Source organism: Pseudorasbora parva, chromosome 7, assembly GCF_024679245.1.
Source record: "Pseudorasbora parva isolate DD20220531a chromosome 7, ASM2467924v1, whole genome shotgun sequence".
In the NCBI taxonomy this organism is placed as follows: Eukaryota; Metazoa; Chordata; class Actinopteri; order Cypriniformes; family Gobionidae; genus Pseudorasbora; species Pseudorasbora parva.
Genome location: NC_090178.1, coordinates 39,392,702 through 39,681,059, shown reverse-complemented (window position 1 = coordinate 39,681,059; position 288,358 = coordinate 39,392,702). Strand labels below are relative to the sequence as shown.

At 42.4% G+C, this 288,358-nt stretch overlaps 1 protein-coding gene, 1 long non-coding RNA gene, 1 other non-coding gene and 2 pseudogenes across 6 annotated transcripts; 2 read left to right on the top strand and 3 right to left on the bottom strand.

Moving 5' to 3' along the window:
* Nucleotides 1-40,434: 40,434 nt before the first annotated feature.
* LOC137083943 (E3 SUMO-protein ligase ZBED1-like) lies at nucleotides 40,435-43,149 on the bottom strand (annotated as a pseudogene).
* An 8,003-nt stretch (nucleotides 43,150-51,152) lies between these two features.
* On the bottom strand, nucleotides 51,153-216,546 carry LOC137083874 (secretagogin). 2 transcript variants are annotated; one of them, XM_067449823.1, is made up of 11 exons: nucleotides 216,391-216,546; nucleotides 216,183-216,253; nucleotides 215,157-215,249; nucleotides 129,537-129,626; nucleotides 129,404-129,460; nucleotides 128,854-128,931; nucleotides 84,845-84,900; nucleotides 81,066-81,111; nucleotides 80,901-80,960; nucleotides 80,691-80,759; nucleotides 51,153-51,484 (listed from the first exon to the last, which is right to left on the bottom strand). In XM_067449823.1, the coding sequence occupies exons 1-11, from the start codon at nucleotides 216,458-216,460 to the stop codon at nucleotides 51,356-51,358; spliced, it is 819 nt and encodes a 272-aa protein (XP_067305924.1). In that variant the 5' UTR covers nucleotides 216,461-216,546; the 3' UTR covers nucleotides 51,153-51,355. The 2 variants fall into 2 exon arrangements, with proteins under 2 accessions (XP_067305924.1, XP_067305925.1); XM_067449824.1 differs by lacking the exon at nucleotides 216,183-216,253.
* LOC137083984 (5S ribosomal RNA) lies at nucleotides 148,406-148,522 on the top strand (annotated as a pseudogene).
* Nucleotides 165,033-168,840, bottom strand: LOC137083873 (uncharacterized). Of its 3 annotated transcripts, none has more exons than XR_010906637.1 (5): nucleotides 168,672-168,838; nucleotides 168,124-168,191; nucleotides 167,852-167,953; nucleotides 167,640-167,716; nucleotides 165,033-167,352 (listed from the first exon to the last, which is right to left on the bottom strand). It is a non-coding gene; the product is annotated as an uncharacterized lncRNA (long non-coding RNA). The 3 variants fall into 3 exon arrangements; XR_010906636.1 differs by having other exon boundaries at nucleotides 167,871-167,953; nucleotides 168,672-168,836; XR_010906635.1 differs by having other exon boundaries at nucleotides 167,871-168,191; nucleotides 168,672-168,840.
* Nucleotides 216,547-241,311: 24,765 nt separating the features above from the next.
* Nucleotides 241,312-241,386, top strand: trnaa-agc (transfer RNA alanine (anticodon AGC)). The gene has a single exon. It is a non-coding gene; the product is annotated as a tRNA-Ala (tRNA).
* The last annotated feature ends 46,972 nt before the right edge of the window (nucleotides 241,387-288,358 follow it).

Here is a 288,358-nt window from a genome sequence, read left to right as displayed (position 1 = left end):
TGAGCAGTTTCAGTTGGATTTTTAAGTAAGTTTGTGTTTTTTGTTACAGTGTAAACAAAACACATAATTGCTGAAAACAAAAGAAGCAAAAAAAACATCAGAAAGAATAATGTTTGAATAAACTCATCACTACATAATAAATAATATTCACCAACAATACTTGCTTGTCACAGATCAGACATTTTAAATATTGATACAATTTTGTACTCTTTTTTTGACAGTGCACTATCGCTTCCCTGCTGGTAGCTTACAGATGAGATTGTTGGTCCTTAAAAAAAGAGGGACCTAACGTTTCATTTGGGGCTCTAGCAGAGGACATATGTCTATCGATGCATCAGAGAGAGAGGGCTGTTATGTGTTGAAAATGAAAATGATGCTGAGATTCTATAATAGTGGGTGTTCATGCTGAATCAAATTTATACAGTGCCTTGCGAAAGTATTCGGCCCCCTTGAACTTTGCGACCTTTTGCCACATTTCAGGCTTCAAAAATAAATATATAAAATTGTAATTTTTTGTGAAGAATAAACAACAAGTGGGACACAATCATGAAGTGGAATGAAATTTATTGGATATTTCAAACTTTTTTAACAAATCAAAAACTGAAAAATTGGGCGTGCAAAATTATTCGGCCCCTTTACTTTCAGTGCAGCAAACTCTCTCCAGAAGTTCAGTGAGGATCTCTGAATGATCCAATGTTGACCTAAATGACTAATGATGATAAATAGAATCTTCCTGTGTGTAATCAAGTCTCCGTATAAATGCACCTGCACTGTGATAGTCTCAGAAGTCCGATTAATGCGCACAGAGCATCACGAAGAACAAGGAAAACACCAGGCAGGTCGAGATACTGTTGTGGAGAAGTTTAAAGCCGGATTTGGATACAAAAAGATTTTCCAAGCTTTAAACATCCCAAAGAGCACCGTAAAAGCGATAATATTGAAATGGAAGGAGTATCAGACCACTGCAAATCTACCAAGTCCTGGCCATCCCTCTTGTTGTGGCAAAATGCAAATCTTGGTATAGCCATATGTTTACCTTCCCATGGTGTGAGATATGCAGTACATGACATACATGTACTATGAGCTATACATGGGCTACGTGGCATCCTGACTTAAACAACGGCCTGTATGGAAATGTACTGAGAGGGGAGGATGCTGCCAACAGTATAAGAGATTATGATTTCTTTTATGACTACAGTGTACGCTTGGTGTGGCCTTGTGGTTGCATCAACCGTGCCTCTTTCTTACAAGAAACTTTTTTTAGTAAATAAACCTTTATAATTATAATTGGCTAATGTTTGTCTCTTATTCAGTGAAGCGACAGAGTTAATTATTTTGCCATTACAATTTGGTGTCAGAAGTGGGATTCCTTGGATGTGCCGTCTGGACCCCGTGAGCGGACGGTGACTGATCATCCTGGACGTTAGAGTCACAGCCTTACCCCGACAGGATTGAGGGAGAAGGACCGACCGCTCAGGGGGGTCCGGAGGGTCCGACCACTGGAATCAGAGAAAACGAACCCGAGGTGGCAACGGGACACTTCTGGTAAGAGACAAACTTAAAATTCAGGGGAATTTTAATGTGTTTAAATGGGAGTTTAATTTGAGAACTTGGTTTAATTTGAGAATTTGGGTTAAAAGATTTGATGAAACTTAATGGTAAAAGAGAAAACCATAGTGAGAGCCTGACTCTGTGATCATCGTGACTAAGATATTCTGGGAAAACTGAGATCATGGAACGTGATCAAGAAGTTTTGGGAGAATTGAGGTTACGTGGGTGATTGAAATAATATGGGAGAATTGAGACCACGCAAGTGGTTAAGAAATTTGGGAGAAATTTAAATCATGCCAGTGGTTAAGATATTTCCATGAGGATTGAGACTACGTTAGTTGGGGAGGATTGATATTTGAGGATTTAAACTTGGAACGAGTTTTGGAGAATTCATTTCTGAGGAAGATACTAAGGGGTTAAGACATCCGGAAGAAATTGAGATCACATAGAGGGCGCTTGGAAAAGCGTCCGACCCGTCTGTCCTGGGTGAAGGATCAGATCTGTGAGAGACGTTCTACAGATTAGTAGCGTGCACGTGAAAGATCACAGAGACAGACTATCAATATGGGGAAATCTTAAAGCAAGCTAGCAGAATATACACCGGTATTTTGACAAATGAGAAATAATATGGGAAAAAAATGCATGCAAGGTATAAGGAAGTAAAATAATTTGATTATGATTCCCAGAAGAGGGAATGCTGTGTTTCACCAGACTGAGAGTCTGTTGAAGAGGGGAGATAAATCGAAGAGCTGTTGTGGGAAATGTGTGTGAGAAACGTGAAATGTGCTATGTGAAGCAGATAACAGGGAAAGCGAAAGCGTTGTCTCGACACACAGAAGCCACAGCTGTTTAACGATTGCTGGTGAGTATGAACTTTGATTAAGCTATGGATAACAATTTGTGTTAACTAAATTAGAGCGAACAATTTGAATGACATGATCAGTAAATCAGTAATGTGATCAGTCCGGTAAAAGATTGAGACTAGAGAGAGCAAATGCTGTAAGCAGCTCTGCTCTGAAGCCCACAATTTAAAGAGATAAGCAACGTATTAAGGAAATGGGCAGCAATGTTTTAATTCTGTTTAAAGAAAAGTAAACAGCAACCTAACAGGCTATAAAAAAATTGAGAACAAAATATATTCACATTTCTAGATGTTAAAGCTTATTCGTGGATTTTAAAATGGCTGGGGTGTCATTTAACCCTGGAGGCAAAATCCCAGTAACTGAAGGATTGTATATTTGGAAAACCAAATGTGATATTTGTTTTTGGGAAAAGCAGATGTAAGATACAATTAATTACAAGGCATTGCATGTTTAATTGGACCAGAGCTCTCTTCTCCGACTGTCCGAGCAATCGCCGCTTTAGGCACCGCCTTAAAAACCAGAAACCAGACCGAAAAATTCAAGGTTCCTGAAGTACAGAGAGGGTTTTATTGTGGTCAGCAGGGCCATTTTACAGGTAACTGTGTACATGCACCCATAAGGTGTTGAAAATGTGGCAAATGAAGCCACCAGACTAAAATCTGTAATGAAACTCGTAAAAAGCGAAAGAAACAGAGATGAGATTTACACTCTGTCTAAGAGAAAATAATAAGAAAATAATTAAATAACAATAAGGTTAATAAATGTAATTATTTATGGGAAGGAAGGAGCTGTCATCATTTTAATTTTAATCATGAGGTAAAATTAAAGATGATAAAACATATTGTAAGAATATGATTTTGTAGAGAGTTTAAATGACAAACAAAAACAATGATAATAAATATGTTCTTGCTTTTCTCACTTTTGCAAAACTCTGATAATGCTTATTGGAATACTGGTTGTTGTTGAAATAACTATAGGTAGGTTAATATGTTGGAAACCAGAGAAGCTAAAGTTTTGGTTTCAAAAGATAAGCTTGTGCTGAGCTAATAAAACAATTCGCTTATCTGAATTTGCCCCCACCATTTCATTTCTGACTGGTGCTGTGGCCTAACTTGAGGAACAGAGACTCAATCTGGCGTGGAAATTGATAGATTCATGTAAAAATAAAAATTATGATTATTTGAAAATTAGATTTTAGTCTAAGGATAAGATTAAAAGGAAAAGGTTGTTTTAATTTGAAAACAGTTTTTAATTCCTAGCCAGATCTTACACTGAGCTAGTGTGAAGAGTGAAGCCTTTATGAGAATGCAGTGTGCCAGCCCTGAAGGCCTCGGAGTCTCTCTCTCTCTCTGATTCCAAATCAGCTCAAAGCTGATATTTGGGCCAGTGTCACAAGATAAAGGCACAGGGCAGCAGTTTAAAAATAAAATAAAATAAAAAATTCATAGAGACAATGATTTGGTAAAAATGAACGATTGCCATTGAGAGGGCAATGGTGAATATTCATGATGAAACAATGTGATGTTTTTCAAATATAGACTTTAAATGAACTGAAATTTGAGACTAATGTGTTATATGACCAGTAACTTCTGTGTCTACTCTTAACCACCACCATGTACAGAACTGATGGCCTTGGTCACAGAACATTAAATTGTTATGGCTAGATGCACTGAGTATAATCTATGCACTATGTTGCGGTTTGGAAGATGTAATTGGTATCAGTGATTAAGTGTTATGATTAACCTGTCTCCATGTTTTACCTATAGTCAGCAGACTAAATGGCTCTGGTGACTCTTGAATGCACTTTCCCCAAGGCTCCAGAAAAACATCTGATCCATTTTAAGGGTCAAAGATCTCAAGCGATGACCAATGTGAATGAGGATGATTCGCCGAAGACGGGTAAGATCCTCTTTTGGCCAGCAGGGGGACAACCTAAGACATGGGGGTCACGGGCATTGGGCACTTCCAAGAAGGGAGGTGTTTTTATGTGAGGTGTGTATTAGAGTTGAACCGATGTCTGTGAGGCCAGCAGCATCAGTAAGGGGGGACGCTGTGGTTGTAGGGGCCGAGAGTCCAGACAAGACACAGCACGGCCTGCCCTAATAATGGTTCCTCTATACCGCTCACTCAAGTACCGCACTGTTTGTGAATGCCAGGGAAGACCCTGAGTGAAAGTTATGATGGTAAAGGTCATTCAAGAGCCAGCTGAGACCATGAGGTGATTGTCATTAACTTTTGTGGAGACCAGAACAAAGATGTATTAATCAGATCAGTAAAACTGTGTGATATTGAACTAATATGTCTATCATAGTTTTAAATCCTGCAGGTCATTAGATATGCAGAGGATAATTTGGAGACATGGTGATGGCTTTGAGATGAGGACGCCTTTTGACGTTTAGAGAGAAGGTCTGGAAAACAAAAGGTATTTAAACTAAATATAACTTGAAAGAATATTTCATAGAATTTAATATTATCGTTTGTTCTGAGTAAAAGTCTCAGAGGCTGTTGAAAAGATTATCTGTGTAAGAGACAGAGAGTGAGAGAGAGGCTGGGTGTGGAGGCAGAGATGGCACAGTGACTGTTAAAACCTGAGACAAAACAAAAACAACTCGGCTGACCTTTCTAAAGACAACTTAATAGTGAATTTGAAACTGGTTAAGAGACCAAGTAAAAGCAAATTTTGAGAGTGAGCAGTTCATATTTATGTGTCCTGATTAAGTGTAGTGTTTTAGCACTACAGATAATTAAGTTAAACGAAAAACTTTAAAAGAAGCTAATTATTCTGAGTGAGTCGGATAAAAAGATGATCCAGACGAACACTGGGACGAGCTTTAAGTAGATTTAGATATCCAGCTCTGTCTGTTAAGGGTAGTTATGACTACTTTTGTCATTTATGATGTTGAATTATATCCTGGATTAGTAAAAGTTATAGACTTGAAGCAGAGACAAAGGGACAGATTGGCTGAAGTCACTATTGAAATTATCCAGAGACTCCATCACAATTCTGAAATAATGGAGGGCGAACGAGAGAATAGAACCGCTAAAAAGTTTTATTTGTATGCTTCCTCAGAAGGGAAGAAAGACATTTGATTAATATAGAGAATTACAATTAATGTAAAAGAAAATAGGGCTGTTAGGCTTTCTGTGTGACTGGGATTTTAATATGAGGACAATAATATTTTGGTTTGTGCAGAGCAGAAGAGATAAGTGATACCTAAATAAGAATGATCATAAGGTGCAGTCACAGACTGAGCATTTGATAGAGGAATAATGGGACAAGAGAAATAGCCCCAAAGATTAATAATGACAAATTTGAATACTTTATAAAGACAATAGAAATGTATAAGTTCTTGGTAAAATTATTTATAAAAAAAAATGGTTTAAGTGCTAAGTTGGACTAGTGAGGATTTAATGATAAGTATCACTGTCAGATGACAGGAATCAAGAGGTTTAAGATTTTGGTCATTTGGAGCATACACCTAAAGAGTTTTAACGGATGAGCCGTTGAAAGATAAAGGGTACTTTAAAGGAAATCTAAATTAATAGATTTTGAACGTTTTGCTAATAACATGGGGTTGAAAAGTGATTTGAAAAATAATTGGGTAAAGAGCTAATTGAATGTAATGAATGTTTTGATGAAAAGTTTTTCAACATTAACAAATTTAGATCAAATGTTTGAGGATGTATATCAAGTGCAAATTAAATTTGGAAATGATAGCAGACCCTTCTTGTGTGCTGGTAAGAGAGGGTGAACACATTTTTCTGAAAACAGAACCAAAATGGGTTTACAAATGGCACATAACTGAACCTGAGTGGGCTAAAACTATTTGTGAATTGGGGAAAAATAAAATGCAGTCTGATGAGATTTGATTTACAGCCATGATTTACATTGCACATCACATATCGTAACAGAGAGGGATCAATTTTATGAAAACAAATGGTTTGAGGTAGAAAAAGACCTTTTGAAAGTTGATCAAATTTATTGGAATGAGAAAGTGTGTGCGGTTTCAGTGAGCTTGTCAGAAATGCAGCTTCCTCTCTATTTGATAGCAGGGGAATGTGTGACTGGAGGAAGGTCAATGACACTTTGAGAAACAGTGAGAAATTGGGGGGCTTTTAATTCTGACTATGAGCATGAAATTGAAGTAAAGCGAATTGTAACCTGAAGGATATTTTCATTTATTTCAAGGATATGTTCATTATTTTCATGTAGTCGCATATTAGGATATGAAGTATTAGTCATGTGGCATATTATGATTCACAGTATAAAGTATTGAGTATACAGAATAAATTATGTTTTTCACCATGAAGTATTAATGATTGAGTGATGTTCATTATGAATTGAGTTGTTCTTCAATTTGCTTATGATGATTTAACTTGCAAATGTACAGAAGATTAGGGAATGTGCTGAGATTTTTGCAGGACGCTATAAAGAGTGTGAAACGAAACTAAGGATAAGGATAGGTGGTACGACGTGGTACGAGGTCAAGCAAGGGTTAGACAGAGGGGGTAGGGGATCTCCAAGATGGAAAAATACCAGAGCTGTACTTTCTTTGTGTGTATGTGTGTGTGTGCGTGTTAACCTATGTTCATAGAAATGCTGCCAGGAGACTGATGACGCAGGACACCCCAATTGGAGGAGACGGTACAGAAGGAGAAGGGGATGAAGAACAAGAATATAAAATATGCATGATAAAGTTGTGAAATTCATTCAAGAGCAGCCATAGAAGTCATCAGGATTTTCCTGATGCTGGTCTTTGCTGGTCTGGATCCTGAGTTCAGAAACCTTTTTTACTCGCTGTTACTTTAATAAATGTATACTTTTGATTGATAACTCGACTCCTGGCCGATCATTGAACTTGGGGAGGACTTTGGGGAAAAAAGTCCAACAATTTGGAGGGGGCACCCGGATCGGTCCATTGGAGATCGATCCAACAGGAGGACGCCTGAAAAGGACTTCAACCCTCTTCGGTTCAACACAAGCTGCGCAGCAACAAAACAAAGGTAAGCAGACACCTGTTTTAATACAAAGATCTGCTATTGGCTATATCCAAATTATTGTGTTGAATACGAAAAAGTGTTGATGGAGTAAAATAGTAATACTTAAGCGAGTCAAAAAGGTTATTCTACCCTGGGGCACTGGTGTGTAGTATACGGCGGCCGGTATACTTGGGTAGAAAAGGTTAAAAAGCATTCAGTAGACCTGCGTGAGGGAATCCAGGCTTTAAGGTTTTTTATTTTAGTTTATTATTTTAGTTTATTTTTTTAGAGTACTTGGTTGTACTCAAGGTTAAAGGTTTAAGGTTTTAGAGTACTTGGTTGTACTCAAGGTTAAAGATTTAAGGTTAAAAGCTATAGTATACTTGGCTGTATGCAGGCTAAAAGGTTTTATTTTTTTTAGAGTGCTTGGTTGTGCTCAAGGTTAAAGGATAAGTATTCTTGGGTGAATACAGTATTATTTTGCAATATATATATATATATATATATATATATATATATATATATATATATATATATATATATATATATATATATATATATATCGTCCCCGGTTACGACTGTAACCTTAGTTCCCTGAGAACAGGGAACGAGACGCTGCGTCAGCTGACGCTATGGGGAACGCCTCCAGCGTGACCGGTGTCTGAGCTACTATCAAACCACAGCAATCCTATTGACCGGCGACAGCCTATGATGTCATCAAGGTGCGACCAGGAAGTATATAAGGGCGCCTTGCAAACATGACACCAGCTTCTTCGTCTGAAGGGACTGTTCGCAGGCAGGCCCCGAGGCATGGCAAAAGTGACGCAGCGTCTCGTTCCCTGTTCTCAGGGAACTAAGGTTACAGTCGTAACCGGGGACGTTCCCTTTCGAAAGGGAACTCGAGCTGCGTCAGCTGACGCTATGGGGAACGATATACCCACGCCGCCATGCCGAGGGGAGTGCATGCCTACTGGCAGTGACAACTGTCAGGACAAGCAAATTCAACTGAAATGCCTGAACCACTCCCCCTCTGGTCACATTAGGCTGTCAGTGACAGCATTCCCTACGGTCATAGCCCAAGCTGTGGACTTGGGGCACCTTCATGTACCCTACCCCAGCCGCTCAAAGGCCTGGAACCAACCTGTTCGACAGAAGGGGTTCCTTTAAGGGAATGTGGCTAGGGGACCCGAGGGCGCCCCAGCCAGTCACTATTCGGGAAGAACTTCACCGAATGCCACCAGGGAGGCTTGACCTGGCGTCACTATGCGGGACGCTTCAGTCTGCCAGCCCAGTCTGTTAACAACAGAGCCTCTGGAAACTCGCCTCTGGAGAGGCATCAAGCTGAGGGACTGCAAACTGGCAGTGTCCGCCTCAGGCCGGAACTCAGAGACGGGCTATCCTGGAGAACAGCGCTCAGCGTAGTGCTTTCCCACCCTTGCTAGCGAGGGGAGTCAGCTGCTCGATCCTAGGATCTACCGAGCACATACATTACAGGGGTGCTCAGGAGGCCTGAGAAGGCCTACAGGCTGATCTCACAGGGAGGCCCCGAGGGGCCTACGACCAACTGACCAGGCTCAGGCGGCCGTAAGCTCACAGACAACCCTCATAAGAGGGGAGCTCTTAAGCCTGCCTGGTAGGTACCATGCTGTAGGCAACCTATGCAGGTCCCTGTCCTGTAGGGACCGCATAGCAGCAGTGTAAACTCGTCGTGCTAGAGTATGCGCCCGCCATCAGGTGCCGAAGCCTGATGGCAGGAACCACTAGCTGTCAGCTTGAGCCAGTTATGTGTCTCCGTCCAAGGAACTCATTCCCCCTGGGAGGCCCCGCAGGGCCTACTACTTGCCAGGCTACTCGTAGCCGGCACTGAGACCAGGGAACGACCTCAGGGAGGCCTGGTGAGGCCTGCTACCTGATAGCAGATCATGCTAGCCGCCCTGGCTAGCAACCATGCTCACTGTCATAGGAACCGGGAACCGGGGCTCACCCTCCGGGAGGCCTAGCGAGGCCTAATCCCTGTCACCCAGTGGCCGAGGCCCTGGACCACCCCCTCAGGGGAAGCCAGATGAGGCCTGCTGCAACCCAGCAGGCCCTCCGGGAGGCCTGGTGAGGCCTGCTACCTGCCATCTGGTGACTGGAGCCCAGGAACTGTTATCCAGCGCTAGTTCCCTGGAGTACCCCCTCAGGGGAAGCCAGATGAGGCCTGCTGCATCCCAGCAGGCCCTCAGGGAGGCCCCGCGAGGCCTACTACCTATCATCCAGTGACTGAAGCCCAGGAACGACCCCTTGGGGGAAGCCAGACGAGGCTTACTGCTACCACAGCAGGCCCTCAGGGAGGCCTGGTGAGGCCTACTACCTGCCTTCTAACACCTGAAGCACGGGAATACCCCCTCAAGGGAAGCCCGGCAAGGCCTGCTGCACCCCAGCAGGCCCTCAGGGAGGCCTAGGGAGGCCTACTAACTGGGCTTGTAGCCATGCCAGCGACGAATGCTCGCTGGCAGGTCGGATGAATGCTGGCCGCTCCAAGTCGGGCTGACAGTGGCTGTCTGCTTGGCTGACGAAGACCTAGACATCCAGTTACCACCTGGGGAATCACCCCAGGGAGGCCATGATGGTCCTGCTTGTTGACGAGGTACTGCTGAAGCCGACATCGTCGGGGATATTCCTCCCAGGCGCACATTGGCCCGATGTCGCGACTCACCCGCAAGGAGGCCTGCTGAGGCCTCCTGCTCAGAGTCCACTGCCAGGACTGCCCAAGCTGGCTGCTCACAGCCAGCTGGTAGCCCATGCCCCTCCCGGGGCTGGCTTCATCCCGGAGGCTCACGGGGTCCTCCATGCGATGACGCAGTCCCATCCGGCAGTGCCTACAGACATAGCCTAAACACATTGCCAAAAGCAGTGTACTCAGCAGAAAGTACCTGGACCCTCAAAGCGAGGGGAGTACAACTTACGTCACCTGCGTCAGGGCGGCCGCTCTTCCTTCATGCAGCGGCCTATCGTTCACGCTAGGGCGTCAGCCATGGCAATGCTTCGGCTTCCAGGGGAGCATCCGACCGAACCATTACGAAGCACGCAGGTTGCGAGTGCAGCTCAACCCGAGCCCTAAAAGGTGGAGCAGAAGACACAGAGCAGAGGGCAAAAAATATTCACAAATATGCTACCCACCGGCCCAACATCCTCCAGGATGGGGCCAGGGGCCGCCAGAAGGTGGCAGCCACAACAAGCTCTGGAAAGCGGGGTTTCGCAAAACTAGCCCACCTGCGTACAAGCGTGGGACGCCAAACCCCGCCCCACGACCACTGGCTAAGTCGCTGTTCATTCTGCTTCACACCAACCTGCATTACTAAAAACCCCAAAACGCAGAGAAGGGGGCGGGCCTTGGCCGGACGACTCTAATGTAAGAGGAGGCTGACTAGGGATGAGAAAGAAAATGCCCTGCAATATTCAAACCGAGGGCCTCGGTCGATAATTACTTTCCTTCTTTGGAAAGAAATGCCCCCCATCCCGCAAAAGCCTAGGCCAACTGATGCAGTGGCCCGGAGAGGGCCAGCCTACATAAGAGTATTATACGCGGCTCGGGGGAGCGAAAAAACCTCAATAATACTCCGTCCAAGTCCTGCGAGGCTAGACATAAATCTGTAGTTCGTGCGTAAGCCTAAACTCACCCTCCCGTCTATGAAATTCCACGAGGGGCAACGTTGACCGCTTTACCCTGGGGTGGCTAAGAGCTTCCTGTTTGACTAGGAGAGCACACTCGCCTAAAACAACAGCCCATTCCTACAAGAATGAGCGGTTGCCTCAATACTGCTTCATCACACAGAGAGAAGGCAAAAAAAACTGTTCGCACAGCTGTACATACAATGGCGGCTATTCTCTCCTAGCAAAGCTAGCTCTAGACATACCACATAACGGCATCTAAAAAATCGTTCTAGCCACCGGACAGGGGAACTACAGGGCCCTATGGTGTCCTCCATCGATACCGTGATCCCCAAACCCTCGGCGGGGAGCATGAAGTCTCACACAACATAAATAATAAATGTTTCCCTCGCAAGGGGGACTTACCAGCTCGCCTCCTGCGCGACGATATCCACACATAAGTTTTACTCACAGTATGCATGTTTAGGAGCGCAACCGCCTGAGGGTGCGCTTCTCACAGCCCAGCCAGGCGGGGTCTAGAGTATCATCGTCATGGCCCCCCTCAGGGCCGGATGTAAGAAGCGCCTGGGAAGAAAATGAAGAAGAGCAGTAAATGAGATGTAATTCTTAACTCACCCACCTAAGGGAGGGATATTTCATTCACGCCAACAGCGTTGTGATACTATTCCTCTTATGTGGGAGTCCGCCTCTTTGCGCCCCGCCCTTAACCACGGGGAGCATGAGAGGCGATGTTGGCACTCAGGCCCCGTCACTGGTCCGTATACCGTGACGCCTCCCGCCTGCCTGGGACCCGGATCTCAGCGGTGTGCGGGTCCTCGGACACCACCACCCGCGCTTCTGTGACACTGGCCCTCAGGCCCTGCTATCGCTGATATGGCGCACAGCTGCGCCGCGGGTCAGGGTATTTTCCCTGATTGAGATCCCTCAGCAGGTCTTCCCAGTACACTTGCAACACCGACACGGCGTAAAAGTAGCACCAGGCTGACCCACTGCCGTGTATGCCCCGCCATCTAAACTTCTTGAACATAGTTGAAAGAAGCTCAGATGGCAGGGTTGGAGCTAGAACACATACCCATATCCACCCATCCTCCAAACATCAGCATTTAACACCCGCTGATGTCCGTGAATACACTGAACATGGGTTCTTCCATACCCTCACGATCTCAGTCAGGAGATCAGGAAGGAATGGAAAAGCTCAACTGAGCCGACGGTTTTTTGGCCGGGGAGAAATCGATCGTTCCGTTTAAACGAGCGATCTCTCCTTTAACGCGCCCACATGACGGCCGCAGCCTGCATGCAGCGCGCTCATAACAGCCATCGGCTCAGCATACACAGTCAGGATGGCTGAGAAATCAATTTCCCTTCTCACCAGCCATCCCTACGAGCATTCGTGATTAGTCTCGTCAGTCGCTAGATCGCCGGAGGGAAACATCCCCTCGCGGCGATCGGCGACCCCATCCGAGGGACTGTGACGTGCACCCGCGCTCAGCCTCAGCATGAGCGGGGATCACATCACTAATCTCAGATGCAAAAACGCTCTTCCCTCAGGAAGAGCGCTAGACGAGAACGGAGCGATCTCAGATTGAAAACTTCGCTCACATTACACACAATCGAACAAATGACTCCACAAGAGCTTGACTGTGCATGCTCTTAATCCCAGGCAGAAAATAAATGAATCTGGATTACCTTTGACTTGAAGCATTCAGACAAAAACAGTCCCTGAAGACGAAGATGCTGGTGTCATGTTTGCAAGGCGCCCTTATATACTTCCTGGTCGCACCTTGATGACATCATAGGCTGTCGCCGGTCAATAGGATTGCTGTGGTTTGATAGTAGCTCAGACACCGGTCACGCTGGAGGCGTTCCCCATAGCGTCAGCTGACGCAGCTCGAGTTCCCTTTCGAAAGGGAAATATATATATATACATATATATATATATATATATATATATATATATATATATATATATATACTTATACGAAGAAGTAACAAAGTTAGACATAACTATTTTAATTAACTAACTTGTATTAACTAGATAATAGCATAAGTATATAGAAGGGAAGAAAATGGAAGGAAAAAAAAAGGAAAAATTATAAAGGATGATTGGGATAAAATTAAGGGAATGGTGTTGGCTCAGACTGAGCCGAGAGATAAAAAGAAAAGGGACAAGGAGCTGAGGGATTGTTGGAATAAGTTGAAAATTCAGTATAATTGGACAGATGAGACAATTGGGAAAGGTGATGTAGCTGAAAACATTAGAAGGATGGAAATGAGGACTCATAGAAAGCTGTTGCTAGAGAAAAATAATTAATTAATTAAAATAAATAAATAAATAAATTTGAGTGAGGCGAAGAAATGGAACAAAGGAAAAGCAAAAAAAGAGATAGATAGAATTCATGGAGAGATGAGAAAATAGTCCAGGTCAGGACCAATTAAAGAAAGAAAGGGAGGAGAGGGGGAAAGAAACTGAACTGCTGATAAGCTTGGAAAGGGAGAAGTTGAAAGAGATAAGGCAGAGCATCAGTGACGAAAGAAAGAGGTCTAGTGAAGGCAGGCAGAGGAGAGTAAGTGAAGGAAGTGATGAGAGCAGGAGCAAGATGGGGGATGAGCCGGAAGAAGAAAGTTGTTATGATGAACAAGCAGAGAGAGGAGGAGGAGAAGAGACAGAGGAGGATAACTAAATTGACTGCATTGACTGTTGGAGTGGAATTGGCTATGGGTGATGCCAGGATGCTGCTTGGGAGATGCAGGAACTGTGAATGTGAATACTGAAGAATCACTAGTCAAACATTTATCTGATTTGAGTATGGCATTAAAAACACATTAACCAACACCTGCAACAACCTACCAAAATGTTAAGTTCAAGATCAAGCCAGGGGAGTCGGCCTCTGCATACCTGCACAGGTATGAGGCTGAATGGGAGTCAGAGGAGAGGAGAGGAGGTGGAGGAGAATCAGATTGCTACACAGCTTACCAAAAAAATGTTTAGGGCAGCTGTATTAGGAGGAGTTCCCACAGCCATACAACAGGCTATGAATAATAACCCAGATATAGCAGTGGCCATGGAAGAAGTTTGGGTGAGGCATTTTGTGCATTACACAGATAGAGTGATGGAAAAGGAAGAGAATGAAAGTGGGGAAGTGGAAAAATTGAAACTCCAGCTATTGAAAAAAAAAGAAGCAAAAAAGAAGAAAAATCCAAAAGATATTCAGATGAATCAACAGATAGTACAGGAACAACTGGTCCGTCATCTGCAATGACAGACAGGTCAATTGACCACCCCACAATATTTAATACAGTTGAGGGGAGGAAGATTTGGATACAATAGGGGCCGGGGACAATGGGGCAGAGGAGGTGGTTATGCTGCAATCAACCCTATGGGGTGCTTTGTGTGTGGAGATATGAATCATTGGAGAAATGAATGTGCAATGCAAGGGGCTGCACCTGCAGGGGGATGGGGTCCTCTTAGAGGTGGCAGTAATGGTCAAGGCAGACGACCAGGCCCTAATGGTTTCCTTTCCTCCCCAGCTCAATACCCAGTTGAGAATCAGATGCCCACACAATTCCCGGTGTGGGATCTGGGGGAGAATGCGGAAACTTATTGACAAGGCCCACAGAGAACCTGCAGGGGGGCAAAGGCAGAGGCCCTACTGCAAATGATGGTCAATGGAAGGCCACTGAGGGCCCTGGTGGACACTGGGGCCACATACTCAACTGTCATTGGAGGGGGCAGTGACAGCTGACATGTTGACTGACAAAATAATTGAAGTCATGGGGTTCTCTGGGGAGGCAGAAACTTGGCCTATAAAAAAAAAAAGGCTTCGTCATAACTTTCTTTACTCCACAAAGGCCCCTGTGCCATTGTTGGGCAGAGATTTGTTAATCAAATTAGGAGCCAGCATTTTGTGTTCACCCGATGGTATAATCATCTCCTTCCCAAACGGTCATAATTGTTCGAAAGAAGGAGGGTTGGCGGCAAGCCAAAATGGTCAATGGCTACTGACCCCAGCAAAAGAAAGGGAGGGGGCTGATATATACTGGGTGGAGCTGGACGTGGGGGTTAAGCCTGATAGTTTGATTGCAGCGTACAACCTCTGGAAAGCCTGGATTTCAACTTACATACCACCGCCAGACCCTTTTATTGCACCCTAAATTATGACAGGGTGGGACATCATTTATGAAGAATCTTTTAGTCTAATAGAGGGACAGAAATGGGAAGTAAAAGGACAAGGGTTATTGATAGGGAAAAGGGGGTAGTTGGCTCAGTTTTACTAACTTCAGAACAGGAAAATTGGTACAATAACAGAAACAGCAGATGACCTGTTATTAGCTGCCACAAAGAAAAAAGATTGTTTAGGGGAAAAAAATAATTTGATATTAAAACAGCTGTTGGACTCTCGCTTTAAGGTCAGTAAGGATAAGGTACAGGTTTGCAGATGCCAGGTTACCTTCCTGGGATGAACAATTGCGGCTGGGGGTAGTGGACTTTCGGCAAATCACAGAAAATAAATTTTGAATCACCCAAAGCAGGCACTATGTCCCCATGTATGCACTCCTGACTGAACCGCTAAGGCATATGATTAATGATGAGGGCATGGGAAATCCAAAGGCACGATTGAAATGGACTACAGAAGGGGAAAAATCATTCATAGAATTGAAGCAAAAGCTATCCATGGCAGCAAATCTACAGAGTGCTGATACCTCAAAGAAGTTCTACCTAGACATGTCAGAATCGGGTCACAGTGCACATAGTGTCTTATTCCAGAAAGCACAGGGTAGCAGGAGGGTTTTGAAATACATAACTGTGCTGCTTGATCCAGTAGAACAGAGACAACCACCATGTTCTAGGTTTGTCGCAGGATTGGCCAAGATAGTTGAAAAAGTTCCAACATTGTCATGGGTAACCAATTGACAATATTGACCAGTCATTCTGTGGTGTCGTTCATCAGCTCTGCATTCTCACCATTGAGACAATGGTGAATATGGAGAATATGGTGAATATGGAGTTGATGTGTAAAGGGAAGTCAAATGACTGCTCACCAATTACTGAAGTGGTTTCAAAAATTAGACCAGACTTAAAGGCAGACAAGTTGACAGGAGAAGGGGTGATGGAGCTATTTACTGACGGCTGTTGTTACAGACATACCTCAGGGTCTTTATGTGCAGGGTATGCTGTAGTTGAGGCTGTGACTGGTCAATACAATACGAGAAAATATCTGCGTCCACAGGCCTGAACTGGCTAAATGTCTTATCAATTGAACTAATGACTATTTGTTCCTCTGTTAACAGATGTACAAGGTTCACACCATAAGAGTTATTGACTGGCCGACAATTTCCGGGTCCAGCAGCAGGACTTCCGTGTGAAGATACACTAGCACTGGCTGCCAAACCATTTTTTTTGACAAACTAACTTCTCTGATAAGTGTTTTTTCCCCTCAGATTTCTGACAAGCTCCCTGACCCACCGCCCTGCAGCTCAGAGTGGGTCTGCCGAGACAATTTCGGAGGAAGTGGTCTGCCCCGCGGCGGTCTGCCCCACTGCGTGTTAAAGCCAGGACATCCCAGTGTGTCCAGTTGGAGGGCCGTTGTAACACTTGGTATCATATTTCTTCTTGTGTTGTGTGTGATCCACCCAGCAGGTCATTGACTGAGACCAGGTTGGACCTGGCTGCGCAGGTCCAAGAGGGGGACGAACAAGAAGAAGAACAAACAGAGAAACAGATAAATGGTGGAGTACAAACTCCTGGGAATTCTGGGGACACAGGTTTGGCACCACAACTGACAGACAGAGTAACTAAATTGAACATCACACCAACTCACTCTAACATACAATTCAAAAAAGGGGACATTTTTGAAACAACTGAATCAGAGCCAATTGCTCATTGTATAAGTGTAGACTGTGCATTGGGGGCAGGGATAGCAAAACAAATTTGTGAGAGATACGGGGTGTTCAAAATAAAACAGCAGAGAAAACAACCTGGACAGTGTGCAGTAACAAGAGAGGGCAATTATACATGTTTCAATTTCACTAAAACTGAAAAATCTAAAATCTATGATAGGAGAGATGTGCTGTACCTTCATTCCAAACAATACTGCTCCTGATGGTAGTGTGACTAAGGCCTTAGCAGGATTGAGGGCTATGTCAAGTGAAATGAAGAAACTCTCTGGTATAGATAACCCAGTGGACAAACGGATGACTAACATGTTTGGAAATTGGAAGGGGGTAATTATTTCGGTAATTTCTTCCCTGGGAATATTTTTGGGAATAATTGTAACATGTGGATGTTGTTGTATACCATGCATAAGGTCTCTTTGAAACAGGATGATTGTGGCTGCAATTGAAAGGAAGGATGACCGACCTCCAGCCTATGCAATGCCCCTTCTGGGAGCAGAGGTGGGATGTGATGATATGGAGAGTGAAGTGGAGATGATGTGATCTCTTTGATAAGAGATCAAGAGAGGGAATTGAAGGATATTTTCATTTATTTCAAGGATATGTTCATTATTTTCATGTAGTCGCATATTAGGATATGAAGTATTAGTCATGTGGCATATTATGATTCACAGTATAAAGTATTGAGTATACAGAATAAATTATGTTTTTCACCATGAAGTATTAATGATTGAGTGATGTTCATTATGAATTGAGTTGTTCTTCAATTTGCTTATGATGATTTAACTTGCAAATGTACAGAAGATTAGGGAATGTGCTGAGATTTTTGCAGGACGCTATAAAGAGTGTGAAACGAAACTAAGGATAAGGATAGGTGGTACGACGTGGTACGAGGTCAAGCAAGGGTTAGACAGAGGGGGTAGGGGATCTCCAAGATGGAAAAATACCAGAGCTGTACTTTCTTTGTGTGTATGTGTGTGTGTGTGTGTGTTAACCTATGTTCATAGAAATGCTGCCAGGAGACTGATGATGCAGGACACCCCAATTGGAGGAGACGGTACAGAAGGAGAAGGGGATGAAGAACAAGAATATAAAATATGCATGATAAAGTTGTGAAATTCATTCAAGAGCAGCCATAGTGAAGTCATCAGGATTTTCCTGATGCTGGTCTTTGCTGGTCTGGATCCTGAGCTCAGAAACCTTTTTTACTCGCTGTTACTTTAATAAATGTATACTTTTGATTGATAACTCGACTCCTGGCCGATCATTGAACTTGGGGAGGACTTTGGGGAAAAAAGTCCAACAAACCACAATTGACAAACACACACGTGAAAAAGACAAATTGACTAATGTTTGTGCTTTGGACATACACCCTGCACTGGCGGCCGTGCCAGAGATGGGTTGTAGGCAAAACACAAATATGATGTTGAAAATTGAGGCAATTTTGGGTATTGAACCAGTGTTTAAATCACTGTTGAAAGAAGGCATTATTGTGCCATGTGACACCTCACCGGGGCGAACTCCTATCTTTCTTGGGGAAAAGATTAGGGACACAGGTCAGCCAACTGAATGACGGTTTGTACAAGACTTGAAGGCAGTTAATTCAGCGGTCAGAGCATGAGCAGCTACAGTTCCAAACCCCTACACAATCTTGTCACAAATTCGACAGAGCGCCACCTACTTTTCAGTGGTAGATTTGGCAAATGCTTTCTTTAGCGTGCCAGTGGACAAAGACAGTGCATATTGGTTTGCATTTAATTTTAAGGGGAAAGGTTACATGTAAGATTGTGTCAGGGTTACTGTGAGTCACCAACAATCTACAACAAAGCGCTCAGAAGGAGCCTTGAAAGTTTAACTCTGCCGCCTGGATCTGCTCTGCTTCATGTTGATGATATTTTGATTTGTGCAAAAGACGAAACAACATGTGTGAGAGACACTGTGGCCTTACTGTAGCACTTGGCGCAGGAAGGCCACAAGGTCAGTAAAACTAAGCTACAGTTTGTGAAGAAGCAAGTGACATTTTTGGGTCTGCCTGTACCAACTAAACCGTTTGTCCAGATGGTTGATGAGAAAAATGGTTACATGTCTTCTGTTCTTTTACAGCAGCATGGGGACAGACAGCGTCCAGTGGGGTATTTCTCAGGCAAATTAGATCCAGTTGCAGCGGGACTGCCACGCTGTCTGAGGGCGGTGGCAGCAGCTGAGCAGGCCGTGATGGCCTCTAGAGAATTTGTGGGGTACTCTGACGTAATGGTTCGACATTCAGTGACTTTGATACTGCAAGAACAGAAGATATCCCACTTGTCAGCAACACGATGGTTGAGGTATCATACGATAATGCTTGACATGGCAAACATCACCGTAAAACGTTGCACAGTGCTGAACCTCGCCACACTCCTGCCAATGAAGGAGAATGGCGAGGAGCACCATAACAGTGCTTGAGCAGGTGTGTACCCTGCGTCCAGACCTTTTGGACACACCTCTCGAAAATTGTGAAAATGTCCTCTTTGTGGATAGCTCTGCTTACAGAGATGCACAAACAGGTTTAAACAAAGTGGGTTACGCGGTAACAACCGACTTTGACACTTTGCGTTCGGGCAGCTTGCCACACAATTATTCGGCTCAAGCGGCAGAGCTCGTCGCGAGGCATCGCGAAGGCCGCGGCGGCAACAAAGCCAAAAGAACCAGAGTGTTTTTTGTTATCTGAAATAAACACAAATGCTTTGTCCTCCTTACAGAGTATGCCGATTTTCGCCACGACAGCGGAAAAACAACTGTGGGGCGGTGCGGATGCACCGTCCAAAATGATGTGTGGTTGAGTGAAGATGGCAAGCCTTGTTTACCTCGACATTTCTTTCATCATTATGCTAAGTGGCTACATGGGAAAGACCATGCAGCTAAAGGGGGGATGATATTGCAAATGAAAGACATGTGGTTCACAAAGAGGTTTACAACGTACGCTGCAAATTTTTGTAACAGACGCGTGATTTGTTACGCACACAATGTGGCAAGGGGAGTAAAAATGCCTTTGGCATCACACCAACCGGTAGAAGAGCCATTCGAGTACCTCATGATGGATTTCATTGAGTTGAGTCCGTCTGATGGTAAGAAATACTGCCTGGTGATGGTTGACATGTGGTCAAAATGGGTAGAGGTATTCCCAAACAAGACGCAGCAGCAGTGGCAAAGGCTTTGCTGACTGAAATCATTCCCAGGTGGGGAATTTTAAAAAAAAGATCAGTTCAGATAACGGAAAACTGACCCACTTGTTTGATTGCCTCATTCACGAAATGTGAATGAGGCAATCAAACAAGTGGGTCAGTTTTTAGGAATAGACATTAGAACACACTGCAGTTACCATTCGGCCTAAGGAGGAGCCGTACAGTGAGAAAGCGCAAAAATAAAAAACAAATTGGCAAAATGCTGTGAGGACACTGGACTCACATGGGTTAAGGCCCTACCAATTGTGTTAATGTACATGAGAATGAGAAAAAGACCAAAGCAAATTTAAGTCCGTTTGAAATAGTCTTTGGAGAACCACTTTTTATGGGCATGAAAGGGGGTAAACAACAGCTTCCATCCACAGATCTGTGTGAGAGTGTGTTTGTTGAACTATTGAAAGGAAATGTGTTGTGTCTGTGTCTGTGTTATCTAACAACTGTGTGCAGGTAAAGGCGACTCAGGGAAAGCCAGCAGAAGGAGGAGCAGGAAGGTGAAAAGGTGGCTAGGACCTTTCGTGGTGCTGTTGACGACACACACCACCGTCAAGGTCGCAGAGAGAGCGACGTGGGTACATGCAAGCCATTGCAGAAAGGTCCCAGCGGTGACCGAGGAGGAGGAGCCGAGAGGAGAGCAACAGGAAGCACATGTCGGTGCGGGCAGAGGTCAAACATAAACATCACCTGCCATGATCGATACAGGAGCAGGAACATCTGCCAAGAGTGGTATTGAGAGAGCCAACATTGAAGTTAGAGCCTATTGAAAGATCCCATATGGAAAAGTCTTGCTAAAAACATATGTGATTCTTATATGTTCCAACAGAAAACTATAAGGATCATATATGCTGCAAAAACCACATATACAAATTGTACAATATTCATGTATTTTCAATCATATATGTCCTACACTGTAAAAAAAAAAAAAAATGCTGGATTGTGTTAAATACAACCCCTGCAAATCAGTGAGATTTTACTTTAGTAAATTAATTAGCAAGTAAAACGAATAAAAATGGGTAACCCTAATGCAAAGAAAATATGTCCTTATATATGTGAATGATAAATATATTAAATTATTTAACTGCATATTAAAAATATACAGGATAAATATATTACAATATTTAATAATACATGAGGAATTGCTGCTTTCAATTAGAAAAATATGTGACAATATATTTACTTATATATCATAATGTATGTCATTTTATTTGATGTGCATGTGATGATATACCCAAAAATATATTGAACAAAATAATATATATTACAAAATAAAAGGAACTGTAGTCCGTTACAGTTACTGAGAAAGTGCTATTATATTACAGTTACTTATGAAAATGTTAACAATTACAAAGGGTTATATATATACCCTTCAGAAAGTAAAGCATGATGGGAAGTAGAAATTTGTTGTAACTCATTCTGTAAAAGTGTTTATGTGTGTACATGCATTCACATTAATATGGGAAATTCAATCTACAGTAAGGCTACACAATAAAGGATACAACTTAATGGATATTACATGTAATACTATTTATATCTTAATTACTAAATATTGTATGTGTTAAAATATAGCCATATTTTATAAATATAGTCAATATGCATACATTGCAGTAGCTATATTAAAAAAGGCTTTAGTTTCCTTTATTCCTTTATATTTCCTTTATTATAGGCTATTTTGCATATAATTGCAGTATATTCCCATATATTTGTTTCGTAATGTTCTACCCATACAAACTATTTGTTAACAGCAATATCAGCAATATTTAAAAAATATTAATTAAACACTCTAAGCGTTAGGCTTAGACGATGAAGATTTCTGTAACAAAAATAGCCTTAGTTCTGTCATCGCAAACTGCGCATGCGTCAACGCGCCGCGGCCAGGAGGAAATCAATCGCGGGTTCTTGTTGTCTCCATGATATGATTGCCTCCTGTCACTACTCGATCCGTACCGGAAACACGATTTGTTCTGCCCATGCGCGAAAATGTTTCTACTTCCTGTTTGACATGGCAAAGCAATTTACGGCAGTTATTTGAATTACTACCACTCGATCCGTACCGCGATAGTTTTTTATTTATTGCATAACTATAAATCAATACAAAATAAACAATAAAGAACAATGAATATGTGCTTTTTGAAGAGTTGATAATTGTTAATTGTTGCGTTTGTGTATTTGTCAGGAGATGGCGCTATAGTTCACATGTTGTTACCTATAAAAAGGGTATCGTAAGAATGGAAGAGTTGTTGCACCTGCTGTCAACGTAACCATCTAGTACTGTTGGTTTGTTTGTCCTGCTTGTTGACTGAATACTGTAATGTTTGACAGTTGTATATTTAACTGCATTACCCAAGATGCATGGGGGTTCCCGGAAGGGGAAGTTAAGGAATAATAAAAAGTAGTACGGATGTCGGCTGATGAACGACACGCACTGCAGGTTCAATCTGAGTGGTCTTTATTTATTGCATACATCACCAAAGGGTGAAAAAGGAGAACACTACATGGTGTCAGAGAAATTAACGAACCCACACAGACAATAAGATGGACTCTGCCGGTGTTCCGATGCCCAGGATGGACTGGGATTCCCTTGACTTGCCTGATGCATGGAGGAGATTTCGGCAACACGCCGAGCTGATGTTCAAAGGCCCGCTCCACGAAAAATCGGAGGAGGAACATTGCAGCTATCTCCTGTTGTGGGTAGGGGAGAAAGGCAGAGACATTTACAACACTTGGACACTGACGGATGAAAACGCCAAGGTTTTAAAAACATACTACGACGGATTCGAAGCATATGTGATGCCGAAAAAGAACCACATCTTCGCAAGGTACAAATTCCACGAGAAAGTACAAGCGGAAGGTGAAAGTTTTGACAATTTCGTCACAGAACTAAAATTGTTAGTTAAAGACTGCGGCTATGCCAATACAGACGAGATGGTAAGGGACAGGATTGTCTTCGCCATAAACTCCGCAAAAGTGAAGGAGAAATTGCTAAACTATGGACCAGATTTAACCCTCGATAGGGCCATAGACATTGCACGATCTCACGAGATAGCACAGGGGCAGTTAAAATCTATGGCTGGACCGCACGGTACAACCCACACGCAAGTTGCGCATGCCGTGTTTAAACGAGGAAACAAACAGAACCGTACAAAAACTGCTATCAGAGCCGAACGAGATAGCATGAGATCTGCAACATGCGGAAGATGCGCGCAGGTGCATAGAGACAAGGAGAAATGCCCAGCCATGGGCAAACAGTGTAAGAAGTGCGGGAAACCAAACCATTTCGCAAAGGTTTGCAAAACGCAGCAAACGTGGAAACAAAAAACCGTGCATGCCGTGAATAACGACACTGATGAGATTTACGAACAGCCCCAGGAGTTCTTCATAGACACGATAAATAAAGAGCACAGCAACGTGACAAATGAACAGGCTTTTGCTGAGATCGAAGTAGGTTTAAAGCTACAAAAGATTAAATTTAAACTGGATACTGGGGCGCAAGTGAACATAATTCCGGAAAACAGAATAAGAGATATTATCGGTGTCGGCCAGCTGAACCCAGAAACACGTAGGCTATCCGGATATGGTGGAGAACCCTTATCCGTGAGAGGAAAATGCAGGCTGCAATGCAAGCATAAAGAGACAAAAACCATGCAAGAGTTCTATGTCGTCGACACTCAAGCACCGCCTATTCTAGGACTTCGAGGATGCTTGGAAATGGACCTCATAAAACTGGTCCTGTCCGTGCAAACCGGCAACAAAGAAAGCGACGATCTGCTGAGCGAGTTTGCTGACTTTTTTGAAGGAATTGGGGAATTCCCTGGCGAGTGTAAAATACACATAGACCCCGCTGCAGTCCCTGTAGTATATCCCCCACGTAAAATTCCATTCACTTTACGCGGACGTCTAAAGGAGGAACTAGATAGAATGGAGCGGCAAGGAATCATCAAAAAGGTAACTGAGCCAACGGATTGGGTCAACGCTTTGGTCGTAGTCGAAAAACCTCGCACTGGGGCGCTTCGCATATGCCTCGACCCGCGCGACCTAAACAAGGCGATCAAAAGGCCGCATTACCCACTGCCAACCCTGGACGACGTGATCTCCAGGCTCTCAGGCGCAAGATACTTTAGTGTATTGGACGCCAGATCAGGATACTGGGCCATTAAACTGACCGAAGAGTCCTCTAAGCTCACTACCTTCAACACGGTAGTCGGGCGATACCGGTTCCTCCGTCTGCCATTTGGAATAATCTCGGCACAGGATGAGTTTCAAAGGAAAATCGACGAGACGTATGAAGGACTGCCCGGAGTAGCGGCAATCGTGGACGACATCCTAGTGTACGGTCGCACAAAAGAAGAACACGACAAGAACCTGCGTGCAATGCTGGAACGAACAAGGGCGAGAGGTGTCCGTTTGAATCCTGAAAAAAACACAATTTGCGTGCCTGAGGTCCGTTATTTCGGACACAGACTCACACATGAGGGCATCAAACCTGATCAAGAGAAAATTAAAGCTTTAAATGAAATGGAACCACCACAAAACAAATCCGAACTGGAAACCATACTGGGCATGGTCAATTACCTGTCCAGGTTCGCCCCGAGACTGGCAGAGATAAATGCACCGCTGCGACAGATGCTGAAGCAGGGTAGTGAATTTGCATGGGACAAAACACACAACGCTGTTTTTCAACAAATCAAAGATTTGATCACGAAAGAGCCAGGTCCTGTGTTAGCATACTACAACCCAAACGAGGCACTGCGGCTGCAGGTTGATGCTTCTAAAAATGGTTTGGGTACTCCTACAAAACGAAAAACCAATTGCATATGCATCCAAATCACTCACGGAGACGGAACAGAATTATGCGCAAATCGAAAAAGAACTGTATGCCGTTCTGTTTGGATGCAAGCGATTTCACCAGTATGTATACGGGAGAGCGTTCATCGTGGAATCGGACCACAAACCATTAGAGTCCATACTAAAGAAGCCGCTATCAGCCGCCCCTCCACGTCTACAGCGCATGTGTCTACAGCTGCAGAAGTACGACTTCACGTTGATCCATAGGCCAGGTAAAGAAATACCCGTTGCCGACACATTGTCCCGAAAATCTGTGGCCTATCAGGATACATCACTAAGTGAAGGAATGGAGGCACAGGTTCATACCGTAATCAGCAACTTACCTGTAACGGACGACAAGCTCGCAGAGCTTCGTGAGGCGACAAAACAAGACTCACAGCTCACAGCTTTAAGGCACATAGTGCACACAGGATGGCCGGAGACGTGACGGAGCTGTCCACCGCTGGTGCTGGAATACTGGAATCACAGAGATGAGATCTCCTTTGCCGACGGCATTTTACTAAAAGGGGAAAAGATCATCGTGCCGAAAAGCTTAAGACACAGTATGCTGCAAAAGATACACACAGGACATATGGGGGTGGAAAAAAGTAAACAGCGAGCAAGAGATGTCCTTTTCTGGCCGGGCATGAGTAAGCAAATAGAAGAAACTGTGCAAAATTGCTCTATTTGCCTAGCGCACCGTACTTCCAACCAGCGAGAGCCAATGATCGCGCACCCGATTCCAAAGAGTCCATGGCAAGCAGTCGCAACTGACCTTTTCACGTGGCAAAATTAAAACTATATTATAGCCGTCGACTACTACAGTCGTTTTTTCGAGCTAGAAAAACTACACTCAACATCCGCGGCTGCGGTGATCCAAAAGCTCAAAGGAATGTTCGCGCGCCACGGAGTGCCCGAGAATATCGTGTCAGATAACGGTCCGCAATACAGTTCACGGGAGTTTAGCGTTTTTGCGAAGCAGTGGGATTTTGTGCACACAACAACAAGCCCATACTATGCCCAAAGTAATGGCCTCGCAGAAAAAACAGTCCAAACCGCAAAGCATATACTCACAAAAGCGCGTGCAGAAGGAAAAGATCCGTACCTGAGCATTCTGGAGCATAGAAATGCACCTGTGGACGGGTTTAAATCACCAGCACAGCTTCTCATGAGCAGACGGCTTCGCTCAATCATTTCTATCACTGGCAAGCTTCTGCAACCACAAACATGCAAACCTTCGGCGGTTCAATTTAAAAGGGAACAATGTCAGGCCAAACAGAAATCATATTATGACCGAGCTGCGAAATCACTCACCACACTGGACCAAGGAACCAGCATATATTCCCAGCAAAGAAACGGACAGTGGACACCTGCTGTTGTATCGAGCGCTTTGGAGGACGGACGCTCGTACATCATCCGAAACACCGAAGGCCAGGAATATCGCCGGAATCGCAAGCACCTGATGGATGTTAAGGACCCAAGTGTGACGGTTTCTAAACCCGCCTCTGATGAGAACCCGAGTTCCCAGGAAGCTACGAAAGGCAACCTTAACATGGACTCAAATGCATCCACACCTACACCCACTGATCATTGCGTGATTACCAGGTCAGGTCGCAGAGTTAAACAAAGACAGATACTTGATCTATAAGTTGTCATGAGCTAATAACACGTAAGTGCATGTTCTGAATGGTCATTGAATATTTCCATTTCCAATGTGAAATTTTTTTTTTTGAAATAACGTTGTATTTCGTACATGTTTACGTTTACTGATATTTCATTCTTGAAAAGCAGTAGTTAGGCCTATACTGGACGTTCAACTAGAGTATACCAGTTCATCGGTTACAGCTATCCTATATAAATGCCTATATGCATGAGTATACCTCACCTGAAGTCAATGTGGCGTGACATTCTGTTATTCATACTTATTGTTAAAAAAAAAAATAAAAAAAATAAATAAGGGAAGATGTAATGTTTGACAGTTGTATATTTAACTGCATTACCCAAGATGCATGGGGGTTCCCGGAAGGGGAAGTTAAGGAATAATAAAAAGTAGTACGGATGTCGGCTGATGAACGACACGCACTGCAGGTTCAATCTGAGTAGTCTTTATTTATTGCATACATCACCAAAGGGTGAAAAAGGAGAACACTACAAATACAACTTTGAGAATTGGGAACTTTCTTGTCCTCATGCTTACCTGGATTTAAACATAACATTAATCATAAGCAAATACTTTGCAGTTAGCTTTAAATTAAGGTAGGTAGGCCTATCTTGCTTTGTCAATATAATATTTACCCATCATACAAATAAAATTTAAGACATCATCCAGCTCTTTACTTTCCTTAGTGACAGAAATATTACACAGTTGGTGAAATACAAGTGCTAATAATTTCCCATAAACCTTAATTGAAAAATCACTAACAGTAATGAAGTTCCTTAAAAACTGATTTGTAGGCAACATTTAACATCTAGGATATCAAACCCTTGTAAAACTAGTAGAGGGATATTCAAATGCAAACTACAATATGCTTTATAAGCTGTAACCAAAAAACAACAAATTAGCAGCAAATCTGTAAGCTTAAAATAGTTTTTTTGATGCTTTTATACCATATAGCATAGTTAAATAAAATCTTTATAAGAATCTAAGTCACCACATTTACGAGACCTCACTTGGAAAATACAAATGTAGACTATATATTCCAAGGTTATTATAATGTGGCACTAATTAAATTGATTAAATAGTTTAGACTTGCTTGACCCCATTTGGGAAATTCAGATGTGTTTGTTTGCATTCAATATTTCATTTTTTAAATGAAAAATTTCATTTTTTCTACTTCAACATACTTGTCTACAATATAAAGAATACTATATGTCTGCATTTAAGAAACACACGGGACAATTTATTTATATCAAAAAAATGTTTCCTGAGATGGATCCCTTTGCTCCTTTTGTGGAGTGGAAGATGAGTCTGTCCCTCACCTTTTTGGGATTGTTTTCATGCAGTTACTTTTTTTTTTTTTTGGAAGAAATTTAGTTTGTTTGTACATATTTCTCTCTTAGACAATTTTTATTTGGAATTTAAGGATGTCCCATTTGTATTATTATTTTTTTTTGTATAACTCTGACAATAGTCTTAAAGACAAGTTTTTTTTTCCCTCATAGATCTATTTATTTTTCTTGCTACGTTTTTTTTTTATACACAAGTGCAATTTTTTTGTCTGTTAAACCTTTCTTTATTATTTGTTTGTTTGTTTAATTCATTTTGCTGCCTCGGTCTATTATTTATATTTATATTTGTTTTGTTGTTGTTGTTGAATCCTTTTTGAACTGTGGCTGTTTGCTTTGGTATTTGTTCAATAAAAAAATTATAATAATATATTTTTTTAAAAAGTGACACCGTTGTCGCAAAAAACTTTGGAGAAGGGGTTCAGCGAAAAATTGGCAGCTGGCAGCAGGAAGTTGCTGCCAATGGCAGCTGACAGTACCTGCCACTAAAACCGGACGTCGGCTGCCGTTTACTACCAGAAGTAGGCGGTACCTGTCGCTTTTAGCCACCGGAAGCAAGGCAAATATAGACCGAGTGATTTAATGAATAACAGCCTTATCATAATTGTGATTTTAAATGATTAAATCTTACTATAGTAGATAGGCTAGCTGACTTTTTTATAAACAAAATATATGTATATCGTTCATTGCTATATGTTGAATTTGGTAGGTTGTTAGAAAAAAAAACAAAGTGTGATGAGTTTCAAACACATCCCACAAATTGATTCATGATGTAATAAAGAAACACTGAGCTAGTCACAAAATGTTAACTATGTTTTATTGAGAGTGAATTTAAGAGTGGAACTATAAAGACAGAATAAATAAAGAATCACTTCTCCAGCAACTGGCACACGTCACTTCAGAAACCTGGTTGTGTGTGTTTTTCAGATCTAATCACTTTTATTGTCACATTAGCAACAGCACATGGACTGTGGTAAGTGAAAGTCTGAGAGCAGTGCAGAATACAATTGGACATACTTAACAGGTAACAATACACATTATACACAATAAATAATGTACATATTATACACACAATGCATAATAAGATGAATTAATTAATGAATGAGGCACAGTGTTCATATGAACTGATGTACACCCAAAGTGCTTTACAACCATGTCAGGGGTCTCTCCTACCACCACTAGGGTTCAGCATCCAATTATACACATTATACAGTTACAGAGGTACAGCGGGTTGATAAGTAGGTGATGGCAGAATTGATGGTGTTAAAAGTGCAGTGCATAATACATTAGGTTCACGTTTGGTTGAAATTGTGTAAAGTGTGGAGTCTAAAGTGCAGTGTATGGCATAGCATAGAGTGGGGTTGTAAGGCACATCAGTTCGGGTTGTTTAGCAGCCTGATATCCTAAAAGAAAAAGAAGCCATTCCTCAGTCGGCTTGTGTGGGACTGGTGCTGCAGAGAGAGCAGTCCGTGGCTCGGGTGGCAGGGTCACTGATGATCCTCTGAGCTTTATACACCGTCTGGACGGAGGGAAGCTCAACTCCTACAATGTGGCTTGTAGGTCACCTGCAGTGCAGTTTATCTACCAAGTGTTCTTGATGCTCTCCAACAGTGCAGATGCAGAATGGTCTAAGGATGCTGGGGTTCATTCCAAACTTCCTCAGGCACCTGAGGTATAAGAGAGGTGCTGACGTGCTTATGTGTGTGGCTGTGCGCAAACCATGTGAGATCTTTAGTTATGTGAACTTAAAGCTGTTGACCTGCTCCCTACAGGCGTCAAAGGTGACAGGGTGTGTTCTCTGTCCTTTCCCCTGAAATCCATCACCAGCTGATTATGTTGTTGATGTTGAGTTAGAGATGGTTCTCCTGGCACCAGTGTGTTTCTTGAAGCATCTCTCTCCATTTTCCTCTTCCAGTGTAGCCTACAGGATTCATAAGAAAACTGTGACACGAGATTTACATGACCTTATTAACAGTAGTATACATACATGCACATCCATGTGAATACTATTCTTATTGCATTTTGCAATCAAATACCTATTAAACCGTTATCGCCAGATTAGCCGTGTTTAAAGGCTGCATCCTCCGGCAGTCGCATCTGAAGCCTGCATACGTCATAAGGCCGTCTCATTTAAAATAAAAGTGAGTAGGACACTCCAAATGCGACCTTCGAATGAGTCCTTCTTTCACAGGAATTTAAAGTGTGCATGAGCTCTATCCTTCACAGCTGGAATAACCCACAATTCTTCGCGTCGCCGTTAACAACCGTCATTTTTTTTTATTTTATGAAAAGACGGCACCTCGCCAGATATACATGCAAGTGTTGATGTGGTGTTTAAATGCAATTAGTTCAAGCTTGTTTTTGTTTTTTAAGCTCGATTACCTCAAACAGATAGTTGTGGTAAACAGGATTACAACTGTTTAGTGCTTGTTTAGAACAGTACATTGCTGACAAGATAGGAAACATTTCATAGTCATTTTCAAGTTATAAATAATTTTTCATTCATATAACTGGCATGAGAGCGCAAAGAGGCTGAACGTGTTGGCATAGCAGCGTGATACTTCCTGCCTGTGTGTCCTACCTGTAAGGACATCTCAATTCTGATTGAGGACACTCCGTATACTGCATCCTACACAGGACGGAGTGTAGACCTAGACTTTTGTCTCTTTCCCCCGTTGTTTAATTCACGGGACCAGACACCAGTTGTTTTGTCAAGAGATCTCTTTTATTTAATATGTTAGTCAGACATAGGAGAGAACGTTTCTGGAGTGATGTTATACGCAGCTTCTCTGTCGTACTCCAACGTCCATTCTCTGCTCTTCATACAAAGGGCTTGTGGTTTTGTGCACCCCAAAGAACATATGGTTTCCATTAAATGGAATGTATAGCGAATTGTTAAGTCAACATATGCACTGAAACTTACACACACACATCCTGTCCATAACTCCCCTGTGTACATGCACATGCACATGCACCCGGCCCCCACTCTCACACATGGAACCGAACACACATGTGCATACAGTGTCTAGCTCTCTCTCATGTCTTTTCTAACATACATATATTCAAGCATACAATGGTTATAAATGATTATAAAAAATAATAATACAAAATGATAACTGATTATGAATACTAATACAAAGTAATATTGACTAGTAAAATTTGGTCTACAGCCTTCGAAATTAAACGAAATGAGACACAGCTACTGTCTACAGGTCTCTGATTCTTTTTGGTCGACAAATGTAGCCTCGGAAATGAGACAGCTCCTGATAAAAACTCACCTGCCTGTACTAACTAACCCTGAAGACGCTGATCAGCTGGTTCAGGTGTAGTTGATCAGGGTTGGAGCTGAACTCTGCAGGACTGTGACCGAAACTGCACATCTCTGCTCCAAGGCCTGAAATGGAGAGGTCATATAAGGGAGACATTCAAAATGTTTACCTGTTGGTTTGCCTCCAGGAACAGAGTTGGGAAACACTGGTCTAACCAGCAAATGTGTGCTTTCACAAGAATGAGTTCCCACCAGAATTTGTAATGCAAACATACAAGACCCAAGTTTACAAAAGCAGGATCACAGCACCTCAATGAGCACATGAAGTAGCATTTCTCTGGCAACAATGAGGCATACAAAACTAACAAAAATGAATGACATTGTCATTAAACACTATTATTTTCTAAACATCACTACTTACAGTAACTTTCCTTAATACAGAATGCACACCCTATGGGTGCAGTTAGTACTTAAGAAAAACATTTTTTCTGTATTTTATTCAGAAAGATACTGTATACGGGGGAACACTTGAAATTAGCCCGTCACACTGAATGCGCTGTTACCTTGTCTGTTGTTTCGTCTGCATCAAATATGCCCTGTGTCTTCCTAGAAAATAATATTTGGTTATTACTAATATTCCAAAATTTAAGTCAAAAATATCTTGAACTCACATAATCTATTCCTTCACTTCTTTATTACTGACACCAGCAGATTCACTGGTAGGAGTCATGCTGAAGCACAGTAGATAATTTCAAAAAGACATTTAAAACGTCTTCTGTTTTGACAAGTTAATGTTTGAAAGACAATACTGCAGCGGGTGATGCTAATTAAATGTAAAATACAAGACGCAGCTCTTTAAACAATTAACTCAGGTATGTCGTTCTCTGATTTTAAAGTTAACTAACCTACTTTGGCAGGTTGCCTGGCTGCCAACGACTGACTTCCGGCTGCCAATAACTGTCTTCCGGCTGCCATCGGCAGGTACTTCCTGCTGCCAGCTGTCGATTTTTTTTCTGAACCCCTGCTGAAACTTTGGCAATGGCAGGAAGTGACGGCAAAAGTACGTTTTCGCGCATGCGCAGAACAAATACGGATCGAGTAGTGACACCTCCCAGTGGGACAGCGAAGTGTCGAGCTCCAGGTAAGAATTGTGTTTGTCATGTCGTTCTCAATGCAAATGTTAACTTATTTAATGGCAAGATTTGCTAAAAGATTTGTAAATTGTTCATTTCTGTTATCATGTCGGTGCCACAGCCTTAGTGTTAGGTAACGTACACGTAACGTTAAGCCTAATTATGCTGCGCGCACCTGCAAAAATTAAATTACAAGTATTTAATGTGCAAAAACAAATGAAAAATGCTTATATTTGTATTAAAGTTATTAAACTATATGATAATCATGGTTATGCTCATGGTTTGCATAGATAACGTTATACAACGATTGTGTGACACAGTGAAAGCTGTGTGACACTGACAAAAAGCAAAAGTTAGAATAAATGTAATGTGATTTGTTTACCGGTATGTTCCTTTTGTCATCATTAATAGTCTATTTTGTGCCAATTCACTTTAAAAGAGTTAATGTTTTAGTGAACTTGAGTTTGCAAATTGCTCTAATGTAGTTAAAATATAGCTAAAATATAAACTTCTATCATTTGCATTCATGTAACTGCAACATATATGAATCTAAATGATGTACAATATTACAATTTTGTAATAGAAAGTAAGTAACTGTATAAGAATATATTGTTATACTGAAAAAAACATTATATTGAAACGTGTTTCTAATATTCCTGTATGTAAATGGGGTGGTCAAGAAGATTTTCTTTTTCTTCCACAGAAAGATCTTCATGAAAACATTTGAAGACCACGCAAGAAGAACAGGTTCAGCCACAGACTGTTTCATCCCATGAGGACTGGTTCAGTTCTGAAGGGGAAGTGTTGAAGAAGTTTATGTAATGTGAGTTGTAAGACTTGAACTAATGTTAACAAATGAGACTTTATTGTAATGTATTAACTAACATGAACTAACAATGAGCAATACATTATTACAGTATTTATTAAACTTTGTCAATTTTTAACGTTTAGTTCACCCAAAAATGTATGTTGTTAAAATGACCCTCATGTCGTTCCAAACCCATAAGACGTTCATTTATTTTCAGAACACAACAAATAAAGCTTTAATATGTGTACTATAATTACTATGTGAAATATGTTAATATAGTAATTGATATAGATACTGATATAGATATCCATATTTATAACCTTATTGACTAAAATAACCAGCTCATGGCAGACGACTTGCGACCAGAGAGTGACCTGAGTGATGCGATGTAGGAGTAGCGTAAGCTTCAATGTCTCTCTGGGCAACAAAATCAAGCGCTTCTCTTTTATCGATTCCTCTTTAAATTCAAATTTGTGCCCAGTGTTTTGTTTTCCTCTATTCTCTGCATAACCGCATTCATCAATACATCATGCTTCAGGTCAGAGGTCACTCTTTTGGCGTAAGTAGACACGCACGGTTGACTGCCGGAAGATAGATGTTTTAGTCTAAAGTCAAAAATATGGATATTTTTCTAATAAAAAATGCATAGCTTCTCTTCAGAAGGCCTTTATTAAAAGTTTTTTTTTAAATGTCCTGATAATTGGTGGGGCGGCAGTGGCTCAGTGGTTCATGTAGGTTGTTTACAAACCAGAAGGTTGGTGGTTCGATCCCCGGTTCCACTTGACCAAGTGTCGAAGTGTCCATGAGCAAGACACCTAACCCCAGCTGCTCCCGACGAGCTGGATGGTGCCTTACATGGCTGACATTGTCGTCGGTGTATGAATGGGTGAATGTGAGGCAAAAATGTAAAGCGCTTTGGATAAAACCGCTATATAAATGCAGTCCATTTACCAATTTACTCACCCCCATGTCCACATCCAAGATGTTCATGTCTTTATTTCTTCAGTCGAAAAGAAATTCAGTTTTTTGAACAAAATATTCCAGGATTTTTCATCATATAATGGTTTTTAGTTGCAACCAAAATACTGAAGGTCCAAATCAATGCAGTTCCGCCTTCGTGTTTACAAAGCACTTATGTGAAGAACAATACAAATGCCCTCTAGCCAATAAAAAAAAAAATATATAAAACAACGATATTGGAGGATTTTTAAGTAAAAAAAAACTGAGTGTTTTTGCTAAAGGGCGTTTGTATTGGTCTTCACACGAGCGCTTTGTAAACATGAGGGCGGGACTTCTGCCTACGTCTATGTGACCATTTACACGTGATTACGTCATCCTTGGCACCTCGCAGAGCTGAGCAAGTTGAACAATTAAGGTTGAAAAATATATTTATTTTTTTAAATGACTGATCGTTTGACTAGATAAGACCCTATTCCTCATCTGGGATCACGCAGAGGCTATGAAGCCCTTTGAAACGGCGTTGATCTGGACCTTCAACATTTTGGTTGTAACTGAAAAGCATTATATGATAAACAATCCTGGAATGTTTTCTTCAAGAAACTTAATTTATTTTCCACTGAAGAAATAAAGACGTGAACATCTTGGATGAGATGGGGGTGAGTAAATTATCAGTCAATTTTTATTTTGGGGTGAACTAATCCGTTAATTATCTTTGATTGATGGCCATTACACAGTGTTCAGTGTATTTTTGTGTTGTTTTTTGGGTTTTGTTTTTTTCCTGAGCAAAGCTCAGTTTGCTATCAAGTTGGAATTGTAAATTACTCATGTGGAGTATAATTTGATTATTTCATTTTGTGTTGAAATAAGTGTTTCCATCACAAATTTGTGTATGTCATTGATTGAAATCATATATGGTTAGTATATGCAGAGATGTTGTAATATTGACTGAAATCATGTATGATTATTATATGTAGTTTATATGTATATTATATAAACTTGAAGAGCTAACACACCATTTCCCTATTAAAAAAATATGAAATCTGTATAAAAAGCATATAAACAAATGACACAAAATATAAATAAATCCTATATGACTTTAATATGACTAGCATATGATTCAGTATAAGAACTTTATATGATTTGTATATGAATATCATGTATTTTCTACTAATACCATATACCATTGCATACAGTTTACATGTAAAACTCATATAAGATTTTTGCAGGATTCATACATGACCCCAAAGTTTTCTGTGTGCTTTTTAGTATGAAATGGGCCATAAACGGTCTGATTTTGTGTATGACATATATGGGACTTACATTAAACATATAAGATAATTCTGACTGATTTAAGTAAGGAACATATATGGTCGCTATATATGAACCATATAGGTTTTTTTCATATGGGATATCAAGCTACTGTTTCTGTGAAAAACCAGAGACAATTTCAAGAGCTAGTGATAAGACATCAGAGCATCCTTGGTATGCTTAAAAGTGGCCCACACATTCCATAGGGAACAGCAGTGACTATAAACTAAAGGAATGGGTTGGCGTGGACTGTACTAGCAATAGCTAACAGCACTAAATATGTTTCAACAATGGTGATTAAGGAAGTGAATTAGTTTAGATATGTGAACATCAAAAAAAAAAAAAAAAAGTGGGAGTTTGAAAAATGTTGGGACTGTCATGTTGTTTTCACATTCCAGATTACAGCAGCAATGTAACAAGCATCATTGATCACATGAGAATGGCAGTGAAGGAACCTGTGGAAGCTAATGACACATGGTTTGGGTGGATAGCAAGCCTAGAGGGATGTTAGGATACACTGTACTGCCAATCATGGCTGTAATTGTTTGATATTGATGTGTTTACCATGTGCTTTTCAATGTGTAGTAGGACTGGTGAGAAGACTGGTGACATAAATAGTATCACCTCAAATGGCTAAAGTGATGGTAAATGATGAATATGAAAAATGGATGGACGAATTTTATGATATGACTGACGACTTAGATAGGCCTAATGACGGGAACCCTAAGGATTAGGGAATTACTTTTTTAATTTTAATTAAAGTTTAATAAGTTAAGTTTAATTTTCTTTCTGACTTTAGACTATACTATGAAAATAGAGACTATATCTCGCAAAAACAGCCTTTTGCATATTTTCTAACTTCCTTCACAAATTCAAGAGGGTGACCACTTATGAGAAAATCAGAGATGAAGGGTATAAGTGTGATGTGACTTGAATTTGCTTGTATTATTGATTGTATTTTATTTAAATTTTTATATTTTATTTTGTTTTTATTGTCATTTTATTATCATGTTTAATCTTTAATTTTGAATTAGGTTGATTTTAGTTAAATAACATTTAATCTTTAACTTTTTAAGTTTAATACTAATTAGTTTAATACTAGTTTGATTTTAAATACCATTTAATCTTTAACTTTTTTAGTTCAATTCATTTAATCAGTATTAATTTAATAATATAAGAGCAGTTGCTCGAGTCTGAATTTATTTCTACATTTATAAAATTTAGCATTAATCTTTAAGTTTAGATTTAGTTTGATTTTTAACATTTATCTTTTAAAGTGTTTACCATGATTTACATTTTTAATCTTTGTTTATCAACATGTGATAAAATAGGGGGGAGTGTTGTGGCAAAATGCAAATCTTGGTATAGCCATATGTTTACCTTCCCATGGTGTGAGATATGCAGTACATGACATACATGTACTATGAGCTATACATGGGCTACGTGGCATCCTGACTTAAACAACGGCCTGTGTGGAAATGTACTGAGAGGGGAGGATGCTGCCAACAGTTTAAGAGATTGTGATTTCTGTTATGACTTCAGTGTACGCTTGTTGTGGCCTTGTGGTTGCATCAACCGTGCCTCTTTGTCTCTTATTCAGTGAAGCGACGGAGTTAATTATTTTGCCATTACACTCTAAAATGTCAACTCATACAAGGAGAAGACTGATGAGAGATGCAGCCAAGAGGCCTATGATCACTGGATGAACTGCAGAGATCTACAGCTGAGGTGGGAGACTCTGTCCATAGGACAACAATCCTGAACATCACCCTGAATCCAATCCTCATCACCCTGAACACAATCCCCACTGTCAAACATGGTGGTGGCTGCATCATTGTTTGGGCCTGCTTTTCTTCAGCAAGGACAGGGAAGATGGTTAAAATTGATGGGAAGATGGATGGAACCAATTACAGGACCTGCAAAAGCCCTGAGACTGGGACGGAGATTTGTCTTCCAACAAGACGATTCAAAACATAAAGCAAAATCTACAATGGAATTGAATAATGACTGAATACATAAGCTTAATCAACAAAATATTGTTTATTTATTTCAGTCTAGCAGACCAGTGCAATGTTTGCCATTAAGTGTAGCAATAGCATATTTAGAAATACAGTACATTTCAGAAATTCAGGTAGCCTATAGATAGGTAGACCTTCTGTAAACATTTTTAAATGTTTTTTAAGTAAAACACAATACTTTCAAGTACATTCAGAACATTGGAAACCCTGATTATTAGAAAACATCTCTGTTACTTCAGAGGCCATAACAGACTAAGTCAAACTTTCAATAACATTGGACAAAACAATAAATTCATCATTCAAATTCAACATAAAGTGCCAGTTGCATCAGCAACATAATACATAGTTCAACATAAAGTGTACCATTTAAAGTAAAATAAAAAGTGCCAGTGATTGACCTCAGTCCCTATTCTTCCAATATGAAAAATAAATCTCTCTGTTGCTTAGACCACTGTTTGATCAACATTTCAGTAACAACAACCTCATTGGCCTCAGGATACCTCAATGACTATGTCTTATACATCTCTTTCAGCCAGTTGCTGAGACAAACTAGCCTGTTCACATTTTCAGAGCTCAATTAAGGCTGCCCTTTTCTTTTGAACTATGTTACCGGCTAGTGAGAAAAGTCTCTCACAAGGGACAGAAGCGGGCCAGGACAGAAAGCTATGTATGGGCTCCCTCATGAGTGGACCACTACTGCAGTGGGCAGTCTGTTTCACTGTTGGTGGGCTCTGCCATGTAGCGGGCCAGAGCCCCGTTGGGCCCCTCTTCATCCTCTGATTCGGAGTCTGAATTAAACAGCAAGCATAGGCTGGGTCGTCATAGATAGATAGATAGATAGATAGATAGATAGATAGATAGATAGATAGATAGATAGATAGATAGATAGATAGATAGATAGATAGATAGATAGATAGATAGATAGATAGATAGATAGATAGATAGATAGATAGATAGATAGATAGATAGATAGAAGTTTATTTGTCATAACAAATGTACAAGTACACTGCATGAAATGTGTTTTTGGAGCAAGCCTCCGGGCTGCAGCCATTTACCAGCGCTGCCACACGCTCTCCGAAGAAAAAATGCAGATTTTGCAAAGCATAGCATACGTACATACAAGAAACACAACATAACAAAACACAGCACACGTGGTCACGTGATGGAATTTTTAGTTTGGATTTGGTAAGGGAGGAAGTGGGGGAAGAGGCAGACGGATGTAGGGGGGGATGGGATCGGGGTGGGTGTGTATGGTGCGAGTAAAGCCTAGTTCAGACTGCACGATTTTCAAACTCGTCGGGTCACTGCTCTATTCACACTGCATGACTATCTGGGGTATCATTCAGTCACTGCTGTGTTCACACTGCACGATGGTTTGACGACAGAGAAGTTCACACTGCATGACTGAACAAGAGGAAGAATCGCCGACAACTCTCTCTCTCTCCGGTGCGCAAACTACGTTTCCCAAACACACGTGCGATGTGACAAGTAAACAACGCGAGATCACACGTGCGTCAGACCGGAGTTCTCGCGCGTGACTTGGAATTGTTATTAAAAAAGACAAACTGCACAAAGTTTGCTTGAAATTGTATGTGCGCTGATTTGTGGAGAAAAAGAAAAAAGATTATGGCAGAAGAAATTGTTGGAGAGACAGAGGGGGCCTTTGTTTTGTTCTGCAAAAACAGTTTGAGGTAAATAAATAATTTTGTAATGTGCTGCTGTTGTGGCTGGATGTGCAAATGTTTGCCGTTTGTTTCTGTTTGATAGAATTGTAAATATATCTATTAAAATACTGAAATTCTGCTCTATAACTCCTCCCTGAACCTCCTGCTGCCCTTATCTCACTCTCTCATTGGCTGGCGGTGTAATTTTCAGTCAGAACACAGTTCACACAGCAGGAGTTTGAATCGCCGACAGGTCCAGATATTTAGCATGCCAAATATCTCACCGGCGTCGGCGACTCGTCGGCGATTCTCTCTGATCGCGTCTTTGATTATTCACACTGCGTGATTGTCACTCGCGTGCACAAGCACCGATTTGCCTGTGATCTCGGGCATTTGTCGGCGATTTCACAAAACCTGTCGGCGACTCAAAATCGGGGCAAAAATCGGGCAGTGTGAACTAGGCTTAAGAGTCTGAAATTATGTTGTGAGAATGTCAGCCATAACTTAAGATGTTTACAGTTCAGTTCTGTGGCTTGCCCTTGAGGGGAGATAAGGCAGTGCATGGGGAACGATAGCAGACCCAGCTGTCAAGCTGACCTCCCAACCGAGAGAAAGGGAGAAGGTGGGGGTTGCAGGGTGAAATGAAGCAATTTTAATCCATTTTAGTTGATCTTCGGTAATTTGTCCGGATCATAATCAATCAATCAGTCACTGATCCTCAGCGATCCTGGCGCACGTCCGGTCATAATCCGTAGAAGTTCACCAGTCTGTCCTCCGATGGTGTCCACTCTTTTCTGTGTCTCCACAGTCCGAGCTGAGATGTAACGGTTCAGTTCATCGATCTAATCGGTTCAGTTCTTTCTGATCTAATACCTTCTGTCGGTCACGCACAGCCCCGAAGCACCCTATAATTTCCACAGACAGCGGCTGGGTGAATTTGCTGGCAGCTGTCTTACAAATCTTCCGATATGTCAGGACAATCCCAAGGCCGAGAAATAGGAACCCCGCTATCAAAAATACAAATATGAATATATCCTCTGCATCCTCCACGGACAGGGCTTCCAGGCACAGGACTTGCCAGTTGTTCCAGGCGTCCCGCATGTAGCCCGCAGTGAAGGTCCCGTCCGGGTAGATGGTTTCTCCCGGAGCACCCTTCCTTTGTGGGAAAATCTTATCAATTGCGCTGAGTGACCAGTTAATCAATTCCATTTTCAGTATTTTCAGGAGTCCAGCAAGCAGGGGGTCAGAGAAAAGAAAAAGTTCAACAAGACAAAAAAACAAGAGCAAATGCTAGAGCGGAGCGGGAGCAGTGGGAAAACACGATCTTGATCTGCTCTGTATGAGATCAGGAAGTAGGAGACCATCTGAGACCTCCATGGTATGGGTCAGGTGAAGGAGAGCATGTAACAACAGAGCACGAGACATAAGTCTCACCCCCAAGGAGCTCAGTCACATATCTGCAGAGGATAGTTTAGGAAAGTGATTAATTATTGTGCCAGTTAATAGTAGATTAAAAACAGTAGCAACTTTATAATAGTCACAGTGATATTGATATTCAGTACAATAAATGTAAAAACAGTTGGTGGGTGTTTACCTGCATGGTTTAAGGAGGGTCTCGAGCTTCTGCAGTCTGTTCCACTCTGCTGTAGTTAACATGGTGAGCTTGTTAGTGATGTTACGTTCATGAACGTATCGTTCTTTTTGAACGAATCTTTTAGGTGAATGAATCGTTCTCATTCATGTAGTCTGTTGACTCATGTTTCTCGTTCACTGAAATTCCTCCCTCCACCGTGGTGCTATTTGCAGCGAGTGCATGCGCAGCTCGGTCGACTGTTTCTTTCTGTCAAAGAATGACAAAACCTCAAGCCAATAGCTTTCGAGTATGAGATGTGACAGAGCATGTGATTTGTTGAATTCAGTGAACGAATACGCCCTTCACTGACCGAGAGGCTTTGAGTCTGACTCTGAACGAGAAATCTCATTCATGAACGAATTGGTACATGTCATTCGTTCATGAACAAAATGAACCAGTGGTTGAAGGAGGATAATGATAGCGAACAGCTCGGCTTGTGTAGGTGACATATTTGGCAGCAAAGAAAGAAATGTACACTTTACCACTGTAATGAAAACAGTGTAATAATGCAGGTTAATGGTTAAATGATTACTACAGAGTAAAGTCAAGTATGTTTGTATTTTATGTTTTATGTTTTGAACCGTTTTCTTCATTACGTTTGAGTCATGTCATGCACTTCTCTAAAAACTGTAAAACAAATAAAAAATGTGACAGTAGCCTATGGTTAAAAAGATCTTCTGTGTTATGTCAGTTAATAGCATTCTGAGCTGAACAAACTTCACTGACGAATCGCTGTTTTGAGTCTGAACGAGAGAGAGATCTCGTTCGTGAACGAACTGGTACTTCTCGTTCGTGAATGAAATGAACCAGCTCTGAACGAGAGAGAGAGAGAGACCTCATTCGTGAACAAATTGGTAGGCTACCTCGGTCATTTAGCATGCGTGTCAGTCTCGTTCAGCAATCAGCAGAAAGCGGATGCAAAGCACAGTTATAGACAAACCTCATGTTTATAAACCCATGTTTACCATAATCCCAGATATATGAATGTCTAAATGTCTGACCAAACAATTAAATGTTTATGCAAGAAATGCAAGAAAACATGCTTTGGTCATCTAAACCACTTATTTAGACTTATTTTTATTTAATGAGTAGATTATGCACATTTTAATAAAGCCAAATCAGTTTTTTTGTAAGTAAATACGTTTGTTAACTTAAGACATTACACATAAAACACTCTTTTTCATCACCTGCGGTCATTATTACCGGTAATGTTTTATATTTCTTTTTTTTAAATGTTACTGAACGAATCAATGAACGAATCTGAATGAATCATTTTGGTGAACGAACTGAAAATGAACGACTCTCTTAAAAGAATCAAAATTTCCACCACTAGAGCTTGTGCTTCTGTTTGGCTAGAGTAACCTTCACAGCCTCTTGGTTCTTCAGCAGACGAGAGATCATCAACAGTGTCGAATTCCACCTTATGGAAACATCCTGTATCAGTGGCTCTTTGTCTTGTTCTAGTTGTGTTTGCTCCTTGTGCAGTTCCTCTGTGTTTGAGGGGCTATGTTTGAAATGCCCCACTATTATACGGCATCTTGCCAAGGTGGATGTGAACCCGCTGTCAGCAAGGCAAACTGTGATGGTCCTCTGCAACACGTGAGCAACAGACGGCATGTGCTGGAATGTGAGCTGTCTCATTGCAGTGATCATGGTTCGGGCACTGTCTGTTCCGCAAGTGGTAACTTTTTGTGTGATTTCCCAGGCTTCTGCCTCAGACTCAAAATCTCAAAAGTGCCTAGTAGTGGTCTTCTGAATAGTTAAGGCAAATTACTGAAGACACCATTTGACGTCAACAAAGTGTGCCGTCACACCGAAGTAATTTTAATTGCTTACCGAGGTCCAATGATCCCCAGTCAGGGCAACACAATCAGCTTTCTCCAATAAATTCTCGTAATCTTCCTTTTTATTGTCATAAAGCTGCTGTACTCTTTTTGTCACTGTCTTTCTGCATGGCAGCTCGTATGTTGGGTCAGACGATGCAATCTGTAGTACGTTTTGTTGGCCCTTATCTTCTACCACTCCAAGTGGTCTACAGTCGAGTGAAATCCAGTGAGCCATGCCGTTGGCTATTTTTTCAGACGTGGATTTAGTTATCCTGGTCCTGAAACCAGTCATCTGGTGGAGTGTGGGTTGGGTGTAGGTCCTTGCAACTTTACTCCTTGAGTTGGGCTAACGTCCACGCTAACTCCTATGTGTTTTGCGTTGAGGTGATATTTGAGGCTCGATGTGCTGCGGTGATACGCAAATTCTTTGTTGCATAGCTTGCACACAACCATGCTCTTGTCGACGATTCCATCCATTTGTTTTTTAAAACCAAATTTCCCATCCACGGGGACAAGCAAAGCGGTCTCGTCAGCTTCTTCATTCATGTTCACTGTGTTTTGTTGTGGTTGGAAGTCAAGAACGTTAGTTGGTGCTCCAGTATAATCGGTGCGTCGAAACTCATTCATTGAAAACCGTTCCGCGGTGAAAAAATAAGTGTGGTTAAAATTGTTATTTATTTTTGCGTAATTAATCTTAATTAAGGCATTAAAGTCTTGTGATTAATTCATCTTAATTAACGCGATAAAGTCCTGGCCCTAGTATAAAGTTTTCCCCTCTCTCAATACCCTCATCGGTGGGGTGGCAGTGCCACCTGTCTCTGCCCAGCACTCTTAATGCACGAGGGTAGTTCTGAGCCTAGGTTGAACTGCACACAGTGACTGATTTATATTTAAAGTCACAGCACTAGGCCTCAGCCAAACGATGTCCGCCCTGGTCCAGAAACATCATTGGCGACCCCTCAGTCTGCTCATCGTCATGGGCATCAGTCCCACAATGCCACCTGTCTCAGCTGCCAGTCATCTGGATTTGGTCAGGAGCTGCTCTTCTCCGGAGGAGGGCCGGGTGGAGAATCATTGGTAAATTATTTTCTGCCACTGGTGTTTAAAACAGCCTGTGGTACCCACGTTTTTAAGAACAGTTCCAATACCTCTGGGTGCCTAGAGAACGCACTTGGCGGTGTTCGACACTTATCCAAATGCCAGAAGGGGGTGCCATCTGTGTTTGGGACACAAGCGGCCTCCACACACTCGCACATCCCATCGGCGAAAGCAGGTAAGGGTTGCACTGCACACTTAGACTGGTTTGCAGCAATCAACCTGAAGGACGTACTTTCTGTTTAGGAAAAAAATTCTATCTCTAAAGACATTGGCCTCTATCAAGATGCAGGCATTTTCGTTCACAATTCGCCTGGAAATCAGGGCAGGTAACTCTCATGTAATCCCGAGACCAGGTGGTGAACCTGCAAGCGCTGCCTTCAGAGGAGGTAGACCCATCCCTAGCTTTTCTCTGTCCTGTTCGTGTACTGCATACTTACGTGCACAAAAATCTAAGCTTCAGGACCTCAGAGCAGAAGGGAAAGGTTGTCTCCAAGAAGAGGATGGTCCACTGGATAGTGGATGTCATCGTCTTGGTGTATGCATCCCAAGACGTGCCCTGCCAGCTTGGGGTAAGAGCCCACTCCACTAAGGATGTCACTTCTTCCTGGGTGTTGTGATAGATATTTGTAAAGCTGCGGGCTGGGTGACACCTAACACGTTCGCTAGATTCTATATCCTCCGTGTGGAGCTGGTATCTTCCTGTGTGGTCAATTCCCAAAGTCAGTAACACCGAAGTACCCATTCTAAGTGTTTGCTTGCTCCATCATTCCCTTCCTCATGGAACAGATATGTGTGCTTATATGCTCCAGTTGAGTTCCCCAGAACGGTGAACTCTGTGAGTCCTCCACAACCCGCAGTAATTGGACGTGGCGGCACGTCCAACGCCAGGTCTAACATGCATTAGTGGATTAGTATGCATTAGTAGAACTTGTGTTAGGCTGGGTTCCATATGTTGTGACCCCCATGGCGCCGGCGGTCACATATGTGCATTCTTCTACGGTACGGCACCCCGCGGCGAGCTCGTGTCGTTCTAGGGCAACCCCTGGGACTTCTGTATGTTCATACATGTATTCTACACATGGTAACTCCCTCCTGGCAAGATTTGGCAGCCACAGTGGCCCCCCGGGACACGCTTTTCCAGCGTTATCCATTAGCAGTGGTGGAATGTAACGAAGTACAAACACGTCGTTACTTTACTTAAGTACATTTTTCACGTATCTGTTCTTTACTTAAGTAGTATCAATAGTGCATACTTTTTACTTTTACTTCGTTACATTTTGCAGCAAATATTTTACTTTCTACTCCACTACATTTCTACAACGTTTCGTTGCATTTTCGTTACATTTTCTGATCAGTTTCAGGGCTCGAGATTAAGGTTTGTTTGGATAATTAATGGATAATAATAGGCTAATGTATGAACTGACGGTTGCGCTGTGGACAATCGCGCAGCCTCTCGAGGAGAAATGGAAAACAAACCATCGCCTCTCATACAGAGAAACTCAGTAACATACTGCAGTAAATATTCAAAATGTGAAGGTTTTTATATTTTATAACATATAATACAGTTAAAAAACATCACATGACACTACCAAGAGTGCTGTTCCCTATCTCGAGGGAACTTCGAGCTGCGTCGAAATGCTAGGGGAACGCCTCTGCGTGACGCGTCATGAAGCACTCATGGAATCAGTCCAATAACGGGAAGATACGTCATGGGCGGGTGACGTCATCGACCAGGAAGCTATAAAGCACACCTGGACCAAACAGTCATTAGCTTCTGTGCCTTCACAAGTGCTCTGTGTGAATTGTATGTCCATTTATTGTGTGTGTTCAAAAAAAAAAAAAAAGAAATATGGCAAGTCAGTATAGGCGTTGTGTTCCTCCCTGCCCACGTTACATCACGGGTGGGGATACACACGACCTATGTGTGATGTGTTTGGGGCTCGAGCATGCCCAGTCAGCTCTCGAGGGGGTTGGCTGCGAGCATTGCGAGAGACTCCCAATGGGCATATTAAGATCACGCCGGGCACTCTTAGACGAGAGTGCTTTGGCTCGCGGTCCTCAGGGCTCGGGTCCCGCTGTTGCGGAGGCGCAGCGAAGGCTCGCGTCCTGGGGATCGCAGTTGGATCTAGTGACGGGGTTAGAGACGGGTAATCCCCTATCTCTGCCCCTACCCGCTGGATCTCAAGCCTCAGTTAGCGAGTTGGAAGCACGCTCTGCGGTTTTCTTCCGCTCGCGCTGAGGCACAAACGCAGTAGCACTCCGGTTCCGAGGAACTGGATGTTGTTAGTGCTGATGATGATCTGCCAAAAGAAAACGACACACACACGCTCATAAAAAGAGGAGCTATTGGTGTAACTCGCGCTGTGTCCAGGTTAAGTTTAGACTGGCCGGCCGAGTGTCAAGAAGTTCGCCAAAAAATAAATAAATAAATAAATAAAATAAGAAAGAGAAAGAACAATATAATGGCGAGCAGACAGCATGTTTGAGATTACGGGACTGAATCTAGTGGCTCGGATCTCACGTTTGCCGAGGCAATGTGTAGATCATGGGTCTACAATATAGATTCTATGACTCGATCACGGATCTCGCGCTTGCTGAGACAGCGTGTAGATTACGGGGTTGAGTCTAGTGACTCAGTTCGCGTGTTTGCCGAGGCATTGCATGGATTATGGGTCTGCATCTATCATTCAGAGGCGGCGATGTCTCGGGGGGAAGAGACGCTTGCGAGCTATCTCTCCCCCGAGTCAGCATCGTCACAGAGAGCCCCACAGCTGCCCACAGCAAGCCGGTCAAAAAAAAAAAAAGTCGTCTTTTTGGGTAGAGCATATTCGGCAGCAGATCAGGCAGCCGCCGGTTTGTATACGGCGGTTGCCCTGCAAGCCGTAATAAAACGGCAAATAAAACAAGCAGACCTGCTGGGGGATATTGACAATGAGTGTGAAATTTTTAAAAAATAATAATAATAAATAAATAAATCAAAATGTCCCTCTGGGGCTGTTGGGCGGGGCAGCCTCAGGCGAGTACATCCTTTCTCAAACCTACACCGAGCAAAACAAAGAGAGAGCAGGGGTCTGGGCGACGTGCTCAGCCGGGACCTTCCCGTGGTAGGGCGGATCTGAGGGCCGTCCTTACTGCTAGGAAGGCCTCGGCTAAGAAGTCCTGACGTCAGAGGCGCAGGAGTTCCGATGGCAGTCCCCTCCGGGAAAGTGCGGCTCGCTGAGGCGCCCGCTCTCTCCCGGTGCCATCGGGGATGTTCGCGCCTCTCTCGTGAGGGCCCCTGGGCGGTCAGTTCGGTTGCTACCTGCCGGTTATCCGTTACAGGACACCGGGCTGACCACCCAGGAAAATCCAGAGACCAGCCTCGAGAGTTCCCTTAGTCCCCTGGTTCCTTTAGAGGATTCCGATGGCAGTCCCCTCCCGGAAAGTGCGGCTCGCTGAGGCGCCCGCTCTCTCCCAGTGCCATTGGTCTCTCCCAGTGCCAACCCTGCCACCATTGGTGCTTCAGGGCGCGGCGGTCCCCGGCGAACATTTATCTCCATGTCCGCCCGGAAACGTAGTGGCGCGGGGATGTTCGCGCCCTTTCGGGAGGGCCCCTGGGCGGTCAGTTCGGTTGCTACCTGCCGGTTATCCATTACAGGACACCGGGCTGACCACCCAGGAGAATCCAGAGACCAGCCACGAGAGGCTGGTTCCCTTAGTAGATTTTCTGGCAGCGTGGAAACTTCTGCCGAATATCTCAGAATGGGTCCTGCTCACATTATAAAAAGTGTTCGGGTCACACCCACCCGTGTTCAGTGGGGTTACTCCTACGGTAGTAACCCCCGAGCAGGCTCTGGTCATGGAACGAGAGGTACAGACTCTTCTGCGAAAAGAGGCTATACACGGGTCCCTCCCCTCTGCAGAGAGTCGGCTTTTACAGCCGGTACTTCATAATTCCAAAGAAGGATGTTAAGGCCTATTTTAGGCCTATTAAGGGTTAAGGCCTATTTTAGATCTGCGTCAGCTGAACAAAATGCTCACGATAAAACAGATTGTGTGTCACGTCAGGTCCGAGGACTGGTGTGTCACAATAGACCTAAAAAATTGTATACTTCCACATCTCCATCCTTCCGCAGCACAGACACGTCTTCAGGTTTGCTTTCGGGGGCGAAGCTTACCAGTGCTGCCATTTGGCCTAGCTTAATCACCCCACACTTTCACCAAGTGCGTGGATGCAGCTCTGGCTCAGGTGCGACTCCAGGGCATTCGCGTGCTCAACTATATCGATGATTGGCTGGTGTTAGCATAGTCGAAACAGCGGGCATTCAGCATCGAGATGCTGTTCTCGCCCATATGTGTGAGTTGGGGCTAAGGTTGAACGGAAAGAAAAGTGTGCAGGCACCTATAAGCTGCAGAGCACTACTTTTCTGGCAGTAGTCTGGGACACGAAAATAATGTCGGCTCGGCTATCCCCTCCCAGGATAAAAACGATCCTGGATACCGTGAACCAGATAAAGCTAGGTCAGGCACTCACTGTGAAACACTTTCAGAGTGTTAGGGCTGATGAAAGCAGCGTCCAACGGGGTACCTTTTGGCCTGCGGTACATGAGACCCTTACAGTGGTGGCTCAGGACCAAGGGGTTCTCCCCGAGGGGAAACCCTTTTCGCTTGATCAAGGTCACTCGGCGCTGCCTACGTGCCTTAGTGAAGTGAAAAGAGCCTTGGTTCCTGTCCCAAGGTCCAGTTCTGGGGGCTCCTTGTCATCGCGTAACGCTAACGACGGATGCCTCCCTAACTGGCTGGGGAGCGGACATGAGTGGCCGCTCGGCCCAAGGTCTGTGGAGCGGCCGTCAGCTCTCCTGGCACATAAACCAGCTGGAGCTGATGGCTGAGTTTCAATCACTCAAACACTTCCTCCCAGACCTGCGGGACCGCCATGTGTTAATTCGGTCAGACAACACTTCGGTGGTCTCGTACATAAATCACCAGGGGCATGGGCCCAAGGCAGATGCTCTTGGTCAGGGCGATGTACATCCCGGGGGTCGTGAATGTAGCGGCAGACCCCCTGTCGAGGCAGGGAGTGGTGCCGGGAGAATGGAGACTCCACCCCGAGGTGGTGGAGGAGCTGTGGATCCACTTCGGGCGAGCCCAGGTGGACCTGTTTGCGTCTCAGGAGATGACACACTGTCCAGCATTTTTCTCCCTCACACATCCAGCCCCGCTGGGGCTGGACGCAATGGTACAGACGCGGCTGAGGGTCAGTACTGCACCCGCAGTACTTTGGAAACTGTGTCTGGAACTTTGGAAACTGTGGGCTTGGCCCCTGAGGGGGCCCAGCTCATGAACACAGGTCTATCTACTGAGGTGATAGAGACAATGTTGCACTCTAGAGCACCATCCACAAGGAGACTTTACGCACTCAAATGGAGAGTTTTTGTCGCCTGGTGTACGGGCCAGGCTTTGGACCCTGTTAACTGCCCGGTCGGTTCAGTTCTTGAGTTCCGCGCCCACTCCACCAGGAGTATGGCTGCCTCTATGGCTCTTATTTCGGGAGTTTCATTGTCAGAGGTATGTGATGCGGCTGGGTGGTCCTCTCCGCATACATTTGTGAGGTTCTACAATCTAGAAGTGGCCTCTACCCCGAAGTCCCGGGTGTTTCTGGGTTAATTCACACATACAGACATTTGGGACTCTGGCGGCGTGGGTATTGAGTTCCCCTAGCATTTAGACGCAGCTCGAAGTTCCCTCGAGATAGGGAACGTCTCAGGTTACGTATGTAACCATGGTTCCCTGAGAGGGAACGAGACGCTGCGTCGCTATGCCATATTCCCAGGCATGCCTGTGATCGATTTGTTCGGCTTTTCCAGAAGCTAATGACTGTTTGGCCCAGGTGTGCTTTATAGCTTCCTGGTCGATGACGTAACCCGCCCATGACGTATCTTCCCGTTATTGGACTGATTGCACGAGTGCTTCATGACGCGTCATGCAGAGGCGTTCCCCTAGCGTTTCGACGCAGCGTCTCGTTACGTAACATACGTAACCTGAGACGTTTTCCTGAATAGCATCATGACTGAAAATGTGACACTGATTTCATGAAAGTTCCATAAACAATTAATTAAAATTAGTCACTTACATTTTAGATGCAAAATAAACTGCTTTTGTTCTATTACAGCAGCGAAAATAATTCCAAGATCAGATCATATTTCCACATCAGAACCACAACGCATCTCACAGCAATAGTGTGTTAAAATGAATGATTCAGCGTTTGAATGAATCGGTTGAATCAAAGATTCAATGACTTGTTCGTAAACGACTGCCTTATTCATGAACAAATCAGCCATTTGAACGAACCGACTCAATGACTCACTCATTAAGACCTGCCGCCACCTACTGGTAGTTTAGTTTCATGTTTAAACATTCTTTCCAATGTTTCTTATTGTATTAAAAATATATATTTAAAACAATCTCATAACATTATTTAATGCAGTTGTAATTTGTCAGTGTAAATTATTTAATTTAACAACCATATAGCGTTATTCTAATTTAATTTATTGATCAAATTTAAGAATATAAAATGAAAGCTGAAGCATATCCTATATTTAAGATTAATCCTCATAAATATGAAGATTTAAATACATCAAAGCTGATGAAAATGATACTTCTGAATATTGATATTTAACTCTGCAGATCACCCTGATATTGTGAGTCAGAATGTAATCTGAGCAACAGATGATAAGCACAATTATCCTACATTTACCCAAAAGTAACTTAATTAAAACGGCACAGCCCATACTGTTTTCTTCTTTTTAATTATTAGAATATAGATATTAAGAGAATAAATTATTATACAAGTACTTTTACTTTCAATACTAAAAGTACATTTAAAATCAAGTACTTTTTTTACTTTTACTTAAGTAGGATTGTCGTTGTAGTACTTATACTTTTACTTAAGTAAATATGGCTCTGTTTATTTGTACTTTTACTTAAGTACTGAGATTCAGTACTTCATCCACCACTGTCCATTAGTCTGCTAAGTGTATCATCACTGATGACATTAAGAGTCATTAAACTCCTCATTAAAAAACAACAGTGCATTGCAATCGCTTCCGCTTTGGCTCATTCTCTATATCTCAAAGCTGATAGTGGCTCCCTGAAGCAATCAAAATTTGTAGGTGATATTCAACGTACGTCTCCGTTCCCTCCTTGAGGGAACAAAGGTTATCATATGTAACAGAAACATTTTTCAGTGAGGTCTTTCTGCTTCTTTAGAGCATTGTCCATTTAGTATATTTTGTTTTGACTCATTAGAATATAAGTTCAATAAAATAAAATAAAACTTCCAGGCTCAAATCATCCACTGGAAGTACCTATTTTCAGAGAAATGAACTAAAGAGGTAAATAATAAAACTGTTTTTATCCTTTCATTCGCACAAGGAACATATTTAAGTCACCACTACTGTCTGCATGCTTAACAGATATTACCTTTATTGTTGCAAAAGTGGATGGTTTTAAAAGCAAAGTTATAACATTTCCTTAAATTAAATTTCACAATAACATTTTACAAACTGAGAAACAAGTGATACACAAGTTATACAGAATGCTTTCACCTTCCAAATACAGTTTTAAAATCCAGTGATCTATACCAAAAATTAGAACTTCAGTCTGCATGGGAGGATTATGGCTTAAGCTTCACTCCTAAACACAGGGCCAGCTCACTCTTCTGAATCTTTCCGTCTTTATTCACATCACAGTGATGCAGCAGAACCTCACGGAATTTATCCAGATCCACTCCACTGATACTGGGCTGAAAAAAAGAAGTGTTGGAATAAAGATAGAGAGAAATGTAAAGAGAAAGAGACAAAATGACAAACAGCTGCCACTAGTGCCAGAGTTGCCCATATGAAAAAAACCTATAAGGTTCATATATAGCGGCCATACAGGTCCTTCTCAAAAAATTAGCATATGTGATAAAAGTTCATTATTTTCCATAATGTAATGATAAAAGTTAAACTTTCATATATTTTAAATTCATGGCACACCAACTGAAATATTTTAGGTCTTTTATTGTTTTTATACTGATGATTTTGGCATACAGCTCATTAAAAACAAAACAAAAAATCTCAAAAAATTAGCATTTCATGAAAAGGTTCTCTAAACGAGCTATTTACCTAATCATCTGAATCGACTAATTATCTCTTTGGCATTTGGAAATGCCAAAATGCCTGAAGTCCAGTGTCAAGTACCCACAGTCAGTGATGGTCTGGGGTGCCATGTCAGCTGCTGGTGTTGGTCCACTGTGTTTTATTAAGGGCAGGGTCAATACAGCTAGCTATCAGGAGATTTTGGAGCACTTCATGCTTCCATCTGCTGAAAAGCTTTATGGAGATGAAGATTTTGTTTTTCAGCATGACCTGACACCTGCTCACAGTGCCAAAACCACTGGTAAATGGTTTACTGACCATGGTATTACTGTGCTCAATTGGCCTGCCAACTCTCCTGACCTAAACCCCATAGAGAATCTGTGGGATATTGTGAAGAGAAAGTTGAGAGACGCAAAACCCAACACTCTGGATGAGCTTAAGGCCGCTATCGAAGCATCCTGGGCCTCCATAACACCTCAGCAGTGCCACAGGCTGATTGCCTCCATGCCATGTTGCATTGAAGCAGTCATTTCTGCAAAAGGATTCCTGACCAAGCATTGAGTGCATAACTGAACATAATTATTTAAAGGTTGACTTTTTTTGCATTAAAAGCACTTTTCTTATATTGGTTGGATGAAATATGCTAATTTTTTAGATAGGAATTTTGGGTTTTCATGAGCTGTATGCCAAAATCATCAGTATTAAAACAATAAAAGACCTGAAATATTTCATTTGGTGTGCAATGAATCTAAAATATATGAACGTTTAATTTTTTATCATTACATTATGGAAAATAATGAACTTTATCACATATGCTAATCTTTTGAGAAGGACATCTATATCTTCCTTACTTAAATCAGTCAGAATTATCTTATATGTTTAATGTAAGTCCCATATATGTCATACCCAAAATCAGATTTATGGCCCATTTCATACTAAAAAACACAGAAAACTTGTAGGGGATTTTTGGGTCATGTATGAATACTGCAAAAATCTTATATGAGTTTTACATATAAACAGTATGCAATGGTATATGGTATTTGTAGAAAATACCTGATATTCATATACAAATCATATAAAGTTCTTATACTGAATCATATGCTAGTCAAATTAAAATCATATAGGATTTATTTACAGTTTGTGTCATTTGTTTATATGCTTTTTATACAGATTTCATTTTTTTTTTCAATAGGGAAATGGTGTGTTAGCTCTTCAAGTTTATATAATATACATTTTCTTGTATATTGATTTCAGTCAATATTACAACATCTCTGCATATACTAACCATTTATGATTTCAATCAATGACATGCACAAATTTGTGATGGAAACACTTTTATTTCAACAAGAAATGAAACATTCATATTATGCTCCACATGAGTAATTTACAATTCCAACTTGATTGCAAACTGAACTTTGCTCAGGAAAAAAACAAAACCCAAAAAACAACAACAAAATACATTGAACACAGTGTAATGGCCATCAATCAAAGAAAATTAATGGATTAGTTCACCCCAAAATGACCGACTGATAATTTACTCACCCCCATCTCATCCAAGATGTTCACGTCTTTATTTATTCAGTGGAAAATAAATTAAGTTTCTTGAAGAAAACATTCCAGGATTGTTCATCATATAATGATTTTCAGTTGCAACCAAAATGTTGAAGGTCCAAATCAATGCAGTTTCAAAGGGCTTCATAGCCTCTGCGTGATTCCAGATAAGGAATAGGGTCTTATGTAGTCAAACGATCAGTCATTTAAAAAAAATGAATATTCTTTTCAACCTTAATTGTTCAACTTGCTCAGCTCTGCGAGGTGCCAAGGATGACATGATCACGTGTAAATGGTCACATAGACGTAGGCAGAAGTCCCGCCCTCGTGTTTACAAAGCCCTCGTGTGAAAACTAATACAAACGCCCTTTAGCAAAAACACTCCGTTTTCAAATTCAAAATCATTCAATATCGTTGTTTTACCTTTTTTGTGCTAAAGGGCATTTGTATTAGTCTTCACATTTTCACTTTGTAAACACGGAGGCGGAACTGCATTGATTTGGACCTTCAGTATTTTGGTTGCAACTGAAAACCATTATATGATGAAATTTTTTTATTTTCTTCAAAAAACTTCATTTCTTTTCGACTGAAGAAAGAAAGACATGAACATCTTGGATGACATGGGGGTGAGTAAATTATCAGGGCATTCTTTTTAATACAATCTTTTAATAAAGGCCTTCTGAAGAGAAGCTATGCATTTTTTATTAGAAAAATATCCATATTTTTTGACTTTATAGACTAAAACATCTATCTTCTGGCAGTCAACCGTGCACATCTACTTACGGCAAAAGAGTGACCTCTGACCTGAAGCATGATGTATTGATGAATGCGGATATGCAGAGAATAGAGGAAAACAAAACACTGGTCACGAATTTGAATTCAAAGAGGTTTCGATATAAGAGAAGAGCTTGATTTTGTTGCCCAGAGAGACATCGAAGCTTACGCTACTCCAACATCACATCACTCAGGTCACAAGTCGTCTGCCATTAGCTGGTTATTTTAGTCAATAAAGTTATAAATATAAAAAGTAATAAATCTATATCAGTATCTATATCAATTACTATATTAACCCATGTGTATTCATTTAAAAAAGTTACACATAGGTTCATAGAGGACAAAAATGTCCATGTCGAAAAACTCTTGGGAGCACAGACTTCAGTTTGGTCTCATTTTAAAGAAGACCCTTGGCAGAATATTATTGAAGTCAAACAAGTTTAAAAAGTGAAAACAAAAAAAGTTATAGAAGTTTAAGTTTATGAAAATGATTTATAAATAATATTTTATAAAACAATACAGGTCCTTCTCAAAAAATTAGCATATGTGATAAAAGTTCATTATTTTCCATAATGAAATGATAAAAATTAAAAGTTCATATATTTTAGATTCATTGCACACCAAATGAAATATTTCAGGTCTTTTATTGTTTTAATACTTATGATTTTGGCATACAGCTCATGAAATCTCAAAGAATTAGCATATTTCATCCAACCAATAAAAGAAAAGTGTTTTTAATACAAAAAAAGTCAACCTTCAAATAATTATGTTCAGTTATGCACTCAATACTTGGTCAGGAATCCTTTTGCAGAAATGACTGCTTCAGTGCAGCGTGGCATGGAGGCAATCAGCCTGTGGCACTGCTGAGGTGTTATGGAGGCCCAGGATGCTTCGATAGCGGCCTTAAGCTCATCCAGAGTGTTGGGTCTTGCGTCTCTCAACTTTCTCTTCACAATATCCCACAGATTCTCTAAGGGGTTCAGGTCAGGAGAGTTGGCAGGCCAAATGAGCACAGTAATACCATGGTCAGTAAACCATTTACCAGTGGTTTTGGCACTGTGAGCAGGTGCCAGGTCATGCTGAAAAACAAAATCTTCATCTCCATAAAGCTTTTCAGCAGATGGAAGCATGAAGTGCTCCAAAATCTCCTGATAGCTAGCTGCATTGACCCTGCCCTTGATAAAACACAGTGGACCAACACCAGCAGCTGGCATGGCACCCCAGAAAGGCATTTTGGCATTTCCTTCTCCCCAGTCTTCCTCCAGACTCTGGCAACTTGATTTCCGAATGACATGCAAAATTTGCTTTCATCCGAAAAAAGATGTATTTACTGTATTTATGTAATTAAGTATTTATTTGTATTTATGTTATTAAGACATATATTCAAGAAATGTATTAAAACTAGGGCCGGGACTTTAACAAGTTAATTAAGAGGAATTAATTACGGGACTTTAACGCGTTAATTAATATTAATTACGCAAAAAATAAATAACATTATTTTAACCACACTTATTTTTGCATCGCTGAATGTTTTTCAATGAATGAGTTTCGACGGACCGATTATACTGGAACACCAACTTAGCGTTCACCTCACGAGTCACGACAACAACAAACCATAGTGAACATGAACGAAGAAGCTGATGAGACCGCTTTGCTTGGCCCCGTGGATGGGAAATTTTGTTTTAAAAAAAATGAAAGGATGGAAGCGTTGACAAGAGCATGGTTGTGTGCAAGCTATACCACAAGGAATTTGCATATCACCGCATCGAGCCTAAAATATCACAAATATGCTATTGCTAACGTTAATGGCAAACAATGCACTGGTCTGCTGGACTGAAATAAATTTATAATAACTGAATTATTCAGTCATTATTTAATGGTATACTAAAAATCCATGTGAAAAAATACTTCTCACTGTTCTCAGGTCAAATATTTATATGCAATTAAAATGTGATTAATTTCGATTAATTAATTACAAAGTCTCTAATTAATCAGATTAATTTTTTTAATCGAGTCCCGGCCCTAATTAAAACAGAAAGAGCTATAGCTTCAGCCTTACTCAAAGGCCGAGGAAACAGGCCAGCAAAGCACAATATTCCAGACGATCTTGGTTTGTTTCTTATTTAATATTTAATATACAGGCAATTAATTGATGAAATATCGTTTAAAATAAAAATACAATTTATACAAAAATATTTTTTTTTATTTTTAAGAAAGACTTTATAGAAAATAAAACTCGAAGTGGTCAAAATCATGTGACTCCCCATCTCAAACATATTGTGAATCTTATATCTTACTCATGCTGCTCACTTTTCATAATCAACATATATTAAAATTATAATATTACAAGCTAATGTCTAGCCCTGAACGTAGCCTATTTAGTTTCATAGTTACGCTGTTTTCTTTAACCCACCGCCGATAAAAGCGCCGACGTTTTCTTATTTTTCCTTCTTCCTTTAAGATAGTGGAAACAACTCGCAATACTCTTTCATTTTTAGCTATAAAGATAAGTTCAAGACATAATCATAAACTATAAACTGTCTACTTTTATTTGTGGACTCAGGGAACTAATTATTTTGCATGCACTCACTCCAAATGCTGTGTTCATTAAAAAAAAAAAAATTGCTTAATTTTTTTTGCCATTTTCAACAAAAATATTTGTTTAATTATAATTGCCAATTTTTTCTTTTCCAAAGCATTTCTAAATTCAGTTAATATGTCCAACAAACGAAATGTCTAGCCAAAATAACGAAAATATTTTAAAACAAAAAACAAAAAAACATTTGAGTTACCATGCAAATTTAAACATTTCGCTCTTCTCTATATGCGTCAACCTAGTGTGCATAAAGGTCAATAATTCTTTACAGATGACGGTTTGTTTGGAGAGAAGACGGGAAAGAATTCTCTATTAAACTCAAATGACAGAATAGAATTACAGGAATACTGGATTCTAAACACAGAAATGCCACATTATTAAAAAGACCTTGAAGCAGATCTGACACACACACACACACACACCTCCGTGCCGCTTAAGTAAAAATTTTTGCCATTAATGCTTGGAAAACACACGTCTCCTTCCAATAAAAATAATGGCTAGTGGGGTGGATGGGATATACAAACCTACCATGTGCCAACATTTTGGAATGACATTTCGCAAGAGGAAAAAAATATGTTTCAGTCACATAACTGCAGCTATGGAAACGCTGTCAATGATGGACTTCTGAACAGGGTCAGGTCGGCAGTCTTACCCATGATTGTGGTTTTGAGTAATGAACCAGGCTGGGAGTTTTTAAAAGCCTCAGGAACCTTTTGCAGGTGTTTAGAGTTAATTAGCTGATACAGATGATTAGGTTAATAGCTCATTTAGAGAACCTTTTCATGATATGCAATTTTTTTGAGAACTTTGGGTTTTCATGAGCTGTATGCCAAAATCATCAGAATTAAAACAATAAAAGACCTGAAATATTTCAGTTGGTGTGCAATGAATCTAAAATATATGAAAGTTTAATTTTTATCATTACATTATGGAAAATAATGAACTTTTATCACATGCTAATTTTTTGAGAAGGACCTGTATATTACAAGCACACACCTGTTACGAACTGCTCTGAGACAGAGCAGACAGTATTTATTGAAGGGTAATCCAAAGTCGTAGTCCATAAAACACGCAAAAGGTCATACACAGGCAAGCAGCCCGAAAAGGCACCAAAACAGAAGGAACAGGCAAAAGGGTAATCCACGGAGAAGGCAAAAAATCAAAGACCAAGATACATGAAACAAGGGAAACGCTCAGAAATGCAGTTGTGACACTAAACAAGACTTTGCACTGAATGACTGAGTGAACAAGGTATATATAGGCAGAGGTACAGAGGAGACACAGGTGTAAACAGTGAGTGCTAATGAGTCCTAGGCCAAGGATTATGGGTAATGTAGTTTGTGATGGAGTGACAGTCCGGAGTGGAGTGCCCTCTGGTGGTGATCATGGGCACTCACACTGGTGACATAGTGACATAGCCCCCCTCAAAGGAGCAGCTTCCAGACGCTCCTAAAATTATCCAGGAAGGAGGTGGAGCGGATGCGAACCCGGGGGCGGGATGGAGGGCCAGGGCCATGTAGTGGAAGAGGGCCTGGAGATTCAGGCAGAGCAGGAGGCCAGGATGGAGCAGGCCGGGCAGATGACCAGGGTGGCGCAGACTGCACAGATGACCAGACTGGTGCAGGCGACCAGGGCGAAGCCGGCGGTCTTGAAGACCCCCACGGCAGAGCAGACGACCACCACAGCAGAGCAGACGGTCTTGAAGACCCCCACGGCGGAGCGGACAACCACCACAGCAGTGGAGACAGACTTGTAGACCCCCACGGCGGAGCAGACGACCACCACAGCAGCGCAAGTGTTCTTGAAGACCCCAACAGTGAAGCAGGCTACCACCACAGCAGCGCAGGCAGTCTTGAAAACCCCCAAGGTGGGACAGACAACCACCACAGCAGCGCAAGCGTTCTTGAAGACCCCCACGGCGGAGCAGACAACGACCACAGCAGCGCAGGGGGTCCAGCCAGGGTCCTCTCTGGACTCGGGGCAGGAGGCGGAGCCCTCTCTGGACTCGGCACACGGGCCGGAGCCCTCTCGGGACTCTGGTCAGTGGCTGGAGGCTCTGGAAGGTCTGCTGAGACGACACGAGGCTCTGAATGGTCTGCTGAGACGACACGAGGCTCTGGAAGTTCTGCTGAGACGGCACGAGGCTCTGGGAGGTCTGCTGAGACGGCACGAGGCTCTGGGAGGTCTGCTGAGACGGCACGAGGCTCTGGGAGGTCTGCTGAGACGGCACGAGGCTCTGGGAGGTCTGCTGAGACGGCACGAGGCTCTGGGAGGTCTGCTGAGACGGCACGAGGCTCTGGGAGGTCTGCTGAGACGGCACGAGGCTCTGGGAGGTCTGCTGAGACGGCACGAGGCTCTGGGAGGTCTGCTGAGACGGCACGAGGCTCTGGGAGGTCTGCTGAGACGGCACGAGGCTCTGGGAGGTCTGCTGAGACGGCACGAGGCTCTGGGAGGTCTGCTGAGACGGCACGAGGCTCTGCAAGGTCTGCTGTCTTGTGCAAAGACACAGGCTCAGCAGCCATCTTGTCAGAGGACACCAGCTCGGCGGTCATCTTGTCCCATGATACCGGTTCGACAGCCATCATGTTCAAAGACACAGGCTCGGTGGCCATCTTGTCCGAGGACACAGGCTCAGCGGCCATCTTGTCCAAAGACACAGGTTAAGCAGCCATTTTGTCAGAGGACACTGGCTCAGCGGCCATCTTGTCAGAGGACATCGGCTCGGTGGCCATCTTGTCCCATGACACCGGTTCGACGGCCCTCTTGTCCGAAGATGGCTCAGCGGCCATCTTGTCCAAAGACACAGGTCCAGTGGCCATTTTGTCAGAGGACACTGGCTCGGCGGCCATCTTGCCCGAGGCCACAGGCTCGGCAGATGCAGTGAAAATGTCACGATCCTCCTCCATGACACCCACTGTGAAAGCAGAGCTGCTTACCTGAAGGGCATAATCAAGGAACTCACTCAGGGACCCTCGAGGACCATCACGGACAAGATTGCTTTGTAACTGTTTGTTGAGTCCATGGCAAAAAAAGTCAATCAACATAAAGTCCGGGAGGTTGGTGAAGTTTGCAGTGTTCAAAAAGTCTATGATGTGGTCCTGGAGTGAGTGAGCTCCCTGGCATAGACGGACGAGACATACTGCTAAATCCATTTTGGCAAAGTCTTCTGTTACAAACTATTCTGAGACAGAAGGTTGGGTTGATGATCCAAATGCAATATTTATTGAAGGATAATCCAAAGTCGTAGTCCATAAAACATGCTCAGAAATGCAGTTGTGACACTAAACAAGACTTTGCACTGAATGTCTGAGTGAACAAGGTATATATAGGCAGAGGTAATGAGGTGATGAGACACAGGTGTAAACAGTGAGTGCTAATGAGTCCTAGGCCAAGGATTATGGGTAATGTAGTTTTTGATGGAGTGACAGTCCGGAGTGGAGTGCCCTCTGGTGGTGATCATGGGCACTCACACTGGTGAATTGTGACAACACCTGCACACTTACACACATTAGCTGTGTCCCAAAGTGAAGTGCGCGCACTTCGAAGGCCGCATTTGAAGTGAGATTACGTCATACCTGCACTACGAAGACTGTCCCAATGTGAAGGCTGCACCCTCTGAAGGCCGCATTTGTAGTGCGATTACGTCACAGCGGCACTACGTAGGCTGTCCCAAAGGGAGAGCTGCACCTCTGAAGGCCGCATTTGAAGTGCGATTGCGTCACAGCGGTGCGACGAAGGCTGCCGCAATTCATGAGCGACTTCAAAATGCGCCCTTCGGTTCTCAGGCAAAGGAAGGGTACAGCAGATGGGACCTTCCCATAACTTCGCAGCCTTCCCTATCCCAGAATTCATAGCACACTGGTGACTACAGGATTTGACTGGTCCGCATTCCCGCAGCACTCGATCAGATTCCAGTTAAAGACGGTAGCGGTCGGTAACTCAAGTGTAGCCTGGGTACTATTGAACACAACAGCGTAAGCGCTAGAAGTAAATAAAACGTCCAACGTTAGTGCATTCACACAGTTTCCAGTTCCCTGCCCTGAGCAAGATAAACTTTAATTTCCCCAATTTTTAAATGCTATTTATTTCTCAACCATTATCTCAAGAAGAGGAATCAGTCCATTATCACCCTTTTCGCTGTTTCTTTTTTTCCCATACACTTTCTTTAAATAGCCTTCAAAATATAATCTGCGCGGCGCTGTATTTTCGTCCTGCTCCCGCTATTCCGCACCGCACGATCCGCTCGCGCAAAATTCACTCCGAGCTCACCCGCAATAAATTATTTTATTCCCGACCCGACTGATCCAGCTAAATTTAGATTTTGTTTCCAGAATCTATCTTTTAAATTTCCCTTACAGAAAGAGAGACACTGGATAGGAATTGTCCGTGCAATCATTTATTTTTCTCAGAATTATAAGAAAAAATACAAACAAACGAAAACTGCTGACTTAGATGCTAAAATAAAGTTTATATAGCCTATATATATATATATATATATATATATATATATATATATATATATATATATATATATATATATATATATATATATATATATATATATATATATATATATGAATGAATGAATGAATGAATGTTCACTGACGATGGTCAACGAAACATCGATCCTCCAAAGGCTGAATGCGTGGCCGACACAGAACAATTTAACTGGCTAGCTTATTATTTGTTATGCAAGTTATTTGTAAATTAAATGAACTGCTGTCTATTGTTCATTTTCGTTAACTTCAAACTTAGGCTAAATTAAAGAGAAGTGGTTTTTCTATAGCCTAGCTATTGTTTATTTTTGTAATGCACGTTATAATTTGTAGCTACAAAACACATTTATGTTTATACATATATTTTCTTGTCATGTAATTTAAAATGTGTAAATGAAAATAAATTGGTCTATTAGCCTACGTAGGCTTTTTACAACTACAGCCTATTTATAGACCAATAAAATAACTTAAGTTTAACATTAGAAACAACAAATTTTTATTATCAGCCAAACCAGAAGAAAACACTTTTCAACATTTTCATTGCGCTGAGCGGGAGAAGCTGGAGCTGGACCGGGATGGGGAATAATGCACAATAGAGACTCTGCTAAGGCCTGAGCGGGACATCATCTTCTGGGATGAGTGCATATTTCCACTGTCCGTAGCTTTGCGGGGCCGAATCGGTCGACGGCTGCATGGCATGCCATAAAAAATGCATCTGAGATGATGAGTTGAATAAAAATAAGTAGGCCTACTTAAAAAATAAAAATAAAAAACTTGGACGTATATAGGCTAAATGTTTAAAATATATTGTAACAGTTACATTTAACATAAGAAATAAACTGTTAACTAATATTTGCAATTTGACAATATTTAACCGGCTACATATTTACATGCTTATGGTCTAGCCCATCGTCGCAGGCTTTGAAGCATGTCAAAACCCAATAGAAAGCTCAAAAAAAGTATATAGTAGTATATGCTCCATTTCTCTTTTTAAAATCTCCTCACGAACGTCCGCTGTCAGTTGTCAGAACCTGCTAGTCCATTAACGACGCTTGGTTCATTGTTGCCAAGTCTGGAATGGGGTTGCATTTAGGCTACTGTTGCTTTGGGGTGTTTGTAGCCTATAGTCCACAGGTTAAGTTGTCTTTACTTAAGCAATATTTCTACTGCCCGCGCCCCGCATTTTGGGATATTTTGGCCCATTCTGGCTGTGATTCCGATACTTTTGAATAACAATTGGAGGGGTTTTATTATTCAGACCTGGCAACCCTGTCCCTCGGTTCGCCCTTCGTGCACTTCGTGCACTTTGAAGGCGTGGCCTGGTCTGGCCTTCGAAGTGCATGGCCTTGGAAGTGCGCACCCTTCACTTCGGGACACAGCTATTGTTTTTATTACATACATATATACCACACTCTGACATCCATACCAACACACCCACACAGTTATAGCTGCATAATTTATCAAATTAGCTTTATAATATGCATAAACAAAAAACAGGAATAAAGTTAGTATTTGCTTTATACACCAAACCTGAAAAAAAATGGCAGCATCTAGTAAAAAATAGTCAACATTTTAATTTTGAAGCCTTGGCAACAAAATAAAAGCCTTTTAACAAAGATTGCATCATTTTATAGTTAAATGGAAACGGGATTAAAAATAGCAGTTTTAATGGTTTGAATCATCATTACCAGTAGGGTATGTAGCCTAGTGTGAAATAAACACTGCGTCTCTAACCACATGCTACTATAAAGACACATTACATTTAATGCATTAAATTAAATAATAATAAATCATTTAAAAAAATAAAACAGTTGGAAATTTCGTTTTTGGTGATTGTTTTCGTGAAATTAGACATGGAGTTATTCAGGTTTTTTAGGCCTGGAGGTGAAATTATGTTTCGCTTGCTTGTTGAGATTCTAGATCTCAGTAGCCTATGTTGTAGGGCTGTCACACATCAGTATGTCACGCAAAAATAAAGTTTTACAGTAACGGGACTGTTAATGCTTTATTTGTAGTCGTATGACCCGATTTGGTGTTTTTCCTAGAATGGGTGACGCAGGCTATTACAAAACATTCAGTGGTACATGCTAATCAAATACAGACGTTACACAAATAACATGATTAAAAAGAATATTACTGACTTTAATGCGTTTTATTGACATCTAAAATACAACAAAAAAAGGCAATTTATTTAGGATTTTGTGTCATGTCAGTATAGGTGCTTCATGAGTCAAGGTCAAGGTCAAGGTCAAGTTTATTTATATAGCCCTTTAAAATAACATAAATGCTGACCAAAGTGCTGCACAATATACCAAACAAAGCATCCTCAAGCACTAATAATAAAATATTAAAAGAAACCAAACAAAAGTAATAAAATTAAGACAAGAACATCATGCAATAATAAAACAAGAAGATTTAAATGTAGACAGAGTAGGGGAAAGTCTAATAGACACAGGTAAGGAAATCCAGAGCTTAGGACCATGAATGGAGAAAACTCTGTCACCTTTAGATTTAAGTCATAATTTTGGAACATTTAATATCATCTGGGTGGAAGATCTGAGCGTTCTCACTGAGGTATATGAATTGATAAGTTCAGAGATATAAGAAGGGGCAAGGCCATCAATTGATTTAAATACAAACACTAAAACCTTAAAATCAACTCTGAACTGAACGGGTAGCCAATGAAGTGATGACAGCACAGGTGTAATATGTTCTCTCTTTTTTGTCCCTGTTAAAAAACAAGCCGCAGCATTTTGTACCAGTTGTAATCGCGAAAGTGAGGACTGATTTATTCCAGCATATAGGGCATTACAATAATCCAGCCTGGTTGAAATAAACGCATGAATAACAGTCTCCAAATCACTAAAGCTCAGAATATTTTTCAGCTTGCGAAGTCCCGTAAACTGAAAAAAAAACTGTTTCTAACTACAGAGTTGATGTGTTTATCAAACTTTAACTCAAGGTCAAGGGTAACTCCCAAATTTGTATAGCCTGGAGGCCAGCCAAATTTAGCCCCGCCCACAACATTTTTAGGTTGAGCAGTTCGGTCAAGCCTCGCACCATAGAGAAGTAATTATCTCCGAACAGAAACTGTTCGGACCAATGAGATCATCAGGGAGTGCTTTAGACGATGACGGACAGATGATCAACAGTAACGTAATCATGCACGTAATCAAAGGAGCTTGGATTATATTTACTCGAATCCTAAACGGAGAGCTTGTTTGTATATGCATTCACCTTCATAATTTCTCTCAAAGATGATGATCATGTTGGGTAAGTACTCTGTGTATCATTAAATTCTTTTATTTTTTTACAACACCGGCAAAGATTGTTTATTCCAGCACGTGTATTCAATAACGTGTTTATTCCAGCACGTTATTCCAGACAGGGTTGCCAAGTTTTCAAAATCCAACTACTAGCCCTAAACAATAGCTTCTTGGGGGTTTCTCCAGGCGAAAAATTGTGTTTGGGGGGTAAAATGTTATTTTGGCAAGGTAGCCTGCTAAAATTCGCACTCATGGGTCTATATATCACATAATAGTCGCTTCAACCCTTGGACATAGAGAACAACCGCGGAAAAAAACGAGGACTTGGCAACACAGTGCAGTTGGGCTCTGTCTGTTGACATTTGACAATGCTTTGCTTAGTTGCTCCTACAAAGGTCTATCCAATTGATGTCTTTCCTGGTTCGGTTGAAACACACCTCATAATCACAGCCCAATAGAGCGGTTTCAGACTCATATTCTGACTAGAATTGAGTATGACCATGTCAGGCTAAGATTTTAAACTTTGTCACAAATGTTATCTTGAAGGGGGCCTAGGGTAGAACGTATGTTATTTAAAATGCGTGAAGGGCCAAACAACATAACATCAGTCTTCTTCTGATTTAATTGAAGGAAATTTGTGTCCATCCAAACCTTAATGTCCTCTAAACAAGCTAGCAGAGAGGAAACTGAATCAGTACCTGATTTTAATGGAAAATAGAGCTGAATGTCATCGGCATAAATGTGATATGAAACCCTATGGGACTCAGAAACGAAGAGGGAGTATGTAAAAGGAAAATAAGACTGGACCAAGAATTGAGCCCTGGGGCACCCCACAAGTGACAGGAACTGAGCTTGATGAAAATTCTCCAATTTCCACCAAGAAATTCCTGTCAGCGAGATATTATGCAAACCAGTCTAATGCAGCATCACGAATGCCAACTTCAAGGTCTAGTCTCTTTAACAGGATACGATGATCCACAGTATCAAAAGCCGCACTTAAGTCCAATAATAGGAGAATAGTACAGTTGCCAGAATCTGCAGATAGTAAAAGATCATTTACAAAAGCAGACACGTGCAGGGGGGGGGGGGATATGTAGGCTAATACATATATGCGCATAGACCATTTCAGAATGTTTGTAAACAGTCAAACATTCTGAAACAGTAATATTAGTAAACGCCTCGGTTATGACTGTAACCTCGGTTCCCTGAAGGGGGAACGAGCGTTGCATCGAAAAGACGCTTATGGGAACGCTTGTGTGATGAAGTCATGAAGCACATGTGAAATCAGTCCAATAGTGTGAGGGCACGTCAGAGGCGGGTGACGTCACTAACCAGGACGTATAAAGCCTGCCCAAAACACAACCGCGCTAGCTTCGGAGTCTGAAGTAGTGCTTTGACAGGCATGTAGGAGATATGGCAGTACGATGCAACACTCGTTCCCCCTTCAGGGAACCGAGGTTACAGTCGTAACCGAGGCGTTCCCTTTCAGGGGAACTCCCGTTGCATCGAAAAGACGCTTATGGGAACTTCATACCAACATCCCCCATAGCGAGACGTGCCTGTCCAGTGTGCAGAAAACAGCACTAGAGTGACAAGACCCCAGACCCTGGAGTAGAGTCTAGGTTCAGAGAGTAAAACCTAACGAATGTGTGCGGTGAGGACCAGCCCGCCGCATCACAAAGGTCCTGCAGGGCCACTCCTGAAATAAGAGCCTTAGAGGCTGCCATACTCCTCGTAGAGTGAGACCGGACGGCCAAGGGGGAAGGCCGTACGACCGACTCATAAGCCAGTGAGATAGTCTCAACTACCCACTTGCTAATTCTTTGCATACAGGGTGCTCCCCTGTTTGGGGGTCCAAAGCACACAAACAGTTGGTCAGTCTTACGCCACTGGGCAGCTCTGTGGACGTAAGCATCCAAAGCCCTAACTGGGCAGAGCAAAATACTGTTCTCCTGGTCCGGATTGAGGAAAGGTAGAGGGCAGAAGGCCTGCAGTACAATAGATCTAGCTACATAAGTAGGGACCTTAGGAACATAACCTGGCCTAGGATGAAGGAAAGCCTTGACATGCCAGGTGCAAATTCCAAGCATGAGGGTGCCACTGAAAGAGCTTGAAGATCTCCTATCCTTTTAAGAGAAGAAATAGCGAGAAGGAATAAGGCCTTTAACGTCACAAACTTGGCCTGAACCTCCTCTAAAGGCTCAAAGGCAGCCTGGGACAGGCCCTGGAGGACCGTTCCCAGGTCCCAAGCCGGCACCCTAGTGCGAACTACAGGCCTCAGCCTAAGAGTACCACGGAGGAAACGAGACACCAATGGATCTTTACCCACAGACATACCACCCAGAGGAGTGTGGTAAGCACCAATAGCCGCCACATACACCTTTAAGGTGGAGGGGGAAAGACCTGCATCAAACCGTTCCTGCAGGAACTCCAACACTACAACAGACGCAAACAGATCCACTTGAGCCTGGCCAAACTCCCTCCAAATCTGCTCCACCACCTCGGGGTGGAGCCTCCATTCCCCGGGCCTCAAGCCCTGTCTCGACAGCGTGTCTGCTCCTATATTCTGGACCCCAGGAATATAAGCCGCTCTGAGAGAGAGAAACTTACCCTGAGACCACAGGAGGATCTGGCGTGCCAGCTTGCATAGCGGACGTGAACGCAAACCCCCCTGGTGATTTATATAGGCGACCACTGATGTGTTGTCCGTGCAAACTAGCACATGCAGGCCCCTGAGGTCTGTGAGGAAATTCCTGAGGGCAAGAAAGACCGCCAACATCTCCAGGCGATTGATGTGCCATGAGAGATGACGGTCCCCCCACAGACCCTGAGTCGAGCGACCCTCCAGGACCGCTCCCCACCCCGTGAGAGAGGCATCTGTCGTTAGCATTCTGCGACGACCAGAAGCCCCTAACACCGGACCTAGGGACAGAAACCAAGGTTTCTTCCACATAGACAGGGCCCGTAAGCTGTAGGGGTGTCAACAATAATCGATTCGGCGATGCATCGCGATGCGGGGCATGAACGATTCAGCATCGATGTGGCAAAGTGCCATAATCGATTATGTCACTGTTTATTTTCTGGCGGACGATAAAGTTGTGAAGTTTCAAATACTTCCGGTTCCGAGAGAATAACAACAACAACAAGGAAGATGGCTGAGGCGGAGGAAGATGACCGCGATAGACGGGTTATTAAAAACGCGCTAACGACCCGAGGTGTGTAGGATTGTACGTATATTTTTTTTGCACAACAATCAATGAATCTATAATGACGAAAAACGCCGCAATTCACCTTTATTCCACAAGGTGGCTGATACGCAATGATGAAGTGACGTTTCACTCATAGTTACCTCTGACAGAAAACGAAACAATAATTATAATCTGCAAAACTTGAAATGGCTCAGTGATTTACTTCAGAGAGCAAGTACTAAACACAATCATATGTTAGTGTCACTGTCTCTTGATGATGGATGTGGTCAAGAAGCTGTCAGTGATCAAAATATTGATTTTTGAAGACATTGAAAATGAGTTTGGAGAATATGCTGGAGAACGCAAATATGAGGCAGATGCTGAATATACTGGTAAACGAGCTCTGACGAGGACAGATGATGATGGTATTAAACATCTGCTCAAACTGAATCCTTCCAAGCTCCAAAAGGTAACGAAATAGGTTTTATTTTATTCTTCTGTAGCTGTTACTCTAAAATCAGGAGTTTTATATATTATCACGACAGGTAGAGGTCTATCCATGTTAAATATAGATCTGGGTCGCTAACGACCTGAATATGTAAGAATGTTTGGTGAAACAGTCATGCATTTAAGGGCTAATTGCATTTTATTTCATTACATTTTATTTTATTTAATAACTTTTATGTCAAAGATACAGGAGACACATAGCAGCCAATACAATCTGTTGTTTAATATCTGCTTGTATTGCCTCATGACTGATGAAAAATTTGCTTTGTGTGCAGTAGAATTTTGATGCATCACAATGCATCGTAGAATTGAATCGAATCGAATCGAATCGTTACCTGGTGAATCGTAATCGAATCGAATCATGAAGGAAGTGCCAATGCACACCCCTAGTAAGCAGCGCCGCGTGACCAACCATGATCATTCAAACAGCAACAGTCCTATAGGACAATTCACCATGACGTCACAACAGTAATAAACGTTCTTCCGGGTGGCAAAAGCCGAAGCGTTCCTATGGCAACGCAAGTAAATTGCTTGGGATTCAGACATAGTTAACATGATTATTGAGGGACTGATTCATTAATTCAGGAGATAGCAATACATGAAATGCCTAACCTTGGTCTAGTAGATGTAGCGATAGTCTACTACCATCATTTTTGAATGAGCTTCAGCCTACCATTGAATAGTTATTTTAGTGACTGTTGCTGTTTGAATTACAATATGTTAGGCTATCGTAGATGGTCTAATTCCCTGTTATCTAACTAAAAAAGGCTATCATGGTTTTCTGTTGCTCGGTCGGGGTCGGATCAGATGGCACAGACGTGAGCTTCTGACGGTCAAAAGGATAGCGTGCTGTAGACTAGCGCTACTCCGCTAACGTTAGGCATTCACTCAAACTAAACTCGCGGTGATGATGAAGCCAATGTGGTACTCGCATCAATCATCCATCAGCCTACAACTATGTTTTGCTTTTCCTATTTCTTCCATTGACATTCGATCAGTAGCCTACATGACACTAGAAGTTCGGTCTCTTCCTACTTTTACTTCAGGCAGTGACTGGCAATGAGTTCGATCTTTAAAAGAGATCTAAAGTTTACTAATATTAGTCTTGAATTTCCCCAGCTGAAGATAATTATGCTCAGCTGTGATTTTGTAGATGGACCGTTTTGAGATCGATACAATCCTACACCTTTTGCTGAATATCTGATGGCGCAACCCCAAACACAACACGTTTTCATCATGGTTTCAACTTTGATCAACAACAATGTTCTTAACTCATATAGTAGCCGGCTGATCTCTTCAGTTTGTCAGTAGAAGCCGCTCGTGTTCTGCCACCCGGAAGTATCTTGGTGCCGATTGTTTGCAAACATTCTGAAATGCCGTATAGTGGCCCATAGAAACAGTCGCTAATGCGGTATCTACGTATACATATCTGTGACTGGAACTAACTGTGCATTAAACGGTTTTACTGCACACCTTCCAGCCAATCAGAATCGAGTATTTAAACAGACCATGGTATAAATGTTCTAATTTAAGAATATTCTCAGATAAATTCACATTGAATGTTGAAATTCCTAAAAGGAGTTTACATGCAACACAGTTTTGACAATAAAGAGTTTTCAAGACAATAAATTATAATATACATATTTGAAATGAAAGATAATCATGTTTTCCACCATGTCTTAATTACAATTTTTAAACTGGTGTACTGTTAACTGACCTATAGCCTAGATTTTTTGTATATAATCAGCTACCATGGATTCCAAAAGAAAACCAAACTGGCAGGAGGAAGAAGAGATTGCTACTGCTTTATGAATTAGTCGAACAGCATTTATTTATTTATTATAAAGCCCAACATTAATCACAGCTGAAAAAGATGATGCCTGCTCTGTCCAAATGGTACCGTTTGACGAACTGATTGTCGTCAAACATTTCGAACACATTCTCCCTCTCCTGAAAGTTTTGCTCACGTATCTGTCTCCTCAGTGCCATCACAAGCCCCTACTGGCAACTCCTAACAACTTGAAATACCTCTCAAGCTGTCTTAAATAAATGGGAGAGTAAGAGTGATTCTTAGCTTTAAGAAATTTGATAACTTGCTTTTATACTTTAGTTTGAAAGTAGGAGTACATTTCATGAATTCTCAGCACTTAAGACTAAAATAGCACTTTGAGAAGCTTGATAAATACGGGCCCTGAACAATGCAGGAGGAGTTCACATGCAGGTGTTCTGCTTGCGTCGCGTGTGAAATGTCTTCATCCCAGGTACAGTGGCATATGTTTCAGCATGTCATATGAATATAATTTCATAGGTTTTATTTTTTTCAAACGCCATCACGATGATCACGATGCTCAGGTTTACAAGCCAAGTCATTATAGTAGCCTAGTCTATTGGTTACTGTTTTAAAGAATCTATATGAAACTTCAATTCAATGTTTGAGTGGTTGGTAATAACCATATATTGTCAATTTATTCTTTTTACTTGAAATTATAATATCAACCTACCATAGATGAATCTACAAATTTGAAAAATAGATTTGTATTATAGCTTGAGGCAAGAAAAATAAGACAATAATAAGCAAAAATAGACAGCATCGGTCGGACACCCCTCCTCCTCCTTCAGCTAACGCCAACGAGTAAATTCTGGCTCAATGTTGATCCTCCTGCTGCCTTTAATCTAATCACTTTCTCGTTTCCTCTTTTTGCTTTCCTCCGACAAAACCTTTGCTTTCTTATTTTTCTGTGCTGCTTCGGTCATGACTATAAAATCCGGCAAACAAACGATAGTTGGGCTCGCAAGTCCGAATTTAAGGAAGTTGTTGTGGTGTTGGAAGTGTAAAGCAGTCGAATTTTGTAGCTTTTTTTTGTTCTCGGGTTTCTACCTGAAACGGTGAGGGAAAAAGAGAGCGGTGAGAGAAAGGTTTTGATGCGTCGAGGAAGAATCCGTTTGTCTTCGGGTAGTTTAAGGTATTAAAGCTCAGTTTATGCCTGTGTTAGACATCGGAGACGCATGGTGTTTTCAAGATTCTGATCGCGCTAGTGTGTTGTTTATTCAAAGTGACAGAACGAGTTTGACGCCGTGTCTGTGTGTGTGCGTACAGTTCTGCAAAAGGCCTGCTAGCGGTAAGCAAGTGATTCGCCGTAGGAGTGGAACACTCCCGTGTTTTCTTTGTTTTCAGACACAGTTTTTGTTTTATTTGTTCAAACGAACTTAAAACAGAGAATTCAGCTACTGATCGTGTGAATAGGGTCTGCTGAATCATCGGATAGGGCCGTGTGTTGTTCGTCTTCTCAATACGTCTTCATCAGCTGAGATTGCGGCCTCGTTGGATCAAGCTGTCGTCGTCAGGATCGCGGGGACAAACGCTGAAGGTTATTGAGTGAAGAGACATACCCTGCCATCCGTTGGGCATCATTCAGCACCTCGTCCACAGACTAAGAGTGGTGAAGTACACTATATTTCTCTCCTTCTGCTGAATACTGGTAAGCATACTGTTTTCTGTCAGTGAGTGATCGGAATTGAACTGTTAAATCATACAGTTGTCATTCATGGAACTGTGACTCGTGAATTTTCCTGCAAAAGGGATTCATAAACTTCCGTGCGCATTGCTGGACCTTTTTGGATTTTTCCGTGAACATATGCTGGACAGAGTTTAACTTTTCCACTTATTTTTCTGGATTTTTTTTAAATTGGACTAAGCTTTTTGACCCAAATCAAAAGTGAATTGTATTTGGGAGCTTGAGATAACTTGAATATATGTGATATATATGTGAATTATTTCAGTGTTGTGAAAAGAGTACACTGGTTTTTGTATTGTGTTAATTGAACTGAAACCAAGACAAATTTGTTGATTTTCACTCTTTATTATTTTTCACATTTTCATTTAATTTTGACCTGACCGGACTTGAATTTGATCTGTTCCTGTTAAAACAGGGGAACAAAAATGATCTCCATTCATTCCACAAAAGTAAATATTTTTGTTAAGCGGAAACTGTTTATTCTAATTTTGAGTCACTTATATTAAGGAGTGGGGGCGTCTTACCTATCTTGTTAGACACAGGGATGGTGGGTCTTGCAGACAACAACACTTACCCCTGAGTTTTCTGCACACACATACACTTCAGGTGGCTGCCGTGTATTGAGTAAATCCTGAAGCCCACCTCGCCACCTCTTGAGCATTTACACATTGCAACACTATAGGCACAACACACAATTAGCAGTTATACAAAGACTAAAAGCATTGGGTGGGAGGACTAAGATCCTGTTGCTCACTCAGTCTTCCTTAGTTAAGTGCTGAACACCCCCCCCCCCAAGGTGGTGACAAATTTCCCTCCGCCCCATATGGCGTCACGAACAGGATAAACTAGCGAGTATTCTAATTAAGTGTAAGTTCCTGGACTTTGATTCTACGCTATTGGTGAACTGGAGGAATTAAAGAGACAGTTTGCAGATATGCAACAGAGGTTTGGTGAACAAGCAGGCATGTTGGAACAGGCCAGAGCTGAACAGAGAGAAGCGCTTTCGCTTGCCAAAGCTGTGATTGAACAATAGGCTGCCACCCAAAGAGCGCCATCTACCATTTACTTACCAAGAGACCGTAAACTTCCAGAGTTCAGTGGATGTCGATCCAGGCCTGGTGAATTGAGTATATAGGAATGGATAAACTCAATGAAGTCCGCCTTTAAGGTGATGAAAATTCCAGTAGAAGACAAAATTGAGTTTGTTAAGCAGTATTTAAAAGATGAGGCTAAGATGAAAGTCAAGTTTATGCTCAATGGAAATGAGAGGTCAGTGGATGATATTTTTGATGTGTTGGAACAAACTTATGGGGACAAACTTCCCATTGGCGGCAGATTGAAAGAGTTTTATGACCGCAAACAAATGCCTGGTGAAACCATCCGCTCATATGCTTACGATTTGCAGGAGAAACTGAGTATCATCCAGAGTCGTGAGCCGTACAGGGTTCCTGATGCTGATGGTGTGCTGAAAGAGCAGCTTGTGTTAGGCCTCACGGATGACTCGCTACGACGTAAAATGAAGAGGAGAGTCAAAGTTGAGAAGATACTGACGTTTATCCAGCTTATGCAGGAAGACATAACTTGGAATGTCTGGAAGTAGACATAGAGTGTATGGGGAAGATGTTGCATGGAAAGTGTGTGTTTGTGTTTGCAATTCCAAGGGGACCAAGCTGAAAGGATTACCTGGCATTGTTGGGATGAATGTGTTGAGTGACCTCAAAGATCTATTCATTGCCACTGAAGGTATGAGGAAGATGGACCGGTATAGCCAGGGTTCTAGGGAGGCAAAAGTCCAGCGAGTGTTGGCTAACATTAAGATGCAGACTGAGGCATTAAGCTGTGAAGACAAGATTGGTTTTGTGAAAGTAGCTGGGAAGCAAGCAATCACTATTCCCCCATTCAGTGAGCGTGTTCTGGAAGGGCGCTGTAGAATACCGCCAAGAGTGAGCTGCCAAATGTTGGTCGAGGCCTCATCAGAAGTCAGTTTGCCCAAGAGTGTTCTGATTGGTAATGTTCTAGCCAAAACGGCTGATGGTAAAGTCCCAGTAAGAGTGTTGAATTCAAGTGAGAAGGCTGTAAAGCTCATGCCGCGATGTAGGATAGCAGCACTGTGCAAGCCACAGGAGGTTGTCCCAAAAGTGCTTGTTGAGTTTGAGGAAAAGGAAGGTGCTCTGCATGTCAAGGCTGTGCAGCAACATCAGGTAAAAGTTGAGGAAAGCGCCACAGAGCAGTTGCCTGTTGCAGTGCAAACAAATGTTGCAGATCTCACTGAAACTCAGCGTGAAAAACTCAGGGACCTCCTGACAAAGCACATTGACGTTTTTTCCAAAAACGAATGTGACTTTGGTTATACAACATCTGTCACGCACAACATCCCTACAGGAGATGCTCCTCCCAGGCTCCTCCCTTTGGTCTGTATGAGTGGACCAGGATGCCGTTTGGACTTTGCAACGCTCCTGCAACTTTTCAAAGGCTAATGGGTGTAGTGCTTGGTGATCTGACATTTGATATACTGCTCATCTACCTTGATGACATTATTGTCTTTTCAAAGGACTTTGATAGCCACTGTCAAAGACTGGAAATAGTGTTCAACCGATTGAGGCAGCATGGTTTGAAACTTAAACCCAACAAGTGCTTCCTGTTAAAGCCTGAGGTGAAATTTTTGGGTCATCTGATTTCCTGCGAAGGAATACAGGTGGATGGAGAGAAAACTCAGGCATTGAAAACATGGCCTGTACCCAAGAATGTCAAGGAGTTGAGGCAGGTCCTTGGGGTCATGAAGTATTACAGGAGGTTTGTTCCTGGTTTTGCTCAGTTGGCTCAGCCACTTCATGCCTTAGTTGGAAAAGCAGACAAAAGGAAAATGATGGAATCCTTTAACTGGATGACTGAGTGCCAAACTGCACTTGACAAACTCAAGCAGTGCTTAATGTGTCCGCCAGTCCTCGCATACCCAGACTTTAGCCAGCCTTTCATACTCACAACAGACGGGAGCCTGCATGATCTCGGGGCTGTATTGAGTCAAAGACAAGGAGACGTTGAGCGTGTGATTGCATATGCGAGCCGTGGTCTTCGTGGGTCAGAAAAGAACGATCAAATTACAGTGCTTTTAAGCTAGAGCTGCTTGCCCTGAAATGGGCTGTGACCGAAAAGTTTAAAGAATATTTGATCTACTCCAAATTCTCTGTGGTCACTGATCATAACCCTTTGCGCTACCTCGAGACGGCGAATCTAGGGGCTGTTGAGCAAAGATGGATGGCTCAGCTAGCTGAGTTTGACTTTGAGGTCTACTACAAGCCAGGACGACAAAGCACAAATGCAGATGTGTTATCAAGGATCCCATCTAGCATGGAACCTGAGCAAGAGGACTCTGCTAAAGACTTCATTAAAATGAATTCAGAAGAGGTGCGCACATGCTCATGGCCAGTTAATGAAACGCAGCAGAAAGTACAAGCATTGGTCCAGGTGTCGGTGACAAGGAAAGTTCCTGGATATAGCTGGAGTGATAAAGAAGAGCAACAAAAGATCGACCCTAATATAGCACTTGTCTACCGTGCTGTACTGACCAACAAGAATTTGACTCCATTTGAGCAGTGAGACCTGGATGTAAAGTTAAAAAAGCTTGTTAGACAATTAATTCGACTCAAGCTTAAAAAAGGGGTGCTGTTCCGAACTATTCTTGATCCACGAGACGGGGAAGAAATATGTCAGTTGGTGGTTCCAGAACCCTTATGTTTTAAGGTGTATGAGAGTCAGCACGATCATTGTGGTCATTTTGGAGAAAGAAGCACGCTGGAGCGCATGAGGAGAAGCTATTACTGGCCAACAATGACCAAGGACGTTCAAAGTTGGATTCATGAATGTAAGCGATGCTCTCTTGCGAAGGATGTTTTCCCTAAAATTCGAGCCCGATGACGTCCACTAATGTGTCTGCACCACTTGAAGTCCTCGCTATGGATTATTCTCTCTTGGAGGAATCTGTGGGAGGGTATGAGAATGTCCTTGTCTTAACTGACATGTTCACTCGTTTCACGGTGGCAGTGCCAACCAGAAATCAGACTGCTCACACCACAGCTAAAGCCCTAGTGCAGCATTGGTTCATCCACTACGGTTGTCCTGCACGACTGCATTCCGACCAAGGCCGATGTTTCGAAGCCAATGTCATCAAAGAACTATGTAAAGTCTACGGAATCGGAAAAAGTCGCACAACTCCATATCACCCACAGGGAAACTCCCAGTGCGAAAGATTTAACAGAACTATGCACGACATGTTAAGGACATTACCCCCAGAAAAGAAAAACAACTGGAAACAGTATCTACCTGAGCTGGTCATAGCGTATAATAGCAGAATCCATGCTTCGACTGGCTATTCGTCATTCTACTTATTGTTCGGGAGAGATGCCAGAATGCCGATGGATATCCTTAACGGGAGAGACTTGGAGGACAGTGAAGTTGACAATCTTGATGACTGGGTGAAAAAACATCACAACAGATTAAAGACAGCTGTTGAAGTGGCCAACCATGCAGCACAAGAGGCCTCAAAACAAAGGAAAAGAGCTTATGATCGCAGATCACATGGAGCACTTATGAGACCTGGTGACCGTGTTCTGTTGCAAAACCATTCACATAGGGGAAGGAAGAAGATACAAGATCACTGGGAACCCCTACCTTACATTGTGGTGAAACAGAATCACGCAGACACTCCAGTCTACACAATTCGTCCAAAGAAAGGGGGGCCATGTAAAGTTGTACATAGGGATCAACTCAAGCAATGCACTTTTCAGACATCGCCACTACCTTGCACATCTAAACGTAATTCTAGAGAACATACAAGGCAGGAACACACTGACTCAGAAGAACTTGATGTTCTTGCCATCCCTGTTGATACACTTGCACCTGCACCAAACATAAACACAGGGGGTAGAGGGGCAGACGAATTAGACAGGGACATAAGGGATCATGATAGTGAGCTATCAGCTGATGATTCAGTTAATCAGTCTGTACTTGAGTCAGTAAATTCAGGTGGATCTGATGCAGAAGGTGAAAATGAGAGTATTCCTGAACCTAGACGTTCTCAACGTCAGAACAAAGGTACTTTACCCGTTAGATATAGGACTGACTTTGTCTTGAAATAATTCTATGCTAACCTGAGTGTTGAAAGTTTTAATGTGAATCTATGTCAAACTTCCTAGCTGAGTAACTTTGAACCTTTTCTTTGTTATACTGATATATTTTCCACTTTGAAAAATGTTTACCTGTTATTCTCTGTTCATTGTTTTCCAGGGACTGAGTGTCAGGATCCCAGTGTGATTGGTTGCTCTTTTTGTGTGTTTACCTTTTGTGTTCCTGTGTGCACTCTCTGTCTCCTCCCTTCTTGTTATCCCTGATTGTTTTCCACAGCTGTTGTGTGTTTCCCAGAGGGGTGCCCGGTGGGTCGTCTGCGGGTTCCCGAGGCATTGCGTTCTGATGTCATCCGGTGGTGTCATGAATCTAAGTTTGTCGGCCATCCTGGTGTTCGGAGAACGTTGGCAGCCGTCCGTCAATGGCCCGCTATGGGTCCTGACGTCGGACAGTTTGTATTAGCCTGTCAGGTTTGTGCTTGTAATAAGGCCTCTCATCAACCACCCGTTGGTCTGCTTAAACCTTTGCCCGTGCCCTCCCGCCCCTGGTCACATATAGCTCTTGATTTTGTCACTGGCTTACCGGCGTCTGATGGTAACACTGTTATACTGACGGTGGTGGATCACTTTTCTAAAGCGGTCCATTTCATTCCCCTGCCCAAACTCCCTTCTGCCAAAGAGATGGCTCAGGTTCTGATTAACCACGTTTTTAGGTTACATGGTCTTCCTACTGACGTGGTTTCAGATAGGGGTCCTCAGTTCATCTCCCGTTTCTGGCAGGAGTTTTGTAGACAGATCGGCGCCACCGCCAGCTTGTCTTCTGGTTATCATCCGCAGACCAACGGTCAATGTGAACGGGCTAATCAGGATCTCGGTCGTACGCTCCGCTGTCTGTCGTCTCGCTATCCGAACTCCTGGTGCCAACAGCTCCCCTGGGTCGAGTACTCCCATAATTCTCTTCCCGTTTCCTCGACCAATCTGTCTCCGTTTGAAGCCTCTACCGGTTTTCAACCTCCCTTATTTCCATTACAAGAACCCGATGCAGCGGTTCCGTCTGCTTTAGCTTTTGTCCGAAGGTGCAAACGCACTTGGAAAAGAGCTAGAACCCTATTATTACAAAGCTCCAGACGAACCAAGGCTGCGGCTGACCGGCGACCTCCTCCTCGTTATATCTGTGGACAAAAGGTTTGGCTTTCTTCCAGGGATCTGCCTCTTCGCGAGTCATCTCGTAAGCTGGCTCCGAGATTCCTTGGGCCATTCAGTATTGTCAAGGTCGTCAGCCCAGTGACAGTTAAGCTTAAGTTACCTCTTTCTCTTGGTCAAGTTCACCCTGTTTTTCATGTATCAAGGGTTAAACCAGTGATTTTTGCCTCCATTAATCCCCCTGTCTCTACCCCCAAACCCCCCGCCCCCCAACTAGTGGATGGTTCTCCTGCCTACTCAGTCAGGAGATTACTAGATGTTCGCCGCAGGGGTAGAGGTTTTCAGTATCTTGTGGACTGGGAGGGGTACGGTCCGGAGGAGAGGTGTTGGGTACCGGCTCGGGACATTCTGGACCCCGGTTTGATCGAGGATCTCCGTCGACGACAGGGTGAGTCCCTCCCTGGCCCGTCCAGTGCCGGCCGTGGGGAGGGGGGTACTGTCAGGATCCCAGTGTGATTGGTTGCTCTTTTTGTGATCCTGTGTGCACTCTCTGTCTCCTCCCTTCTTGTTATCCCTGATTGTTTTCCACAGCTGTTGTGTGTTTCCCTCTATTTAAGGTCCAGGTGTGCTGTGTTCTGTGCGCGTTCGTTGTGTTTCTCCTGGGTGTTTGCTGCCATGCTGTGTGTGACTATTGTTGGTCTTTGATCGGGTTTTCTTGTTTCCCACTGTGTTTTTCCTCCAGGACTCGGTGGGAATTTGTTAATTCCTTTGGCTTCTGCTCCCTCTCCCGGTATTTTTGTGAGTACACTGTGCACCGCTTTCTTGTGGATTATTTCCTTGTGGACTAGTCGGATTCTTCTACTGTCAACGAGTCTCGTTTTTAGACTGGGGCTGACTACACCTTGAACTTGGTACTGTACACATCTGTGAACTATTGATGTTTTTCCTCTGCTCTTCGGTGTGTCTCGTTTTTAGACAAGATCCGTTTGGGCGATTACGGTGCTCCTCACCGTTCTGGAATGTTCATCAACATCTGAATTCCTGAGACCTGTTCTGGATTATGTATCAACATCTCAGTTCCTGAGATTTGTTCTTACTGAGCATAAACATCTGAGATCCGTTCTGGATTGAGCATCAACATCTGAGTTCCTGAGATCTGTCTGGATTGAGCATCTACATCACAGTTCCTGAGACCCATTGTGGATTTTGACTCTTTCTCTCTCTTTCTCACTATTTATTTTAATAAACTTTTACTTGCATAAGATTCCCTCCGTCTCTGTCCTCACACTGAACCTCTTTTCGTCGGACCAAATTTCGTCTGTTTGGTCCGGACCATGGTCCGGGGGAGGTTTCACACCTGTAATTTTGGTTCGTACCAAACTGAAAAGTCCGAAAATCCGGACCAAACAAGGTAGGTGTGAAAGCACCCTGAGTTGCTGAATGGAAGTCCAATTGGGCGCGGCCATTACTTGCGCGCGTGGAGTAAATGGAGAACGGTGAGGGAAAAAGAGAGCGGTGAGAGAAAAGTTTCGATGCATCGAGGAAGAATCTGTTGGTCTTCGGGTAGTTTAAGGTATTAAAGCTCAGTTTATGCCTGTGTTAAACATCGGAGACCCATGGTGTTTTCAAGATTCTGATCGCGCTAGTGTGTTGTTTATTCAACGTGACAGAACGAGTTTGACGCCGTGTCTGTGTGTGTGCGTACAGTTCTGCAAAAGGCCTGCTAGCGGTAAGCAAGTGATTCGCCATAGGAGTGGAACACTCCCGTGTTTTCTTTGTTTTCAGACACAGGAATAACATACCGCTGGAATGCGCGATTGACCAATCAGAATCAAGTATTTCACAGAGCCGTGTAATAATAAGTAATAACACTCAGTTAAATGTGGTAGTTCACTATTAGATCATCAATAACTACTTTTTTAATAGCTCACAGAGGACTACAAATAACTATCATCATTTATAGGATTTAGTCTGTGATTTTATTGCCGTCTGAATCCAGAATGTCAGTGTTTTTCTCCAACCTTCCGCATAAAAATCCCCAGCCGAATTACCTACTTTTTTTTGACAAACACCAAAGCTGTGATAATTTAATTGCTGTCTGAATCCACTGTCTGAATTTTCTAGCCTACACTTTTATTAGTGAAATGCTGCAAAGTATTTACAAGGATAAGCTTGCATCACTGCTCAAAAGAGAAAGAAACAAAAAAACATGTAAACATTTGAGTCATTATAATAGCAGTAATTAATGTTATACGTTGAATTTGCAGCATTGTATTAACTTATTTCTGCTCATTTCCACATTTTTAAAATTACATCTTCCTAACCTATTATTAAATTAAATATAATTGTATTCTTATTATTCCAAGCATATGACATTTTTACAGCAGAAAATCATTCGACTGACCAAATGAGCAGTGTTCCCAGGTGTGCAGGATCACAAAACTTGCTCCTCCACCGTGAACGAATCAACCATCCAAATGCACGAGTTTTATCACTGAGGTGGCATGCAAATATATTTTTACGGACGTACACATGAGAAAAAATGACTGTCGGAATAGGGTTAATGATGTAGTTACTATTTTTCACTTTAGAATACTGATCTAAATAATTAGTAGTTCCTTTTGAAGTATTTAGTAACATTTGAGTCATTATTAGTGGGTTACCACTATAAAAGTTATAGAAGTTGCATTCCAACTTATAATTGATTACTTACCTTGACAAGCTCCATCATGTCTTTGACAAACCCGTCCACCTCTGGACCTTCAAGTGCTCCAGTCTTACTCTAGAATCAGAGCCAAGTAACAAGTGACTCATACATAACAATAAATAAGTTGTATTGTTACTGAAGTAGTAATAAATCATCAGTCTACACAGATCGATGCAAAGTAAATTAAATATTAAAAAAAATAAAAATAAATCTTACAACATCATAATGCGCAAAGATCTTCTCAAAGTCTCTTTTTCTCTCCATTTGACTACTGGCCTGTGGAGGGCAAGAAATCAAGTTTTGTAGCAAATTATTAAATTAGAATAAATAAATTAGAGATAAAGTACTCTACATAAATTAGGGGGACGGGAAAGTACTAACATCCATTTTGAACTGCAACAAGAAGTTCTCTTGTAGAGCCAGAATTCTGGGGAGGAGATACAGTTACTATAATCAGGCAATAACGTAAAACCAGCTACTCAAGACAAGTACAGATGGGTGATGTAAGCCCAAAGTGGTAATTTTGTAACCATGTATGCTCTTTGCTATTTTTTAACACACTGCTGGAATCAAAAAATGTGTGTGACACTGACTTCACTGCCATTAGCACTTGTTTCTAAAAGTTATTGCTTATTTCCATAAAGTTGTGTCTTCGTTGTTGTCGTTAAGTTTCTCATTATCGTTGTGTTTTTAGACATGCTCACATTGTGTCGTCAATAGTTGCTGTCGCTCATGTAAGATGCCAGCTGTAATTGTATTTAAAGGTGCCCTAGAATGAGTTGAAACAATATGTTAAATTGTTCTCTGATATCTACATAGAGGGTATGTGGCTAATTTAAGGGCAAACATTGTCCAGATACAGTTTTACAGGTCCATTTACAACCCTATAAATTGTCCCTAGGATGTAATGCTCTGTTTTTGCCTTATTTGCAAGGGTCATGAATATTAATGTTGACCTCTGCTCTGATTGGCTTATTTTAGCAGCACATAGCAGTTAAGCGAAGTGGCTCGTGAGTTCTGACCGTCCTGACAGAACACAGACCGACTGAATGACACTTTAAGCAAAACATCTCAAATGGAGATTGCTAAAATCCAGCCTACTTGTTTATTGGTGTTTTCAGATCATCTGCGTGTGCGAGAGAGAGAGCATTCGTGCTCGCTTGGTTGCCAGATTTCAGTAATTTAAACCCCCCAAACAGAGCTTTTCTGTGAAAAGAACACGTATACTATCCGGCGTTTTACATAAACATATCCAATCTGGCAACCATATGCACGCAAGTGGATGATCTGAAAATACCAATAAACAAGTAGGCTGCATTTAAGCAATCTCCATTTGACATGTTCTGCTTAAAGTGTCATTCAATCTACATTTTAGACTTGTCTTTTTTGTCAACAATATTGCATGTTGATATTACGTAGTCACAATGTAGGCTACGCAGTAACTGTGATGTACTCTGAAATACAAGCATGCAAAAACATAATAGGCCTACATCAGTTCTCAAAAAGAAATATATATAATCAAGTGAGGAGATGGGGTGGTGGAGAGATGCTAAAATGAAAAGGGTCAACAAAAGAAGGTAAATCTGCTGTATATACAGTATACACACCTCTTATCGTTGATAAGGTTGATGTGCTCCACTTGTGTTTAATTAGGTTTAATTATCTGAGCATGCTCCACTTGTGTTTAATTATCTGCACGTGCTCCTCCCGAAATTTTGTTAATAAAAACTTCACTATTATTAACCTTTGTCATCTGACACACTGTTTAGTTTTGTATGGTACTTAGAGTTTCCTATTGTTACTGTACTAGCATCTTGAATTATCTAGACAATGTGGTCTCTCTAAGAAACTTTCAATTTAATCAGAAATGGTTTAAACGCCTAGTCAATTAGTGGATAAATCACTACTAACTGCTTGCAGGAATATAGTTGCCCCTTTCTTCAGTTTAAGATGCTGAGTGAAGCTTGCTTGAAATGGGCTGAACAAACGAACAATTTTGAATTAAATTGTTGTGGTATCTGATTATAATAAACCTCCACCATGACTGTTGACATATGAAAAGTCCCCACGTCTGCTGCACAGCCTGGAACATGATGTGTGTCCATGAGAGTTGCCGTTTTTGCTATCCTCAAATGTCATTTGTTTACCTGCAGTCCCGATGATTCGGCTCCGTCAGTTCCGCCTGACAATGAACATGTTTGGACATATGCAAATGTTGGGGGCATGCATATAAATGATCCCCAACGCTTACATCACGGTTGGCCTTATGTTGACATAACTTAAGACTTAAGATGTTTTTTAAAAATGGCTACAGACTCAGCAGGATGAATTTAGATCGGCAGGTCATTCCACCAGATGGGAACGGTCCAGGAAAATGTCTGTGAGAGCGATTTCATGCCCCTTTGGGATGGAACCACGAAGTGCCATTCACTCGCAGAACGCAAGCTTCTGGAGGGTGTGTAAGTCTGAACAAGCGAGTCTAGGTTTACTGGTGCAGAGCCAGTGGTTGCTTTGTGGACGAGAACCAGTGCCTTGAATTTGATGCAAGCAGCCATTGGCAACTAGTGCAGTCTGATGAAGAGAGGCGTGACATGAGCTCTCTTCTGCTCGTTAAAGACTACTCTCACCTCTGCATTCTGGATTAGTTGCAAGTGTTTGATAGTGCATGCTGGAAGGCCAGCTAGAAGAGCATTACAATAGTCCAGTCTGGAGAGAACAAGAGCTTGGATCAGGAGTTGTTCTGATTGGAAGGGTCTAATCTTTCTAATGTTGTATAAGGCAAATCTGCAAGACTGTTGCAGTAATGTGGTCAGTGAAGTTTAAATGGTTGCAGTAATGTGGTCAGTTAAGTTTAAAAGGTTAATTCATGTTGAGAATCACTTATTTTTCCGTGGTGTTTTTCATTCACAAGATTTACATAAAAGTAGGAGGCAGTGGTGTTTGAGACTCACAGTATGATATATTTCAATTTTAATTATTGAAGGTTAATTCATTGGCAAGGTTAATTCAATTTTTCATTCTAGGGCACCTTTAAATTCGATTATGCCGCTTTTTTGTTACGAGTCCCGGTCAGTGTGAACAGGGCTTTAGCGCTTTTTTATCTTTTGGGATAAATCTAACTTTGTCATGCTGTTAAACATGTCAGCAGTGGTTTATCCTTGTGTTTCCTGAAGTTGCCAACTGTCATTCAAAATTATAGAATTCATGTTGCTTTTTCGCTGCAAGTTGCTGACAGTGTGATCTATTAAGATTAAGTTTTAATCTCCACAATGTACTTTACAAGATTTACAAGGTCTTTAGGAGCACAGGTTTAGTTTCTTTGTTAAATTTATCTGTCTTTTATTTTAAAAAAAAAAAACGTTTAATGAAAGTTATCTGACTCAACTAAGAAGAACAGCACTTTTTTCAAACATTTTGGGGTAGGGCCTTAGAGCAAATCAGGCAGTGATGATGTAATCAGATGTAATCAAGTATCAGAATTCAATGAGAAGTCCAAATCAACAACTATCACTTTCAACTATCATGACTTAAGGGTGATCACCTTTTAAGAAAGATAGCTAAAACATGCAGGACTTACATCCTTTTCAAACCACTTTTTAAATGGCACAGAAACCTTTAAATATCAAAATTTATCAGACTATTTCTAAACGATGCACTAACAGAATGCATGGGGGAATGGGGATGGTCCTCAAGGGAACTTCTGTGATTCTGTGACCCCTTTTCTGTCAGGCTGTCAGCCCTCAAGCTGCTTCCTGAGACCATCCTCACACCCGCTACACGCAGCGGATCAGTGCACCCGCCTGCCACAGACCCTCATTCAACTCTTACTGACCTGTCCATTGAATAACTTGTTATAATTAATTACAAATATGTGGATCAGTTAATATAATTAAAGCGATCCAAGCCTCTATAGAGGGCTCACACAACGTAACTTTACCAGTGAAAAGTTTCAAGAGTTTTTGAGCATGTAAAATGCCCAAAGTTTGAATAAACCTTTAGGGCCTAATTACACTTATGGTGATTTATGCAACTGGCACTGAGCCTTTGCCTCTCTCTTTCAACAACACAAACACACAAACACCCATACTTACTCGTAATACCAATGCCTAAACAGCTTTCACATGTACAGTACAAAAGTGCTATAATTAAACACTCATCACCTAGCCAGGTCATTAAGATCCAATCTGCCATCTTTGTTTTTGTCAAAAATTTTCATCTGCAAAACACAAAAACAAACAAAGTGCTCATGATTAGAAAAGTGTTGAACATTTTTTTCTAGACAAAAATAAGGAAAATTTAGAAACAAATAAACTGAAATAACTGCATTTGTGGCCATTTTACACAAATTGTCATTTGTAGATACCTAAATGTGCACTTATGGTAAATGGACTGCATTTATATAGCGCTTTTAACAGACCCTATGGCCATCCAAAGCGCTTTACATTTTTGCCTCACATTCACCCATTCATACACCGACGGCGATGTCAATCATGTAAGGCACTATCCAGCTCGTCGGGAGCAGCTGGGGTTAGGTGTCTTGCTCAAGGACACCTCGACACTTGGTCAGGTGGAACCAGGGATCCAACCACCAACCTTTCGGTTTGCAGACAATCTACATGAGCCACTGCCTCCCGATCACTATTATCACTACAGTCTGACATAATGAACTAACATAACATGCTTATAATAACTACATGAGTCAGACACTACTCATTTTAGGAGAGACTTGGGTGAATTTTATCATTCATTTTGGAGTTGGATAATAAACTGACCTTTAGGTACTGACACAGAGGTGGTGTATATAATTAACAAAAATATATTTGTTTAATGGCAAAGGCCCAGGCTGCAGGGATCAGAAAGTAGAAGATATCTACATAAAGGATTGTAAAATGGTTAAAATCTAGTGCGGGCGATTTAACATGATAATTTAGTGTAATTATAAAAATAATTAAAGCTGCAAGCAGCATTTAACGGGGTTCAAGCATTTAAGGCCTTTAAACAGTTTAGATCTTTTGAATTTACAACCTTTAAGCAGTAAAATAATTAAAACAGCTCAGATGAAATTGTGATAAATTGACAAAATATGATTTTAAAAGTTATAATAGTGTTAATAGGGATTAGCATGTTGTTAACATGATGTTAACATGATTAGCATGTTGTTACCATAATGCTAACATGATTAACATGTTGTTAGCATGATGTTAACACAATTGGAATAATACTAGTAATATTATTAGCATGTTGTTAGCATGATGTTAACACAATTAGCATTATGCTATAATTATTAGCATTACGTTAACATGATTAACATGTTTGCTAGCATTAAGCTAACTCTGTTAACATGTTGCTAGCATCATGGTAACTCAATTAGCATAATATTAACATGATGCTAACACAATTAGAGATAGACATTGTATTGAAGTGAAGAAATTACAATAGGGAACGTTCTGCACTAATAGCTATATGCACACGACACATCTGTAATGTACGGGGAAAATTAGCTTTATTTGTCATTCAAATATGACTATGAGAACCCCAACGATTGGCCTTCCTTCCCTTCTCAAACAAACTGCATCTTTAACAGCCCAAGTTTCACAATTTCCTCGTTTGTATATTAACATGCTTTTAGAAATATTGTATTTGTTATTTATACTAATAGCATATTGTGATGATTTTTTCACGACCCAGATTTTTTGGTGCCCCCCCAAGCACTTGGTGCCCTACGCGCAGTGCGTGATGTGCGTGTGCGGAGCGCCGGCCCTGCTTATTCCTTTATATTCCTTTATTACACGGCTCTGTGAAATACTTGATTCTGATTGGTCAATCGCGCATTCCAGCGGTACGTTATTTCCAGATAACACCCGCTCATACGGGTACTGCGAGTTATCTTGACCGGTACTACTTCTATGCTTAACGCTGGCGCCATCTTGTGGCTTAAACATCCGTGGGTTACAATGGAAGACTTCAAGGCAGGTTTCCTTTATAACGTTTTTAATATAGATATTTTTCTTACACAAACACATCTATTTGAATCAGAAGGCTCTATTAACCCATCGGAGTCGTGTGGAGCACGTTATTTGACGGACAGCTGCATTTTTTATGGACTTCAAACACAACTACAACAACTGCTTGGATTAACGTTAGGCTGGACTTTTTAAATATAACTCCGATTGTATTTGTCTGAAAGAAGAATGTCATATACACCTACGATAACTTGAGGGTGAGTAAATCATAGGCTTGGTTTCATTTTTGGGTGAACTAACCCTTTCAGCATTAATTTTCAACATTTAGCAAGGGCATATGGCAAATCTTCAGCAATAAGTTAGATAAAGGCTTACGTTGGAACTGTTTTCCTTCGCGGAAGCTTTGCGTGAGAGCCAATAAAATATTTAATCTTGAGACAATATTTTGTGTCTAATAATTATTTGTTTGAGACTAGTAGCCGTGTAATAAGCGGGATAATGTACACCCAGCCGGTTTTTATCGCAGAATAAACCCTTTCAGAGTGATGCAAGACCTGATCACTCTGTCGGGGTTTATACTGCGATAACAACCGGCTGGGTGTACATTATCCCTTACGTATCAGAGGGCTTCAGTCTTTTTGACACATTGGCCATCCGTCATAAATAATTAGTTTAATTAATACATTCCTGTCTGTTAGATGCTCGAGAGGCGACGCAACAACAAATTCCCAACATTAAACTGATCGCGCGTTCAATATCGGACACACTAAAGCACTTGCTTGGCAGGAGGAGATTGATGCGGTGGTCTGGGAAGAGTCTGGGGATTTGTTTACGTTTTTTTTTTTTTGGTAATATTTCGAATTAATATTAATAAAAAGTAGCAGTAATAAAACCGGAAAAATCACTCATTTTGGCGCCCCTATGGACAAGTGGCACCCCTAGCATTTGCCTATTCCGCCTATGCCATTCATCCATTGCTACTCCTGCAACACTCGCTCCGACTGTGCTAGAGGCATCAACAAAAGTTGCACTTTCGCAGTGGTGGTGACGTAATGGTTCAAATGGCATATCATTGTTGCGTGTAAGTGTAATGGTAATTTGGACATAGAAATTGTAAAACATTATGTTCGAGGGGGAAGAAGGAGGCGGGAACCGGCGAACATTTAAAAGACTTTAACCAAACAAAACGAAAGTAGCGTGGGCAGCCCCTCACGGACAACTGCCACGCACGCACACATAATAAAACGTAAACACAACTCAATGTTAAATCCAGGTCTGGTGATCTCTCGTCCTTATATGCCTCAAGCTCCCTCAGAGGACTCGGTGTGGCATGCAGGTGATCCTCATTCACAATCAGGCCACGGTCTCGCTCGCTCTCTGGCTCGTCCACCTCGCCACAGAAATATTGCACATATTTTTTCATCCGCGCTACTACCCGCCCGCACAGAGTTAATTATCTGCCTGCATGCCCACCCATGATTTTTATAAATGTCACAATTTGCCACTTTTATGTCGTTGCAGGACTCTACGTCGCGTATAGGCTAGTTACAAAATGGAGACGAACAGCCAGCTGATTTTATTAATTTATTATATCGATTCTTGGATATTTCAGATCGATTCTGAATCGTTGCAAATGAGAATCTAGATTCTTCTGTGAATCGATTTTTTTGGCACACCCCTACTCTGTAAGCTTCGCAACACACTGTGGTACATTCCATGTTTTACATTTCTCCCAGCGCTAGCTCTTTTGCCACATTCCCAATTCGGCAGTGTCCTGATGATGTTGTCAAGGCATGCTGAACAGCTGAAGACCAGATGATGGGTCTTCATGACGATTCAGATGATGGGGATCGCTGCAGCACCATGCAGGAGGCAGATCAAGTTTTCCGGACACTTCTGTGGACACACTGTCGACGCAGAAGTCCAAGCCGCTCCAAGGCTGCAATGCAAGATGGAACAGCGCAGCCGAGAAGCGGAACGGCCCAACATCACGCCGGATGCTGATGACGCTGGCCCGGTGCAAACTTCAGCCACCATGCAGCTCAAGCCCGAGGGAGACCACCAGTGAGCAGCCGACACCCAGAAGAGAGAGCAGCCGCAGCGAGCAACATGAAATTCAAACATAAACATCAGAGAATGGGTGGAAATCGGCAAAACGATGAACAACGTCCTCTCAGGACGTTGCCAGCAATCAGCAACAGTCCCAATTGTAGCTCTGTCTGTTAGACTAGTCACAAACATAATAAAATAAAATAAAATCTAAATCTAATAGTACAGTAACATTATTTGTGGGTGGAGAAGCGGCGAACAGACAACATCAGCGTCCTTTCCCCCACGTTGCCTCAAACTACAACAACGAGTTTGATATATTTTTGATATGTATGATTAACATGATGCTAGCATGATGATAACATGATTAACATGTTGTTTGCATTATGTTAACACGATTAACATGTTGCTAAGTGGTTGCTAGGGTGTTCTTGATGGTTGTTAGGGTATTCTGGTTGGTTGCTATGGTGTTGCTAGGCAGTTGTTAGTTGTTACAGATGGTTACTATAGTGTTTATAGAGTTCTTACTATGTTTTTTGCCTGATTTAGCACTTAGCTAATCACTTTTAATATGTAGCTATTCACTGCTAACATGTGTAGCATGTTGGAAGTGCTGTTTTCTAGCATAATTCAAAAGACCCAACCCCTATGTCTCTATGATGTTCTGAAGCAGTGTTCTAGGTGGTTGCTAGAGCATTGCTACGCGGGTGCTAGGGTATTCTGGGTGGTTGTTATGGTGTTGCTAGGCAGTTGCTTAGGTATTCTGAGGGGTTGCTAGGCAGTTGCTTAGGTATTCTGAGGGGTTGCTAAGCGGTTGCTATGGTATTCTGGATGGTCGATAGGCGCTTGATAGGGTGCTCTAGGTGGTTGATAGAGCGTTGCAAGGTGGTTGCTCAGGTATTTTGGGTGGTTGCAAGGCAGTTGCTAAGGTGTTCTGGGCAGTTGTTAGGGCTTTGCTAGGCGGTTGCTTAGGTGTTTTGGGTGGTTGCTAGGCAGTTGCTAAGTTATTCTAGGTGGTTGCTATGGTGTTTCTAGGCAGTTGGTAGTTGTCACAGTTGGTTACTATGGAGTGTTTATAGAGTTCTTAATATGTTTTTAGCCTGATTTGAACGTAATTAATCACTATTGGCATGTAGCTATTCACTGCTAGCATTTGCAGCATGTTGGACAGGCTGTTTGCTAGCATGACAGACAGAGAGACAGACAGAAAGACAGACACACACTTCTGTTTTACATATGAATATTTTAAATAATGCTTATATAGATATTTGAAATAAATGATAGGTAACAAATTGCTTATTCATTGTTTTCCCCTTTAATTGCAGGTGTTATTTTAATTGTTATGTAATATTATTGTAAAAAAAATACATTAAACTGTTTTTAAAAATTTGCAATGTTATTTTAATGATTTTGAAAATTTATATATATATGCTTTGTGAGCAGAATGAACCAATGAGTGGTCTTCTGCTGCCCTCTGGTAGTTTAGTAATTGTAATTGTAAGGGATATGTAATTGACTCTCTTTGTAAAAGAACAAAGCAGATAATTTATTTTCTTCGTCGTCTTAGGTCATTTGGAGTAAGAAAACAGATTCTTCTGCTGTTCTTTAGGTCTGTGATAATGAGTATATTGCAATACTACAACTCTATCTGGTATAGGAGTCTGTCAGTTAGAGGTGGGCAGATCGATACTAATATCGATAATATCGATACCAACGTTGGTATCGGTATTGATCGATACCAACGTGAAAATATCGATACTTAAGTTTCAGTTTCTCTCGTTTTGCGACCTGGCCGTGTTTGTCAAAATGCTGCTGCTGTCACAGAGCAGAGGATGGAAGCTCTCAAGAGAGAGTGCTGCTCGTGCTCGACACTGCTCTCCTCCCCCTCTCCTGTTTTGTACTATCACGTGACTCACCACTAGCGCTACCACCAGCAGTCAGGCGCGCGCGCCGCTCAGCCGCGCATTTTAATTTTCAGCATAATATCGTATTACAGGGAGAATTTGTTTTACAGTTTTTATATTTATTGTGAAGTAAAACTTTGTGACTTTGTTTATTTTAGAAAAAAATCCTGAAAAGAAGTGCACTAAAGAGGAGAAACATTTTTTGTTAACATGCTACTTGAAAAGAGAATTTGTTTTTACATTTTTTATATTTGTGAAGTAATCATTTTGTAACTTTGTTTATTTAAATAAAGCAGAAGTAACCAAAAGTTGTTTCTGAACAAAAGCTTTTGTAGCACTGATTAATAACTCAAAATGCTAATCACAAAAACAAATTAAAAGTCATGAAAATTCATTTTGATTTAGGTTGAAGACGCATCCACCTTAATTATTAAAAAGTATCGGTATTGGTATCGGTATCGGCGATACTGGCCCTGTATTTACTTGGTATCGGATCGATACCAGATCTAGCGGTATCGCACACCTCTACTGTCAGTTAAGTCAAAAACAAATTTGTTTAATCAGATAAAAATCTGTTCAAAAATTGTAGGTCAGCCCCTTGAGAAGCTTTATGATTCAGCTTATTATAAAAACTTGTTAAGGCTGGCTAATAATATGGTTTCTGGGTTAGTTCACCCAAAAATGAAACCAAGCCTATGATTTACTCACCCTCAAGTTATCGTAGGTGTATATGACATTCTTCTTTCAGACAAATACAATCGGAGTTATATTTAAAAAGTCCAGCCTAACGTTAATCCAAGCAGTTGTTGTAGTTGTGTTTGAAGTCCATAAAAAATGCAGCTGTCCGTCAAATAACGTGCTCCACACGACTCCGATGGGTTAATAAACACTCTTTTGTGTATCAGGCTACCTTAGAGTTGAATAAATCACTTAGGTAAAAATTCACAGTATGGAGAAGGTGGATTAAGTGTATGTCGATGTTTAATGTATGTGGGTTGCTGTAAACATAGATACTGTTGTGCAAGAAAAATTTCAGACTTGTCTGACAATAAAGTGTATATCATCATCATCAGGCACATTTTCCATGTTAACTAATTTAAACTTCAATTGTGTTGCAGATATATTTGAAATAAATTATTTTGACAAAATGTGATTGTAAATATTGTATTAGTGACTTTATAATGTCTAAAAAGGAATTATAGAACATGATAAGTAAATAGCATGACAAAATGACTATTAGCCAGCAGGTGGCAGCAGAGCACCACCCATTGGCTCATTCTCATTTTAAATGTCTGTTTTTCATTTAATGGGCACATTTTCCAAGTTAATGCCATCAAACATGCTTTACTCACATGCACATGTTGTTGAAGATATATAAATGATAGGTAACAAATAGCGGTAACACTTTAGAATACTATTTCTTACTTAATGCATAACTAATAAAGAGTTACTGCAGTACTAATGAATAATTCTTCATTAACACTCAAGTCACTAATATTAACTACTAAGGAATGAGTGTTAACTAATCAATATGTAATAGCATTTTTGAATTGTGTTAAGTATCAATTAGTTAATCAGTAACTATTCAATTCAGTTATGCCTCCTTAAGAACTACTATTAAGTAACTATTAATTCAGCTTCACAAGGAATAACTATTAAGTAACTACTAATTAACAGTGATGCACAGTATCAGATCGAGGCCCTTTCTTCTTCTTTAGTACTAATGTAGTTAGATAAATGTACTACTGTTATGTGTACTATATGTAAATATTCATTTACATTCACTCGCAAATGTGCCGATTAATGTTTCTGTCTGTGTGTCCCCACGCTATAATGTTGCAGTTCTTGCAGCATTAAATCAGAGAAAACAATTCTAGTGAAAGAGTACACAGATTCATGAGTGCACATGCAGAGTGCACAAAATGTGAGCGCACACGCAATTTCTGTGAGTCCAGTTTTGTGCGAGAGAATGGATTGAGATTCCGCTTGTAAGCAGAGATTCATTGCTTGTAAACTTGATGTGCTCTCGCGGTACAGTATTAATACTACATTAATGAGGATGTTGATGATTTCTTTTTTTTTTTAAATGTAAGTATTGTCTGCAACCAGAAGTTCAGGACGGAACCCCATCCCCAATCTAAGTGCCGTGCCAACATGGCTCAGGCATTTTATGTTTATGTGATACCAAATGATTTCTGTATTTAAGGCAATGACTGAGGGGAAAATGAGAATACAGGGAACCTATGAGTCATTAAAAAAGAATTACCAAATAGTTCTCAAGTAGTTACTTAGAACCTGGAACAGTATTCTAAAGTGAAAACAAACCCATTCGTAATTATTGAAGAATTACCAAATAGTTCTCAAGGAGTTACTTAGAACCTGGAACAGTATTCTAAAGTGAAAACAAACCCATTCATAATTATTGAAGAATTACCAAATAGTTAATAGTTAAATAATTAAGCATAACTACCATTAATACAGTACTAATAAAGGAAATTTGACGCTCTATTCTAAAGTGAAAGTTTTATCCTCATTAATTATGACACTTATTGAATGATATTTAAGTTTATTGACCAGAATAAGTCAATAATTAAGCCTAACTACCATTAATACAGTACTAATAAAGAAAATTTGACCCTCTATTCTAAAGTGAAAGTTTTATCCTCAATTATGGTAGTAATTTATATAAGTTAATAAGCAGCTTCTACAGACACAAAACATATTTTTTGTCTATTTGGATAAATAGTGAAAGGTACAACATAAACGTATTGGCAACATTTAAACAAAGGTGTTTTTACCTCAAAATACATACAATTTATTTTATATCATATACACATTTACAATTTTCCTTTTACCATTTTATAGATACATGTTTCTTCCCTAAACACAAACATAGCAATTTAACAGAGACTAAAAATGGCAATACAACTTAATGGGTTAATGGGCAATCTAGCATTACAATTATATTTTGAGCCCCTAATCTCACTCAAACCTCTAAACATACACATAATGATTTTTTTTAAGTGAAAATATATAAAGAAAAACATAACTAACAAAAGTGTAATCACAATCATTTCTTTATTGTGAAAATGTCAAAAGCTGTACCAATAGTAGTCCGAGTGACGATGTGTTGCAGTCGAAGTCATCTCTGGTGATATAGTTTTGTATGAGGTAACGTTACCGAGAATTTAAGTTATTTAATTTAAACTTAATCCCACTATTTGAAGGCACGCGCGTTTCTCATTCACCACAGACTAAAAACTAAAACACAGCTTGTCGCAATCTGTGACGAAGCAGGCGATAGCCAATGAGCGTTTGATATCACTGCCGTAAAACGAAATGTTTGAATTCCCCACCAGCGCGGGTTTTGTTTACGGTCGCTGTTGAAGAGAAAGATGGAGCGCGGGATTTGTTTACGGTCGCTATTGAAGAGAAAGATGGAGAACGCTGGATAAAGAAGTTCCTCGTATGGATTCTAAAGATGTGGATTACACCGAACGAATTAAATTAGTGTCTTTTATGAATTTATGTTGCTTTTTGGTGTACTTTCTAGTCACTGTGGCCCATGGCAAGCAACATAAGTATTACTTGATAAATAATAGTTAAATGATTACAGAAATCTTATTCATTTAAGGGTTTTAAGGTGTAGTTTGTTTAATGTAAATCCTTTGAACTGAGTGTGCAGCAGAATGTTTATTGCTTTTAATGTTTTACGTATTAGATTCACGTAGAACCACACATAAAAATACACATAACTGCTAAACAATAAGAACTTATCTTTAGAATAGAGGGTCAAATTTCCTTTATCAGTACTGTATTAATGGTAGTTAGGCTTAATTAGTGGCTTATTCTGGTTAGTAAACTTGAATATCATTCAATAAGTGTCATAATTAATGAGGATAAAACTTTCACTTTAGAATAGAGGGTCAAATTTCCTTTATTATTACTGTATTAATGGTAGTTAGGCTTAATTATTTAACTATTAACTATTTGGTAATTCTTCATTAATTATTAATGGGTTTGTTTTCACTTTAGAATACTGTTCCAGGTTCTAAGTAACTCCTTGAGAACTATTTGGTAATTCTTCAATAATTATGAATGGGTTTGTTTTCACTTTAGAATACTGTTCCAGGTTCTAAGTAACTACTTGAGAACTATTTGGTAAATCTTCAATAATTATGAATGGGTTTGTTTTCACTTTAGAATACTGTTCCAGGGTTCTAAGTAACTCCTTGAGAACTATTTGGTAATTCTTCAATAATTATGAATGGATTTGTTTTCACTTTAGAATACTGTTCCAGGTTCTAAGTAACTACTTGAGAACTATTTGGTAATTCTTTTTTAATGAATTTTCCTCATAGGTTCCCTGTATTCTCATTTTCCCCTCAGTCATTGCCTTAAATACAGAAATCATTTGGTATCACATAAACATAAAATGCCTAAGCCATGTTGGCAAGGCACTTAGATTGGGGATGGGGTTCCGTCCTGAACTTCTGGTTGCAGACAATACTTACATTTAAAAAAAAAAAGAAATCATCAACATCCTCATTAATGTAGTATTAATATTGTACCGCGAGAGCACATCAAGTTTACAAGCAATGAACCTCTGCTTACAAGCGGAATCTCAATCCATTCTCTCGCACAAAACTGGACTCACAGAAATTGCGTGTGCGCTCACATTCTGTGCACTCTGCATGTGCACTCATGAATCTGTGTACTCTTTCACTAGAATTGTTTTCTCTGATTTAATGCTGCAAGAACTGCAACATTATAGCGTGGGGACACACACAGACAGAAACATTAATCGGCACATTTGCGAGTGAATGTAAATGAATATTTATATATAGTACACATAACAGTAGTACACTTATCTAACAACATTAGTACTAAAGAAGAAGAAAGGGCCTCGATCTGATACTGTGCATCACTGTTAATTAGTAGTTACTTATTAGTTATTCCTTGTGAAGCTGAATTAGTAGTTACTTAATAGTAGTTCTTAAGGAGGCATAACTGAATTGAATAGTTACTGATTAACTAACTAACTAAGCATTAAATCAGAGAAAACAATTCTAGTGAAAGAGTACACAGATTCATTCTCTTTATTAGTTATGCATTAAGTAAGAAACATTATTCTAAAGTGTTACCCAAATAGCTTATTCCAGGTTTTCCCATTTTAAAACATTTTCAGGCATTATTTTAATTGTAATATAATAATTATTTGAACCAATGACTGGTCCTCTGCTGCCCTCTGGTGGCAGTTTTAGGTAATTTGCCATATACGCATTTGCACTGTCACCTTTTTTACTGTTATAGAGGCATCTAAAGTCTGATCTCCATGAAAATGTGCATTCTTCTTTAGGGTCACATGCTGAATATGCCCACCTATGTTCGTGAAGTTTTGAGTTTTCTTTCAGGATTAACAAGCTTTTGAGCATGTTTTGCCACACCTATTCTCTAAATGACCCTGTTATAGCTACCCAAAGTGTAAAGTTCGACATGTTTTTGATAACTATTGATCAGGAGAGTCCAGAGAATCATACTGCTGTGGTTTGGTTCCGATCAGGCAAAAAACCTAGGACTAGTTTGCAAAAGGAGTTCCCTTTATCGAGGGAACTCGCACTGCGTCATCGTAGATGACACATCGGGGAACGCCCTCGGCGTGACGCTACTGAAATCATTTGAAAAAGCCCAATCTTGATTGGTGTTGCATCATGACGTAACGAGTGATGGCATACCCAGAGGTATAAAGGGACGCCGGCACAAGCATACACAGCTTCTGCTCTTCAGCGGTTGCGCTCTGTGTTGATCGTTTGTCTATTTGGTGTTGTGTGTCCAATAAGTATTAGGGTGGCAGGCTCGTGAGCCTCTTAGTTCTGTTCCGCGTCTGTTGAGGCAGCGCGGCGGCAGATCAGCGGGCTCGCAAATGAACTTATCAGCGGGTCTGGGGCTGCTGAGGCACTTTCTCAGTCCCTGCTGACAGTTAGGATGTTCTCCGTCCCCGCGTGGAAGCCCGCGCTGCGGCCTCTTCCCTCAGGGTGGAGAACCCGGTGCTTGAGCCGTCTGATTCTGAGGAGTTAGATGTGCTCAGCATCGAGGCAGGTGATGTAAGCACCAAGCACGCTGCTTCATTCATAAAATAGGGGCGCTCGGGCAGTCCCCGAGGGGGCTGCCTGTAGTATCCCAGTGTTCTCCGTCCCCGTGCGGAAGCCCGCGATGCGGCTCTTCCCCGGAGTGGAGAACCAGATGCTTGAGCGATCTGATTCGAGGAATTAGATGTGCTTAGCGTCGACGGAGTGAAGTAGAAGAGAGCTCGCCACCTCTTAATGTAGGCTCGATCGTGCGTTGTCGAGGCAGCGCGTGGATTATGGGTCTGCAACAAAAGTGAACACACGCTATCAAGTGAACACACGCGATCACAACACGCGGTGTACATGTGATACTGTTTGACGCGAGGTATGCAGTCAGTGCCTGAGGGTGCTGGCTGTGTTTGTTGAGATATCTCGCAGCGCACAGCCGTGCGTTTTCGAGTGTTTCAGCCTCGCGCCTGTGGTTTTCATCTCGAGGGATGAAAGCCAAATATGTTGTAAACGGGTCGAATCTCGCGTTTCTGAGGCAGCGTGTAGATGGCGATTTGTTGATATACATATTTAAACAGTATCGTCTGGAGATTATGGCTGCATTTAATTCTGAGGAATTAAAAATGAAACATTATCTGACTTTGAGGAGTTGGATATGTTCATTCAGCCTATCATTCAGACCATGTTCACTTGAGGGGTGATTAGGGGCATTTAATTCTGAGGCATTAAATGGGATTTATCTGACTTTGAGGAGTTAGATTATCAACCTATCATCCAAAATGTGTTTACAGGGCTTTTTTCATCTAAGAACAGATGAAGCCCCTCTTCCGGGGAGCGATCAAGGTCGCCTCCTCTGTGGAGTTCTATGGAAGTCGATGCTGCGATCCACCGTCTACGACGCTCGGGCCACATTGACTTCCAGCGGACGCATGCTGCCTAAGCCGCCTCTAGAAAGACGGCAGCTGGGCAGCAAACGCGTTCAAACTCCGAAAATCCTCCCAGACTAAGCCCTGCCGGTTGGCCGCTTCAGGGGGTCGGGCAGGAGGCTCGGTGGGTACCAGAGACCAGCCTTGAGAGGCTGGTTCCCCTAGTAGAATATCTCGGCGCATGGTTATGCTCCCGAATATATCTGCTGGGGCCCTGTGTACCGTGGGCAAAGGGGAACTGACTGCAGTTCAGTGTTCCAATACCAGTCATTGGATTGGTCTGAATTGTGGTGTGCCCAGCCCAGTGGCCGGCTGGCTGGAAGTCGATGCTGCGATCCGCCGTCTACGACGCTCGGGCCACATTGACTTCCAGCGAACGCATGCTGCTCTAGCCGCCTCTAGAAAGACTGCAGCTGGGCAGCGAACGCGTTCGCACACCGAAAATCCTCCCCGACTAGCCCTGCTGGGTGGCCGCTTCAGGGGGTCGGGCAGGAGGTTCGGTGGGTACCGGAGACCAGCCTTGAGAGGCTGGTTCCCCTAGTAGAATATTTCAGCGCATGGTTATGCTCCTGAATATATCTGCTGGGGCCCTGTGTACCGTGGGCAAAGGGTACGGACTGCAGTTCAGCGTTCCACCACCGGGGTTCATCGGTGTGGCATGAATAGTGAGTTGTGATTGATGACCAGTTAAACTTCACTGACCACATTACTGCAACAGCCCGGTCCTGCAGATTTGCTTTATACAACATTAGAAAGATTAGACCCTTCCTATCAGAACAGGCTGCACAACTCCTGGTTCAAGCTCTTGTTCTCTCCAGACTGGATTATTGTAATGCTCTTCTGGCTGGGCTTCCAGCATGCACTATCAAACCCTTGCAGCTGATCCAGAATGCAGCGGCGAGAGTGGTCTTTAATGAGCCGAAGAGAACGCATGTTACGCCTCTCTTCATCAAACTGCACTGGTTGCCAATGGCTGCTCGCATCAAATTCAAGGCTCTAGTTCTCGCCTACAAAACAACCACTGGTTCTGCACCAATATACCTAAACTCAATTGTTCAGACTTACACACCCTCCAGAAGCTTGCATTCTGCGAATGAGCGGCGCCTCGTGGTTCCTTCCCAAAGAGGCATGAAATCACTCTCACGGACATTTTCCTGGACCGTTCCCACCTGGTGGAATGACCTGCCGATCTCAATTCGTGCTGCAGAGTCTGTAGCCATTTTTAAAAAACATCTTAAGACACATCTTTTCCAATTGCACTTTTCCTATTGCACTTGACCAATACAGAATAGCACTTACTGGTCATATCTACGTCTCTCATCCGGATTTGTGCCTTCAGGCGGGTATGTTACATAGTTATCATAGCTACCAAAATCCAGTGTTCTGTATTTTGCGTACGTGAGTTTTTGCTGTCGATGGCTATTGCTGCGCGTTTAGCTAGAATGCCATACAAAACCAACCCACTGGGCCACTGAATCCGCATTAACGACAACAGTTGGGGCATCAGCCTTAGTCCTAATGGGTTGTTATCATAGCTATCAAAATCCAGTGTTCTGTATTTTCCGTACGTGAGTATTTGTTGTAGCTGGCTATATAAAAAAAAAAAAAAAAAAAAAAAGTTGTGTACTGTGCTAATTAATTGAGATTTCTTACAGCTCTTACAGGTTGTTGGCCTTGTTTGTTTCGTTGCTTCTATTGCTCTACCCTTTTTTGTAAGTCGCTTTGGATAAAAGCGTCTGCTAAATGATTAAATGTAAATGTAAATGAATAGTGGTGTGCCCAGCCCAGTCGCCGGCTGGCCAGCCCCCTCTCCCGAGGAGCGATCGAGGTCGCCTCCTCTGTGGAGTTTTCTGGAAGTTGATGCTGCGACCCGCCGTCTACGACGCTCGGGCCACATTGACTTCCAGCGAACGCATGCTGCTCTAGCCGCCTCTAGAAAGACTGCAGCTGGGCAGCGAACGCGTTCGCACTCCGAAAATCCTACCCGACTAAGCCCTGCCGGGTGGCTGCTTCAGGGGGTCGGGCAGGAGGCTCGGTGGGTACCAGAGACCAGCCTTGAGAGGCTGGTTCCCCTAGTAGAATATCTCGGCGCATGGTTATGCTCCCGAATATATCTGCTGGGGCCCTGTGTACCGTGGGCAAAGGGTATGGACTGCAGTTCAGCGTTCCACCACCGGGGTTCATCGGTGTGGCCTGAATAGTGGTGTGCCCAGCCCAGTGGCAGGTTATGGAACAGGAAGTGTGCTCCCTGATGGTAGAGGAGGCTACATAGTGTATTCCTCTGCCAGACAGGGGGTCCGGCTGTTACGGTCGCTACTTCGTGGTTCCCAAAGAGGATGGAGGGGTGCGTCTATAATTAGATCTGAGGTACTTGAACGTTCTCTGAGGAGATTCAGGTTCAAGATGCTCACTATCACATCGTGCGCAGATCCAGTTCGAGGACTGGTTTGTCACGATGGATCTAAAGACGCATATTCCATATCCCCATCCTTCCTGCCCACAGGAGGTCCTGAGATTCGCTTTCGGAGGCGAAGCGTACCAATATCGGGTTCTCCATTCGACTTAGCTCTTTCACCCCGCACCTTCACGAAGTGCATGGATGCAGCTCTGGTTCTGTTTAGACTCCAGGGCATCATGTGCTCAGTTACATCGACGACTGGCTCATTCTGGCCACGTCGTACGATACAGCGGTTCGGCATCGAGGTGTCGTTCTGGCCCATATGAGGTGCTTGGGGGTGGGGACTCAACACAGTGTTGACGCCCTCCCAAGGGACTACGTTCCTGGGAGTCGTATGAGACTTACAACGAGGCAGGCACTATGGTCCCTGCACGTATCGAGTCCATACTGGCGGAGGTCTCCGGAGTAGAGCTAGGCCGCAGCCTCACTGTGAAGCAGTTCCAGAGACTGCTGGGTATCATGGCAGCAGCGTCCAGCGTGATTCCACTCAGCCTGCTCCACATGAGACCCCTACAGTGGTGGCTGAAGACCAAGCCCTTCCGTAGCAGGGTAACGCACAGATGCGTTTGTTCGTTCCCTCGTCATATGGAAGAAACCTTGGTTTCTGTCCCTAGGGCTAGTGTTGGGAGCATCATGTTGCCGGAAACCGTTCAACAGATGCATCCTTACTGGCTGGGGCACGGTCATGGAAGGCCGCTTTGAGAGGTCCGTGGGGGACCCGGCATTCATCCTGGCACATCTACTGCCTGGAAATGCTGGCGGTCTAGAAGGCTCTGAGGAGCGTTCTCCCGGACCTCCGCAGCCACCATGTCCTGATACGATTCGACAGCACTGCCATGGTATCGTATCTAAATCGTCAGGGGGGTCTGAGATCGCGCCCTCTGTGCAGACTGGCACATCAGGTCCTCCTGTGGTCCCAAGGGAAACTGTTGTCACTCAGAATCCCTGGGGACCAGTATCAGGGAGCAGACATCCTGTCGAGGCAGGGGCTGAGGCCCGGGGATTGGAGGCATCCGGCTCCATTGGGCCTGGATGCCATGTCACAGACGTGGCCGAGGCTGCGTCTGTATGCATTTCCCCGATCGCTCTGCTCCCGGGAGTTCTGGAGCGGGTCCACTGGGAAGGCATCCGCCTGCTATTGTTAGCACCCCGGTGGCCGTCCAGAGTAGGGTTCTCCGACATCTTAGTTCTGCTAGACGACCTTCCAGGGCGGATTCCTTTGAGAAGGGATCTGCTGACTCAGGCAGGGGGCATGATACCACCCCCAGCCGGAGTTATGGAACCTATGGGTCTGGCCCCTGAGGGGGCACAGCTCATAGAGGAGAGTCTGTCAGCATGCGTCATTGAGACCCTACTCAGCTCTAGGGCTCCTTCCAACAGGAGGCTGTACAACCTGAAGTGGAGTAGGGACCGTGGGGTAAATCCAGTTAACTGCGCAGTGGCTTCAGTACTGAAGTTTCTCCAATATCGGGTCTCTGCCGGGCTTACCCCGTCCACACTTAAGGTGTATGTGGCAGCGATAGGGGCTTTCCACACACCGTTAGGTGAGGGACCTCTGGGGAGGCACCATTGGTTGTACGACTCCTACGAGGACAGAGGATGAAGCCTGTGGCTCATTCCAGGATCCCATTTTAGGATCTGGCAGTAGTGCTTGAAGGGTTGGCTGAGGCCCCTTTCGAGCCACTGGAGCTGGCCGAGGCCAAGAACCTCACGCTTAAGGTTGCCTTTCTCCTTGCCATCACTTCTCTGAGGAGAGTGGGGGACCTCCAGGCATTGGCATTCACGCCAAATTGTTTGGAGTTTGCCCCGGGCGGAGTGAAGGCCATCTTGCGTCCGACCCCGGGTACGTACCCAAAGTGCCATCTAACATGGTAGGGTCGGTGGTTCTCCAGGCATTCCATCCTCCGCCTCATGTGACGGCAGATGTGGGCAGGCTTCACCTCCTCTGCCCGGTTCGGGCATTGAAGATCTATCGGGAGAGGTCTGCCCAGTGGAGGAAGTCAGACCATTAGACTTTACAGTCTGCACCTCCCGGCGACGCAAGGCGCCAGGGTGCTCGCCTCCTGAGTATGCACTTCGGTCCATACCAAGGGGCTCAAGATAGGCAAGGGCTAGTGGGTACTCGTTCCCCGATGTGTCATCTACGATGACGCAGTGTGAGTTCCCTCGATAAAGGGAACGTCTCGGGTTATGCATATAACCCATGTTCCCTGAGAGGGAACGAGACACTGCGTCTCGTAGCCCCGCCTATCGACAGAGCGTCCCGCTTCATCGCAGTATCTGTGTATGCTTGTGCCGGTGTCCCTTTATACCTATGGGTATGCTGTCACTCGTTACGTCATGACGCAACACCAATCAAGATTGGGCTTTTTCAAATGATTTCAGTAGCGTCACGCTGAGGGCGTTCCCCGATGTGTCATCTGACGGACACTCATTAGATTTGTGTGTGTGTGCGTGTGCGTGCGTGTGCGTGTGCGTGTGTGTGTGTGCGTGTGTGTGTGTGTGTGTGTGTGTGTGTGTGTGTGTGTGTGTGTGTGTGTGTGTTCGAGAGAGAAGCAGACATGAATCAATGTGGTGTGATGACGCAGTGTCTCGTTCCCTCTCAGGGAACATGGGTTATATGCATAACCCGAGACGTTTTTAACATAATTGTGGATGTTTAAATAAGAATTTGATTGACAGTATTGGTTATAGAGGAAAAGTTGTTTAGTATGAAGAGATCTATCATAATATATGCATATTATGTGGTTGTTTTGAAGCCCACCTGATTAAAGAGATGGAAAATACCATTTACAGCCAAAACAGGCAATTCACCATAGGGAATACATGGTTTTTACATGGTGCCACCTATACTCCGATCTTCATAAAACTTTGCATGCTTCATCAACATGTTATGCCACATATACCCAACAATTTTCGTGAAGTTTTGAGTTTCCCCTTAGGATTTATAGGCTTTTGAGTGTATTTTGCCAAGCCTCTTTTCTAAGTGGCCCTGTTATAGCCATAGACAGTAAAAGAAATGGACAGAGCGTTCCCATAGACTTCAACGGCGGAAAGTGAGGTCAATTAGAAGCACTCACTTCCTGATGGCTGAGCGAACTGCGCAGGCTCAGACTGAGATTGAGGACGTAGATGTGACGTGATCAACCTGTCTGACAGTAGTAGGTCTTCTAGTAGTTGTGGAAAGTAAAATCTGAATCACGTTGTTTAAATGTTTGTCCCGTTGCTTTTGGCTCACTATTGGCTTCTCCCCATTCTTCTCCTTTGACTTTATTAGACTTCTCCTTTGACTTTATATGTCTCCACATCCCCTGACTGTCTCATAAGCCCTATTCGGACTGGATTAGTTTAACATGGGGACATGGGGGTAAAGTAATTACTACCAGAGGTTCTCTGTGATTTTAGTCCCGTCCGAATGTGCCATCTCGGTAATCATTACGGACAATGTCAGTAAAGATTACCGAGACTTTTACCTTCTGTAAAAAGGTCTGGAAAAATGACCTCGGGTAATACTAATCCCGTTCGAATAGACCTGCTGTAAAAATGTATGGTAAAATGCTGTCATTTCCTGTTTAAAAGTAAAAAAAAAGCGCATTTTGCGACCTTGGAGGCGCTTGAAGCATTTGGTTGCGTTGTAGGTGGTGGGACAAATCTGTGGAAAATGTCCAGTATTTTCCGCATATTTAAAGCAAAAAGAAGATCAAAAGCACTTATTAGAGGCACAACACATTTTAGCTCTAGGAAAGTGTCTATTACCAACATAATCCAATCAGAATCGTTAGACTGGACCTAACTGTTTATTAAAACACACCTATATATTGGAGACAGAGTTCAGACTGGCGCTCAGGTTGTGTGTTTGCTCACGTGATAGCGGTAACGTCATGCGCACATGACGTCAAGGAGGTGCGTAAAGGGAGTTACTCCTCCCACTTCTGCTAGTTTTACTGAGATGTCTTATCCCGTGCAAATTGGCCATTAATATTACAGACGTCCTGAGGTAAAATGACTTTACCCCCATGTCCCCATGTTAATCTAATCCCGTCCGAATAGGGCTATAGACAGTAAAGATTGCCTGCGAGCATCTCCTCCTTTCTATACGGTAATTACTCAACTGTGCAACAGAGTTATATCGGGCGATAGTGTAAGATACAAGGTAATGAAGCCTTTTATGCATTGTCATGTTTCTTTATAAACAAACATTGGATAAATTGAGTCTTTAAATGCCTCAAATGTAAAGTTATTCACTGTCAAAGTGACTCAAAAATGAATGGGAGTCAATGGGATGCTAACAGCAGGTGATGGCTTGGTTAGCAATGGCTGCCCCTATGGGTGGAATGCTTTCCGAGGGCTAGATTATCCCCTTGGTTATAGCCATGCAAATGCAAAAACTCAACTTTTTTGATAATTATTTATCTAGAGAGTCCAGAGAATTGTCCTAGACTGGTTTGGTTCTGGTCAGGCAAAAAACCAGGGACTAGTTCGCAAAAGTAGGTTTGTAACATAATTGTGAATATTTAATTAATTATTTGATTGACAGTAATGGTTGCAGAGGCAAAGTTGTTCAGCATGAGGAGATTTATCATATGATATGCATATTTTGTGGATGTGTACAACACCACGTGATTGCAGAGCCATAAAACTCATTTCTTTCAAAATTCTTACAGACCTCTAGGACCATAAGTCAAACATGCCCACCGAGTTTTGTTCCGATCGGCCTCTGTTAACCTTGTCTAATAAATTCATTGTCCGATGGCAGCCATGTTTTTTGAAATACGCCAATGTCCTCATAGACATACATGGTACTTTGGGCCAAGACACTGCATACCAATTTTCAAGTCAATCGGACTAGTGGTCGTGTGGTAATAGCCCTTTTGGTGTTTCTTTTTAATGTTATAGCGCCACCAAGTGGCCAATCGTCGCAATTTTTTTGTCGTGGCCAAAGAATGAACCCATACATATGTGTACCAAGTTTGGTGAAGATATTTAATTTTGTTCTTGAGTTATAGCCTTTTTAGGGAAATAGGCTCCGCCCTGAACGTCTGTTTTTACACCCCTTAATGACCGTGATTTGAAATTATGACATTTTTTCAATTATTATTGATAAATAGACTCCAGAGAACATTTTGGCACTTGTTTGCTTTTGATTGGGCAAAAAACCAGGGACTAGTTTGCAAAAGTAGGTTTTCAGCAAAATTCAAATTGGCGGAAAAATTTGCATACTGGAAATAAAAATCGGAGATATACGTTTTGTTCGACAAGGTAGCAGCTTTCCAATGATATAAGACACTTGAGTGCGACATACGGTCTAGGAGTTATGACCAGTTTCGTGCAATTGATTGCTATAGTGCCACCTATTGGCCAATCTGGCTCATAATTTGATAACCTCTCCTCGATTTTTGTACTACCTATTGGCCAAGTTTCAAGTCTCTAGCCCTTACGGTTTGGTCTGCACAATGCGTTTTACGGCTGAATAATAATAATAAAAATCAGTACAAATACAATAGTGTTTCGGCACTTCGTGCTTGAGCCCCTAATAATGTGGTTCAAAAATGTAAAAAGTTGTCAAGTGTATGTTCTGTTTCATTTTGCTAATAAGTTTAGTCTTCCTCAGTCCCCTGCATGTCTGTATCCTTGGTTACATATTGATTTGAGTTTGCTGTGTATTTAACCCTGGCAGTTTCTCAATATGCGTTCTGTACTTGTGTTCTCGTGGACTTGTGAAACATCATCAGTTGCTGCCCAAGTACTGTTCCAATTCATAGTTCACATAGCCTATAGCCAAGTACAGTTAAAATCCATGGATGTGTTCTTGATCCGCCGCTTTTATCGAGGATGCATCAAGGGGAGACTTTTTGGACTTCAGACAGACCGGTATACCAAAATGGTATCCCATCTCTCACCAACCACGACCACCAAACGTCAATAGCGGATGAGAAACCCAGCGTAATTTAAAAATACTACTGTTAAAGGTCAGTGGATTCTTTATTATTTTATAATGTTTCCTGGGGTGCACTTATATTGTTAGTATGGCTTTTACATAAAAAAAAAAATAATTTAGAAATAAAAGCATTTTATCTATATTGATATTAGCCCTCTGGCTTGAATGCTCTGTTTCAAGGTTTTATTCAACCCCCAAGTGACATTCAATCTTAGTACTTAGCACAACAGCTTTTAAACGTGAAGCATAGCTTGACACAAGTGTCTTGCAGCGATCCTATCTTCGCCCATTCTTCATGGTCAAAAGCCTCCAGTTCAGTCACATTCTTAGGCTTGCGCACTGCAACTGCTTTCCTTAAGTCCCACCAGAGGTTCTCATTCGGATTTAAGTCTGGTGACTGCGATGGCCACTTCAAAATGTTCCAGCCTTTAATCTGCAACCATGCTCTAGTGGACTTGGAGGTATGCTTGGGATCATTGTTTCGTTGAAAGGTCCAACGTCTCCCAAGCCTCATGTTTGTAACAGACTGCATCACATTGTCATCCAATATCTCCTGGTACTGAAGAGAATTCATTGTACCTTGCACACACTGAAGCTTCCCAGTACCAGCAGAAGCAAAACAGCCCCAAAGCATGATTGAACCCCCGCCATGCTTCACAGTAGGCAAGGTGTTCTTTTCTTCATAGGCTTTGTTCTTCCTCCTCCAAACATAGCGTTGATCCATGGGCCCAAACAGTTCTAATTTTGTTTCATCAGTCCACAGAAGACTATCCCAAAACTTCTGTGGTTTGTCCACATGACTTTTGGCACACTGCAGTCGACTCTTCTTATTCTTTGGAGACCGCAAGGGGTGCGCCTGGGAGTTTTGGCATGGAGGCCTTCATTAGGCCTTCAGTGACTGCTCCGTTCCGCTGCAGTGGCAAGTTTTTTGATTGCACTCCGTTAGGACTGCCCTGTAATCCCTACTTCCTTCAAAAGCCTTGTGGTAGAGCTGGCTACAAAACCTCTGCATCCCACCTCCACTGGCCAGACCTTCACGTTCCAGCCCCACCCCTCTGCTTCAGCTGCTAGGTTGGCATATTGCAGCCTCTTTTGCTCAAATGCCTTGTCGATGGCATCCTCCCATTGGACAGTCATTTCAACGATGAAGACACGCTGGCAGGACTTGGACCAAAGGACAAGGTCTGGCCGCAGGTTGGTTGCTGCAATTTCGGGTGGGAAGGTGAGCCTCTGGTAAAGGTCTACCCGCATTTCCCAATCCCGGGCTGCCTTCAGTGGGCCAGACTCTGGGAGTGATGGCTTAGTCCACTGTTTCTCCCCATATGGAAAAGTCTTGCTAAAAACATATGTGATTCTTATATGTTCCAACAGAAAACTATAAGGATCATATATGCTGCAAAAACCACATATACAAATTGTACAATATTCATGTATTTTCAGTGATATATGTCCTACACTGTAAAAAAAATATATGCTGGATTGTGTTAAATACAACCCCTGCAAATCAGTGAGATTTTACTTTAGTAAATTAATTAGCAAGTAAAACGAATAAAAATGGGTAACCCTAACACAAAGAAAATATTTCCTTATATATGTGAATGATAAATATATTAAATTATTTAACTGCATATTAAAAATATACAGGATAAATATATTACAATATTTAATAATACATGAGGAATTGCTGCTTTCAATTAGAAAAATATGTGACAATATATTTACTTATATATCATAATGTATGTCATTTTATTTGATGTGCATGTGATGATATACCCAAAAATATATTGAACAAAATAATATATATTACAAAATAAAAGGAACTGTAGTCCGTTACTGAGAAAGTGCTATTATATTACAGTTACTTATGAAAATGTTAACAATTACAAAGGGTTTTATATATATATATATATATATATATATATATATATATATATATATATATATATATATATATATATATATATATATATATATATATATACACACACACATACAGTTAACAATAACACAAGTCAAGCACACTGGCATGTTCCTACATATTTAGCAAAGAGCTGTAACTGCTGAAAAGTGCACCGACATTATTGTTAATAAAAGTAACAGTTTTACAGTTTTTTTAAATTGAGCAAAACACATGAAATAACAATTAATTTTAACATTTATCCTCCTTTAAATCAGAAGTAAAGCATGATGGGAAGTAGAAATTTGTTGTAACTCATTCTGTAAAAGTGTTTATATGTGTGTACAGGCATTCACATTAATATGGGAAATTCAATATACAGTAACGCTACACAATAAAGGATACAACTTAATGGATATTACATGTAATACTATTTATATCTTAATTACTAAATATTGTATGTGTTAAAATATAGCCATATTTTATAAATAAAGTCAATATGCATACATTGCAGTAGCTATATTAAAAAAGGCTTTAGTTTCCTTTATTTCTTTATATTTCCTTTAATATAGGCTATTTTGCATATAATTGCAGTATATTCCCATATATTTGTTTCGTAATGTTCTACCCATACAAACTATTTGTTAACAGCAATATCAACAATATTAAAAAAAATAATAATTAAACACTCACTCTAAGTCTAAGCGTTAGGCTTAGACGGTGAAGATTTCTGTAACAAAAATAGCCTTAGTTCTGTCATCGCAAACTGCGCATGCGTCAACGCGCCGCGGCCAGGAGGAAATCAATCGCGGGTTCTTGTTGTCTCCGTGATATGATTGCCTCCCAGCGGGACCGCGAAGTGTCGAGCTCCAGGTAAGATTTGTGTTTGTCATGTCGTTCTCAATGCAAATGTTAACTTATTTAATGGCAAGATTTGCTAAAAGATTTGTAAATTGTTCGTTTCTGTTGTCATGTCGGTGCCACAGCCTTAGTGTTAGGTAACGTACAGGTAACGTTAAGCCTAATTATGCTGCGCGCACGTGCAAAAATTAAATTACAAGTATTTAATGTGCAAAAACAAGTGAAAAATGCTTATATTTGTATTAAAGTTATTAAACTATATGATTGGTCTCCTCATTTGTTAGTCCCTTTGAATAAAAACGTCTGCTAAATGATCAAATGTAAAAAACAACTATTCTAGTTGTTTAACTATGTAATTTGGTAACTAAGTTAAACCCTAAAGCTCATGGTTTGCATAGATAACGTTATACAACGATTGTGTGACACAGTGAAAGCTGTGTGACACTGACAAAACGCAAAGGTTAGAATAAATGTAATGTGATTTGTTTACCGGTATGTTCCTTTTGTCATCATTAATAGTCTATTTTGTGCCAATTCACTTTAAAAGAGTTAATGTTTTAGTGAACTTGAGTTTGCAAATTGCTCTAATGTAGTTAAAATATAGCTAAAATATAAACTTCTATCATTTGCATTCATGTAACTGCAACATATATGAATCTAAATGATGTACAATATTACAATTTTGTAATAGAAAGTTAGTAACTGTATAAGAATATATTGTTATACTGGAAAAAACATTATAATGAGACGTGTTTCTAATATTCATGTATGGGGTGGTCAAGAAGATTTTCTTTTTCTTCCACAGAAAGATCTTCATGAAAACATTTGAAGACCACGCAAGAAGAACAGGTTCAGCCACAGACTGGTTCATCCCATGAGGACTGGTTCAGTTCTGAAGGGGAAGTGTTGAAGAAGTTTATGTACTCTGAGTTGTAAGACTTGAACTAATGTTAACAAATGAGACTTTAATGTAGTGTATTAACTAACATGAACTAACAATGAGCAATACATTATTACAGTATTTATTAAACTTTGTCAATTTTTAACGTTTAGTTCACCCAAAAATGTATGTTGTTAAAATGACCCTCATGTCGTTCCAAACCCATAAGACGTTCATTTATTTTCAGAGCACAACAAATAAAGCTTTAATATGTGTACTATAATTACTATGTGAAATAAGTTAATATAGTAATTGATATAGATCCTGATATAGATATCCATATTTATAACCTTATTGACTAAAATAACCAGCTCATGGCAGACGACTTGGGACCAGAGAGTGACCTGAGTGATGCGATGTAGGAGTAGCGTAAGCTTCAACGTCTCTCTGGGCAACAAAATCAAGCGCTTCTCTTTTATCGAATCCTCTTTAAATTCAAATTCATGACCAGTGTTTTGTTTTCCTCTATTCTCTGCCTATCCACATTCGTCAATACATCATGCTTCGGGTCAGAGGTCACTCTTTTGGCCTAAGTAGACACGCACAGTTGACTGCCGGAAGATAGATATTTTAGTCTAAAGTCAAAAATATGGATATTTTTTTAATAAAAAATGCATAGCTTCTCTTCAGAAGGCCTTCATTAAAAGATTTTTTAAAATGTCCTGATAATTTACTCACCCCCATGTCATCCAAGATGTTCATGTCTTTCTTTCTTCAGTCGAAAAGAAATTCAGTTTTTTGAAGAAAATATTCCAGGATTGTTCATCATATAATGGTTTTTAGTTGCAACCAAAATACTGAAGGTCCAAATCAATGCAGTTCCACCTTCGTGTTTACAAAGCGCTCATGTGAAGACTAATACAAATGCCCTCTAGCCAATAAAAATAATATAAAACAACGATATTGGAGGATTTTGAAGTTGAAAATTGAGTGTTTTTGCTAAAGGGCGTTTGTATTAGTCTTCACACGAGCGCTTCGTAGACACGAGGGCGGGACTTCTGCCTACGTCTATGTGACCATTTACACGTGATTACGTCATCCTTGGCACCTCGCAGAGCTGAGCAAGTTGAACAATTAAGGTTGAAAAGTATATTCATTTTTTTAAATGACTGATCGTTTGACTAGATAAGACCCTATTCCTCATCTGGGATCACGCAGAGGCTATGAAGCCCTTTGAAACGGCGTTGATCTGGACCTTCAACATTTTGGTTGCAACTGAAAAGCATTATATGATGAACAATCCTGGAATGTTTTCTTCAAGAAACTTAATTTCTTTTCCACTGAAGAAATAAAGACATGAACATCTTGGATGAGATGGGGGTGAGTAAACTATCAGTCAGTTTTCATTTTGGGGTGAACTAATCCGTTAATTCTCTTTGATTGATGGCCATGACGCTGTGTTCAGTGTATTTTGTTGTTGTTTTTTGGGTTTTGTTTTTTTCCTGAGCAAAGTTCAGTTTGCTATCAAGTTGGAATTGTAAATTACTCATGTGGAGTATAATTTGATTATTTTATTTTGTGTTGAAATAAAAGTGTTTCCATCACAAATTTGTGTATGTCATTGATTGAAATCATATATGGTTAGTATATGCAGAGATGTGTAATATTGACTGATATCATATATGGTTAGTATATGCAGAGATGTAATATTGACTGAAATCATGTATGATTATTATATGTAGTTTATATGTATATTATATAAACTTGAAGAGCTAACACACCATTTCCCTATTAAAAAAATATGAAATCTGTATAAAAACCATATAAACAAATGACACAAAATATAAATAAATCCTATATGACTAGCATATGATTCAGTATAAGAACTTTATATGATTTGTATATGAATATCATGTATTTTCTACTAATACCATATACCATTGCATACAGTTTACATGTAAAACTCATATAAGATTTTTGCAGGATTCATACATGACCCAAAAGTTTTCTGTGTGTTTTTTAGTATGAAATGGGCCATAAACGGTCTGATTTTGTGTATGACATATATGGGACTTACATTAAACATATAAGATAATTCTGACTGATTTAAGTAAGGAACATATATGGTCGCATATATGAACCATATAGGTTTTTTTCATATGGGTCCCCTTCCCCCATGAAGGTTGTTCTCCGTGGGATGGTAGTTTGGGCATTTAGAGGTGCAGCATTCGTGGTTATCCTCTTGTTCTCAAGTTCGGCAGCCAAACACCTCAGCACTTGGTTGTGGCGCCAGGTGAACCTTCTTTGAGTTAGGCTTGTCTTACAACCCACCAGGATGTGTTTGAGGGTTGCTGGGGATGCACCTGCACACAGGTGACAGGATGGGTCCTCTCCATATCTGTGATGTAGGTTGGTCGGGGAGGGTAGGACGTCGTATGTGGCCCTGATGATGAACCATAGCCTATTAGCCTCCATACCCCACATCTCACTCCATGTGATTTTCCGCCTCTCCATGCCATCCCACTTCATTCAACGCCCTTGCTGGGCTTGGGAGACAGCCTTGGCACTCCTGGCTGCTTCCTCCTGGTGGCGCACCTCCTCCACCACCATGTGCCACCGTTCGGTTAGAGTAGCCTTTTGCCATGTTGGTGTTGCTGCTTCCAATCCAAGGCCCCCTCTGCCATGTTGGACCTGCACTATATCCCGGTGTTTGAGGGCAGCCTTTGTTTGAGGGCAGGAAATTAAAATCAAGGTATGCGTTGCTGTCATGTGTGTTCTGTCTGTTGTGTTTTCCCCTGTACTTCCTGGTTTCGTTTTAGTCACACGTTCCTTTGTTCTGAGTTTCCCACCTCTGTTCAGTCCCCTCGTAAGCTTTAGTTATATCAGCTGTGTCTAGTCATCTGTATCACCTGTTCCCCTCATTTGTCTAGTCATCAGTGTGTGTATTTAGTTCCCTCGTGTTCAGTCCTTCGTTGTCCAGTCTGGTTGTTAGCATCTTTGATGTTCTTCCATGTTTGCTATGTACAAGAGAAAGCCTTAAGCTGTGTCTCAAAGTGAAGGGTGCGCACTTCCAAGGCCATGCACTTCGAAGGCTAGACCAGGCCACGCCTTCAAAGTGCACGAAGTGCACGAAGGGCGAACCGAGGGACAGGGTTGCCAGGTCTGAATAATAAAACCCCTACAATTGTTATTCAAAAGTATCGGAATCACAGCCAGAATGGGCCAAAATATCCCAAAATGCGGGGCGCGGGCAGTAGAAATATTGCTTAAGTAAAGACAACTTAACCTGTGGACTATAGGCTACAAACACCCCAAAGCAACAGTAGCCTAAATGCAACCCCATTCCAGACTTGGCAACAATGAACCAAGCGCCGTTAATGGACTAGCAGGTTCTGACAGCGGACGTTCGTGAGGAGATTTTAAAAAGAGAAATGGAGCATATACTACTACTTATATATATATATATATATATATATATATATATATATATATATATATATATATATATATATATATATATACTTTTTTTTGAGCTTTCTATTGGGTTTTGACATGCTTCAAAGCCTGCGACGATGGGCTGGACCATAGCCTAAGCATGTAAATATGTAGCCGGTTAAATATTGTCAAATTGCAAATATTAGTTAACAGTTTATTTATTATGTTAAATGTAACTGTTACAATATATTTTAAACATTTAGCCTATATACGTCCAAGTTTTTTTTTTTTTTTTTTTTTTAAGTAGGCCTACTTATTTTTATTCAACTCATCATCTCAGATGCATTTTTTATGGCATGCCATGCAGCCGTCGACCGATTCGGCCCCGCAGAGCTGCGGACAGTGGAAATATGCCCTGATCATCCCAGAAGATGATGTCCCGCTCAGGCCTTACCAGAGTCTCTATTGGGCATTATTCCCCATCCCGGTCCAGCTCCAGCTTCTCCCGCTCAGCGCAATGAAAGTGTAGAAAAGTGTTTTCTTCTGGTTTGGCTGATAATAAAAATGTGTTGTTTCTAATGTTAAACTTAAGTTATTTTATTGGTCTATAAATAGGCTATATTGTAAAAAGCCTACGTAGGCTAATAGACCAATTTATTTTCATTTACACATTTTAAATTACATGACAAGAAAATATATGTATAAACATAAATGTGTTTAATGTAGCTACAAATTATAACGTGCATTAGCCTACAAAAATAAACAATAGCTAGGCTATAGAAAAACCACTTCTCTTTAATTTAGCCTACGTTTGAAGTTAACGAAAATGAACAATAGACAGCAGTTCATTTAATTTACAAATAAATTAATTTAGCATAAAAAATAATAAGCTAGCCATTTAAATTGTTCTGTGTCGGCCACGCATTCAGCCTTTGGAGGATCGATGTTGACCGTCGTCAGTGAACATTCATTCATATATATATATATATATATATATATATATATATATAAACTTTATTTTAGCATCTAAGTCAGCAGTTTTCGTTTGTTTGTATTTTTTCTTATAATTCTGAGTGACAGATGTCACATTTGATTTAGCCTATTTTTCTGTGATATTTGTTTTAGTTACGGTGATGACATAGGCTACAGCCTAGGCTGTAAGAAAAAATGATTGCACGGACAATTCCTATCCAGTGTCTCTCTTTCTGTAAGGGAAATTTAAAAGATAGATTCTGGAAACAAAATCTAAATTAAGCTGGATCAGTCGGGTCGGGAATAAAATAATTTATAGCGGGTGAGCACGGAGTGAATTTTGCGCGAGCGGAATGGTGCGGTGCGGAATAGCGGGAGCAGGACGAAAATACAGCTCCGCGCAGATTATATTTTGAAGGCTATTTAAAGAAAGTGTATGGGGAAAAAAATAGAAACAGCGAAAAGGGTGATAATGGACTGATTCATCTTCTTGAGATAGCCTAATGGTTGAGAAATAAATAGCATTTAAAAATTGGGGAAATTAAAGTTCATCTTGCTCAGGGCAGGGAACTGGGAACTGTGTGAATGCACTAACGTTGGACGTTTTATTTACTTCTAGCGCTTGCGCTGTTGTGTTCAATAGTACCCAGGCTACACTTGAGTTACCGACCGCTACCGTCTTTAACTGGAATCTGATCGAGTGCCGCGGGAATGCGGACCAGTCAAATCCTGTAGTCACCAGTGTGCTATGAATTCTGGGATAGGGAAGGCTGCGAAGTTATGAGAAGGTCCCATCTGCTGTACCCTTCCTTTGCCTGAGAACCGAAGGGCGCATTTTGAAGTCGCTCATGAATTGCGGCAGCCTTCGTCGCACCGCTGTGACGCAATCGCACTTCAAATGCGGCCTTCAGAGGTGCAGCTCTCCCTTTGGGACAGCCTACGTAGTGCCGCTGTGACGTAATCGCACTTCAAATGCGGCCTTCAGAGGGTGCAGCCTTCACTTTGGGACAGTCTTCGTAGTGCAGGTATGACGTAATCGCACTTCAAATGCGGCCTTCGAAGTGCGCGCACTTCACTTTGGGACACAGCTTTAGATGTTTCTTGTAAAGACAAGTTTATTGTAAATAAAGTTCCGTTAAGTTTTGTAAGTCTTGGAATCTTCATCCTCGCCACATCTACACGTAACAGTTGCCTGAACCACATTTGTGTGGCTAGGCTATTAGCCTAATATGTTTAAGATTTTTTTTTTATGAAAAAAGAGGCAGAGACTGGTGTCTTATAACATATTTCATTTTATTGTAGTCTAAAATGTTTAAGGTTTTTAAAAGAAAAAAAGGAAGGGTGGTATACGGCATATTAATTTTATTGTAGCCTAAAATGTTTAAGATTTTTTCAAAATAAAAAAAAGAGCAAGAGGCTGGTGTTTTATGACATATTCCGTTGTATTGTAGCCTAGAATTTGACTTCAGAACTTCTGAATTGCGTCCGTGTTATTCAGACTTGCCAAGTTCAACTGGAGCATTCCCGAGGATGGGAGGACACAAGTAAAGTCACGCTACTTTGCTAATGGAACAGCAGCGTTCCTGCACTCTCAGAAAAAAAGGTATAGTGGAGGTACAATTTTGTACCTTGGGAAACAAAATGTATAACTGTACCTTTAAAGGTACACAATTGGTCCTTAGGGTACAAATATACCATAGTTTTACTCAGTTCGATCATAGTCACTGTCCTGCAGAGTTTGGTTCCAACCCTGAAACACATATACGTATAGAAGCTCTAATTGAGAATTAACAGCTTTAGCTTTTGATGTTTTATTGAATACGCTTGGTCACCATTATGGTGATCAGTGTTTCCTTCAGTTGGGCAGTTTGAATTGGATTTTTATCTAGAGTTTCTGTTACATTGCAGCCAAAACAAAATTTATCATGAAGAATAATGTCTGAGTAAACTCATCAGTAAATAAAAATATTAATAAAATAATGTTCAACAGCAATACTTTCTTGCCACAAACAATGCTCTAAGAGGGAAGAAGTTTAGATGCACACAGCTATCAAGAATCAGCACAATGAATCTCAACAATGATGAGATACTTAGGAGTGAACTTACCTACCTCTGACTTAGAGGTACTAAAATGTACTATAAGGGTACCACCCCAGTGACGGCCACTTGTACCTTAAAAGGTCAAATTTTGTACTCTTTTTTTGTTTTTGTTTTTGACAGTGTGATAGTGTCGCCATGTATATTTTAAACTATTATAAAATGAAATATAAAAACCCTGCCTCTTTTATTTACATTAAAAAAATATATAAAGATTATTTCGGTGATTTAAGAATTTGTAGTTTAAAAAAAATGCATTAAACATTATTTTCTCAAAACTATAAACTTTTATTTACATATTCCTCACATATTACTGTAGCCCTGTTTGTGCTGAATACAGTGTAATCAGACTTTAGCCATTAATCTGTTGTAGTCCTGATACGAAGCAATGAGGATGCATTTGAAGAATAAAGAATAGAGGGAATGCATCGACGTCACTTTCCCGCCGTAACACTCCCCCTCAGCTGGGGCTGAGTGGCAGAAGAGCTGCTTGAGTTAATGGAGGAAAACACGAGTAGAGCAAACGATCCTTACAACTTACCATAGATTCAGTGATCCATGGATAATGATATGCAGCCAGGAATTGTGTTTTCCTGATATTTTTAGGAGCCTCATTTCGACAAGAATATTATAACTGAATATTATAACTATATTTATAACGGTCATTCATCACATTTTTCAAGTGAATCCCGCATGTATATGTGGATGGGTCAGTGTTTTGAAGCGTGTAGTGGTGATAATATTCTTTATATTCACTAAAAGCTTTTACTCATTCAATAAACGCAATCTCATAAAGTTCCGCAGTGACGTTGGTATACAATGAATCTCTATTTTCACAATATCTGTACTTACAGAGGAGCGTGTTTAACTGAACTCAGCGCCTGGACAAACGCTCGAGCGGTGAGTGATTCCAAATTAAACACCTGTGACTGGTCAATTCTGTTGTAGAAGTCCACAAACATGTCTGTGATTGGCTACATTACTCATCGAGGCGAAAACACGTTGGAAATGTAATCATTTGACGAGTGCAAATACAGATACACACTGAATTTATGACCCCACAAGTAAGTTTGCCACTATTCAACGGCCCAGACACAACAAGTGCCTCCTTTTCAATGGTCGAGTACTTGCGTTCAGCAGATGACAATGTCTGGGATGCAAAAACGGCAATGTGCTCCGTCTAATCCTCGTGCACTTGGGCAAGAACAACGCCCAAGCCGTAGGCAGAGGCATCTGTAGATACCACTGTAGGCAAATCTGAGTCGAATAATGCAAGTGCAGGGATATGAATCAGCATTTTTTTTACATCATCAAAACATTGCTGTGCCTTCTCTGACCAGAGCACTGTCTGATGCAAGCGTGCAGAGGTTCAGCTACCGTGGGAAAATTGGGAATTAACTTTTTATGCCACGATAGTAGTCTGATGAAAGAGCGGAGTTGAGCCTCTTTTGGATCTGGTGCATGAAGAATAGCAGAAAGAGGATTTTCATTTGGTTGAATTCCTTGCACATTCATGATTGCCAGGAAGTGCAAAGTGGATTTGTTGAACTGACACTTCGATTGATTTAATTTCAGTCCAGCATCCTGTAAGCTTTGGATAATGGCTTTGAGTGTGTGGTCATGTTCTGTTTTTGTACGTCCCCAGACAGTGATATCAACAAGGTAATTGTCACGGTTCATCAATCCCTCGTCTCACTCACTGTGTGTTGTGTGGTTGTGTTGGGGGTGTGGTTTCTGATTATTGCCTGAGCACTATCACCTGCTGCACTCATCACCGCTCCCTTCATATACGTGGCACTAACTGCAAACACTGTCAGATCGTTGCAGGCTCTGTGGTCCCTGGTGTGTGTTGTCTCTCCCGGGAGATCGTCTCTGTTCCGGATTCCAGGATTCCCGCGGCTCTTCTGCCCACTGCTTCCCCTGCGTCACGAGCCCTGACCAACTCACCGCCTTCACCATTCTCTGGACCTGCCTGACCGTCCTGTTTCCTGCCCGTTCTGAGTTTCAGTGGTCTTCGGACTTTATGTGCTTCGTGCAGTTCTGTCAATAAATGAGTTATCGCACTTGGATCTTTCAGTCTCTTTTTAGATCCTGACAGAACGATCTGACCACAAATGGATCCAGCGAGAGTGGCAGGACTGCAGGAGTATCTCGCTAACAGTAATCAGAGGATGGATCGCCAGGATGAACAGGTGACAGCTACCACCCAGGCGGTACAGGCTCTCGTGGCGCAGGTGTCCGAGCTCTCCAACCAGCTACAACAACTTAGACAACCCGCTGCGCCAGCCCCACCGCCGGTTCCCCAAGTCCCAGTCAACATCGGCGGCCAGCACGAGCCCCGAATCCCTACGCCAGAACGCTATGCAGGCGAGCCTAATCTGTGTAGATCCTTTTTAACCAGATGCTCACTGTTCTTCTCATTACAGCCCATGACATTCGCCACGGAGAATTCCAGAGTGGCATTAGTTCTCAATCTGCTGGCGGGCCGTGCTGCGCTGTGGGGAACGGCGGTTTGGGAGAACCGACACACATGCTGCTCCTCGTTCCAAGCACTCTCGGAGGAGATGAGACGGGTCTTCGATCGCGCCATAGTGGGCCGTGAGGCAGCCCAGAAACTGACGGAGCTTCGCCAGGGCAATCGACCCGTCTCCGATTACATCATCGAGTTCCGGACTTTAACTGCAGAGTGCAAATGGAACGAGGAGGCGCAGTGGGATCATTTCCTGCATGGGCTGGCTGACCGTGTCCAACGGGAGATCTTCACACTGGAGCTACCTACTGATCTTAACGGACTCATGGAGTTGGCTGTGCGAGTGGATTCACGCCTAGAGTACCGTGACCAACGTTTTCAGACAGGGAGATTACCAGAGTATCGGGAGTATCTGGCTAACGACACGGTCAGCCCACCCATCGATCACGAGCCCATGCAGGTGGGGAGAGCTCGGCTTTCCCGGGAGGAGAGAGAACGCCGGAAGAGGGGAGATTTGTGTCTTTATTGTGGTGCGGCGGGGCATTTCCTCAACCAGTGTCCGTTAAAAGAGCGAGCCCGACAGTAGAACGGGGGTTACTGTCGGGTGGAGCTGCGTTGGGGAAATCCTCGTCCGCGACTCTCCTTCCGGGTAGGTTGCAGTGGGCTAATGGATCTCATCACTGCCAGGCGCTGGTGGACTCCGGGGCAGAGGGTAACTTTCTGGACCGCCACCTCGCTTCACAGCTCCAGATTCCTCTCACCCCCCTCCCCAACCCCATTGCTGTGCACGCCCTCAACGGACAGACACTTCCCACCATCACATACACCACTGACACCCTCACTCTGGTCATTTCGGGCAATCACACTGAGACTATCAAGTTCTTCATCACGGACTCCCCCCTCATCCCCATTGTCCTCGGTCATCCCTGGTTGCTGAAACACAATCCCAGGGTTGACTGGGGACACAACTCAGTTATTGGTTGGAGTAATCAGTGCCATGCCTCTTGTCTTGTTTCTGCTCGTTCGTCTGTGTCTCGTTCTATGTTTCAGGAGGAGACGGCGGATTTATCTAACGTGCCCGCGGAGTACCTCGACCTGAAGGAGGTGTTCAGTAAGTCCCGGGCTGCTTCTCTCCCTCCCCACCGTCCCTATGACTGTGCTATAGACTTACTGCCAGGCAAGTCTCCGCCCAAAGGCAAGTTATACTCTCTTTCTTTACCTGAGAGGGGTCAGGGGTACCTTTTATCGTATGGACCGATCATAAGAATCTTGAGTACATCAGATCTGCTAAAAGACTCAACTCTAGGCAGGCTCGGTGGGCCCTTTTTTTCGGACGCTTCAAGTTTTCTCTATCGTACCGCCCGGGTTCCAAAAACATCAAACCCGATGCTTTGTCGCGCGTTTTTGACCGTTCCGAACGCCCGTCTACTCCCGAGTGCATTTTACCTGAGAGACTGGTTGTCTCCACACTCATATGGGAGGTCGAGTCGAGGGTCAAATCGGCCCTAGAAGGGGTAACGCCTCCGCCCGGCGGGCCACCGAGTCGGTTATTTGTGCCAGAGGGAGTTCGGTCCGACGTTATACGATGGGGTCATTGTTCCAATGTAGCTTGCCATCCAGGGGTAAATAGAACTAAATTTTTGGTCAAGCAACGATTCTGGTGGCCTCGCATGGCTCGCGACATCCGGGAGTTTGTTTTGGCCTGTTCAGTCTGCGCCATTGGTAAGACTTCTAATCGCCCTCCCGATGGGTTACTCCAACCGCTGTCAGTCCCTTCGAGACCCTGGTCCCACATCGCACTAGATTTCATCACCGCCCTCCCGCCCTCTCAGGGCAAGACGGTTGTTTTAACCGTCGTGGACCGGTTCTCGAAAATGGTTCATTTTATTCCTTTAGCCAAGTTACCTTCGGCCAAGGAGACAGCGATAGCTGTCGTTGACCACGTCTTTCGTTTACATGGCCTTCCGATGGACGTGGTTTCCGACAGGGGGCCCCAATTTATTTCGAAATTTTGGCGCGAATTCTGTAAATTACTGGGGGCGACGGTTAGTCTTTCTTCAGGGTTTCACCCCCAGAGTAATGGTCAGACTGAGCGGGCCAACCAAGATCTTGAGAGAGGGTTGCGATGTTTAGCTTCCAAGAATCCTTCGTCCTGGAGCCAGCAAATCTCTTGGATTGAGTACGCCCATAATTCGTTACCAGTGTCGGGTACGGGCCTCTCGCCATTTGAGTGTAGCCTAGGGTACCAGCCACCACTCTTTCCCAGTCTGGAATCCGAAGTCGCGGTCCCCTCCGCCCACGCATTCGTCCAGAGGTGTCGCCGCACATGGAATAGAGCCCGCGAGACTCTGCTCCAGGTGCGTGCGCGCACCAAGGCCCAAGCCGATCGCCACCGGTCTAAGCCTCCCGTCTACGTCGTGGGTCAAAAGGTGTGGCTTTCATCCAGAAACATTCCTCTCCGCTCCGTGAGTAATAAACTGGCCCCCAAATTTATTGGCCCGTTTCCTGTCACCAAAATTCTTAGTCCGGTGACAGTACGCCTCAAACTACCTCCTGCGTACGGGAGGATACACCCCGTGTTTCATGTTTCCAAATTAAAGCCCGTGTTTTACTCCCACATTAATCCGCCAGCCCCGGTTCCTCCCCCGCCGCGTCTCGTAGATGGGGAACCAACCTATACGGTAAATCGTATCCTGGACTCGAGACGGAGGGGACGCGGATTCCAGTACTTGGTGGACTGGGAAGGTTACGGTCCGGAGGAGAGGAGTTGGGTTCCTGCTAGGGACATACTGGATCACTCCCTTATCGATGATTACAATCGACAGGTAGGTCCTCCTGGGAGCTCCAGGAGGCGCTCCTAGGGGGAGGGGTACTGTCACGGTTCATCAATCCCTCGTCTCACTCACTGTGTGTTGTGTGGTTGTGTTGGGGGTGTGGTTTCTGATTATTGCCTGAGCACTATCACCTGCTGCACTCATCACCGCTCCCTTCATATACGTGGCACTAACTGCAAACACTGTCAGATCGTTGCAGGCTCTGTGGTCCCTGGTGTGTGTTGTCTCTCCCGGGAGATCGTCTCTGTTCCGGATTCCAGGATTCCCGCGGCTCTTCTGCCCACTGCTTCCCCTGCGTCACGAGCCCTGACCAACTCACCGCCTTCACCATTCTCTGGACCTGCCTGACCGTCCTGTTTCCTGCCCGTTCTGAGTTTCAGTGGTCTTCGGACTTTATGTGCTTCGTGCAGTTCTGTCAATAAATGAGTTATCGCACTTGGATCTTTCAGTCTCTTTTTAGATCCTGACAGTAATTGGAAACACTCTGTAGTCCTTGTAACACTGTTGCCAACATTTTCTGAAAGGCAGAGGGTGCTGAAGCAAGTCAATACGATACACGGCAAAATCTGAAAATTCCTTCGTGAGTAATGAAGATGGTCAGATCACAGCTCTCCTCATGTAATGGCAACTGAAAATAAGCACTCTCAAAATCAATAGTGGAAAATACTGTCACTCCCCTTACCAAAGAACAATTCCTCAGTGTGTGGTAGTGGATAGCTATCCGTAACTACAGCCTTGTAGGGTTCTCGCAAATCCACGCACATTTGAATAGCACCCGGCTTCTTCTGTACTACTACTATCAGGGAGACCCATGGCGAAGCATCCATTATCTCGATCACACCCACATTAAGAAGGCGATGGATTTCCTCACTAACTGCATCTGTAACTGAAAAGGGTAAGCAGCGGAGTTTCTGGGGCACAGGAGCGATAGCTGATGTAGTCTTTACTCTGTGCACAAAGCATTTTGCGCATGCCAAAGCACCTGAAGGCGTCAACGTAATCATTTGCAGCACAGGAGTCTGTGCTGGCAAAACTGCATTACCTTCGAAACGGAGATGTAATCCATTAACAAGATCCATCCCAAGTAACGCTGTAGCCGATTCAACCATGAAGAACGACGTGGAGCAGGTGAGGTTATCTTTAGAGTCAGTGATAGGTAAGCATCCAAGTACGGGGAGCACAAGAGTACGTCACTAGTTTCAATGAAGGAGGCACCAAAGCGTCTTTCTTGAAGTGCGTTTCATACACAATCTTTGGCAAGATAGAAACAGATGACCCAGAATCCACGGTTAGCTCAATAGGCACAGATGTATTTGCTGTCATATTTTCTGTCACAAATTTGATCAGCGTGCGAGTCATACATATAAAGGATCTGAACTTCAGGCAAGTCAATTTCAGGTATTGAGTGAGCTGGTCCTGAACGACAGACAATAATGTCCCATCTTTTGATAGTTATTACACTGTGTTGATGCAGTAGGACAGCTCGGTCATTTGCAAGGTGTTTCTTAGATCCACAACAGTAACACTCATGGGACGACGAAACAGGTGCAGCAGATGAAGGCTTTTTAGAACGCACTGTAGATGGTGGCTTTGGAGGCAGTCTACGGCGGTGACATGCAGCTGCAGAAGGAGGCCTTGCATGTATTGCTTGCACTGGTACTGAACAATTACTTGTTAATAATTTGGCTTGTTCACCAGCAGCTTCTGTTTGAGTGGCAATGGTAATGGCTTTTTCAAGAGTCAGCTCAGATTCTAAAAGCAGTCTCTCACGAATCCGATGACTGGACACATTCTCCATCAGCTGATCACGTAGCATTTACTCCAGAGTAGCTGCAAAGTCACAAGAAGCCGCTAAGTCCCGTATGCAGCTACATACTGAATTATGGTTTCTCCTGGTGCCTGAAAACATTCCTGAAAGCACGGCGCTCAGCCGCTATGTTCCGTCGAGGAGCAAAGTACGCTTTCAAGGCTTCAATCTCATCTTCCATAGAATCACCTTGATTCGGCAAGGTATAAAACAATCTATGGCCTTCAGTGCCCTGACAAGGTAACAACAGTGCTCTTTTGCGTTCAACCGGCCATTCATCTCCAGAAGCACGAACAACAAGCAAAAAAAAAAAAAAAAGCTGCAGGTGGTCTCTTTCAACTCTTAAGCTGGGCATACACTGCGATTTTCGTCCGATTTCGAGCCGAATTCTGACTTGTGCGACTCTTTTTTTGGGTCGGGACGATTTTCAGGTTTATCGTGTGTCGTTTGTCGTGAGGTGTTTGTGCAGTGTACAAGGGGAAATGAGAGGCGACAAACCTCTCACAATTGGGAATCGGATGGTCGGATGAATTTCTGGCGTGTCAGAAATTCTGCTCGCCCCTTGTGAGGTTATCGCACAGCTGAAGAAAAAGCCAAGAACTTGTTGCCCTATTTCCCCTCACTGCGCCTGCGCGAAAGCAGAAGTTTAACCATTTAATTTTTAAAAGCATTTAGGAAGAAAACGAAAAGAGGGAGATCTTTAATTATGTAGGCAGCTATCAAATAACAGAAATTAAGTAAACTGTTGTGCCATTGTCCATCTTGACACAATGTCATGTTGTCTTTTTTTTTCTTCTTTTTCTTTTTTCTTTTCCCATTTTAATTCATGAACGCGAGTCAGTGGATATCACGCAATGCGCAAACGCAGTCTCAAACCCAGTGAATTATTCACTACAGAAAATGAAAGTAAAATCTGACAAGCTTTCGCCGCATATCTCAGACAACGAGAGATAAATGTAATTCAACATGCTGATAACGTAGCCTACTGCCTTAATTTATTTTCTTAATATTTATATTTTGGTCCATAGTGTGAGAAAAAAAATCGAAGAGAAGTAGGCCCATTTTGTGTTAAGTTGTTTTTTGATAAATCTGCTCTTACTCTACATTGAGACGGACATTATTTACATTTACATTTACATTTACATTTATGCATTTGGCAGACGCTTTTATCCAAAGCGACTTACATTGCATTTAAGGGGTACACATTTTACATTTTTGTCAATTCTTGCTTTCCCTGGGAATCGAACCCATGACCTTGGCGTTGCTAGCGCCATGCTCTACTGTTTGAGCTACAGGAAAGCCCCATTATTGCAGTGTTCTGACATTAAAATCATATATAATTATAGACCCTTGTTTAATCGAGCTAAATGTTTTTAAATAGTGAGGAGTAATCTATCTATTATTTTATTATGCAATGTGTCGATTATGCATTATGAAATTGTTGGGGGGAGGGGGGCAAATTAATGTAATATCAATTTAATAATAAAAGAAGGCCTATTCTAATAACAACAATAATAATAATTGTATAGATAAATTTTAAATCCTCTTGATATCAATAGCTGATGCATTTGCTAAGCTACCTCTCTATAATACACCATGGTTTATCGTCGCAACGGGGGTTTTATTGCGCATTTTTCACCCGTACAGTGTGAGCAGACAAGTCACGCTCGACGGTCGGACCGCACAGTGAGAGCACATCAATCGTGAGCTTTGGCTTTACATCGCATGCGATCTACTCGTACAGTGTGAGTAGGCAACCAAGCTGAAATCGCATAGAAATCGCACAGTGTATGCCCAGCTTTACTCTTCTATCTTCAACATACCCCTAACCTAGACTTCTGCTGCCACCTACTGGCCAATATGCACAGAAGAACACAACATAATCTGCTTTAGAGCAATTGAAAAAAACATAAATGTCAGAACATGTCAAACTTCATCAGGGCCACAAATAAGCCTTAGGGTCCAAAGGGTCAAGCATATACCTGTCAAGATAACTCATAGTACCCGGATGAGTGCTGTGCACTCTCAGAAAAAAAGGTACAGTGGAGGTACAATTTTGTTCTTTGGGGAACAAAACTTATAACTGTACCTTTAAAGGTACACAATTGGTCCTTAGGGTACAATTATACAATTTTTCCTGCAGAATTTGGTTCCAACCCTATCTATATACGCTCTTATTGAGAATTAACAGGTTTAGATGTTGATGTTTTATTGAAAAAGTTTGCTCACCATTATGGTGATGAGTGTTTCCTTTAGTTGGGTAGTTTGACTTGGATTTTTAAGTAAGTTTGTGTAAACAAAACACACAATTGCTCAAAACAAAAGAAGCAAAACAAACTGTATCAGGAAGAATAATGTTTGACTAAACTCATCACTAAAAAATAATAAATAATTCACAAACAATACTTGCTTTTTACAGATCAGAAGTTTTAAATATTGATTTTTAAAAACATTCTAAAGGGGGAAACGTATAGACGCATATAGATATCAAGAATCAGCATATGAATCTCAACAATGGTGACATAATTAATGCTGCAATGCATGCTGGGAGTCACAAGTTTTATACTGTGGTGACTTAGAAGGGTTGGAGATAAACTCTGGAGGACATCAAATCTTTAGGACTGAACTTGCCTACCTCTGACTTAGAGGTACAAAAATGTACCCTTAAGGGTACCACCCCAGTGATGGCCTCAAAAGGTACAATTTTGTACTCTTTTTTTTTACACTGTATAGTAACGAGGAAAAAGTATTGCATACTTCCAGTTTGCGACAGCTACCTTTGAAGTCATTGGACATCAGCCATCGCTCTAACTCCTGGTTGTTGACGCGTGCGCGCGTCTTCTGAACATGCTTAATAAAGATGACAGAGACGAGAGGCAGTTGGTTTGATCCTCCCTGTTCCTGGACCTAGGAGGCATAAGGTGCTGTTGGCCAGGGACTCTGAAACTCATTTCGTTGGTTTCAAAAGGAAAAAAGTGGGAAACTGGATGCCCATTTAGCTAGCTTTGGTGTGAGGTCAGACTGGCCGGACCAGAATCACCTTTGTGTCCAAGCTGGAGTAGCACTGGAGTGGGTGCGGTCTGACTTTGGAACGGTGAGTGTTTCAGAGGATATCATCTCTGACCCCCTGATCTATGTCAAGGCAACAGCCACATATGGTGGCCACAGCTACCTGCTAACATCTACAGGAGCCCGGCGAACTCTCCTGGACTTTACACCAACATCACCAAAAACAACACTGGACTGGCCTGAGACTTCAGGGGAAACTGGCATGTCTCTCCTGTCCTGATCACTCTGTCTCACACTCGTTCTTTAAGAACACTGCACTCAGTGAGGACATTGTCACCTCCACAGTAAAGGCAAGATTGCAAGTTCTTCCTACCAGGCTTAACCTTTCCATCTGGTTTCCTTTAACCTAGGTCCCTTACTGTCTACATCACACCACTAAACAGATTACTGAGACACTTCCACATATCCTGAATGGCTGTCATGTTTACAAGGGAATGTACATAGCACGCCACGACAGAATAGTGGACCTTATATTGAAGGACGCATCAAAACATCTCTTACCCTTGGTAAAAATATATAAACAATCTAGCGTAAAAGCATCCATGTTCCAGCATGGCAACAGTAACTCTGATGCTTTCTCACATCTGTCTGCTAACACACCTGATGTTATTGTGTTTAATGAGGAGTTCAGTGAGGTGTTTATTTTGGAGGTGGCATGCACCTTTGACTCTAGCATGAAGGAAGCCTTTATGACCAAGGTCATTAAATACCAGCCGCTCTTAAACTCCATCTCAGAGATCAGTTATCGGGGCAGACTACATATTCGGCAGTGTGGGACACACTCATAGACTGGTGGTAAGAGGGCTTCAGCAACTTGGAATGCCAAAAAGAGGGCCAAAAAGCTAGTTAAGTGTTGTCACCTGTCTGCTATAGGCATCCGCGATATATGGAGGAGACGTTGTACCTTATACCAATAACACTTGAGAGATGTGCTTTTGTGAAGATCTGTGTATGCCACTGGGCCATGATTCTGTACATGTGTTAAACTGCACCGATAATGTTTATATCCCTGTAAATTATTTCTTTTAAAGTGGACTTAAAGGTGCACTATGTAGTATTTTAGCAGTAAAATATCCAAAAACCACTAGGCCAGTGTTATATATTTTGTTCAGTTGAGTACCTACAATATCCCAAATGTTTCCAACTATTAGTAAATTGTGACAAAATTGCTATTTTAACTAAGGACCGGGACATTTCAGCATAGCCTCCGAGGAAATCGCCTGTCAATTGCGTCATATCTGCGCTACCCTCGGTTTTGGGTTTTATTCGGCAGGAGCGCTTTACTCTTAGCAGTGTGAACAAGTGAACGCACGGAGTAATGTCATAACATAATTTTCAACACACTTAAATATATCTAATATGATAAACAGAGCTGCATTACCTCATCATCATAACCAGAAGAGCGGAAATAGTGCAGGCGCCCGGCAAATGTGTCCCGTCCCGTCATGATAAAAGTCCCGGTGCATGTAAGGCAGGTATTTGTGTAACAATCGCTCATGCGGCCATGCTTAGCTCCACAACACTCGGTCCTGCTCTGCTTCACACTACAGTAACGGCATGCATGAATGTGATTTCTGCCCAAGTCCTATTTTCCACCGGCTGTGAGGTGAAGACCACATATCCAAAGATGCTGCGGTCAAACTTTGCGTCATCAAACTACGCATTTGTTTTGAATACGACGGAAAGTTGCATAATGCAAAATGTGTGTTTGTGTGGGTGTGGGTGTGTGTCTACCACTAGCCAATCATGAATTACCATCAGTTGTTTTTGTCTCCCACCCACCTATCATTATCAGTTATGTGTACAACAACCAACCCCCAACACGCACTCTCTCTCTCTCTCTCTCTCTCTCTCTCTCTCTCTCTCTCTCTCTCTCTCTCTCTCTCTCTCTCTCTCTCTCTCTCTCTCTCTCTCTCTCTCTCTCTCACACACACACACACACACACACACCCTTACACTGCCCCTGCCTCTAAACCTACCCACCACAGGAAACATACTGCATTTTTACTTTCTAAATTATAGTAACGCTGCATTTTATTCTCAATAACGGTAACAGAGTAATGGGGGAAACAGTAATTCGTTTAATTACTCATTACTGAAAGAATTAACGCCATTAGTAATGCCGTTTATCTATAACACCGTTATTTCCATCACTGATTGTCAATGAATTTATCATGTACTAAATATGCATTATTTTAGTATTAAAAAAGAAAAGAGAGTATGCTGAATGTGCCAAGCTAAGTTTAAAATGTTAATGTGATTTAATCAATATGTGTAATTGTAATCCAAACAATGCTTGAGAGAAACTACCCCGAAGTGAAAACAGTTCTACTAGTAACTGTTTAACATTCTTTTTAGGCATGTGTATTATTTTTCACATCAAATTATTTAAACTAGGAATCAAAACACAGAAAACAAGACTAACATGAAACATGACGTCCATTTGAGAAGCATGGATACATATGAACAGATTAGATATTTAGGTTAATACAACTAAATTAAATGGTGCAGAATTGAAAACAGCAATGTTACCATGGCATCTGTGTATTCATCCAACTTGTTTGATGAAATATTCTTTTTGTGCTGCTCAAACAGGTCCTTCAAGAAACCCTGTTATGAAAAATAGGCATTTTTATGACATAGTTATGACTAAACTAAAACAAAAGAGAAGGTAAAATAAATTATTTAAATATGTTTATGAAATTATGATAAGAATTGTAAATTAGGTATATTCGTGCAGCAAGATTTTTTCAAAAATGGTGGGGACAATAGCCCTGTCCCAAATGGCACACTTTATATGTACTTTCAGTCTTGTGGACTTACAATGGCTGCTGTGTGCACTTGTCCGTTAAGTCCATGAGACCATAAGGTGTCCCATTTGTCATTTTATGTTTCAAAAGGAGCTTGTTGGCGGTATGCAAGCTCCGCAGCAGACTTCTTCCAGACTGAGAAGACCGCAAGTGTTTAGGGTGCTATTTGGAGCAGGGCCATATCGCCTTGAAAATTGTTTGGGACATATCCCACCCGCAAATTACGCCTATATTATACATCTCCTCATTAGTCATGTTTTTATGGCTTTTACCTTGAGTTCCATAGCTGATATGTAACCACTGCTGTCAGCATCATGTTTCCTCCAGATCTATCATGGAAAATGTGGAAACTTTTTTAAACGGAAATATGAAATAGGAGTGTAATTAGGTGAAGTGAAAGATTACCTTCATAAACTCCACACTGTTATCTAACAGAGCCTCTCTACGAAAGATAAGGAGGAAGTTCTCATCCTCAGGCAGGATCATATTCGCCATCTAGTATACACGCAAACACACACAATGCTTACTGTTTAGTATCCAAATAATAAAGGTTTTATCATACTGAAATCAATTCTTTCTCCACTCATTAAAGTAAATTACTTACTGCAAGACAGATATCATACCAATGTGTTTGCTCGGGTTATTTATTACCAATATTACCATCAATACCCTTGCTTTCTTGTACTATTCTCCTGAAGGATTGTTACATCCCTCAGTTGTTATTGTCTAGAGTTAAACGGGAATGCAACATATTACCAGCTGTGCAAGCATATATTGGAGGAAGGTCAATAAATGGAGAGGACAAAACAACTACCTTTACAAAAAAAGGTTTATTGCTCAGTGCAATATAAATGGATAAGGTGTCAATAATATTTACAAACAAACATACATAAAAAACACACAAAAAAAAACATAAACAATGCTCAAACCGAGGTGGGAAGGGAAACACGAGTAGAGGCCAAATCAAAGAAATTAACAAAACAAAAACAACTAACTAAGTATAACCACTAAACTAACTATCAAAGCAAAATGTAGAAATAAAAAGTCTTCAGCGTCAATGAGGCCCAAACTAAACTAAACTACACTAACTAAACAAAACAAAACATACAAAATACGGCACTCTCTCTTAACCTAGTGTGTGTAATACAGCAACAAACAAACGTCCTGCGTGGTGCGCAATGTATGTCTTACGACCTGCTTTTCCTGTGCTCTCCTTCCCAGCCTCACCGCCATAGACGACTACTGAAAGAAACAGAACATGCGACATTATTAGGAACCCACACGATTACAAAGAACGTTTACTGAGAGACAAAAGCCTCATTCTCAAGTACTACGCCGCAGCATGACACGGGGCAGGAAGCTAAACCTCCAGCCCCCGATTTGGAGGAAGATCCGGCTTTTAAAGCACAGGACCAACCCTGATTGGATGGAGCGGCAGAGATCTCCAACGCTGACGTCTGCAACGGGGATCCCCTCAATCTAAAAGAGACAGACACACACCCACATACCAAATACGTACAGCGTACGTAACAAGGATGCTATACTATTTTTACTTTTTAAATCTCCCCAAAAGAATAGAACAGGCCCCTGGTGTCATGTGCACGCTGGTAGAAAAGAACAGGAGGATCCAATAGCGAATAATAAAGATTTATTACTCTCAACACACAAGGTAGATCAGAACAGTAATGTCTCAGAAGCTTATAACAGCACAGTTAATGAAGAAGGATTGCAGGGCACTGGCAGATAGGGATGGGACATCTGAAGCGAGGCTCCGGAGCTTGTGTCGAGCAAAAAGGGACGTTCCAGATGAAGCCCCGAATCGAGGCTTGTATCGTTTCCGTGAAAATCACGTGACGATGACAAACGAGGCCGCGTTTTCTGTTGAATACGTCATTGCTTCATTCTGAGGATCGCTTTCGGATAAAAGTGGTTCGAAACCTCGCGGCTCTTGTGGGGTTTGCAGTAGCCATTTGCATTGGTGTTGAGGTGTTGGTTGTATGTAGTAGTGATATCATTATATATCATAGCTGCATTATATATTATATTACATTACACTTAGTTTAGTAGATTATTAGAGTAAATTATACATAGTTCAGTAGATTATTAGAGTAAATTAGCCTAGTTGTAATACCTATACTACGTAATTATAATATATGTATATATATATATAGCCTATTTTGTATGTGTGTGAGAGCAGACTATATATATATTGTAGACTGGAAATTTATTATTTGAATATTATTTTATTATTTTAATATTATTTCATTCATAAATGGATATTTTATTATTTTATTATTATTTTATTCATAAATGGATGTATAATGTGTTTGTGAAGTTTAAATGCATGAGAGAGTTATGTATATACTGCATGAACATACATTGGTATCATATGGCAGACACAGGGGAGGAAGAGATAATTTTGCCCATACAGGAATGCATACATGTAACACGTGGTATTAGTGACGTATCATTGACTGATGGAACACATGTGTACGCATGAAGTATACATTCTATTTTAACCATAGGATGCAAGTTTTGCTACCTTGTAAGGAATTGCAAATCCTTTTGTCAGTGGTATATAATGCTCACTGTAAATGCACTGCCCCAGAGAAACAGAGAAACGGAAACAGGGAAACATGCAGCTGGCATGACGACAAGTTTCTCTCCTATGCCTGATACATATGACAATAAAAGAGCTTTTTGACATGGCAACTGGTATCCGGTCCTGTGATTTCATCATAACGGGGACAAAGCTGTAAATTACAGATCAACATATATATATGTATGTGAAATGAGAATGTATGTGTGTGAGAGTACCAGAATGAATTATGGCTTGTACGGCGCCTCATATTTTAGTAGTAGGCCTAGTGTTATTATTATATATATTATTGCTATTATTATTATTAATAATATTATTATAAGACTAGACTGTATTAGGGAAAGCTTTTCCCATCCCTGTTGCAGTTTGCTGTTCCACAATTCCAGTCCCATAAGCACTGCACTCACAATAATTTATTTACAATCAGGGCATTCACTCATCACTAACCCAAAGAACTACTGAATAGTTGAACACAAAGTTGTGTGTTTGTGTGAGTTGTGTGTGCATAGGTTAATACAGGCAGAGTAAAATACTTTATTAATACACAGGCAATAGAAAAAGGGTGTGCCCACACTATAGCTGTGTCCCAAAGTGAAGGGTGCGCACTTCGAAGGCCATGCACTTCGAAGGCCAGACCAGGCCACGCCTTCAGAGTGCACGAAGTGCACGAAGGGCGAACCGAGAGACAGGGTTGCCAGGTCTGAATAATAAAACCCCTCCAATTGTTATTCAAAAGTATCGGAATCACGGCCAGAATGGACCAAAATATCCCAATATGCGGGGCGCGGGAAGTAGAAATATTGCTTAAGTAAAGACAACTTAACCTGTGGACTATAGGCTACAAACACCCCAAAGCAACAGAAGCCTAAATGCAACCCCATTCCAGACTTGGCAACAATGAACCAAAGCGCCGTTAATGGACTAGCAGGTTCTGACAACTGACAGCGGACGTTCGTGAGGAGATTTTAAAAAGAGAAATGGAGCATATACTACAACTTATATATATATATATATATATATATATATATATATATATATATATATATATATATATATATATATACTTTTTTTGAGCTTTCTATTGGGTTTTGACATGCTTCAAAGCCTGCGACGATGGGCTGGACCATAAGCATGTAAATCTGTAGCCGGTTAAATATTGTCAAATTGCAAATATTATTTAACAGTTTATTTCTTATGTTAAATGTAACTGTTACAATATATTTTAAACATTTAGCCTATATACGTCCAAGTTTTTTTTTTTTTAAGTAGGCCTACTTATTTTTATTCAACTCATCATCTCAGATGCATTTTTTATGGCATGCCATGCCAGCCGTCGACCGATTCGGCCCCGCAAAGCTGCGGACAGTGGAAATATATGCACTCATCCCAGAAGATGATGTCCCGCTCAAGCCTTACCAGAGTCTCTATTGTGCATTATTCCCCATCCCGGTCCAGCTCCAGCTTCTCCCGCTCAGCGCAATGAAAGTGTTGAAAAGTGTTTTCTTCTGGTTTGGCTGATAATAAAAATTTGTTGTTTCTAATGTTAAACTTAAGTTATTTTATTGGTCTATAAATAGGCTATAGTTGTAAAAAGCCTGCGTAGGCTAATAGACCAATTTATTTTCATTTACACATTTTAAATTACATGACAAGAAAATATATGTATAAACATGTGGCAAGGGGGGCGTGGTTCAGCGAGGTCTGCAGCGGGAGAGAGAGCCGCGGGACAAGCGGTACGTGAGTGGGTTGGAAGCAGATTAATAACACCTGTCTCTTGTTCTAGTAATGAGCGCGGAGAGGGGATAAAACAGCAGTGGAACCGGAGATCAAGGAGGGAGAGAACCCGGACGGTTGATGCGAACCCCCCCCCATGTATTGAGACTGAGTACCGGAAGCCGGAAGTGCCGACCCGGAAGTGATCGAGAGATCGTGTTATGAGATTCCACACTTGAATGTGTGTGTGCTGACAAATATTGAGAAAATAAAGAGAAAGCATCAACCGTCCAGCCGACCCCTTGTCCTCTTCCTTCCTTATTATATCGAACTTTGCTACAGTGGTGCCGAAACCCGGGAAGGAAGTAGGACCGCGCCGCCGCCATGACTACTCCAACGCCCTCCGCCACGCCGTTTGCGGACATTATCACCTCTCTCGCGGCCCTCCACCAGGAACAACATCAGTCCATGCTGGAGCTGCGGGCGGACCAGGAGCGTCGATTCGAGGCCATCGTCCGCGGCCAGCAAGAGGACCGCGAGAGGTTCCGGAGCTGGATAGACCGGGAGGTTCGCACCGAAGCCGCCGGGCTCGCCAGCGCACCGGTCCACGTGCCCCTACACAAGATGGGGCCACAGGACGATCCCGAGGCCTTCATTGACTTATTCCAAAAAGCGGCGGAGGCCTGCGGGTGGCCCCGGGCACAGTGGCCGGTGCGCCTTATTCCACTGCTCACCGGAGAAGCCCAGGCGGCCGCCCAACAACTGCCGGTGGCGAACCTCCTGGATTACGAAGATCTGAAGAGGGCCATCATCCAGCAGGTCGGTCGGACCCCCGAACAGCACCGTCAGCGTTTCCGCTCGCTAGAGTGGGGGGAGACCGGCCGGCCCTTCGCGATGGCCCACCAGCTCCGGGACGCCTGCCGCAAATGGCTATTGGCCGGTGGAAGCGACGTGGACCACATCGTCGATCTGGTGGTACTGGAGCAGTTCATCACTCGGCTACCCAAGAAGACCGCCGAGTGGGTCCAGTGCCACCGGCCCACGTCGCTGACGACGGCCATCAACCTGGCGGAGGACCATCTGGTGGCGTGCCCAGGGGTCGGCGAACCCCGACTAACCTCTCCCTCTCTCTCTCCCCCCTCTGTCTCTCCTTCTCACCCTGTCCCTCTCCCTAGGTCCCGCCCTCCAGGGCCCCCTCGCATTCCCCCCAGAGGTCGGGGTGGAATGGGCCCAGGGCAGTACGGGAGTTCGAGGGCCCCGCCCAGGGGGGCGGGGCTGCTGGGGTCGGGCGGGGATAACGGTTCCGGTTCCACCCCCCCTCCGCGCTCATATTCCAACCCACTCCCCGCCGCAGGGGCGGCGGGCAGGCCTGGGCTGGCCTGCTGGCGGTGGGGCGACCCGGACCATTTTGTGGACCGATGTCCAATGATGGACATCGGGACAATGATCCGGGTCCCGGACGTTCAGCGGGCCACCCCTGATCAAGCAGGAGAGTACCAAGTTCCTGTGAGTATCAAGGGGGGTACATATCAGGCTTTGGTGGATTCAGGCTGTAACCAAACCTCGATCCATCAAAGCCTGATGCAGCCTGGGGCATTGGATACAAGCCGCATGGTTAAGGTGCGGTGTGTGCACGGGGATGTGGTGGAATATCCGGTTGTCCCAGTCACGATACAGTTTAGGGGAGAAAATCATAGTGTTGAGGTGGCGGTTAGTCCCCACCTCCGGCATCCGCTAATTCTGGGGACAAATTGGCCCGCCTTTCCGGCGTTATTGGGGTCGATATGTGCGGATGCCGCTTGGGGGAACAAGGCTAGGAACGGGGCGGTGCGAGTGCAGGTTGGTGAGACTGATACGGGACCCTCGGGAACTGCTTCAGAGGAACCGAGCGGGGTCGAGAGACTGATTCTCTCGGACCGCGATGACTTCCCTCTGGAGCAGTCTCAAGACGATACCCTAAAACATGCTTTCCAACAGGTCCGCACTATCGACGGCCAGTCCCTTCAACCTGCCTTGCCCGTCACGTATCCTTATTTTGCCATAATTAAGGATAGGTTGTATCGAGTGACCCAAGACGCTCAGACAAAAGTGGATACAACCCAGTTGTTAGTACCAAAGAGCCGCCGGGAAATGCTTTTCCAGGCGGCTCACTCGAACCCGATGGCGGGCCACCTGGGACAGGCGGCCACGCTGAATCGTTTAATGACCCGATTTTTTTGGCCAGGCATTCACGACAATGTGCGCAGGTGGTGCGCGTCTTGTCCTGAATGTCAGTTGGTGAATCCTCTGGCCTCCCCAAAAGCGCCATTGCGCCCCCTTCCATTAATGCAGGTCCCCTTCGAGAGAATTGCGATGGACCTCATTGGGCCATTAGAGCGATCCGCACGAGGGCATCGTTTTGCGCTAGTTATCGTGGACTACGCAACACGATACCCGGAGGCAGTGGCTCTCCGCAACATCTCGGCGAAGAGTGTTGCGGACGCACTCTTCCGTTTAATCTCCCGAGTGGGGATTCCGAAGGAAATCCTCACTGATCAAGGCACGGCGTTTATGTCACGCACGTTAAGCGAATTATACGGGTTATTGGGCATCAAATCGATTCGGACAAGCGTCTATCACCCACAAACAGACGGCTTGGTCGAACGATTTAATCGCACTCTTAAATCCATGATCCGTAAATTCGTACAGGAAGACGCCAAAAATTGGGATCGGTGGTTAGAACCCCTCTTATTCGCTGTGCGAGAGGTCCCGCAAGCCTCCACGGGGTTTTCCCCCTTCGAGCTTCTCTACGGACGACAGCCCCGTGGGGTGCTGGACGTACTACGAGAAACTTGGGAGGAGGGGCCTTCTTTGGCCAAAAACGAAATTCAATATGTGCTGGACTTGCGAACAAAACTCCACACCTTGGGGCGGCTATCTAGGGAGAATTTGTTGCAAGCCCAGGACCGCCAAAGCCGGTCGTATAACAGGGGTACGAGACTACGCAAATTCACACCGGGAGAGAAAGTGCTTGTATTACTCCCGACATCGAGCTCTAAATTAATGTCGAAATGGCAGGGGCCGTTTGAGGTCGCTCGACAGGTTGGAGACCTCGATTATGAAGTGATACGGTCCGATAGGAACGGAGCACGGCAAATTTATCACCTTAATCTCCTGAAGAAATGGAATGAGGTCGAATCAGTGTTGTTGGCGACGGTGATCGGGGGAGAGGATGATCTCGGGCCAGAGGCGAGCATCAAAGCACAATCGGTCGCACTGGCCCCTGGGGGAGATCACCTCTCACCGTCCCAACTCACTGATCTCTCAAAACTACAGGCGGAATTCGCCGACGTGTTCTCGCCCCTACCGGGCCGTACCGACTTAATTCAGCACCATATCGAGACCGAGCCGGGCGTGGTAGTTCGCAGCCGGCCGTATCGTTTACCTGAACACAAAAAAAAAGTAGTTCAGGAAGAATTAGGGGCAATGCTCGATATGGGAGTAATAGAGGAGTCCAACAGTGACTGGGCGAGCCCGATCGTTTTGGTCCCTAAAACCGACGGCTCGGTCAGGTTCTGTGTGGACTACCGCAAGGTGAACGCAGTGTCGAAATTCGACGCGTATCCAATGCCGCGGGTTGACGAGTTGCTTGATCGGCTCGGCACGGCTCGATTTTATTCGACGTTGGACTTAACGAAGGGCTATTGGCAGATCCCCTTGTCTCCATTGTCCAAAGAAAAAACAGCCTTCACCACGCCGTTCGGATTGCACCAATTCGTCACACTTCCCTTCGGTTTGTTCGGGGCACCCGCTACCTTTCAGCGCCTCATGGACAGGATTTTGCGTCCCCATGCCGCATATGCTGCTGCCTACCTGGACGACATCGTGATTTACAGTCACGATTGGCAGCGGCATATGCAGCATGTCAGGGCGGTCTTGAGGTCGCTGAGGGGAGCGGGGCTCACGGCCAATCCGAAGAAGTGTGCAATTGGGCGGGTGGAGGTAAGGTATCTGGGCTTCCACTTGGGTCATGGGCAGGTGCGTCCCCAAATTGATAAGACCGCCGCAATTGCAACCTGTCCGAGACCCAAGACCAAAAAGGAGGTAAGGCAGTTCTTGGGGCTGGCGGGATATTATAGACGGTTTATACCAAATTATTCGGACCTCACCAGCCCTCTGACTGACCTTACTAAAAAGGGGCTACCAGATACGGTCCAATGGACGGAGCCGTGCCAGCAGGCCTTCACCCGAGTTAAGGCTGCTCTATGTGGCGGGCCGCTTTTACACTCCCCTGACTTTTCTCTCCCTTTTCTGTTGCAGACTGACGCGTCGGACAGGGGGCTGGGCGCAGTCCTGGCCCAGGAGGTGGAGGGGGGAGAGCGGCCGGTGCTGTACATTAGCCGTAAGCTCTCGAAGAGAGAGGCTAAGTACAGCACCATCGAAAAAGAGTGCCTTGCCATCAGGTGGGCCGTTCTCACCCTCCGCTACTACCTTCTGGGGCGGGAGTTCACCCTCTGTTCGGACCACGCTCCTCTCCAGTGGCTCCACCGCATGAAGGATACCAACGCGCGGATCACCCGTTGGTATCTAGCTCTTCAGCCTTTTAAGTTCCAGGTGGTCCACAGGCCGGGTGCTCAGATGGCTGTGGCCGACTTCCTCTCCAGAAATGGGGGGGGGGGGGGGGCTGCAGGCCGGACGGCTCCCCGGCCTGAGTCGGGCGGTGGGGGTATGTGGCAAGGGGGGCGTGGTTCAGCGAGGTCTGCAGCGGGAGAGAGAGCCGCGGGACAAGCGGTACGTGAGTGGGTTGGAAGCAGATTAATAACACCTGTCTCTTGTTCTAGTAATGAGCGCGGAGAGGGGATAAAACAGCAGTGGAACCGGAGATCAAGGAGGGAGAGAACCCGGACGGTTGATGCGAACCCCCCCCCATGTATTGAGACTGAGTACCGGAAGCCGGAAGTGCCGACCCGGAAGTGATCGAGAGATCGTGTTATGAGATTCCACACTTGAATGTGTGTGTGCTGACAAATATTGAGAAAATAAAGAGAAAGCATCAACCGTCCAGCCGACCCCTTGTCCTCTTCCTTCCTTATTATATCGAACTTTGCTACAAAACATTTAATGTAGCTACAAATTATAACGTGCATTACAAAAATAAACAATAGCTAGGCTATAGATAAACCACTTCTCTTTAATTTAGCCTACGTTTGAAGTTAACGAAAATGAACAATAGACAGCAGTTCGTTTAATTTACAAATAACTTGCATAAAAAATAATAAGCTAGCCATTTAAATTGTTCTGTTTCGGCCACGCATTCAGCCTTTGGAGGATCGATGTTTCGTTGACCGTCGTCAGTGAACATTCATTCAATCAATCATTCATATAAAAAAAACAACAATTCCCTATCTCGAGGGAACTTCGAGCTGCGTCGAAACGCTAGGGGACGCCTCTGCGTGCCATGTCATGAAGCACTTGTGTAATCAGTCCAATAGCGGGACGATACGTCACGGGCGGGTGACGTCATCGACCAGGAAGCTATAAAGCATGCCCGGACCAAACAGTCACTAGCTTCTGTGTCTTCACAAGCGCTCTGTGTGAATTGTATGTCCATTTATTGTGTGTGTGTTCAAAAAAAAAAAAAAAAAAGAAAGAAATAGTCAGTATAGGTGTTGTGTTCCTCCCTGCCCACGTTACATCACGGGTAGGGATACACACGTCCTAATGTGTGATGTGTTTGGGGCTCGAACATGCCCAGTTAGCTCTCGAGGGGGTCGGCTGCGAGCATTGCGAGAGACTCCCTATGCGCATATTAAGATCACGCCGGGCACTCTTCGAGGAGAGTGCTTTGGCTCGCGGTCCTCAGGGCTCGGGTCCCGCTGTTGCCGAGGCGCAGCGAAGGCTCGCGTCCTGGGGATCGCAGTTGGATCTAGTGGCGGGGTTAGAGACGGGTGATCCCCTATCTCTGCCTTTACCCGCTGGATCTCATGCCTCAGTTAGCGAGCTGGAAGCACGCTCTGCGGTTTTCTTCCGCTCGCGCTGAGGCACAAACGCAGCAGCACTCCAGCTCCGAGGAACTGGATGTTGTTAGCGCTGATGATGTTCTGCCAAAAGAAAACGACACACACACACTCATAAAAAGAGGTGCTATTGGTGTAACTCGCGCTGTGTCCAGGTTAAGTTTAGACTGGCCGGCCGAGTGTCAAGAAGTTCGCCAAAAAATAAATAAATATATAAATAAAATAAGAAAGAGAAAGAACAATATAATGGCGAGCAGACAGCATGTTTGAGAGTACGAGGGGCTGAATCTAGTGGCTCGGATCTCGCGTTTGCCGAGGCAGCGTGTAGATCACGGGTCTACAATATAGATTCTATAACTCGATCGCGGATCTCGCGCTTGCCGAGGCAGCGTGTAGATTACGGGGTTGAGTTTAGTGGCTCAGATCGCGTGTTTGCCGAGGCATCGCGTAGATTATGGGTCTGCATCTATCATTCAGAAAGGGCGACGATGTCTCGCGGGGAAGAGACGCTTGCGAGCTATCTCTCCCCCAAGTCCACATCGTCACACAGCCCCACAGCTGCCCACAACAAGCCGGTAAAAAAAAAAAAAAAAAGTCGGCTTTGGGGGTAGGGCATATTCGGCAGCAGATCAGGCGGCCGCCGGTTTGTATACGGCGGTTGCTCTGCAAGCATATAAAACAAGCAGACCTGCTGGGGGATATTGATATTGAGATGTGAAATATAAAAATATATATATATATATATATATATATAATAAATAAATAAATAAATCAAAATGTCCCTCTGGGGCTGTCGGGCGGGGCAGCCTCAGCCGAGTACATCCTTTCTCAAACCTACACCGAGCAAAACAAAAGAGAGAGCGTGGCCGCTCGGGGCCCCCCCGCAGAGAGATCGGGGGTCCGGGCGACGCGCTCAGCCGGGACCTTCCCGTGGTAGGGCGGATCTGAGGGCCGTCCTTACTGCTAGGAAGGCCTCGGCTAAGAAGTCCTGACGTCAGAGGCGCAGGACTTCCGATGGCAGTCCCCTCCGGGAGAGTGCGGCTCGCCGAGGCGCCCGCTCTTTCCCGGTGCCATCGGGGGGGCCGGTCTGCCAACCCTGCCACCGTTGGTGCTTCAGGGCGCGGCGGTCCCCGGCGAACATATATCTCCTTGTCCGCCCGGAAACGTAGCGGCTTGGGGATGTTCGCGCCCTCTCGTGAGGGCCCCGGGGCGGTCAGTTCGGTTGCTACCTGCCGGTTATCCGTTACAGGACACCGGGCTGACCACCCAGGAAAATCCAGAGACCAGCCTCGAGAGGCTGGTTCCCTTAGTAGATTTTCTGGCAGCGTGGAAACTTCTGCCGAATATCTCAGAATGGGTCCTGCTCACATTATAAAAAGGGTTCGGGTCACACCCACCCGTGTTCAGCAGGGTTACTCCTACGGTAGTAACCCCCGAGCAGCCTCTGGTCATGGAACGAGAGGTACAGACTCTTCTGCGAAAAGAGGCTATACACGGGTCCCTCCCCTCTGCAGAGAGTCGGGCTTTTACAGCCGGTACTTCATAGTTCCAAAGAAGGATGGAGGGTTAAGGCCTATTTTTAGATCTGCATCAGCTAAACAAAATGCTCACGATAAAACAGATCGTGTGTCACGTCAGGTCCGAGGACTGGTGTGTCACAATAGACCTAAAAAATGTATACTTCCACATCTCCATCCTTCCGCAGCACAGACAGGTCTTCAGGTTTGCTTTTGGGGGCGAAGCTTACCAGTATTGAGTGCTGCCATTCGGCCTAGCTTAATCACCCCACACTTTCACCAAGTGCGTGAATGCAGCTCTGGCTCAGGTGCGACTCCAGGGCATTCGCGTGCTCAACTATATCGACGAATGGCTGATGTTAGCTTAGTCGAAACAGTGGGCGTTCAGCATTGAGATGCTGTTCTCGCCCATATGAGAGTGTTGGGGCTAAGGTTGAACGGAAAGAAATGTGTGCTGGCACCTATAAGCTGCAGAGTACTACTTTTCTGGCGGTAGTCTGGGACACGAAAATAATGTTGGCTCGGCTATCCCCTCCCAGGATAAAAACGATCCTGGATACCGTGAACCAGATAAAGCTAGGTCAGTAACTCACTGTGAAACACTTTCAGAGAGTGTTAGGGCTGATGACAGCAGCGTCCAACGGGGTACCTTTTGGCCTGCGGTACATGAGACCCTTACAGTGGTGGCTCAGGACCAAGGGGTTCTCCCTGAGGGGAAACCCTTTTTCGCTTGATCAAGGTCACGCGGCGCTGCCTACGTGCCTTAGTGAAGTGAAAAGATCCTTGGTTCCTGTCCCAAGGTCCAGTTCTGGGGGCTCCTTGTCGTCGCGTAACGCTAACGACGGATGCCTCCCTAACTGGCTGGGGAGCGGTCATAAGTGGCCGCTCGGCCCAAGGTCTGAGCGGCCGTCAGCTCTCCTGGCACATAAACCAGCTGGAGCTGATGGCTGTGTTTCAATCATATAAAATCAAACACTTCCTCTCAGACCTGCGGGGCCGCCATGTGTTAGTTCGGTCAGACAACACTTCGGTGGTCTCGTATATAAATCACCGGGGGGGGTTGAGATTGCGTCGGGTGTGGAAGCTGACGCGTCATATGCTAACATGGGCCCACGGCAAGATGCTCTCGCTCAGGGCGATGTACATCCCGGGGGTCCTGTATGTAGCGGCAGACTCCCTGTCGAGGCAGGGAGTGATGCCGGGAGAATGGAGACTCCACCCGAGGTGGTGGAGGAGCTGTGGATCCGCTTTGGGCGAGCCCAGGTGGATCTGTTTGCGTCTCGAGAGGCGACACACTGTCCAGCATATTTCTCCCTCACGCATCCAGCCCTGCTGGGGCTGGACGCAATGGTACAGACGTGGCCGAGGCTGCGTCTGTACGCCTTCCCCCCTCTGGCATTGCTCCCAGGAGTGCTGGAGAGCGTCCGCCGGGACGGGGTTCAGCTTTTATTGGTAGCCCCGCTCTGGCCGGGCCAAGTATGGCTCGCCGACATTATGTCTCTCCTAGAAGGTCCTCCCTGGAAAATCCCAGTCAGGAGAGATCTTCTTTCGCAGGCCGGGGGGGTCAGTACTGCACCCGCGCCCGGAACTGTGGAAACGGTGGGCTTGGCCCCTGAGGGGGCCCAGTTCATAAACACGGGTCTATCTACTGAGGTGATAGAGACCATGTTGCACTCCAGAGCACCATCCACAAGGAGACTTTACGCACTCAAATGGAGAGTTTTTGTCGCCTGGTGTACGCACCAGGCTTTGGACCCTGTTAACTGCCCGTTCGGTTCAGTTCTTGAGTTCCTACAAGAAAAATTCTCCGCAGGGTTATCTCCGTCAACACTGAAAGTATATGTGTCGGCGATATCTGCTTATCATATTCCATTAGATAATGCATCATTGGGGAAACACCCTTGGGTCATGCGTTTCCTTCGTGGTACTTTGAGGCGCAGACCTGCGGCACGCTCGAGGGTGCCTACTTAGGCAGTGGCACCCTCTTGTCTGGAGTTTGCACCAGGAATGGTAAAAGCATTTCTCTTCCCGAGGGAAGGATATGCTCCCAAGGTCCCGACTAATGTGCCGGGACCAGTAATGCTGCAGGCTTTCTGTCCGCCTCCGTTCACTAGTCAAGACCAAGAGAAGCTAAATCTGCTATGTCCGGTCAGGGCCCTAGATGCATATGTCCACAGGGCTGCCCTGTGGCGAAACGCAGAACAGTTGTTTGTGTGTTTTTGGGTCCCCGAGCAAGGGAAAACCGGCTTCAAAGCAGATGCTTAGCAAGTGGATAGTCGAGGCTATTTTGCTCGCTTATGAGTCGGCCGGACATCCTTCACCAATGAGGGTCCGTGCCCACTCCACTAGGAGTATGGCTGCCTCTATGGCTCTTATTTCGGGAGTTTCATTGTCAGAGGTATGTGATGCGGCTGGGTGGTCCTCTCCGCATACATTTGTGAGGTTTTACAATCTAGATGTAGCCTCTACACCGGGGTCCCGGGTGTTTCTGGGTTAATTCACACATACAGACATTTGGGACTCTGGCGGCGTGGGTATTGAGGTCCCCTAGCGTTTCGACGCAGCTCGAAGTTCCCTCGAGATAGGGAACGTCTCAGGTTACGTATGTAACCATGGTTCCCTGAGAGGGAACGAGACGCTGCGTCGAGATGCCATACTCCCGGCATGCCTGTGATCGATTTGTTCGACTTTTCCAGAAGCTAGTGACTGTTTGGTCCGGGCATGCTTTATAGCTTCCTGGTCGATGACGTCACCCGCCCGTGACGTATCGTCCCGCTATTGGACTGATTACACAAGTGCTTCATGACATGGCACGCAGAGGCGTCCCCTAGCGTTTCGACGCAGCGTCTCGTTCCCTCTCAGGGAACCATGGTTACATACGTAACCTGAGACGCTTTATTTTAACATCTAAGTCAGCAGTTTTCGTTTGTTTGTATTTTTTCTTATAATTCTGAGTGACAGATGTCACATGATTTAGCCTATTTTTCTGTGATATTGGTTTTAGTTACGGTGTTGACATACAGCCTGCTGTAAGAAAAATAAATGATTGCACAGACAATTCCTATCCAGTGTCTCTCTTTCTGTAAGGGAAATTTAAAAGATAGATTCTGGAAACAACATCTAAATTTAGCTGGATCAGTCGGGTCGGGAATAAAATAATTTATAGCGGGTGAGCACCGAGTGAATTTTGCGCGAGCGGAATGGTGCGGTGCGGAATAGCGGGAGCAGGACGAAAATACAGCGCCGCGCAGATTATATTTTGAAGGCTATTTAAAGAAAGTGTATGGGGGAAAAAAGAAACAGCCAAAAGGGTGATAATGGACTGATTCCTCTTCTTGAGATAATGGTTGAGAAATAAATAGCATTTAAAAATTGGGAAATTAAAGTTTATCTTGCTCAGGGCAGGGAACTGGGAACTGTGTGAATGCACTAACGTTGAACGTTTTATTTACTTCAAGCGCTTGCGCTGTTGTGTTCAATAGTACCCAGGCTAGTTACCGACCGCTACCGTCTTTAACTGGAATCTGATCGAGTGCCGCGGGAATGCGGACCAGTCAAATCCTGTAGTCACCAGTGTGCTATGAATTCTGGGATAGGGAAGGCTGCGAAGTTATGGGAAGGTCCCATCTGCTGTACCCTTCCTTTGCCTGAGAACCGAAGGGCGCATTTTGAAGTCGCTCATGAATTGCGGCAGCCTTCGTCGCACCGCTGTGACGCAATCACACTTCAAATGCGGCCTTCAGAGCGCTTCAGAGGTGCAGCTTTCACTTTGGGACAGCCTACGTAGTGCCGCTGTGACGTAATCGCACTTCAAATGCGGCCTTCAGAGGGTGCAGCCTTCACATTGGGACAGTCTTCGTAGTGCAGGTATGACGTAATCGCACTTCAAATGCGGCCTTCGAAGTGCGCGCACTTCACTTTGGGACACAGCTTATGACATGGTTGCTCAGGATGAATAGATTTGTGTGCGATGCATTGCTTTGCACAGCAGGTGTCACTAGGGAGCACACTGTTTCATGAGGCTTCAGCTAAATGAACCTTTTGGTGAAGCAATGGGCTGGAACGCCTCAGTGGTTCAGGAAGCCTCATTTGGCCATCACTACTGGCAGAATCTCCGTGAAGGGAGGCAGACACTGTCGACTGGAACCATGCGAAGCAATCCCACGAAGAACACACGACAAAACACAGGAACCCACAGGACACACTGCAACAATCTGACAACAAGACTTCTTCTTCTTCTAATTTTTTCCGGCAGGCTATACGCTACAAGGCGCAATGCTGCCCTCCACAGTTATATCCAGCTATTGTCAGATTCTTGCATATACGCCAGACCGGCGAAGGAAAGAGAGCACAGCTTTTTTAACTTGCTTTAAAGATGAAAAAATCATGACTTTATATGAGAACACTGTTATGCCTAAATCAGCTAGCTCCTTAAAGAGCTGCCTTCTGTCTCTGCTGTATTTACTGCATGACAACATGACATGGTTTACTGTTTCAGGATTTCCACACTCACAAAGCCCACTAGGATGTTTTCCTATTCAAAACAAGTAAACTGCAAGACAGCAATGCCCAAGTCTCATTCTGGCTAGAACAACTTCATCTCTGCGACTAGCGTTTCCGAAACCCCCATTATTTACAACTGATGGTTGACAAGAATAATAGTGTCTGCCTCTCCTTTCTCCCTCCCATTCCTTTTGCCACTCCTTAATAAGAATTTTTTTACAGACACTGTAGGCTTCCTGCTTTGCCAGTGGCCGAACAAGATCTACATGCTCTCGTTGCAGTGATTCTTTGGCCAAAGTATCCGCCGCTTCATTTCCCATCACCCCAACATGCCCTGGGACCCATACAAACAAAACATTAGATCCCACATCCTCAATTTGTTTAAGACAACACAGCATTTCAAAAACAATATCCGGACGAGCTTCAGATCCTCTATATCTGAGGGCCGACAAAGCAGCCGCAGAATCTGAACAAATTATGAATGATGCTGATGGATGTTCTTGAATCCACTGTAGTGCCCAGAACATTGCAAGCAACTCTGCTGAGAACACAGAGAGTTTGTTTGACACACGTATACTTTGCCTAACATGGGGCTCACCCACATACATGCCAAAACCTACTTTTTCCCCCTCCTTTGACCCATCGGTGTAAATATGGATTGCATCACTCTGACCACTCATATACATCTTGAATTTCTCACTTGCCACTCCTTTTTCTAAGCCCAGCCACTCCATGTTTACTTCTGGGTCAGGTAGAGTCCATAATGGCATAGAGGGCCACACCAGCCCAATCACCCCTTCATTCCGAAGTCCCATTGCTTCTACCACCTTCACTGTATGGGTAAAAAAAGAAGCTTTCTCTGGCTTTTTTGCAAACTCCCAGCACTCATCCAGCAGACACTTTGATGCCAAGTGCCCTTTAAACCCTGCCACCCTAGCCCAATAATGTACCCCTAATTTGTCCCGTCTAAATTTTAGAGGAGACTCACCCATTTCAACCAGTAACGCAGGTATAGAGGTTGTTCTAAGAGCACCACAACAGATTCTTAGGGCTTTTGATTGTACCCCATCCAGCCTTTTTAACACAGTTTTAGATGCAGCCCCAAAGACCACACTTCCATAATCCAGAATAGGTCTAACCATAGATCTATAAATAAGATGAAGAGTATACCTCTCTGCTCCCCAGTCACTTCCTGAAAGACTCCTCACAATATTTATCACCTTCTCACTTTTACATATACTCTTGTCTATGTGGACTTTCCAAGTCAGCTTCTCATCAAACCACAGGCCCAAAAATTTAAATACTTTCACTCTCTCAATAGGTGTGACAACAAGACTGAGTGAGACACAAGAATATATAAGCCCAGTAATGAGGTGCAGCAGGTGAGAGTAATCGGTTGATGAGTAATCAGTGACCACGCCTCCAACAACACCACACAAAACAGACAGAATGGCCCTCATTTATCAAAAGTGCGTACACCAAATTTCCAGCGTACACCTTGCGTACACCCAAACCCACGGTGACTTTGAGATTTATCTCAAATCCTATGCCAGCTCAGGAGGTGGTGTACGCACATTTGAGTTAGTGCGAAAATGCACAGAAAAACAATTCCTATCACCACAAAACGCACTGACAAAGATATGCTTTATTATGACCCACTGTAAACAACAACATAGTTATTATAAACTTCGGTATTTATTTTTGTGCAACGTATTCAATGTTTAATCTGTGTGACTATATGCTACCCCAAAGCATTTGAGGCATGTATTCCTCCAGTTGTGAGCCTGCCCGACAGCTGCGCACGGACTGGGACTGAATAATTCAGACTGACAAAATAATAAAAATGACATTCTCCTTCTTTTAAATAATAATAATAATTAAATAAATGGCATTCTTCTTCTAAATAGCAATAAGTGTCATTAATAATAATAATAATAATAATAATAATAATAATAATAATAATAATAATAATAAAAAGAATCTTACAAATTGTCATGCAATTATTAATGTGAATGAATGGTAGGCTATTCCATATCACATCATCATCATATGTACACCCCAATACATGTGCCATGATACGAAATTAAATGCTAATTGTTTCAAAACATGTGCTGTAAAATAATGCATTGTGATAGGTAATTTATCATCCAAACAGCTATTTAAACTGCTGGAGTGCACTTCTCAACCTCCACACTATTAGCAGTACTCGTAATTTAGATCCATATTTGTTTTAGTTTTTTTTTGGGTGGCTTTAATCCCACTCTTTAAACTCCCAAATAAAACAATTTAGTTTTTTTTTCCACTTCCCTGGTGATGGTCTCGATGGGCGTGTCTCAATCATCTTACTAGTCCACTAGTCAGGGCACTGATCAGGGAGTCAGCCCATTGACTTATGTCCTAATCAGTGCCCTGACTAGTCGACTAGTAACGCCTGTTTCACACCGCAAGCGCGAGCAGCGCGTGAGCAGCACTTCAGCGTAACTACACCGTGACTGCAGCTGCAGACACGCGAGAGTATTCACACTGGAAGCGTTGGTGCAGCGTCACAGCAGCGGCTCCCACAATGATAGAGCCTACCTGTCTGAGTATTAAATACTAAACTAAAATAAATTATTATATTTTCTGGCTAGCTTACTTTACTTTTTATAATACTTTCACCCAAACTGAATAATTAAAACAAGTTTAAATGGGTAAATCTTCTACAGATGATTTTTATTCTTCGTTTTCTTTAATGACATACTCCATTTATTGTTAAAACACACCATATGTGCTTCTTGTGTGCATTTTGAGTGCTTTTGTGATATTATATTTATTTTGTCCATCAAAAGTGTGCTTTGCTTTACACCGTGACTGCAGCTGCAGACCGAGAGCCTTTACCTTAGTATTAAATACTAAACTAAACGAAAGTTTGTTATATTTTCTGGCTAGTTTACTTTATTTTTTATAATCAGCAGCCATATCACCCTGTAGCCCAAGACTGGTTTCCCACTGAAGCTAAGCAGGGCTGAGCCTGGCCAGTACCTGGATGGGAGACCAACTGGGAAAACCAGGTAGCTGCTGGTAGAGGTGTTAGTGAGGCCAGCAGGGGGTGCTCACCCTGTGGTCTGTGTGGGTCCTAACGCCCCAGTATAGTGATGAGGACACTAAACTGTCAAAGGAGCACCGTCTTTCGGATGAGACGTTAAACCGAGGTCCTGACTCTCTGTGGTCATTAAAAATCCCAGGATGTCTTTCGGAAAAAGAGTAGGGGTGTAACCCCGGCATCCTGGCCAAATTTGCCCATTGGCCTCTGTCCATCATGGCCTCCTAATAATCCCCATATCCTAATTGGCTTCATCACTCGGTCTCCTCTCCACCAATCAGCTGGTGTGTGGTGAGCGTTCTGGCGCAATATGGCTGCCGTTGCATCATCCAGGTGGATGCTGCACATTGGTGGTGGTTGAGGAGATCCCCCCTTCAATGTAAAGCGCTTTGAGTGCCTTGAAAAGCGCTATATAAATTGAACGCATTATTATTATTATTATTATAATCATAACCATACTTTCACCCAAATTGAATAATCAAAACAAGTTTAAATTGCTAAAATCTTCCACAGATATTTTTTATTCTTTGTTTTCTTCTCTGACATACTCCAGTTATTGTTCAAATACACTACACGTGCTTCCTGTGTGCATTTTAGGCACTTTTTGTGTGAAATCACATTTATTTTGTCCTTTAAAAGTGTGCTTTCACTTTAATTGAGCGTCAGGAGCGTCAGCAGCGCAGCAAAATTAGGTTTGCAGCCGAAACCCCCGCTTCACTGCTGCTCACGCGACTCTCCTGTTTGACGCTCACGTGCTGTTCCTGCTCCCGGTGTGAATGCACTCATTGATTAACATGGGCGCCGAAAAAAATACGCGCTGCTCACGCGCCGCTCACGCTTGCTGTGTGAAACGGCCGTAAGATGACTGAGACGCGCCCGATCTCCACGTCAGAGAAGTTTTGCTTCTTTGCTGTCTTCCGTGTGTCCATGGCGTAAAATGAGGGTGTGGGGGAGGCGGAGACTTGAATATATAGGGGCGTGTTATTCTAATGACGATCGGTTTCAGCCGCGGCATTTATCAAGGGCAAGTATTGCGTACACCTGGATTGCAGAGATGCGCACAGTTTCATAAATCAGGCGGTGAGAGGAGTGTAAGCATAATCTTACGCCAACATATACGCCCGTTTCTACGCAAGATTAATAAATGAGGGCCAATGAGACGATGAATTCATGAACCGTGACACCTGGTTACTATTGCACACGAGTGAAATAAGACTGGTTTACATCATAAAGAATGTATAAGTTGGTCACATGAACAATCACAGGCCATAAATAAGTCATAAGATGTAAGTATTTGGTAAATGTTTTAGGATATAAATGTTCACCGACCAACAGTAATAAACTAATAGGGATGCAAACTACTTAACTTTTTATGAATTTTCACCATTTTGAATTGAAAATTTAATTAATCTTGCATTGTTATATAACAAGAGTTCAGTACATGGACATCACATACAGTGAGTTTCATTTCAGGCGGAACTGCACATCTGAATCATCAGTTCAGCAGATAAACAAGCATCACGCGAGGATAGCGAAAACGGCAGCTCTCATGGACACAAATATCATGTTCCAGGCTGTGCAGCGGACATGAGTGAACAATTAGAAACAAGATCATGCATGTTGCTCCAGGTCCTCACGTTCAAGTCAGTTTTCATCAGCCAGTGGAATGGCTATCAGAGCACGTGCAAAGGCAGAAGCAGCATGGGCGCAACTGACATTTGCAAAGAAAGAAGCAGAAATGATGAAAGAAGAAGCATACATTGTGGAAGAAGCAGCTAGAAAGAAAGCAGAGCTTAAAGCAAACTTACACACGCTGCAGCTAGAAAGAGCTGCTGTTGCAGAAGCAGAGGTGTTGGAGGCAGCCGCTGATGAACAGCTTGGAGAGACAGACCGTAAAAAAGTTCCATAAGGTTGTCACTGCAGAACCTAGCTCAGTTTTCTAGTGAAAACAACCACTCCTGTCACAAATCCACTTCCAGACTTAAAGACACGAGATCTCTCATGCTCACCAGTGCAACAGCAGAAGAAGGACAATGGTGAGACTGCAAGAAGCTATATGAGAGAGAGTAATGTACAGATGAGTTTGGTGAGTTATCTGCTCAGCATCCTGTAAAACAGAGCACTACCTGGAAGTCTGTTAGCAATCCCTTTACTGCAAGCTCTTCAAGAGAACCCTACCACTACATTGAACAGCCACATGGGGCAAGGTTCCAGCATAATGATTATGTAACACATTCTTTAGGTAAGGAAGGAAGAGGACAAGGGGTCGGCGTGACTGCTGACGCTGTTACTTTATTTCTTAATAAACTCAAAACAAATGTACACATCAAGGTGTATCTTTCTCAGTCTCAGATCACTTCCGGGTTCCGGTCTCAGTTCCGTTTCCGGGTTCACTCAGGGTCACTTGGGTGTCGCGTCAGCAGTCCCTCTCTCTTCTTCTTCTTCTTCTTCATATAGGGTTCCGGCAGTGTAGACACTACTGAGTGTATTACTGCCCTCCACAGGTCGAAGTTTGAACTAGATTCTTACATACAATCCTGTGTCATGTAGGAATTGTAGAACTTCCTCGGAGATCAGTTTATGCTTGTCACTGTGTCCAAACAAAGATAAAACAGAAAAAGCCTCAACTCCAAGTCCTGCCAGTTTATCAAATAATACCTTTCTCTCTGCCCTATACCTTCTACATTCCAGAAAAACATGTCTTACTGTCTCAAGACTCCCACATTCACACAAGCCAGAGACATGCTTTCCTGCAATGCACAAAGAATAATTTAACCCACAGTGCCCCAACCTCAGTCTGCAGAGTTTAACTGAGTCCCTACGGAAAAGAGCATTACATAAACATTTTTTCCCAACATCAGATTGTATAGAAAAAAAGTGTCTAGCCCTACTTTCCTTTTCCCACCCTCTCTGCCATTATTTTATTAAGTCCTCTTTAATTCTCTCTCTCAGTTCCACTCTCCCCATTGACACATGAACATCTATTTCTCTTCCCAAGCTCTCCTTTGCAATGTGGTCTGCCTGATCATTCCCCCTCAGCCCAGCATGCCCGGGAACCCAGCAAAAATTTATATTGCAAACAAATCGAATTCTAAAAATAACACTCAAGATGTCATTTACAATGTCAGGACGAGCTTTAGATTGTCCTACTCTTAAGGTTTCCAGAGCAGCTGCAGAGTCAGAGCAGATAACGACTTCTCTAGGTCTGACTTCCTCAATCCACCATAGAGCCCACAGAATTGCCATTAACTCAGTCGTGAGAACAGAGCTTCCATTAGATATGCGTCGACCAATCTTCAGCCCTAGCTGCTGTACATACATGCCAAACCCAGCTCGTCCATTAACTGGATCTCTAGATTTATCTGTAAAAACAATCATACTACTCTCACTAAGTGAAGTTTTATTAACTAATTTCGGGAGGAGCACTAACAGATAATTAAACAACGGAGCTAATCAAACCTAATTAACAAGGGGAGCACATCAGATAATTAAACCTAATTAAACACAGGTGGAGCATGGTAAGCTAATCAATCTGATCAACGATAGGAGGTGTACTTATACTACAGATTTACCTCCTCTCGTTGACCATTTTTATTTTTGGCATGGATGGCTTCAGGCAGGTCGCCCCACCTGCACACTCACGCTGCTAGGCTAACTCCAAATGCTCAAGAAACAAGTATTTTCCTAACAAAAGTTTAAGCTATTTATAAACTCAACTCATACCGCTTCATCAACATTCATGGTAAAAGATTTCTGCTTTTCCCTACGAAACACAATTGGCATTTTGTCTTCTAACAATTCTAATCGATGAACAACTTCAATAATCAATGTCCTAAAAGCATGTTAATAACGTTGCGTTTTTGGAACCACGACAACAGAGTCAACTGCGAATGCAGCACTCGGTCATCAAAGAATGCACACTGCAGAGACTTGCAACATTAAACTACAACAGTTTCTGTCTTAAGAAATAGAAAACGATCCTAAATAATGAATGTATTACTGGCACAGCTCAAGCTTGCGATCGCTGTGTACTTTGCCTACGTTACTTTTAATCCACGAGAATACGTACATCATGGACGCGCACGCGGTGACCGTGGCGATGAACAAATAATTATACTTCTGGGAAAGTGAATATACAGATATTTTGAGGCTACATCACTCAGATAATGACAATGCTACAGCGTACATCACAAAAAAGACAAGCCACTAGTCGGAACCAGCTCTCCCTTGATTCAATACGTCTCAACTTGATGCCCATATGAGCTCGGTCACACAGGGACACAGTGAGTACAACCTTCTTACAAGCATTTGCGACTCAGGACATTTCCACACCTTAAAGTCCGCACCGGGGTCTGAACTGAAGCTCATGTTTTGATTCATTTTTACATGTTGGGTTAGTTTTGTTTGCTTTCACATTGCAAATTGTGCGAGTGCACTAAAGAACTTACATGACATACCGCGTCATGCTGTAGTGATGCTGTTTTCGAAATCTTTAATCCGAATCTTTTGAACAACGAGTTTTCTCAGAGAGCGATTTGTTCATTTGTTTACCGAGCACGCGCATATGTTCTGTACAGGGAAGTACTAAACATGCTGGAAAATGTAACATGTAACATTTTAATTAGATTCTGCTTAAATTAACGGGATCACTTTAGAAAAGATTCGTCCATTTTGCTGAACAAGATTCAAAGATCCGTATCAGTAAAAAGGATCCGAACTTCCCACTATTGTAGTGTGCCGCTTCTTGACATTGATTGGCTCGTAAACGAACGTGTGTCTGACGTCAGCGCATCGTCACTCGGGCGAGTAACTCCCAAAAACTTAGCCAGCTGACTCTTTGCCTCACTGCCTTACGAGACATGGCTTGTAAAGCAGCGTTTTGTCAATGATTTTGGACAGACTTCTAAGGCAGTGTAACAGTTTAATGATCTGCAGCAAACAGAGAGAACTTTCGTGAAAACTAAACACATCTAATTACTTCACTAGTACTACATTTATAATGACACCAGAAGTGGAAATATTGGTGGTTGCGTGTTTATAAATAAATAAATAAATCAATTTAAAAAAAAAAAGGAAATTCCTTTGAAATATCTTTAGAAGTTGTAGCCATTCATACAAACAAAATTCACCTAAAGAAGGCTTTCTATAAGGCTTTTAACATTATATCAACATAAAAAGGAACTTCCTGTAAATGGTCAGATAATTCAAACCATACAGAACGCTTTCGCACAAGAAACGAACCTAACCTTCGTTCAGTTTGATCCGGACAGAGACTTTGCAAACTGAAAGTCAGAATCCGGACGAAGCAAGACGAGCTGCATTTCATGAAATACAATCCAATTTGGAGCTCCTGTTTTCCTAAATATAACACAAATTTCTTACAGTAGGCTATATTGTATAGCATAATAATTATTATTTTAAGCCATCTTATATTTTGGGGAAAGAAAACGTATATCACGATTACGCAAACCTCAAAGGCCATGATTTCATTAAATAAACGTGAGCTTCACATTCAGAATCTGTGCGTTCTACAGCCTTCACAACAACAACGCTTTATTTCAGAGCAGTTCACAATCATGATTAGTTCTCGTTTATGCCAAGTAAATGCATACAATGACAAGGTTTCTGTACTACGATTATATCGTAATTTGTTGCACACAATTGTGAGGGAGTATATGTTATTTCCTTCATACTAGTTAAAAGGAGCATTCTGCAATAATCAAGCAGTAATTTCAAAAGTCTCAGTTGGTTATACAAACATGTTTCTCCATTTGTCTGTTCAACCATTTTTTCTTCTGCCGCAGCAGTGCCGTTCCTTCAGTTCCCGCAGGAGCTGAGTTTCTCCGGCTAATTTTCTCCAAAGCAGCAGCAGTGCTGTTCCCTCTGCTCCCACAGGAGCTGAGATTCTCCAGCTAATTTTCTCCACAGCAGCAGCAGTGCCGTTGCCTCTGCTCCCACAGGAGCTCTGTTTCTCCGGCTAATTTTCTCCACAGCAGCAGCAGTGCTGTTCCCTCTGCTCACACGGAGCTCAGTTACTCTGGCTAAACTTTCTCCACTGCCGCAGCAGTGCCGTTCCCTCTACTCCCACAGGAGCTGAGTTTCTCCGACTAACTTTCTCTCCTGCCGCAGCAGTGCTGTTTCCTCTGCTCCCGCAGGAGCTCAGTTTCTCTGGCTAATTTCACCACTGCCGCAGCAGTGCTGTTTCCTCTGCTCCCGCAGGAGCTCAGTTTCTCTGACTAATTTTCTCCACTGCCGCAGCAGTGCTGTTTCCTCTGCTCCCGCAGGAGCTCAGTTTCTCTGACTAATTTTCACCACTGCCGCAGCAGTGCTGTTCCCTCTGCTCCCACAGGAGCTCAGTTTCTCTGGCTAATTTTCTCCACTGCCACAGCAGTGCTGTTTCCTCTGCTCACGCAGGAGCTCAGTTTCTCTGACTAATTTTCACCACTGCCACAGCAGTGCTGTTCCCTCTGCTCCCACAGGAGCTCAGTTTCTCTGGCTAATTTTCTCCCTTATCCATCTGGCGAGGCTCCCCCATTGGAAGCAATGAGTCTTAATCTCCCATCGGATGCCGTCAGAGCCTCTCAGTCACTATCCATCTTTTCTTTTTCTGTCCGGTGAAGCTTCCCTTTCCGATTGCAGTGAGCATTGATCTCCCGTCGAATGCTGTGAAAGCACTCCTGGCGTGTGTTTCCCCATCTCTTTCGCCGTACCGTCGGCCGATAGTACCCACTCATCTGATGCTAGGAATCTGCTCCTGGCGGAAGCTGGGTGGGCCCCCTCGGTCAGTCTTTCTTTTTAATTTCGACCCCCCATTTATCAATTTGGTAGGGCTCACTCATCTGACGCTGTGATTCTAATCTCCCGTCAGATGCGGCTTGAGCCCCCGATCGACGGTTTTCAAACTTCGCGCATGTTGAATCTCGTCGTGCGCTCTTTCTCCGGACGGTAAGGTTTTTCGTTTGTTGCAGTGAGCCGGGCCCCCCTCAGACATTGCAAGAGCTTTCCCGATTGGTCATCCTAATTTGAGGAAGCTCCTCATTTATCGGCCATTAGGGTTAGTTTCTCGTCTGTTGCAGTGAGCCCAGCCCCCCTCAGACGTTGCAAGAACCTTCCCGATAGGTCTTTCCAATTTGAGGATGCTCCTCATTTATTGGTCTGTGGGGGTTTATTTCTCGTCTGTTGCAGTGAGCCGGGCCCCCCTCAGACATTGCAAGAGCCTTCCCGATCAGTCACTCTAATTTGAGGATGCTCCTCATTTATCGGCCGTTAGGGTTTGTTTCTCGTCTGTTGCAGTGAGCTCGGCCCCCCTCAGACGTTGCAAGAACCTCCCCGATCAGTCTGTCAAATTCAAGGTTGCTCCTCATTTATTGGCCGGCAGGGTTTTTCTCGTCTGTTGCAGTGAGCCAGGCCCCCCTCAGACGTTGTAAGAGCCTTCCTAATCGGTCCTTCTGATTTGAGGATGCTCCTCATTATCAGCTGGTACAGCTTGTTTCTCGTCTGTTGCAGTGAGCCTGGCCCCCCTCAGACGTTGCAAGAGCCTTTCCGATCGGTAATTTTATTCAAGACCGCTCCTAATTTAATCGGCCGGTAGGGTTTTTCCCCATCTGTTGCAGTGAGCCTGGCCCCCCTCAGACGCCGTAAGAAGCCTTCCCAATCTACCCCGCTGATTTTGAGGATGCTCCTCATTTATCAGCTGGAAGAGCTCATCTTACATCTGTTGCAGTGAGCCAGGCCCCCCTCAGACTTGGTAGAGAGCCTTCCCGATCGGTCCGCCAAATTCTAGGCTGCTCCTCCTCTATCGTTCAGTAGGGTCTTCTTTTTCATCTGTTGCAGTGAGCCTGGCCCCCCTCAGATGCTGTAAGAAGCCTTCCCAATCTGCCCCCCTGATTTTGAGGATGCTCCTCATTTATCAGCCGGAAGAGCTCGTCTTACGTCTGTTGCAGTGAGCCAGGCCCCCCTCAGACTCGATAAAGAGCCTTCCCGATCGGTACGCCAAATTCTAGGCCGCTCCTCATTTATCGTCCGGTAGGGTTTTTCTCGTCTGTTGCAGTGAGCCCGGCCCCCCTCAGATGTTGTAAGAGCCTTCCCATCGGCCTCTCTGATTTTGAGGATGTTCCTCATTTATCAGCCGGAAGAGCTCGCTTCTCGTCTGTTGCAGTGAGCCGGACCCCCCTCAGACGTTGCAAAGGGCCCTCCCGATAGGTAATTTTACAAAAATTCTCCTCATCCATCGTCCGGTAGGGTTCTTTCCCGTCTGTTGCAGTGAGCCTGGCCCCCCTCAGACGCGGCAAGAGCTTTCCCGATCGGTCTTCCAACGCCCAGTTTCCTTCAGCCAGTAGAACCCGTCCGCCCGAAGCAGCGAGGCAACACGGGCTCTCCTGGTCTAGCAGCCAGGCCTCTCAAATTATCAGCCCACCAATTTTTCTGCGTATTTGGGGGTTTTCTGGTGGCTGTCCTCCACTCCTTGCATTTTGGGGGATCCTCTGGGTTCGGGCAAAAATCCGAGCCCGGAGCCCTCCCCTGGACAGCACGCCAAATACGCATAATCTTTACTCTATTTAATTTGATGTAAGTGGGAACTCGTGAAGTGAAGTTTTATTAACTAATTTCGGGAGGAGCACTAACAGATAATTAAACAACGGAGCCGTCAGCTAATCAAACCTAATTAACAAGGGGAGCACGTCAGATAATTAATCCTAATTAAACACAGGTGGAGCATGGTAAGCTAATCAATCTGATCAACGATAGGAGGTGTACTTATACTACAGATTTACCTCCTCTCGTTGACCATTTTTATTTTTGGCATCCCTCCACCACCCCATCTCCTCACTTCAATTTAATAAATCCTCATTAGATGCCATCACAATCCATAAAACATTACAGTCTAGTTATAGAGTATCTTTACCACAGGGGGGGGGGGATCCTCTGGGTTCGGGCAAAAATCCGAGCCCGGAGCCCTCCCCTGGACAGCACGCCAAATACGCATAATCTTTACTCTATTTAATTTGATGTAAGTGGGAACTCGTGAATTAAGTTAAGATATTCAACTATTTTTGGTGTCACCTCCCACTTATCTTTTCCTTGAAGAAAACCAAGCTCAATGTTTAATTCAGGCAACACCCAATAAGGCATAGGTAACCATCTAGTGTGCTCTACAATACCTCCCTGTTCCAAGCTCATTTCTCTGGCCCATTGATTAACTTGGGAAAAAAAATGTTTTATATTTATTACCTCCATCAGACTCTTGTAATATACACCTTGCTGGGAAGGTATAATTACACCCTCTAAGTTTTACCCAGTATTGTAACCCTAACTTAATACGCCTTAACCATAAGGGCATTTCTCCCATTTCAATTAACAGAGCAGGGACTGGAGAGGTTCTGAAAGCCCCACAACAAAGCCTCAAAGCCCTTGCCTGCAAAACATTTAACCTAGCCAAAACAGTTTTAGAAGCAGACCCATATACAAAACATCCATAATCAAGAGCAGATCTGATCATTGCCTGATAAATTAACAGCATTGTGTCCCTATTAGCCCCCCATTCACATCCGGCCAGACTTCTCATAACATTCAGCACGTTCTCACACTTCAACACAATTTTACCTACATGCACAGCCCAAGTCATACGCTCATCAAACCAAACACCTAAAAATTTAAAAATCTTTACCTTTTCCAAAGGAGACCCATACATATATAGCTCTCGATTGGGTAACTTTCTTTTAAAACCAAATACAATATATTTAGTCTTTGAGGCAGAAATTGTGAAGCCCCATTTATTCCCCCATTCCCCTACAGTCACTAATGCTCTTTGAATCTGTTTTAAAACAAACTCTGTATTACGCCCTCTTTTCCAAATGGCCCCATCATCTGCAAATAAAGAAAGCCCAAATCCTCGCTCTATTTTATCAAAGATATTGTTAATCATTATATTGAATAAAACTGGACTAATAACACTTCCCTGCGGTGTTCCATTTTCTATTTCCACAGTTTTTGAACTAATATTACCAACTTTTACTTGAATTGTTCTTTTCATTAAAAAGTCCTTAATCCAATTAAATATCCTCCCTCTAACTCCTAAATCAAAAAATTTTATCATTAATCCTTCCTTCCACAAAGAGTCATAAGCCTTCTCTATATCCAGAAATACACTCACTACTATCTCCTTATTACTAAATGCCCTTTTAATATCCTGATCTAGAATTGTAACTGACTCCATTGTTGATCTTCCATTCCTAAAACCATTCTGGACATCATCAAATAGCCCTCTGGTTTCTAAAAAATATACCAATCTGTTGGTTACCATCCTTTACATAACCTTACAAAGGACTGCCGTGAGTGCTATAGGACGGTATGAACTGGGGTTTGATGCCTCTTTACCTGGCTTCAAGATAGGAACCACAACTGCATGTTTCCACTCCTTGGGTAAATATCCTTCTTCCCACACTGTATTAAACAAGGCTAAAATTTCTTCAAGTACATTGTCCTCCATATGTTTAAATAGCTCATACGACAACATATCTCTTCCCGGCGTAGTATTAGACCCAGACATAATTGCATCCTTCAACTCTTTCATATCAAAAAAGAGATTAATAGGATTATCATTTTCTAAACTCCTCTCAAGCTTCCACTGATTCTTTGCCATCAACTCATCCCCTGTCCTACACCTTCCAACCCCCATTCTCTCTGATCTATGCACTGCTTGAAAACTATCTACAAACATATCTGCTTTTTCCTTATTAGAAACTGCTCTTACCTCCCCCTTATGTAATACTGGTATCGATTTTCTTTTATATATCCCTGACATTCTGTGTACAGCTGACCACAAATTCCTTACTGGTGTCTCAGGGCCTAGCGTACCACAAAACTTCCTCCAACTATTTCTCTTTGCATCTTTTATAACTCTTCTTGCTACTGCCCTTAGACGCTTGTACTCAACTGCATTAACCAATATGGGATACTTTCTTAATCTTCTATACGCTATATTCCTATTTCTAACAGCTTTGTCACATTCTTTATTCCACCAAGGCACCATTTTACGTGACCTTGGTTCCTGCTTCACAGGAATGGTGTAACTGGCAGCCTCATGCACCATAAGACTTATGGAATTATTCCACTTATCTACTGAATCCTCACTATCCACATAATTTACCAAGCTTTGGGCTTTCTCCTGGAATTCATCCCATTTAGTCTGAGAAAAGTTATATCTAGGTACTTTCTTTTCAGCTTCCCTTGACAAATTCCTATCAAACCTACATAAAATTGGATAGTGATCACTCCCCATTGTATATGAATCTATAACATCCCACTCACCTATTCTAGCTAAGTTTGATGAAGAAATTGCTAAATCTATATGGCTGCATTTATTTCTATTAATATCATATCTTGTCGGCCTTCCATCATTTAACACTACCAATTCATATTTATCTAAGAATTCTTCTACTATAACCCCATTTTTATCCCTGTGATCACTACCCCATATTGGATTATGTGCATTAAAATCTCCAATCCACACTACAGGACATCTTATCTTCTCCATTATTTCATCAAAATCTGACAATATCAAAGACTGACAGGGGTTATAGTAATTTAACACAGTAATAGAACTATGACTGCTCCAAACCTCCACCGCCAAACACTCGATATTACAATTAATGTCAATTTTCCTATATTGTAACCCAATCTTGATAAAAGTTGCACAACCCCCACCTATTCTATCTGACCTGTCTAATCTCAAACATTCATAACCTGAAATTACAAAATCTAAACAAGGTTTTAACCACGTCTCTTGAATACATATCAATTCCGGTGCTTCTTTAAATTCTTCAACAAACCTTTTTAGCTCCTGACCATTTCCCATCAAACTCCGGGCATTCCATTGAAGAATGTACCACATTAAAATATTAATAAGGACCCACTTCATCCATCTCACTAACATCCTCCATACTGTTAGTCCTTGACAACTGTGATCTTTCCATACTCTGATTCTCCGTCATGAATTGATGTAACTTTTCTGGCAACTGCTTTATACCGAGGTACCTTTCAGCTGCCTCCACCACTAACCTGATAACATCTGACCGATTAGTTGTTTTCTTAGTTCCCACCAACACATCGGAAATAAAAGATAGAAAAACCTCCTTATTAAAAATCAACATATCAGATTGAGATGTAGACTGCAAATTTGGCACAGTGATTTGGCGTCCAATCACCACTCTGTCTCCAGTATTTCCATTTCCACCTTCTCTAGCCACTCTTTGAACGGCCTCTGCATATGACACCTTGTTCTGATCCTTCACAACCTGCACTCTCTTAGCCTGAACAAATCTTTCACAACCATGAAACCCTGCTGCATGGTCTCCATTACAGTTAGGGCATTTGGGATCCTCTGTCTTGCAATTTTGAATTATATGATCTCCACCACACTTTGCACACTTTCTTTTACCCCGACAAGACCCAGCAACATGTCCAAACCTCTGACAATTGTAGCATCGCAATGGTGGTCTTATGTACTCCCTTACATTGTATGCCATACTCCCAAGAAAAACTTTCTGTGGCAGAACTCCCTCTTTAAATGTTAACAGGATCGGCGGATCCCCGCCTCCATCCCTACGCTTAAATCTCACCACCTCAATTACTTGGGCCCCCTTAACGTTATCCAAAATTTCCTTCTCAGACAAACCTGAAAATACTCCATACACCACTCCCTTGACTCCTTGTTGTCTTTCTCTAGGGATGAAAATATCCACCTTAACTACCAACTTCCCCACCACTTTAGTATCATCATACTGTTTCCTATTTTTGCAACAAACTCTTAACATTCCATTGTACAAAATCTTGGCCTGAAAATCCTTACCTATCTGACTCTCCAAAGCACTGGTCACCTTTAGTGGATTCACTGCTCTAAATCCTGCATCTTCCTGACAAGTTCCCTTAACTTTAAACAGTACTACAAACTCTTCAGTAGTTCCAATTCTCCTAACTTTATTTCCTTCATCTCCAGAAATGTCTGGTCGTTCACTCGATGCCTCTCTCTTAGAGCCCCCCTTATCCCTAACCACCTTCTGCCACCCACCACCCTCAGCCCCCCCCCCCCCCCCCACTCCCTGAAGCCATGGGCCTCAAATACCCCCTCCTTTAATCAACACTTAATTAATTGTAAATAATACTATTCCTGATTTCCTAATGAAAGAAACAAGAAAGAAAAGAGAAAACAAACAAACAAACAAAACAAAACAAGGACTTTTCCAGCACAGAACACAAACTGATCACCTACCTCCCTGCTACGAGCTCGTCACCCTCTCACACACACACTCTCCAGTCCCTCTCTCTCTCCCATGCTTCCGATTCCACAGGCATTTTATCCTCTCCCCACGCCCATTACTGGAACAAGATACAGGTGTTATCAATCTGCGTCCAACCCACTCACTTACCGCTCGTCCCGCGGCTCTCTCTCCTGCTGCAGATCTCACTGAACCACGCCCCCCTTGCCACAGATTACCAGTCCAGTCGGTGGCAAGGAAACCCTTGAACTTCAATGGACTTTGCAAAATATCTACTGCGAAGTGAGATGGTAAGCTCAGGCTTGTTAAAATTTGATGATCATCCAGAGAACTACTGGGCTTGGAAGGCATCCTTTCTTAGTGCCACTGAAGATTTGAATCTCACAGCTACAGATGAGCTTGATTTGCTTGGTAAATGGCTTGGACCATCATCCTCCGAACAAGCTAGGACAATCAGAGAAGTTCACATTCATAACGCCAAAGCTGGCCTTAGTTGGCAAAGATTAGAAGACATTTATGGTTCAGCTGAAGTAATAGAAAATGTTCTGCTCAAAAAGGTTGAACATTTTCCAAGAATCTCAAACCGAGACAACCTTAAACTGAGGGAACTGGGTGATACTCTGTTGGAGCTGGAAGCAGCAAAAGCTGATGGATACTTACCGGGGCTCACCTATCTCAATACATCACATGGAGTCCATCCAATTGTCCAAAAACTTCCATTATACCTGCAGGAGAAATTGATCACATTAGGAGCACAGTATAAAGAACAAAATTGTGTGCCTTACCCTCCATTTTCAGACTTTGTGAAGATTGTCTGTGATTATGCTAAAGTCCGGAACGATCCAAGTTTCGCTGATATCGCAGTTGGGAGTTCAAGTTGTAGCGTCTGTGGTCTCTCTTATCAGGATCAAAGATGAGTCAATTCTGATGTTTATGGTGGATAGCTTTTAGCCACATATAAATTAGGGGCCCGATGCTGACGAGTCTGGGGAAGTTGACACCTTAGACAGCTTTGTGACCTAGCTGAAATGAGACAGGCAGCATCTTTGGAAAACTGTGACAACTTCAATCAGATTGTTGAAGGGTGTTCATGACTTGAACCCTGTTCCCCCCCTCACATTCTCTCAGACAGAGAGAGAGACGCCTGAGACTGATATGATGCATCCTTGTGTGTATGCATGCTCCTTAGGTCATACCAACCTGACCATGATTAAATGAACAATGTAAGTTAATTTTAAATGCTTGTACTCATGTGTAAGTATGTATCTCTGCTTTAATATCTCCCAGCCATACAGTGTTTGATATTAACACATTCCTCTCTCTCGTCCTGAAACGATGGTGCATAGTATGTGATTATGAAATGCATCACATTGGCCCTCATTTATCAGTCTTGCGTAGAAACGGGCGTACTGTATATGTTGGCGCAAGATTATGCTTACACTCCTCTCACCGCCTGATTTATGAAGCTGTGCGCACCTCTGCAATTCAGGTGTACGCAATACCTGCCCTTGATAAATGCCGCGGCTGAAAACGATCGTCATTAGAATAACACGGCCCTATATATTCAAGTCTCCGCCTCCCCTACACCCTCATTTTACGCCATGGACACACGGAAGATGGCAAAGAAGCGAAACTTTTCCGACGTGGAGATCGGGCGCGCCTCAATCATCCTACTAGTCCACTAGTCAGGGCACTGATTAGGACATAAGTCAATGGACTGACTCCCTGATCAGTGCCCTGACTAGTGGACTAGTGAGATGATTGAGCCCATCGAGACAATTACCAGGGAAGTGGAAAAAAGCGAAATTGTTTTATTTGGGAGTTTAAAGAGTGGGATTAAAGGCACCCAAAAACAAACAAATATGTACCCAAATTACGAGTACTTTTAATAGAGCGGAGGTTGAGAAGCACATTCCATCAGTTTAAAGCTGTTTGGATGATAAATTAGGCCTACCTCACAGTGCATTATTTTAAAGCACATGTTTTGAAACAATTAGCATTTAATTTCGTATCACGGCACATTTATTGGGGTGTACGATATGATGATGTGATGTGGAGTAGCCTCCATTCATTCACATTAATAATTGCATGACAACTTGTAAGATTCTTTTTATTATATTATTATGATTTTTATTATTAATGATGCTTATTGTTATTTAGAAAAATAATATTGTTATTATTTATTTTATAAAGAAGAAGAATGTAATTTTTATTATTTTGTCAGTCTGAATTATTCAGTCCCAGTCCGTGCGCAGCTGCCGTACAGGCTCGCAACTGGAGGAATACATGCCTCAAATGCTTTGGTAGCCTATAGTTACACAAATTAAACATTCAAGTCTACGTTGCACAAAAATAAACACTAAAGTTTATAATTACAATGTTGTTGTTGTTGTTGTTGTTGCTTTTTACAGTGGGTCCCCTTGTGAAAAAAAAGTGCACTTTAGTGTACTTTTATAAAGTGTACTTATTACACAGATAATGTACTTATACTAAATACATTTAATTGTGCAATTAAATGCAATGTTTTCGGTGTACTTAACACACATTATATGTAATTGATTTCAAATTTATCACATATTAAGTTGAAATAAAATACAATAAGTTGCAATTAAGAGTGATTTTTTGGAACAACTTAAGTGGTACTTAAATACAACTTTATATGTACTTTCATAATCGCTTCTAGTGTATTAAAATTGTAATTAAAGTGCACTGCTCAATGTACTGACAAGCAATTAATGTGAACTAAAACATACTTTAATGTCAGCTAAATATACACTTAAGTGTGAATTAAATGCAATGTTTTCGGTGTACTTAACACACATTATATGTAATTGATTTCAAATTTATCACATATTAAGTTGAAATAAAATACAATAAGTTGCAATTAAGAGTGATTTTTTGGAACAACTTAAGTGGTACTTAAATACAACTTTATATGTACTTTCATAATCGCTTCTAGTGCATTAAAATTGTAATTAAAGTGCACTGCTCAATGTACTGACAAGCAATTAATGTGAACTAAAACATACTTTAATGTCAGCTAAATATACACTTAATTGTGCAATTAAATGCAATGTTTTCGGTGTACTTAACACACATTATATGTAATTGATTTCAAATTTATCACATGTTAAGTTGAAATAAAATACAATAAGTTGCAATTAAGAGTGATTTTTTGGAACAACTTAAGTGGTACTTAAATACAACTTTATATGTACTTTCATAATCGCTTCTAGTGTATTAAAATTGTAATTAAAGTGCACTGCTCAATGTACTGACATCCATTCTACTGTCTTAAAAACAAGCAATTAATATGAACTAAAATATACCTTAACGTAATTTACATGTACACTCTAATATAATGAAATACATTCATAATTACATTTTTCAAATAATACAGCTGCAATTTCGTATAATAAACACATCCAAATTTAAATCCTCTACATTTATTGACAAAACGATCTGTAAAACAAATATACAAAAAAAACTTTTTTTTGATGCCCAAGAAAAACCCAAAAAACTATTTACACAAACACAAATTCATTTAGAAAGAGTCTGGAGGACAATGAGGATTATATGCAATTATATGTAATTATATGCATTATTATATATCTCCCTCATTCAAAGGTACCTTAATCTACCCATCACAGAAAATTACCTCACACAACAGATGAATAAATACAAACAAATGGAAAGAAAAGAATCGTTTCATGTACAACACTAAGATTCAAAACTTTGGGTAACGTTTAATTAGTTAACTACTTAATTTAACATGAACCTAGAATGAATAATAATATAAACATTTATTTATCTTAGTTAATGTTAATTTCAACATTTACTAATTAGGGGTGTAACGGCACATGTATTCATACCGAACCGGTTCGGTAAAGGACTTCCGGTACAGTGCACGTGTGTACCGAGCGGTACGAATGCAATCTTTAACAGTTAACAGACGGCTTGTTTAATGAGTGGAACACACTTCAATACAAGTTTTCATAAGAACATATGTATTCTGTCAATTTTATCATTAAATTCAAGTGATGCCATATTGATGCTCTTTAATGTGACATGACAGATCACTGTAAAGACATCAGTTCAAGCAGCAACGCGGCACGAGTGAATGTGATCACCTTGTCATAGTCAAAGAATAAACATGAATTAACATCAGAAGGTATGTTAAGGATACATTACAACTTACTAAAATGTATCACATTGTGTAATCGTTCAGTGTTTCAACAGCAGAAAGACGTCGATAAAACACGAGAGAGATGAACTCTTTCACTAAATGTATGCATTATATTAGCCTATATATTCATCATATTCTACTTAACCTGAAAACCTGAAAAAAATCTAACCTATAATTAGATTTATAAGTTAATGCAAAAACAGTCTTATGTGAAGTTTACACGTTTGCATACAATGCGAGTGCAAGTAAGGCCTCCCTATATAGTCTACACTATATAGCATTCTTTGTCATTTGATTAAACAGAAACAACAAGGCAATTATATATTACATTCTGAATCAAATTATAATCTTTGTGTGCCCTTTGTTAGAGTTAAGCTTGGTGAAACATCCTTCAGATATGTCGCAGCCTCAGATTGGAATTTGCTCCAGACTGAGTTGAAGCTAAAAGATCTGGTGACATTTAGTCATTTTAAAATTTTACTACATCTTTTTGAGAGTAAATGAATGGTGTGTAATTGTTTTTGACTGGTTGTATGTTTTCTGTTTTTTATGTGACTTTTTATGTATAACTGTACATGCAAACACAGCTGGCTATCTTGGCCAGGACAGGACATTTTAATCTCGGTGAGTTTTTCTCCTGGTTAAATAAAGGTAATAATAATAATAATTAGTAGAGATATTTTTTATATTATATTTTTAATTCTTTAAGAAACCTTTAGATTAGGATAATTACAATTTGTTCAGTAAACCAATAAAAAAAAAAAAAGCATTTTTATATTTAGTGTTCCTCCCCGAACTGTCAGCTTTGTGTACTGTTACACCTCTATTATTAATGCAATCTTAAATGTTAATTATTTAATGCATTGTTAACTTGCATGAACAATGACTATAAATTTAATTAACTAGCTTTGAACTATAATTTATTAAGCAAGGTCAACAACTATTAATAAACACTGTAAAAAATTAAATAAAATAAATAAATAAAAAGAAATCACTGTTAGATCATGTTGGTCAATACATTAAATAACGTTAACAAATTAGATCTTATTGTAAAGTGTTACTGAACTTATAAGCTCTTAAACCTTTACTAGCACCAAAATTAGGACCAAAAGGTTTATTCTAAAATCTTATTCCAGCATTAGTGAATGAAAAAAAAAAAAAAAAAAACTGAAGAACTCCAAAGGCACACAAAATTGTTTGTCACCAACTATTTTCAAGTTGTTTGGAAAGTGCTGTTTATGTCAATGTCCCAGAAGCTCTCCATCAGTAGGAAACTGGCGCACCATCTCTCCACAGTAGATGTGAATGGACATGTTCCAAAGAGGCAGGAAAGCAAAAAAATATATACCTTGAGGAAAGAAAAAGAAAACGCACAAAGAAAAAACTTGTTTATAAAACAGATCTATCCATTATTATAATTGGCTCAATTAAATTAAAACGATAGATGTACAGTTTATATTCACACAGCAGTATCTGTATGAAAAAAAGAAGAAAAAAAAGAAATAGCCATAAGAGGGATCATAAAAATGAGCATGTTGTCTCTTTTTTATCTAGTACTGCCCTGATGAAGCAGTTTATTCTGCATGGTGTGTGTAAGCTTTTGACCACAACTGCATCCCCTATGTGATGAATTACCTCAGTCGTCAGGGTAGAATGATTGGAGAGGTTCCTTCACGTATCCCACTGAGCACATCATCTTCACTGACACTGGACTTTAAAAAGAGAGAACATTTTAATAATGGTTTTTATTCCTACTTTACAGGGAATTAAACATAACTTAAATATAGATAAATAACCCAAGACCAATGTAAATTGAGAAAAGTATTCTTGAATTTTCCTCATCTTGCCTTGCAAGTTTCAGCTTACCGCACCATCTCCATGAAGGATGTTCCTGTATTTACCACGCCTGGCACAGCAATGCTGCGGCTCCTTTCCTTTGGGTGTGTGGCCTGTAAAATATATAATGATTAGGGGATCTGTAAATGCCCAAGTGGGAATGTATTACTTACAAATGGACAAGATGCAAAGCATTTGAAAGCTAAAGACTTGATAGTTATGTTTTAGCTTGTGTGATCAGTGTCATGGCTGGGCATAAATTCATAATTAACATTAACTTGACCTCATCAAGATGGCTCCGTGATTCCACACAGCTTGCACTGGATCTCCAATAACACATCTGTATTGATCCTACAAAATAAAAAATAAAATAAGCACAAAATATTAAAAACACAAATAGTACTTACATCTTACTCTCCAAATGCAAAAAGAAAAGAACATATTAAAATCATTATTTCATTACTGGTTGTTGTTATACGTTAAGTTAATATATGGAATAAATGTATATAACGTTAAATGTCTTCTGTCCATTTAAAAAGTAGGAGATCGATTAAAATATTGTATTTACAGCAGGCAAATTCATTGAACATGCCCACACCGGCGATCACATTCCGATTTAAGAAATTATTATAATGCAATCTTAGATACATGAATATGAATAATACAATCTTAGATACATAGGAAACATGATTAATGTTAATTCACCTCCCGAGTCCATATTGCGTCTATCCTATCTGCGATTAAACTAAATAACTACTACACTGTAATAGAGAGCTACCATGTTACGGTGAAAATGTAAAATCAAGAGAGCTTATATCAAGATATACTTACTTGACTCGTTATTTGTAGCATATAACGTCTCATCTGTAATGATCCAAACGGTTCGCTCCTCTGTTGTCTGTTCTCTTCAGCTTCATTTTCCTCACGCATCGAGATGACGCAATCATGGCGAACCGCGCATTTTTCAAAATCATGACGTAGTATTTTTGGCGCATGCGCATTGAAATATTAAGTATAAATATAAAATAAGATATTGCGTGCATTAAATGTTGATTATAAATCACTTATTAATTATCCATTTCTGTTCAGGTTGTTCTTAAACACTGTGTAGTTGGACTGTATTTCAGAGAACTTGACTCATTCACCTAACTAAAAGTCAATCATGTTTAGTCTGATTAAAATGAAATAGCCTATTTTAACTGAATTTTAATGCAAATTAATTTGGTTTAGATTTGTTCTTTTTCTTGGAATTAATGCAATTAAATGTGTGTTTAATCGCCATACAACAACATAATATTGAAAGTAGGTTATTCTACACAGATGTAAAGTAGCCTACAGTAAATTAGACAACTCCTCTCATAAAGATTGACAATGTCAAATTATGTAGAAAACTGACACTTGTAGTTGAGTTCATAGGAGCTAGTTATAACATTTCAACAGTATGTTGTACTGGAGTGTAAGCGAGTGAAATTTTGAAGAAAAATACATTAACCAATGTAAATTTGGACAACTAATTTTTAAAAAAAAAATCATTTATTTTCCATGTGCTTTGTCATTAGTAAAATAAGTGCACTTTATGAAACAAACTCATAATTAAAATGGTTTAAGTAAATTTAGGTGTAGACATTACAAGGTGCATTTTTAAAAAGTGCACTTAAGTGTGTTTATAAATATTGTCATACAAGTGTACTTTCTTTAAGTGAAAATTAATTATATATTATTACAAAGCGCACTTATTAAAAGTGCACTAAAGTGTGTTTATAAATATTGTCATACAAGTGTACTTTCTTTAAGTGAAAATTAATTATATATTATTACAAAGCGCACTTATTAAAAGTGCACTAAAGTGTGTTTATAAATATTGTCATACAAGTGTACTTTCTTTAAGTGAAAATTAATTATATATTATTACAAAGCGCACTTATTAAAAGTGCACTAAAGTGTGTTTATAAATATTGTCATGAAAGTGTACTTTTTTAAAGTACAAATTAATTATATATTATTACAAAGCGCACTTATTATAAGTGTACTAAAGTGTGTTTATAAATATTGTCATGAAAGTGTACTTTGTTAAAGTACAAATTAATTAGATATTATTATAAAGTGCACTAATTAAAAGTGCACTAAAGTGTGTTTATAAATATCGTCATGAAAGTGTACTTTGTTAAAGTACAAATTAATTAGATATTATTATAAAGTGCACTTATTGTAAGTGTACTAAAGTGTGTTTATAAATATTGTCATGAAAGTGTACTTTTTAAAAATACAAATTAATTAGATATTATTACAAAGTGAATTTTAAAAAAGTGTACTTAAGTGTGTTTAGAAATATTGTCATTAAAGTGTATTCTCTTTAAGTACACTTAAGTGGCACTTAATTTTAATTATATCATATTATCTACAAGTGCAGTTTTTAAAAAATATACTTTAAATATATTAAGTGCACAAAAAATACACTTTCAATACAATTAAGCACACTTCTTTTTCACAAGGGTCATAATATAGCATATCTTTGTCAGTGCGTTTTGTGGTGTTAGGAATTGTTTTTCTGCACATTTTCGCACTAACTCCATCGTAAATTAAGCAAATTAAGTCATAAATGGAGACAAAGATAGTTCTCTCCAGCCTAAAACTCTTACCCATGATTGGCCATCTCAGGAAAAGATGGGCATATGTACTGCACCTTTAAAGGACAGTAACACCAGCATATCGTTGCTCAGTCAACTTCCCAACTTGAACGAGACGATCTCCTCTTCCTCCTTTTCGGTAACAACACTCGCTCCCAAGCAACTTTCAAATTTCCTGCAGATCGGAAACACGAACTCCGAACGAGAGAACGCTCTGAGAGGTCTTGCGCACATCCATTTATACTCAGCACAAAGAAGCCCATGCAAGTATAAATTCTATTGAGCTATAGATGCGTTTTAAGACTTTTGAAGGTGATATTATCCATTGCTGGCTCTCTGGGGTTGCTTGTTGTAAAATTGCCATACTGCTTGCCTTTTCTCTTTCTCTCCTTCTATTTCATTACCTGTCGTTACTGTATATACATGTATTCTTTATCTAGTCGTATGTATTCGTAGTATTAATTATTAAAACCATTGTATCCATGTTTAATTGTCATTGTTACTGCTCACAAGACATAAGTCACTTTAATGTTCAGATCTAGCTACAGCTCTCATGAGTATCTTTGAATACTTTACTAATATCCCAATAGCTCGGAAAGTTTATTCTTTATGGCCAGAGGAGTAACCTTCCCGAAGATTTGCGTAGAAAGAATAAAAGCTTTGAGAGTTGATAAGCGATTGTACTGATCGTTCGTTAAAAGAACGGATCAGATGAGTTTTGAATTAATTCTTTAAAGGTTATTCTGTAATGATATTCCAGCGGGTGTGTTTTTGTCTAACGTATCTGAAAATGGAGTGGACATTGGGTTTGACGGGGACATGAATGAGGCGGAACACTTGAATGCAGTTGATGGTAAGTATGTTTGAGCTGATTGTATTTGTTTTTCTGCTATTAACTAACTAGTATGTTACAGTAAATAATCTCTACCGTATATTGCTAATTTTATGTATTTACTTTGCCACATAGAGAGTAGCACTGGAAATGATGCAACTTCTCCAGTTCTCCCGGAGGAAATGTAAGAGGATAGAGATTCTTACATCAGCTGATACGTCTGTTAACGTTAGTGGAGAGGAAAGCTTTTCAGCCACAGCACCAGATGTTTATCCACCCCGGACAAAAGGTGACATGTTTTTAATGTAAATGTAATTTCAGTGACTGGTCAAAACTGGCAAAAGCAAGGAAAGTAGTAAATATACTGGATATAAATATAATACATAGGCCTATATATTTAAGTAGACCTATAAGACAACTCGTTGTAGGATATTACTTTGATAACAGACTTGCCAATCATATTCAGCAGTTGTTAAATAGGCTAAATATATTCTATGCAGCACATATTTGTCCTACATTTAAAATATGTATAAAACTTGGAAATACTTTAAATATTTTTTTTTTGTTTGTTTGTTTTGCCAAGACTTAGCTGTTACTACTATCAAAGCTTGTCACATCAAGTGACCTTTGTTTTGTTTTTTTATGGAAATGTCTAGGTAACACTCGAAGAAAGTCTGCGAGATGCACTGTGATTTCTCAGCATCAACAGTTCATGGTGCAGATGATGAGGCAACAGAATGAATGGGTTCAAGACCAAATCCAACAATCAGAAACAAAGAGAGGAGAGACTACTTAGTGCTTTAATAGAGAGCAATGCCCGCTCCACCGAGCGCATTATGTCAGTACTTGTTGAGGGATTCCGAAGCACACAGCCAACGTTTGCACCTCCTTCAATGCACCCCCCACACTTTCAAGGGTATCACGCACAGCCATCTAACTTTCATATGCATGGATCTACTGTGTCAAACACATCCACTCCAGAACATGGGTCAGAAGAAGCAAATAACTATGCTCGATCATATAGTCACCTGTGAGCAGCCTGCCATTAGGCTAGCATAAAAGCTGCTTATGCAAAATATTTTGTGAATGCCTGCACTCTAAAAACTAATACTATGATTTACTCAAATTTTTTGGTGAAACATTTTTACACTAAAAAAATTGAGGAAATTTTAAAGCAGTGAAATCAATTATAGACACCATATGAACTGAGTAAATGTAAGTAAAAAAAATTAAGTAGATCTGAGTAACTGCATTTGTTACATTAACAAATTCAATTGAGTAGAAAAAATTGGGTAAAAAGCATTTAAAAACCAATATTTATGACTAATATGAACTGTTTTTACTTATGAGTATTACTAACTTGTATAGTATAACTTTAATTTCTTCTAAACCTTTGTAAAATACTCCACAGTCCACACAAACACACTTATACATGACATGGCCTTTATTGTCGACGAGTACAGCAATAACGTTACAGCATATATTACTGTTTTGACATTTAAAGAATAACCGTTATTTTACAACATTTAAACTCATGTAACAGACATTTTAGAAGTAAAAATGAAACATTTAAAAGTAATTCAAGTGTAATTAACCGGTCTGTTATCCACCGTATCAGCGCTGTTTCTCGACCGTGAGATGGACTAACGTTAGCGGCCTGCGGGTGGACTTTGAACTTGAGACCGGTTTCATTCGTAGCTGAAAGATGCTGCGAGGCGCCACTCCATAACCTGGCAATAAACAAACAGTGCCCAGTTTAAATAAGATTTTATCATCCAAATTCATTATATTCATTATCTTTACGAATAAAGTTGTGTGTTTTGAGCAACACAGCAGGCATTTCAAAGACCAACGCCACACGTTAACTTAAGGTGACTCACACTGCGTCCCTAGATGTTGTTTTGAATTAAATAAAATGCCTTTTAGCACAGTAATGATTATATAGATAAAACAAAACATACAAACCTGAATTTCACAGAGGAAATGCCCCAATTCTGCGACGCTGAGAAGAAGAAACTGCTCTGGTGACTGAGGAGAATTCAAATATCTGCACTCACTCAACCGTCGAGCTGTCGTCACGTCAGAGGGTGGGGGAGGGGTGTATTGTTTTAATCCCTTAAACTTACTCAATTTCTTCAGTGTGTGTTAAATATTAATAATCTTGATTTTAATTAAGTAATATTTGTGGTTCTTAAAACATATCGGTTTAATTCTCCATTCTCAAATATTTTGAAATACATTTCACAAATGTATTAAGTATATTTAAAATAAATAATTGGTTATTTGAATACTAAATTATTTTAGTGAAAAAAACTTAAATATAACTATACATTTTAGACAAAATTAACTGTTGGATTTTTAGTCAATTATTTTGGTATGTTTAACTAAAACCATCAAGTAAATGATATTGAGAGATTTTATTAAGTTAATAAAGTTAATTATTACTGTGATATTTACTAAGCCACTGAATTATTTTTTAGAGTGTGTATTGGCTTGAGTTTAGATATGTTTGAAATTATTCCTACCTCTTATTTGCCTGTTACAGGGAAAACATTGTGCCTTGTCCTTTGTTATATGAAATTGCTTAAAAAGTGAAACTACTATATTTTTTGTAAAATAATATTTTATTTAAACCTTTGTTTTGTGTAAAGTAATATTAACACAAATGACCAGAAATTAAAGAAGTCTAATTGTAATTTTTGTAGCTTCATTTTCTTTGCAGTGTTTCTGTATTTAAAGCATACAAAACCAAATTAAATGTTTCTTTCTGTGATGAATTACTTAGTTACACAAAATACTTGTTTTACAAATTACAAATAAATGGTTGACATTAAAATAAAAGTATTGCATTTCTTCATAAAATACCTTGAATGCAGTTAACTTCAGAGACTACACATAACACTGTTGAACAAATACCAAGTGTGAAGTTGCATATTCCTAAAAGAAAGCAAATACACTGAAAGTTCACCACTTGTACCTAATGTATACTGTCACGAAGGGGAAAATGTGCTGCCATGTATGCAGATAATGCATCTCTCATGACATCAGCATCTGGACTGGGAGTGTGGTTCTGTGGTGCACTATGGGGCTGAGGTAAGGCCCTCTCGGTAACAGTTGCCTCCTCTTACCAGCTTTGGGGGACCTGCTCTTTTTCTCTTTCACAATAATTGTGCAGTGCACAACATGTTGTAACCATGCAAGGTGAGAAGGCCTCCCAAACGCAATTTCATGATTCCATGATTCCAGACCTTGGGGGACCTGCGGTAACAGTGGACTGAGTCTGGAGTAAAAAAATCCAGAGCCACGGTACACAGGCATGTGCAGGAAATGGGCTACAGGTGCCGCATTCCCCAGGTCAAGCCACTTTTGGGCTACAGAGAAGCAGCACTGGACTGTTGCTTAATGGTCCAAAGTACTTTTTTACGATGAAAGAAAATTTTGCATGTCATTCGGAAATCAAGGTGCCAGAGTCTGGAGGAAGACTGGGGAGAAGGAAATGCAAAAATGCCTGAAGTCCAGTGTCAAGTACCCACAGTCAGTGATGGTCTGGGGTGCCATGTCAGCTGCTGGCAGGGCCGTGCACAGGGGGGTGGCCCGGTGGCTAGAGCCACTGCTCCTTTGCCCTCATTAGCTAACGTGCCCGTCTTGCCCCCTTCCCTCCCTCACCCTCAGAGGATTCCCTAAAAGCGCTCTGTTCCGCTAAAAATCCACTAATTCCGCTAATCCGTTCCGTGCTTTCCCGTTCACTCCGCAGCTTTGCTCAAAGTCAGCTGTGTCTGCTCTCTGTGGAGACGACAGCTTCAGAATGTCAATTGTGTTAAAAGGTGCTCCACGCATCCTGCTTATCATTATTTACATTCCTCTGAAATACTCTCCAACCTTTATTAAGGACTTTACAGAATTGTAATCAACAATTTCCTCAGAGTTTGCTATTGCTGGGGATTTTAACATTCACATAGACAATACTGAATCCAGTACAACAAAATAGCTCATGACTGTTCTTAACACTTTTGATTTAACATAGCATGTACATGGACCCACACACAATCGTGGTCACACTCTAGATTTACTTATCAGTAAGGGTCTAAACATTTCATCAATTGTTATTAAGGATGTGGCACTGTCTGATCATTTTTGTATTTTCTTTGATATTTCAATCTCTCCTGCCTTCAATGTCAGATGCGCTAATGCACACCCAGGGCACAGAATGATGTGCTTGAAGCAACATGAGTCATAGCACGCAGAGGGAGTGCCCTCGCTTCACAACATTCAAAGCACAAAGGAAAGAGATATTGATGCGGCGTACTGTAGGCCTAATATAGCCTATCTATGCAATAGTTTGTTAAACCTTTTCTGTAAACTATTTTAAGTATAATAGTTCTGTAAACTATTTTAATGCTGCAGTCCGTAACTTTTGGTTTAACCTTGGTTAATAAACAGAACTGCATGGGCTTTGCGGAAGAACATTGCAGCCGGAGCTACTTCTCTCGGTTTAATTCTATGGCGGATCACGCAGGGACTGTGCTCCTCCCCAGCAATACCTACCAGTCTGGCCTGAAATAGTCCCTATATAAATACTTATTATAAGTGTACCATAATGATTCAGGGAAAGACAATAACACAGTTTGGAAAATTAATTCATGTTGTACATTCTCATTATACAATTTGGGTAAATCTTGAACACAAAAAAAGTTACGGACAGCAGCTTTAAGTATAATAATAGGCATATTGAATCATCATCACGTTGACTGTCAAAACACAACACAGTTTGAAAACGACACCACAGCAGAGGGAGGGAAGAGTTTATGTGAACTTGAATTTGTCGACTTTAATGTTCATCTTTACCTCATTAACCATATATATATATATATATATATATATATATATATATATATATATATATATATATATATATATATATAACCTCATTTACCTGTACCTGTATTAAACTATGAGAAAGCTTAAGATAACTGTGTGTAACGGCTTGAACTTACATGTACATATTCATGTCATGGTAAAACTTTACGGTAAGGGTACATGAATTATCATGAATTCATTCATGATTTATGAATTACCACATGCATTAATATATCATGAATTGTCAGGAACTAACAGGAATTCAAAGTCTTTCATTCATGACTTCATGGATGAACAACACCTTATTTAAAACATTAACGTCCCCGGTTACGTATGTAACCTTAGTTCCCTGAGAACAGGGAACGAGACGCTGCGTCAGCTGACGCTACGGGGAACGCCTTCAGCGTGACAGGTGTCTAAAATCGCTATCAAATCACAATCCTACTGACCGTCGGCAGCTGGGAATGTTATCACCATGCGACCAGGAAGTATAAAAGGGCACCGTGCTAACATGACGCTATCCGCTTCGTCTGAAGGGACTGTGGGCAGGCACACCTTAAAGCATGGCCATGTGACGCAGCGTCTCGTTCCCTGTTCTCAAGGAACTAAGGTTACATACGTAACCGGGGACGTTCCCTTTCGAAAGGGAACTCACTCTGCGTCAGCTGACGCTATGAGGAACGATATACCCACGCCGCCATGCTGAGGGGAGTACACGCCCCTTACTAGCACTGAGAACTTCCTGGACGAGTGTTCGCAGGAAGTCTGAACCACTCCCCCTCTAGCCACACAGGCTGCCAGTGACATCACTCCCTACGGTCATAGCCCAAGCTATATGCCTAAGAGAGAACCTAAACAAGTTTTATCTGAGGTTTCCTACTGTCGGCTTGCTCGAGGGCCTGGGACCTACTACTTCGAAGGAAGGAGTCCCTTAAGGGAATGTGGCTAGGGGACCCGAGGGCGCCCCAGCCGTCACTAATTCGGGAAAAACCTTCACCGAATGCCACCAGGGAGGCCTCACCTGGCATAACTTCTGTAGGACACCCCAGCTTGGCCAACCCTGTCTGTCAAAACAGAGCCTTCACCGAATGCCACCAGGGAGGCCTCACCTGGCATAACTTCTGTAGGACACCCCAGCTTGGCCAACCCTGTCTGTCAAAACAGAGCCTCCGGACATCGCTCTTACTCATGAGCATCCAGACTGAGGGACTGCAAACTGGCAATGTCCTCCTCAGACCGGAACTCGGAGACGGGAATCCTGGAGAGCAGTACTCAGCTTAGTGCTTCTTACCCTTGCCATCGAGGGGAGTCTCTTCTGCTCGATCCTAGGATCTACTGAAAACATTTATTACAGGGGTGCTCAGGAGGCCTAAAAAAGGCCTATGGACTGATCTACCCGGGAGGCCCCAAGGGGGGCCTGCCCGTCTGATCAGACTCAAGCGGCCGTAAGCTCGCAGACGACCCTCAATGAGGGGAGCACTTAAGCCAGCTTGGTAGGTAAACCATGCTGTAGGCTAGCCAGTCCCTGTCCTGAAGGGACTGCGCAGCAGAAACGGAGTCTCGTCGTGCTAGGGCATGAGCCCGCCCCTGAGTTATACCGGCCCAGGCTGGGACCCACCGGCGGGCAGCCGCTAGCTGTCAGCACAAAGCCAGTTATACGTTCCCGCTTAAGGGAACCGTTTCCCCTCCAGGGAGGCCAGGAGGCGCCTCTACCTGGCACCGTTAGTGCTAGCTGTTAAGAGCCGCAGGCAGGTGGCTTTACTGGTTCCTTAGGGGGCCCATGAGGCTATAACGCCAGAAGCCACCCATGCTAATGGCTAGCTTGTCACCGAGACCTGGTCCGGGAATCCCCTCCCAAAGAGGCCCAGAAAGGCCTGACAGCACAATGCACTGACCTACCGAGCGTCCCGGCTCGGGGGCTTACCCTCAGGCGGCCTGGAGCGGCCTACTTCCTGCCAGCCAATCTGCAAACTGTCGGGAGTTGCTGTGTTCCCGGGGCTCGCCTCCAGGGAGGCCTGTTTGATGCCTACGTATAGTCCGGTCTTTTAGGGTGGCCTGGAGAGGCCTGTTGCCGAATCGCAGTTCCCTGTTAGATTGGTGACAGATGGTGCTTATCCGATGGCAAATCCCACCGGAAACCCCGCAGGCCGGGAAACGACCTTAGGACGGCCTGAAGCGGCCTGCCCCTGATAGCAGACCATGCTAGCCGCCTGGCTAGCACCCACGCACACTGTTGCAAGACCCGGGAACCGGGGCTCACCCTACAGGAGGCCTAAAGCGGCCTAGATCCTGTCAACCAATGGTCGGAACCCTAGGTCACCCCCTCAGGGGACGCCATCTGAGGCGTGCTGAAACTCAGCGAGCCCTCCTAAAGCCGGGTGCACACTGTGCGATTTTGGCCACGATTTGGCCGTCTGGGACAAATTTAGCAAATCCTAAAATATTCCTCAGATCCTAGGCTAAAATCTGACGTCTTTGGTCGTTAGTTTGACATGTTCACCGGCAGCCGATTAATGAGCGCTGCGATCAAATTTTACCTCAGACGAAATTCTGGCAGTGTCAGAAGATTTGGCACAGAATCCTGCAGTGTGACTTCTCCTACGACGACAGTCAAATATCTCAGTTTTTCAAGACAAACTATGACCAAAACGAGAGCTAGAGATTTGTTTGTAGCCAGCATTTCAGTCCCGCGTGTAATGCAGCTCACCATCACCGAACGCGTCATTCATTGATGATATGAACTCCGGGTGAGTTTTCTTGCGCGCGTCCGTTTTTAGCGCGCCTTCACTATCGTGCAGTCTGACATTAATGTCAACTGAGATCTTACAGTGTGACATGGCGATCATGTTCGTACAGTCTGACAAGGGACATTCGCAAAGGATTTTGAAAAATCGCACAGTGTGCAGGACCCATAAGTCGGGCTGACAGTGGCATGTCTGCTGGCTGATGAGGACTGGATATCTAGTCACTACCTGGGGACTCATCCCCAGGGAGGCCGTAAGGGGCCTGTTTATGACGAGGTTTCTGCTGCAGCCGACATCGTGGCCCATGTGAGCCGGGGAGGGTTCTCCCCAACGATGTCGGCTGCAGCAGAAACCTCGTCATAAGCAGGCCCCTTACGGCCTCCCTGGGGATGAGGAACTCACCCGCAGGGAGGCTTTCTGAGGCCTACCACCTGACCCAGAGTTAACTGCCTGGACTGCCTCGGCTGGCGTCTCCCCGCCAGTCGACCTTCTGTAGACGGTCCGTCCCACCGGCCCGTAGCAGCCTTCTGTGACGGCGCAGTCTCACGGGCAGCACCTACCAGCGTGGACCTAAAACACAATGCCCACAGCAGTGCACTCAGCATAAAACGCTTTGGACCCTCTGAAGCGAGAGGAGTACAACTTACGCCACCTGCATCCAGGGCGGCCGTCTGGTCGTCCAGCGGTCCGCCGTCCGCGCAAGGGCATCAGCTGTGACAGTGTTTCGGCTCCAGGGGAGCATCCTACCAACCCATGCTTTCCGAAGGTTGCGAAGTACAGCTCGACCCGAGCCCTAAAGGGTGAAGCAGAAGACTCAGAGCAAAAAGTGAAAGATATTGAACACACACAACCGGCCATTTCCTGAACCAAGCCGGGGGGCCGCCCAGAAGTGGCGGCCGCACTAGCTCTGGGGGGCGGGGCTAGCAAAACCAGTCTGACTGCGCACCGCGAAGAGACACCTACCCCGTCCCCACGACCACTGGCTGAGTCGCGATTCATTCTGCTATACACCTTTTTGCATTAATAACAACCCCCAAATGTAGAAGGGGGTGGGCATTGGCCGGACGACCCTACTGTGGGGAGGCCGGGTAGGGATACAAAGCTCCTGTGGGACTAACGACAGGAGCCCGGGGCAACTGCCAGGGCGATATGCCACCGCGAGATGCCACCGTCATCCCATCAACAGCCTAGGCCAACTTGATGCACTAGCATCGGTCTGATAATCCCACAAACAACGGCCCTAAAAAGGGCTGGGACAGACCTTACTGCAGTTCATGCGTTAGCCTAACCTCACATATTCATCTAGATATTTCACTAGCAGAGGTGCCAATGCTACCCAGAGATGGCTACAGCTAAAAAAAGTTCGCCAGGAGAACATACATCAGTTTATATTGCCGCTACATGCCCGCGGCATGTGCGGTGGCCTCAACTGCTCATATTACACATATCCAGAAGAGAAACAGCCTTATAAACTACTGTTGCTACACTAGCAAACATGCAGCCTCATCGCTTCATGTAACATGCATGCTTCGGCGCACTAACCTGAGGGTGGGGCGCTCTCACACACCGGCCTGGCAGGCCGTCAGAGTCTCACATCCGCTCATCATCGGCCCGCGCGGCCTGGTGTAAAGCACGCCCAGGGAGAGAAAAGAAAAACAAAAGAAAAACAAAGGAGGGGACACAACATCACTTCCGCGCCCTCGGGGGCGGAGACTCACCATCTCGCCGCTGGAAGCGGTTCTTCTCCCTGATGTCCCTCCTCCTGTTGCGGGTGTCCCGCCTCTTCTGCGTCCTACTCCTCCATGGAGGGGGCGCACGAGAGGCCACGCTGCTGCGTTGGCCCAGTCGATGATCCTTGGATCTCGAAGGGCCAGGGACACCCTCCTGCCTGGGCGCCACCCCGGACCCCGCTGAGCGCGCCCTCGCCTCTCTGAATTTTCCCACCACCACCTCGACGGAGGTGCCGAAAAGCTCAGAGGGCGAGACCGGGGCATCGAGGAGAAAAGCCTTTTCTTTCCCCCCGATGTCCGCCAGGTTCAGCCACAGATGCCTCTCTCGACCGTCCGATGGCGACTGCTGTGTGTTTGGCCGCCTGGAGAGAGAGATCTGTGGTGCGGCGCAACTCAGCCATCGCATCAGGGGGTAGGCCCTCCCCTTGATCGAGGTCCCGAAATCAGCGAAGTTAAAACGCTGATGTCGATGGATTCGCGCCGAGTAGGGTTTCTTCCATGCCCCCACGACCTGCTCCTGAAGGTCGGGGAGGAATGGAAGGCTCCCGGGAGCTGGGCGGCTATGGTCGGGGAGAAACCGATCACCCAATCTGTCAGGGCGGGCGGCCTCTCCCCTGGCTCTCTGCCACGGTAGCTGAAGTCTCAGCGCCACGCGCCCCATCACATCTAACAGCTCCCCATACACAGGGCAGGATGGCTGGGAGGATTCAGCCTCAGCCTTATTTTCCTCCTCATCCACAGCCATCCTCTGCTCGACCGGAAAAGCACAGGCTGACGACGAGGAGGAGTCTCCATCTGACTCCTCCTCCGTCAGCCTGCTCTCGCGACCTGGCTGATCGTCCGCGAGAACTGTACTCTCCAGACGATGAGCCATGTCCATCTGGGAGCCACAGGACAGACGGCGCCGCTCAGCCTCAGCGTGAGCGGGACCGCTCCCAGATGCTGGCTCTTCTTCCCTCGAGAAGAAGGCCAGGCGAGAGCGGAGCGTCCTCAACGGAAAACGCTCGCAGTTTGCGCAGGAGGCCCCCTCGAGAACCTCCCGCGCGTGCTCTTCCCTCAGGCAGAGCACACAAAGGGTGTGTTTGTCATCAGGCGTGAGAAACCTGGGACACAGATCAGCGCACTTCCTGTACGCTCCCTTCACTTTACGTGTGCATTTCATTTTTTTTTTTTAGACTTTCCAGCGACCAGACAGAATAGTCCCTGAATACGAAAGTATAGCGTCATGTTGGCACGGTGCCCTTTTATACTTCCTTGTCGCACGGTGATGACATCACCAGCTGCCGACGGTCAGTAGTGCTGCGTCCCAATTCGCCTACTTATACTACGTCCTAAAAGTATGTACTCTTTTTGTGAAGAAAAAGTATATACTTTTGAGTGTGTAGCAGAAAAGTATGCAAGCTTCGGGACATACTACTTCGCCATCTTTAACGGACTCTGTCGCTTAGTTACGTGCATCCCGTCACCGTTTATCTGCCCTGTCAATCATCGTCAGATTCGTCACAGTTCAAATCCTTCACATTCAGTTTAATCTCCTACCGTATCGGAGAGAAATGTAGCCGCTTGTTGATCTGCCATGTGTGTGTCTTTAATGCAGAGACTCTCCTCATGTATTTACAGTTTAAATATAATGATGCATTTAAAAGTTAATGGCCAAACGTGTCATTTCAAAAGTTCACAATGCTGCTGCGGGTGAAATATAATGTGACAACACTGAATAAATATATTTTTGTCAGGTTAAATATTGATAGTTGGTCACTCAAACCCCTTTATCTAAACTTCTCTACTTAACCGTCGAACTCGCACATCCGTCATGTTTGTAGTTTTTTAACGCTTTTTATCCGCGTTTGTAGTTCTAATCGAATCCTCGTCCAACTCGCAATGGGTTGTGGGCAATATCAGCCGTTAGAGTGCCCATCGATCCATACTGTGAATTCGGACCGGAAATAGTAAACCATCCGGGAATCTTTGGAATACTCTTTTCAACATACTACGATTTGGGACATACTAATTCTATTTTCGAGTACTATTTAGGATGGATAGTATGTGAATTGGGACGCAGGGTAGGATTCTGATTTGATAGCGATTTCAGACACCTGTCACGCTAAAGGCGTTCCCCGTAGCATCAGCTGACACAGCGCGAGTTCCCTTTCGAAAGGGAACTAAGGTTATCACATCATCATAAATTATGGTTTATTACGCATGATCATGATGTTTTCTATGGTTAAAAATTGGTCTAATTCATGCATGTAAGACTACTTTCGAAACCAGAATTTATTTATGTATGTATGTATGTTTGAGTGTATGTAATTTGTGTATATTGTACTTACTATGATGTAATGTTGTTGTTGTGGCAATATAACAGGAAGACTAGCTGATTGCATAGACTTTCAGCTAATGGGATCCATTAAAATAAACAAATAAATAAAAATAAGACTATTTTAAATTGTTTTATTTTGTTTATTGGGAGGAGCACATTCATTGGAGTGTATATCAATTAATGTGATTAACTAAAGTTTTTCATTAATCAAGATCTCTGACTCTTAGTTAAGCATGCACATGTCTTCTTTATAGTCGCCTGCAGGTAAATAGTCAGACCCCAAAACTAGCCACAGGTTCAGCACATAGCACATGAATTCTGTTGACATAATAATACAGTTTTCATCATTAACTAAGCATTAGCTTCTCATGACTTCATCATGTTTGTGGCCCCTCAACTAAAGTGGTGACATGGTCCTTTGAAACAATGATGAATATGTAATTATTGATGGCATTGTTAAATGACATGAATATTCACATGGAAGTTCAAGCCTTTACACACAGTTATCGTAAGCTTTTTCATAGTTTAATGTGAGGTATAGACGAATATTAAATGTGAAAAATTCAAATTCACGTTAACTCTTCCCTGCCTCTGCTGTGGTGTCGTTTTCAAACTGTGTCACGTTGTGACAGTCAATACGATGATGATTCAATATGCCTATTATTATACTTAAAATAGTTTACAGAAAAGGCTTAACAAACTATTGCATAGATAGGCTATAATAGGTCTACAGTACGCATTGATATCGCTTTCCTTTGTGCTTTGAATGTTGTGAGATGTGCATTAGCATGCTTTGTGCTGCTCTGTATTTAAGTCTTTCATATTATAATTATTTTTAAAATAACAATTTAAAATATAATAGACCTTTGTAGATTCTAAATAAATAACTAAACTACAAAATTATATTTATATACAGGACTGAAAAAGAAATGATAATCTTTTATTGTGCAAAAGTATTATAATATGAAAGACTTAAATACCAGGGTATTCTCACAAAAATGCGTATAAATAGTACGAGTGTGCAATGTCGTGGAATGTATACGCCAAAACTCATTTTGGCGTGTCTATGGCACGCTGTTTTTCGCGTGCATATGATACGCATTTTATGGCGTATTATACATACGAACCCCCCACCCCACCACCCTAAACCTACCCAAGCGTGTGTCATATATACGCCCCGCTACCCTAAACCTACCCAAGCGCGTGTCATATTTACGCCATAAAGTGCGTGTCATATGCACGCGAAAAACAGCGTATCATATGCACGCCAAAATGAGTTTTGGTGTATACATTCCACAACATTGCACACTCGTACTATTTATACGCATTTATGTGTGATCGGGTTGCAAATACATAGCAGCACAAATCATGCATGCGCTAATGTGCATCCCGTGCGCAGAATGAATTGCTTAAAATGGTACGGAGTCATAGCGCACATTTATTTATTATCAGTGTTGTTACTGTAATAATATTACTTTTTTCAGTAACTGGTAGTGTAAGGCATTACTCGTCTGAAAATGGTAATATTATTACAGTTTTCCCGAGCTAGTTACTTGCGTTACATTTGCCAGTAGCACCTTCATTACACACAAGGCACACAACACAGAGAACAGAAGGGAGGGGGGAGGAGGGCGTGAATGGAACAGTGATTGGTCTGGGTTTGGCACGAGGTATCATTTACCATCACCGATTGGTCGACACCCAGCAGCCAGCAGCAGAGCGGCACCCTCAAAGACAGATGGGGAAAAATGGAAGCGTCAACAACGGCAAGCTCTTTTTCAGAGGAAGGTTCCCAGCAACAGAAAGCTAGTTTCGACGGGTAGAGATTCAGTAATTATTTTGAATATGTTCAACGGAAGGACAATAACTTGACGGTGAAGTGCACACTCTGCCCGGGGAGAAAGCTGCTCTCCACCACTTGTAACTCTACCTCCTGTCAGGAGTTTGGTTTGACTTCTCTGGCTTTACTCTTCTCTGTTTGCCTTCTCTCAGCTGCTCGCTATATTAATTAGCGGCCGCGCTCTGTGCATCTCACACCTGTCCCCCCTTTGTCCTGATCACCTTGCTATTTAACTCTCATGCTCTTCTCCCCTCTTTGTCGGGTTATTGTTTGTTCTTTCATGTCGGCAACTAACGTCTTGTCCTCTTATGCTCGCCTAGTCCTGTTTCGCCGTGTGTGTGTGGTTCAAGAGGATTTTCCCCTGGGTTCTGCGGCTTCCCAGTCTGCTCTTCAGCACCGCCGTATCAGCCGAGTGAGGTGTGCGTTTCGACGCGTCCTGCGTGCGCTCCCTGGCCAGCAGTACCCGTTACCAGGCTACCCGCCAGCTCCTTATATGTACTCTTTTGCTTATCTCTCCTGACCTGCGTCCGCCTATACGGCTGGTAACTGGCAGTCAGCCTTATTTTCCCTGTTCCCGCTCAATAAATTACTAATTTACCAGCATTCGCTTTTGGGTCCTTTCTACATTGTGACAGAATAACCCGACCACTATGGACCCAGCGAACGAGACGACGACCATCCGCTCAGCGGTCGAGCTGCAGGGAGTTATGCTGGGTAGACACGCCGAGGAATTGGCAGCCGCTAAGCACGCCGTGGATGCACTCGCTGCCCAGGTAACGGATTTGACCGGCCAACTACACCTCCTGCGTCAAGACCAGTCCTCGTCTCCTGGGACGCGACAAGCAGCCGAGCCTCGCGTCAACAACCCCCCTTGTTATTCCGGCGAGCCTACAGAGTGCCGGGCATTTCTTACCCAGTGTGAGGTAGTGTTTTCCCTTCAGCCGGTCACGTATGCTTCGGACCGCGCCAAGGTTGCGTTTGTGGTGTCTCTTCTCACGAGCCGAGCCCGGGATTGGGGAGCGGCAGTCTGGGAGGCTGAAGCTAACTGCTGCAAGCAGTACACCTCATTTAAAGAAGAGATGTTGAAGGTGTTTGATCGTTCTGTTTTTGGTCGCGAGGCTTCTCGACAGCTAGCTGCTCTCCGCCAAGGAGGACGTTCCGCGGCCGATTATGCGATTGACTTTAAGACCTTGTCGGCCACCTGTGAATGGAATGAGGCTGCCCTCACTGCACGCTTTTTGGAGGGCCTGAATGATGACCTGAAGGACGAGATTTTTGCTCGTGAGTTTCCCTCGAACCTAGATGAGTTGGTGGAATTGGCCATTCGGTTAGACAAGCGCTTTGATCTGCGCAGACGCGCTCGTGCTGACGTCATGGGTTTCCGGGGATCCCCATCCACGCCTTCGGCATCACCGGAGTCACGCCCAGACCCTGAGCCAATGCAGCTGGGCAGAATACATCTCTCCTCCGCTGAACGCCAACGCCGCATCCGGGAGCGATTGTGCCTTTACTGTGGTGGCACTGGGCATTTTGCTGCCACATGTCCGGCAAAAGAGAGAGCTCGCCAGTAGATCGGGGAGTATTGGCGAGCGCAACTCCTCTATCCCCATCCTTCAAGTCTTGCACCTTGATTTCGACCATTCTTCGCTGGGGTACCTCATCTGTCACCTGCTCTGCCCTCATTGACTCGGGGGCGGAGGGAAACTTTCTTGATGAGACGTGGGCGGTTAAACACGGCCTTCCCCTTCATGAATTAAAGGAGACTCCCACAGCTTTTGCCCTGGACGGCCGGGCGCTGTCTAACATCCGTTTAGCCACCGCCCCGGTGAGTCTCACCACATCTGGCAACCACCAAGAGACCATTTCCTTTCTAGTGTTTCATTCTCCTATGGCCCCCATTGTCCTAGGACATCCGTGGTTAACACAGCACAATCCCCAGATAAACTGGTCAGATAGTTCTATTATGTCATGGAGCTTGCCTTGTCATACAAATTGTCTTGTCTCTGCTGTTTCCTCTGTCTCACCTGTGTCTGTTTTTCAGGAGGAGTCCATTGATTTATCTGGAGTCCCGGAGGAGTACCACGATCTGCGAGCGATGTTTAGTCGTTCCCGGGCCGCTTCTCTCCCTCCGCACCGTCCTTATGATTGTAGTATCGACCTTCTTCCTGGCACCTCTCCTCCCCGTGGGCGTTTATATTCCTTGTCTGCTCCTGAACGCAAGGCACTTGAGAGATATCTCGACGAATCTCTCATGGCGGGTACCATTGTTCCTTCCTCCTCCCCCGCCGGTGCGGGATTTTTCTTCGTAAAAAAGAAGGACGGTTCCCTGCGCCCCTGCATTGATTATCGTGGGCTGAATGACATCACCATTAAGAACCGGTATCCGTTACCACTGATGTCATCGGCCTTCGAGATCCTGCAGGGGGCAAGGATTTTCACGAAGTTAGATCTCCGTAACGCATACCACTTGGTGCGCATTAAGGAGGGGGACGAGTGGAAGACGGCGTTTAATACCCCGTTAGGACACTTTGAATACCGGGTGCTACCGTTCGGGCTGGTAAACGCCCCAGCCGTTTTTCAAGCGCTCGTTAACATCTTTGTCTTTGTGTACCTGGATGACATCCTCATTTTCTCCCCGAATCTCCAGGTACACACCCAACACGTTCGTCGCGTATTACAGCGCTTATTGGAGAATCGTCTCTATGTAAAGGCGGAGAAATGCGCATTCCATGTCCAGTCGGTACACCTCCAACTTAAAGAAGCACCTGCAGCGACAACACGGACACATCAAGCTCGTTGCGAAGCAACAGAGTGACATGAATGAGCAGCCCCACAAGCAGCAAAAACATTCATTTGAACATAAAGTACTACCAACATCAAAATCCGAGATAAATAAGCTTGTTGCCTCGTACGTAGTAGAAGAAATGTTACCTCTTTCTACCGTTGAATCGCAGTCTTTTAGAAAGATACTCTGCAAAATACCGATAGCAGGGACAGACCAGCCGTTTTCCGACAGGAAAACCTTCGCAATGTACCTAGATAAATGTTACGCCATGAAGGAAAGTGAGCTGAAGGAAATGTTTGAGAGCACTGAGTATGTGTCAACGACCGCTGACATCTGGACTTGTCACAACAAAAGCTACATAAGCATGACTGCCCATTGGATTGATCCAAGCAACTTCCATCGTGAAAAAGCAGCCCTTGCCTGCAAAAGAATCAAAGGACGACACACATATGACATTGTGGCCACTGAAATTGAGCAGGTTCACTCATCTTATGGACTGTCAGAGAAGGTCACAGCAACAGTCACAGACAATGGATCGAATTTTGTGAAGGCTTTCAAGTCAGTGGAATAATAGTTTACTTGTACTTATTTGCAAATGTATAAGTTAATGAATTGTTTGATTGCATTAACCCTCTGATGGTCTTTATTTATGTCTCTCTTCTCCAGAGACCCCAGACAATTAACATTTAATTTTTTTTCACAAATGTAATTTTATTCAGTTTGTTAATGTTTTTACTCAACATTTGTGCAGTTTTTGGTGATATATATATTTTATGATATATTTTTTTAATTTCTATAAATAAATAAATATTTAAATAAACTTTTACAAAAAAAAAAGCATTTGATGTAAAATTCACTTTATAAAAGACCCAGATTTCTAACTTTCATTCATGGGGATAACATGGATCATTTTAAATGGTTTAATGTAACATTTATTCCCATTTTTTGGAAAATGCAGTTTTAAAATAAAAAAAATCACTTTAACCACTAGATGGCTATAGAGCTCCACTAAATGCTATTTGCTATTTGACTACCTGAAAAATATCTTTTCACAAGTTGGATTCAGTTGGATTCATATCTAAATATTATAAAATCACAATTATAACAAAAATAAAATTTGAATTGAATAGGCCACACATTATAGTTTTTTTTTCTTCTTGCACTTCTCACATTCAGGGAGTATGAGCCCAAGCCAGCAGCAGCATCCGATTCAGAGGACGAAGGATCAGGGGAGGATGAAGAAGTGTCATTTACCGATGTACAAGAAGTGCTCACCACGGAACAAGAAGACCCAGGACACTTTACTCTCCCCCCTCACTTAAGATGTGCCTCGCACACACTTAATTTGATAACTGTTGATATTGAAAAATGGTTGACAGTGACAAACAAAACAATTTACAGAAGTGCCACTGGACTAAGGCCAGCAGTAGCTGCAGTAGCTGCAGAGCTAGTGGAAAGCCTTTGTGGAAAAAAGCTCATGGTGCCTACAGTGACGAGATGGAACTCTTTCCACAATGCAGTTGCACGAATAACTGAGATATCCAGACCACAGTTGACAACTCTCTGCAGTCAGTTAGGTGTACAAGCCTTTTCCGAGCGAGAGTACAAATTCATTGTAGAGTATTGCACAGTCACAAAACCACTTACAAAAGCTTTGGACCGTTTACAAGGTGAGATAAAGTATAGGTTAATGTAAACCTGTGGCTTCTTGCCTTTCCTTTTTTTGAATGTTAAACATTTGAATCAAACAAGTAATTCATTCATTGATTCATATTCATTCATTCCAGGGAAAAATGATTGTTATTATGGCAATCTATTACCGACACTGGAGTCTCTGATGTCAAAGACCTTGGCATTGCGTCCCGGCCTCTCCGAGATGATGGCAAATCTGCCTGATGTCATAGTGCAGGTAGGCTGTGAGTGTGTATTTAAGACTTACTGACTGTAACTTTGTGTGATATGAGAGAAGCCTGTCATATGCACAATTGCACATCCCTCCACTATCACAGATGCTTCCATTATCACAGTCTTTTAAATTTCACACTGAAATAGGCTCTTAGAGAATGTAAGAATTGTATACTGGTAATGTGTTTCTGAAGACCTGGTATAGTCAATATGCCTGTTGCATTATTTACATGTCAACTCCTTCCACAGGAAGGTATGTTTTTCCTCTTTAAGAGAAATTAAGTTCGAAGTTCAAGATGAGGTGGTGGAGGGAAGAGACCAGGAGAGAGGCCCTAAAGAATCTGCTGATAACAGAGTGTCGTGCTTCACCCCTGGCTGCCCCCCACAATGAGGAGCATGAGGTCAGGCCTCCACAGATTAGTCCAGCATCCAGCAGTAGTGAGGATGACTTTTTTGTGTTTGAGGAAGAGCAGGATTCAGGATCTTTTGGCCCAGACAGGGAGGTGATGGAGTACCTGAAGTCTGGGTCAGAGATGGGGGTCCTAGACAACTTCCCCAGAATTAAGAACTTATCTTTAAAATACAATACAGCACCAGCATCCAGTGCTCCAGTGGAGAGGCTATTCAGCCTGGGAAGCCTTGTTCTCACTCCAAGGAGGAACAGGTTAGGAGACAAGCGCTTTGAGAGACTCCTCCTTATGAGGTATAACCAATGAAAGCTTTAGCATAAGTTCTGCCAGGAAGACTTAATTGTTACGTCACTTTAACTTCTATCTATCCAATCACATTCTAATACTCAGGTATAAAAGATCGGTACTTACTCATGTTTGAGTTCGCAGATGCCGACGCTCCAATTCACCGCCATCCTCCCCACCACCTCCAAGTCAAATCCTTCCCTACTCCACCCCACCACCACCAGGATGGTCCCTTCCATACCTCACGGGGGGGTCGGCTGCGCCTCTGCCTTCATCTCCAGGCAGGATATGCAGAGTCCATACCCTCTGATTGCGAGCTACGGACGGGGCCCATGCCAAAGTACTTTATTGCTTGCTGGGTTGTTAATAAATGGATTATTGTCACAGTATCTATTCTCCCGAGTCTTTCTGGCAGAACTACTTTGACAAATAAGCTAACACATTCAGAAGCTCTCATTTTGCACCAGAAAAATGCATTACAGTAAATGCCAACTGTATTTTTCCTTTTATTTACTTTGAGTCTTCTGTATTTGCACTGTATTTAACTCATTTCAACAACCTACCTCTCCTCTGCACTGTGTTTTGCTTTTTAACAATTTACCTCTCCTCTACACAGTGCTGGTAAGGCCAGTCTTTTTTATTTATGGATCTATTTTTTGAGGAAGTTAATATTTTTGTTTGTTTGTACTTGTTAATCGACAATAAAATAGATTTTTTGCACTATATGTTTTTTGTTAAACATTGAGGAAGTTAATATGTTCTTGTACTTGTTATAAATTGACAATCAAATTTGCACTAGACAGTGTTTGTTAAACATTGAGGAAGTTAATATATGTTTGAAATTGTTATAAATTGACAATCAAATTTATTGATTGTTTGCACCAGACGGTGTTTGTTAAACATTGAGGAAGTTAATACTTGTTTGTACTTGATTGCACAAGTACAGTTGTTTGTAGGTGTTTGTGCTAGACAGTGCCAGTCTTTTGTTGGCGTAATAAAGACCCTAAAGAACACTCCTCCTTTGTATGTTCTCCCTCCATCTGATGCATCTCAGGCAATTATAGAGTAATTAAGAAAAAATGTAACTAGTAATAAAACTAGTAATATAACTAGTTACTTTCTCCAGGTAATAAAGTAAAGTAAGGCATTACTATTTTTGAGAGTAATATGTAATATGTAATATATTACTTTTTTGAGTAACTAGCCCCAACACTGTTTATTATACATTCAAAGCACAAAGGAAAGAGATATCAATGCGTACTGTAGGCAGTGTTGAGCAAACTACTTGGAAAATGTAGTGAGCTAAGCTACCAGTTACTCAAAATTAAATTAAGCTTTACTACACTGAAGCTAACCCCCTGGAAAATGTAACAAGCTAAGCTACAGCAACTTGACAAAAGTAGTTTACTACATCTAAGCTACTTTTTATTTATTTAATTTTATTGAACCAACTTAATTCCAAAGAATGATCAATAAAAGAAGATATTAATGATCAATTCAGTGATCAATAAAAGTCAAGCAAATAGACATGCATACTTTTTCAGTTATTCAATAACTGTCCAAAATCAATTTGGCAACAAAAACATATGATCCATAATATTAACAAAACCAGGTGTCGAGAGTGTGTGTATGTTCATCTGTTTGTGTATGATATCCATACGTGCCTGTATTTGCATGTTTATGATCAATTTGACTTTGGCACCTTTGCAGGAAACTGTAAGATAATTTACAACTCAATTTAGAAAGTACAGTAGCAAAAGAATTAGGACCTGCTCTAAACAGGACCAACATGGCAAAAAAACACAACGCCTATATTTAAGTCCATATTAAGTTCATATTTTATGTATGTGTGTGTGCGTTCTATCTCCATGGAAAAATTTTCATTCATACATATCAATAGGTGGCCAGGCTGGACCCCAATGCTTTTAACATGAGGTTCAAGTTACACAATAGATTATTTTCAAACTTTGCATCAAAAAGAAGGTCACCGCGCGAACGATACATGTGCAACAGCCAACTGAGCACAGAAACAAACGTCAACTAGATAGTGTGTAAATATATATATATATATATATATATATATATATATATATATATATATATATATATATATATATATATATATATAATTGTTTTTTTTGTTTTTTTTCCTCTGTCTCTCTCAGTCTCTCTCTCTCTCTCTCTCTCTCTCTCTCTCTCTCTCTCTCGGTGCATGCTGGGAATTGGGTGGGGAACGCATGGGAGAGTGCTTAGGTGAGAGGTAATTTACAGAAAAGAACGTCACTGTTTTTTTGTTTTTTTTTCTCTTTCTTTCTTTATCTTATTGTATTAAAAAAAAAAAAAAAAAAAAAAAAACGTGCGAGAGTTTTCTCGTGTTAGAGGCAGGGATGGCGTCTCACGCGAGTGTGCAGGCGTCAGCCCTGTCGCTTCGGCACGGGATTAGGTGTGTTACCCAAACAGGTGTACCGGTTGAGGACGTGCTACTGGATGTGGCAGAGCGCGTGGGGCATGACAATATAATTTCGGCGTCGCGAATGAATAGGGCCGTTGTAGTGTTTTTGAAGGAAGAAAATCTTGTCCATAGTTTGATCGAGAGCGGGATTTCGGTAAGTGGCACTTTTATTCCGGTTCAACCATTAGTTTCAATCACGACGAAGGTGGTTGTTTCTAATGTTCCAACGTTCATACCTGACGCTGATATTGAACGAGAGCTTTCTCGTTTTGGTAAACTCGCCAGTGGAATTAGAACGGTTCCACTCGGATGTAAACATGCCGCTTTTAAACATGTTATGTCGTTCAGGCGGTAGGTGTTCATGTTTTTAAATACACCAACGCTGAATATCTCATTTAGATGTGTTTTTGAGGGCAAATCGTATATGATGTACGCGAGCACAGGAGAGATGCGCTGCTTTGACTGTGGGGGTATTGGACATGTTCGGCTGTCTTGTCCTCATAGAGTTGAACCTGAGAATGAAGCAGGCCCTAGTAATATTTCAAGTGAGAGGAAGGAAAATGATGTGCAAAAGACAATTGAATCAAATGAAACCGCAATGGTGATTAATGAAGATAAGAATGTGGTTTCAACTGGGGAGGAAAATAATACAGAGGAAAGTCTTGATACTAAGACAAAACAGGAAAAAATGAAGAAAGTTGATGTCGGAACTGACGTTACTGTTGCTTCTGATGGGAGAAGCATTATGGTACAAGTGTCTGAGCAGGTTGAGGCTGTGGCGAGTCCAGAGGAAATAGGCCAGAAGAATGAAGACGCAAACGCTTTGAAAGGTGATGTTTTGGAAAGAGGAAGGATCGTATCTTTGACTAAGAAAGTGCAATCAGAAATTGTTGATGAGGAAATGGATGCTGATGATGATGATGATGATGATGGTGATGGTGATGTATTGTCTGATTTCTCAGACGTGTCAGATGTTTCGCAAATAGGATCTGAGCAGGTTTATTCACTGGATGAAATAAATAAATTCTTGGATGAAACGTTTGGAAAGTCTGTTGATGTGCGTAATTATTTTTCTGATCTGAAGAGGTTTGAGACCTCTGTTCTTTATTGGCAGAGAAAGGTTGGAGAAGATAGACTCAGTCAAAGAAAGAGGTTTCGTTTAAAGAAGTTTCTTGTGAAACTGCGAAAGGGTAAAATCCCCACAAAACGTAAATTTAAATAATTGGATCAATGTTTTATAAATCACTCAGGGTGACTTTACTATACTCTTTATTTATTTTTGTCTCTCTTTTCTATCTCTTTACATTTTCTATGGAGATGATAAGGGTAGCCTCTTTTAACATTAATGGGGGGAGAGACAGGAGCAAGAGAGCAATGGTGGCAGAATTAATCAATTTTAAGAATGTAAATGTTTCTTTTTTGCAAGAAACGCATACAGATTGTAACAATGAATTAGAATGGCGTAGATGGTGGGAGGGTGGGAGTGTTTTTAGTCATGGGTCAAACATGAGTACTGGGGTAGCTATTCTTTTTTCAAAAAATTTGAATATGAAAATTATATCAACTGAAGAAATAGAAAAGGGCAGAGTTTTAATGGTTACAGGAGAAGTTAATGAGTTAAAGTTTTCCTTTATAAATGTTTATGCTCCAAACAATGGATCAGATCGTGTGATATTATTTAGGAAGTTGCAGAGTGCATTAAGAAAATGTGAAAATAATTCTTGCATAATAATGGGCGGTGATTGGAATTGCACCACACATTTTCTTTTAGATAGAAACAGGGAGGAATCCCATCCACTGTCAAGCAACGCTCTTCTTGATATTATTAAGGAGTTTGAGCTAATGGATGTGTGGAGGAATATGAATCCAACAATTAGACAATATACATGGGTTAAAATATTAGACTCTAATGTTACTGGAGCAAGACTAGATAGAATATATATAAGTAAAGCATCTATGAATAGAGTATCTAATGCAAACATTTTCCCTAATGGTTTTTCTGATCATCACATTGTGACCATGGATTTTAATATTATTGCTTCAGCACGCCCCAGGTTTTATTGGCATTTTAATACTAAACTGCTGCAGGATGGGTCTTTTTGTGAGAAATTCCGTGACTTTTGGAAAAGGTGGAAATTGAATAAAGGTAATTTTGAAAAAAAGATACAGTGGTGGGAGGTGGGGAAAACGCAGATTAAGATTTTTTGTCAGAATTTTTCCTATAACAATACTGTGTGTGTAAAAGAGAAAATTGAGCAGTTGGAGAAGGAAATAAAAGGTATAGAAAGTGCGATGGATGTTAATGTCCTGGGTTTGCCAAATGTTTTAAGGAATAAGAAACTTGAATTAAGAGCCATCTTAGAGGAAAGAGCAAAGGGTGCTCTAATTAGAGCCAGAATTTCTTCTATCAAGGACATTGACTCTCCCACTTCTTATTTTTTTAATCTGGAGCGGAAAGTAGCACAACAAAAGCGAATGTTTCATCTGCGCAAGGAAAATGGTACATTAACATCAAATCCAACAGAGATGAGGAAAATGGCAATGGATTTTTATGCTGATTTGTATGGACACATTGACTGTGACTCTGAGAATATGACACAATTATTACAAGGACTACCAAAGTTGCAACCTGAGGACAAGAAAAATCTCGATATCATGATCAACTTTAATGAACTTTCAGATGCAGTCCAACAGCTTTCCACTGGACGTGCACCAGGAATAGATGGTTTACCTGCTGAATTTTATAAGACTTTCTGGAATGTTTTAGGTGAAGATTTGTATGAAGTTTGTTGTGAGTGTTTTGAAAAAGGTACATTACCAACTAGTTGTCAGAGAGCTGTGATCTCTCTTATACCAAAAAATGGAGATCTGGGTTTATTAAAAAATTGGAGACCTGTGTCTTTGATGTGCTCTGACTATAAAATATTGGCTTAAGTTTTAGCCAATAGGTTAAACAAATATTTACATATTGTGGTCAGGAGAGACCAAACATACTGCATTCCGGGGCGCACAATCATGGACAATCTATTTTTAATAAGAGATGTTATGGATATGTCTCTTATTGAAAATATAGATGTGGGTTTTTTATCTATCGATCAGGAGAAAGCTTTTGACAGGGTGGGTCATGAGTACATTTTCAAGGTCTTGGAATCTTTTGGATTTGGGAATGTTTTTATTTCATGGATACGTTTGTTATATAATGGTGCTTCAATAATGCTCAAGTTGGGGACAGGTCTGACTTATCCAGTGCCTGTAGGAAGAGGTATTCGGCAGGGGTGTCCTCTCTCGGGGCAACTCTACAGTTTAGCAATTGAGCCCCTTTTATGTAAATTAAGGAATGATTTAAAGGGTTTTATGGTTCCAGGTGCCCCAAGGGTTTCAAGATACTTTTTGTCTGCTTATGCCGATGATGTAACTGTCTTTGTTACCAGCCAAAAAGATGTAAATGTATTATGTGAGTGTTTAGATGTTTACGAGAAAGCGTCTTCGGCTAAAGTAAATTGGGAAAAAAGTAATGGTTTTATTGTTGGTCAGTGGGAGAATGGTGGGCCACCTCCACTTCCTGGGGGATTATTCTGGGGAAGAGAAGGTATAAAGATTCTTGGAGTATTTTTAGGAGTAGAAAGCTATAGGGCTAAGAACTGGGAGGGTTTGCTGGAGAAGGTGTCTGCTAAGTTGTCTAAATGGAAATGGCTATTGCCAGAGCTATCCTACAGGGGTAGAGTTTTGGTTACAAATAACCTGGCTGCTTCCATGTTATGGCACCGATTGAGCGTCTTAGAGCCACCAGAGGACCTTGTAAAAAGTATCCAGAGAAAGTTGGTGGATTTTTTTTGGACAGGGCAGCACTGGATTCCTGCGTCAGTTTTGTATCTTCCAACTCATGAGGGCGGACAAAGTCTGATTGATATCAGAAGCAGGATTTGCACCTTCCGATTACAAGCAGCGCAGAGACTATTATATGAAGAGGACGTGGAGTGGACTAATGTGGCATGCGCTCTGTTAAGGAGAACATCAAACCTGGGATATGACAGACAGCTGTTCTTACTGAAAGTGAAGGAACTGGATTTGAACCTTTTGACCTCTTTTTACCAATCCATGCTTAAAGTGTGGAATATGACTTTTATTGTGACCAGAGACATGTTGCGACCACAGGACTGGCTTTTGGGAGAACCATTGTTCCATAACTCTCTGATACAAACAAAAATGTTGTCTTCATGCAGTGTGAGGAACTGTCTGGTCAGAGCTGGATGCATAAAAATTGAACATCTAAGAGACGGTAACGAGTGGAGGACAGCAGTTTCGATCCAAATCAAGACAGGAATACGCTCTTTACGTCTGCTGGACCAGATGTTAATGGAAGTACGTGCAGCGCTGCCTGGAGCATGCAGAGAAGCATTAGGAATTCCTTTGGAAGAATGGGGCCACAGTTTTCCACCCATACGAGTCTCTGCTGCACAGGAAATTCAGGATGAAGATACTTTTTTATCCTTTAAAACTCCTGAGTTAGGATCATTTCAAGACATTGGCAAAAAGGCTCTATACGTTGTGTGTGTTAAAGTGTCTCATCAGACTGTTTTGAGAAGAGTCAAAACATGGAGGTGACCAGAAGTGTTTGGGCCAGACTTTAGAGGATGCTGGAGATCTCTGTACAAGCCTCCTATAGAGAAACGGACAGCAGATTTACAGTGGAGACTCATCTATGGCATAATAGCAACAAACAGACACGTGGCGCACCTGAATCCGGAAGTAGGGAGGGAATGTCTCTTTTGTGGGATGGATGAAACGGTTGATCATTTGTTTATTCAGTGTGGCAGGTTAAGAGGTCTTTTTTATTTTTTAAAGGATTGTTTTGAAAGTATGGGTGAGGAATTTTCCTATCAAGTTTTTATCAGTGGTCCTAAGTATAAAGTCAGTGAACGAAATAAATTGGTTTTGTTAAATTACCTTTTAGGATCATCCAAAATGGCAATTTGGAGAACTAGGAAGAACAAAACATTGGGTACTGGTTCAGTTGATGCAGAAAGAGTTCTGAAAGGGATGGTGGCTGCTCGAATCAAAATAGAATTTGCTTATTTTAAATTAGTTAATAATATAATAGAATTTTCTGCAATATGGTCTGTGGGAAAGAGTTTGTGTGAGGTTGGGCAGGATGAAGTGTTGGTTTTAAAGATTTAAGGAAAGGGTGAAAAATCCTTATTGGATGTTTGTTTGTTTTGATTTTTTTTTGTATTTTTGTCTTCTTTTTATTATTATTTTATTTTATTCTCTGATGGTTTTGTAGTTCTTTGAATGATATTGGAATGAAATATGATAAAGGATAAAAATAAAGATGTGTAAACCTCTCTCAGTCTCTCTCTCTCTTTTGCTCTCTCTCGCTCTCTCTCTCTCTCTCTCTCTCTCTCTCTCTCTCTCTCTCTCTCTCTCTCTCTCTCTCTCTCTCTCTCTCTCTCTCACACACACACACACACACACTGAATGACCAGGTATCTGTAATTAGATCAATTAATGGCTGGTTAGAAATGAGCTTGAGATGTTGTTTGTTATACACACCCTGACAAAGGCATGTAAAGCCGCAACGCGTTGTCTCTGTCACCAATTTTTAAATGTTTAAGCCATGAAAAAATAAAGGCTTTTTAACTTTCTCAATACACCCATCGAGTGCCTTGGACTACTTTTGCATTTAGACTTAACTATCCTACACAACCAAAGAGCACCAAGATTTTACACCCTGTGCAGCACTTCCTGCATTCCTTTGCTTTGATCAACTAGATAGTGTGTATGTGCACAAGCCGAACCCGTCTTTACATGTTCACTGCCAAAGGAGTATTTTGAAAGGCTCTTCTGCAGTCGCATCTGTACGCGACTGTACGAGGCAGAAAGGAACGTAGTAAGTAAAGTATATCTGTGACTTAGGAGTTGTGTTTCCAATTTGAGCTTGATATTCAGAAATACTTGTTATGGACGCTACCGCACTACTTGATCAACAAAAGAGCTTTGCTACTGAAAAGCTATTTGATTGAGAAAACAGCAACGCTATCGCCACGCTACTGAAAAAATGTAGTTAAGCTAGTAGCGTCACTACTTGTAGCAACGCACCTGCACAACACTGACTGTAGGCCTAATATAGCCTATCTATGCAATAGTTTGTTAAGCCTTTTCTGTAAACTATTTAAAGTATAGGAATACTGAATCATCATCGTGTTGACTGTCATAACGCGACACAGTTTGAAAACGACTGACAGCCGCAGCAGAGGGAGGGAAGAGTAAGTGAACTTGAATTCAACAACTTTAATATTCATCTGTACCTCACATTAAACTATGAAAACTATTTAAGCTTACAATAACTGTGTGTAAAGGCTTGAACTTTGTACATATTCATGTAATTTCACAATTACCATCATTAATAACACATTCATCATTGTTTCAAAGGACCATGTCACTACTTTAGTTGAGGGGCCACAAACATGATGAAGTCATGAGAAGCTAATGCTTAGTTAATGATGACTCCTGTATTATAATGTCAACAGAATTGATGTGCTATGTGCGGAGACTGTGGCCAGTTTTGGGGTCTGACCATTTACCTGCAGGCTACTATAAATAAAAAAAGACATGAACATGCTTAACTAAGTCAGAGATCATGATTAATGAAAAACTTTAGTTCTTACATTAATTGGCTTACTGGTCTAGCCTGTGCATGCATGAATTAGATCAATGTTTTTTTGTGAACATAGAAAGCATCATGATCATGTGTAATAAACCATAATTCATGATGATGTGCTCACCTTAGTTAAAGGGTTACTTCAGTGATTAGCATATGGCTTTGTATCAGTAGAAACCCTGGAGTATATTCAAATGATGATTCTTTCCCCCCTCATATCCCCCTGAGACAAGAGATTTAGGCATTTTAAGCGGGGGGAGGGGGGGTGTCATCTTCCTTTATCTTTCTTTCTACTCTACTTGTTCTTCTGTTTTTTTGTTTTTGTAAACTGAAAAACTGACAATACAGCATTAAAAAAACTAGAGCTGTACAGAGCTACAAATCCATTCGGCAGGCGGACAGGAGCAAGGAGCAGACAGGTGCAATCGAGCAGCAGATAGGAACAATCAAGCAGCGATCAAGTAATTGAGCAGTGAATAACTGAATTGAAGGATAAGCGCTGTAATGCTGGCTTGAGATGGCTGAAGATTGGATGACTGGAGCAGATGATGGAAGAAGACTGATGAGTTTATGAGAGGATGGCAACAGGTAAGTTTCTCTGAGGTAGGTAGTCAGGTAAGTAGTTCAGGTATAGAACCTTCGCTGCAAACCAATCGGCTGGACGTACGCATCCCGGAAGCTGTAGCCAGGCTCCCAGGAACTGCACCAGCGGGGTCATTCGGACCACAGGCGTACCCCGGGTGGGGCAACGAGGCAGTGTTACCAACCCAGACGTGTGAAGTGTGGGGGCACAGTTAACCGATTAGACCAGGGAAGGACACAAGTTCCACTGTGGTCTATTCTGAGAGGAGGCTGGCAACAGAGAGGGACGAGAGTGGCATGGCCCGGGGGTTTTACACTGCCATCACAGGTCTTTGTGTGCTCAGGAATGGGATATTCAGTTCCCTTTATTGAGGGAACTCACACTGCGTCGTCGAGTGACAACAGTCTGGGGAACACCCACAGTGTGACACGTCTGAAGCATGAATGAAATTTGTCCATACCTGATTGTCGGTAGGTGATGATGCAGCACGTAACGGCTTATCCGGAAACTACAAAGGGACACTGGCACAAAGCACACACAGCTTCTTTGCTCTTCAGCTGAAGCGCTCTGTGTAAAATATTTTTCTGTCTATTTACTGTTTGTTTGTCAAAAGTTTATAAGCATGGCTAGTGAGCAATTCAGGAGATGTGTGCACCCGTGCCCACGTTTTTATTTAGTTTGGGCATGCAGCAAACTGCAGCGGCTCTCGAGGGAGCCGCCTGCAGTGATGCCAGGCACTGCCGCTCAGAGTGTTGCACTCGTAGCTGGCAATTTTTGATGAGGCCGGTCGAGCTCGCGAGATTGTAGGGCTCACAGCTATATCGAGTCCCGCGGGACTAGGGAATGCTGAGGCATCTTTCCAGTCCTCGTCGGACAATCTAGAGGCTCTCCCGCCCCGTCTGGAAGCCCGCGAAGCGTACCGATGTACCTTGCCCACATAAAGTGCTTGGGGCTGAGACTCAACACGTCCAAGAGCATGTTGACGCCCTCCCAGCGAACCAAGTTTCTGTGAGTGGTATGTGACTCAACAACGATGCGGGCACAGTTGTCTCTTGCACGGGTCGAGTCTATACGGGCGGCAGTCTCCAGAGTGAAGTCAGGCCACCGCCTCGCCTCACTGTAAAGCAGTTCCAGAGACTGCTGGGTTATATGGCAGCAGCTTCCAACATCATTCCGTTTGGCCTGCTGTACTTGAGGCCCCTCCAGTGGTGGCTAAGGGCCAAGGGATTTCCCCCGAGGGGAAATCCATTCCGTATGATCAGAGTAGCGCGCAAGGGCATTCGTTCTCGCGACATGTGGAGGAATCCTTGGTTCCTGTCCCAGGGACCAGTGCATCATGTTGCCGGAAGACCGTTTCAACAGATGCCTCCCTCACTGGTTGGGGCACGGTCATGGACGGCCATTTCGTGAGAGGTCTGTGGGAAGCCCAGCATTCTTCATGGCATATAAATTGCCTGGTGATACTGGCAGGCTTCAAGGCTCTGAGGAGCTTTTGCCCGAATCGTTGTGTCCGCCATGTCCTGATACGATCTGTAAATATGTAAATGGTATCATATCTAAGTCATCAGGGGGGCTTGAGGTGGCGATAGTTATACAAACTGGCTCGCCACATCCTCATGTGGTCCCAGGGGAAATGTGTTGTCTCTAAGAGCAATAGAGTGCCGAAGTTCTGAAGTCACTTTGTAGGCCAAAAACACGGAAGTGAGTTAGCATTTTAGCACTTCCGGTTCCCTCGCTCAAAAGTCTATAGGTTTTTTGAATGGGTTTTTGCTAAATCGCCTGAAATAAGGTCTGTGGTTAACAAAGCCTCTAAATATTTTCACGTTTTGATCTATGGCATAAAACACACTAGTTATAACCTGCTTGTGATTTTTTTAAAACTTTATTGTGTCTTAAAAACAGCGGTTGCTAACAAGTTGCTAAAAGGGACTACATCGTCATCGTAACAAACCGGAGATCTCACTTAGCCCGCGTTTCAGCCTCACGTTCTTAGAAGTTTACATTTAAGTTAGTATATATAAAATGTTATAGATTTAGTCATTTCAAATTGTATTTTTTTTTTTTTCAAATATTGTTGTACACATAATTCTGTGATATAAAGGTAATCGATTACCAGTTCTTTATTTCTGTAGATCGAGATTGTAGTTTGACAATGGTGTTTTGTTTTGTCCCGAGATGCAACCACAAGTCGTCGAATGAAAAATGCTTCTTTTACCGTTTCCCATCCGATGTTACCCAGCGGAGACTCTGGGTTCGTGCCGTAAGGTAAGGTCACACAACGATGATTTCCACTGTATTTACTGCCTTAATGTGGCCATGACTGACAGTTAACGTTAGATGGAGTTAAAAAGCTAGCAACAACAATCGTTTTTCATAAGCAAATCAACAGCTAAAATACCTTTGTCAGGATCTAATAAAGAGACTGAAAGATCCAAATGCGATAACTCATTTATTGACAGTACTGCACGAAGCACATAAAGTCCGAAGACCACTGAAACTCAGAACGGGCAGGATACAGGACGGTCAGGCAGGTCCAGAGAACGGTGAAGGCGGTGAGTTGGTCAGGGCTCGTGACGCAGGGGAAGCAGTGGGCAGAAGAGCCGCGGGAATCCTGGAATCCGGAACAGAGACGATCTCCCGGGAGAGACAACACACACCAGGGACCACAGAGCCTGCAACGATCTGACAATGTTTGCAGTCAGTGCCACGTATATGAAGGGAGCGGTGATGAGTGCAGCAGGTGATAGTGCTCAGGCAATAATCAGAAACCACACCCCCAACACAACCACACAACACACAGTGAGTGAGACGACGGATTGATGAACCGTGACAGTACCCCTCCCCCTAGGAGCGCCTCCTGGAGCTCCCAGGAGGACCTACCTGTCGATTGTAATCATCGATAAGGGAGTGATCCAGTATGTCCCTAGCAGGCACCCAACTCCTCTCCTCCGGACCGTAACCTTCCCAGTCCACCAAGTACTGGAATCCGCGTCCCCTCCGTCTCGAGTCCAGGATACGATTTACCGTATAGGTTGGTTCCCCATCTACGAGACGCGGCGGGGGAGGAACCGGGGCTGGCGGATTAATGTGGGAGTAAAACACGGGCTTTAATTTGGAAACATGAAACACGGGGTGTATCCTCCCGTACGCAGGAGGTAGTTTGAGGCGTACTGTCACCGGACTAAGGATTTTGGTGACAGGAAACGGGCCAATAAATTTGGGGGCCAGTTTATTACTCACGGAGCGGAGAGGAATGTTTCTGGATGAAAGCCACACCTTTTGACCCACGACGTAGACGGGAGGCTTAGACCGGTGGCGATCGGCTTGGGCCTTGGTGCGCGCACGCACCTGGAGCAGAGTCTCGCGGGCTCTACTCCATGTGCGGCGACACCTCTGGACGAATGCGTGGGCGGAGGGGACCGCGACTTCGGATTCCAGACTGGGAAAGAGTGGTGGCTGGTACCCTAGGCTACACTCAAATGGCGAGAGGCCCGTACCCGACACTGGTAACGAATTATGGGCGTACTCAATCCAAGAGATTTGCTGGCTCCAGGACGAAGGATTCTTGGAAGCTAAACATCGCAACCCTCTCTCAAGATCTTGGTTGGCCCGCTCAGTCTGACCATTACTCTGGGGGTGAAACCCTGAAGACAGACTAACCGTCGCCCCCAGTAATTTACAGAATTCGCGCCAAAATTTTGAGATAAATTGGGGCCCCCTGTCGGAAACCACGTCCATCGGAAGGCCATGTAAACGAAAGACGTGGTCAACGACAGCTACCGCTGTCTCCTTGGCCGAAGGTAACTTGGCTAAAGGAATAAAATGAACCATTTTCGAGAACCGGTCCACGACGGTTAAAACAACCGTCTTGCCCTGAGAGGGCGGGAGGGCGGTGATGAAATCTAGTGCGATGTGGGACCAGGGTCTCGAAGGGACTGACAGCGGTTGGAGTAACCCATCGGGAGGGCGATTAGAAGTCTTACCAATGGCGCAGACTGAACAGGCCAAAACAAACTCCCGGATGTCGCGAGCCATGTGAGGCCACCAGAATCGTTGCTTGACCAAAAATTTAGTTCTATTTACCCCTGGATGGCAAGCTACATTGGAACAATGACCCCATCGTATAACGTCGGACCGAACTCCCTCTGGCACAAATAACCGACTCGGTGGCCCGCCGGGCGGAGGCGTTACCCCTTCTAGGGCCGACTTGACCCTCGATTCGACCTCCCATATGAGTGTGGAGACAACCAGTCTCTCAGGTAAAATGCACTCGGGAGTAGACGGGCGTTCGGAGCGGTCAAAAACGCGCGACAAAGCATCGGGTTTGATGTTCTTGGAACCCGGGCGGTACGATAGAGAAAACTTGAAGCGTCCGAAAAAAAGGGCCCACCGAGCCTGCCTAGAGTTGAGTCTTTTAGCAGATCTGATGTACTCAAGATTCTTATGATCGGTCCATACGATAAAAGGTACCCCTGACCCCTCTAACCAATGACGCCATTCTTCCAATGCAAGTTTGACTGCCAACAATTCTCTGTTACCAATGTCGTAATTGCGTTCGGCTGGGGATAAACGATGAGAAAAATACGCGCACGGGTGCATCTTGTCATCCGAGGAAGAGCGCTGGGAAAGAACTGCACCTACCCCCGTCTCTGACGCGTCAACCTCCACCACGAACTGTCTAGATGGATCAGGGGTCACCAGAATGGGAGCCGAAACAAAGCGGCTCTTGAGTTTGGAAAATGCAGCCTCGGCTGCACCAGACCACCTGAAGACAGTTCTGGAGGAGGTCAACGCTGTCAGAGGCGCGGCTAGTTGGCTGAAGTTGCGAATAAAACGCCGATAGAAATTGGCGAATCCCAGAAACCTCTGCAGGGCCTTGCGAGAATCTGGACTTGGCCAATCTATCACAGCCTTAACTTTGTCAGGATCCATGCGCATTCCCTCGGATGAGACGATATAACCCAGGAAAGGAACAGACTGTGCATGGAACGCGCATTTCTCCGCCTTGACAAAAAGCCCATTCTCTAGCAACCTCTGAAGCACTAGTCTGACGTGTCGGACATGTTCCTGGAGAGACGAAGAAAAAATCAATATGTCATCCAGGTAGACATACAGAAACTGATCGACCATGTCTCCCAACACGTCATTGACTAGTGCCTGGAAGACCGCGGGGGAGTTGGAAAGCCCGAAGGGCATAACCAAATATTCAAAATGGCCCCTAGGGGTATTAAACGCCGTCTTCCACTCATCCCCCTCTCTTATGCGCACCAAATGATAAGCATTACGTAAGTCCAATTTCGTGAATACGGATGCTCCCTGTAACCTCTCGAAGGCTGAAGACATCAACGGCAAAGGATAGGTATTCTTTACCGTGATGTTGTTCAACCCCCGGTAATCAATACAAGGTCGCAGAGAACCATCCTTCTTACTCACGAAAAAGAACCCCGCCCCCGCTGGAGAAGAAGAGGGGCGGATGAACTCGGAAGCTAGAGAATCAGAAATATATTTCTCCATGGCCTCCCTCTCAGGTAAAGAAAGAGAGTATAACTTGCCTTTGGGCGGAGACTTGCCTGGCAGTAAGTCTATAGCACAGTCATAGGGACGGTGGGGAGGGAGAGAAGCAGCCCGGGACTTACTGAACACCTCCTTCAGGTCGAGGTACTCCGCGGGCACGTTAGATAAATCCGCCGTCTCCTCCTGAAACATAGAACGAGACACAGACGAACGAGCAGAAACAAGACAAGAGGCATGGCACTGATTACTCCAACCAATAACTGAGTTGTGTCCCCAGTCAACCCTGGGATTGTGTTTCAGCAACCAGGGATGACCGAGGACAATGGGGATGAGGGGGGAGTCCGTGATGAAGAACTTGATAGTCTCAGTGTGATTGCCCGATATGACCAGAGTGAGGGTGTCAGTGGTGTGTGTGATGGTGGGAAGTGTCTGTCCGTTAAGGGCGTGCACAGCAATAGGGTTGGGGAGGGGGGTGAGAGGAATCTGGAGCTGTGAAGCGAGGTGGCAGTCCAGAAAGTTACCCTCTGCCCCGGAGTCCACCAGCGCCTGGCAGTGATGAGATCCATTAGCCCACTGCAACCTACCCGGAAGGAGAGTCGCGGACGAGGATTTCCCCAACGCAGCTCCACCCGACAGTAACCCCCGTTCTACTGTCGGGCTCGCTCTTTTAACGGACACTGGTTGAGGAAATGCCCCGCCGCACCACAATAAAGACACAAACCTCCCCTCTTCCGGCGTTCTCTCTCCTCCCGGGAAAGCCGAGCTCTCCCCACCTGCATGGGCTCGTGATCGATGGGTGGGCTGACCGTGTCGTTAGCCAGATACTCCCGGTCCTCTGGTAATCTCCCTGTCTGAAAACGTTGGTCACGGTACTCTAGGCGTGAATCCACTCGCACAGCCAACTCCATGAGTCCGTTAAGATCAGTAGGTAGATCCAGTGTGAATATCTCCCGTTGGACACGGTCAGCCAGCCCATGCAGGAAATGATCCCACTGCGCCTCCTCGTTCCATTTGCACTCTGCCGTTAAAGTCCGGAACTCGATGATGTAATCGGAGACGGGTCGATTGCCTTGGCAAAGCTCCGTCAGTTTCTGGGCTGCCTCACGGCCCACTATGGCGCGATCGAAGACCCGTCTCATCTCCTCCGAGAGTGCTTGGAACGAGGAGCAGCATGTGTGTCGGTTCTCCCAAACCGCCGTTCCCCACAGCGCAGCACGGCCCGCCAGCAGATTGAGAACTAATGCCACTCTGGAATTCTCCGTGGCGAATGTCATGGGCTGTAATGAGAAGAACAGTGAGCATCTGGTTAAAAAGGATCTACACAGATTAGGCTCGCCTGCATAGCGTTCCGGCGTCGGGATGCGGGGCTCGTGCTGACCGCCGATGTTGACTGGGTTTTGGGGAACCGGCGGTGGGGCTGGCGCAGCGGGTTGTCTGAGTTGTTGTAGCTGGTTGGAGAGCTCGGACACCTGCGCCACGAGAGCCTGTACCGCCTGGGTGGTAGCTGTCACCTGTTCATCCTGGCGATCCATCCTCTGATTACTGTTAGCGAGATACTCCTGCAGTTCTGCAACTCTCGCTGGATCCATTTGTGGTCAGATCGTTCTGTCAGGATCTAATAAAGAGACTGAAAGATCCAAATGCGATAACTCATTTATTGACAGTACTGCACGAAGCACATAAAGTCCGAAGACCACTGAAACTCAGAACGGGCAGGATACAGGACGGTCAGGCAGGTCCAGAGAACGGTGAAGGCGGTGAGTTGGTCAGGGCTCGTGACGCAGGGGAAGCAGTGGGCAGAAGAGCCGCGGGAATCCTGGAATCCGGAACAGAGACGATCTCCCGGGAGAGACAACACACACCAGGGACCACAGAGCCTGCAACGATCTGACAATGTTTGCAGTCAGTGCCACGTATATGAAGGGAGCGGTGATGAGTGCAGCAGGTGATAGTGCTCAGGCAATAATCAGAAACCACACCCCCAACACAACCACACAACACACAGTGAGTGAGACGACGGATTGATGAACCGTGACAACCTTTGTCTTTCTCTTAAAATATCTAAAAGCTTGTTTACTTTGCCACTGTTCAATGGATTAAGGCAAACGTTACGAGAAATGTGTTTAATTAAAATATGCAAAATAATACCTGGTTTATTGACTTTGCTTTTGTTTTTGTTTTTGTTTTTTGGGGGGATATAATTATAGAAAGGGTGGGTCCTGCACCCTGATATTTGCGAACTTGGCTTTCATCCACTTATAATAATATGCATTTGTATTTGTAAACAGCATTAGGTAACAATGATATTAATCTTTATCTTTTTTTAGTAGTAAATGTTAACTATATTTAATGTGCTATATAAACGTGGACAGATCAAAGACGAAGATAAATGTAAATGCTCAAAAACTCCATTCTAATTTAATACAAATATTTTATTGTGACTTTTTTCTTTTTCACCCCCCACCCCTCTTTGTAATTTTAATCTGTAAACGTGTAACTTCTATAAAACTAACATTGCTTATTTTGAATTTATCCTTAGACGAGCTGACCGGAAGCCCAGTGTCCATTCTCGCATCTGTAGCTGTCATTTTCCTCCAGGAGAAAAAAATGTCCCTGTTTTGTTTTTATCCACAAAAGTTCCCACTGGGCAAATTTTGGAAGATCATGCATACTCCCTGAGACAGGATAGTGCTGATGTGTTTAAAAATGTTCCACCACCTATGGATGAAGAGGAGGAAATGACTACACATTTTATGGGTGCCAAAGATGATGAGCCATCTCCGGCTGATCAAACCCTCACTATAAATTCTGAGGAAAAACCAAATTGTAGCACAATTAAAGAAGAGCTGGACTCTGAACGAAGAAAAATAATCCAGCTTGAGATTGAGTTGGAGCATTCCACAGCAGAGATTCAGTTTCTCAAAGAAAAACTCCAAGGGCAAACGAGTGACTGTCATGACAGGTATTCAGACTCTCAGATAAGTGAGAGTGTGGTTCAGATGGAGACAGGATTGCCAGATAGAGATACCTTCAGTGCTGTGTGTGAATATGTTGCTCGTTTTGAGGATTCCATTACGTACTTTGCTGGATGGAGACCCAAAGAAATCATACTTGAGGACCAGATTTTCATGACCTTGATGAAAATTTGCCACAACTATACACACTTGCACTTGGCTGCACTCTTTCACTGTAGTACAAGGTCTGTAAGTAGTATAGTAATAACATTCCTAGAGGTTTTTCACAAGGTCCTTTTTAAGGATATTATGAGTACTGTTCCCAGCCGGGAGAAAACCCAGACCAGCATGCCGTCTTCATTTCTGCCTTTCCAACATTGCAGAATGATATTGGATTGCACTGACATCAAAATTGCTATTCCCTAACAAATGGATACACAGAAAGAGACCTATTCTGCATACCGTGGCATGCACTCCTTCAAAGTACTCATTGGGGTGGCACCAAATGCTGTGATTACATACTGCAGCAAACGTTACCCAGGATATGTAAGTGATAAGGAGATAGTACTTGATTCTGGTGTTTTGAACCATTTTAAGCCTGGAGACCTGATTTTGGCTGACAAGGGATTCCTAATCCACAACATTCTACCAGAAGGAGTCACAGTCAACATTCCCTCATTCCTCAGTCACGGACAACTGACACACAGTGAAGCACATGCTACAAAGCTGATTGCACAGAACAGAATTCATGTAGAGAGGGCAAATGGCCGTTTAAAAGATTTTAAGATTCTGAAATTTATTCCATCTCACTTGCGGCACTTTGCAGATAAACTGGTTCAGGTATGCTGTGCACTAGTGAACCTCCAAAGTCCTCTCATAAAAGAAGTGGCAACAGAATAGTACAAAATCGCTCCTGCTCTCCATCCAGCCATTAACATCAGGCTCCTGCTCTCCATCCAGCCATTAACATCAGGCTCCTGCTCTCCATCCAGCCATTAACATCAGGCTCCTGCTCTCCATCCAGCCATTAACATCAGGCTCCTGCTCTCCATCCAGCCATTACCATCAGGCTCCAGCTCTCCATCCAGCCATTAACATCAGGCTCCAGCTCTCCATCCAGCCATTAAAATCATGCTCCAGCTCTCCATCCAGCCATTAACATCAGGCTCCAGCTCTCCGTCCAGCCATTAACATCAGGCTCCTGCTCTCCATCCAGCCATTAACATCAGGCTCCAGCTCTCCATCCAGCCATTAACATCAGGCTCCAGCTCTCCATCTCGCCATTAACATCAGGCTCCTGCTCTCCATCCAGCCATTAACATCAGGCTCCAGCTCTCCATCCAGCCATTAACATCAGGCTCCTGCTCTCCATCCAGCCATTAAAATCAGGCTCCTGCTCTCCATCCAGCCATTAACATCAGGCTCCTGCTCTCCATCCAGCCATTAACATCAGGCTCCAGCCCTCTATCAGCCATTAACATCAGGCTCCAGCTCTCCATCCAGCCATTAACATCAGGCTCCAGCTCTCCATCCAGCCATTAACATCAGGCTCCAGCTCTCCATCCAACCATTAACATCAGGCTCCAGCTCTCCGTCCAGCCATTAATATCAGGCTCCTGCTCTCCATCAGCCATTAACATCAGGCTCCAGCTCTCCATCCAGCCATTAACATCAGGCTCCAGCTCTCCATCCAGCCATTAACATCAGGCTCCAGCTCTCCACCCAGCCATTAACATCAGGCTCCATCTCTCCGTCCAGCCATTAACATCAGGCTCCAGCTCTCCATCAGCCATTAACATCAGACTCCAGCTCTCCATCCAGCCATTAACATCAGGCTCCTACTCTCCATCCAGCCATTAACATCAGGCTCCAGCTCTCCATCCAGCCATTAACATCAGGCTCCTGCTCTCCATCTAGCCATTAACTTCAGGCTCCAGCTCTCCATCCAGCCATTAATATCAGGCTCCAGCTCTCCGTCCAGCCATTAACATCAGGCTCCAGCTCTCCATCAGCCATTAACATCAGGCTTCCGCTCTCCATCCAGCCATTAACATCAGGCTCCTGCTCTCCATCCAGCCATTAACATAAGGCTCCAGCTCTCCATCCAGCCATTAACATCAGGCTCCTGCTCTCCATCCAGCCATTAACATCAGGCTCCTGCTCTCCATCCAGCCATTAACATCAGGCTCCAGCTCTCTATCATCCATTAACATCAGGCTCCAGCTCTCCATCCAGCCATTAACATCAGGCTCCAGCTCTCCGTCCAGCCATTAACATCAGGCTCCAGCTCTCCGTCCAGCCATTAACATCAGGCTCCAGCTCTCCGTCCAGCCATTAACATCAGGCTCCTGCTCTCCATCAGCCATTAACATCAGGCTCCAGCTCTCCATCCAGCCATCAACATCAGGCTCCAGCTCTCCGTCCAGCCATTAACATCAGGCTCCAGCTCTCCGTCCAGCCATTAACCTCAGGCTCCTGCTCTCCATCCAGCCATTAACATCAGGCTCCTGCTCTCCATCCAGCCATTAACATCAGGCTCCTGCTCTCCATCCAGCCATTAACATCAGGCTCCTGCTCTCCATCAGCCATCAACATCAGGCTCCAGCTCTCCATCCAGCCATTAACATCAGGCTCCTGCTCTCCATCCAGCCATTAACATGAGGCTCCAGCTCTCCATCCAGCCATTAACATCAGGCTCCAGCTCTCCATCCAGCCATTAACATCAGGCTCCAGCTCTCCATCCAGCCATTAACATCAGGCTCCAGCTCTCCATCCAGCCATTAACATCAGGCTCCAGCTCTCCGTCCAGCCATTAACATCAGGCTCCAGCTCTCCATCAGCCATTAACATCAGGCTCCAGCTCTCCATCCAGCCATTAACATCAGACTCCTGCTCTCCATCCAGCCATTAACATCAGGCTCCAGCTCTCCATCCAGCCATTAACATCAGGCTCCAGCTCTCCGTCCAGCCATTAACATCAGGCTCCAGCTCTCCATCCAGCATTGCACCTCATACTTAAGTAATGTCAACACATTTTTGATCGTTCAAATTTTTTACAAGTATTTTTTAATTCTTAACAAGTTGAAACATAAACCCACATTCAGGGCACTCCACCCGCCAAAAAATAAATTGAAAGTTTAACCCAAAAATTACGATTCCAATATCATTCTAAATAACTTAACAATAACTAACATTGATTTTGATAATAACTATGTACATTTTAGCCAATTTAATAATAAACGGTTCTCTTTATAAACTATGTATATATTGAACAATATTTAGTTTACTTTTGTGCCAGCTGTGGAAGCATGTGGGACGTAAAAAAGTCCTCCAGGACTTGCAGGTTTGATTCCCAAGTGTCATCTCTGGATATGGGGATGATGATACTTTGTTTTGTGGTCCACACAGTAAAGTAGCAGGTATCTCTTCCAGTGAGGTGAAGCTGCCCCTGTACTTGATGCCAGTAAGGGTGGTCTCTGCGCAGGCTGTAAACAGCCCCTTCCATACTGACACAGAAGCCCTTATTTTGCACTGCCTCACTAATTGTCTTTTCTCGTGCATCATAGGGACACTTGGCCTCCAATATGGCAGATGCCCCCACCAGACCATCTGGAGATGCTCCCAAAACTCCTGATGGAGACAGCCACAAGCCAGACTCCTGGACTGGCATCTGAGTTGCTGTGGTGAATGCCTGGATGGCTTCACTCTCGTTCTCAATACCCCACTGTACAGACAAAACACCATCTAGGGCTTGTTGCTTTCCCAGCACCCTTGCAAGAAGTGAAGCAGTCACACGCTTTGACCTAAGGACAGCTCCAAAGTTGCTAGCAGTCAGCCTTCCCCGTCTAAATAAATGCCAGTTTGGATTGTTGTGCTGGACAGTTGTTGCCACCTGAATAGCCCTCCGTTCCCCCTCTGACAAAGCCATACCGGCCAGGATAGCTTCAGACCCCTGAAAACCTACAGACTCTAAAATTCTAGGAACAGAATGTGCTTCCAAGGGTTGAGGATTCTCTTCAGGCTCAGGTGACAGAAGCCAGGACATTCCTGAGAACCTGCCCCTGAGTCTGTTCCTCAGCCAATCACGATCCTCTGCTGTTGGCTCTCGTGTCAGTGGGTTGTAAGTCTCAGTTGGTGGAGGGAACAGCTCCTCTACAGAGTGTGTGCTCTTAGCTGCTTTGGGCTTCTTCCACTGACATGTGGTGTCTGTGCAGCTGAAATTGTGGATGGCAAAGATGGCCAAAGCAGCTGCATGGCTGCATTTGTATTGACCACGTGAGCATTTACATTGTGTAGCAACAATGCCATCTTTCCCTGTAGAGACCTGTCATGTTTTTGCAATTAGTATATAGTTTGTTTTCAGTTCACTTATTTTATGACAATAAAGATGTTTACTACAACTCTTGCTGTAAGGTTTCTGTGGCTCAGTGATTAGTAACTAGACTACCAGTCAGCTCACAGTAATGTGAATGTGAGATAACATTTACTACACTGGCTCTCACATTGGGGCTTGTGGATTACCAGGTAAAAATATATAGAAAATGTGAACAAAATGAGTATATATGGTTTATTTAGGGAACATATATGGTTTAATTATAATATATTATAACAAGCATTTGTTGACGCTATTAGACAATTCTCTTTAAATTCAACATATACAATTATATACAACTATTATATTAAATGTTTGGAATTTAACTGTTATGCTTCTTCAGAGATTGTTTGTATAGTTGTCTTGAATACAGAGAACACTATTATAACTCCTCTATCTCTCCCTAGTTTTACTTACCGAGACTCGATAAACTTTGTCCCTCATGCTGGCCCTTACAATACCGGAAAGAAAACCAGCATCTAAGCTGCACTGTTCTACATGTCCTGATTTATAATGGTTTTCTCCTCGATCTATGGTTTTTCTATCGTCTAAGAAAAAGGACATAAGATTTGAAATTGATACGGCCATAGCGTCGTTAGTGTTTCTGAGATGAAAAAAGCGCAGGGTTTTTTTCTGGCGAATTAGCAAATGGTAAACAAACACAATCAAACATAATACAGTGAAAGATAATCTTTAAAGTTTATTGGGTCACAATAATCAGCCATGATAATCTTAATAACAAATAAAATAATATTAAGGTTTACATAAACTAACAAAATAATAAACAAATAAATAAAACATTAACAAAAGATTTTTTTAAATAATCTCACCGAGGCACGCATAAACAAAATTAGTTTAACATTTTTGGAAAAAAAACGAATGGCCAATATTTCTCATGAAAACGTGGATAAGTGTTCATACACAGCGCAGATCATAATGAGCGAGCGTAGTCCGTTTATAGCCTACCGTTAGCATTTTAAATCTGACGGTTTTATTTAGGCTTCAAAATGTATACATTTTAGATACACTTGTAAAGATTATCTTGATAGACAAAATGTGTAAGGTTCGTAACTCTTTGTTGAACACAGATCTTATTTTTGAGGCCCGGGGAATGGCGACTCCACCCTCAAGTGGTGAAGGCCATGTGCGAGAGGTTTGGCCCAGTGAAAGTGGATATTTTTGCATCTCGAGTGACGTCCCACTGCCCACTGTGGTTTTCCCTCAGGCATCATGGTTGGATGCCATGATCCAGGCGTGGCCGAGGCTATGCCTATACACATTTCCCCCGATCGCTCTGCTCCCAGGAGTCCTGGAACTAGGGATGGGCATTTTCGTAAATTTTTCATTTCGATCATCGATAGGTCTCAAAAACGAGTAATCGATTAACCATGGGCGGGCTTGTGTGGGGGTGGGGCGTCTCCGTCATAGAAGCGAATAGGCTTCACCTGCTCTGTCCGGTTAGGGCATTGAGCATTTATTTGCAGAAATCTGCTCAGTGGAGAAAGTCAGACCAGTTGTTGGTGTGCTTTGGCCCACCCAAGAAGGGGCTCCCTGCCGCGAAGCAGACAAGTAACTGGATTGTTCAGGCTATAGCCATGACTTAGTGGGTGCGCGGTTTGCCTTCCCCCATGGCCGTGAGGGCACATCTACCAGGTCCATGGCCTCCTCGGTGGCCCTTCTTACTGGGGCCTCGCCACAGGAGATCTGCGAGGCGGCGGGGTGGGCCACTCCGCATATCTTCATTAGATTCTACAGTCTGCATCTCCCTGAGACACCTGGGGCTAGGGTGCTAACGCCCTGAGTGTGCCTGTACTGTGGCAGTTTCTAAGATCTCGAAGATAATTGGCTTCGAGGCAAAATCCCCATTTGTGACTGAACGAAAGGGAACGAAATATTTGACTTCAGTAACAATGTGGTTCTTTACAGCATATTGATGACATGACTTGTCTCTGACAGCTGAAAATAGTTCCAACTAATCCAGTGTTTCAACCAGCCTTAGCCTCACCTTACTTACAAATATAGTCGATAGAAATGTGAAGTAAACAAAACAACTCATTAACATGACAAAGCAAATGATTTTAATGTCATTGATCTGACTAGTGTAAGTGCGTTGGAAACAGCCGGAAGCCAGATCTGCTAGATAACAGCTGCAGCCAACTTCTGCCATCACTGCATACAGAGAGCAATTCAGTTGTTTGTTTCTTTTTTTTCCATACAGAATAACTAATTATAGAGCAGTAGCCTGATGGTAAGGCAGGTGTTTATAAGATACTCCGGGGTTTTAATTATTCCTTCTTTTTATGCTTAGTTTTTACCAGTTCCATCAAATTATTATATAACAGGATTGTTCGGTTTCAAATACCAGTTTTTACTTCTATGCAGGACTAAAGAAAATTTTAAAAGAAAATTATAATGAATGTGAAATGTAAAAAAATGTAGATGTACTTCTTCGATCTGCAGGCATCCATCGGATGTGACATCATAGGCAGACATAAACCTCTTCTTTATCTGCTGTACTCTTTCCTCTGTTATCTTATCCTAAGGAGAGTAAAGGGAAAACAAATGGTTAGTCCATCATCACTAGGCAAAGCCATTAGATGATACCTTTGCATCAATAGAGATGCCCTTAAGATATGCCGGTACACAGTTAACATCTGACACATCATTTATTTATATAAGCCTGCTTGCTTACATCACAATAATGCTTATTTACTGGGAGTACAAGTTCAGCAATATCTACTCCAGAGCTACTATTGTGTAAAAATAAGGTAACACTGTACATTTAGTAAAAAAGTTATCCTACGAAACCTATGGTTTTATGTCATTGTAAATCTAACTACAAAAGTGAGCTTTAGAAATAGTAAAGAAGACTGCAAATGTATTTTTATCTGATGTGTCTAACCACAGTTTCCTGGAAAATGAAGTGTTGTTTAACTTCCTTGAGTGCTAATCCGAGATCAAAAACATTTCAGTAAAAGCATGTGCATGCATTTTATACTATGCTAACTATAGTTACCATTAAAATAACATAAATAGTACAATTTACTGTTACTATAACTGTGATAAACTGGCATTGGCCATCAAAATAAAACAAAATGACAGTATTATACAAAAACACATTTCTAGTATACCACAAATATTGTAAAATAAATCAACAGATGTTAAATGGCCGTTGACTGTATTATGTTAGCTTCCTGGAGAAAAGAGAGGACAGTATGTCATCCTAGTGTGTAAACAGCCAGAGATAACTCATGACCTCATTTACACAAAGACTGTGTTTGATATTCTTCCATAAATGTCAGCAATGTAAACAAATAACAACTGTCATCCAAAACAACATTAAACATTGCTTTATTACAGATTATTAATTTATGTACAATTAGATTCATAACCAATTGCCAAGAAACATACTCATCTATTTATAGATTCTATTATAGTATAAATAATCAATTTATTGATTTTTTTTTATACCTCGGGCACTAATTTCTTCAGCATATGCTGGAAAAAGTCATCCAACTCTTTCCCTTCAATGTAGCCATTATCTGCAGAAAAATATTAATCAATGCAATTTTTTTAACAGATTAAGGGAAAGAGACAATACTTCAATCTAAACACAATACTCACAATATATGGAAATATCACATCTGAAGGCAGAAATACAATTATTTGAAATTCTCACCATCAGCATCAAAGTGTTGCCAAATCTGTAGAAAACCAGCAGCATCTAGATTGGCAAAAGCACAGTCCATGATGGAAGAAAATAGCGTAAAGTATACAGTGATTATAGATTAAGAGAAGAAATATGATGCTTGTGCTCAGAGAAAGTGACTGCAGATGTGGCCACTTCCCTCTGACTCACTGTGTAAAACCCCTCCTCTTTCACACCACTCATATTAGTCATATGCTGAAAGTCTGATAATATCTGAGGACAAGCTTTAGTATGCTTTATCATGATCAAACTGTAGGCTTATTATGTGTTGTTTCACATTAACTATAAACTATTAGCAAACTGTCTGAATGGAGGAATACTACAACTGTAGAATATTAAATATAATGGTCTGCCTAACCAAAGCTATGATTTATTTCTTTTTTACATAGATTTCTTATTAATAAAAACTTAATATAAAGCAGCTTAGTCAGCTAAATAACAGCACATAGAGACTCTTTTATGGAATGTTTTTTTTTGTGCCATAATTAAACAGACAAATCCAGCATTTAAACAAACACTGTTTGCAAAGGAAAACACGACTTGCAATAAAACATAAAGTCATGTTCAAATGCAGTTCATGTAGATTTTCTCACAAATGCAGTTCATGCTGTTCCCTTTCGGGGAACTCGAGCTGCGTCGAAACGCTGTGAGAACGCCTCTGCGTTAATGCGTCGTGAAGCGCCTGTAGAACCATTCCATCGGAAAAAAGATCGATCGTCGGCGTGATGACGTCATCGACCGGAAGCTATAAAGCGTCCGTGAAAACAAACAGGAACTAGCTTCTGAGCCTTCAGCAAGCGATCTGTGTGAACCTGTCTGTCTATTTGGTGTTTTTGTCTGTCTATTTGCAAGAGTTTTTCCACCCTTTTGTTAAATATTCCTATATTTACAAAAAAAGAGAAAATAAATAGATAGAGAAATGGCGAGTGAAAGCAGTCAGTTCAAGAGGTGTGTTCATCCCTGCCCACGCTACATCACGAGTGGGGATACACACTCTCTTTGTGTTGCCTGCTTGGGAGCGCAGCATGCCCAGGCAGCCCTCGAGGGGGCTGCTTGCGAGCACTGTGAAAGACTACCGCTGAGAACGCTGCGCTCCCGCCGGGCACTCTTCGAGGAGGGTGCCTCGGCTCGTGTTCCCCGCGGCTCTGGTCCCGCTGCTGCTGAGGCAGAGCGGAGGCTGCAGTCGTGGGGTTCACAATTGGATGTTGCAGAGGGGTTTGAGACGGGCGCTGCCTTATCTCTGCCCTCACCTGCTCCATCCAGCGGCTCTTCTCGGGGCTTGGAAGCACGCATTGCGGTTTCTTCCCCCCCGAGAGAGTCGCCGGTGCTCCAACTATCCAGCTCCGAGGAGGTGGACGTTGAGAGCATCGCGACTGAATCGCCACTTCAGTCCCCTGCGAGTGAGGAGCTCGTTGAGGTTTTGACGCGAGCTGTGGCCAGACTAAATATTGACTGGCCCATTGAGAGATCTGAGGCAGGAAGAAAAAGATCTAGTGAATTAGATGAAAGGTTCCTGCCCGCTCGCGCTTCAGAACCTCAGCGACGGGGCCTGCCATTCTTCCATGATTTGCACACCGAGGTGGCAAAGTCATGGAAGAGACCGGCGTCATACCGTGTGTTCAGCCCTCAGACTTCGGTCTATAGCAACATCATGGGGCTGAAGCACTACGGTTATGGGGCGATGCCAAAGGTAGAAGAGACGCTCGCGAGCCATCTCTCGCCTTCCTCGGCATCGTCCCTGAAGGCCCCGACTTTGCCCACCAGACCATTAAAAACAACGTCGGCACTGGTGGGCAAAGCGTACTCGGCGGCAGGTCAGGCTGCTGCATGCCTGCATACAATGGCAATAATGCAGGCTTATCAGGCTGACCTGCTTAGGGACCTAGATGGACGTGATGAAGTGGGGGGTGATGTAATCAATGAGCTAAGAACATCAGCTGATCTTGCTCTCCGGGCCACCAAGGAGACGGCCAGATGTGTTGGCCGCTCTATGGCAGCCTTGGTGGCTACGGAGAGGCATCTGTGGCTCAACCCCACTGAAATCAAGGAGAGGGAGAAAAGCTTCCTGCTCGACGCGCCGCTGTCTCCTGGCGGCCTCTTCGGTGACGCAGTACACACTGTCACCGAGAGGTTCCAGGAGTCAAAGAAACAAGCTGCGGCGCTAAAGCAGTTTCTCCCTCTCCGGGTCCAGGTCCCTGGGGCTGCCGCTGATACCAGGCAGCCCAAGCCGAGTACGAGCTCCGCTCACAGGGCGCAGCAGAAGCAGAGCGTCGCCACCCGAACTCCCCCTCAGCGTGGGGACGAGGGGCGGCGCTCTCAGGCGAGGTCTTCGAGGGGCAGGACTGATCTGAGGACAGTCCTGATCGCCAAGAAGGCCTCGTCGAAGCGTTCCTGACGCCAGAAGCGTCAGGACGCTGAGGGTGGTTCCCCCCGTAGGGAAACGGTGCTTACCCCTGCCTACGGTACCCGTTTCCCTGCGGCACCCTCGGGGGGCCGCGCTGCCAACCCCGCCACAATGCCGGGGCGCAGTCGGTCTCCCTTCGGGGGGCCCCCGAGCAGTCAAGTCAGTCGTTCCCTGCCGGTCCGCCGCTTCAGGGCACTGTGCTTGTTGCTCAAAGTACACCAGAGGCCAGCCTCGAGAGGCTGGTTCCCTTAGTAGATTTTCTAGACGAGTGGAAACGTCTATCAAATATATCTCATTGGGTCCTGCAGATAATAGAGAAGGGGTACGCCATTCAGTTCAGAAGTCGGCCACCTCCTTTCAGCGGTGTCCTGCCTACAGAGGTGGGCCCGGAGCAGGCTCTGGTAATGGCACAGGAAGTAGAGACACTCCTGCAAAAAGGGGCTATAGAGAGGGTTCCCCCTCCCAGCAGGGAGTCTGGCTTTTACAGCCGTTACTTCATCGTGCCGAAGAAGGATGGGGGCTTACGCCCGATATTAGATCTGCGGCTATTGAATCGCTCGGTGGCCAAGCTCAAATTCAAGATGCTTACACTCAGACAGATTGTAGCGCAGGTCAAATCGGAGGATTGGTTTGTCACCATAGACCTCAAAGATGCGTATTTTCATGTCTCTATCCTTCCACATCACAGGAAGTTCCTGAGGTTTGCCTTCGGGGGAGAGGCATACCAATATCGTGTACTTCCCTTCGGTCTAGCACTGTCACTCCGCACGTTCACCAAGTGTGTGGATGCAGCTCTGGCGCCGCTGCGTCTGCAGGGCATCCGCATACTGAACTATATCGACGACTGGCTGATTCTAGCGAATACAGAACAGATGGCGGTTCAGCATCGAGATGCTGTTCTCGCCCACATGTCGAAGCTGGGGTTGAGGCTGAACGCCAAGAAGAGTGTGCTTTCTCCGGCTCAGAGAACCACTTTTCTAGGTGTGAACTGGGATTCGGTAATTATGCGGGCGCAATTATCGCCAACACGCATAGCATCGGTCCTGGCAGCCGTCAAAGAACAGAAGCTAGGCCGGGCCGTCACTGTGAAACAGTTCCAGAAAATGTTAGGTCTCATGGCAGCAGCGTCCAACGTGATACCTTTTGGCCTACTGTACATGAGGCCACTGCAGTGGTGGCTCAAAACGAAAGGGTTCTCCCCGAGGGGAAACCCGCTCCGCACGATCAAAGTCACGCGGCGATGCCTACGTGCTCTGGTCATGTGGAAAAACCCGGGGTTTTTATCTCAGGGTCCCGTGTTGGGGGCTCATGTTCGTCGCGTAACGCTAACGACAGACGCCTCTCTCACGGGTTGGGGGGCGACCATGAGTGGTCGCTCGTCCCAGGGTCTATGGCAGGAACATCAGCGGCACTGGCACATAAATCGGCTAGAGATGCTCGCAGTGTTTCTTGCATTGAAACAGTTCCTGCCCGACCTCAGGGGCCACCACGTACTAGTCAGGACAGACAACACGTCCGTGGTCGCCTATATAAATCACCAGGGGGGTCTGAGGTCTCGTCCATTGGACAAACTGGCACATCGGATCCTCCTGTGGGCCCAAGGGAAATTGCTGTCAATCAGGGCAGTATATATCCCGGGGGCCCTGAATCAGGAAGCAGACAGCCTGTCGAGACAGGGGCCGAGGCCCGGGGAGTGGAGACTCCACCCAGAGGTGGTGGAGCTCCTTTGGAAGGTTTATGGGAAAGCAGAAATAGATCTATTTGCTTCGGCGGAGAATTCCCACTGCCTGCAGTGGTTTTCTCTGACCCATCCGGCCCCGCTGGGGCTGGATGCCATGGTACAGGAGTGGCCGAGGCTGCCTCTGTACGCCTTCCCCCCGATTGTCCTGCTTCCAGGAGTTCTGGAGAGGGTACGCCGGGACGGGGCCCAGGTACTTCTAGTGGCTCCGAACTGGCCGACCCGAGTATGGTTTTCGGACCTGATATCTCTCCTGGAAGGCTCTACGATGGAGATTCCGACCAGGAGGGATCTACTCTCTCAGGCGGGCGGGAGATTCCTGCACCCACGCCCGGAGATGTGGAAACTGTGGGCCTGGCCTCTGAGGGGGCTAGGCTCATAGAGGAAGGTCTCTCGGCCGAGGTCGTAGAGACCATCCTTCACTCCAGAGCTCCGTCCACGAGGAAACTGTACGCTCTGAAATGGAAACTTTTCTCAGCATGGTGCAGAGAACGCCAGTGGGACCCAGTTAACTGCCCGGTTGGTACAGTGCTGGAGTTTCTGCAGGCAAGGTTCTTGGCAGGGTTGACCCCCTCCACAATAAAGGTGTACGTGGCGGCCTTGGGTGCCTTCCACGTCCCTTTCGGTGGAGTGTCTTTGGGAAGACACCCTCTGATTACACGTTTCCTCCGTGGCACTTTAAGGTTGAGGCCTGTGATGCACTCGAGGGTCCCAGCATGGGACTTAGCCATTGTTTTACGGGGCTTGTCCGAACCTCCATTCGAACCCTTGGAGGAGGTTTCGGATAAGTTCCTTACCCTCAAGACGGTATTTTTGTTGGCTCCCAACAAAAAGTTCATCTCTAAAGAGAATAGGAGATATTCAGTCCCTGTCTGTAGGGCCCTCATGTTTAGAGTTTGCGCCTGGGATGGTGAAAGCATTTCTGCATCCCAGGCCGGGTTATGTCCCCAAGGTTCCTACGAGCCCACGCGGCCCCATCACTCTTCAGGCGTTCTGTCCTCCTCCTTTCACGACGTCAGACCAGGAAAGATTGAATCTGCTGTGCCCTGTCAGGGCGTTAGATACTTATGTCCACAGAGCTGCCCTGTGGAGGGAAACTGATCAGCTGTTTGTCTGTTTCGGGCCCCCTAAGAAAGGGGCCCCAGTATCTAAGCAGAGGATGAGCAAGTGGGTGGTCGAGGCCATCTCACTTGCTTATGAGGCGGCCGGGCAGCCGTCTCCACTGGCTGTCCGGGCGCATTCAACCAGGGGTATGGCTGCTTCAAAAGCACTTTTGTCGGGGGCTTCCCTCCACGATATTTGTAACGCGGCCGGATGGTCGTCTCCTTTAACCTTCGTCAGGTTCTATGAACTAGACCTGGCATCTACTGTTGGGGCGCAGGTTCTCTCGTAACCGTGTGCGCTTCGGCTTCACACATACGAGACACTTGGTCCTATGGCGATGTGGGTATAAGCGTTCTCACAGCGTTTCGACGCAGCTCGAGTTCCCCGAAAGGGAACGTCTCAGGTTACGTATGTAACCCTAGTTCCCTGAGGGAACGAGACGCTGCGTCGCTCTGCCATACTCCCGGCGTGTCCGTGATCACTTACTTCAGGCTTTATCAGAAGTTAGTTCCTGTTTGTTTTCACGGACGCTTTATAGCTTCCGGTCGATGACGTCATCACGCCGACGATCGATCTTTTTTCCGATGGAATGGTTCTACAGGCGCTTCACGACGCATTAACGCAGAGGCGTTCTCACAGCGTTTCGACGCAGCGTCTCGTTCCCTCAGGGAACTAGGGTTACATACGTAACCTGAGACGATTTTCTCACAAATGCAGTTTGTGCAGATTTTCTCACAAATGCAGTTCTCTTCCAAAAAAAGCAGATTTCAGGCATGTCATTCCTCTCACAATTGAGTTTGATACACGATACTGATCTTGCAATACAGTACAACAAGGCCAATCATTAAACATGAAATAGGGGGCCAATTTTTTTATTTTTATTTTTTATAACGCATAAAGAAATAGAACAGTGAACAAAATTCTAGGTCTAATTCTAGTTGGGAAATAAGCCTTTTGGGACTATTGTCGCCCTCAATGTCTATGGTGGTTATGGCCCTGCAATACAATACACCCACAATACTTTGAACAAATCCAAAGTAGTTAAAATGGTATTGTTTTAATTATTACTTTTAACTCTTCAACGGTGTTCATTAAAGTTTTCATCAAAGTTCACCTCAGATATTGCATCTGAGGTGAACTATAGGCTGGTTCTTCACCTCCATGCACAGGGAAATGTTGACAGCAGAAAAATAAATATTCATCATTCTGCTTATAATATATAGCCTTCTCTGCTTAAAATATATTTTATTTTATCAGGATTTACCATATTTAATGTGACAATAACATACTAAACTAAATCTGTCTCAACTTTAATCCACAATACATATTGTTGCATTTTTGTATTGCAATATATTGTGACACGATACACCCTTATATTATTTTGAATGTTCTCATTTGAATCAAATGTGACCCTGTCTGTGAAAACCCTCCTAAAGCCATTTATTTGTGATTCACTGTTTTCTACATAAAATCATCCTACATAATGTAAAGAACATTCTGTTAAAATATTACCTTGATATCTCTAATATTAACTGGCAACCGAGTATGGCTATGTTAAAGATTTGCAGAATTTCGGGCTCAGAAAATCATGTTTTTGAGAAATTCCAATTTAAACAAGATTATGTTTAAAACTGCAACACATTTGATGCATAATTATCCTGAATATGAGCCATATACCACATTAAAGCTGATATTCTCCTATTTTCAGTGATATAGAAACATTTATGGGAAAATTCCTAAAGTTTTGTAAAACAGGCCTACAAAACAAAGAAAAAAATATGAAAATATTGGCGATGATACGAAAATATCTCGCCAGACATCTGAACCCGGCTTAAGTTGCGATGACCTGATTGCCGCTCGTGCCAATTGATATTAATGTCTTTCTCGTGCCTGCATACTATGGCTATAATGCAGGCATATCAAGCCGACCTGCTCAGGGACCTGGACGGTCGAGATGAAGTGGGGGGAGACATTATTAATGAATTGAGGCAGTCAGCCGTTGCGTCTGCAGGGCATCCGCATACTGAATTATATCGACGATTGGTTGATCCTAGCTCATACCGAATAGATGGCGGTTCAGCATCGAGATGCTGTTCTCGCGCACATGTCGAAATTGGGGTTGAGGCTGAACGACAAGAAGAGTGTGCTTTCTCCGGCTCAGAGAACCACTTTTTTAGGCGTGAACTGGGATTCGGTAATTATGCTGGCGCAATTTTCGCCAACACGCATAGCATCGATCCTGGCAGCAGTCAAAGATCCGAAGCTAGACCGTGCCGTCACTGTGAAACAGTTCCAGAAACTTAGGTCTCACGGCAGCAGCATCCAACGTGATACCTTTTGGCCTGCTGAACATGAGGCCGCTACAGTGGTGGCTCAGAACAAAAGGGTTCTCCCCGAGGGGAAACCCGCTCCGCAAAATCAAAGTCACGCGGCGTTGCCTTCGTGCTCTGGTCATGTGGAAAAATCCTGGGTTTCTGTCCCAGGGACCCGTGTTGGGGGCTCATGTTCGTCGCGTAATGCTAACGACAGATGCTTCCCTCATGGGGTGGGGTGCAACCATGAGTGGCCGTTCATCCCAGGGTCTATGGCAGGAACACCAGCGGCTATGGCACATAAATCAGCTAGACATGCTCACTGTTTTTCTTGCATTGAAACCCCATTGCACTGCCCGACCTCAGGGGCCATCATGTATTAGTCAGGACAGACAACGCATCAGTGGTCGCCTATATAAATCACCAGGGGGGTCTGAGGTCCCGTCCCTTATACAAACTGGCACGTCAGATCCTCCTGTGGGCTCAAGGGAAAATGCTGTCCATCAGAGCAGTCTACATCCCAGGGGTCCTAACTCAGGAAGCGGAGATCCTGTCGAGGCAGGGGCCGAGGCCCGGGGAATGGAGACTCCACCCCAAGGTGGTGGAGCTCCTATGGCAAAAATATGGGAAAGCAGAGATAGACCTGTTTGCTTCGGCAGAGAAGTCTCACTGTCCTCAGTGGTTCTCTCTGTCTCATCCAGCCCCACTGGGGTTGGACGCCATGGTACAGGAGTGGCCGAGGCTGCCCCTGTATGCATTTCCCCTGATTGTCCTGCTTCCAGGAGTTCTGGAGAGGGTACGCCGGGACGGGGCCTAGGTACTTCTAGTGGCTCCGTACTGGCCGACCAGGATATGGTTTTCGGACCTAATATCTCTCCTGGAAGGCTCTCCGATGGAGATTCCGACCAGGAGGGATCTCCTCTCTCAAGCGGGCGGGAGATTCCTGCGCCCAGAGTTGTGGAAACTATGGGCCTGGCCTCTGAGGGGGCCAGGCTCATAGAGGAGGGTCTCTCGGCCGAGGTCGTAGAGACCATCCTTCACTCCAGAGCTCCGTCCACGAGGAAGCTGTACGATTTGAAATGGAAACTTTTCACAGCATGGTGCAGAGAATGCCAGTGGGACCCAGTTAACTGCCCGGTTGGTACACTGCTGGAGTTCCTGCAGACAAGGTTCTTGGCAGGGTTGACCCCCTCCACAATAAAGGTATACGTGGCGGCCTTAGCTGCCTTCCACGTCCCTTTGAGTGGAGTGTCTTTGGGAAGACACCCTCTAATTACACGTTTCCTCCGTGGTACTTTAAGGTTGAGGCCGGTGGTGCACTCGAGGGTCCCGACCTGGGACTTGGCCATTGTTTTACGGGGCTTGTCTGAGCCTCCGTTCGAACCCTTAGAGGAAGTCTCAGAGAAGTTCCTCACTTCAAAGACTATCTTTCTTTTGGCCATTTTATCTCTTAAAAGAATAGGAGACATTCAGTCCTTGTCGGTAGGGCCCTCATGTTTAGAGTTTGCGCCTGGTATGGTAAAGACTTTCTTGCACTCCAGACCAGGTTACATCCCCAAGGTTCCTTCGAGCCCACGGGGTCCCATTACTCTACAAGCCTTCTGTCCTCCTCCATTCATGACGTCAGACCAGGAAAGATTAAATCTGCTGGGCCCGGTCAGGGCGTTAGACGCATACATCCACAGAGCTGCCCTGTGGAGAAAGACTGATCAACTGTTTGTCTGTTTCGGAGCCCAGAAAAAGGGGGCTCCAGTGTCTAAGCAGAGAATGAGCAAGTGGGTGGTCGAGGCCATCTCACTTGCTTATGAGGCGGCCGGGCAGCCGTCTCCACTGGCTGTCCGGGTGCACTCTACCAGGGGTATGGCTGCTTCTAAAGCCCTTTTGTCGAGGGCTTCCCTCCAAGATATTTGCAATGCGGCAGGCTGGCGCCGCTGACCTTCGTCAGATTCTACGAGTTAGATTTGGCATCTACTGTTGGGGTGCAGGTGCTTTCGTAGTCGTGTGCACTACGGCTTCACACATACGAGGCACTTGGTCCTATGGCGATGTGGGTATAAGCGTTCTCACAGCGTTTCGACGCTGCTCGAGTTCCCTGAAAGGGAATGTCTCGGTTACATATGTAACCCTAGTTCCCTGAGGGAACAAGATGATGCGTCGCCCGGCCATACTCCCGGCGTGCCCGTGATCACTTACTTCAGACTTTTTCAGAAGCTAGTTCTTGTTTGTTTTCACGGACGCTTTATAGCTTCCGGTCGATGACGTCATCACGCCGACGATCGATCGACCTTCCGATGGAATGGTTCTACACGCGCTTCACGACGCATTAACGAAGAGGCGTTCTCACAGCGTTTCGACGCAGCGTCTCGTTCCCTCAGGGAACTAGGATTACATACGTAATCGAGACGTTTTCCAACTAAAATTAAGCCACTTATTTAACAGTGAATCAACATTTAATCAATGTTAATGCATCAATCAAAATATCATTGAATCAATATTGATATATAACATTAATTTTTCATCAGGTTTGCACCGTGAAATAATGTTATTTCAACAATGAAAAATAGATCAATCTTGCTTTATGTACAGCAGGATTCTATGCCAGTTAATTTGTCTCTATTTTATTCATTTTAATCAGAGACCATGTATGGCTGCAGTCGATATGATTTTGCATCAAAAACTCACTCAAAGTAAATGGCATCCTTCAGTTTACATGCAAATGTATTTATGTCCCACAGTTACAACAGGAAATCTCACATTGACTTAAAACAATTACATCTGAATTTATAACACAAATGACAAGCGCCTGGAAAAACATGACAACTTGCATCTGCAAAATGGAAGTAAATACAAATGTAAACTTGCCAATAAATACAGAAATGAGAGAGTACAACTGTAAGAAAGAAGGTAGAAGAAAGAATGAAATACTCCAAACTCAGGGGGTTCCACCATGAGCAATGTCCCCAAGCCTTTCAGGTTGTAATGGAGCCATTTTTGCACCGTCCCAGCAAGATAAACTCTGATGCCTCCTTTTTATCAGCCTCCACGGCATCTAAAACAACAAGAAGTTAGTAAATATTTGGAAATGTGATTCATTGTACATTATAATTATAACCTACTACAGAATGAAGTGAAACTTGAAATTTTATCAAAATCTTGTTATCCCAGTTAAAACACAGTAACATTAAATCCAGAACTATTTAATGCATTTTAGAATCGACTTTAAAGGACCTGCAGACACACAATGAATGAAAAAGCAAAGTGAATATATCCGGTGTTTTATCTAATAATATTATTGTATTTAATAGTACATAAATATAGTGTGAAAATGAAACAAGTAAATTAATGACCAAATAGCTAAATTAAGTAATAAAAGAGGAGCTGTATAGGCTACATGGTGGTTTGGAAGAGATTTTTTTCCATTTACAACACGAACTGGAGGCACAACAGTTTGCTAAATTTCTGCAGTTTGATATAGCTGCCTACAGAACTTAAAGATCTCACTCTTTTCGTTTTCTTTCTTGCTGCATTAAAGATTAAAATGTAATGATGTCATTGTGATCTGCTCTCGTGATGATATCTCACAGCCAGGGCTGGACTGGGGCTAAAATTCGGCTCTGGCAAACCCAGCCCATCCGGCCCATCCGGCCCATCCGAATGTTTGAATGTTTTTGCTGGGGTTGGAGCCTTAAATTGGAGTATATAAATAAAACTAGGTCAAGGACAAATAATGATAGATATTATCGAATTTGCTGCAAATGCAGATAAACTTAATATTGCTTTTTTTTTGTCACACAGAACTGCCCTTGGCAGTAAAGAAAAAAAAACAGACTCAAATTATTTTATTTTATGCTACACAGAAATAAATTCATTTAGGTTTGGAATGACATTAGGGTGAGTAAATTATCACGTTTGGGTTAAGAGTTAACACATCATATAAATAAGACACTGATATCTATCTTTCATTAGGCTATTAAATTTCATTAAATCTATTAAAAAAGTTAATAAAACTTTTAAAGAGGAAAAAAAGCTTTGTCCTTAATTCATGGGATCTAGACTTTAAAACTGTTTTATAGATTGTAGTTTAACTGTAGGCCAGTTTCATTTAAATGTAAGATCATGGTAGTCACAGGGTAAAAAACATAGACTGTAAAAACCTTGCTCCTCATTATATGGCTTTATGGTTTCTAAAACTATATAAAACATATATAATAAACTATTATATTTGTAATTTAAAAAAAAATGTAAACACCTGTAGAAAACACGAAAACAGCCTCTATAAAAGTGATTTATATTCTGCCATATTAATTTAAGTAATATATAAAAGTAATATAGCAACATTTTTAATAAATGTTTCTTCCAATATTTCTTCGCTGTTAGCTGCAATGTAAATTGTGGTTGTGGTAAATTGAAACGTTTGTGTGTGTTGCCGTTTCCCACTTTACCTCGTCATGAACACATGCTCGTTTCAGCTGATTCAACACAGAACTGTAAAGTTTCCATATCACACGATTGTATAAAACAAAATTCGGAGTCAAAGTGCCATATAGAGCAGTATTTAAACGCAGTGTACGTTCGTCAGCGTTCGCCTTTGCAGTTCCATGCGCTCAAATAAATAAATAAATAGAAAAAAGCGCCTAATATGGAGGGGAGGTCTCTCTCTCTTCAGCTTGTCAATTCAGAAGACAAACCAAGGGGCCGCTGTCGCTGCATGTTGTCAGTGGTACAAATTTTTTTTTTGTTTAAACACTACCGGCTCCAAAGTGCGTCGGCCCACCGGGCAAATGCCCGGTATGCCAGATTACCAGTCCAGCCCTGCTCACAGCTGAAGCAGAGCTGAACTGATTGTATTTCCCCTCACCGCGCTAACAGGTCAATCAGTTCTAGCTCTCCTTCAGCTGTGAGATACTCTCACGAGTGGCGACCACTATTACTGACAAACCAGAAATTTATCTAACCATCCGATAGCCTCTCATTTCTACACTGGACAAATATAGGATGATTTTAGTATCAAAATGATTAATCTGTGCGTGCAACGAGTAAGATACATTTGTGGACCCGCGCCGCGCATGCATTCATTGACTATGTGAGTCAATCCTATATGGTCTCAAAATCCAAAATTATCAAATAGGATCGACTCACAAGTCAATGAATGCATGCGCAGCACCGTTTCCACAAATGCACATCTTACTCGTTGCACGCACAGATTAATCATTTTAATACTAAAATCATCTCATAAAATAGATGACAAAAAAAAAAAAGGAGTTGCACGAGTCAGAATTTGAACAAAATGTGCAGAAAAACAATTCCTAACACCACAAAACGCACTGACAAAGATATGCTATATTATGACCCACTGTAAAAAACAACAACAACAACAACAACAGTAATTATAAACTTCAGTGTTTATTTTTGTGCAACGTAGACTTCAATGTTTAATTTGTGTGACTAGGCTACCAAAGCATTTGAGGCATGTATTCCTCCAGTTGCGAGCCTGTGCGGCAGCTGCGCACGGACTGGGACTGAATAATTCAGACTGACAAAATAATAAAAATTACGTTCTTCTTCTTTTAAATAATAATAATAAAATAAATAATAACTGCATTCTTCTTCCACATAACAATAAGCGTCATTAATAATAAAAAAAAAAACATAATAATAATAATAAAAAGAATCTTACAAATTGTCATGCAATTATTAATGTGAATGAATGGTAGGCTATTCCACCATATCATAGCCTACACCCCAATACATGTGCCGTGATACGAAATTAAATGCTAATTGTTTCAAAACACGTTCTGTAAAATAATGCATTGTGATAGGTCATTTCTCATCCAAACACCTATTTAAACTGCTGGAATGCGCTTCTCAACCCCACACTAACAGTAGCTACTCATAATTTGGGTCCATATTTTGTTTTTGTTGGTGTCTTTAATCCCACTCTTTAAACTCCCAAATAAAACAATTTCGCTTTTTTCCACTTCCCTGGTGATGGTCTCAATGGGCGCATCTCAGTCATCTCACTAGTTCAGTAGTCAGGGCACTACTCAGGGAGTCAGCCCATTGACTTATGTCCTAATCAGTGCCCTGACTAGTGGACTTGTAAGATGAATGAGACGCGCCCGATCTCCACGTCGGAGACAAGCCTGCAGTCTCCTCTCAGATACTGAAGCTTTCGCGCCTCGATCGCCCCCCGGTGACCGGTCCCAGTACAGCCGCCCCTCTGTGTTTTCTAATGACACGAGGCAAACTAAATAATAAAATTACACTTCAAATATTTTTTCCCCAAAGTTAGTTTATGTCACTGAAGGCAGTTGTCATCACGATGATTTCATTTCAAGTGTTCGTATTTAAAATAAGTTTAGTTTTAGTTAGTTATATGATGCTTTAAAAATGGGGGGTGTGACGTCATGATTGACAGCTGAGACTGACGGCTTCTCTGAGTGAAGTTGTCAATGAGGCACTAACGGACTTTTTTTGTAATTTTTGGGAGCAGATTGGAGCTTTAGCTTTAATTTCTACATTTCCATAACTGTTTATTTCACACCAACATAATTAATTGTTCTGCATCTGCGAGAGTGTGGGCGGGCTTTTGATATCGCAGCTGTACTTCCTGCTCTACTCCCTGCGCTCTACTGCACAACTCCGGTCCCGAAATCGCTACTGCGCAGACTCGGTCCCAAGATGTCCGCGCCGTGCAGGCCGGCTAAAAGCTTCAAATCTGCCAAGCAGAAACGGATGATGTCGAGTCGTCCATATTTTTTTACGGTCTATGGTTGGAGAAGTTTCGCTTCTTTGCAGTCTTCTGTTTGTCCATGGCGTAAAATGAGGGCGTAGGGGAGGCGGAGACTTGAATATATAGGGGCGTGTTATTCTAATGACGATCGTTTTCAGCCGCCGCATTTATCAATGACAGGTATTGCGTACACCTGAATTGCAGAGGTGCGCCCAGCTTCATAAATCAGGCGGTGAGAGGAGTGTCAGCATAATCTTACGGCAACATATCCGCCCGTTTCTACGCAAGATTGATAAATGAGGGCATGATCTAAATACAATGAAAATGTATTAAGATTATGCTGGCCGCTGGTTGTGTACGAGGGCATTTATGTCACTCTGACTCGCTCAGGAGAAGCTGTATAAGTTGTAAAAAATAAAGATGAATAAAAACACTAAATTAAAATTGAGATGAATTTTATAAATATATTTTTGTAGGCCTACTTACCTCTAAAAAACACGGTCGTTGTCCTGTGTCTCTTTTTAGCGATTAAAGTCGGTTCAGCTGCACTTGCTTTGATCTGATTGGTGGATGTCTTGAAGGTGCATTACCGCCACCTGCTGGATTGGATTACTGCGCAAATGATAAATAGGGACAAATATTCTAAATTCTTCATTAACCCTGTATTCTTTAGATAAACAATGAAATGCATGTACATTCTACATGATTTAAATAATAATAATAATAGCCTACATTTTTATTTATTTAAAACTGATAGACTAGATTTATGGTAGGAGATATCTTTTTTGAATTTATTATTATTATTATTATTATTATTATTATTATTATTATTATTATAACATGAAACACAGAATGACAACCTTACATGCCAGAAAGCAGGAACATAATATATCTTTTAAAAAGATTCATAGTTTTACAGCTTTCTTATTGGAAGAGTCAGAAATCAAACGCATACAATTTTAACTCTTCCAGAAAAAGGTTAAAGAAAGGCTTACAATTACAAAATTTACATTTATGTATTCTTTGTTATTCCACACACTCGTTGGGGTTACTCATTGTATCCTTTGAGGATAATGAATGTGCTCACATTCACAGAAATGTACCCAATTGATTTGGATTAGCTTTAAAATGTTGAATAATGGGACAGATAGATTGACAGTAAGCCTCACCAGTGGAGAAATAAGATGACCAAACATCAGCATTTATTCAATGTTTTTTCAACACTGAAAAGCATGGCATTATCAACATTGATCCAATATTATTTAGCAGTGAATTTTCAACATTGGTCCAATATGTTTTTAGCATTGAATTTTCAACATTGATTCAATATCACTTAGCATTTAAATTTCAACCTCAACCAAAATGATGATTCTGATGGAATTTCAACATTGACTCAATGTCACAATGCTATCTGGGTACAGTAAGACAGAAATACTGCATCCTGTTCAACGCTCATTTTTGTCAGCTGAAAACGTCTCGGTTACATATGTAACCTTAGTTCCCTGAATAGGGAACAAGCACGTATGTAACCAACCAATGAGATGACGGAACGTCATAGGCGGGTGAAGTCATAGACCTGGAACCTAGCACCCATGAACACAAACAGAAACTAGTTTCTGAAACAGCTTGAAGTTGCCATGCAGGGAGTATGACCAGGTAACGCAGCATCTCGTTCTCTATTCAGGGAACTAAGGTTACATACATAACCCAGACGTTCCCGTTTCAAGGGAACACAAGCTGTATCACCGCTGCGGGAATGACAATACCCACGTCCCCATACAAGCCAGATGCCCTTCCACCATTGGCTAATGAACGAGCACCCGTGCCCCAGGGGTGGAGTTGAGGTCAAGCTCATAGAACCTCACAAAGATGTGCAGCGAGGACCACCCCGCCACGTCACAGACTTCATTTAGGAAAGCCCCTGATGATAAAGCATTAGAAGCCGCCATACTCCGTACAGCCAAGGGAGAAGGCTGACCAGCCACCTCAGAAGCAAGCGAGATGGCCTCGACCACCCACTTGCTCATTCTCTGCTTGGATGCTACACATACAGCTGTTCAGTTTTCCTCCACAGGGCAGCTCTGTAGATATAAGCATCTAGGGCCCGAACTGGGCAGAGCAGATAAAGAGCAGAGCAGCAAAAATATAGCCTTAAGAGTGAGAAATTTCTCAGGAACTTCTTCAATTGGCTCAAATAGTGCCAAAGAAAGGCCCTGTAAAACAATGGCCAGGTCCCATGCCGGCACCTTAGTGCAAACCGGGGGGCCTAAGTCTTAAAGTGCAACCAAGGAAACGAGTAATAAGCGGATGTCGCCCCAATGAAACATCACCCAAAGGTAAGCTGCTATGGCCGCCACATATACCTTTAATGTGGAGGGAACTAATCTTGTAGAGAATCTTTTCTGCAGGGTGTCCAGCACTGCACCCACTGGGCAGTTATCTGGGTCCCACTGGTGATCCTCACACCAAGAAGTGAAGAGTTTCCACTTCAATGCATACAATTTCCTCATGGAGGGAGCTCTTGACTGTAGAATAGTCTCCACAACCTCAGTTGAGAGATCTGAACCTTCAGAGGCCAAGCCCACAGTTTCCACAGCTCTGGGCGAGGGTGCAGAATTTTCCCCCTCAGCTGAGAGTAGGTCCCTCCTGATCGGAATCTCCAAGGGAGAGCTGTCCAGGAGAGACACTAAGTCCGAGAACCATACTCGGCCCGGCCAGAATGGGACTACTAGAAATAGACGGGCCCCGTCCCTGCTGTACAAACATAATCAGTGCTGTAAGCCATGTCACAAGATCTAAATTGTCATAAATGTCAGACTGTACGATAGTCGAGGCGTGTTAAAAACGGACGCATGCAAGAAAACGGCTCGGGTTATGTATATAACCCTTGTTCCCTGAGAGGGAACGAGCACTGCGTCGGAACGACGAAATGGGGATGCTCCCTAAGCATCAGCGACTCTGAAGTCTGAATAGAAACTAGACCAATCCGATTGGCGAGCGTGATGACGTCATTGTGACGGCGTACCCGGAAGTATAAAAGGGGAGCCGGCGCATAATGGCGGCAGTTTTTTGCTCTGAAGCATGCGCTCCAGACGTGCCGAGGTGTGGCGTCGCGACGCAGTGCTCGTTCCCTCTCAGGGAACAAGGGTTATATACATAACCCGAGCCGTTCCCTTTATCGAGGGAACTTCACACTGCGTCGGAACGACGAAATGGGGATGAGTACCCACTAGGCCACACCGAGGGTAGCGCCTGCCCTAGTGTGAAGCTGGAGACCGGGCACAACTAGGACTGGAGCACCCTAGCGCCAGGCGTCGCAGGGAGATCCAGGCTGTAAAATCTGATAAAGGTGTGCGGGGTATCACTATTCAATAATGACCTGCAATTAATACATTAGATAGCTATTTCTGCTTGATTTAACCCTTTAAACTCAGGCATTGCTGTAAAAACTTTAAATCTTTGCAGTGTGTTTGTGATGATAAGAAATGTCACAACAAACACACAGGCGTCGTGATTTACTATCTAACAGTGGACCTGAGTCAGTGTTTCCAATTTAAAGGATCCAGGTTCAGATTTTTTTGTCCAAAATGTCATCCTTGAACTACTGAGGAAACAACAGGGAGTCATAAGTCTGTATAGAAGCTTAAAGTTCAAAGACTATTTGGCCACAACTAAGTTCAAAAGGTCATCCTTGAACCACTGCATCAGAAGGGATCTGTTAATATGTACAGAAAGTTCAAGATCATGGAATCCAGGGGCAGAATTTATTTTGGTCAAAAAATGTCATCCTTGAACTACTGATGAAACAACAGGGAGTCATAAGCCTGTATAGAGGTTCAAGTTCAAAGACTATTTGGCCACACATAAGTTCAAAAGGTCATCCTTGAACCACTTTATGATATATGTATAGAAAGTTCATGTTCATTGAATCCAGGGGCAGAAAAAAATGTTAAAAAAAATAACATTTGAACATCTGATAAAACATCAGAAAACCTATACCTGTGAATTTAAATTTAAGTTCAAAGAATTTTTCTCCAAAGATATATCCAAAAGGTTATATTTGAACTAAAGATGAAACAGCGGAAGGAATCTATTAGTATGCATAGAAAGTTCCAGTTCATAGGATCCAGAGAAATAATTGTTCCCTTTATCGAGGGAACTCGAGCTGCGTCGAAACGCTACGGGAACGCCTCTGTGTGATTGCGTCATGAAGTACTAGTGAAATCTGTCCAATAGCGTGGAGATACGTCATGGGCGGGTGACGTCATCGACCAGGAAGCTATAAAGCACACTCCGACCAAACGGTCGTCAGCTTCTGTGTCTTCACAAGCGCTCTATATGAATATTGTTTGTCCATTTCATGTGTGTGTTGTCTATTGAGAAAGAAAAAGTAAAGCGAGCAAACAGTTTAAACAGTGTGTTACTCCCTGCCCACGCTACATCACGGGTGGGGATACACACGAACTATGCATTATGTGTTTGGGGCTTGATCATGCCCAGTCAGCTGCGAAAAGCTCCCAATGAGAACGCTGAGATCACGCCGGGCACTCTTCGAGGAGGGTGCTTCGGCTCGCGGTCCTCAGGGCTCGGGTCCCGCTGTTGCTGAGGCGCAGCGAAGGCTCGCATCCTGGGGATCGCAAATGGATCTAGTGGCGGGGTTAGAGACGGGTGATCCCCTATCTCTGCCCTTACCCGCTGGATCTCACGCCTCAGTTCATGAGTTGGACGCACGCTCTGCGGTTTCTTCTGCTCGTGCTGAGGCGCAGCACAGTTGCTCAGTTGTGAGCCTGAACGATGATGATCATATGTCGCCAGCACACACACAAGCTCAAGAGGAGCTATTGGAGGTTGTGACTCATGCCGTAGCTAAATTAAGCCTCGACTGGCCGGCCAAGTGACAGGAAACATAGTTAATTAGATGAGCGCTTCCTACCATCTAGATCGCAACCTCCAAAGCGGGGCTTGCCGTTTTTCCCAGACCTCCACACAGAGGTGTCGAGGTCCTGGGCGAAACCGGCATCATTCAGGGTCTTCAACCCCGCCACATGCGAATATTCAAATATCGTAGGGTTGAAGAGCCACGGTTATCCAGCGATTCCTAGGGTGGAAGAGACGCTCACAAGCTATCTCTCCCCCGAGTCCGCATCGGCAGCTGCCCACTAAGCCAGTAAGAACAACATCAGCTTTAGTGGGCAGGGCGTATTCGGCAGCAGGTCAGGCAGCCGTCTGTTTACATACGGTGGCTGTCTTGCAAGCATATCAGGCAGACCTGTTGAGGGATATTGATGATGAGTGTGAGGAAGTGGGGAGAGAGACGATAGCGGAGATCAGGTGGGCTGCAGATTTGTATCTTCGGGCCACCAAGGAGACGGCCAAATCCATCGGCCGCTCTATGGCCGCACTGGTGGCCACGGAGAGATCTGTGGCTGAATTTGCCAGATATTAAGGAGCGTGACAAGAAATATTTGATGGATGCTTCTATCTCCCTGGCCGGCCTCTTCGGCTCAGTTAATACAGTCGTCGAAAGATTTCAGGAGGCAAAGAAACAAGCGGCCGCGTTTCAGCGATTTCTCCCCCTAAAGTCTTATCCCTCTGGGGCTGCTGGGCGGCAGCAGCCTCAACCGGGTGCGTCCTTCTCTTATAGAGTGCAGCAGAAAGAGAGCGTGGCTACACAGGCTCCCCCACAGAGAGACAGCTGGGGGTCCGGGCAGCGCGCTCAGCCCAGGTCTTCCTGAGGTAGGGCAGACATAAGGTCTGTCATCACCTCTAGGAAGGCCTCGGCAAAGAAGAAGTCCTGACGCCAGAAGCGCGGGGCTTCCGATGGCAGTCCCCTTCGGGAGAGTGCGGCTCGCCAAGGCGCCCGTTCTCTCTCGATGCCAATCGCTGGTCTGCCAACCCTGCCACCTATGGTGCTTCAGGGCGCAGCGGTCCCCGGCGAACGTATATCTCCATGTCCACCCCGAAACGTAGCGGCGTGGGGATGTTCGCGCCCTCCCAGGAGGGCCCTCAGGGGGTCAGGTCGGTTGCTTCCTGCCGGTACGCCGTTACAGGACAACGGGCTGACCACCCAGGGGAATCCAGAGGCCAGCCTCGAGAGGCTGGTTCCCTTAGTAGATTTTCTGGCAGCGTGGAAACTTCTGCCGAATATCTCAGAATGGGTCCTGCTTACAATAGAAAAAGGGTACAGAATTCAATTCGGGTTACACCCACCCGTGTTCAGTGGGGTTACTCCTACAGTAGTAAGCTCCGAGCAGGTTCTGGTCATGGAACAAGAGGTGCAGACTCTTCTGCGAAAAGAGGCTATAGAGAGGGTCCCTCCCCACTGCAGAGAGTCAGGGTTTTACAGCCGGTACTTCATAGTTCCAAAGAAGGATGGGGGGCTAAGGCCTATTTTTGATCTGCATCAGTTAAACAGGGCAGTAAAGAAACTAAAGTTCAAGATGCTCACGCTGAAACAGATTGTGTGCCAGATCAGGTCCGAGGACTGGTGTGTCACAATAGACCTAAAAGATGCATACTTCCACATCTCCATCCTTCTGTCAGAGCAGTGTATATTCCAGGTTACCTGAATGTGGCGGCGGACTCCCTGTCGAGGCAAGGAGTAGTGCCGGGGGAGTGGAGACTCCCCCCCCCCCCGAGGTGGTGGAGCTCCTCTGGAATCACTTCGGGTGAGCCTAGATGGATCTGTTTGCGTCTCAAGAGACAACGCACTGTCCCCTATTTTACTCCCTCACGTATCCAGCCACACTGGGGCTGGATGCGATGGTACAGACGTGGCCGAGGCTACGTCTGTACGCCTTTCCCCCTCTGGCGTTGCTCCCAGGAGTGCTGGAGAGAGTCCGCCGGGACGGGGCACAGCTGTTATTGGTAGCCCCGTTCTGGCCGGGCCGAGTATGGCTGTCAGACATTGTGTCTCTCCTCGAGGGTCCTCTGTGGGAAATCCCGGTCAGGAGGGACCTTCTCTCCCAGGCGAGGGGGTCAGAAGTGCACCCCCGCCGGAACTATGGAAACTGTGGGCTTGGCCTCTGAGGGGGCCCAGCTCGTAGAATTGGGTCTATCTACAGAGGTGATAGAAACCATGTTGCACTCCAGAGCACCTTCTACGAGGAGACTGTATGCCCTTAAATCTTCTTTAAACCCAGTTCACTGCCCGGTCGGTTCGGTACTTGAGTTTATGCAAGAGAAGTTCTCCGCAGGGTTATCCCCGTCAACTCTAAAGGTGTACGTGGCGGCTATATCGGCCTACCACACCCCAATAGAGAATGCTTCAGTGGGGAGACACCCATGGGTAACTCGTTTCCTCCGTGGAACGATGAGGCTGAGGCCTGCGGCACGCTCGAGGGTGCCTACCTGGGATTTGGCCATAGTATTAGAAGGCCTAATGTTAGCCCTGTTTGAGCCGATTGAAGAGGTGTCAGAGAAGTTCCTCACATTGAAAATGGTGTTCCTTCTGGCTATCTCGTCTCTGAAGAGAGTAGGGGATTTGCAGGCTCTGTCGGTAGCCCCCTCTTGCCTTGAGTTTGCACCTGGAATGGTGAAAGCATTCCTGTTTCAGAGGGAAGGGTATGTTCCTAAGGTCCCGACTAATATAGCGGGTCGGGTAATGCTGCAGGCGTTCTTTCCGCCTCCGTTCCTTGACCAAGACCAGGAGAGGTTGAATCTGCTTTGCCCAGTGAGGGCCCTAGATGCGTATGTCCACAGAGCTGCCCTGTGGCGAAAATCGGAACAGTTGTTCGTGTGTTTTGGATCCCAGAGTAAGGGAAAACCAGCATCAAAGCAGACGTTGAGCCAATGGATAGTCGAGGCTATTTCATTAGCATATGAGTCGGCTGGATAGCCTTCACCTCTGAAAGTCCGAGCCCACTCAACCAGGAGTATGGCGGCCTCTATGGCTCTAATATCAGGAGTTTCGCTTCAAAAGGTGTGTGATGCGGCAGGGTGGTCCTCTCCGCACACATTTGTGAGGTTTTACAACTTAGATGTAGCCTCTACCCCAGGTTCCCGGGTGTTTGTGGGTTGAGTAATTCACATAGAGAGACACTTGGGACTATGACAACGTGGGTATTTCGTTCCCGTAGCATTTCAACGCAGCTCGAGTTCCCTCGCTAGAGACGCTGCGTCGCGATGCCATACTCCCGGCATGCCTGTGACCGACTTGTTCGACTTTATCAGAAGCTGACGACCGTTTGGTCCAGGTGTGCTTTATAGCTTCCTGGTCGATGACGTCACCCGCCCATGATGTATTTCCACACTATTGGACAGATTTCACTAGTGCTTCATGACGCAATCACACAGAGGCGTTCCCGTAGTGTTTCGACACAGCATCTCGTTCCCTCTTAGGGAATCATACTAACATACGTAACCTGAGAAGTTTTGGTCAAAAAATGTCATCATTGAATTACTGTTGAAACAAAAGAAAGTCATAAGTCTGTATAGAAGGTTCAAGTTCAAAGACCATTTGGCCAGTAATAAGTTCAAAAGGTCATCCTTGAACCACTGCAGCAGAAGGAATCTATTTTTATGTATAGAAAGTTCAAGATCATGGGATCAATGGGCAGAATTTTATTTGTCAAAAAATGTCATCCTTGAACTACTGATGAAACAACAGGGAGTCAAAAGTCTGTATAGAAGGTTCAAGTTCAAAGACTATTTGGCCAGTAATAAGTTCAAAAGGTCATCCTTGTTCAAGATCATGGAATCCAGGGGCAGATTATTATTTATTTTTTGTCAAAAAAATGTCACCCTTGAACAACTGATGAAACAACAGGGAGTCATAAGTCTGTATAGAAGATTCAAGTTCAAAGACTATTTGGCCAAAAAGTTCAAAAGGTCATCCTTGAACCACTTTATAATATATTAATAGAAAGCTCACGTTCATGGAATCCAGGGACAGATTTTTTTTTTTAATTCATATTTGAACATCAAATAAAACATCAGAAAGCCTATACCTGTGCATTTAAATTTAAAGTTCAAAGACCTTTTCTCTAAAAATATATTCAATAGGTCATATTTGAACTAAAGATGAAACAGCAAATTAAATATATTAGTATGCATAGAAAGTTCCAGTTAATAGGATCCAGAGAAAAAAAAAATGTCAAAAAATGTCATCATTGAATTACTGATGAAACAACAGAAAGTCATAAGTCTGTATAGAAGGTTCAAGTTCAAAGACCATTTGGCCAGTAATAAGTTCAAAAGGTCATCCTTGAACCACTTTATGATATATGAATAGAAAGCTCACGTTCATGGAATCCAGGGGCAGATTTTTTTTTTTTTTATTCATATTTGAACATTTAATAAAACATCAGAAAGCCTATACCTGTGCATTTAAATTTAAAGTTCAAAGACTTTTTCTCTAAAAATATATTCAATAGGTCATATCTGAACTAAAGATGAAACAGCAGATTGAATCTATTTGTATGCATAGAAAGTTCCAGTTCATAGGATCCAGGGTCAGAATTTTTATTATTATTATTTTTTTTTTGGTCAAAAATGTTATCCTTGAATTACTGATAAAACAACAGAAAGTAATAAATCTGTATAGAAGGTTCAAGTTCAAAGACTATTTGGCCAGTAATAAGTTCAAAAGGTCATCCTTGAACCACTACATTAGAAGGAATCTATTTATATGTATAAGTTCAAGATCATGGAATCCAGGGGCAGAATTTTTTTTTGGTCAAAAAATGTCATCCTTGAACTACTGATGAAACAAAAGGGAGTCATAAGTCTGTATAGAAGGTTAAAGTTCAAATACTATTTGGCCACAACTAAGTTCAAAAGATCATCCTTGAACCACTGCATCAGAATGAATCTATTTATATGTATAGAAAGTTAAAGATCATGGAATCCAGGAACAGAAAAAAAATGTTACAAAATTAATATTTGAACATCTAATAAAACATCAGAAAGCCTATACCTGTGAATTTAAATTTAAAGTTCACAGATTTTTTCTCCAAAAAATATATTCAAAAGGTTATATTTGAACTAAAGATGAAACAGTAGAAGGAATCTATTTGTATGCATAGAAAGTTACAGTTCATAGGATCCAGAGAAATAATTTTTTTTGGTCAAAAAATGTCATCATTGAATTACTGTTGAAACAAAATAAAGTCATAAGTCTGTATAGAAGGTTCAAGTTCAAAGACCATTTGGCCAGTAATAAGTTCAAAAGGTCATCCTTGAACCACTGCATCAGAAGGAATCTATTTTTATGTATAGAAAGTTCAAGATGACGGGATCCACGGGCAGAATTTTGTTTGTCAAAAAATGTCATCCTTGAACTACTGATGAAACAACAGGAAGTCATAAGTCTGTATAGAAGCTTAAAGTTCAAAGACTATTTGGCCACAACTAAGTTCAAAAGGTCATCCTTGAACCACTATATGATATGTTAATAGAAAGCTCACGTTCATGGAATCCAGGGGCAGATTTTTTTTTAAAATTCATATTTGAACATTTAATAAAACATCAGAAAGCCTATACCTGTGAATTTAAATTTAAAGTTCAAAGACTTTTTCTCTAAAAATATATTCAATAGGTCATATTTGAACTAAAGATGAAACAGCAGATTGAATCTATTAGTATCGCTTCCTGTGTTATCGCTTTCCTGTAGCTCAACCAGTAGAGCGTGGCGCTAGCAACGCCAAGGTCATGGGTTCGATTCCCAGGGAAAGCAAGAATTGACAATAATGTAAAATGTGTACCTTGAATGCAATGTAAGTCGCTTTGGATAAAAGCGTCTGCCAAATGCATAAATGTAAATGTAGTATGCATAGAAAGTTCCAGTTCATAATATCCAGTTTTGACATTTGTTTTGTCAAAAAAAGTCATCCTTCAACTACTGAAACAACAGGGAGTCAAAAGTCTGTATAGAAGGTTAAAGTTCATAGACTATTTGGCCAAAACTAAGTTCAAAAGGTCATCCTTGAACCACTGCATCAGAAGGAATCTATTTATATGTATAGAAAGTTCAAGATCATGGAATCCAGGGGCAGAAAAAAATGTTCAAAAATTAATATTTGAACATCTGATAAAACATCAGAAAGCCTATACCTGTTAATTAGGGCCCAAGCCCTGAAAGGGCGCAGAGCCCTATTGTTTTCTTTAGAGTTCTTTTTTTTCTTTTTCTTTTTAGGGCCCAAGCCCTGAAAGGGCGCAGAGCCCTATTGTTCTTCTAAGGATTATTATTATTAGGGCCCAAGCCCTGAAAGGGCGCAGAGCCCTATTGTTCTTCTAAGGATTATTATTATTAGGGCCCAAGCCCTGAAAGGGCGCAGAGCCCTATTGTTCTTCTAAGGATTATTTTTTTTTAGGGCCCAAGCCCTGAAAGGGCGCAGAGCCTTATTGTTCTTCTAAGGATTATTATTATTATTAAAGCTGCGAGCAGCGATGACGGGCCCAAGCCGGTGGCACCGCCACCCCGGTGGCATCAGCTTAACTGTGCACAGCAGGCCAATAGGCATTTAATATGGGAAAAAAATAAAAGGACTCTGTCAAAGTCATTTGAATTCACCTCATTAACTGCAGCAACTGGTGCTGTTATGACCAGGAACCACAACAGTCACATCTCTGAGATAAATTACATTTTATTCATTAATTTTATGTCAGATGACGTCAAATGTCAATTTCAAAATGAGTGCAGAATACTGTCCAAATGCTGAAGTTGCATTATCCTTACACTTCTCTTAAAAATAAATTAAGCCAAATCACAGAGACCGCAACAATGATTTTAATATCAGTGTCAGGTAAGAGTAATATGCGTGCATATAATTTATGGAAGTTTATTATAAACAGCCACTTTTATAAAATCATGTGAAATTATTTTTTCATCCATTTGAATTCTATCAATAAATAATTAGTTTAAAGAGGTGTCATACGTGATCTTTGCGAACACAGCGCATGACCTTCTTTAAAGCCGATGTTATAGAAAACAATTAAAAGTATTAGGATATCACTTTCAATTATGTGCAAATGTATTTTTTGCAGCTTAAAATTTTGTAAGTTCAGAAGACCAGTATTTAATTAAAGATATAATATATGTTTTAGTTTTTTACTTATTTTTCACAATAAAGTGATAGATATTTGTGATAGCCTATGATATGAAAGGGTTAAATTATGAAAAAAACAAGAGACAAGGTGACACACACACAGAGTGAGAGAGACCCTCTCCACACACACACACACACACACACACACACACACACACACACACACACACACACACACACACACACACACACACACACACACACACACACACACAAACACACACACAGTAGTAATGCTGCAGGCAGCCCTTATCAGCTCAGCCCATCCCCCCCTCCACACACACACACACACACATACACACACACTTGCAAACGTACACTCATGTCTGGTTCACTATATTTCTGGGGACTCATAGACGTAATGGTTTTTATGCTGTAAAAACCATATATTCTGTCCTCCTACACTGCTCCTGCCCCAAAACCTACCCATCACACAAAACTTTCTGCATTTTTACATTTTCAAACGAATTCATTCTCTATGATTTATAAGCTTCTGTACCCATTGGGACCTCAGTTTAGGTCCCTACAGTGACACGAGTCCCAATGAGTCTGTGTGCATTCAGGTTGAAGTCCCCAACAGGCTAGAAAACCACTCACACTCTCTCTACACACACACACACACACACACACACACACACACACACACACACACACACACACACACACACACACACACACACACACACACACACACACACAGTGATCCTGAGAGAGGGGGGGGATAATGTTTTTTTTATATTTATATTTTTTATTAATAATTATTTGTATTACCACAATTATTTAACTAATTATATAAAACAATATTGTCAATTCCCTACAAATAAACTGGTTTTATACATTTATTTTTTTATTCAAACCCAGAATAATATGTTTAATCCTTTAATGCAGGCCAAAGCACAGCATTGAGAGGTAATCTTTTTAGCACACACACACACACACACACACACACACACACACACACACACACACACACACACACACACACACACACACACACACACACACACACACACACACACAAACTCATGTCTGGTTCACTATCTTTTTGGGGACGTAATGGTTTTTATGCTGTATAAACCATATATTCTGTCCTCCTACACTGCTCCTACCCTAAACCTACCCATCACACAACTTTCTGCATTTTTACATTTTCAAAAGAACTCATTCTGTTTGATGTATAAGCTTCTGTACCCATTGGGACCTCAGTTTAGGTCCCTACAGTGACACGAGTCCTCATGAGTCTGTGTGCATTCAGGTTTAAGTCCCCAACAGGCTAGAAAAACACACACACACAGAGGCAAGTTGTTTTTTGCTTGAAAACTTATACAATATTGCCCTCTACTGGTCATTTAAGGGAGAGTGTCAAAAACACCTAAAAAGATTATTAGACTTTGACACGTTGCCATGACAACAGTATTTCAAGAATCAGGAATCCATTCATATGTCTATATCTGCCATGTTTTGACATTATAATGATGAAGTTTGAACTAAATCGGGTGAAAATAAGATAGGGATTTAAAGCAATTTTGAAAGTGACACACTTCCTGCTGCCAGTTGGTGGCGCTAAAAAATAAATAATGGGACTATGTCAAAGTCATTTGAATTCACCTCATTAACTGCAGCAACTGGTGCTGCTATGACCAGGAACCATAAGTCACATCTATGAGATCAATTACATTTTATTCATTAATTTTATGTCAGATGATGTCAAATGTCAATTTCAAAATGAGTGCAGAATACTTTTCAAATGCTGAAGTTGTATTATCCTTACACTTCTCTTTATGTGTTTTTGACCTACCGTAGCTTGTGATTGTTCACCAATTTTATGCAGCAAAAAGCATGCTTGTTTTATTTCAATATGTGTGGCATTCAATATTTTTTTTAAATAAAAAATAATAAAAAATAAAGCCAAATCACAGAAACCGCAAAAATTATTTTAATATCAGTGTCAGGTAAGAGGAATATGCCTGCATACATTTTATGGTATCTACACACACACACACACACACACACACACACACACACACACACACACACACACACACACACACACACACACACACACACACACATGTCTGGTTCGCTATCTTTTTGGGGACTCATAGACGTAATGGTTTTTATGCTGTACAAACCATATATTCTGTCCTCCTACACTGCTCCTACCCATCACACAAAACTTTCTGCATTTTCACATTTTCAAAAGAACTCATTCTGTCTGATTTATAAGCTTTTTTACCCATTGGGAAGTCCCCATGAGTCTGTGTGCATTCAGGTTTAAGTCCCCACCAGACTAGAAAACCATTTACACACACACACAGAGGCAAGTTTTTTTGCTTGAAAACTTATACAATATTGCCCTCTACTGGTCATTTAAGTGAGAGCATAAGTGTTGAAAAAAACAAACAAAAAAAAAACAGTGTGATATAAAGAATAACCAGCAGGTGGGAGTATAGCCTTATTTATGAACCAGGCACTTGTGTCCATATTTTGTATTTTTTAGGCTTTTGCTACGGGAACACCGTTTGAAATATCCAATAACCGTTCGCATTTTAGCATCTTCTGTATATTTACTTCATGTTGTCCGAGTTTGGAGGAGATTGAATGAATCGCTTTTGAGGAGAAGGTAAAAACTCAGGGCTCGCTTTCGACTTCTTGTTATCTTCCAACCAAATTATCTGACTTCCTGTTGGTCAGAGCTAATGACTTTAAATTAGAAAGTTGTCTGGCTCGAAATGTACAATATATATACCGAGTTTGGTGAATGTACATAAAACTAACCGCCCACTTTGGACAAAAGATGGCGCTACTGAGCCCCTCTACCACGCCCGTTTCTGAATCTTTGCTTGCATCTTCTGGACAGCATGTCAGATGTGTGTGTTGAGTTTCATGCAATTTCAAGCATGCTAAGTGTCTCAAAAACACCTAAAAAGATTATTGGACTTTGACACATTGCCATGACAACAGTATTTCAAGAATCAGGAATCCATTTATTTGTCTATATCTGCCATGTTTTGACATTATACTGATGAAGTTTGAAGTAAATCGGGTGAAAATAAGATGGGGATTTAAAGCAATTTTGAAAGTGACACACTTCCTGCTGCCAGTTGGTGGCGCTATAACTTTTTCTCACAAAAGTCATATCCATGTGATCGGCCTCTTACAACGAACACACAGCTGAAGTTTCATCAAAATAAATTAATGTATGCAAAAGTTATAACACACTTCCTGTTTCCTTTTTCTCGCCATAAATTCGTCTCTTCGCCACGGCCAAACCGTTTGAGAAATCAGAAAGTTGCTCGCAATTTAGCATCCTCAGTGTCTTGACTTCATGCTGACTGAGTTTGGTGCTGATCGGGTCAATCGTCTAGGAGGAGTATCGCAAATTCCAGAGCATGCGTTTTCCGAACAACCCATAATAGCTCACTTCCTGTTGGGCTGACGCATAACTTAGAGCACGAAAGTTGTTCGGCCCGATGAGCTCTATATGTGTACCGAGTTTCATATATGTACGTGCAAGTTGGTTTGATTTATAGACCACGTTTTCAGACCCCACTTTAGGGGGCGCTGTCGAGCCCCCCTGCCACGCCCGGGTCCCAGCCTCAGCCCGGCCCTGATGGCCGCGCATTCTGATGTGTGTGCAAAGTTTCAAGAGTTTTCGAGAATGGGAAGGGCCCCAAAAATGCCCAAATAGTCGCGTAAAAAAATAATAATAAATAATAATTAAAGCTGCGAGCAGCGATGACGGGCCCAAGCCGGGGGCACCGCCACCCCGGTGGCATCAGTTTAACTGTGCACAGCAAGCCAATAGGCATTTAATATGGGAAAAAATAAATAATGGGACTATGTCAAAGTCATTTGAATTCACCTCATTAACTGCAGCAACTGGTGCTGCTATGACCAGGAACCATAAGTCAAATCTATGAGATCAATTACATTTTATTCATTAATTTTATGTCAGATGATGTCAAATGTCAATTTTAAAAGGAGTGCAGAATACTGTCCAAATGCTGATGTTGTATTATCCTTACACTTCTTTTATGTGTTTTTGACCTACTGTAGCTTGTGATTGTTCACCAATTTTATGCAGCAAAAAGCATGCTTGTTTTTATTTCAATATGTGTGGCATTCAATATTTTTTTAAAATAAAAAATAATAAAAAATAAAGCCAAATTATTTTAATATCAGTGTCAGGTAAGAGGAATATGCCTGCATACATTTTATGGAAGTGTATTATAAACAGCCACTTTTAAATGTTTAAATGTAATTAAATTTAAAATAACGATATCAAAGTCATCTGAATATATTTACTGGTCAAAGTCGACCTCTCTAAAACATGCAGCATGTTTTTATACCGCTGAGAATGTGCACGACAGGCAATATGCATTTAAACAGGAGAATATTTGAAAATTGCTCTAATATGCCACATGTCCACAAGCCACACCTATTATGAAATTTAAATATAGATTTTTTTTTTTTTTATGTATTAGGATATAATGGGTCACTTTCAATTATGTGCAAATGTATATTTTGCAGCTCAAAATGTTGTAAGTTCAGAAGGCCAGTATTTAATTAAAGATATAGTATATATATATTTTTTTTTTTAAACTTATTTTTCACACTAAAGTGATAGTTATTTGTGATATGAAGGTTTAAATTATGACAATCAAGAGACAAGGTGATACACACAAAGAGTGAGACCCCTACACACACACACACACACACACACACACACACACACACACACACACAAACAACCCAAACAGAGTGAAACTCAGAGAGGGAGAGTGAGGGGGGAGGGGAACGACAGACAGAGAGACAGAGTCTAATTCCGAAAGAAACAAGATTTGAAACAAACAAAAAAATAATAATCTAAACAGTGGGAGAAAGTTTTTTTTTTTTTCTTCACTGTCTGGAAACACTGTTTTGCACTAACAATAGTTTTATCTTCAAAACGGTGTTCTCAAGGACATATCCAACCTGGTTCATAACTAAGGCTATACTCCCACCTTCTTGTTATTCTATATAATTTGCTCTCATTTTCGTCCACAAATAAAAGGCATTAATCTGCTTATTTTTAGGTTACACAAACTTCATTGTTTGAAAAGGAAACTCAAATGTGTTTTTTCTATTGTTACAAATTAACTGGTTCTATAATTTTATTGTAACCCAGAATAATATATTTTTTTATCCTTTAATGCTTGCCAAAGCACACAGCAATGAGCTAATCTTTTCACAATCAAAATGAAGCTGGCACCATCCCCCTCCAAACAAACACACACACACATACACACACACACACACACTGAGAGAGAGAGACTGAGAGAGAGAGAGAGAGAGAGAGAGAGAGAGAGAGAGAGAGAGAGAGAGAGAGAGAGAGAGAGAGAGAGGCAAAGTGAGATTTAGATTAAACATATTTTTCAACAAAACAATCATAGTAAAGTCTAAACGGTGGGGAAAAGTTTCAAGCCACACCTATGATGTAATTTAATTATAAAATGAATTCTAATGTAATAGGATATAATAGGTCATTTTCAAATATGTGCAAAGTTATCTTTTGCAGGGCAATATTTTCTAAGTCCAGGAAACCTGTATTTAATTCAAAAGTATTTTTTTATTTTTTTAACTTATTTTTTACATTTGTATTAGCCTATGTTATGTAACGGTTCAATTATTACCATCGAGAGAAAGTGACTGACACACACACACACACACACACACACACACACAAACACACACACACACACACACACACACACACACACACACACACACACACACACACACACACAGTAAGCTGCAGGTATAAGCTGCAGCCCATCCCCCCTCCACACACACACACACACACACACACACACACACACACACACACACACACACACACACACACACACACACACACACACACACTCATGTCTGGTTCGCTATCTTTTTGGGGACTCATAGACGTAATGGTTTTTATGCTGTACAAACCATATATTCTGTCCTCCTACACTGCTCCTACCCCTAAACCTACCCATCACACAACTTTCTGCATTTTCACCTTTTCAAAAGAACTCATTCTGTATGATTTATAAGCTTTTGTACCCATTGGGAAGTCCCCATGAGTCTGTGTGCATTCAGGTTTAAGTCCCCACCAGGCTAGAAAATCATTCACACACACACAGAGGCAAGTTTTTTTTCTTGAAAACTTATACAATATTGCCCTCTACTGGTCATTTAAGTGAGAGCATAAGTGTTGAAAAAAAAAAAAAAAAAAACAGTGTGATATACAGAATAACCAGCAGGTGGGAGTATAGCCTTATTTATGAACCAGTTACTTGTGTGCTTATTTTGTATTTTTTAGGCTTTTGCTACGGGAACACCGTTTGAGATATCCAATAACCGTTCGCATTTTAGCATCTTCTGTATATTTACTTCATGTTGTCCGAGTTTGGAGGAGATTGAATGAATCGCTTTTGAGGAGAAGGTAAAAACTCAGAGCTCGCTTTCGACTTCTTGTTATCTTCCAACCAAATTATCTGACTTCCTGTTGGTCAGAGCTAATGACTTTAAATTAGAAAGTTGTCCGGCTCGAAATGTACAATATATATACAGAGTTTGGTGAATGTACATAAAACTAACCCCCCACTTTGGACAAAAGATGGCGCTACTGAGCCCCTCTACCACGCCCGTTTCTGAATCTTTGCTTGCATCTTCTGGACAGCATGTCAGATGTGTGTGTTGAGTTTCATGCAATTTCAAGCATGCTAAGTGTCTCAAAAACACCTAAAAAGATTATTGGACTTTGACACGTTGCCATGACAACAGTATTTCAAGAATCAGCAATCCATTCATATGTCTATATCTGCTATGTTTTGACATTATACTGATGAAGTTTGAAGTAAATCGGGTGAAAATAAGATGGGGATTTAAAGCATTTTTGAAAGTGACACACTTCCTGCTGCCAGTTGGTGGCGCTATAACTTTGACTCACAAAAGTCATATCCATGTGATCGTCCTCTAACAACGAACACACAGCTGAAGTTTCATCAAAATGAATTAATGTATGCAGAAGTTATAATACACTTCCTGTTTGCCTTTTCTCGCCATAAATTCGTCTCTTCGCCACGGCCAAACCGTTTGAGATATCAAAAAGTTGCTCGCAATTTAGCATCCTCAGTGTCTTGACTTCATGCTGACCAAGTTTGGTTGCTGATCGGGTCAATAGTCTAGGAGGAGTATCGCAAATTCCACAGCATGCGTTTTCCGAACAACCCATAATAGCTCACTTCCTGTTGGGCTGACACATAACTTAGAGCACGAAAGTTGTTCGGCCCGATGAGCTCTATATGTGTACCGAGTTTCATATATGTCCGTGGAAGTTGGTTTGATTTATAGACCACGTTTTCAGACCCCACTTTAGGGGGCGCTGTCGAGCCCCCCTGCCAAGCCCGGGTCCCAGCCTCAGCCCGGCCCTGATGGCCGCGCATTCTGATGCGTGTGCAAAGTTTCAAGAGTTTTCGAGCATGGGAAAGGCCCCAAAAATGCCCAAATAGTCGCGTAAAAAAATAATAAATAATAATAACAAAAAAGAAAAATAATCCTTAGAAGAACAATAGGGCTCTGCGCCCTTTCAGGGCTTGGGCCCTAATTAAAGCTGCGAGCAGCGATGACGGGCCCAAGCCGGGGGCACCGCCACCCCGGTGGCATCAGTTTAACTGTGCACAGCAAGCCAATAGGCATTTAATATGGGAAAAAATAAATAAAGGGACTATGTCAAAGTCATTTGAATTCACCTCATTAACTGCAGCAACTGGTGCTGCTATGACCAGGAACCACAACACTCACATCTCTGAGAGATCAATTACATTTTATTCATTAATTTTATGTCAGATGATGTCAAATGTCAATTTCAAAATGAGTGCAGAATACTTTCCAAATGCTGAAGTTGTATTATCCTTACACTTCTCTTTATGTGTTTTTGACCTACCGTAGCTTGTGATTGTTCACCAATTTTATGCAGCAAAAAGCATGCTTGTTTTATTTCAATATGTGTGGCATTCAATATTTTTTTTAAATAAAAAATAATAAAAAATAAAGCCAAATCACAGAAGCCGCAAAAATTATTTTAATATCAGTGTCAGGTAAGAGGAATATGCCTGCATACATTTTATGGAAGTGTGTTATAAACAGCCACTTTTAAATGTTTAAATGTAATTAAATTTAAAATAACGATATCAAAGTCATCTGAATATATTTACTGGTCAAAGTCGACCTCTCTAAAACATGCAGCATGTTTTTATACCGCTGAGAATGTGCACGACAGGCAATATGCATTTAAACAGGAGAATATTTGAAAATTGCTCTAATATGCCACATGTATCACAGCAGCTGGTACCCCTATGACCACAAGCCACACCTATTATGAAATTTAAATATAGATTTTTTTTTTTTATGTATTAGGATATAATGGGTCACTTTCAATTATGTGCAAATGTATATTTTGCAGCTCAAAATGTTGTAAGTTCATAAGGCCAGTATTTAATTAAAGATATAGTATATTTTTTGTTTTTTTTAAACTTATTTTTCACACTAAAGTGATAGTTATTTGTGATATGAAGGTTTAAATTATGACAATCAAGAGACAAGGTGATACACACAAAGAGTGAGACCCCTCCACACACACACACACACACACACAAACAACCCAAACAGAGTGAAACTCAGAGAGGGAGAGTGAGGGGGGAGGGGAACGACAGACAGAGAGACAGAGTCTAATTCCGAAAGAAACAAGATAATCTAAACAGTGGGAGAAAGTTTTTTTTTTCTTCACTGTCTGGAAACACTGTTTTGCAATAACAATAGTTTTATCTTCAAAACGGTGTTCTCAAGGACATATCCAACCTGGTTCATAACTAAGGCTATACTCCCCACCGCTCTCATTTTCGTCCACAAATAAAAGGCATTAATCTGCTAATTTTTAGGTTACACAAACTTCTTTGTTTGAAAAGGAAACTCAAATGTGTTTTTTCTATTGTTACAAATTAACTGGTTCTATAATTTTATTGTAACCCAGAATAATATATTTTTTTATCCTTTAATGCTTGCCAAAGCACACAGCAATGAGCTAATCTTTTCACAATCAAAATGAAGCTGGCACCATCCCCCTCCAAACACACACACACACACACACACACACACACACACACACACACACACACACACACACACACACACACACACACACACACACATACTGAGAGAGAGAGAGAGAGAGAGAGAGAGAGAGAGAGAGAGAGAGAGAGAGAGAGAGAGAGAGAGAGAGAGAGAGAGAGAGAGAGGGGCAAAGTGAGATTTAGATTAAACATATTTTTCAGCAAAACAATAATAGTAAAGTCTAAACGGTGGGGAAAAGTTTCAAGCCACACCTATGATGTAATTTAATTATAGATGAATTCTAATATAATAGGATATAATAGGTCATTTTCAAATATGTGCAAAGTTATCTTTTGAAGGGCAATATTTTGTAAGTCCAGGAAACCTGTATTTAATTCAAAAGTATTTTTTTATTTTTTTAACTTATTTTTTACATTTGTATTAGCCTATGTTATGTAACGGTTCAATTATTACCATCGAGAGAAAGTGACTGACACACACACACACACACACACACACACACACACACACACACACACACACACACCTGCAGCTTACTGTGTGTGTGTGTAAGCTGCAGCCCATCCCCCCTCCACACACACACACACACACACACACAAACACACACACTCATGTCTGGTTCGCTATCTTTTTGGGGACTCATAGACGTAATGGTTTTTATGCTGTACAAACCATATATTCTGTCCTCCTACACTGCTCCTACCCCTAAACCTACCCATCACACAAAACTTTCTGCATTTTCACCTTTTCAAAAGAACTCATTCTGTCTGATTTATAAGCTTTTGTACCCATTGGGAAGTCCCCATGAGTCTGTGTGCATTCAGGTTTAAGTCCCCACCAGGCTAGAAAATCATTCACACACACACAGAGGCAAGTTTTTTTTCTTGAAAACTTATACAATATTGCCCTCTACTGGTCATTTAAGTGAGAGCATAAGTGTTGAAAAAAAAAAAAACAGTGTGATATAAAGAATAACCAGCAGGTGGGAGTATAGCCTTATTTATGAACCAGGTACTTGTGTCCATATTTTGTATTTTTTAGGCTTTTGCTACAGGAACACCGTTTGAGATATCCAATAACCGTTCGCATTTTAGCATCTTCTGTATATTTACTTCATGTTGTCCGAGTTTGGAGGAGATTGAATGAATCGCTTTTGAGGACAAGGTAAAAACTCAGAGCTCGCTTTCGACTTCTTGTTATCTTCCAACCAAATTATCTGACTTCCTGTTGGTCAGAGCTAATGACTGTAAATTAGAAAGTTGTCCGGCTCGAAATGTACAATATATATACCGAGTTTGGTGAATGTACATAAAACTAACCCCCCACTTTGGACAAAAGATGGCGCTACTGAGCCCCTCTACCACGCCCGTTTCTGAATCTTTGCTTGCATCTTCTGGACAGCATGTCAGATGTGTGTGTTGAGTTTCATGCAATTTCAAGCATGCTAAGTGTCTCAAAAACACCTAAAAAGATTATTGGACTTTGACACGTTGCCATGACAACAGTATTTCAAGAATCAGGAATCCATTTATATGTCTATATCTGCCATGTTTTGACATTATACTGATGAAGTTTGAAGTAAATCGGGTGAAAATAAGATGGGGATTTAAAGCATTTTTGAAAGTGACACACTTCCTGCTGCCAGTTGGTGGCGCTATAACTTTGACTCACAAAAGTCATATCCATGTGATCGCCCTCTTACAACGAACACACAGCTGAAGTTTCATCAAAATGAATTAATGTATGCAGAAGTTATAATATACTTCCTGTTTGCCTTTTCTCGCCATAAATTCGTCTCTTCGCCACGGCCAAACCGTTTGAGATATCAAAAAGTTGCTCGCAATTTAGCATCCTCAGTGTCTTGACTTCATGCTGACCGAGTTTGGTGCTGATCGGGTCAATCGTCTAGGAGGAGTATCGCAAATTCCACAGCATGCGTTTTCCGAACAACCCATAATAGCTCACTTCCTGTTGGGTTGACGCATAACTTAGAGCACGAAAGTTGTTCGGCCCGATGAGCTCTATATGTGTACCGAGTTTCATATATGTACGTGCAAGTGTGTTTGATTTATAGACCCCGTTTTCAGAGCCCACTTTAGGGGGCGCTGTCGAGCCCCCCTGCCACGCCCGGGTCCCAGCCTCAGCCCGGCCCTGATGGCCGCGCATTCTGATGCGTGTGCAAAGTTTCAAGAGTTTTCGAGCATGGGAAGGGCCCCAAAAATGCCCAAATAGTCGCGTAAAAAAATAATAAATAATAATAATAATAACAAAAAAAAATAATTCTTAGAAGAACAATAGGGCTCTGCGCCCTTTCAGGGCTTGGGCCCTAATAATAATTAAAGCTGCGAGCAGCGATGACGGGCCCAAGCCGGTGGCACCGCCACCCCGGTGGCATCAGCTTAACTGTGCGCAGAAGGCCAATAGGCATTTAATATGGAAAAAAATAAATAAAGGGACTATGTCAAAGTCATTTGAATTCACCTCATTAACTGCAGCACTTCTCTTCGTGTGTTTTTGACCTACCGTAGCTTGTGATTGTTCACCAGTCTTATGCTGCAAAAAGCATGCTTGTTTTCATTTCAATATGTGTGGCATTCAATATTTTTTTTAAATATAAATAAATAAATAAATTAAGCCAAATCACAGAAACCGCAACAATGATTTTAATATCAGTGTCAGATAAGAGTAATAAGCGTGCATATAATTTATGGAAGTTTATTATAAACAGACACTTTTATAAATTCATGCGAAATTTAATTTTTTTATCCATTTGAATTCTATCAATAAATAACTAGTTTAAAGAGGTGTCATACGTGATCTTTGCAAACACAGCACATGACCTTCTTTAAAGCCCATGTTATAGAAAACAATTAAAAGTATTAGGATATCACTTTCCATAATGTGCAAATGTATTTTTTGCAGCTCAAAATATTGTAAGTTCAGAAGACCAGTATTATATATAATACATTTTTTTTAACTTATTTTTCACAATAAAGTGATAGATATTGCTGATAGCAATTATGATATGAAAGGGTTAAATTATGAAAAAACAAGAGACAAGGCGACACAGACAGAGTGAGAGAGACCCCCTCCACACACACATTCACACACTCACACACACACACACACACACACACACACACACACACACACACACACACACAAACACAGAGTGAGAGAGACCCCCTCCACACACACACACACACACACACACACACACACACACACACACACACACACACACACACACACACACACACACACACACACACACAGAGTGATCCTGAGAGAGGGAGGGGGAAGGGGAATGACAGACACAAAATCTAAACAGTGAGCGAACATTGTTTTTATTTCACTGTCTGAAAACACTGTTTTGCAATAACAACAATAGTTTTATCTTCAAAACAGTGTTCCCTAGGACATATCCAACCTGCTTACTAAATAAGGCTTCACTCCCACCTTCTGGTTATTCTATATTTAGTTATTCTATATTTATATTTAAACATAAGGCATTAATCTTCTCATTTTTTAAGTTACACACACTACTTTTTTTTTTTAAAGACAATTAAGTGTGTTTTTTTCTTTTGTTAGTAATTTTTTTTATATTTATATTTTTTATTAATAATTATTTGTATTAACACAATTATTTAACTAATTATATAAAACAATATTGTCAATGCCCTACAAATAAACAAGTTTTATACATTAATTTTTTTATTCAAACCCAGAATAAAATGTTTTATCCTTTAATGCAGGCCAAAGCACAGCATTGAGAGGTAATCTTTTTAGACAGAAGAGTGGCTCACACACACACACACTGTAGAAATCAGTGACACGTGTCCCCATGAGTCTGTGTGCATTCAGGTTGAAGTCCCCACCAGGCTAGAAAAAAGAACACACGCACGCACACACACACACACACACACACACACACACACACACACACACACACACACACACACACACACACACACACACACACTGTAGAAATCAGTGACACGTGTCCCCATGAGTCTGTGTGCATTCAGGTTGAAGTCCCCACCAGGCTAGAAAAAAGAACACACGCACACACACACACACACACACACACACACACACACACACACACACACACACACTGTAGAAATCAGTGACACGTGTCCCCATGAGTCTGTGTGCATTCAGGTTGAAGTCCCCACCAGGCTAGAAAAAAGAACACACGCACACACACGCACACACACACACACACACACACACACACACACACACACACACACACACACACACACACACACACAGTAGTAATGCTGAAGTATGCTGCAGGCAACTCAAATCAGCTCAGCCCATCCCCCCATCCACAACACCCCCCTTCACCCCCCCACCCCTGCCCCTCACACACACACACACACACACACACACACACACACACACACACACACACACACACACACACACACTCATGTCTGGTTCACTATCTTTTTCTGGGGACTCACCATAGATGTAATGGTTTTTATGCTGTACAAACCATATATTCTGTCCTCATACACTGCTCCTACCCCTAAACCTACACATCACACAACTTTCTGCGTTTTCACCTTTTCAAAGTAACTCATTCTGTTTGATTTATAAGCTTTTGTACCCATTGGGAAGTCCCCATGAGTCTGTGTACATTCAGGTTTAAGTCTCCAGCAGGCTAGAAAACCATTCACACACACACACACACAGAGGTAAGGTTTTTTTGCTTGAAAACTTATACAATATTGCCCTCTACTGGTCATTTAAGTGAGAGCATAAGTGTTGAAAAAAAAAACAAAAAAAAACAGTGTGATATAAAGAATAACCAGCAGGTGGGAGTATAGCCTTATTTATGAACCAGGCACTTGTGTTCTTATTTTGTGTTTTTAAGGCTTTTGCTAAGGGAACACCGTTTGAGATATCCAATAACCGTTCGCATTTTAGCATCTTCTGTATATTTACTTCATGTTGTCCGAGTTTGGAGGAGATTGAATGAATCGCTTTTGAGGAGATGGTAAAAACTCAGAGCTCGCTTTGCCACTTCTTGTTATCTTCCAACCAAATTATCTGACTTCCTGTTGGTCAGAGCTAATGACTGTAAATTAGAAAGTTGTCCGGCTCAAAATGTACAATATATATACCGAGTTTGGTGAATGTAGATAAAACTAACCCCCCCACTTTGGACAAAAGTGACACACTTCCTGCTGCCAGTTGGTGGCGCTATAACTTTGACTCACAAAAGTCATATCCATGTGATCGGCCTCTTACAACGAACACACAGCTGAAGTTTCATCAAAATGAATTAATGTATGCAAAAGTTATAACACACTTCTTGTTTCCCTTTTCTCGCCATAAATTTATCTCTTCGCCACGGCCAAACCGTTCGAGGTATCAAAAAGTTGCTCGCAATTTAGCATCCTCAGTGTCTTGACTTCATGCTGACCGAGTTTGGTGCTGATCGGGTGAATCGTCTAGGAGGAGTATCGCAAATTCCAGAGCATGCGTTTTCCGAACAACCCATAATAGCTCACTTCCTGTTGGGCGAAGCTTATGACTATGAGTGCGGAAGTTGTTTGGCCCGATGAGATCTATAAATGTACCGAGTTTCATACATGTACGTGCAAGTGTGTTTAATAAATAGACCCAGTTTTTCAAGGGGGCGCTGTTGAGCCCCCCTGCCACGCCCGGGGCAAAGGCCTCTGCCCGACCCTGTTGGCCGCGCATTTCGATGCGTGTGCAAAGTTTCAAGAGTTTTCGAGCATGGGAAGGGCCCCAAAAATGCCCAAAAGGCGAAAAGATAATAATAATAATAATAATTAAAGCTGCGAGCAGCGATGACGGGCCCAAGCCGGTGGCATCAGCTTAACTGTGCACAGCAGGCAATAGGCATTTAATATGGGGAAAAATAAATAAAGGGACTATGTCAAAGTCATTTGAATTCACCTCATTAACTGCAGCAACTGGTGCTGCTATGACCAGGAACCACAACACTCACATCTCTGAGATCAATTACATTTTATTCTTTAATTTTATGTCAGGTGATGTCAAATGTCAATTTCAAAATGAGTGCAGAATACCGTCCAAATGCTGAAGTTGCATTATCCTTACACTTCTCTTAAAAATAAATTAAGCCAAATCACAGAGACCGCAACAATGATTTTAATATCAGTGTCAGGTAAGAGTAATATGCGTGCATAACATTTATAGAAGTTTATTATAAACAGCCACTTTTATAAAATCATGTGAAATTATATTTTTTTATCCATTTGAATTTTATCAATAAATAATTAGTTTAAAGAGGTGTCATACGTGATCTTTGCAAACACAGCACATGACCTTCTTTAAAGCCCATGTTATAGAAAACAATTAAAAGTATTAGGATATCACGTTCAATTATGTGCAAATGTATTTTTTGCAGCTCGAAATTTTGTAAGTTCAGAAGACCAGTATTTAATTAAAGATATAATATATGTTTTAGTTTTTTACTTATTTTTCACAAGTGATAGATTTTTGTGATAGCCTATGATATGAAAGGGTTAAATTATGAAAACACAAGAGACAAGGTGACACACACAGAGTGAGAGAGACTCCCTCCACACACACACACAGAGAGAGAGAGAGAGAGAGAGAGAGAGAGAGAGAGAGAGAGAGAGAGAGAGAGAGAGAGAGAGAGAGAGAGAGAGAGAGAGAGAGAAAGAGAGAGAGAGAGAGTGACCTGCCCCTAAACCTACCCATCACACACATTTCTGCATTTTTACATTTTCAAAAGAACTCCTTCTGTTTGATTTATAAGCTTCTGTACCCATTGGGAAGTCCCCATGAGTCTGTGTACATTCAGGTTGAAGTCCTCACCAGGCTAGAACAACACACACACACACACACACACATACACACACACACACACACACACACACACACACACACACACACACACAGTAGTAAGCTGAAGTTCGAAATCAGCCCCCCCCCTCCCCCCTCTCCACACACACACACACACACACACACACACACACACACACACACACACAGTAGTAAGCTGAAGTTCGAAATCAGCCCCCCCTCCCCCCTCCCCCCTCTCCACACACACACACACACACACACACACACACACACACACACACACACACACACACACAGACACACTGTAGTAAGCTGAAGGTAGAAATCAGCCCCCCTCCCTCTCTCTCCACACACACACACACACACACACACACACACACACACACACACACACGTCTAGTTCACAATCTTTTTGGGGACTCATAGACGTAATGGTTTTTATGCTGTACAAACCATATATTCTGTCTTCCTACACTGCTCCTACCCCTAAACCTACCCATCACACAACTTTCTGCATTTTTACATTTTCAAAAGAACTCATTCTGTCTGATTTATAAGCTTTTGTACCCATTGGGAAGTCCCCATGAGTCTGTGTGCATTCAGGTTTAAGTCCCCACCAGGCAAGAAAACCATTCACACACACACACACAGGGGCAAGGTTTTTTGCTTGAAAACTTATACAATATTGCCCTCTGCTGGACATTTAAGGGAGAGCATAAGTGTTGAAAAAAAAAAAAAAAAAAAAACAGTGTGATATAGAGAATAACCAGCAGGTGGGAGTATAGCCTTATTTATGAACCAGGTACTTGTGTCCATATTTTGTATTTTTTAGGCTTTTGCTACGGGAACACCATTTGAGATATCCAATAACCGTTCGCATTTTAGCATCTTCTGTATATTTACTTCATGTTGTCCGAGTTTGAAGGAGATTGAATGAATCGCTTTTGAGGAGAAGGTAAAAACTCAGAGCTCGCTTTCGACTTTGTGTTATCTTCCAATCAAATTATCTGACTTCCTGTTGGTCAGAGCTAATGACTGTAAATTAGAAAGTTGTCCGGCTCGAAAAGTACAATATATATACAGAGTTTGGTGAATGTAGATAAAACTAACCCCCCACTTTGGACAAAAGTGACACTTCCTGCTGCCAGTTGGTGGCGCTATAACTTTGACTCACAAAAGTCATATCCATGTGATCGGCCTCTTACAACGAACACACAGCTGAAGTTTCATCAAAATGAATTAATGTATGCAAAAGTTATAACACACTTCCTGTTTCCTTTTTCTCGCCATAAATTCGTCTCTTCGCCACAGCCAAACCGTTTGAGATATCAAAAAGTTGCTCGCAATTTAGCATCCTCAGTGTCTTGACTTCATGGTGACTGAGTTTGGTGCTGATCGGGTAAATCGTCTAGGAGGAGTATCGCAAATTCCAGAGCATGCGTTTTCCGAACAACCCATAATAGCTCACTTCCTGTTGGGCTGACACATAACTTAGAGCACGAAAGTTGTTCGGCCCGATGAGCGCTATATGTGTACCGAGTTTCATATGTGTACGTGCAAGTGTGTTTGATTTATAGACCACGTTTTCAGACCCCACTTTAGGGGGCGCTGTTGAGCCCCCCTGCCACGCCCGGGTCCCAGCCTCAGCCCGGCCCTGATGGCCGCACATTCTGATGCGTGTGCAAAGTTTCAAGAGTTTTCGAGCATGGGAAGGGCCTCAAAAATGCCCAAATAGTCGCGTAAAAAAATAATAAATAATAACAAAAAAAAAAAAATAATCCTTAGAAGAACAATAGGGCTCTGCGCCCTTTCAGGGCTTGGGCCCTAATTAAAGCTGCGAGCAGCGATGACGGGCCCAAGCCGGGGGCACCACCACCCCGGTGGCATCAGCTTAACTGTGCGCAGAAGGCCAATAGGCATTTAATATGGGAAAAAAATAAAAGGACTATGTCAAAGTCATTTGAATTCACCTCATTAACTGCAGAAACTGGTGCTGCTATGACCAGGAACCACAACAGTCACATCTCTGAGATCAATTACATTTTATTCATTAATTTTATGTCAGATGATGTCAAATGTCAATTTCAAAATGAGTGCAGAATACTGTCCAAATGCTGAAGTTGTCTTATCCTTACACTTCTCTTTGTGTTTTTGATCTACCGTAGCTTCTGTTTGTTCACCAGTCTTATGCAGTAAAAAGCATGCATGTTTTTATTTTAATATGTGTGGCATTCAATATTTTTAAAAATATAAATAAATAAATAAATCTAAATCACAGAATCCACAAAAATGATTTTAATATCAGTGTCAGGTAAGAGTAATATACATGCACAATTTTGTAAGTCCAGAAGGCCTGTATATTTTTTAAAGATATGTTATATTTTAACGTGGGGGAGAGGACGCTGGCGTCGTCTGTTCGCCGCTTCTCCACCCACAACAAATCATGTTAATGTACTATTAGATTTACATTTTATTTTATTTCCTTATGTTTGTGACTAGTCTAACAGTCAGAGCTACAATTGGGACTGTTGCTGATTGCTGGCAGCCACTGAGAAGTCGTTGTTCGTCGTTTCGCCGTTTTCAACCGCTTCTCTAATGTTTACGTTTGAATTGCTGCGGTTGGTTTCTGGTTTGGAGGACATTTTATGTTTCTCGCCGCGGGTGCTCACTGGTGGTCTCCCTTGGGCTTGGGCTGCATGGTGGCTGAAGTTTGCACCGGGCTAGCGTCATCCAGGCTCTCGTCGTCGGCGTCCGGCATGATGTTGGGATGTTCTGCTTCTCGGCTGCGCCGCTGTTCCGTCCTGCATTGCGACCGTGGAGCGACATCTGCGCCGGCCCCGGTGTGTCCACAGAAGTGCCCGGAAGAATGTTCTGCCTCCTGCATGGTGCTGCAGCGATCCCCATCGTTTGAATCATCATGAAGAAGACCCATCATCTGGTCTTCAGCTGTCGTGCCTCGGCGATGTCATCGGGACACTGCCGCTGGGAGAAATCTGAAACATGGAGTGGACCACAGTGTGCTGCGGAGCTAACAGAGACTTCCACCATCAGCTGTTTTCTGTCCACCATCAGCTCTGTTTCTGTTCACCATCAGCTCTGTTTCTGTTCTGTTTTCTGTGTTGGTTGATTGTTTGTAGTATTCTATATTTTTACTTGTTATTCATTTTTTTGTTGTTATTCCCCCCCCCCCCCCCTTTGTTGCACTTTGAGATTCTTCGGAATGAAAAGTGCATTATAAATAAAATCTATTATTATTATTATTATTATTATTATTATTATTATTATTATTATATTTTGTGTGGTTTTTTTAACTTATTTTTCACATCAAAGTGATAGCTATTTGTGATAGCCTATGATATAAAAGCGTTAAATTATGACAATCAAGAGACAAGGTCACACACACACACACACACACACACACACACACACACACACACACACACAGTGAGAGAGACCCACCACACACACACACACTCACTCACGCACACACACACACACACACACACACACACACACACACACAGAGTGAGAGAGACCCCCCCCCCACCACACACACACACACTCACGCACACACACACGCACACACACACACAGAGTGAGCCTGAGAGAGTGGGGGGGGGGTAAGGACAGACAGAAAGAGAGAGGCATAGACTGATTCCGATTGAACAAGGTTTGAAACAAAAAATTAAATTTACATTCTCAAAAGAACTCATTCTGTGTGATTTATAAGCTTTTGTACCCATTGGGACCTCAATTTAGGTCCCTACAGTGACACGAGTCCCCATGAGTCTGTGTGCATTCAGGTTGAAGTCCCCACCAGGCTAGAACAACATGAATATTGAACAAGATTTTAAACAAAAAATAATAATAAAATCTAAATGGTCGGAGAAAATTATTTGAAAAAGAAACTCAAATGTGTTTTTTTTATGTTAGTATTTTAGTTTTAAGAATTAATCTTCAAATACAAAATGTTAAAGAAAACCAATATATTGATAAAAAAAATACAAAAAGTACATTCATTTTACATTTTTATTCTTTCTGTGTTTGGTGACTATAGATAAAACTAGCCAAGTGTTTTATTTTTATACATTTTTCTCAAAGACTTATCCAGCCGTGTTCATAAATAAGGCTATACTCCCACCTTCTTTGTATTAACACAATTATTAAACTAATTATATAAAAAATATTGTCAATGCCTGTCAAATCTTCAGTGTCCTTTGTTTCATGTTGACCGAGTTGACTTTAGTATTTATCTAAAGGTCTTTTTATATTTGTATTTTCACAATTACGAAACTAATTATATAAAACGATATTGTCAATGCTCTACAAATTAACTGGTTCCATACTTTTTCCATTTTTTTATTCAAACCCAGAAATATATATATATATATATATATTATATATATATATATATATATATATATATATATATATATATATATATATATATATATATATATATATATATATATATATATATATATATATATCCTTTAATGCTGGCCAAAGCACACAGCAATAAAAGAGCTAATCTTTTCCTCATCAAAATGCAACTGGCACCCATCCCCCATCAGACACACACACACACACACACACACACACACAGTCAGAGTCACATGTCTGGTCTCTGGTGTGCTATCTTTCTGGGGACTCACCATAGACTTAATGGTTTTTATACTGTACAAACCATATATTCTGTCCTCCTACACTGCTCCTACCCTAAACCTACCCATCACACAAAACTTTCTGCATTTTCACATTTTCAAAAGAACTCATTCTGTCTGATTTATAAGCTTTTGTACCCATTGGTAAGTCCCCATGAGTCTTTGTGCATTCAGGTTTAAGTCCCCACCAGGCTAAAAAAACATTCACACACACACACACACACACACACACACACACAGAGGCAAGGTTTTTTTCTTGAAAACTTATACAATATTGCCCTCTACTGGTCATTTAAATGAGAGCATAAGTGTTGAGAAAAAAAAAGAAAAAAAAACTGTGATTATATAGAATAACCAGCAGGTGGGAGTATAGCCTTATTTATGAACCAGGCACTTGTGTGCTTATTTTGTGTTTTTTAGGCTTTTGCTAAGGGAACACCGTTTGAGATATCCAATAACCATTCGCATTTTAGCATCTTCTGTATATTTACTTCATGTTGTCCGAGTTTGGAGGAGATTGAATGAATCGCTTTTGAGGAGAAGGTAAAAACTCAGAGCTCGCTTTCAACTTTTTCTCATTTTCAAACCAGATTATCTAACTTCCTGTTGGTCAGAGCTAATGACAGTAAATTAGAAAGTTGTCCGGCTCGAAAAGTACAATATATATACCGAGTTTGGTGAATGTAGATAAAACTAACCCCCCACTTTGGACAAAAGATGGCGCTATTGAGCCCCTCTACCACGCCCGTTTCTGAATCTTTGCTTGCATCTTCTGGACAGCATGTCAGATGTGTGTGTTGAGTTTCATGCAATTTCAAGCATGCTAAGAGTCTCAAAAACACATAAAAAGATTATTAGACTTTGACACGTTGCCATGACAACAGTATTTCAAGAATCAGAAATCCATTCATATGTCTATATCTGCCATGTTTTGACATTATACTGATGAAGTTTGAAGTGAATCGGGTGAAAATAAGATGGGGATTTAAAGCAATTTTGAAAGTGACACACTTCCTGCTGCCAGTTGGTGGCGCTATAACTTTGACTCACAAAAGTCATATCCATGTGATCGGCCTCCTACAACGAACACACATCTGAAGTTTCATCAAAATGAATTAATGTATGCAGAAGTTATAACACACTTCCTGTTTCCCTTTTCTCGCCATAAATTCGTCTCTTCGCCACGGCCAAACCGTTTGAGATATCAAAAAGTTGCTCGCAATTTGGCATCCTCAGTGTGTTGACTTCACGCTGACCGAGTTTGGTGCTGATCGGGTGAATCGTCTAGGAGGAGTATCGCAAATTCCAGAGCATGCGTTCCACAGCATGCGTTCAACAACCCATAATAGCTCACTTCCTGTTGGGCTGACACATAACTTAGAGCACGAAAGTTGTTCGGCCCGATGAGCTCTATATGTGTACCGAGTTTCATATATGTACGTGCAAGTCGGTTTGATTTATAGACCACGTTTTCAGAGCCCACTTAAGGGGGCGCTGTCGAGCCCCCCTGCCACGCCCGGGTCCCAGCCTCAGCCCGGCCCTGATGGCCGCGCATTCTGATGCGTGTGCAAAGTTTCAAGAGTTTTCGAGCACGGGAAGGGCCCCAAAAATGCCCAAATAGTCGCGTAAAAAAATAATAATAAATAATAATAACAAATAATCCTTAGAAGAACAATAGGGCTCTTCGCCCTTTCAGGGCTTGGGCCCTAATTAAAGCTGCGAGCAGCGATGACGGGCCCAAGCCGGGGGCACCGCCACCCCGGTGGCATCAGCTTAACTGTGCACAGCAGGTAATAGGCATTTAATATGGGAAAAAAAAAATAAAGGGACTATGTCAAAGTCATTTGAATTCACCTCATTAACTGCAGCAACTGGTGCTGCTATGACCAGGAACCACAACACTCACATCTATGAGATCAATTACATTTTATTCATTAATTTTATGTCAGATGATGTCTAATGTCAATTTCAAAATGAGTGCAGAATACTGTCCAAATGCTGAAGTTGTATTATCCTTACACTTCTCTTAAAAATAAATTAAGCCAAATCACAGAGACCGCAACAATGATTTTAATATCAGTGTCAGGTAAGAGTAATATGCGTGCATATAATTTATGGAAGTTTATTATAAACAGCCACTTTTATAAAATCATGGGAAATTTAATTTTTTTATCCATTTGAATTTTAATCAATAAATAATTAGTTTAAAGAGGTGTCATACGTGATCTTTGCAAACACAGCACATGACCTTCTTTAAAGCCCATGTTATAGAAAACAATTAAAAGTATTAGGATATCACTTTCAATTATGTGCAAATGTATTTTTTGCAGCTCAAAATTTTGTAAGTTCAGAAGACCAGTATTTAATTAAAGATATAATATATGTTTTAGTTTTTTACTTATTTTTCACAATAAAGTGATAGATATTTGTGATAGCCTATGATATGAAAGGGTTAAATTATGAAAAAACAAGAGACAAGGTGACACACACACACACAGAGAGTGAGAGAGACCCCCTCCAGACACACACACACACACACACACACACACACACACACACACACACACACACACACAGTGAGAGAGACCCCCTCCAGACACACACACACACACACACACACACACACACACACACACAGTGAGAGAGACCCCCTCCAGACACACACACACACACACACACACACACACACACACACACACACACACACAGAGGGATCCTGAGAGAGGGGGGGGGAGATAATGTTTTTTTTATATTTATATTTTTTATTAATAATTATTTGTATTACCACAATTATTTAACTAATTATATAAAACAATATTGTCAATGCCCTACAAATAACCTGGTTTTATACATTTATTTTTTTATTCAAACCCAGAATAATATGTTTAATCCTTTAATGCAGGCCAAAGCACAGCATTGAGAGGTAATCTTTTTAGCACGCACACACACACACACACACACACACACACACACACACACACACACACACACACACACACACACACACACACACACACACACAACTCATGTCTGGTTCACTATCTTTTTGGGGACTCATAGACGTAATGGTTTTTATGCTGTACAAATCATATATTCTGTCTCCCTACACTGCTCCTACCCCTAAACCTACCCATCACACAACTTTCTGCATTTTTACATTTTCAAAAGAAGTCATTCTGTTTGATTTATAAGCTTCTGTACCCATTAGGACCTCAGTTTAGGTCCCTACAGTGACACGAGTCCTCATGAGTCTGTGTGCATTCAGGTTTAAGTCCCCAACAGGCTAGAAAACCATTCACACACACACACAGAGGCAAGGTTTTTTTTGCTTGAAAACTTATACAATATTGCCCTCTACTGGTCATTTAAGGGAGTGTCAAAAACACCTAAAAAGATTATTAGACTTTGACACCTTGCCATGACAACAGTATTTCAAGAATCAGGAATCCATTCATATATCTATATCTGCTATGTTTTGACATTATAATGATGAATTTTGAAGTAAATCGGGTGAAAATAAGATAGGGATTTAAAGCAATTTTGAAAGTGACACACTTCCTGCTGCCAGTTGGTGGCGCTATAACTTTGACTCACAAAAGTCATATCCATGTGATCGGCCTCTTACAACGAATACACAGCTGAAGTTTCATCAAAATGAATTAATGTATACAAAAGTTATAACACACTTCCTGTTTGCCTTTTCTCGCCATAAATTCATCTCTTCGCTACGGCCAAACCGTTTGAGATATCAAAAACTTGCTCACAATTTAGCATCCTCAGTGTCTTGACTTCATGCTGACCGAGTTTGGTGCTGATCGGATCAATCGTCTAGGAGGAGTATCGCAAATTCCAGAGCATGCGTTTTCAAACAAGCCATAATAGCTCACTTCCTGTTTGGCTGACGTACAACTATGAGCACTATCGTTGTTTGGCCCAATGAGCTCTATATGTGTACCGAGTTTCATATATATACGTGCAAGCGTTTTTTATTAATGGACCAAGTTAAATCTCGCATTCAAGGGGGCGCTGTCGAGCCCCCCTGCCACGCCCGGGTCCCAGCCTCAGCCCGGCCCTGATGGCCGCGCATTCTGATGCGTGTGCAAAGTTTCAAGAGTTTTCGAGCATGGTAAGCGCCTCGAAAATGCCCAAATAGTCGGTAAAAAAAATAATAATAAATAATAATAATAATATTAAAGCTGCGAGCAGCGATGGCGGGCCCAAGCCGGGGGCACCGCCACCCCGGTGGCATCAGCTTAACTGTGCACAGCAGGCAATAGGCATTTAATATGGGAAAAAATAAATAATGGGACTATGTCAAAGTCATTTGAATTCACCTCATTAACTGCAGCAACTGGTGCTGCTATGACCAGGAACCACAACAGTCACATCTCTGAGATCAATTACATTTTATTCATTAATTTTATGTCAGATGATGTCAAATGTCAATTTCAAAATGAGTGCAGAATACTGTCCAAATGCTGAAGTTGTATTATCCTTACACTTCTCTTAAAAATAAATTAAGCCAAATCACAGAGACAGCAACAATGATTATAATATCAGTGTCAGGTAAGAGTAATATGCGTGCATATCATTTATAGAAGTTTATTATAAACAGCCACTTTTATAAGATCATGTGAAATTATTTTTTTTAATCCATTTGAATTATATCAATAAATAATTAGTTTAAAGAGGTGTCATACGTGATCTTTGCAAAAACAGCAAATGACCTTCTTTAAAGCCAATGTTATAGAAAACAATTGAAAGTATTAGGATATAATAGGTCACTTTCAATTATGTGCAAATGCATTTTTTGCAGCTCAAAATATTGTAAGTTCTGAAGACCAGTGTTTTATATATATATATATATATATATATATATATATATATATATATATATATATATATATATATATATATATATATAATACATTTTTTAAACTTATTTTTCACAATAAAGTGATAGAAATTGCTGATATAGCCTATGATATGAAAGGGTTAAATTATGAAAAAAACAAGAAACAAGGCGACACACACAGAGTGAGAGAGACCCCCTCCACACACACACACACACACACACATAGAGTGATCCTGAGAGAGGGAGAGTGAGGGGGGAGGGGAATGACAGACACAAAATCTAAACAGTGAGAGATCATTGTTTTTATTTCACTGTCTGAAAACACTGTTTTGCAATAACAACAATAGTTTTATCTTCAAAACAGTGTTCCCTAGGACATGTCCAACCTGGTTACTAAATAAGGCTACACTTCCACCTTCTGGTTATTCTATATACCGGTAGCTCATTGGTTCTCATTTTTGTCCTTAAACAAAAGGCATTAATCTTCTCATTTTTGAAGTTACACACACTACTTTTTTTTTTTTTTTTAAGACAATTAAATGGGTTTTTTCTTTTGTTAGTAATGTTTTTTTATATTTATATTTTTTATTAATAATTATTTGTATTAACACAATTATTTAACTAATTATATAAAACAATATTGTCAATGCCCTACAAATAAACTGGTTTTATACATTCATTTTTTTATTCAAACCCAGAATAATTTTTTTTATCCTTGAATGCAGGCCAGAGCACAGCATTGAGAGGTAATCTTTTTAGACAGAAGAGTGGCTCACACACACACACACACACACACTGTAGAAATCAGTGACACGTGTCCCCATGAGTCTGTGTGCATTCAGGTTGAAGTCCCCATCAGGCTAGAAAAAAGAACACACACACACGCACGCACGCACACACGAACACACACACACAGTAGTAATGCTGAAGTATGCTGCAGGCAACTCTTATCAGTTAAGCCCATCCACCATCCACCATCCACAACACACACACACCCACCCACAAACACACACACATACACACACACTCATGTCTGGTTCACTATCTTTCTGGGGACTCATAGATGTAATGGTTTTTATGCTGTACAAACCATATATTCTGTCATCCTGCTCCTGCCCCTAAACCTACCCATCACACAAAACTTTCTTCAAAAGAACTCATTCTGTCTGATTTATAAGCTTTTGTACCCATTGGGAAGTCCCAATGAGTCTGTGTGCATTCAGGTTTAAGTCCCCACCAGGTTAGAAAACCATTCACACACCCAGAGAGGCAAGGTTTTTTGCTTGAAAACTTATACAATATTGCCCTCTACTGGTCATTTAAGGGAGAGCATAAGTGTTGAAAAAACAGAAAAAAAACAGACAAGCAGCCAGTGTGATATATAGAATAACCAGCAGGTGGGAGTATAGCCTTGTTTATGAACCAGGCACGTGTGTCCCTATTTTGTGTTTTTTAGGCTTTTGCTATGGGAACACCGTTTGAGATATCCAATAACCGTTCGCATTTTAGCATCTTCTGTATATTTACTTCATGTTGTCCGAGTTTGGAGGAGATTGAATGAATCGCTTTTGAGGAGAAGGTAAAAACTCAGAGCTCGCTTTCCACTTTGTGTTATCTTCCAACCAAATTATCTGACTTCCTGTTGGTCAGAGCTAATGACAGTAAATTAGAAAGTTGTCCGGCTCGAAAAGTACTATATATATACCGAGTTTGGTGAATGTAGATAAAACTAACCCTCCTCTTTGGACAAAAGTGACACTTACAGCTGCCAGTTGGTGGCGCTATAACTTTGACTCACAAAAGTCATATCCATGTGATCGGCCTCTTACAACGAACACACAGCTGAAGTTTAATCAAAATGAATTAATGTATGCAAAAGTTATAACACACTTCCTGTTTCCCTTTTCTCGCCATAAATTTGTCTCTTCGCCGCGGCCAAACCGTTTGAGATATCAAAAAGTTGCTCGCAATTTAGCATCCTCAGTGTCTTGACTTCATGCTGACCGAGTTTGGTGCTGATCGGGTGAATCGTCTAGGAGGAGTATCGCAAATTTCAGAGCATGCGTTTTCCGAACAACCCCTAATAGCTCACTTCCTGTTGGGCTGACGCATAACTTAGAGCACGAAAGTTGTTCGGACCGATGAGCTCTATATGTGTACCGAGTTTCATATGTGTACGTGCAAGTGTGTTTGATTTATAGACCCCGTTTTCAGACACCACTTTAGGGGGCGCTGTCGAGCCCCCCTGCCACGCCCGGGTACCAGCCTCGGCCCGGCCCTGATGGCCGCGCATTCTGATGCGTGTGCAAAGTTTCAAGAGTTTTCGAGCATGGGAAGGGCCCCCAAAATGCCCAAATAGTCGCGTAAAAAAATAATAAATAATAACAAAAAAAAAAAATAATTAAAGCTGCGAGCAGCGATGACGGGCCCAAGCCGGTGGCACCGCCACCCCAGTGGCATCAGCTTAACTGTGCACACAGGCCAATAGGCATTTAATATGGGAAAAAATAAATAAAGGGACTATGTCAAAGTCATTTGAATTCACCTCATTAACTGCAGCAACTGGTGCTGCTATGACCAGGAACCACAACACTCACATCTATGAGATCAATTACATTTTATTCATTAATTTTATGTCAGATGATGTCAAATGTCAATTTCAAAATGAGTGCAGAATACTGTCCAAATGCTGAAGTTGTATTATCCTTACACTTCTCTTAAAAATAAATTAAGCCAAATCACAGAGACCGCAGCAATGATTTTAATATCAGTGTCAGGTAAGAGTAATATGCGTGCATATAATTTATGGAAGTTTATTATAAACAGCCACTTTTATAAGATCATGTGAAATTTAATTTTTTAATCCATTTGAATTCTATCAATAAATAATTAGTTTAAAGAGGTGTCATACGTGATCTTTGCAAACACAGCACATGAACTTCTTTAAAGCCTGTGTTATAGAAAACAATTAAAAGTATTAGGATATCACTTTCAATTATGTGCAAATGCATTTTTTGCAGCTCAAAATATTGTAAGTTCAGAAGACCAGTATTATATATATAATAAATTTTTTTAAACTTATTTTTCACAATAAAGTGATAGAAATTGCTGATAGCAATTATGATATGAAAGGGTTAAATTATGAAAAAACAAGAGACAAGGTGACACAGACAGAGTGAGAGAGACCCCCTCCACACACACACACACACACACACACACACACACACACACACACACACACACACAGAGTGAGAGAGACCCCCTCCACACACACACACACACACACACACACACACACACACACACACACACACACAGAGTGATCCTGAGAGAGTGAGGGGGGAGGGGAATGACAGACACAAAATCTAAACAGTGAGAGAACATTGTTTTTATTTCACTGTCTGAAAACACTGTGTTGCAATAACAACAATAGTTTTATCTTCAAAACAGTGTTCCCTAGGACATATCCAACCTGGTTACTAAATAAGGCTACACTCCCACCTTCTGGTTATTCTATATTTAGTTATTCTATATTTATATTTAAAAGGCATTAATCTACTTTTTTTAAGACAATTAAATGTGTTTTTTTCTTTTGTTAGTAATGTTTTTTTATATTTATATTTTTTTATTAATAATTATATGTATTAACACAATTATTTAACTAATTATATAAAACAATATTGTCAATGTCCTACAAATAAACTGGTTTTATACATTTATTTTTTTATTCAAACCCAGAATAAAATGTTTTACCCTTTAATGCAGGCCAAAGCACAGCATTGAGAGGTAATCTTTTTAGACAGAAGAGTGGCTCACACACACACACACACACACACACACACACACACACTGTAGAAATCAGTGACACGTGTCCCCATGAGTCTGTGTGCATTCAGGTTGAAGTCCCCACCAGGCTAGAAAAAAGAACACACACACGCACACACGCGCACACACACACACACACACTGTAGAAATCAGTGACACGTGTCCCCATGAGTCTGTGTGCATTCAGGTTGAAGTCCCCACCAGGCTAGAAAAAAGAACACACACACACACACACACACACACACACACACACACACACACACACACACACACACACACACACACACACACACACACATAGTAGTAATGCTGAAGTATGCTGCAGGCAACTCTTATCAGTTAAGCCCATCCACCATCCCCCATCCACAACACACACACACACACCCACCCACAAACACACACACACACACACACACACACACACACACACACACACACACTCATGTCTGGTTCACTATCTTTCTGGGGACTCATAGACGTAATGGTTTTTATGCTGTACAAACCATATATTCTGTCCTCCTACACTGCTCCTGCCCCAAAACCTACCCATCACACAAAACTTTCTTCAAAAGAACTCATTCTGTTTGATTTATAAGCTTTTGTACCCATTGGGAAGTCCCCATGAGTCTTTGTGCATTCAGGTTTAAGTCCCCACCAGGCTAAAAAACTATTCACACACACACACACACACACACACACACACACAGAGGCAAGGTTTTTTGCTTGAAAACTTATACAATATCACCCTCTACTGGTCTTTTAAATGAGAGCATAAGTGTTGAGAAAAAAAAAGAAAAAAAAAACTGTGATTATATAGAATAACCAGCAGGTGGGAGTATAGCCTTATTTATGAACCAGGCACTGGTGTGCTTATTTTGTGTTTTTTAGGCTTTTGCTAAGGGAACACCGTTTGAGATATCCAATAACCGTTCGCATTTTAGCATCTTCTGTATATTTACTTCATGTTGTCCGAGTTTGGAGGAGATTGAATGAATCGCTTTTGATGAGAAGGTAAAAACTCAGAGCTCGCTTTTCACTTTTTCTCATTTTCAAACCAGATTATCTAACTTCCTGTTGGTCAGAGCTAATGACAGTAAATTAGAAAGTTGTCCGGCTCGAAAAGTACAATATATATACCGAGTTTGGTGACTGTAGATAAAACTAACCCCCCACTTTGGACAAAAGATGGCGCTATTGAGCCCCTCTACCACGCCCGTTTCTGAATCTTTGCTTGCATCTTCTGGACAGCATGTCTGATGTGTGTGTTGAGTTTCATGCAATTTCAAGCATGCTAAGAGTCTCAAAAACACATAAAAAGATTATTAGACTTTGACACGTTGCCGTGACAACAGTATTTCAAGAATCAGGAATCCATTCATATGTCTATATCTGCCATGTTTTGACATTATACTGATGAAGTTTGAAGTGAATCGGGTGAAAATAAGATGGGGATTTAAAGCAATTTTGAAAGTGACACACTTCCTGCTGCCAGTTGGTGGCGCTATAACTTTGACTCACAAAAGTCATATCCATGTGATCGGCCTCCTACAACGAACACACAGCTGAAGTTTCATCAAAATGAATTAATGTATGCAGAAGTTATAACACACTTCCTGTTTCCCTTTTCTCGCCATAAATTCGTCTCTTCGCCACGGCCAAACCGTTTGAGATATCAAAAATTGCTCGCAATTTGGCATCCTCAGTGTGTTGACTTCACGCTGACCAAGTTTGGTGCTGATCGGGTGAATCGTCTAGGAGGAGTATCGCAAATTCCACAGCATGCGTTCCACAGCATGCGTTCAACAACCCCTAATAGCTCACTTCCTGTTGGGCTGACGCATAACTTAGAGCACGAAAGTTGTTCGGCCCGATGAGCTCTATATGTGTACCGAGTTTCATATATGTACGTGCAAGTGTGTTTGATTTATAGACCACGTTTTCAGAGCCCACTTTAGGGGGCGCTGTCGAGCCCCCCTGCCACGCCCGGGTCCCAGCCTCAGCCCGGCCCTGATGGCCGCGCATTCTGATGCGTGTGCAAAGTTTCAAGAGTTTTCAAGCATGGGAAAGGCCCCAAAAATGCCCAAATAGTCGGTAAAAAAAATAATAATATATAATAATTAAAGCTGCGAGCAGCGATGACGGGCCCAAGCCGGGGGCACCGCCACCCCGGTGGCATCAGCTTAACTGTGCACAGCAGGCAATAGGCATTTAATATGGGAAAAAATAAATAAAGGGACTATGTCAAAGTCATTTGAATTCACCTCATTAACTGCAGCAACTGGTGCTGCTATGACCAGGAACCACAACACTCACATCTATGAGATCAATTACATTTTATTCATTAATTTTATGTCAGATGATGTCAAATGTCAATTTCAAAATGAGTGCAGAATACTGTCCAAATGCTGAAGTTGTATTATTCTTACACTTCTCTTAAAAATAAATTAAGCCAAATCACAGAGACCGCAACAATGATTTTAATATCAGTGTCAGGTAAGAGTAATATGCATGCATAAAATTTATAGAAGTTTATTATAAATAGCCACTTTTATAAGATCATGTGAAATTATATTTTTTTATCCATTTGAATTTTAATCAATAAATAATTAGTTTAAAGAGGTGTCATACGTGATCTTTGCAAACACAGCACATGACCTTCTTTAAAGCCCATGTTATAGAAAACAATTAAAAGTATTAGGATATCACTTTCAATTATGTGCAAATGTATTTTTTGCAGCTCAAAATATTGTAAATTCAGAAGACCAGTGTTATATATATAATACATTTTTAAAACTTATTTTTCACAATAAAGTGATAGATATTGCTGATAGCCTATGATATGAAAGGGTTAAATTATGAAAAACAAGAAACAAGGCGACATACACAGAGTGAGAGCGACCCCCTCCACACACACACACACACACACACACACACACACACAGAGTGATCCTGAGAGAGAAGGGGGGGGGGGAAGGGGGGGAATGACAGACACAAAATCTAAACAGTGAGAGAACATTGTTTTTATTTCACTGTCTGAAAACACTGTTTTGCAATAACAACAATAGTTTTATCTTCAAAACAGTGTTCCCTAGGACATATCCAACCTGGTTACTAAATAAGGCTACACTCCCACCTTCTGGTTATTCTATATGCCGGTTGCTCATTGGTTCTCATTTTTGTCCTTAAACAAAAGGCATTAATCTTCTCATTTTTTTAAGTTACACACACTACTTTTTTTTCCTTTTCTTTTTAAAGACAATTAAATGTGTTTTTTCTTTTGTTAGTAATGTTTTTTTAAATATTTATATTTTTTTATTAATAATTATTTGTATTAACACAATTATTTAACTAATTATATAAAACAATATTGTCAATGCCCTACAAATAAACTGGTTTTATACATGAATTTTTTTATTCAAACCCAGAATAATATGTTTAATCCTTTAATGCAGGCCAAAGCACAGCATTGAGAGGTAATCTTTTTAGACAGAAGAGTGGCTCTCACACACACACACACACACACACACACACACACACACACACACACACACACACACACACACACACACACACTGTAGAAACCAGTGACACGTGTCCCAATGAGTCTGTGTGCATTCAGGTTGAAGTCCCCACCAGGCTAGAAAAAAGAACACACACACACACACACACACACACACACACACACACACACACACACACACACACACACACACACACACACACACAGTAGCAATGCTGAAGTATGCTGCAGGCAACTCTTATCAGTTAAGCCCATCCACCATCCCCCATCCACAACCCCCCCCCCCTCCCCCACACACACACACACACACACACACTGTAGAAATCAATGACACATGTCCCCATGAGTCTGTGTGCATTCAGGTTGAAGTCCCCACCAGGCTAGAAAAAAGAACACACACACACACACACACACACACACACACACACACACACACACACACACACACACACACACACACTAGTAATGCTAAAGTATGCTGCAGGCAACTCTTATCAGTTCAGCCCATCCACCCCACACACACACACACACACACACTCATGTCTGGTTCACTATCTATTTGGGGACTCACCATAGACATAATGGTTTTTATGCTGTACAAACCATATTCTGTCCTCCTACACAGCTCCTACCCCTAAACCTACCCATCACACAAAACTTTCTGCATTTTTACATTTTCAAAAGAACTCATTCTGTCTGATTTATAAGCTTTTGTACCCATTGGGAAGTCCCCATGAGTCTGTGTGCATTCAGGTTTAAGTCCCCTCCAGGTTAGAAAACCATTCACACACACACACAGAGGCAAGGTTTTTTGCTTGAAAACTTATACAATATTGCCCTCTACTGGACATTTAAGGGAGAGCATGTGTTGAAAAAAAAAAAAAAAAACACAGTGTGATTATATAGAATAACCAGCAGGTGGGAGTATAGCCTTATTTATGAACCAGGCACTTGTGTTCTTATTTTGTGTTTTTTAGCCTTTTGCTATGGGAAGACCGTTTGAGATATCCAATAACCGTTCGCATTTTAGCATCTTCTGTATATTTACTTCATGTTGTCCGAGTTTGGAGGAGATTGAATGAATCGCTTTTGAGGAGAAGGTAAAAACTCAGAGCTCGCTTTGCCACTTCTTGTTATCTTCCAACCAAATTATCTGACTTCCTGTTGGTCAGAGCTAATGACTGTAAATTAGAAAGTTGTCCGGCTCGAAATGTACAATATATATACCGAGTTTGGTGAATGCAGATAAAACTAACCCCCCACTTTGGACAAAAGTGACACTTCCTGCTGCCAGTTGGTGGCGCTATAACTTTGACTCACAAAAGTCATATCCATGTGATCGGCCTCTTACAACGAACACACAGCTGAAGTTTCATCAAAATGAATTAATGTATGCAAAAGTTATAACACACTTCCTGTTTCCCTTTTCTCGCCATAAATTTGTCTCTTCGCCACGGCCAAACCGTTTGAGATATCAAAAAGTTGCTCGCAATTTAGCATCCTCAGTGTCTTGACTTCATGCTGACTGAGTTTGGTGCTGATCGGGTGAATCGTCTAGGAGGAGTATCGCAAATTCCAGAGCATGCGTTTTCCGAACAACCCATTATAGCTCACTTCCTGTTGGGCGAAGCTTATGACTATGAGTGCGGAAGTTGTTTGGCCCGATGAGATCTATAAATGTACCGAGTTTCATACATGTACGTGCAAGTGTGTTTAATATATAGACCCTGTTTTTCAAGGGGGCGCTGTTGAGCCCCCCTGCCACGCCCGGGTCAAAGGCCTCTGCCCGACCCTGTTGGCCGCGCATTCCGATGTGTGTGCAAAGTTTCAAGAGTTTTCGAGCACGTTAAGTGCCCCAAAAATGCCCAAAAGGCGAAAAGATAATAATAATAATAATAATAATAATAATAATAATCCTTAGAAGAACAATAGGGCTCTGCGCCCTTTCAGGGCTTGGGCCCTAATAATAATAACAAATAATCCTTAGAAGAACAATAGGGCTCTGCGCCCTTTCAGGGCTTGGGCCCTAATAATCCTTAGAAGAACAATAGGGCTCTGCGCCCTTTCAGGGCTTGGGCCCTAAATAATCCTTAGAAGAACAATAGGGCTCTGCGCCCTTTCAGGGCTTGGGCCCTAATAAAAGCTGCGAGCAGCGATGACGGGCCCAAGCCGGGGGCACCGCCACCCCGGTGGCATCAACTTAACTGTGCGCAGTAGGCCAATAGGCATTTAATATGGGAAAAATAAATAAAGGGACTATGTCAAAGTCATTTGAATTCACCTCATTAACTGCAGCAACTGGTGCTGCTATGACCAGGAACCACAACAGTCACATCTATGAGATCAATTAAATTTTATTCATTAATTTTATGTCAGATGATGTCAAATGTCAATTTCCAAATGAGTGCAGAATACTGTCCAAATGCAGAAATTGTATTATCCTTACACTTCTCTTAAAAATAAATTAAGCCAAATCACAGAGACCGCAACAATGATTTTAATATCAGTGTCAGGTAAGAGTAATATGCGTGCATAAAATTTATGGAAGTTTATTATAAACAGCCACTTTTATAAATTCATGTGAAATTTAATTTTTTTTATTCATTTGAATTCTATCAATAAATAAGTAGTTTAAAGAGGTGTCATACGTGATCTTTGCAAACACAGCGCATGACCTTCTTTAAAGCCCATGTCATAGAAAACAATTAAAAGTATTAGGATATCACTTTCAATTATGTGCAAATGTATTTTTTGCAGCTCAAAATTTTGTAAGTTCAAAAGACCAGTATTTAATTAAAGATATAATATGTTTTTGTTTTACTTATTTTTCACAATAAAGTGATAGATATTTGTGATAGCCTATGAAATGAAAGGGTTAAATTATGAAAAAACAAGAGACAAGGTGACACACACACACACACACACACACACACACACAGAGTGATCCTGAGAGAGGGAGAGGGGGGGTAATTTTTTTTATATTTATATTTTTTTAATTATAATTATTTGTATTAACACAATTATTTAACTAATTATATAAAACAATATTGTCAATGCCCTACAAATAAACAGGTTTTATACATTTATTTTTTTATTCAAACCCAGAATAATATGGTTAATCCTTTAATGCAGGCCAAAGCACAGCATTGAGAGGTAATCTTTTTAGACAGAAAAGTGTCTCTCTCTCTCTCTCTCTCTCTCTCTCTCTCTCTCTCTCTCTCTCTCTCTCTCTCTCTCTCTCTCTCTCTCTCTCTCTCTCTCTCTCTCTCTCTCTCTCTCTCTCTCTCTCTCTCTCACACACACACACACACACACACACACATGTCTGGTTCGCTATCTTTTTGGGGACTCATAGACGTAATGGTTTTTATACTGTACAAACCATATATTCTGTCCTCCTACACTGCTCCTACCCATCACACAACTTTCTGCATTTTCACCTTTTCAAAAGAACTCATTCTGTCTGATTTATGAGCTTTTGTACCCATTGAGAAGTCCCCATGAGTCTGTGTGCATTCAAGTTTAAGTCCCCACCAGGCTAGAACAACACACACACACACACGCACACACACACACACACACACACACACACACACACACGCACACACACACACACAGTAGTAATGCTGAAGTATGCTGCAGGCAACTCAAATCAGCTCAGCCCATCCCCCATTCCCCCATCCACAACACATACACACAGCCACACACACACACACACACACACACACACACACACACACACACACACACACACACACACACACACACACACACACACACTCATATCTGGTTCACTATCTTTCTGGGGACTCACCATAGACGTAGTGGTTTTTATGCTGTACAAAACATTAATTCTGTCCTCCTACACTGCCCCTGCCCCTAAACCTACCCATCACACAACTTTCTGCATTTTCACTTTTTCAAAGTAACTCATTCTGTCTGATTTATAAGTTTTTAAACCCATTGGGAGGTCCCCATGAGTCTGTGTGCATTCAGGTTTAAGTCCCCACCAGGCTAGAAAACCATTCACACACACACACAGAGGCAAGGTTTTTTTGCTTGAAAACTTATACAATATTGCCCTCTACTGGACATTTAAAGGAGAGCATGTTTTGAAAAAACAAAAAAAAACAAAAAACAGTGTGATATATAGAATAACCAGCAGGTGGGAGTATAGCCTTATTTATGAACCAGGCACTTGTGTTCTTATTTTGTGTTTTTTAGGCTTTTGCTACGGGACCACCGTTTGAGATATCCAATAACCGTTCGCATTTTAGCATCTTCTGTATATTTACTTCATGTTGTCCGAGTTTGGAGGAGATTGAATGAATCGCTTTTGAGGAGAGGGTAAAAACTCAGAGCTCGTTTTCGACTTCTTGTTATCTTCCAACCAAATTATCTGACTTCCTGTTGGTCAGAGCTAATGACTGTAAATGAGAAAGTTGTCCGGCTCGAAAAGTACAATATATATACCGAGTTTGGTGACTGTAGATAAAACTGACCCCCCACTTTGGATAAAAGATGGCGCTATTGAGCCCCTCTACCACGCCCGTTTCTGAATCTTTGCTTGCATCTTCTGGACAGCATGTCTGATGTGTGTGTTGAGTTTCATGCAATTTCAAGCATGCTAAGAGTCTCAAAAACACATAAAAAGATTATTTGACTTTGACACGTTGCCATGACAACAGTATTTCAAGAATCAGGAATCCATTCATATGTCTATATCTGCCATGTTTTGACATTATACTGATGAAGTTTGAAGTAAATCGGGTGAAAATATGATGGGGATTTAAAGCAATTTTGAAAGTGACACACTTCCTGCTGCCAGTTGGTGGCGCTATGACTTTGACTCACAAAAGTCATATCCATGTGATCGTCCTCTTACAACGAACACACAGCTGAAGTTTAATCAAAATGAATTAATTTATGCAAAAGTTATAACACACTTCCTGTTTCCCTTTTCTCGCCATAAATTCGTCTCTTCGTCACGGCCAAACCGTTTGAGATATCAAAAAGTTGCTCGCAATTTGGCATCCTCAGTGTCTTGACTTCATGCTGACCGAGTTTGGTGCTGATCGGGTGAATCGTCTAGGAGGAGTATCGCAAATTCCACAGCATGCATTTTCCGAACAACCCCTAATAGCTCACTTCCTGTTGGGCTGACGCATAACTTAGAGCACGAAAGTTGTTCGGCCCGATGAGCTCTATATGTGTACCGAGTTTCATATATGTACGTGCAAGTGTGTTTGATTTATAGACCCCGTTTTCAGAGCCCAATTAGGGGGCGCTGTCGAGCCCCCCTGCCACGCCCGGGTCCCAGCCTCAGCCCGGCCCTGATGGCCGCGCATTCTGATGCGTGTGCAAAGTTTCAAGAGTTTTCGAGCATGGGAAGGGCCCCAAAAATGCCCAAATAGTCGGTAAAAAAAATAATAATATATAATTAAAGCTGCGAGCAGCAATGACGGGCCCAAGCCGGTGGCACCAGGCAAATTGTGCAAGACAGGCAATATGCATTTAAACAGGAGAGTATTTTAAAATCGCTCAAATATGCCACATTTACCGCAGCAGCTGGTGCCGCTATGACCACAAGCCACACCCATGATGGAATTTAAATATAGATGAATTCTAATGTAATATGATATAATAGGTAATTTTCAAATATGTGCAAAGTTATCTTTTGCAGCTCAAAATTTTGTAAGTCCAGAAGGCCAGTATTTAATTCATGGTCTTTTTATTTTATTAACACAATTGTTAAACGAATTATATAAAACTATATTGTTAGTGCCCTACAAATGAAGTTGGATTCACCACATTAACTGCAGCAGTTGGTGCTGCTATGACTATGAACCACAACAGTCACATCTATGAGATCAATTCAATTTAATGAATCAGTTTCATGTCAGATGATGTCACATCAATTTTAAATGAGCGCAGAATACCGTCCGGATGGTGATATTGTATTATCCTAACACTTCTCTACATGTGTTTTTGACCTACCTTAGCTGTTTACAATCTTATGCAATTAAGCATGCTTTCATTTCAATATTTGTAGCATCCAATAAAAAAATGTTAATTACAAAATTACCAATTGGAGCCAAATCACAGAAACTGCAGCAATGATTTTAATATTAGTGTCAGGTAAGAGTAAGATGCGCGTCTAAATTTTATGGAAGTTTATTATAAACTTTATTATAAAATTTACTTAGACTGACTGGGTAAACCCAGCCTGATCTGCCAGCGATTTGACTTCGCCCTGCAACACAGTCTGAAAACCTGTACATTCATTTCTACTGCTTCTGTTACACTTTTGCGGGAACAAATCACAGACTAACTTATTCACCTGGCACGCTATTGGCGAGTTTAGTAGTCTGTTTAGTTGACTATCCAATTGCATACAGAGTCATTCAAATAATGCTCATTGATCAAATATTAAATTGAGCTTGGTCTGGTGATACCCAGACAACTTATAAACTAGAAAATCATGTGAAATTTACTTTTTAAATCAATTTGATTTTTATCAGTAAATAATTAATTTTAAGACATGTGTCTTTTCAAAAACAGAATGACCTTCTGTAAAGCCCATGTATAGAAAACACGCGCGCACACACACACACACACAAATACACACACACACACACACACAATTTCAAGCATGCTAAGTCTCAAAAACACCCAAAAAAATTATTAAAATGACACTTTGCCATAGCAAAAGTTTATAAAATATCAGGAATCCATTCGTATGTCTATGTCTGTCATGTTCCCATACGGAAATGCAATACATGTGTATATATGAAATATCAATATATGCGATATATGTGATATATAAAGTAAAAACATATATGAAACATATTAGAAATTGGAACAATTCCATATATTGACATATAAATGTATCCCATATATTATATATGTTTATGAATGTATAATACATATTTTGACATATAGGTTTCATATATGAAATATCCTAATATGCTCATATAGAGTAAAAACATAAATGCACATATATGCACAGCATCAGAAATTCCATATATTGACATATATCTTTAGTCAACATATGTTTAAATTATATATGTGACAAATCACTATCAATGTCAAATGTCGTAGGGTCTTAAAATATATACTATGTATAAAACAAATGACATTTAAAATAAAAAATATTTATAATGTTACTTATTGTCAGGTGAGGCAAGAGATGAAGGACTCAAGGGTGCAGAGGTTAATGGGCTTTTTATTATACTTCAAAAATAAACAATCGAAACAAACAAACCCTGTCATGCTTGTAACTGGCTCTCCTTAGTTTTTTATACAACAAGAAAGCCTAAAAAAAACGGGAATTCACTTTTGCCAATAGTTTGTGTTCAAACTAACTGTAAGATTCTAAATGTGGGAGTGGAAATAAATTGTATCTATTTAACCACTGAATTAGATAACATAGTAACAATTAGCACATGGACAGATATCCAAGACAGCATTGTGAATATCGAAGCTTAACACTATAAGTAAAAAAAACAACAGTACATCAATTCCAAACTCAAAATACTAGTGATACACAAACAAAAAACAGTACCAAACAATTCAAAATGCCGTAGAAGGAAAAGGATATACAGTCTGCAATGCAAGTCTCTTATATGAGTGTTGTAGAAGGCCCAGTCCAAGCAGGCAATGAAGATATACAATCCTAAATCACAGATAAGGCACTGGCACAATCCAACACAGGTCAGAAGTAGGTATCAGTGCACTCAAGCCCCATAACAGAGTCCTCTGCTAGCTTCTCTGCAAACTTCCAAACACTATGAATTAACATTTTTATGGGTACATCAAAATGTGCATTTGAATAAGATTGTAAAGCATTAGAATGTACAATTCACTTAACTCTCAAACGCAATGTGATTCCAGGCATTTTCACCCATGCTCCATTGCAATGCCTCTCCTCTCTATGCTACTCGTAACCTTAAAACCCCTTCCTCCCTTTGTTGCCCTCTAGAGGACAGGATGAAAAATGTCATGAGTGTACACGCCATGGCTAATGATGAGCAGAAGCCGCATGCTAAACAAACAACCCTAAACACATGGACAAAAGAGTATATACTGTCCAAGCAAAACTAGATGCTCACGAGACCAAGTGAATGCTCAAACTGTACACTCACAACGGGGAGAAAAACACACATGGAGCTTTTAATGTCCGAAGCCTGAACCAAAACTAAATTAGAATGAAATGCCGGGATTCAAACACCACTATATAAATCCTTATAAAATCCTAAACAAGCATACTGAATGTTTGCATACATTATGTTTAAATAAACTTATATATATATATATATATATAAATTCAACATGTATTGTTTGCATATATGGCGTTAACATACAGTACCATATAAAAAGTCAACATATAAATAATTGTAATATATGTATATATAATAATTCTTCTATGGGTATTTCATACATGGTATAAACCTATATCTTCATATATCATGAGAATGGATATATGTGCTAATAATGTATTGCCTTATATGAAACATATATGACATCACTACTCGGATATAGGGACATATATGTACATATATTACATTTCCGTATGGGGTTTTCACATTATACTGATGAAGTTTGAAGTAAATCGGGTGAAAGTAAGACAGTGATTTAATTTTTTTTCAAAAAGTGACACATCCTGCTGCCAGTTGGTGGCGCTATAACTTTGACTGAATATTGGAATGTAGATGTCTTCAGGCCAGGACTCTTGTCAAACATGTGAAGTTTGAGGCAGATCGGACATTGTATGCCTGAGGTACAACAAATTCCTGTGTCATGGCGAAACATCAACATTTGTGAGGCCGCCACAGACACACCCTTCAGGGAAAACTCAAGATCCTCCCAATTTAACACCACAAAGGGCTTTAGATTAGACTGTGCAAATACGATGTTGATATGATTAAATCTCTAGGAGGAGTTTGTTAAAATACAACGTCTGGCAATGGCAAAAACTGCACCAATTTACCAAAGAAAATTCAAAATATCTCACTTCCTGTTGGTTTTTCAGATTTTGCGCCTTGGGTCTTTTTTGTAGGTATTGGGCTGCTGAATGCGTCTACTGAATTTTCATACTCATACATGAATGGTAGCGCGAATGACGCTTAATTTAAATTTTGTAGGTGGCGCTATCGAACCATTTTGCCACACCTAATTCTGAAACCAATATCAGATGTATGTTTTCACCACTTCTGATGCGTGTGCAAAGTTTCATGAGTTTTCATGCGTGTTTAGGCCCTCAAAAATGTAATTAATTTGGGAAAAGAAAAATGATGGTTTTAGCAATTACAATAAGGTCCTCACACCTTAAGCCCTAAATATCTGAGTTCCTGTTCGTCGTAGCTAATGACTGTAAATTAGAAAGTTGTTCGGCTCAAAGAGAACAATATATATACAGAGTTTGGTGACTGAAGATAAAACTAACCCCCCCACTTTTGACAAAAGATTGCATTACTTTTGTTAAAAGATGGCGCTACTGAGCTCCTCAACCATGCCCGTTTTTAAGTCTTTGCCCATATCTACTGGACAGCATGTCTGATGTGTGTGTTGAGTTTCATGTAATTTGAAGCATTTTAAGAGTCTCAAAAGGAGCGAAAAAGAATGTTATAGTTTGATGTGTTGCCGTGGCAACAGTATATACAATATCAGGAAGTGCTTACCAGCTTTATATCTGCTATGGTTTGACATTATACTGATGAAGTTTGAAGTAAATCGGGTAAAAATAAGATGGTGATTTCAAAGAATTTTGAAAGTGACACACTTCCTGCTGCCAGTTGGTGGCGCTATAACTTTGACTCACAAAAGTCATATCCATGTGATCAGCCTCTTACAACGAACACACAGCTGAAGTTTCATCAAAATGAATTAATGAATGCAGAAGTTATAACACACTTCCTGTTTCCCTTTTCTCGCCATAAATTCGTCTCCTCGCCACAGCCTAACCGTTTGAGATATCAAAAAGTTGCTCGCAATTTAGCATCCTCAGTGTCTTGACTTCATGCTGACCGAGTTTGGTGCTGATCGGGTGAATCGTCTAGGAGGAGTATCGCAAATTCCAGAGCATGCGTTTTCCGAACAACCCATAATAGCTCACTTCCTGTTGGGCTGACACATAACTTAGAGCACGAAAGTTGTTCGGCCTGATGAGCTCTATATGTGTACCGAGTTTCATACATGTGCGTGCAAGTGTGTTTGATTTATAGACCATGTTTTCAGACCCCACTTTAGGGGGCGCTGTCGAGCCCCCCTGCCACGCCCAGGTACCAGCCTCAGCCCGGCCCTGATGGCCGCAGATTCCGATGTGTGTGCAAAGTTTCAAGAGTTTTCGAGCATGATAAAGGCCCCGAAAGTGCCCGAATAGTCGAAAAAGCTAAATTGTCCTTAGAAGAACAATAGGGCTCTGCGCCCTTTCAGGGCTTGGGCCCTAATTAGGGCCCAAGCCCTGAAAGGGCGCAGAGCCCTATTGTTCTTCTAAGGATTATTAGGGCCCAAGCCCTGAAAGGGCGCAGAGCCCTATTGTTCTTCTAAGGATTATTAGGGCCCAAGCCCTGAAAGGGCGCAGAGCCCTATTGTTCTTCTAAGGATTATTTGTTATTAGGGCCCAAGCCCTGAAAGGGCGCAGAGCCCTGTTGTTCTTCTAAGGATTATTTGTTATTATTAGGGCCCAAGCCCTGAAAGGGCGCAGAGCCCTATTGTTCTTCTAAGGATTATTTGTTATTAGGGCCCAAGCCCTGAAAGGGCGCAGAGCCCTATTGTTCTTCTAAGGATTATTAGGGCCCAAGCCCTGAAAGGGCGCAGAGCCCTATTGTTCTTCTAAGGATTATTATTAGGGCCCAAGCCCTGAAAGGGCGAAGAGCCCTATTGTTCTTCTAAGGATTATTTTTAGGGCCCAAGCCCTGAAAGGGCGAAGAGCCCTATTGTTCTTCTAAGGATTATTTGTTATTAGGGCCCAAGCCCTGAAAGGGCGCAGAGCCCTATTGTTCTTCTAAGGATTATTTTTCTTTTTTTTTGTTATTAGGGCCCAAGCCCTGAAAGGGCGAAGAGCCCTATTGTTCTTCTAAGGATTATTATTATTATTAGGGCCCAAGCCCTGAAAGGGCGCAGAGCCCTATTGTTCTTCTAAGGATTATTAGGGCCCAAGCCCTGAAAGGGCGCAGAGCCCTATTGTTCTTCTAAGGATTATTAGGGCCCAAGCCCTGAAAGGGCGCAGAGCCCTATTGTTCTTCTAAGGATTATTATTATTATTATATATTATTATTTTTTTTACCGACTATTTGGGCATTTTTGGGGCCTTTCCCATGCTCAAAAACTCTTGAAACTTTGCACACGCGTCAGAATGCGCGGCCATCAGGGCCGGGCTGAGGCTGGGACCCGGGCGTGGCAGGGGGGCTCGACAGCGCCCCCTAAAGTGGGCTCTGAAAACGTGGTCTATAAATCAAACACACTTGCACGTACATATATGAAACTCGGTACACATATAGAGCTCATCGGGCCGAACAACTTTCGTGCTCTAAGTTATGCGTCAGCCCAACAGGAAGTGAGCTATTAGGGGTTGTTGAACGCATGCTGTGGAACCCATGCTGTGGAATTTGCGATACTCCTCCTAGACGATTCACCCAATCAGCACCAAACTCGGTCAGCATGAAGTCAACACACTGAGGATGCTAAATTGCAAGCGAATTTTTGATATCTCAAACGGTTTGGCCGTGGCGAAGAGACGAATTTATGGCGAGAAAAGGGAAACAGGAAGTGTGTTATAACTTTTGCATACATTAATTCATTTTGATGAAACTTCAGCTGTGTGTTCGTTGTAAGAGGCCGATCACATGGATATGACTTTTGTGAGTCAAAGTTATAGCGCCACCAACTGGCAGCAGGAAGTGTGTCACTTTCAAAATTGCTTTAAATCCCCATCTTATTTTCACCTGATTCACTTCAAACTTCATCAGTATAATGTCAAAACATGGCAGATATAGACATATGAATGGATTCCTGATTCTTGAAATACTGTTGTCATGGCAACGTGTCAAAGTCTAATAATCTTTTTATGTGTTTTTGAGACTCTTAGCATGCTTGAAATTGCATGAAACTCAACACACACATCTGACATGCTGTCCAGAAGATGCAAGCAAAGATTCAGAAACGGGCGTGGTAGAGGGGCTCAATAGCGCCATCTTTTGTCCAAAGTGTGGGGTTAGTTTTATCTACAGTCACCAAACTCGGTATATATATTGTACTTTTCGAGCCGGACAACTTTCTAATTTACTGTCATTAGCTCTGACCAACAGGAAGTTAGATAATCTGGTTTGAAAATGAGAAAAAGTCGAAAGTGAGCTCTGAGTTTTTACCTTCTCCTCAAAAGCGATTCATTCAATCTCCTCCAAACTCGGACAACATGAAGTAAATATACAGAAGATGCTAAAATGCGAATGGTTATTGGATATCTCAAACGGTGTTCCCGTAGCAAAAGCCTAAAAAACACAAAATAAGCACACCAGTGCCTGGTTCATAAATAAGGCTATACTCCCACCTGCTGGTTATTCTATATAATCACAGTTTTTTTTTTCTTGTTTTTTCTCAACACTTATGCTCTCATTTAAATGACCAGTAGAGGGCAATATTGTATAAGTTTTCAAGCAAAAAACCTTGCCTCTGTGTGTGTGTGTGTGTGTGTGTGTGAATGGTTTTTTAGCCTGGTGGGGACTTAAACCTGAATGCACAAAGAC

Excerpts from the sequence above, each read along its gene's own strand:
- LOC137083874 (XM_067449823.1), bottom strand. The coding sequence starts at position 216,460 with ATGGACTGTGCTTTTGCCAATCTAGATGCTGCTGGTTTTCTACAGATT. Across the intron at positions 84,901-128,853 it reads ATGAATACACAGATGCCATG|ATGAAAATTTTTGACAAAAA; the intron begins GTAACATTGCTG and ends TGTGTTTTGCAG. Across the intron at positions 81,112-84,844 it reads GATCTTAATGACCTGGCTAG|AATTCTGGCTCTACAAGAGA; the intron begins GTGATGAGTGTT and ends TCTCCTCCCCAG.